The sequence below is a fragment of the Carcharhinus amblyrhynchos genome, chromosome 1, assembly GCF_965287045.1.
Source record: "Carcharhinus amblyrhynchos chromosome 1, sCarAmb.v2.hapA, whole genome shotgun sequence".
Lineage (NCBI taxonomy): Eukaryota > Metazoa > Chordata > Chondrichthyes > Carcharhiniformes > Carcharhinidae > Carcharhinus > Carcharhinus amblyrhynchos.
The window spans coordinates 137,243,194-137,531,551 of NC_137324.1; the positions used below are offsets into that span (position 1 = coordinate 137,243,194).

Genomic DNA, 288,358 nt, shown 5'->3' on the forward strand with positions numbered 1-288,358 from the left:
CGTGCAGGAAATATTGTCAGGTGAAGGAACTTGTGTTCTGAGTTTTGGAACACGATGGAGTTTCAGTTTATCCACGAGACAAGTGTTTGTGTATCGAGATTTCTATGGACATAGACTGCTTCAGTATCTGAAAAGCTCATTACCTTGAGTGATATCCTGGAACTAAGATGATTGATCTCCAACAACAGCATCTTCCTTTGTACTGAGTAAGACTCCAATCAGGGGAGTCTTATTCCCCTGATTCCCATTGATTTCAGTTCTGCTGGGACTTTTTGATGCCATACTTGGTCAAATGCTGCCTTGATATCAAGGGCTGTCACTCTTCCTTCACCTCTGGAGTTCAGTTCTTTTGTCCATGTTTGAACAGAGGCTGTACTGAGGTCAGGAACTGAGTGGCTCTGAGAGATCCAAAACTGAGCATCATTGAGCAAGTTATTACTGTGTAAATGCCCCTTGATAAACTGTCAGACACCATCCATCACTTCGTTGACGATCAATGGTAGATGATTGGGGTGGCAATTAGCCAGGTTGGATTTGTCCTGCTTTTTATGACAGAACTTAACGGACAATGTTTGATATTCTGGGTAGGTGCCCATGTTGTAGCTGTACCAGAACAGCTGGGCGAGAGGCACAGCTGGAGGAGAAGTCTTCAGTGCTACTGCTGGAATGTTATCAGGGTCAGTAGCCTTTGCAGTATACAGTGCCTTCATCCGTTTCTTGATATCAGGTAGAGTGAATCAAGTGGTGTGGGTCAATTAGGGACCAAAAGGAGGATCTACACACTGAGGGAGAGAGCATTCTGAGGTACTAAATGAACACTTTGCATCAAGCCTACTAAAGAAGAAGATGCTGCCAAAATCATAGTGAAGGAGAAAGTTGTTGAGATACTAGAAAGGCTAAGGTTTGATAAAGAACAGGTATCAGAAAGGCTGGTTATATTTAAGGGAAGGGTGGAAATTGTGGCAGTACTTGAGAAAATCTTCCAATGCTACTGAAGGCATACGGTGAAGGCTGAAGGGTGGTGAAGAAGGCATATGGTATGCTTGCCTTTATAGGAAGGGGTATAGAGTGTAAAAGCTGGCGTCTAATGTTGCAGTTGTATAGAACGTTGGTTAGACCACATTTGGAGTACTGCATCCAGTTCTGGTCGCCGCACTACCAGAAAGACGTGGAGGCCTTGGAGAGAGTGCAGAGGAGGTTTACCAGGATGCTGCCTGGTATGGAGGGTCTCAGCTATGAGGAGAGACTGGGCAAATTGGGGTTGTTCTCCCTGGAAAGATGGAGAATGAGGGGAGAACATAAGAACATAAGAAATAGGAGCAGGAGTAGGCCATCTAGCCCCTCGAGCCTGCCCCACCATTCAATAAGATCATGGCTGATCTCGTGGCTCAGTTCCACATTCCCGCCCTCTCCCCATAACCCTTAATCCCCTTGCCTATCAAAAACCTATCAACCCGCGTCTTAAAAAATATTTAGCGAGGCAGCCTCCACCACTTCAATGGGCAGAGAATTCCAGAGATTCACCACCCTTCAAGTGAAGAAGTTCCTCCTCAACTCCGTTCTAAACCGCCCCCCCTTTATCTTGAGGCTGCGCCCTCTAGTCCTACTGTCCTTTCTGAGCGGGAAGAGCCTCTCCACCTCTATCCTATCCATCCCATTCATCATCTTATATGTCTCAATGAGATCTCCCCTCATTCTTCTAAACTCTAACAAGTACAAGCTTAGTTTATTCAGCCTCTCCTCATAGTTCAACCCCCTCAACTCCAGTATCAGCCTAGTAAACCTCCTCTGCACTCCCTCCAAGGCCAAAATATCCTTGCGTAAGTGCGGCGACCAAAACTGCACACAATACTCCAGCTGCGGCCTCACCAGTGCCCTATACAGCTGCAGCAAGACCTCCCTACTTTTATATTCAATTCCCCTCGCTATGAAGGCCAGCATCCCATTTGCCTTCCTGACCACCTGCTGCACCTGCAGGCTGGGTTTTTGCGACTCATGCACAAGGACCCCAAGGTCCCTCTGCACCGTCACCTGCTGCAGTTTTTCGCCACATAAATAATAGTCCTTCCTACCATTATTCCTACCAAAGTGGACAACCTCACATTTGCCAACATTAAATTCCATTTGCCAGTTCCTGGCCCATTCGCCCAGCCTATCTAGATCCTTCTGCAGACTCTCCACACCCTCCACCAATCTTGGTGTCATCAGCAAATTTCGACACCATACACTCGGTTCCCTCCTTCAGATCATCTATATAAATGGTAAATAGCTGAGGCCCCAGCACCGACCCCTGGGGCGCACTCCACTAGTCACCAACCGCCAATCCGAATAGCACCCATTGACCCCCACTCTCTGCCTCCTATTTGACAGCCAATCCTCTATCCACGCTAACACCCTACCCCCAACTCCATGCCCCCTGACCTTCTGTAATAACCTCTTGTGAGGCACCTTGTCAAACGCCTTCTGAAAATCAAGAAACACCACATCCACCGGCTCTCCTAATAGACCTAATAGAGGTGTATAAGATTATGAAGGGTATAAGAATGAACAGTGGGAAGCTTTTTCCCAAGTTGGATGCGAAAATGTGGAGGGGTCACGGGCTCAAGGTGAGAGGGGCGAAGTATAATTCAGATGTTAGAGGGAGGTTTTTCTCACAGAGGGTTGTGGGGGCCTGGAATGCACTGCCAAGTAGGGTGGTGGAGGCAGACACACGAGGGTTGTTTAAGTCTTACCTAGATAGGCACGTGAGCAGACTAGAGATGGAGGGATACAAAAGAATATTCTAGTTGAGGATCAAGAGCCTCAGGACGTTCCTGGGAATTAATAGATTCCGATCGGCCATCCAGCAAATTTTATGGCTCACCATACTCACCAATAAATTGTCCCTGAATTGGATCTCCCTTAATCTGGTGCACATATAATTCCCTAAATTTGCACCCCTTTATTGTCGACTCCACGAGATGTAGACAAAATTCGTAGGTAGAAGAAGGATTGGAATGAGGTACTCACTGAACTCTGCAATACAGAAGGATCTGGTAGATGAATTAGGAAAGGTTAGTAAGCAGGTGCAGCAAGGAATTAGGAAGGTAAATGGAATGTTGTCATTTATTGCACAGGGAATGGAATATAACATTAGAGAAGTTTTGTTACAATTGTACGGGGTGTTGGTACGACCATATCTGGAGCAGTGTACAGTTTTGGTTTCCTTACTTTAAGATTCCTGGAGTAAAAGAGTTAAACATATAGGATGGATTTCTGTGATCTTGTTCACCCCATCGCTGCCGCCACCGAGAATTGAGAATTTGGTGCTCAGCCAGATCTCTGTTCACTGCAGCGGGACCAGAGAATCCCAATTGCAGACAAGATTGAAGAATTTAGCCGAAAAGATCATGACGGAACTTGATAGGGTGGATCCTCAGAGGATGTTTCTCCTTGAGAGAGACTAGAACTAGGGAACACAATTTAAAAATAAGGGGTGCCCCATTTAAGATGGGAATGAGGAGGAATATTGTCTTTGGCTATTAGTCTGTGGAATTCTCTTCCCCAGAGAGTGGTGAATAGTTAGATTCAAGATTGACAAGGGAATCCAAGGTTACAGAGGGTAAACATGAAACTGGGACTGACGCCACATTTAGGTTTGCCATGGTGGAGCATTGGGCTGAATGGTTTACTCCTGCTCTAATTCATATGTTTATATCTAACTTTATCATCGTTCCTTCTCTGGAACTCCCTCCCTAACAGCATGTTGAGTGGCCTGCAGCAGTTCAAGAAAACAGCTCACCAGCACTTTTCAAGGTCAATAAATGTGGACCTAGCCAGCCACACCCACATCCTGTGACTGAATTAAAAATATGGTCAAATAAATAACCTCCATAATTCTAATTTGATTTAGACCAATACTTTATGAAGAAAACAATACATAACAGATAAAAAAAATCAAATTTATAAGTGCTTACAAATACCTAGTATCATTGACTTGGAAAGGCTCCTGAAGAAATAATTAAAACAATGTAAAAATACTGAATATGACAGAAGAAAAAGTGTTTTTCAGAAATCAAATTAACCCAAAATGTATTGGATAGTTTGAATTGACTGGCATCATGCATCTGTACTAGGCAACTTCAACGCTTAAGCTTTTATTTTGCCTCTATTTTGAAACAATCTGCCTCTCCTTTTAGAATTGCACAGGGAAGTTCCAGTCAAAATAAATCCACAGTAGCGTCTTTATCTTAACTTGTAAATTAGAAAACATTCGTCACCCCTGAGTGCATGATCTGGAATTATAAACAACATAAATCAACAAAAATTTTCACACTTGCATGCATCATTCAATATTTTAATTCCTGGGATGAGTCATGAACTCAGAAATTCCCAATAATTTTTGTGATATTCCCAGGTTCTGAGTGTCAAGGAGACTTAATTTAAATCAGTTCAAAAACTAAAACATGACTCAAAGTATCTCAAGAATAATACACGTGCGTACATGAATAGAAAAAATAATTAAACTTAAAAACAGTATCCCTGCAGAAAAGGCATTGATTAAAATATTTCCAATCATCAAATGAATAACTACAGAGGGCTGAACTATGTTAGCTCTGTGAACAGAAGTGGGTGGCACTGACAGTAAAAAACATTACAGACACTATATTTAAGTCAGACTCACAAACAAAAGCTACCAAAGTCAAGACTAGAAAGGTTTAAACTGATTATAGCTCTGTTAAACATTTGTAGGCCAGAAATCTCCAGACATAACCTGGAGGGGAATGTGAAAGCATGTGTTTAATTCTCCGGCCTGATATTTGTGTTTTTATATGTTAAAAGGGTTTGTTGCACCTTTGGGTGAAGATAATCTATAGTTTTGCATCAGAAAGTTAAAAACCCAATTAAGCAATCATCTATTTGTTTGGGTGTTTTGGTCTAATTAAATCTTCAGGTTTTGGTTTTGACTGCTCCCTGTTTAATTTAACCACCTCTTCTAACTGTTCCATGTTGCTCAATCTGCGCTCTAAATTGACTACTGTCTTTAATTTAGTTACAAGCAAAATCTCCATTTTCAGAGATTATTACATCAGTACTTATCTTTTGTCAGAAATCCATCAATCAATTAACATCTCACCAAATCTTTATTTTGGTTCCCATCCAGGAATGCCTGCATAGGCAGACTTTCTTGGTAGTTTCATAGAATACTTACAGTGCAGAAGGAGGCCATTTGGCCCATCAAGTCTGCACCAACCACAATCCCACTCAGCCCCTATTCCCGTAACCCCATGGATTTACCCTGCTAATCCCCTAGCACTAGGGTCAATTTACCATGGCCAATCAACCTAACCTGTATATCGTTGGACTGTGGGAGAAAACCGGAGCACCTGGAGAAAACCCACGTAGACACGGGGAGAACATGCAAACTCCACATAGACATTGATCCGAGGCCAGAATTGAACTGGGGTTCCTGGCGCTGTGAGGCAGCAGTGCTAACCGCTGTGCCACCCATGAAGGAGACAATCGAAGGGTTTGTCTGGGATTTGAACCTGGGACCTCTCGCATGCTTACCAACTGAAATACCCTATGTGAAAATCATACATCTAGACTGACGAGCCTACGCAAAATTTCATTGCAATTAAGTATTATCAGTCTAGCAGCAATGATTCAGTATTTGTTATAATAATCTTTATTACATTGACTAACAATACATTTCTTATAATATTTCTACAGTTTTACTCAATTATAAGATGACATGCAAACTACAATTTGGTTCACAGAATATATTAAATTACAAAGTGATTCTTTCTGAATAATGTAATGAGGTTTTCAGATTGAGAATGCCCTGACCCCCCCAAGAAAACCACATAGCCCATCCTTCTAAATGACCCACTCTAGTATCCAAATCATCCACATGGCTGTTTGACTTATGATCTCCTCGTAGGTGAACAGCTTCTATTTTAACACTATAATATAACCATGGTATGTGCTTACGTAATACTTAAGTTGTTTATTTAATTGTTATTTATTTTACCCTATTTATCATTTTTTCAGCCTTTGCCTCTGTTCTATGTAAGCTTTGTTTTGAATGGAGTAAGTGCATTAGCCAATCTTAAACAATAGTAAATGATATCTTGGCAACTAATTTCTTAAGAGCCAATTTCTCGACCTTACTTGTTTGTCAACCTGTGCCCTTGCATTTCCAAACTGTGTGTTGTTCGTTCATAGGGATAAATTTCAGATTTCCACTTTACTCCACTATTGCTATAAACCCTTACCTAAGCAAAAAGTGCAGGGATAGATTGACCATTTAAATAATCTTAAAACAGTCTAACACTCTTATGTAATAAATATCAGTCTCAGTTCTGATATTTCTAATTGACCCAACCTCATTGCTAGGGGGAGCTTCAGATTTCTATGATCTTTTGTGTGAAAAAGTGATTTCTGACATCAACCTGAACGACTAAGCTCTAGTTGTAAGGTTAAGCTTCCTGTTCTCAACACTCCAGAGGGAACATGTCCTTCTGTCTACCCTATCATATTATCTCAAGTGCCTCAATTAGATCAAATGGATATTCTATACTCAAGGAATACAAATATAGTTCATATAAGCTATTATTATTTAATCATGCTAACCCCAGTATAATTTTGATGAATCTGTACTATATTGCATTCCCCTCCAAGGCCAACATATCCTTCCTGAGTTACACTGCCTATAACTGAATGTTGTACCTCAGATGTGGTTTAACCAAATTTTAGTATAAAGGTAGCCTGATCTCCATCCCTTTGTGAAGAGTGATTCCTGAAGAATAATTTTCTACAGATCTTTTTCATTTTCTGTCATGCCATTTTTATGTTCTTGCTGAACATTTTTGCTTCTGACCCAGTATTTCCTTATGTGGCTTGGTGTCATTTTAGCTTTATGTTTCTGTGAAGCACCTCGGGATGTTAAAACATGAGTTGTTGTTGCTATTTGCCAGTATTTGTAACAGTATGAGTCACTGAGATTGTGGGTGCTCCACCAACCTTGTTGCTTAGCAAAAGATGTCAACAAAGCTATTAGCAACTCAGTGCTATGTTGTGATAACCAGCTCTGTTCCAGTTCACTGTGAAGGCAGGGGTGCCACAAAATATCTAAAAATAAACTGTACTCTTATGAAGCACTGGTTTGTTCAGTAATTATTAGGATGGCAAAAAGTTCGCCATTGTCTGTTTCTTTTCGCCCTCCAATACACCATCTGAAGAAAGGCTCTATTCAAGTGGAAACTGCACACTTTCAAATTCCTTTCAGATCTTTAGACCCTGAGGAGTTTGAAAAAATCAGACAGAAAGCCAGCATCGCCTGGACTGTGGAATATGAGAATCAATTAAGAAGTGTTACCACTTATTCAGCAGAACATCGAAAAAAACAGCTGGATGAACCAACACAGAACCGGGTCCGACCAAAATCTCCAACCAGACTGCACAGACCCCATCCACCAGAGTAAGGCATTATTTAATGTGCAGTTTTTAAACAATAGTTAGAATGTTTGTGGCATTGATTTGTAAAGGATTCTGGAAATAAAATTATTATTTGTGGTAACAGAAATCTTCTGCATTTGTATAATCCAGATGGTTAAAATATAATACTTATTTTACTGATCAAGTATTACAGATAACTTAAGAAAGCTCTCCTCCAGTGCTGAGACTTGCCCTTCCATCCACCTCCTTTGGCCTCTTATGCCAAGAGGCTTCAAAGTGATTTAGATAAGTTGAGTGAGTGGGCAAATACATATCAGACGTGGTACAATACAACTAAATGTGAAGTTATATACTGTGGTGTGAAAAACAGAAAGGAACAGTATCATTTAAATGGTGATATATTGGGAAATGTGGATGGACAAAGGGGTCTGGGTATCGTTGTACACCAGTCACTGAAAGTGGAACGGCAGGTGCAACAAGCAATTAGGAAAGCAAATGGTGTGTTGGCCTTCATTGCAAGAGAAGTTGAGTTTGAAGTAGAGATGTCTTTCTGCAGTTCTATAGGGCCTTGGTGAGATCTCACCTGGAATATTGCATGCAGTTTTGGTCTCCCTACTCAAGAAAGGATACACTTGCCATAGAGGGAGTGCAGCAGAGGTTCACTGGGCGAGACTGCCCTATGAGGAGAGATTGGTTTGACTGGGCCTTCACTTACTAGAGTTTAGAAGGATGAGAGGCGATCTGATTGAAACATATAAAATTCTGTATGGGCTGGACAGATGCAGGGTGGATGTTTTTACTTGTTGGGGAATCTAGAACTAGGAGACAGAGTCTCTGGATACAGGTAGACCATTTAGGACTGAGATGAGGAATGGCTCCTTCACTCGAAGGATAGTGAGCCTTTGGAATTCTCTGCCACAGAAGGCTGTGGAGGCCAAGTCACAGAATGTGTCCAAGAAAGAGACTTTTTTTTAGATTTTAATGGCATCAAGTGGTATGGAGAGAAAGCAAAAAATGGCTTTGAGATCAAGGATCAGCCATGAGCTTTTTGAATGGCTCAAAGGCTGAATGGCCTTTTATTCATCCTATGTCAAGCTTTATCCTTCCACCCAGCCCTTAAGGCTTCTCATATCTCCACTACCAAACTATGCCTCCTATGGTCCTCATACCACCAATGCCAAGCTATGGTGCTTCCATGCCCAATCACCCATAAGTACTGTACAGAATCAGTGGACAGGATTTCCTGCACTCTCCATGGTGTGTTTTATGGTGGCAGAGGCAGCCTGCCATTAGCTCGTTGTGGGATCTTTTAGTGTCCTGCCACTATCAATGGGATTTCCCATTGTTCGCACCCTCCACCACTGAGGAACTTGTGACCAAGGGCCACCATTGGCAGGACCAGAAGATCCCACCAGTGGCAAATCCTGCCCATTGAACCATATTACTGACAGTTGGATATGTTAAGTAACTTTGAGAAAGTAATTCATTCATAACATTCTATTGTGTTAAAAGAAGGCAATTTCACTTAGAAGATTATAAAAACATTTAGCTGAGAGTTCAGATAGTCATTACTCTGGTTGAAACTCCAGTAGCCCAGGAAAAACATTGCTTGATTGACAACTCAAGTTTTTTGATTTCTCCTGTCAATTTCACAATGTTTACACAGGATTAAGTGGTTATAAGAGTTTGTAGTTTTTGCTATTGATACTTTAAAGAACCTGAATAATTGAAACTTTTATTTATTTTTCATTGATTCATTTATGGGATGTGGGTGTCACAAGCTAAGCCAGCATTTATTGCCCACTCTAATTATCCTTGAGAAGGTGGTAAGAAGCTGTTTTCTTTAACCACTGCAGTCACAGTGCTTTTAGGAAGCAAGTTCCAGGATTTTGACCCAGCTACAGTGAAGGAATGGCAATATAGTTCCTAGTCAGGATGGTGTACAGCTTGGAAAAGAGCCTGCAGATGGTGGTGTTACATGCATCTGCTGCCCTTGTCCTTCCAAGGAGAAGAGGTTACAGGAGAAAACGATTTCTAACTATATCACATGTGCTGTAAACAACCTAAAACAAAAAGCAGCACCATTACCTTCTTTTCTATCCAGACTGTGGGAGTGCCACAGAATGGACTTACTTAACATTAACGGGAAAATCTTTATCATTATTGATTATTATTCATGGTGGATTGAAGTAAACTGATTGCGTTGTACCATGGCAGAAGCAGTCATTCAAGAGAACTTATTTAACGCATGGCATCCACACATTGTCAGTCTGTCAGTGGGATGCAATTTGCAACTGAGCAATTCCAAAAATTCACAAATGAATATGGCTTTGTTCATTTAACCAGTTTACCTAACTGTCCTCAAGTAAATGGAGAGGCCCAGAGTCAGGTACAAATCATTAAGGAGTTGTTAAAAGCAATGAAACTTACCTAGATTTTTGATTGACCAATCCTCACCACGATAGAATGGTTTCTCAGCATCAGCGTTAATAATGGGTAGGAGATTGAAAATACAGTTTCCATCTGACACAGAAAATTCAAACCCAATGTCACCACAAACAACCACAAGAAAGTAAACAGTGTGAGAAAGAAAACTAACTGGGCTTGGAACTTTAATCACGCACTGAGTGCATGAACTACCAGTACTTAAGCCTGGGAAGAGACTCCATCTGGGCATTGGCCTGGACCTCTAATTGGACTTCCATTTGTAATATTAGCCATCTTAAAAATAAGTCATTTAAAACTTTCTTGATTTCACTGCGACACCAGTTGCCAAAGAGCAGGTTGTCAGTGCCTTTATTCAGCTGCACCCTCAACCTGGTTTGCATTGAACTTAGAGATGTGGTCATCTGCCACAAACATGTAATTGAAATCACTTTTCTCTGCTTCCAGATGTGAAATTGGGGTTAGGAACTGAATTCGTTAGCATTGCTTTGCCAGAAAACTGGAACCGAGGAATTTCAACCCCTCACATCGAGCATTCTTGGCCGACATATGCAATGCATGCACTTATATACACATTTTTTGAGGTCAGAATGGACTAGGCCTGACAATTGCCTTGTCCATGAAGCCAACATGCAGAGAATGAATAGAATCACAGAAATATAAAGTTTATGGCACTGGAGGAGGTTATTTGGCTCATAGTGTCTGCAGTGGCCAATAAAATGAGCCAGCCATCCCAGTCCTATTTTCCAGCATTTGGTCCATAACCCTGCAGGTTATGATGCCTCAGGTGCATATCCAGGCAGATTTTAAATCAGGGCATGGGTGGAATTTTAGGAGATTTTTTCCAAGTGTCCAGCTAGCATGAAGATGGGAGAGATCGGTTTTTAGGTGAGTTTTCATTCTCAATCTTACGCACTTCACGCATTGAAAATATGGACTAGACTGTTTCTGGCCACTGGAGGCAGTGGGTGGGCTTAACTTGCCAGCTTGTAAACCAGCCAGCAACGCAGATTAAAGCCATAAACCGCACGTGCACAGATAAAGCCCTAAAAAAGCTGCTGTCCTTCTAGAACTCCCCCCGGGCCAGATACAGCCTCCCCATAACCCCCCCCCCCAACATTACTGATCACCTTACCCATGCCCCACTCTCTCCACTGCTGGGACCCCCTTGCATGTGGCCACCTTATCAGCCCACTGACCCCAATTGCTAAGTGACGACCCCCCTCTCTCCCCTGCCCCCAATCATCACAGAATCACAGAGGCACATTGACTTTCTCTCTCTCTCTCCTTCCATCACCACCAGACACACACACACACACACACACACACAACCCCCCCACTGCCCCCCTCCATCAGCACCACATGCAAATGCTGACTTAATTTCCTCTGCATGGTAACAAGGCAAATTCCATTAAACTCGCTGGAATGCTCTAACAGGCATGCAACTGATCTGCCCTAACAAGGGAAAGTTCCTCAAAAACCCAAAAGGGACGACAGGCAGGCAGCGCAGGATGAAATGGCCTTAAGGAAGACACTGCCCAGATTTTCTGATGCTGATCTGGCCAGGTTGCGGGAGGCAGTGGAGGAAAGGTGGACCCCTCTTTTCCCCCCCAGCAGGAAGCCATTCCAGGGTAAGTGATGGAAACGCAGCCTGGGAGGTGGTGGTAGCATGCATGAGTGCCAGAACACTGGCCAAGAAGACTGAAAAGTAGTGCCGCAGGAAACTGAATGACCCACTCCGCGTAGCAAGGGTGAGTGTTTAACCTCATCCAGCATCTTCCCTTAAATGACATCCAGCTCCCCCCGCCGAGCACCTTTCCCTTCACCCCACACACACACACACACACACACACACACACACGAGTCTCAGAACCCTACCCTCTCAGGGCCACCCCCCCAGATATTCTCCAGGATTCGTGCCATCAGATTTTGCATGGCTCCTTCTGTCCCTACAGTAGAAGAATGCCCATAAGCGCTGGAAGAGGGCGAAGTCAGGGGTTGGTGTTACTGAGATTGGGTCCACACCCACTTTGAGGAGCAGGCACTGGAGTTTGTGGGAGAAGAGGGGATGCGGGCCATTAGCGACAGCATGGTCAGGCTGGAGCACAATAGTGAGCACATGCCAATCCTCTACTTGTTGGAGAAATCTCAAGTAATTTGCATGCAGCCCACATTCCTCTGCCGCCCTTGCACTTAGCCTTGTGTCCTGTGTTGCAAGAAGGAGAATCCAATGCACTGGGGCCATCTGGCATCGTGGTCCCCACTGCTGCTCCCACCCATCCTGCCCCTGACACCTCTGATGACTCCTTGGAGGAAGCCAACGAAGGGGCCTCCGAGGCCGGCACCAGTTTTGCGTCAGCATCCACCTTGCAACTTGCCATCCCAGAGACTCTCACATCAGTGGATCGAGTTAGTCGTGAGGCAGCTGGGTCACTCTCTGGTGTGCATAACACATCTGTTGGAGGAAGAACATCTGAGGCCTCTAGCATGCGAGGCCTGCTGGTGGCAAGGACATATTGACTCCAGGCTATATGCTGGACCTCTGTGATCAGCAACAGAGCCAGGGAATGCATGAGGGCCTGATGGTAACACTGGACCAACAAGCGAGGCTGTTTGGAGGTTCCAAAGCTTTCATGCAGACCAGCTATTGTCTGTCTTGCTTGGTTCCCAGGCCAATACTGTAAGGGTGGTGTTCATGGTGGAAAGCCTGGGGCTGGAAATCCTCATCATGACTGGCAGGGTCCAAGTGATGGCCATACAGCAGGCCATGGTGGAGTCCCAGAGGGCCAAAGCTGAGGATCTGAGCAGGCTTTTCGAGATTCTGCAGCCCATGGCTGAGAGGCTCAAGAGCTTGCAGGAGACCCAGTGGGACAGACTGAGACACAGCAGGCAATTGCTGCAGCACTTGCAAATGTTTGCCCAGTCACATAGGGTCATGGCTGATGGGCTGATAGTCCAGTCTGAGGGCACTTGCTGCTGCCATTGACAGGTGCCCTCCAACTCAGAGGGCCATCACTAAGGGCTCGACCACCATGACAAGAACATAGGTAGTCCTTCAGGATGGCAGGACCAGGTGATGCCAGAGCTTCTGGAGCTCACTGCAGAAGCATTGCCGTCTCATGAGCAGGCCCAGGGGCTCACAGGAACCCCGAGGGATGAGGAAGGACTTGAGCCTGTGTCAGGGCCTTCCACCTAGGAGACTCTGACTATGGCTACACCTTCTGACTCCCCCCTTCCTGACATGGGGCATCTAAGAGGGTGGCATGGAAATGTCTGTGACACTTGGAAGCTGTTCAGGGCCCTCAAGGTCCAGGTCCTCCAGAGGACAATGGTTAAGGGCATCACAGGCCACAGGCACAATAGGCAGCTGGTGACCTCCACCTCTGATGTACATCCTGTGGAGACACTGAGACATAATGGTAGGCCACATAAAGTTACAAAGTTGTAGCAGCACTAAGATGGTGTGAGTGAAGGAGAGCACTAATTAGATAGAATATTTAGGCACTTTAAAGTCTTACTATTATGTGGTTTTATATTATCATTTATTTTGAAGGCACTTCAAGCAAAGGAATGCTTAAACTTGGTGCCATGGTTTTTTTGACTCTCCATTCTCTCGTTTTCTGATCTTGCCTCTTCTATTCAACTTCATCCTGCTCCTCAGCTGGAAGCTTCATTGCATGTCCATCTGCATGTTATTTCACTCCATATGGGAAATCCCACAAACGTCTCCACTCTTGGACTGGAAGGACCCTGTGACGCAAACGTTTAAGGTGGCTGTCACTTTCACTGCCATGAAGAGTGGGTTCCCTCATTCCCGAATACCCTGAGAAGCCAAGTCCTGTAACAACTGGCATGGGTGTTGCAATGTCTTCTTTCAGAGACGGAGATGTCAGTGGCATGTGATGCTCAACAGTTGCTTAAAGGACACTTGTGTGCAGAACTGCAAGGGTCTCCGTTCCCTCTTCTCTCCCATCCTCCCCCCAAACTCAGGGCGAATTATGGCCACGTCCTGCCTCAGGTGGTAAAGCAATTCCCTCTCCTTCTGCCTGGGCCTGGGCCACCTCCACCTGCAATTCATCCTCTGCTCCTTCTCCTCAGGTCCAGCAGCAATCAAAAGAACAGCAAGATCAATCGGTTGCACTGCAAAAGCCATCTCGTCAATCTGAAAGGAGGATGGGGGGAGGAGAGATTTGGTGAAGAGGAGAGACAGATGGAGATGTTAAAGAACTCTGCTCGACCCCAGCCTAGCAACACACACTCCCTATAGGCCCCCAACACACATTTTGCATAGACCCCCCAGCAACACACACTCCCCACATGCCCCCCACAGACCCTCCAGCAACACACACTCCCCATATCCCCCCCACAGCACTCCCAGCAACACAGTCTACACACATTCCCCCCCACAGCACCCCAGATTGGCAACACAGCCCCACCCCCATTCACAAACATGCACTTAGAACCCATGTAGTAGTGGCCACAGACAGTGCTGCTTGATAAGTCCTGAGGCTGCAGCACTGCCACTTAAGAGAGTTTCCAGCCCATACTCCACCAGCAACAGTGTTTGCTGTTGCCAGCATTAGGTCCTAGAGTCAGCAGTAAGACCTAAGGTCAGTGCTCAGGCCATGCTGAGACTCCGAGGTCTCCGAGATCCCAAGGTGAGCAACAACAGCACCCCTCCTACAGCATCCACCTCCCCAACCCAAAACACAACATAGTTGCCCTGAAATAATCCCCCCTGATTGGCATGGAGCAGTTTGAAAACAGAGGCCTACTTCCTCGCTCACCTTCACTGTGCCAGTACCTGAAGTCGACTTTTATAGAGGAGATGTTTCCATCTGCAGCAAATAATGTGGTTAAGGCAAATGAGCTGGGACAATTGGGAGTGACACTCACTAATTTACATTTGATGAATGCAAAATAATGTAAATTGACATTTCACCCATTTTGGGAGGGTTTCCGATAATGCTGATTTTTTTTTGGGTGGTAAAATGGGAATGGATGTGAAAACGGGCACCATTCCTGATCATCACATCATGCCCAATTTTACAACTTTTTCCCACCGCAAAATGGGCTCAATGAGGCCATAAAATTCCACCTGATGTTTCTGGCCGTTGTTTCCAGTCCACTTTTATTAAATCAATTCTCATCTTAGTAAGATTGGCCTTATCCTGATTTTGAATTTTAACTCTTCTTCTATCTTTGTCCTTTTCCATAATGATGTTAAAATTAACTGAATTATGATCTCTACAACCAAAAGGCTGCCTCACTGCCACTCCTTCCACCTGCCCAGCTTCATTACCTAAAACAAAGTCTAGAACTGCACCCTTCCTTGTTGGACTTGTTACATTCAGGCCCAAAAAGTTCTCCTGAATACCCTTTAAGAATTTTGTTCCATCCACTTCTATCACACTTAAATTTCCCCAGTTAGTATCGGGGCAGTTAAAATCTGCTTCTGTTGCTGCCCTATTGTTTTTGCGCATCTCAGAGATTTGCCTACATATTTGTTTTTTCATCTCTTTGGGAGCACACTAGAGAAATCCCCAGTCATATCACTGCCCGTTTTTTGTTCCTAAACTCAATGCATACGGCTTCAATTGATGGCCCTTCTAACAAATCATTTTCCCCTCTAACCATAAGAACATAAGAAATAGGAGCAGGAGTAGGCCATCTGGCCCTTCGAGCCTGCCCCGCCATTCAATAAGATCATGGCTGATCTGTCGTGGCTCAGTTCCACTTTCCCGCCCTCTCCCCATAACCCTTAATCCCCTCTCTTATCAAAAACCCATCAACCCGCTTCTTAAAAATATTTAGCGAGGCAGCCTCCACCACTTCAACGGGCAGAGAATTCCAGATATTCACCACCCTTTGAGTGAAGAAGTTCCTCCTCAACTCCGTTCTAAACCGCCCCCCCTTTATCTTGAGGCTGTGCCCCCTAGTCCTACTGTCTTTTTTGAGCGGGAAGAGTCTCTCCACCTCTATCCTATCCATCCCATTCATCATCTTATACGTCTCAATGAGATCTCCCCTCATTCTTCTAAACTCTAACGAGTACAAGCCTAGTTTATTCAGCCTCTCCTCATAGCTCAACCCCCTCAACTCCGGTATCAGCCTAACCAAAATTATCATGTTTCATTGCAGTGTTAATGTAAGCCTACTTGTGACACTAATAAATAAACTTTAAATTTTCCCACCTCAGAATTACTACACTGGCTAAAATACTGCCATGGGTAAGAATTTCCTTGACAGTTTTCTGAGATTCAAAAAGACCATCATGAACATTATTCCCCACAATAGCATTTCATTGATGGAGAACCCAAAAGAAGGAGAAGGGAGCAACACTGAGAGGAAACCTGAAGAAATGAAGTTTATTAGTGGGAATTGAGGATAAGGAATGAAAACTGCTTGGAAAAATTAAGGAGGTGGGAATAGAAGGATGAAGTGTATCAGCACTCACTGAGGGAAAGATTGGAGGTTAAAATGTGGCTCCAGTTAATGTGAAAAGCGCAAGAGGAAAATGAAGAAGGAAAGGCATGAAAGATAACCAATTATGGCCTGGGAATGGAGGTGAGTGAGGGGTGGCAACCAGGATAGATGTGACTCCATGTGTAAACTGAAGGAGAAGAGTACCGACATGGGGGACAAGAGGATAGAGACCAATCCATGTTATTTTGAAATATGGGTAAAGGGAAAAAGTGTGCATATAAAGCAGCGAGATGAAGAGAGTGGCAATTGGAACAGTTTTTCCCTATTGTCTCTGTCCAGAACTCTCATGATTCTGAACATCTCTACCATATTTCTTCTCAACCTTCTCTTCTGTAAAGAGAATAACCCCAGCTTCTCCAATATATCCTTGTAACTGAAGTCCCCAGCCCTGGAATCAATCTCATAAATGTTTTCTTATTCAATCCAATGTTTTTACATCCTTCCTAAAGCTTAGCGAGTTATGTTTGAACTAATGTTTTATAGAGGTTCATCTTAACTTCTTTGCGTTTGCTCTCTCATTCCTTTATAAAGCCCAGGTCCAATATGCCTTATTAATCACTTCCACAACCTGCCCTGCCACCTTCAATGATTTGTGCACTTATACTCCTGCGTCCCTCTGTTCCTGCATCCTTTTCAAATTGTATGCTCAATTTTACATTTCCCACCTTGTTCTTTAAACCAAAATGCATTACTTCACACTTTGCTGTGCTCACTGTCATCTGCTCATACCACCAGTTTGTCATCTTGAAGTTTATAACTATCTTCCTCACAGCTCTCAATATTTTCCAAGTCTTGTCCTAATACTTCTGTGTCATTCACAGATTTGAAGTTGTGCTGAATCCTGGACATCCGTGATCCATTAAGAGAAGCTGGTTCCTGACATCAATACCCAGAGTATTTCACTAAATATCATCCTCCAGTTTGATAAACAATTATTCACCACTTGTTTCTGTTTCCTATCACTCCATATCCACATAGTCACTCTCCCTTTTACTTGTTAGAACTCATTTTGAGGGTTTGATTAATAGAGTAATGCAACATAAAGCTCTGGAAATTCTCTCCTTCAGGTGTTACCTTAACCCTTCAAATGTTAGGTGCCAGAAACCATTTTTACACCATGTATTGCAGGACTGGACATTTTATTTCTTCTAATATTGTTCACACCGTATACGGGATGTGATATCTAAATGGCCATCCTGCTGAAATGTTTCCAATAAAGAAAACACTATACAGTACATCAAGTGATTGTGGGGGCAGGATACTGTAATGCTTATTTAGATAAAGGTGCTGTAAGACTTGCTAAATATTAAGTTTTTATTATATCTGATAAACAGGTACTAAACAACTGTGCTTTCATTTTTCAGAATATTTTTAGTGACACGGCTTCATAAAATTCCAGGGCACTACCGTACATCCAAAAATACAACCAATTCACCACTGCAAGGTAAATAGAGGACGTAGGCCATTGTGAAAGTAGAAAAAAGGTTCAATGGACATGGCGAAACAAAAATTACAGCAACACCCAAATTTACTGAAGAATGCTGGTATCTTACCCTAATATACGATTTGAATCGTTGGAGATTGTATACTTACATTCTAGAAATTGGAAGGCATCATATCCCTTTTTTTGGTGCCGAAATGAGCACCTAAGCTTCCAACATGGCAGAAAGCACATACTCTTTGCATACAAAAAAATGTGCTGCCTGCTATATTGATTGATGCAAGCAAAACAATGTGTCCAGAGCCATGCTGGGTAATAGGGCCCATGTATACTTAAATAATGGGCTTACTGAAAACCTGAAGTCACCTTTATGTTATTAGGTTGCTCTGATGCCAGCAGCATTCAGGAATACCAAGTGTATAAGCAAATTACCAAGCAGTCCTTAAAGGTTTGCTGAATGTGCAACCACAAAATTAACTGTTTGAAATACACAGACCTGAAGAGGACTGTTTCTTCCAATCCCATGTTCAATCGTGTAGACCACTCTTCCACCTCATTCCCAAACCCATCTTAAGTATTACAGCCCCTACACTCTCAATTGCTATCCCTGCTCCCAGTCAAATCCTACCGAGCTTTCCCTGTGTCGATCACCGCTACTCTCCCACTGATTTTTTGTGAACACCGATGGCAAGTCCAGCATTTGCTGTTCATACCTAACTGCTCTTGGGAAGATGGTAGTGAACCATCTTCTTGCTCACAGTCCATGCGGTGTGGGTACACCCACAGTGCTGTTCAGAAGGGTGTTGCAGAATTTTTACCCAGTGACAGTGAAGAAACAGCAATATCATTTCAAGTAAGGATGTTGCGTGATTTTGGAGGAGAATGTGCAGGTGGTGGTGTATTCGTGCATTTGCTGTCCTTGTCCTTCTACATAATAGAAGTCGTTGATTTGGGAATATGCTTTTTAAAAAGTCCTGGTGAGTTGCTGCAATGCACTTTGTATGTGGTGCCCACTGCTGCCACTGTAGTGGAGACAATGAAGGTTCAAAGTGCTGATGAGGATGCCTAGCAAGTGGACGACTTGTTCCTGAATTATGTAGAATCTTTTGAGTGTGGTTGGAGTCGTACGCATCCAGACAATCGGAGAGTATTCTTCCACCCTTTCAGGCAGTGAGTTCCAGCCTCCCCTCACCCTTTGGGTGAAAAAAATCCTTCCTCACATCCTGTCTAAATCTTCTGCCTCCTAGCTTAGATCTATGCTCCCTAGTCATTGTTCCTCCACCAAGAGGAAAAATGACTTCCTGTTTGCTCTATCTATGCCCTTCATAATTTTATACACCTCAACCACGTTTCCCCACCTCCCCAGACTCCTTTGCTCCAAAGAAAACAAGTGTGCCCATTTCATTCAAACTTCAAGGCTTGTTTTTTTGTACTGCTCTATAAGAAGTAGTCAATTGTGTGTAAAATTCTGTGCATTGACAAATTCAATGAATGTGAGAGGTTTTTCTTATGACTGTTATTCCATTGACAGATGACCGGGTTGAAATTCCCAGCCGATCACCTGGAATGTATAAAGCTAATGCACTTTCACAGTCAACAATGAATACTGCCAGAACCAGAGAGGTATTTCAAAAATTAACCGTGGTAATTGGTACTTTTTAACTTTTAAAATTTTAATTGTTTTGGTTTACCCACGTCAAATAAGATGGAAGAAACAGAAATGTGGACCAGCTAACAAAGGAAACAATTAAATACTTAATAATGGAAATGTTAACAAATTATTTGGGGCAGCACGGCAGCACAGTGGTTAACACTGTTGCTTCACAGCTCCAGGGACCTGGGTTCGATTCCAGGCTCGGGCCACTGTTTGTGTGGAGTTTGCACGTTCTCCTTGTGTCTGTGTGGGTTTCCTCCAGGTATTCTGGTTTCCTCCCACAGTCCAAAGATGTGTGGGTTAGGTTGATTGGCCATGCTAAGAAATTGCCCCTTAGTGACCAGGGATGCGTAGGTTAGAGGGGATTAGCGGGTATAATATGTAGGGATATGGGGGTAGTGCCTGGGTGGGATTGGGTTTGGTGCAGACTCAATAGGCCAAAGAGCCCCTTTCTGCACTGTAGGGTTCTATGATCTATGATCTATTATTGATAGAGTATGTTACACTGTGTCTGTATCAACTTTCAGTATTGTCCTCTTAAAATTACATGTATGTATATTTATCTAGCTTTACTGAGATTAGGATAATACAAACATTTAATTCTGTTAAAGTACATGGAAGAATAACTACACTCATAGCTTTAATTCACCTTTCAGCAAATCTCCCCCTGCATTTGTCACTAAGTTAGAGGATACCCTGTTTTATATAATGAGATGTGTTTAAGCCACATTGAGTAACCAGCAGAGCCACTGAATTATGTGACTGAATTTTACATATAACTGTATGTTTCATTTTTAAAGCTGAGAATATACAGCAAGATGTATCAGCAAAAGCAGAAAGTGCTGGAAAGACACAGCAACTCAACTGACACTTGTAGAGACAAAAACAATGTAACTTTTTATGTGTAATCCTTCATCAGAACTGGATCAAAAAGAAATTCAAACCATTTAAATAAGAACTAAAACAGAGGAGGAAAAGAGAACATGTGTACAAATGAGAGAAGGCAACTGAAACCTTGGACAGAATTTCACCATTTTATGGCAAAGTGACACTTCAGGCCTAGGGCAGGAGAAATAGAGAGTAGACCAAGCAGTGATTTAAAAGTGATTTACTGAACTGAGATTGGGCAAAACAACATAAACTGAGGAACAGATTGGGAGGCAAGTGAAGAGTGGGAGCATCAATTAAATTTGGATGACTTTGGAGTATTGCATCAGATAGTAGAACTCTTCATGAGATGAGATTTTCAGATAAGCAAAAAATATTGAGAGATGTACAGAGTATATACAGTGAACGAACACCTTTATCACCACTGTACTCTCAGCACTTTTGAATTTTTCAAACCCAATGCTAAGCCTAAATGCATCCTCGACATCTGCAGCTGAGGTGGAAGCAGTCTGCTGACTGCTGTGCACTGTTAGGGGTTTCTTCTGGAGGCCTGAGGCCTGTTTTGGGTCTCCTGCTGTGGGGCAGTGCACCTTCCTCAGCCTAGGCAGCTGGAGTTGCTGGTATACAGGCAGAAGAGATTTTGAGTGGCTGGACAATCTGGGAGAGTCCTGGGTGGATTGCCCTGAGGTATTTGGCAGATGTTCCTACTTCCTGAGGATACCCAAGGGCCCCTGCATAATTCCTTGAGGAGATGGGTTTCCTGGAAGGAGATCAAGGTGTCCCATCTCCCTCTTGTCTAGCCACTGATCAATCCCATTATGGCGATACCTATGGTGTGCAGATCTGAGGGTATATCCAGCAGAACCTACTGGATTCTCCATGACGGACACCACTCTTCCAATGGTGAGCCTGATGTGCTCACAAGTTGCCACCTTATGAGACAGAACATGAATAGACTCCTCCATTTTCATCTGCCTATGGCCTCTGAAAACCCTGCCTGCTATAACCATTTGTCTTTGTAGCTCTGAAATCTCTCTGAGGGCCAATTCCAGAGGATTGTCACTGGACTAAGACTCAGCAGGAGCCTGGCCAGTCCTCAGTGTGTTGATGACTTGGCTGTCACTGCCTCCACTTACTAAGGAGCTGAATCGGTGCCCTAGAACTAAGTGTTGCTGAGGTGTGTGTCACTACACAGGGTGAAGAGTGAACACAGTGACAGCTCTGCGTCTAATGGGCTCTCAGCATCATCATTCAAGGTGTTCTGGGGACTAGAGCTGATGGGTTTCTGGCAGTCTCCCTCTGCTTTTTCTTGCTGCTGGTTGTAATAAAAGAGATAATTAGTGGTTGGCCTACATTAAAGAGCACTCAATTTCGGTTGCTGGGTGCAGACTAGTACATGTCATTTGTTGGTTTATGGGGAGACAGTGAACTTGCCTCCAGCGCAGGAACTGTCTCTGTCCTCATTGTAAGAAGTCTCACAACACCAGGTTAAAATCCAACAAGTGTATTTGATAGTAAACCCACAAGCTTTCAGGGTTTGCCCCTTCGTCAGGTAAGGCAAACCCCGAAAGCTTGTGGGTTTACTATTAAATAAACTTGTTGGACTTTAACCTGGTGTTGTGAGACTTCTTACTGTGTTTACCCCAGTCCAACACCGGCATCTCCACATCTGTCCTCATTGGCCAGATCTGCTGCCTCCTCATTGAAGGTGGTCAGCATGGTCTGAGCTCAGCAACTCACCTCCAGTCTGGGATCGCTCCTATCTTTTGTGGGCCATCTTGACCTGTGTAAAATCAGATGGACAGACTGTAAGCAGGACAGATGCCAAAGCAGATGATAAGCATGCCTTCCTGCTGTGTTTGCTGAGTGGATCGACGTAAGGGCTGAAGATGTGATCTGTGCAGGATGAAAATGCAAGAGTATGTGTGAGAAAATCTGTAATGATGTCTCTTGTGCTGGTTATGTATGAGATTCCTGTGGACTGTAACCCTACGAATACCTGATAGCCTTATGATGGTGTGAGTTGAGAGTGAGGAGAAGGTTGACTTACCCTGATGGAGAGGATGAGATTATTCATCCTTTGCTGGCACTGGAGGGGAGGGCTCCTCTTCTGAGGTCCACAGGCAGTGACTTCCCTAGGTTCCTCATGCCAAGCCTGGGTGTTGATGGTGATGGGCCTCTAGCTCTCAATACTAAGCTAGTGAGCCTCCCACTGGTCCTCGACTGCTTGGAGAAGTTCTCCAGGCATTTGTCTCTAAATTTTGTTGTAGACTACTTGTCTCTTCTGCAGACCATCACTCATTACAAATCCTGGGCTGCAGAGAGTGAGTGAATTTATGTGTGGGTGCCATTTTAATCCTATGTGAAACCAAAGTACAACTTTGAGTCTATGAGGTAATGCTGGGGCAAACAAATCCCAGCCTACTCTTCCATGAAGTCAGGCAAGCTGCTCAGTCCTGTATAGATGACAAGTGATGAACAGATGATCTGGTGCAATAACCTGCCCAACCAGCCAAGAAGAGCCATGCCAACTTTCCCACTTGTCACCACACTTACTCTGGGGTGGAAAATTTCACCTCTCGAGTGGTCAGTGGTAAGTGTAGACAGGATTGGATTGACCTATAATAACATCAGCGATTACTATCAAGTTTTGCAGATAACTAATGGATAGGAGTGTGGAATTGTATCCTAACAGGAAATCAATCTTCAGGACAGAACAGAATGGAAGATAAGTAGCATGAGAAAAATTGTTTTCTTTCTCATTCTTGCCTTCTGAAATCATGCCATTTTCTCAACTTAGAGAACATCAGGTTTGACACTTTGAGAAATTCACCGATGCTGATATATATAGCTTAAAAAAAGTTCACGAGCAGATTTTTGATTTTCCTCTCTCCATTTGGAGAAGTGGCATAGAATTATATTGAATATACAGCATAAATAAAGAACACTCAGTCTAATTAGTCTGTGTTTTAATCTTCATGTGTGTCATCTATTTTTCCTCAGTTTTAGCCGAGTTGGGTATCATCTGCAAATTTTGTTTTGTGTTACTTATTCCCAAATTCAAATCATTAATATAAATTATAAATAACAGTGATCCAAGCACTAATCTTTGTAGAGCACCAAACTTACTTTACTCCTATTTGATTAACTGGCCATTTCCTATTCATTCTGCTTTCTATTACTTTTGGCCATTTTGCTACCTATTTAGCTATTTGCCCCAACTCCACATGCAGTAATCTTTGTCACGAATCTAGTGCGTAGATCTTGTCAAAGGGTCGTTTAAAAGTCAAGAATATAACATCTTCTAAATTATCCTTATCTATTGTTTCCATCACTTCTTCAAGAATTTGATCAGTTAAACCATCATTTGGAACATGTTAACAGGGTACCTAGAACATCAAAATATACTTAGGCAGAGTCAGTAATTGTTATGAAAGGGAAATCATGTTTGACAAAAAAGCATTAGTGCTTTTTGAAGATATAACTAGCAGTGTAGATAAGAGAAAGCAGCTGATGTAGTATATTTGGATTTTCAAATGACATTCAATAAGGTGTTGCATGAGAGCTTATAACATAAAATAATAATTCATGGGATTAGGATATATTAACTCTGACAGAGGATTAGTTAATAGAATGCAAACAGGAGGAATAAATGGGTCATTTTCAAGTGGGTTACCGTAAGGATTAATACCTGGGTCTCAGCTATTTACTGGACATGCTACTGAACAAGATGAGGAAACTGGGAGTAATGAATCCAAGTTTTCTGATGAATCAAAACTAGCTGGAAAAGTAAGTGTGAGGAGGGTACGAAGAGGTTGGACAGGGATATAGACAGATTAATTGAATATCAAGAAGGTAGACAGACAATAGAGTATAATTTGAGAAAATTATCCACTTTGTTAGGAAGAATAGCAAATTTGAGTATCCTTGTGCACAAATCACAAAAGGTTAATATGGAGGCACTGCAATTTGAAAAGCAGAAAAAGGTGAAATTTTCTGTGCAAAATGCAGGAAACTACAGACAGTTTAGCCTAACTTCAGTTATTGAAAAAATATTAGAATTGATTATTATGGAGGGAATAGCAGTGCATTTGGAAAGTCATAGCCCAATCAAGCAGAGTTGGCATGTTTTCATGAAGGGAAAATCATGTCTGACAAATTTACTAGAGTTCTTTAAGGTGGTATCAGCCAGAGTAGATAGAGGAGAACCATTCAATGTTGTATATTTGGATTTTCAAAGGCATTTGCTAAGGTGCCACACAGAAGGCACAAGATAGGAGCTCATGGTTTTGGAGGTAATATTCTGGCATGAATGGAGGATAGGCTAACCAACAGGAAGCAGGAATAGCAAAAAGTGAACCTTACTTAGGTTAGGAGGCAGTAACCAATGGAGTATCACAGGGATCAGTGCTGGGACTGCAACGCTTCACAATATATATTAATGATTTGAAGGAAGGAACATTGCACTGTGGCCAAATTTGCAGATGGTGCAAAGGTGGGAGGGAAGGCAAGTTGTAAGGAAGGTATAAATGGCTTACAGAGATATTGACAGGCTTTGTGAATGGGCAGAAAATTGTTCAGATGCTATTCCCAGGCTGTAGAATCTAGAATTAAGGGGTAGCCATTTTGGACCGATTTGAAAGGACATTTATTTGCTCAGATAGTTATGAATCTTTGGAAAACTCTACCCCATAGTCTTGTGGATGTTTGTGTTAATTATATTCAAGGCTCAGATCAAAAGAAGTTTGGACACTTAAGGAATCAATGAATATGGGGATACAGTATGAAAGTTGAGGTGGCCATGTTTTTTATGACTGATGGACCAGGCTTGGAGCTGCTGCTCAGTTTCTTATGTTAAGCTTGTTTCATATCTTTTTAATCTATGTTGACTATTTTTTATTTTAATTTCTGTCCCTTGATGTGGTACAACATTATCTTTATTTCAAATTCCAGTAACTTTACTACAAGTGATTCTAAACTCATTGGTTTATAGTAATCAGGCCTCTGACACAGTCCCCTTGTATACTTAAACTGGTGTCTCTGTGATCTCCTGCCCCGTTTCCCTGAATGCATATGGATACATACCACAAGTACATGGGGTTATTCTTTATTAGTTTTCCTAGTGTGCCAATTATTTTCTTTGTTTCTATCCCATTATTTTCTTTTTAATATTAATATTTTTAAGCTCATCATCTTTGGTAAAAAGAAGCTTCTATTTTCTGCCTTTTTCTTGTCATCAGTTTATCTTGCTAATCTTCCAATGCCTACTTTAATTTTTCTTTTGTTATTTATGTGTTTGTTGACACATTTTGACACACTCTGAGTTTATATTTCTATTTGTCTTCCTGATATTTTTATTAACTTCTCTCCTAAATTTAGTGTATTCCCCTTTGTCCTCCCCTTTAGTATCTAAGTACTTCTTACATTTATTCCTTACAATCAATAGAACATAGAACATTACAGCGCAGTACAGGCCCTTCGGCCCTCGATGTTGCGCTGACCAGTGGAACCAATCTAATGACCCTCTAACCTAAACTATTCCAATGTTATCCATATGCCTATCCACTGACCATTTGAATGCCCTTAAAGTTGGCGAGTCCACAACTGCTGCAGGCAGGGCATTCCACGACCTTACTACCCTCTGAGTAAAGAACCTACCTCTGACATCCGCCCTATAATTACGACCCCTTAATTTAAAGCTATGTCTCCTTGTGTTAGCAATCACCATCCGAGGTAAAAGGCTCTCTCTGTCCACCCTATCCAATCCTTTGATCATCTTGTATGCCTCAATTAGGTCACCTCATAACCTTCTTCTCTCTAATGAAAATAACCTCAAGTCCCTCAGCCTTTCCTCATACCAAGACCTTCCCACCATACCAGGCAACATCCTGGTAAACCTCCTCTGCACCCTTTCCAATGCCTCCACATCTTTCTTATAATGCGGCAACCAGAACTATACGCAATACTCCAAGTGCGGCCGCACCAGAGTTTTGTATAGTTGTAACATGACTTCAGGGCTCCGAAATTCAATCCCTCTACCAATAAAAGCTAACACGCCGTACGCCTTCTTAACAACTTTATCAACCTGGGTGCCAACTTTCAGGGATCAATTTTCCTTTTAGTTCTTTTGTCATCCATGGTACCCCATAATTACCTTGTTTGGCTTTTATTGGTTTACATTTCTCTTGAACTCCATTCATTCTCCCTTTATATATTTCCCTTTTTTCCTTCTTTCCTTGCATTTATTTTATGGGATGTGGCCAGTGGCAAGGCCACCATCGTTGCTCATGTCTTTGCTTTTTAAGATTTTCTTCCAATTTATCTTTAGTTCCCTCTTAATTTTCTCAGAATTTGCTTTATTTCAGTTTGTCAGCCTTAGTCTTTGTCGTACTTATGTCACTCTCAATCCTAATCTTGAACCTTGCTGTGTTGTGACTGTTACAACTCAGATGCCCTTCTGATCTTACCTGTCTCATTTATTCTGGTTTATTACCCATGACATGATCCAGCATCGATCCTTGATCAGTATTTTCTAAAATACAGTATGTTATGTCGATTCAAGAAGGTATGCCTGACCGTTAAAAATTGGAAATGAGTATATCTCCTGTACTGACCTTTCAATGCCTGAGTCAGGCAGCTCTGGCCTGTTTCACAGCACTGCTGGAAATTGACTCATTGAATGGACTCAAAGGGAGCTAATTGCCACTGCTTCCAGTAGACTACAAACTGTTATCATGGATGGATAGGGGACTTTGAAATAACTAAAAAGCTTACCAATATGTTAAAGTGGTTTCAATTGGCTAAATTGTCACAGTGCTCCTGTGCTCACATGGGGCTTAGTAAACTTCATTAACCTGTGCCTAAGCTCCCTGAATTTAAATCAGTGGAGCGTATACCGCAGAGGGGAGAGGGACCACTTCATTTTGGACCAACACAAACATAACTGGGAATTTCTCAGTAGTCTGCTTTGATTCTGATGATAGATTTCTTTCTGTGGCAAACATTTAGCAGACCAAACAAAAATTTGCATCTCCTGATTTTCGCACAAGATGAGATCAAGGATATATCATATGAGGAGTTGTGGAAATGATCCCATTTCCTGAGAATTAAGTGTGCTTGTACACCCATCATCATCAAACGATGGCATGTTGTAGGACGCAGCTGCTCTTTTCTTATGTAAAAGTGTGATAAAGAGTGTGTTACTGGTTAAATTTGTGTTAGCATTTACAATATGTGGGTAAAATTTCATATTTTGTACATAATGCATGGGATGTATCTGTAGGTACCAAGATAATGACCAGCAAACTATTATACAGATTGGAGTTGTCTTACTAAACATGCTTACATCTCTGTTCAGTACTTTTCTATTCCCATCAGAAATAACTAAAAGTGATGGATGTAATCCCATTCTGCTCTAGTTATTTCAGGCAGTGTTCAACGACCCAAATGTAGCCAGGGTAGCAGAGGCTTGGATGAAGCTTACCAGTGAAAAAGGTAAACAATTGTGAACCTGACACTAGCCAACTAATAATCACTGTTACCGACTGTTTTGAAAAATCCTCCCTGACATTTCCAGATCGAAAGTTTGACAGAAATTGTAACAGTGTGAATTATTTTGGTTCCTTAGATCGGCAGGCTGTGAAAAGCATGATAGACTGCACCATCAGTACATCAGTGGATATGACAAAGAAAGATGTTACAAGACAAAGCTACATCAATCAGGTAAGTAATTTAGGCATAGTAGGTAGAGATTAATCTGTAATTACCATAAAATTTCCATGAAGGCCATGTACAGACCACAACTAGCAATTTCTCCAACTTTTGCTAGCATTATTAACTTGTGATACATCATATTACTGCTGTAATAAAATGTGAAAAATAGCATAAAATAGTGACAAAATTACAAATTTACCTCTCCAAATATTAGCATGTTGATGCTTAATGAGTTCATTATTTGCCTATTTGTTTAATGGGGGAATTTTCCAAATCAATATTTCTACTTAAATAACAAAGGAATTTGATATTAACCTGTTAAGTGTTTCCATGCTTAATGTGTTTGTCTAAAATTCCTTTGTCTGTTGTTTCTCAAAGAGATGATTTTCAAAGCAAAAGTCACCATGGAATTCAGCACAGATCAGTAAAGTTCTTTGCTCTTAACACCGCTTGATATGGTGCTTCTCTATCTTTCACTATACAATATGTTTAAATTATTCCTTGAGTACACCTTTATCTTTTTGTCAAACATCTCTGATCAAAACATTTTTCAACTATGGTTAGATCCAATGGCATGAAGAAAAGCCACAGATTAGAAAAGAAAGCTGTGTTATTTTACTTGCGTGGTTAATTTGTGTCGGGATATATGTGGGGACAAGTGACCATGATGCAGCTGTTGGTCAAGATGGAATGGTTATCAAATTGAAATTGGCAACTTTCAAAGGGTTGTGTACACAGCCTATTCAGGTAATCTAGACATTAACAAAAAAAATGGAAAATCTCAGCTGGCCTGACAACATGTGCGATGAGAACGTTCCAAGTCTGGATGACTGTTCATCAAACTGGATGACTCTTTGTCAGAGATCCATTGGCTCTGTTCTCTCTCCACAGATACCGTCAGACTTGCTGAGATTTTCCAGCATTTTCTGTTCTTGTTTCAGATTCCAGCATCCATAGTAAAATTACTTCTAACCCAGACAGAAGATGGGTTTAAAAATGAAAAGAAGATGGTATTGGATAGGTTATCTGTCCTTGAGGGTAATAAGGCGCCGGGACTGGATGAAATGCATCCAAGGATACTGAAGGAAGTGAGAATGGAGGCAGAGAAACAAACTATAATTTTCAATCCTCCTTAGACTCAGGGGTGTTCCCAGAGGACAGGAGAATTGCAAACGTTACCACCTTGTTCAAAAAATGGTGCAAAGGTAAGCCCAGCAACTATAGGCCAGTCAGTTTAACTTTGGTGATGGGGTAACTTCTAGAAGCAATAATCCAGGACAAAACTAATAGTCACATAGACAAATGTGAGTTAATTAAGGAAAGCCAACATGAATTTCATCTTTATAAAAACATAGCAATTAAGAGCAGGATTGTGCTACTCACCCCCTCACCAGCTGAGCGTGCTCTGCCATTCAATAAGATCATGGCTAATCCAATTTTATCAACTTCACATTCTTGCCTACTCACGATAGCCTTTCAGCTCCTTGCTTATCAAGAATCTATTTCTGCCTCAAAAATATTCATCTTTTCCTTATATGAACAGCCTCATATTTTTAAACAATAGTCCCTAGTTCTAAATTTTCCCAGAAGAGGAAACATCGTTTCCACATCCACCCTGTTAAGAACCCTCAGGATCTTATGGTCTGAATTTTCAGGATGGTGAGTGCTGGGCACCAATTGCTCAAATGCTACACTGGCGACAAAGATCATTGGAAATGCCTTTGAATTATTGCAGGAAAACAGGAAACAGACCTCCTGTTCAAATAATTCAAGTCAAGCCAATCTGCAACTAGTGAGCCACCAAAATGCCTTTTTATGGCAAATTAGAACCATTTGAGCCCAGAACATAAGAACATAAGAAATAGGAGCAGGAGTAGGCCATCTAGCCCTTCGAGCCTGCCCCGCCATTCAATAAGATCATGGCTGATCTGTCATGGCTCAGTTCCACTTTCCCACCTTCTCCCCATAACCCTTAATCCCCTTGCCTATCAAAAACCTATCTACCCGCGTCTTAAATATATTTAGCGAGGCCGCCTCCACCACTTTAACGGGCAGAGAATTCCAGAGATTCACCACCCTTTGAGTGAAGAAGTTCTTCCTCAACTCCATTCTAAACTGACCCCCCCCACTTATCTTGAGGCTGTGCCCTCTAGTCCTACTGTCCTTTCTGAGCAGGAAGAGCCTCTCCACCTCTATCCTATCCATCCCATTCATCATCTTATACGTCTCAATGAGATCTCCCCTCGTTCTTCTAAACTCTAACGAGTACAAGCCTAGTTTATTCAGCCTCTCCTCATAGTTCAATCCCCTCATCTCCAGAAGGTTGGGTTCAAAATGTTGAATGTCTGCAGTATCTTTTCCAGGCAAGTGAAATGGGGGAAGAGGAGAAGAGAAAGGTCTTATTACTTACTATCCATGGAGCCCAAACTTATAATTTAATCAGGAGTTTAACATTTCCAGATGCCCCTGAGTTCTTTCATAGTTCTTGTAAAAGAGCATTACCATCTGAAGTCCTTGGTAATTATGCAAATGTATACATTCAATTTGACGACAAGAACCCCCGGAGAAGCCTTTGTGGCCAGAGCAAAACAAATAGCTGAGTACTGTGAACATGGGCCTGCCCTTGATGACATTTCAAGAGACTGTCTAATGTGTGGGGTGAATAACACAGTGATACAGAAGAAACTGTTGGTAGGGTCTGCAATAACCCTGAAGAAGGTGCTGGAAGATGGTCCAGCTGTGGAAAATGCAGAAAAAGGCGTTCTAGAGCTTCAAAGCATATAGGGTGGTGAAGTCCACCAGGTCTGGAAGGAAGCTGAAAGCAGTGGCACCAAGATTGAGGGTGCAGCGTTTAATGAGCAGAAGAATGCAGGAAATGAGAGAGTGCAGAGATACAAGATTCAGTCAGCAGCCCAGGAGTAATGAAGAGTGTTCTACATATGGGGGAGCCACTTCCTGGAGCAGTGCAATTTAAAGAAGTTGTGTGTTTGCCAGTGTTAGAAATGGGCATGCAAGGCACAAATGCAGGAATAAGCAGGGCCTGCTCAGTGCAAGCAGGGTCAGCAATCCAGCTCCAGTGCAGAGCATGGAAGGTAACTCAAAACACAGCAAACATCTTTAGATTGAATAATATAAAGGTGGGCAGAGTAACCCCAATTACAATAGTGTTAATGGTCAATGGTCATCCATTCAAGATGGAGGTAGACATTAGAATCTCTGCCATGGTAGTTGGAGAACACACCCCATCAAATCTGGTCTGAAATTATGATTAAGCACAGCTAGGTAATTTGATGATGCCTAAATCCATTAATTGCCTTAACTTGATTTCCACTTTTTCATACAATGATAAGGCACAGGTCTGGTCTTATAGAATCTCAGTGAAGCTTCAGGATCTGTATGAACCTTGGCTTTTAACCCTCTGATTTTACCCAACCCCTATTGAAATACCACTTGGTATTTCCTTAGGACTTCACAGAGGCTTCCTTAATCTATCTTAAAAATCTCCAGACAATTTAACTTGATCTCTTGAAGCCAATCATGCCCCAAACTTGGCCCCTGGTCTGAAATTATGATTAAGGGTAGCTGGGTAGATTGCTCGAGGGAGGGGATTCAACCCCGAAATTAAAGAACGCTGCAGCCAAACTGGCCACAAATATGGGTGAGGCCATCAAGATTGCAAAGGTAACAACAACCCTTGTGAGTCACAGGCAGCGATCTACCCATGACAAGGCATTAGAACAGTTGAAAGCTTATCAAACAAGGAAGGATCAGCATAGCTGCAAGGATAGTTCCTCCTGTGGGGAGCAAGAGTGATAGTCCCCCCCACCATCCAGCCCTGCCTCCATCTGGAAGAAAGCTAGTAATTGAATAGCAGTCAGCCAGGAATGTCAAAGATGTAGATGTTGGCTCACAGTTACATTTGATGGACCAGGATAAACACAGATATTGAAGAACTGGTAAAACAGTGCATCCAATTGCAACAGAAATTACCAGTGGCATCCCCAGTGCATTCTTGGGAATGGCCAAGTCAGCCATGTGAGAGTTCATATAAATTACGTTGGTCCATTTATGGTACAATGTTCCTGCTACTAGTCAACATGCATTCAAAGTAGTTAGATGTTTACAAGATGATGTCCACAACTACCTATGCCACAGAGAAGAAACTATGTCATTGCTTTGCCCTCCACAGTCTGCCAGAGGTAATAGTTTTGGACAATGAGACAGCATTTATCAGTGCTGGGTTCCAACATTTCATGTCATCAAATGGGATTAAACACATATGTACCACACCTCACCACCCCTCTTTGAATGGACTTGCTGAATGTGCTGTATAGACCTTTAAAGCATCCATGAAAAACCAACTACCAGCATCCCTGGAGACAAAATTGATGTGTTTATTCATTACTTACAGAACCATGCCACATGTGACCACTGGAGTATCCCCTGCTTAGTTAATGATGGGCCATTGGTTAAGAACCAAATCGGACCTGTTATTTCCAAATTTTGTGAGGAGGGTGGAGGTAAATCAAAGTGTTCAGAAGAAGAATTATGACACATCAGGAGTTGAGAGGATATTTGAAGTAGATGATTCAGCGTTTGATAACAATTTTAAAAGTGGACTGAGTTGGGTCCCAGGTGTTGTGGTGGCCAGAATGTGCCCGGTTTCATACGAGGTGGAGGCCCAAGACAAAATCCAGAAAAAGCATGTGGCAGGAATTTTACTCATCCACCACTGGAATTGGAGCGGGCAAGAGGCGGAACATGGCAAAGTCAGTTGACGTCAGGCAAGATTTTACAATTTTGGGATAAGTTGGGCCATAAATTCCTGCCCTGTAGATCATTTGAGGAGATGGGAGTTACTTTGAGAACTAACAGGGCAATCTGTTCTGATTGCACATGCCATCAATGTTGCTGCGAGTCAAGAACTGAAGAGGCGAGTCAGCCTGAAGAAGGGTCAAATACTGTTCCAGTGGAAACTGAATGAGTAATGAGCACTGATGCACCTTTCCAAGAAAGAAGGCAGGTTTCTGAGAATCCAACCGAGACGGCTACTACCGTTGACACATAACCATTGAGCTACACCACTCCCAGCAGAAGAGAAAGCCCTCCAACGGACTGAGTTTATAATGAATTGTGTTAAAATATTTATTATTCACATTGCCTTGTAAATAGTTTAACTTTTAAAATATGTTTTTTGATTTGATTTTGTCATACAGTATTCTTTCTTGCACACTCTACAGACAAAGAATACCATTCATAGAGAAGGAAAGGATGCAGAATGTAGTGTTACAGTCATAACTAGGGTGTAGAGAAAGATCAGCTTAATACTGTTGTAGTAAGGGACTGAAGGGGAGAGGGATATAGTATTGGATGCCTTTTAGGAACAAAGTTTGGAAGGTCATGAGACTCGATTGGCCAGTTGGGCCAAAGAATGGAAATCCCAGGGCAGATTGCAGGTATTCCCAGGCAGAATTGATCCTGAAGCTGGAGAAGTTGCTAGCACATCCTAGCATTCTGTTATTCTAATAAGTAGTTTGTTGTTCAAAGCTGGTGATCAGCAATCACTCAGATACTACAGAAACAAAATAATCCAGATGCTGGAAATCCCAGAATTGTTACGGCACAGAAGGACGACGCTATTTGGCTAATCATATCTGCACCAGCTCTCCAAATGAACATTATGACATGGTGCCATTCGTCTGCCTTTTCCTTGTATCCCTGTACATTGTTTCTGTTCAAATAATAATCTAATGCCCTCTTAAATGCCTCAACTGAAATCTTGGCTGCCTCCACTTCAAGGCAATGCATTCCAGACCCAAACCACCACAAATCTGAAATAAACAGAAAATGCTGGAAATACTCAGGGGATCAGACAGCAGCTATATAGAGAATGTTTCAGGTCAATGACCTTTCTTTACTCATTTCTATCTTTCCTCAGTTTTGATAAAGTGTCATGAACCTGTAACAATGAGAGTTGTTCTGGCGCGAAAAGTGGCATGTTTTCTCCAAATCTTACCACATCCTTTCATAAAAAGGAGAGCTGGATGTGTTTCATGTAAGGGGCAGGGCCTTAACATACCAACAAATCTTGGCTGCACTGAGATCAAGTGCCAGGTTTAAATAGTGCCCCGCTCACACCAAGAAATAATAACTCGCCACCCCACCGCAGAAGTGTCAGGGGCTCTCCCTCCACTCCCCAACCCTGAGATCAGTGCCGTCATTCATTACACCCCCTCCTCCCCCCACCACCACCTGATCGGAGCTGGTGTTTCACCTCCCCACCAACTGTCAGTGCTGACATCTGTCTCTCCCCTCACCCTGCTTTGTCCCAAACATTGGACCATTTCCGCCCCCACCCACACAGCCATTGCTGGCATCTCCCTCCCCCCATCCTCAAATGGCCATTGCCAGCATCTCCAGCTCCCGCCCACCAATACATAAAAATGAATCCCCTCCTCCCCTATGAGACTCCCACTGAGGTATACTACGACATTGCCCCCTGGCACATATTGGTACTGCCAGGTGTGCAACCTAGCAGAGTCAACCTGTGTCATGGGACAGTGCAGGGGAGCATTACTAGGGCACTGCCTGGCCATGTCCCTCTCCCCCAGGGCCTATACTCACCTTTATGCCCCCAGGGAGGATCTCAATGACATGTTCATACCTAGGTGAACCTAATGTAAACATCATATCGGCGCAGTTTGAAAATACGGCAAGGGCTCAATATCTGGGAGATGGGGGGGCCATTCATTATATGTAAATGTATTGTAATGCATTTAAATTAAGTTCATGCCTGTTGTGGGCCTGAATCTGATTACGTCACCGGCAAGAGGCAGGGAAAAATCAGAAGTCGCGACATCGCCAGTGAAATTCATGACTTCCAAGTTTTGCTGGATCTTGAGCCCCCATGGCCATTCCCCAGATGGTGAACATAGGCTCAAGATCGCAACTCCCCACCCCACCTTTAGCTCTATTTTTGTCCACAGATGCTGCTTGACCTGCTGAATGTTTAATAACAAAATTTTGGCCAGACTTAATACACAGCATTATCTTAATGATGTTGAGTAGGTAGAGGAGGAAGGGAAGTTTTTCTTCTTAAGATGATCATCTGGGTACTGTCTGCAGCAATATTATGTTTAGCTGAATGTGTTTGATCCTTAGCTGATTTTGTTGTACAGCGATATCTATCTTGTGGTGACTAATCCTACCCCAGGACATTCAGTGCTGCAGTTCATTTTGTTAAAAGCACAAGCCTGATTGTTTTATTAATAGATCAAGTGAATGCTGTAATTTTATTATTCTGAAAGAGGAAGAGTGATTTGTGCCAGACTAACCATTGTAATAATTGCTTCAGGTTTACTAATGCTCAGGGTAAAATTATTAATCTGCACTTATTCCAGAAACATCTAGATGGCCTGTAGCTTATTTCTTGTCAACATTTTCGTGTTTAATCTCAAAGTCCAAACTTTGTTCATATTTTCTAGACTCTTTTTAAAATCCCCTACATCACACATCTGAGCAGGGGGACAGGTAACTGAGCTGGAGCTCTGTAACTGGCTGTGGCAAATGAGCTAGAATAATCAGGCTGATTCGCTGTGTGATATAGGAAAGCACTCTAACTGCTAGCATTTCAGCTGTGTGGTTCCATTGAAGGAGGAGAAATAATCATCTAATACACTCTTGAATGCCTTGATTGATTCTAGGTTTACCACACTTCCAGGCAGTGCATTCCAGATCCCAAACACTCGCTGTGTGAAAAAGTTTTTTCTTGCATCACATTTGCTTCTTCTGCAAATCACTTTAAGGGGTGAATTTTTCCAATTTGCCAGCCACCAGAATTGTAGTGGGTGTGAGGTGAACCATGGAAAGGTTTGTTGACCTCGGTGGTATTTGCTGATTTCGGAGTGAGTGTGGCCAGCAAATCCCATCCTAAATCTGTGCCCTCACATTCTTGATCCTTTTGTGAATGGAAACTATTTCCCCTAGCTACTCTGTCCAGTCCCCTCATGATTTTGAACATCTCTATCAAATCTCCTCTTTGCCTTCTTCTCTCCAAGGAGAATAGTTTCAACATCTCCAATCTACCCTCCTAACTGAAGTTTCTCACCAGTGGAATCATTCGTATAAACCTTTTCTGCACTCTCTCCGATGCATTCACATCCTTCCTATACAGAACTGCACACAACATTCCAGCTGAGGTATAACAAGTGTCTTGTGTAAATTCAGCATAACCTCCTTGCTCTTGTACTCTATGCCCCTATTAATAAAGCCCTGAGTACTTTATGCTTTATGAGCTGGTCTCTGCACCTGTCCTGCCACTTTCAATGATCTATGCATATACACACCCAGCTCCCTCTGCTCCTGAATCTGCGTTAGGATTGTACCCCTTATTTTGTACTGTCTTTCCATGCTCTTCCTACCAAAATGCATTACCTCACATTTCTCCACATTGAACTTCACCTGCCACCTATCTGTCCACTCCACCAACTTGCCTATGTCCTTTTGAATTCTATACAGTCCTCTTCACAGTTTACAAGGCTCCCAAGTTTTGTGTCGTCCCCAAACTTTGAAACTGTCCCTTGCACACCAAGGTCTGGATCATTAATATATATCAGGAAAAACAAGGGTCCCAATCCCAACCTCTGGGAACACAACGCACCTTTCTCCAGCCCAGGAAAGATCCATTGATCATTACTCTCTGCTTCCTATTACTCAGCTAATTTTGCATTCACATTTCTATACTCCCTTCCATTGCATGAGCTGCAACTTTTCTCACTAATCTGCTATGTGGCACTGTACAGAATGCCTTCTTAAAAGTCCAAGTACCTCCAGCAAGTTCTTTAAAACATGATTTTCCCATTTGAAATCCATGCTGGCTATTTCTAAGCAGCCCACATTCTTCCATGTGACTATTAATTCTATTTCAAATAATTGTTTCTTGAAATATCCCCATTACTGAAGTTAAACTGACTGTTTACAATTGCTGAGCTTACCCTTACAATTATTTTTGAACAAGAGTGTAACATTTGCAATTCTCCAGTCTTCTGGCACCTCCCCTGAGTCTAGATAAGACTAGATTATGGCCAACACCCCTGCAATTTCCATTCTCACTTCTTTCAAAACCCATGGATGCATCTCATCTGGTCCTGGTGTCTTGTCAACTTTCAATACTGACAGTCAATTCAACACTTCCTTCTTATCAATTTGAACCCTTCTAGTGTCTGTCACCATGGCCTTGTTGGCATCTACCTGCTTGGTAAAGACAAATGCAAAGTATTCATTTAATACCTCAGCCATGCCCCATGCATAAATTCTCTTTTAGGTCCCTAATCAGCCCCACTCCTTTTACCACCCTTTTACTATGTATATTCATAGAATCATAGAACCCTACAATGCAGAAAGAGGCTCTTCGGCCCATCGAGTCTGCACCGAACACGATCCCACCCAGGCCCTACCCCCATATCCCTACATATTATACCCACTAATCCCTCTAACCTACACATGCCTGGACACTAAGGGGCAATTTCTTAGCATGGCCAATCAACCTAACCCGCAGATCTTTGGACTGTGGGAGGAAACCGGAGTACCTGGAGGAAACCCACACAGACACAAAGAGAATGTGCAAACTCCACACAAACAATGACCCGAGCTGGGAATCGAACCCAGGTCCCTGGAGCTGTGAAGCAGCAGTGCTAACCATTGTGCTACTGTGCCGCCCAATTTAAGTAAATTCCTAGAGAAAATTTTGGGATTCCCTCTGTCGGCTACCAGTCTTTTCTCTTATTTCTTCTTTGCTTCTCTAATATGTTTTTTCATGTCCCCACTGAACGTCATGTACTCCCCTTGGTTTTCAATTGTATTTTCTATCTCATATGTAATGACACAGGAGAAAATTAATTTTGAATAATGTAGAGAAATGGCATGGAAATGGGATTAGAATAAAGAGTTTCAGATGAAGAGGTGACACCATCGCAGATGTGAGATGATTACGTTTATTTATTAATGTCACAAGTAGGTTTATATTAATGAAGTTAATATCTCTGGCGCCCGTTCAGGTACACTGAGAGAGAATTTAGCATGGCCAATGCACCTAGCCAGCACGTCTTTTGGACTATGGGAGGAAACCCATGCGTCTCCACACAATGGAGCCAGTACCCAAGCTGGAAATCGAACCCAGGTCCCTGGCACTGAGGCAGCAGCACTAACCACTGTGCCACCCAGTCTGGTGGTTTTCTGTCCATTCTATAAATATAAGACATAACCATTGTCTGCAAACTTTTTCACAATAGCAATTTGAATTTGAGTTAATGTTTTACCAATTTCCCTCCTTATCACTCTCTTTTAAATCTGCATGTTTTCTTGATGTTGGAGTCAAGCAAAAAGGGAAAGGGAGAGGTAGAAAAGTCTGGAATTTTCTAGTTTTGTTCGCCTGTCACCACTGCCAGCGAGAACAGAGAATTTGGCGCTCAGCAGGACCAAAGAGTCCCAGCCACGGGCAAGATTGGAGAATTCTAGCCTATAGCTTCTAAGAAATGATCAGATTCTACTTGAAAGTGGTTGATGAATTTCAGCACCCACTTCATTGATAATTATTCTCTCTGAAATAACTCCTCAGAGGCCAGTGTGTCTTCACCAGATTCCCTTTATTTACAAACCCTATTCAACTCCTAGAGTGCTCTGGTACACAGTCAGAATCCTAAGAGCTCGTCGACCCTCATATTTATATACAGGCGACGCTCCCTGATTGGGCAGGCAATTATAGCCTCAATCAGGGAGTTCATACTCCAAGAGGCCAACCTTATGGTCTTTATTGAAGTTATTACACTCTCTTCAGGTTCGTTTGAAAGATGCTCTTTCCTAGGATAGAAAAGTCAAGTACTAGGGGACATAGATTTAAGGTGCATGGAGAAAAGTTTAAAGGAGATGTGCGAGGCAAGTTTTTTTACACAGAGGGTTGTAAATGTCTGGAAGGCAGTGCCTGGAGAGGTGGTAGGAGCAGGTACAATAACGGCATTTACGGGGCAACTAGACAAATACATGAATAGGATGGGGATGGAAGGATACAGACTCCCTAAGTGTATATGGTTTTAGTTTAGGCAGGCATCATGATCGGCGCAGGCTTGGAAGGCCATAGGCCTGTCCCTATGCTGTACTGTCCTTTGTTATATTGATTTTGAAAGGAAGAAAAATTTTTTGGACAATTGAGGTGGTGTGCACGAGCAACCAGGGTTAGCTGGGGATGAACGGCCTATTCCTTGTTTTCTGCATTACTTTCTGGCTCTCACCTTCTGACTCTCTCTGTTTCTCTGTAAGAATCCCTTAATGTTGTTTGGTTCCTGAACAGGAAATCGTAAACTCAATATAATAAGGGCAGGAGGCGTGAGAACCTTGTGTCATATTAATCCACTCTTCAGTGTGCCAATGCAACAAGAATCAAACTCTGTAACCAAGTGGAAATGTTTGTCACGATGTAACTGGCAGAAACTGTAAAATAATCAATGGTTAAAGTCTGCCTGCTGTGAAGAATAGTTCACACGACCTGTCACTGCAATGAGGCAAGTAAACATGATAGAAATTCTTGTCTTGTAGTGCCCTCTGGTACAGTAACTGTCATTACATTTATCTGAAATATTGTATTGTGTATAATAGATGTATGTCTACATCTCCCAGTAAGTAGTGGAGTGGGAGTTCACGCCTCTGGGGTTTTAATAGTTTCTGTTTCTGGCTGCAGTGTGGATCCATGAGTGATGGGAATAGTTTGAGTGTATGGTGTCAAAATTTCCAAGTGTATGGTGTCGAAATTTGCTGATGACACCAAGATTGGTGGAATGGCAAATTGTGTGGAGAGTCTACAGAAGGATCTAGATAGGCTGGGCGAATGGGCCAGGAACTGGCAAATGGAATTTAATGTTAGCAAATGTGAGGTTGTCCACTTTGGTAGGAATAATGGTAGGAAGGACTATTACGTGGCGAAAAACTGCAGCATGTGACGGTTCAGAGGGACCTCGGAGTCCTTGTGCATGAGTCGCAAAAACCCAGCCTGCAGGTGCAGCAGGTGGTCAGGAAGGCAAATGGGATGCTGGCCTTCATAGCGAGGGGGATTGAATATAAAAGTAGGGAGGTCTTGCTGCAGCTGAATAGGGCACTGGTGAGGCCGCAGCTGGAGTACTGTGTGCAGTTTTGGTCACCGCACTTACGCAAGGATATTTTGGCCTTGGAGGGAGTGCAGAGGAGGTTTACTAGGCTGATTCCGGAGTTGAGGGGATTGAACCATGAGGAGAGGCTGAATAAACTAGGCTTGTACTCGTTAGAGTTTAGAAGAATGAGGGGAGATCTCATTGAGACATATAAGATGTTGAATGGGATGGATAGGATAGAGGTGGAGAGGCTCTTCCCGCTCAGAAAGGACAGTAGGACTAGGGGGCACAGCCTCAAGATAAAGGGGGGGTGGTTTAGAACGGAGTTGAGGAGGAACTTCTTCACTCAAAGGGTGGTGAATCTCTGGAATTCTCTGCCTGTTGAAGTGGTGGAGGCTGCCTCGCTCAATATTTTTAAGACGCGGGTTGATAGGTTTTTGAAAGGCAAGGGGATTAAGAGTTATGGGGAGAGGGCGGGAATGTGGAACTGAGCCACTTCAGATCAGCCATGATCTTATTGAATGGCGGGGCAGGCTCAAGGGGCTAGATGGCCTACTCCTGCTCCTATTTCTTACGTTCTTATGTTCTTATGAAAGGGTAGCAGAACTAGAGGGCACAGCCTCAAAATAAGGGAGGGGGGGGTGCAGTTTAGAACAGAGTTGAGGAGGAACTTCTTCACTCAAAGGGTGGTGAATCTTTGGAATTCTTTGCCCATTGAAGTGGTGGAGGCTACATCGTTGAATATATTTAAGTCATGGGTAGATAGAATTCTGATAGACAGGGGAATTAAGGGTTATGGGGCGAAGGCGGAAAAGTGGAACTGATCCACTTCAGATCAGCCATGATCTTATTGAATGGCGGGACAGGCTCGAAGGGCTAAATGGCCTACTTCTGTTCCTGTTTCTGATGTTCTTATGTTCTTATGTTTGGCAGACTGGGAGGGACAATTACAGCTGTGCCTTACCTCCTTTCACGAGTCCCTATCCCATTAACCTGCAATCCTGCCTCTGCTCGCTACTTCCCCACCTACATCTCATCCTTGCTCAATTGCCTGTGCTCCTGCACTGGTCACAAACTCTGGAACACTGGAGTCCCCCAGTAAAGCACTGTCGATACAGACATTGGAGTCTTCCAGTACAGTGCTGTCTATACAGAGACTGGAATTCCCCAGTACAGCGCTGTTTATACAGACACTGGAATACCTCAGTACAGTGCTGTCTATACAGACACAGGCGTCCCCCAGTACAGTGCTACCTATACAGACCATAAGACATAGGAACAGAATTAGGTCACTCGGCCCATTGAGTCAGCTCTGCCATTCAATCATGGCCGATATTTTTCTCATCCCCATTCTCCTGCCTTTTCCCCATAACCCCGATCCCCTTTTAATCAAGAACCTATTTACCTCTGTCTTAAAGACACTCAATGACCTGGCTTCCACAGCCTTCTGCAGTGAAGAGTTCCACAGATTCATCACTCTCTGGCTGAGGAAATTCTCCTCATCTCTGTTTTAAAGGATCGTCCCTTTAGTCTGAGGTTGTGCACTCTCGTTCTAGTTTTACCGACGAGTGGAAACATTCTCTCCATGTCCATTCTGTCCAGGCCTCGCAGTATCCTGTAAAATTTCAATAAGATCGCTGCTCATCCTTCTAAACTCCAATGACTACAGATCCAGAGTCCTCAACCGCTCCTCATATGACAAGCTCTCCATTCAATGGATCTTTCCTCTGAACCTCCTCTAGATCTTTTCCAAGGCCAGCTTATCCTTCCTTAGATATGGGGCCCAAAATTGCTCACAACACTCCAAATGTGGTCTGACCGAGCCTTATACAGCCTCAGAAGTACATCCCCACTCTTGTATTCTAGCCCTCTCGACATGAATGCTAACATAGCGTTTGCCTTCCTAACTGCTGACTGAACCTGCATGTTAACCTTAAGGCAATCTTAAATAAGGACTCCCAAGTCCCTTTGTATTTCGCATTTCCTAAGCATTTCCCTATTTAGATAATAATCCAAAGTCAGGCTAACCAGCCTATAATTTCCCGTCTGCTGCCTCCCCCCTTCTTAAACAGCAATGTTAAATTAGCTATTATCCAGTTCCCTGATAGCCTCCCTGTCTCCAGTGACTCCTGAAAGATCATCACTAATGCTTCCACAATTTCCTCAGCTATCTCTTTTAGAATCCTGAGGTGTAGTCCATTCAGTCCAGGCAATATATTCACCTTCAGACCTTTCAGTTTCCCCAGAACCTTCTCCTTAGTGATGGGCCTTCACTCACCTGTGCCCCTGACTCTCCTGGAGCTCTGGCATCCCACTGGTATCTTCCACCGTGAAGTCTGATGCAAAGTAACTCTTCAGTTCCTCTGTCATTGCTTTGTTTCCTATTATTACTTCTCCAGCCTCATTTTTCAGTGGTCCAATGGTTATTTTTGCCTCTCTTACCTTTTATATAATAAAAAATACTCTTTCTATTTCCTTTTATATTACTAGCTAGCTTACACTCATATTTCATCTATTCCCCCTTATTGCTTTTTTAGTTGCCCTCTGCTTGCTTTAAAGGCTTCTCAATCCTTCCCACTAATCTTCACCATTTTGTACGCTTTTTCTTTTGCTTTTATGCTGTCCTTGATGTCCCTCATCAGCCATGGATGCCATGTCCTTGTCTTAGCATGTTTTCTCTTCCTTGGGATGAATTTCTGTTGTGCCTCCCTAATAACTCTCAAAAACTCCTGCCACTGCTGTTCCACTGCCTTCTCTCTAATCACTTTGGCCAGCTCCTCCCTCATGTCTTTGTAGTCACCTTTATTTAATTGTAATACCGTTACATCTGATTCCAGCTTCTCCCTCTCAAACTGCAGGGTAAATTCTATCATTTTGTGGACACTGCTCCCTAAGGGCTCCTTTACCTTAAGTTGCCTATTCAAGTCTGCCTCATTATGCATCACCAAATCCAGAGTTGCCAATTCTCTATTAGGCTGTGTTACAAGCTGCTCCAAAAAACCATCTCTTAGATGTGGTGTGGAAAGTGTGGGTGTGGAAAGTCTGCAGAGGGATCTAGATAGGCTGAGCGAGTGGGCGAGGACCTGGCAGATGGAGTACAATGTTAGCAAGTGTGAGGTTATCCACTTTGGCAGGAATAATAGTAGGAGGGATTACTATTTAAAGGGCGAAAAGCTGCAGCATGCTACGGTGCAGAGGGACCTGGGGATCCTTGTGCATGAGTCGCAAAAACCCAGTCTGCAGGTGCAGCAGGTGATCAAGAAGGCGAATGGGATGCTGCCCTTTATAGCGAGGGGGATAGAATATAAAAGCAGGGAGGTCTTGCTGCAACTGTACAGGGCACTGGTGAGGCCGCAGCTGGAGTACTGTGTGCAGTTTTGGTCGCCGCACTTGCGCAAGGATATTTGGCCTTGGAGGGAGTGCAGGGGAGGTTCACTAGGCTGATACCGGAGATGAGGGGATTGGACTATGAAGAGAGACAAAATAGACTGGGTCTGTACTCTTCGGAGATTAGAAGGATGAGGGGGGATCTTATAGAGACGTATAAGATTATGAAGGGGATGGATAGGGTAGAGGTAGAGAAATTCTTCCCGCTCAGAAAGGACAGCAGGACTAGAGGGCACAGCGTCAAGATAAGGGGGGACGCAGTTTAGAACAGAGTTGAGGAGGAACTTCTTCACTCAAAGGGTGGTGAATCTCTGGAATTCTCTGCCCGTTGAAGTACTGGAGGCTACCTCGCTAAATATATTTAAGACGCGGGTAGTGCAGTCCCCCAGTACAATGCTGTCTATACAGACAGTGCAATCCCCTAGTACAATGCTGTCTATACAGACTGTGCAATCCCCTAGTACAATGCTGTCTATACAGACAGTGCAGTCCCCCAGTACAATGCTGTCTATACAGACTGTGCAGTCCCCCAGTACAATGCTGTCTATACAGACAATGCAATCCCCTAGTACAATGCTGTCAATACAGACAGTGCAGCCCCCCAGTACAATGCTGTCTATACAAACAGTGCAATCCCCTAGTACAATGCTGTCTATACAGACAGTGCAGTCCCCCAGTACACTGCTGTCTATACAGACAGTGCAATCCCCTAGTACAATGCTGTCAATACAGACAGTGCCGTCCCCCAGTACAATGCTGTCTATACAGACAGTGCAATCCCCCAGTACAGCGCTGTCTTACAGACAGTGCAGTCCCCCAGTACAATGCTGTCTATACAGACAGTGCAATCTCCCAGTACAGTGCTGTCTATACAGACAGTGCAATCCCCCAATACAATGCTGTCTATACAGACAGTGCAATCCCCCAGTGCAGCGCTGTCTATACAGACAGTGCAGTCCCCAGTACAGCACTGTGTATACACACATTGCAGTCCCCCAGTACTGCACTGTCTAAACTGAGACTGGAGTCCCCCAGAACAACACTATCTATACAGACAGTGGTGGCAGACAGCAAGAGCTGAAGACCCCTGCAGTCCCCGACCCCAGGTGCCGCAGTGGTCAGCATTTGTCTAAGTGGAGAGTCCATGAGTTTTAAGTTTACAATTATCACAAGTAGGATTACATTAACACTGCAATGAAGTTTCCACACTCCTGTGCCTGTTCGGGTACACTGAGGGAGAATTCAAGTGGCCGATACACTAACCAGCATGTCTTTCGGACTGTGGGAGGAAACCAGAGCAGCTGGAAGAAACCCACGCGAACACAGGGAGAACATGAAGATTCCACACAGAGGTCATCCAAGCTGGGAGTTGAACCCAGGTCTTTGGCGCTGTGAGGCAACAATGCTAACCATCATACTGCCCTAAATGAATGCTGTAGTACGGTGCTGTCCACAAAAATGAGCTTGGCATGGACGCAAACCTACCAGCAGAGAGGTGGTTCAGTGCAGCAGGATTGACGCAGCGCTGTGGCAGGTCAGCCATGTATGTGTACTCACCTCAAAGTCTCAAGCTGCTGCCTGCCTTGTGCATGTCACTCATTTACAAATGGATTTGAGGCTGAGGGAATTTCTCACTGGTGTGATGCAAGATTGGAAGGCATGAGGAAATTGCTGTGAGTAACTGAGTTAATGAGCATTCAATGAGATGCAAATTAAAGCAAATGACATTCACGTCACAAGGTGGCAGGAAAATTGACCCAACGTTGACCTGCCAATCTCTGATCTTGTCCACCCATTATTGTTGACAGCGTGAATTGAGAACTTGGTGCTTAGCCAAATCTCCATTCACAGCAGCGGGACTGAGAATCCCAGCTGCAGGCAAGGTCAGAGAATTTTGGGCATAAGAACATAAGAACTAAGAGCAGGAGTAGGCCCCTCAAGCCTGCTCCGCCATTCAATAAGATCATGGCAGATCTTTTCATGGACTCAACTCCACTTACCTGCCTGCTCACCATAATCCTTAATTCCTTTACTGTTCAAAAATTTATCTATTCTTGCCTAAAAACATTTAATGTGGTAGCCTCAACTGCTTCACTGGGAAGGGAATTCCACAGAACCATTTATGTGAAGAAGTTCCTCCTTAACTCAGTCTTAAATCTACTTCCCCTTATTTTGAGGCCATGCCCCCTAGTTCTAGTTTCAAATGTCAGTGGAAATAACTCTTCTGCTTTTATCTTACCTATTCTCTTCATAATCTTATATGTCTCCTCTCATTCTTCTGGGTTCCAATGAGGATATTCCCAGTCTACTCAGTCTCCCCTCATAAGCCAAACCTCTCCACTCTGGAATCAACCTAATGAATCTCCTCTGCACCTCTTCCAGTGCCAGTATATCTTTTCTTAAGTAAGGAGACCAAAACTGTACACAGTACTCCAGGTGTGGCCTCACCAGCACGTTGTACAGCTACAACATAACCTCGCTGTTTTTAAACTCCTTAGATGTCAGAATTTATTGCAATGCACTACTGAGGGAATGGTAGTGCATTGTTGAAAGTACAGTCCTTTATATGTTATGCTGAGTCTGCTTGTTCTGATGAATTAAGTTTCTATTAGAGATCTGGTAGAATTATGAAGAAGGATAAGGGGTTCAGCATCCATGGTCAACATTCCTACTTGAATCAATCCCATTGACAAAACAAATTTACTAATTCCTCGTGGCCGTTTATGGAATGTGGCTGCTGAAGCACTATTGACACGTCTCTCTGTACAACAACAGTCACTGCACTTCAACAAATGGTGTAAAGCGCTTTGAAACATTTCACTGTGATGAGATACTGGCGGGGATTCTCTGGTCTCTCACGGCCTACCAACTCTGCCAGCGAGAATGGAGAATTTGGCACTTAGCCTAATCTCCATTCACAGCAGCAGGACTGGTAAATCCCAGCCACAGGTCAGAGAATTCCAGCCATGATCTCAGATGTCATTGCAGTTCATTACCGAGGGAGTCATAGTACATTGTTGAAAGTGCAAACCTTTATATGAGATGTTGGAGGATTCCGGCCATTATATAAATGCAAATACTATTTATCTTGAAGTTAGCCTTCAATTCTAATGAATATTGTTTATTATTAGACTCAGTCTGTATCTGTTTTTATTACTAGGCACTGTGTCGATATGTCAAGCCTCAGTATGCTACTTCAATTAATCACTGGTTACAGAAGGTTGGAAAGGAAGGTAAATCCATAACCAATTTGAAAGTACCATCATTGGATTATTTTACTTTAGCTACATTTTGTCACTCTTCATACAGGAAATTCAACAAAACACAACAGGCCCATAAATACCTCTACTGACTACAATACAGCCATGTTTACATTTTCATAAACTTAATAATACTGAAAAAAGTGAGAGCTTGCTGATACAGTTATTGAGCAAGAGTATCCTTTCAGGCCTGGTTCCAAGTTCACATCAAACTCATCCTGAGGGATGAGGACTTCCTCTTAATTGTAAGGTACCTGTACTACATCAGTTTGGGGATTTTCAACTCCTGTTCCTAGTTGGGCTCGGTTGGGAATGTAGCACAAAATCTGCCATTAACATGTTATGAATTAGCACTCTCATTGCACCTTCACTCAGAAAATCCCCAAGGAGACTACCATAAAAAAGGGAAACAGTCTTTACACACCCAGTCAAGTGGCCACACTTGAGTACAAGTCTAGGCAATTGGCTTTGCATAGCTTTAAGTAGTGGACCATTATAACATAACATAAGAACATAAGAAATAGGAGCAGGAGTAGGCCATCTAGCCCTTCGAGCCTGCCCCGCCATTCAATAAGATCATGGCTGATCTGTCGTGGCTCAGTTCCACATTTCCGCCCTCTCCCCATAACCCTTAATCCCCTCGCTTATCAAAAACCCATCAACCCGCGTCTTAAAAATATTGAGCGAGGCAGCCTCCACCACTTCAACGGGCAGAGAATTCCAGAGATTCACCACCCTTTGAGTGAAGAAGTTCCTCCTCAACTCCGTTCTAAACCGCTCCCCCTTTATCTTGAGGCTGTGCCCCCTAGTCCTACTGTCCTTTCTGAGCAGGAAGAGTCTCTCCACCTCTATCCTATCCATCCCATTCAACATCTTATACGTCTCAATGAGATCTCCCCTCATTCTTCTAAACTCTAATGAGTACAAGCTTAGTTTATTCAGCCTCTCCTCATAGCTCAACCCCCTCAACTCCGGTATCAGCCTAGTAAACCTCCTCTGCACTCCCTCCAAGGCCAAAATATCCTTGCGTAAGTGCGGCGACCAAAACTGCACACAGTACTCCAGCTGCGGCCTCATCAATGCCCTATACAGATGCAGCAAGACCTCCTTACTTTTATATTCAATCCCCCTTGCTATGAAGGCCAGCATCCCATTTGCCTTCCTGACCACCTGCTGCACCTGCAGGCTGGGTTTTTGCGACTCATGCACAAGGACCCCGAGGTCCCTCTGCACCGTCGCCTGCTGCAGTTTTTCGCCATGTAAGTAATAGTCCTTCCTACCATTATTCCTGCCAAAGTGGACCACCTCACACTTGCCAGCATTAAATTCCATTTGCCAGTTCCTGGCCCATTCGCCCAGCCTATCTAGATCCTTCTGCAGACTCTCCACACCCTCCGCAAGCTTACTTTTGCCCACATCCAAAACCTACATATGGACACCATTCAGCAAGGGTGACAACAATGGAATAGGGATCTTGGATGTTGGTTAATATGTTTAACCCAGCAACTCCCAGTTAATAGAACATAACTAAAAATGAAAATGCTGGAAATACTCAGCAAGTCAACAAATCTGTGGAAAAAGAAACAGAGTTACTGGTTCAAAATTGTTAACAATGTAACAGATTTTAAGCAAGTATAAAGACAGGACTCTTTTATGCCACAATCAGTCATATGTTGCCTTGATAACAAGGGCGGTCACTCTCACCTCACCCTATTGTCTTTTTTATAAAGCTGAGGATCTCATATGCTTTATTAATTTCTTCCTCAACCAGCCCTGCCAACTTCAATAGTTTGTGCACATTTACGACAGGTCCCTCTGCTCCTGCACCCAGAGAAGATTAAAGAAAGATCTAAAAGAGATATTCCAAATTATGTGGAGATTTTGATGAGGAAGTAGGGGGAAACTGTTTCCTCTGGCAATTGGGTGTCATACATAAAATAAGTGGCAAAAGAACAAGAGGAAATAAGAAATGTTTTCACACCAAGTGTTGTTAAAAACTGCAAAGCACCGTCTGGAAGAGCGATGGAAGTAGACGCCATGTGAAACTGGACATGTACAATCTACAATGAAGCTGGGGTATGCCACTAAATTCAACAGTTTTTTCAAAGAGTCAATGGGCCAATGGGATATTTCTTCAATGTAAGATTCTATGTATTCTGGATAGGCCTTCCATATCATTTCTCAACCTGATGCTGATTTCTTAAAATATTATTTGAAAATCGCATTTATGAATATATTTTGGACAGCCTCTGTGCAAATCCATATTTTAGAAGATTTGTGATTTAGTCACCACAGTAACAATCTCATTTGTTTTATTTGGAGATAAGAGAATTTCTCTGTAAATTGGAATTTAGATCTGATGTTGAAAATAGAGATACAAAGAAATTACAACAGGGAAAAATACTGTTTGGTCCAACCAGTTTGTATTAACATTTACGTTCAACATAAGCAAATAATTTTATTTTTATTTATTCATGGCTGTGGGTATTTCTAGTGAGCCAACATTTATTTATCACTCCCAATTTCCCAGGAGAATTCTTCTCAACAACTGAATGGCTTGCTAGGCCATTTGACTGAATTTGATTTAACTTGGTCAAGGTTTTCAGGTAGCAAGGAGGATTGATGGGGGTTGCTTCGTTGATGCAGTCTACTTGGATTTGAGCAAGGCTTTTAATAGGCTCTAGGTAGCAAACTTGTCAGAAAAGGAAAAGCCCATGGAATCCAGGAGAAAGTAGTAAGTCTGTGACAGTTTCGAGTAGGGTTCCACAGCCTTAGTATTCAGCCCTCTGTTTTTCATGGTATGTAAAAATGATTTAGACTTAACTGTAGAGGACAATACTAAGAAATTTACAGATCTATAAAACTGATTGATAGTGAGGGAAAAATCTGCAAACTGCAGGAAGATCTCAATGAACTGGTTAGGTGGGCAGAAAAGTGGCAAATGAAATTCAGTCTGGAGAATATAAGGTCATGCATTTGGGGAGGGAAAATAAGTCAAGGAATGCGCAATAGTCAGAGGTATAGAGGAGCAGAGGATCTTTGAAGTGTATAGGACAGGGAAATTATGTTTTTCAAAAGGCAGATGGAATATTTTCATTCATTAGCCGAGGGCTGGGTTATAAGAAAAGAGAGGCTGGTTAAGCCACAGCTAAAGTATTATGTAGAGTCATAGTTAGCATTTAACAGAAAGGATGCAACCACACTAGAGAAGAGATTTACGTGAGTGTTGCCAGGGCTGGAAAATCTTAACTGTAAAGAAAATATAGACTGGGGTTGTTTTCTTTGCATCAAAGTGGGCTGAGGGAAGACTTAATTGGGATGACAGAAATCATAGAACCCTAAAGTGCAGAAAGAGGCCCTTCAGCCCATCGAGTCTGCACCAAACACAATCCCACTCAGGCACTACCCCCATGTCCCTATATATTATACCCACTAATCCCTCTAACCTATGCATCCCTGGACACTAAGGGGCAATTTCTTAGCATGGCCAATCAACCTAACCCGCACATCTTTGGACTGTGGGAGGAAAACGGAGTACCCGGAGGAAACCCACGCAGACACAAGGAGAATGTGCAAACTCCACACAGACAGTGACCTGAGCCAGGAACTGTGAAGCTGTGAAGCAGCAGTGCTAACCATTGTGCTACCGTGCCACCCCAGTGTATACAATTATGAGGGGCCTTGATAAAATGGATACAACAAAGAACAACCCAGCACGGGAAACAGGCCCTTCCGCCCAACGAGCCCGCGCCGCCGCATCCTCCTACGCCTACCCTGCCCTGCGTGTCTGCAAGTGGAACCCCTAACTTAGCCAGATTCAGGGGAGAATAGTGTCAATTTGGTAAACCAGTCAGCCTAATAGCACATCTTTGGGGTGTGGGAGAAAACCGGAGCACCCGGAGGAAACCCACGCAACCACAGGGAGAATGGGCAAACTCCCACAGACACAGGCCCAAATCCATGTATCTGCACAGCTAGCAGTGCTAGTCACTGAGCTGTTGTGGCGCCCGTCTACCGGTCCAGGATCAAGCACACACACCGGCACAAAGTACTAGGCCACTCCCAGAACCTCCAAGAGCAGCCCACGCACGACCCACCGTGTGCATGCCCCTTGTTTGACAACAAGGTGGACCTCCACCTGCGGAATAAAAAGACAAAAACGTTAACATATAAGTCTGCATTTCCGGTGTCTCCCGAGGCTCTGACCCTATTTAATACCCCCTACTATAACCCTCCATCCTTGTTTCGCTCATGTGTCTATCTAAGTAAACCTTAAACAAGTCCAACGTTCCTGCCTCCACCACCCTACTCGGTAGCGCGTTCCATACCCCCACAACCCTCTGCATGAAGAACCTTCCTCTCACATCCAAATTATACTTCTCCCCCCTCACCCTTAGATCATGACCTCTCGTAATTGTACTCAGTCTAGGGAGCAGCCTGTCACTATTGACTCTATCTATTCCCTTCCGTATCTTATATACCTCTATCATGTCTCCCCCCAATCTCCGTCTTTCCAAGGAGAAAAGTCCCAGTTTCTCCAACCTTTCCTCGTAACTCAGTCCTTCCATGCCAGGCAACATCCTGGTAAACCTCCTCTGCACCCTCTCCAGAGTCTCCATGTCCTTCCGGTAGTAAGGTGACCAGAACTGGATGCAGTACTCCAAATGCGGTCTAACCAACGTTCTGTACAACTGAAGCATTAGACGGCAGCTCCTATACTCTATACCCCTTCCTATAAAGGCTAGCATTCCATAAGCTTTCCTCACAACCTTCTCCACTTGTGTCGCAACCTTCATAGACTTGTGAACCTGCACTCCCAGGTCCCTCTGTATTTCTATACTCCTAATCGGTCTACCTTTTATCACGTAGCTCCTCTCTGCATTATTCCTTCCAAAATGCATCACCTCGCATTTGTCAGGATTAAATTCCATCTGCCACCTATCTGTCCAATGTACCAACCTATCTATATCCTGCTGTATCACCTGACATTCCACCTCAGTATCTGCCAACCCTGCCATCTTGGCGTCATCCGCAAACTTGCTGATCACACCACGTACGCTCTCTTCCAAGTCATTTATGTATACTACAAAGCGGAGAGGTCCCAGTACTGAGCCCTGCGGCACACCACTGGTCAGTGGCCTCCAGCCCAAAAAGGTCCCCTCAACAACTACCCTCTGTCTCCTATTGCCCAGCCAGTTCTCAATCCACCTAGCTACCTGTCCTTGTATCCCATGCGCCTTAACCTTTTCTACCAGTCTACTGTGAGGGACTTTGTCAAACGCCTTACTGAAATCCATATAGATGACATCAATGGCTCTCCCATCGTCAACCGTTTTTGTCACCTCCTCAAAGAATCCTCAAGAAGGATACAAATGACTCATTTCCCTTAATAAAGAAATCACTAACCTGGGGTGGGGGCATAGATTTAAATGAACTGGTTGAGGGATTACAGAAAATAATTTTTTCACTCAGAGGTTGCAGATGGGGATGTGGGCGGTGGAGGGGAGGGTGTGGTTAGGAGGGTTGTCGATGGGCTTTGGGACTCACTGCTGGACAGAATGGTAGAGATATACCATTCATAACACATTTAAAAATTACTTGAAGTGCCTTAACCCAGAGAACCCGGAGCCGGAAATTGGGATTAGGCTGAATAGGTGTTTTTCAGAGGCATAGTGAGCCATACATTTCTGTAGGTCAATGATTTCAGAGGGCAGACTAGAGCCAACCACAATCCTTTGGATCTGAGGTGAAATGTAGGCCAGACCAAGTAAGGAAGGCAAATCTCCTTCTCTAAAGAAAACTTGGACTTTGACATAAATCTTTTACTTTTACTTCCCTTTTTTGCATTCTATACCTCTATTTACAAATTTAAGAATCACAAATGCATTTTTAACAGCTTTATCAACCAGTCCTATCACTTACAAAGAATTGTACATGTGACCTCCTGGACTTCTGTGTTCCCATATCTCAGGACAAGCCTCCTGGTCCAGATGGAATGTACCCCAGGTACTAAAAGAGATGGCGGGAGAAATAGCAAATGCGTTCATGGTAATTTACCAAAATTCGTGGCACTCTTGGGGCGATTGAGCTAATTGTAAAACAACAAATGTGACATCACTGTTTAAAAAAAGAAGTAGATAAAAGGCGGGTAACTATAGGCCGGTTAACTTAACTTTTGTAGTAGGGAAAATGCTTGAATCTATCATCAAGGAAAAAAAATCAAGATATCTGGATAGAAATTGTCCCATTGAGCTGATGCATCATAGGTTCATGAAAAACAGGTCATGTTTAACTAATTTACTAGAATTCTTTGAGGACATTACAAGCATAGTGGATAGTGGGGAACTGGTAGGTGTGGTATATTTGGGTTTCCAGTAGGGATTCAACAAGATGTTGCGTAAAAGACAACTGCATAAGATAAAGGTGTACAGGTAATATATTAGCATGGATAGAGGATTGGTTAAATAATAGAAAGCAAGGAATGGGGATAAATGAGTGATTTTCTGGTTGACAATCAGTAACTCGTGGTGTGCCTCAGGGATCAGTGTTGGGACTGCAATTGTTTACAATTTACATAGATGATTTTGAGTAGGGGACCAAGTATAATGTGTCACCGTTTGCAGGTGACATTAAGATGAGTGGTAGAGCAAAGTGTGCAGAGGACACTGAAAGTCTGCAGAGGGATATTTTAAGTAAGTGGGCAAGAGCCTTGCACATGGAGTACAATGTTGGTAAATGTGAGGTCATCCATTTTTGGGAGGAATAACAGCAAAATGGACTATTATTTACATAGTAAAACATTGCAACATGCTGTTGTGCAGAGGGACCTGAGTGTCCTTGTGCATGCATCACAATAAGTTGGTTTGCAATTGCAGCAACGAATTAAAAAGGCAAATGGAATTTTGGTCTTCATTGCTAGAGTGATGGAGTTTAAAATCAGTGAGCTTATATTGCAGCTGTATAAGATGCTGGTGAGGTCACATCTCGAGTTTTGGTCTCCTTACTTGAGAAAAAATATACTGGCATTGGGGAGGGGGGAGGGGAGAGGAGATTCGCTAGATTGATTCTGGAGTTAAGAAGGTTGGTTTTTGAGGAGAGACAATTAGACTGGACGATACCGATTGGAATTTAGAAGAATGTGCGGGGATCTCATAGCAGCATATTAAATTTTAGAACATAGAACGTTACAGTGCAGTACAGGTCCCTTGGCCCTCGATGTTGCGCTGACCAGTGGAACCAATCTAATGACCCTCTAACCTAAACTATTCCAATGTTATCCATATGCCTATCCATTGACCATATGAATGCCCTTAAAGTTGGTGAGTCCACAACTGCTGCAGGCAGGGCATTCTACACCCTTACTACCCTCTGAGTAAAGAACCTACCTCTGACACCTGTCCTCTAAGTACCACCCCTTAATTTAAAGCTATGTCCCCTCGTGTTAGCCATCACCATCTGAGGAAAAAGGCTCTGACTATCCACCCTATCTAACCCTCTGATCATCTTGTATGCCTCAATTAGGTCACCCCTGAGCCTTCTTCTTTCTAACGAAAACAACCTCAAGTCCCTCAGCCTTTCCTCATAAGACCTTCCCACCATACCAGGCAACATCCTGGTAAACCTCCTCTGCAACCTTTCCAATGCCTCCGCATCCTTCTTATAATGCGGTGACCAGTACTGTACGCAATACTCCAAGTGCGGCCGCACCAGAGTTTTGTACAGTTGCGACATGACCTCACGACGCCGAAATTCAATCCCTCTACCAATAAAAGCTAACACAACGTACGCCTTCTTAACAACCTTATCAACCTGGGTGCCAACTTTCAGGGATCTATGCACATTTACACCGAGATCTCTCTGCTCGTCGACACTACCGAGAGTCCTTCCATTAGCCCTATATTCTGTACTCCTGTTACTCTTGCCAAAGTGAATCACCTCACGCTTTTCCGCTTTAAACTCCATTTGCCACCTCTCAGCCCAGCTCTGCAGCTTATCTATGTCCCTCTGCAAACTGTAACATCCATCCTCACTGTCTACAGCTCCTTCGACTTTGGTGTCGTCAGCAAATTTACTCACCCATCTTCATCCAGGTCATTTATAAAAATGACAAAGAGCAGTGGCCCCAAAACAGATCCCTGAGGTACACCACTTGTAACTGAACTCCAGGTTGAATATTTTCCATCAACCACCACCATCTGTCTTCTATCAGCTAGCCAATTCCTGATCCAAACTGCTAAATCACCCTCAATCCCATGCACCTGCATTTTCTGCAGTAGCCTACCATGGGGAACCTTATCAAACGCTTTGCTAAAATCCATATACACTACGTCAACTGCCTTACCCTCATCCACCTCTTTGGTCACCTTTTCAAAAAATTCGATAAGGTTTGTGAGGCACGACCTACCTTTCACAAAACCGTGTTGACTATCTCTAATCAATTTATTTCTCTCTAGATGATTATCAATCCTATCCCTTACAATTCTTTCCAAAACTTTGCCCACAACAGAAGTAAGGCTCACCGGTCTATAATTCCCAGGATGGTCTCTACTCCCCTTCTTAAACAAGGGGACAACATTTGCTTTCCTCCAGTCTTCTGGCACTATACCTGTAGCCAATGACGACATGAAGATCAAAGCCAAAGGCTCTGCAATCTCCTCCCTAGCCTCCCAGAGAGTCCTAGGGTAAATCCCATCCAGCCCAGGGGATTTATCTATTTTCATACTCTCAAGAATTGCTAACACCTCCTCCTTATGTACCTCAATCCTGTCTAGTCTAAAAGCCTGTATCTCAGTATTCTCCTCGACTACATTGACTTTTTCCTGCGTGAATACTGACGAAAAATATTCATTTAGTGCCTCTCCTGTCTCCTCAGGCTCCACACACAACTTCCCACTCCTGTCTCTGACGGGACCTAATCTTGCCCTAACCAATCTTTTATTCTTGACATACCTATAGAAAGTTTTAGGGTTCTCCTTCATCCTATCTGCCAAAGTCTTCTCATGTCCTCTTCTAGCTCTTCTTAACACTCTCTTTAGCTTCTTCCTGGCTAATTTGTAACTCTCCAGTGCCCTAACTAAGCCTTCGTGTCTCATTTTTACATAAGCCTCCTTCTTCCTCTTCACCAGAGATTCAACTTCTTTAGTACACCACGGTTCCCTCGCTCGACCACTTCCTCCCTGCCTGACGGGTACATATTTATCAAGGACTCACAGTAGCTGCTCCTTGAATAAGCTCCACATTTCAGTTGTTCCCAGTCCCTGCAGTTTCCTACTCCAACCTATGTATCCTAAATCTCGCCTAATAGCCTCATAATTACCTTTCCCCTAGCTATAACTTCTGCCCTCTGGTATATACCTATCCCTTTCCATCACTAAGGTAAACGTAACCAAATTGTGGTCACTATCACCAAAGTGCTCACCTACCTCCAAGTCTAACACCTGGTCTGGTTCATTACCCAGCACCAAATTCAACGTAGCTTCACCTCTTGTTGGCCTATCTACATACTGTGTCAGGAAACCTTCCCGCACACATTGGACAAAAACTGACCCCTCTAATGTGCATGAACTATAGCTTTTCCAATCGATTTTGAAGGGAACAAATAAGATAGAAGCAGAGAGATTGTTTCCACTAGCGGGTGATACTACAACAAGGAACCGTAGCCTCAAGATAAGGGTCAGCAGATTTAGGACTGAGTTGCGGAGAAACTTCTTCACCCAAAAGTTGTGAACCTGTGGAATTCCCTGCCCAGTGAAGGAATTGCGACTACCTCATTGAATATTTTTAAGGCTAGGATAGATAAATTTTTGAACAGTAAAGGAATTAAGGGTTATGGTGAGTGGGTGGGGTAATTAGAGCTGAGTCCACAAAAAGATCAGCCATGATCTCGGTGACTAGCACTGCTAGCTGTGCAGATACATGGATTTGGGCCTGTGTCTGTGGGAGTTTGTGCATTCTCCCTGCGGATGCGTGGGTTTCCTCCGGGCGCTCCGGTTTCCTCCCACACCCCAAAGATGTGCTCTTAGGCTGATTGGTTTTACCAAATTGACACTATTCTCCCCTGAACCTGGCTAAGTCAGGGGTTCTATTCGTAGACACGCAGGGTAGAATAGGTGTAGGGTGATGCGGCGGCGTGGGCTTGTTGGGCCGAAGGGCCTGTTTCCCGTGCTGGGTTGTTCTTTGTTCTTTGATCTTATTGCATGGCAGAGGGGCCAGATGGCCTACTCCTGCTCCTAGTTCTTATGTTCTTTAAAATTGTCCAACATGAAAGTTGCTGTCCAGGTCTCTGCAAGCTCCCCTTCAAGAGAACGATATTCAGTGGCGTTTAGAAAATGAAAAGTGACCTAATTGAAACATAAGATTCTGAAGGGTCTTGAGAGGGTAGAAACTGAAAGGGTATTTCTCCAGGTGAGGGAACACAGGAGCACAGTCTCAGGAAAAAGAGATCATTTAGGACTGAGGTGAGGGGAAATTTATTTAATCAATGGGTTGAGAGTCTCTGGAATTTTGTGGAGGGTTGTAGGTGCTCCATCGTCAAATATGTATAAGAATGTGAGTTTTGATCACTCAGGAAATCAATAGATACAGGGAGTTTGTAGAAAATTGGAGTGAAGGCTGAAGATCAGTCATGATCCTATTGAATGGTGGAGCAGGCTTGAGGGGCTATATGATCTCCTCTTACTCTTACTTCTTATGTTCTTGACACACCATCCTGGCTTGGGGACGATTCTTTGGGGCCACTAGCCCCAGGTGGGATTCGTGAGGGCCGTTCAATTGAATGAGAGGGCCAAAACGAGATTCTTACCGAGCATTAAACCCCGCTGCGAGTCTCCCGGCCCACTCCGCCGGCCCCAATCACTATACATCAATATTCATTTTAATATAATTACCCGTGTTTGAAAGCAGATGCTCCAAACATCCAGACTCAAAACATTAGCTCTACTCTGTCTCCACAGATGCTGTCAATTTTCCTGCTGAGATTTTCCAGCATTTTCTATGTTTGTGTTGAAAAAGGTAAATGCTATGCTCATGGGCCCCTCTGTTGCTGCCACGCCGAGGAGGGAAGCTCCTTCATAGGGTGGGCGGCACGGTAGCACAGTGGTTAGCACTGCTGCTTCACAGCTCCAGCGACCTAGGTTCGATTCCCAGCTTGGGCCACAGTCTGTGTAGAGTTTGCATATTCTCCTTGTGTCTGCGTGGGTTTCCTTCAGATGCTCCGGTTTCCTCCCACAGTCCAAAGATATGCAGATTAAGTTGATTAGCCATGCTAAAATTGCCCCTTAGTGTCCTGAGATGCATAGGTTAGAGTGATTAGCGGGTAAAATATGTAGGGATGTGGGGCTGGGGCCTGGGTGGGATTGTGGTTGGTGCAGACTCAATGGGCCAGATAGTCTCTTTCTGCGCTGTAGGGTTTCTATGACGACCTGGGGTTAGGGAGTGCTTGGGCTTGGTGGAAGGAGTTGACCTTGGGACTCTCCCTGGACACAGAGGAGGGGGAAAGGGGTGGAGGAGGTACACGCCACATCAGCTTTCCTGATGCACGCAAGAACTGATTTTCAATCATGCACACATGAAATATTTGAATTAGTGCAATTTTTGACTAGATAACCAATAAAGTTAGGAATTTTAACAATTTCAATATATTTCTGCTTACAAGAGTGATAATAATAATAAGGAAGATCTTTACTTTTAAAGAGCATTATTGTGAAGGCTTCTTGTGGCACTGCCTGATTCATGTCACATTGACAGACCAAAACTGAGTAAAAAATAATTATAGGACAGATCTGCTGCCTTGCCATTAATCTCTCCCATTTACATTCCTACCCAGAATCACTTATTATCAGAAACCTGGTTGCAGTTCATCTGTTAAAAAGTGTGTCCCTGTTGCTACAGAAAGAGGAGGAGTCAATGGGCTTTGTCTTGTGTAATGACATTTTCCTTGTATGTAAAATGGGCAATGGTGAACCAGTTGACTATCCAAGGATTACGTTGGAATGCAAAGATAACCTCGGGCTTCTCTTCTTCATTCCAAACTATTTTCTTAAGGCCTTTTCTTTTGTTCCCTTCACCATTGGCTCCAACATCAAATATGCATACTTTATGGATTTTTTTGTCACAAAGATTAAAATTTTCTATTCAGCAGCCCCACAGCTTCCCTCCTTTCCCCAAGTCCACCAAGCCAAGGTCTTAGGTTTGCCCGTGCTCTTGCCCTGAGTTTGTATATTCCCTAGTTTCACTCCTCCCTCCCCTCCTGCTTTCTCTAAGTTCATCTTGTCCGTGAGACCTGCTGCTCTTCTCTAAAACCCAGTACCACCAAACTGCTGACCACCCAATCTTTCCTTGGTTAGTTAACATTGTTAAAAAGTTCTCTTTCTTCAGATGCTGACCCCCATTCATTCAAAACATCTCTTGTCCTTCTCTTCCTCAAAGATGCACTCTTTACACCCTCTGCCCTTGCAAACTACCATCCAAGTGCTAACCTTCACATCCTCTCCAAAATCCTTGAACATGCTGTCACCCCCCCCCAATCTACCCATCACTCCATGCCCCTACCTACCCCCTCTCCCCCACTCCACTCCCCCCCACTCCATCACCACCCCCACCCCCACCCCCTGGATATAGAGGGATATAGGCCAAATGCAGGCAATTGGGACTAGCTCTGGGGTTTAAAAAAAAGGGCTGCATGGACAAGTTGGGCCAAAGGGCCTGTTTCCATGCTGTAAACCTCTATGACTATGACTCTACCACCTTGTGCCCCCAACCCCCACCCCCATCTATGCTCCCTGGTTATCGACTCCTCTACTAAGGAGAAAGGTTCCTCCCTATCTACCCTATTTGTGTCCCCCCTTAATTTCATACACAATCAGGTGCCCCCTCAATCTCTATGCTCCAAGGAAAACAACCTCAATTTATCCTGTCTCTCTTAATAGCTGAAACACTCTAGCCCAGGCAACATCCTGGTGGCTCTCCTCTGCACTTTCTCTAGTGCAATCACTTCCTTCCAATAATGTAACAACCAGAACTTGCACATAGTACTCCAGCTGTTGCCTAATCAGTGTTTTATACAGCTCCATCATAATCTCCCTGATCCTACATTCAGTGTCTTAGTTAATAAAGGCAAGTACCTATATGCCTTCTTAACCATCTTATCTACCTGTCCTGCTGTCTTCAGAGATCTATGGACAAGCACACCAAGCTATCCCCAATCCCCTGGAGTCTGACCATTCATTGTATATTCCCTTGCCTTGCTAGTCCTCCCAAAATGCATGACCTCACACTTCTCAGGGCTAAATTCCAATTGTCACTATCTGCCCATCTTCCCAGCCCATCAGTATTATCCTGCAATTTAAGGCTTTGCTCCTCATTATTTACCATACCACCAATTCTTGTGTCATCTGTGAACCTACTTAACATACCTCCTATTTTCATGTCCACAAACAACAAGGGACCCAGCACCAATCCCTGCAGAACATCATAATATATTATTCAAGAAATATGGGATTAGCGTGCCTTTAGTGGTAGATATTGTCAGTGCAAGGACTTTTTCTGCACTGTATGATTCTATGACTCTATGACTTTATGACTACTGGATATAGGCTTCCAGTCACAAAAATAGTGTCAACCATCACCCTCTGCCCCCTACCACTAAACTAATTTTGGATCCAATTTGCAAAATTGCCCTTGATCTTGCTGTTATCTTCTTCATCTGCCTCCCATGTGGGACCTTGTCAAAAACCTTACTGAAGTCCATGTGAACGACATCAACTGCACTGTCCTCATCTACGCACCCAGTAAACTCCTCGAAAAATTCAATCAAATTGGTAAGATGTGATAATTTAAGCAGAAGATTCAAAGATCGATATTTTGAATGATACTCTTTGGATTTCATGTCTTACTAAACAAATCTTAGGTTAATGTAATGGACGATTTCACATTTCCTTAAGTCTTACTTAAATGTTATTTTTCATTTTCAGAATTCATGGCAGTGGAACGACTACTGAAAACACTCGCCAGTAATCCATGATATGTGCAAGTTAAAGGTCCTTGTTTCCATCTCACTAAAAGTGCATGTGTGGGGGAGCTGACCCCCAAACCATATATCTATGATAAACAAATTCATCCAGAGTGAGTGATCCAGCCCTGGCACACATGGTACAAACAAAATCAAACATGAACCTTGTACCTTAGCATAAACCGTGATGCTGTAAGGAACTGAAGTTATGGCTTCCAAAGACTTTTTGGGGAAAAAATATTACTAATAATCATTAGATTTAAAAATCTTATGTTCGCTGTTTTTAGTTACTTCTTACAAACCTATTTGGTTAAACAATGATTGTTGATGTCAGGCAGTAAACTAGTTTGAGATTATTAGAAAGCTCAGCAGCATGCAGGGAGATGAGTTAATGTTTGTTTATAGACCATAAATGGAGGAGACAAGAGAGTAAGGATAATGGGCAGAATGTGACGAGTGGTGTTCCTCAAGGATCAAGGGCGGCATGGTAGCACAGTAGTTAGCACTGCTGCTTCACAGCTCCAGGGACCTGGGTTCGATTCCTGGCTTGGGTCACTGTCTGTGTTGAGGTTGTACATTCTCCTTGTATCTGTGTGGGTTCCCTCCGGGTGCTCTGGTTTCCTCCCACAATCCAAAGCTGTGCGGGTTATGTTAATTGGCCTTGCTTAAATTGCCCCTTAGTGTCCTGAGATGCGTAGGTTAGTGGGATTATTGGGTGAAATGTGTAGGGATATAGGGGTAGGGCCTGGGTGGGATTGTGGTCGTTGCAGACTCGATGGGCCAAAGGGCCTCTTTCAGTACTGTAGGGTTACTATGATTTCTATGATGATGATTGCTATGATCTGTGTTAGGACTTCAATGGTCCACTGTATTCATTAACAACTTAGATTATAGGAAAAAAGCCACAAATACAAATTTGCCGATAACACAAAGATAAACTGAGTTGAAAATATAGATCGATGTGTAAAAATCAAAGCGAGATCAATAGATTAGGTGAATGGGTAAAACTGGAGCAAATAGATTAAAATGTGAGATCATCAAATTTAGACCTGAAAGGATATTTACTGAATGGAGAAAAGCTAGAAATAGTTGAGTAAATTAACAACAAAAACAGGAAATGCTGGAAAATTTCAGCAGGTCCAACAGCATCTGTGAAGAGCGAATAGAGGCAGCGATTCAAATCTAGAATAGTCTCAAATTGTTAGCTCTATTCTCTCTGCATAGATGTTGACAGACCTGTTGAGATTGTTGTAAAAATCAGCCTGTTTTAACCCTTATACGATGGACAAATAACTTTGTGTAGACGTCTTATTAGTACAAACAATATTTATTTAAACCCACACAATCAATAATCACCCACCTGACCAACAATAAGTTATCTTACAGAAATGCTAGAATTCAAGTACAGTACAAGACCTTAACTTTGTGTGACTGACAAATACCCAAACAGATACTGGCCTTTATCTGTGTGCTGGTCTTGGTAGTTGTCTGTGTAGTTTGGTCCTTTGCTCTGGTCTGGCATACTGGCTGTAGTCTCTCTTTCTTCCTTCTTGGGTGTGGTGGCTCTCCTCTTGCTGGCGATGGTCACCATTGTTGTAGCTTGATCGTGGGATCAGAGAGAGAGAGAAATTCCTGGTTGTGCAGCATCCTTTATGCCCCGTTTGGTTTCACGCCCTTTTTTTGGCCATTGCCAATCAATCGATCAGGACTTGATCACCCTGATCGATAAGAGTCCAATCGGGTGCTACCACACCGATCTCTGGGTGTGTCCCTGGCGGCCATGCCTGTATGTGTTGTAGGCACATAGGTCACATACCTTCCTCCTAAATAAGGATTCACAGTGCCTTTACGTCTGGCACACAACCCAGTGTGACCAGGAAGTCTCTTTCATCCTGGAGATGGCCCATATCCTGTGTATTCACTCATCAGGGTTGCAGCCTGTTTGTCTCTGTCTTTAAACTGCAGCCTGTCGGTTTAGTTTCTTGCCCAGTTATCCCAGAGTGCTTTACAAAACGCCATTTTAGATGGCCTGTTTGGCTACAAGATGTTTCAGCATTTTCTATTTGTGTTTCAGATTCCAGCATCCGCAGTATTTTGCTTTTATCTCGGGTCTAAATTAAGATCTCGTGAACAGGCACATGAATAATCACAAAAGCTAATGGAATGCTGGTCTTTATATCCGGAAGACTAGAATACAAGATGGTGGAAGTCATGCTTTAGCTATACAAAGCCTAGACTAAACCTAGGGTACCAAAAGCAGTTCGGGGCAGCACAACTGAGGAAGGATATATTCACATTGAAGAATGGTGAATATTGATTTATTGAAATGATACCTGGATTTCAAGGGTAAGCTACAAGGAGAAATTACACAAGCTATGGTTGTATATCTTGGGAATTTGGAAGGTGAAGCAGCGATTTGATTGAATTTTTAAAAAATAATTAAGAGATAGAGCAGGGTTAAGAGTAAATATTTCCACAAAAATTTGGTAGTCTAGAACTAAGGGGTATGATTTAAAAATGGCAGTTAATACTAGATCAGTTGTTAATTTAAAAATGTAATGATAGATATTTGCTGTCCATAGGTATTGAGGGATGTAGAGTTAGGTTGCAGATCAGCCAAGACCTCACTGAATGGCAGAGGTGAACTAAATTGCTGACCCTGTTCCTATGTTTCAATGATTACAAATAGAAACATTAATCCAGAGTGTTTCAGTAATTCAGGTCATTCATATCTTTAATAACACCAGGGAGTGTTCAGTGGGTTGAAAAAATAATTTATAAAATATAAAATCATTAATCCACTTGCTGAACAATCAGCGCTCTTTTCTCACGCAGAATAAACTGTTGATCTCTTGAACGTTGGTTTATTTTGCATCGCTGTCATGATGAGTGCAAGGCCAAGTTTCAATAGTATGTCTCTTTTTTCAGCAAGTTCTCTATGACCAAATGAATATTTAAAACCATTAGGTTCAAAAGATTAATTAAACGATATATTACAGGTAATTATCATTATATCATGGGTGAGGATGAAGCGACAGTTTTTTCTGGCATAACTGAAGTAATCACAATGGAAGTTATATCATAATGCATACGTTTATAATCACTGAACTATTATTTACTGGTCACCTTCTATAAGTGCTGCTGCTTCTGAAGTACAAACCTATACAATTACAGACAGTAAAATATCCTCTGGTACACCCAGCTTGTCCTCACAATTGTGATAATGTTGACTCGAAACATGAACTCTGGGCGGAATCATCCCAAACTTGCATCAGTTGCATCAGGTGAGAAAAGCTGTGTGAAACTCGTTGGCTTCACAGACACCCTTTCTCACCTGATTGAACAGCACTCTGCAATTTTGCAGTGCTGGAGAGGATCACACAGCCAACGGGAGGGCCAGGGTCTAAATAAGACAACAACACCAGGAATCTGAGATTGTGGTGCCATTTTTAAAGGGTGCACTGATCACAAAGTTTAACTAAAGGGCCCCACACCCTCACGGACATCCTCTCCACCCACGGACATTGGGGCCCCCCTCTCCGGCGAGTAAGGGGAGCATGAATGAATACTGAATGAATGAATGAATACTTTGCGTCGGTATTCACGAAGGAGAGGGGCTTGATGTCTAGTACGGTCATTGAGGGAGCGGTAGACCAATTGAAAGATCTATTGATTACGAGGGAAGAAGTGTTAGGGCTATTAGATGGCATTAAAACTGATAAATCTCCGGGGCCCGATTGCATTTATCTTAGGCTGCTTAGAGAGGCGAGGGATGAGATTGCTGGGCCTCTGAAGCAAATCTTTGTCTCTTCTTTGGATACAGGTGAGGTCCCAGAGGGCTGGAGGATAGCGAACGTGGTACCGTTGTTTAAAAAGGGTAGGAGGGATAGCCCGGGTAACTATAGGCCGGTGAGCTTAACGTCAGTGGTAGGTAAGTTGATGGAGAGGATTCTTAGGGATAAGATGTATGTGCACTTAGAGCATTGCGATTTGATTAAGGATACGCAGCATGGCTTTGTCAAGGGGAAGTCTTGCCTTACAAATCTGGTAGAATTCTTTGAGGAGGTAACAAAAACGGTCGACGAAGGACGAGCCGTTGATGTCATCTATATGGATTTCAGTAAGGCATTCGACAAAGTCCCTCATGGTAGGTTGGTACAGAAGATTAAAGCTCATGGGATATGTGGCCAGGTATCTAGATGGGTAGAGAACTGGCTTGCAAACAGGAGTCAGAGAGTAGTAGTGGAGGGGTCTTTTTCTAGCTGGAGGTCTGTCACTAGTGGGGTGCCGCAGGGCTCAGTACTGGGACCTCTTCTCTTTGCAGTGTATATAAATGATTTGGAAGAGGGAGTAGGTGGTGTGATCAGCAAATTTGCTGATGACACCAAGATGGCTGGATTGGCGGGCAGTGAGGAGCAGTGTCTGGCAATACAGCGGGATGTTGATAGGCTGGTTGATTGGGCAGATACATGGCAAGTGGAGTTTAATCCAGATAAATGTGAGGTGATGCATTTTGGCCGGAATAATGTAGGGGGGAGTTATATGGTAAAGGGTAAGCCCGTAAGGAGTATAGAATCGCAGCGAGACCTGGGGGTGCAAGTGTACAAGCCTTTGAAGGTGGCAGTGCAAGTGGAGAGTGTGGTGAAGAAAGCCTATGGTGTGTTAGCCTTTATAGGAAGGGGTATAGAATATAAGAGCTGGAGTCTAATGTTGCAGTTGTATAGAACGTTGGTTAGGCCGCATTTAGAGTACTGCGTCCAGTTCTGGTCGCCTTACTACCGGAAGGACGTGGAGACTCTGGAGAGAGTGCAGAGGAGGTTTACCAGGATGTTGCCTGGTATGGAAGGACTAGGGTATGAGGAAAGATTGAATAAATTGGGGCTCTTTTCCCTTGAAAGACGCCGACTGAGGGGGGATGTAATAGAGGTATATAAGATTATGAAGGGTATAGATAGAGTAAACAGAGGTAAGCTATTTCCTATGATAGAGACACGTAGGACAAGGGGCCATGGACTTAAGGTGAGGGGGGAGAGGTACAACACAGATATTAGAGGGAGGTTTTTCACACAGAGGGTAGTGGGGGTATGGAATGCTGTGCCAAGTAAGGTGGTGGAGGCAAACACGCTAGAGTCATTTAAGAGTAACTTAGACAGGCACATGACTGGGTTGGAGATGGGTGGATATAGGAGATTGTTTTAAATAAGGGTTATTAGCATTGGGGTGTCCCTGGTAATGTAAATAGGTATGGTATGATAATAATGTTCTTCTCTTTCCATTCACAGGTTTTAAGTCGGTCCACCTCGTGTCCAACGAGGGGCATACACACGATGGGTCGTACTGGGGCTGCTCTTGGTTGTTCGAGATTGGCCTAGTGCTTCATGTCGTTAGTGTGTGCCTAAACTGGACAAGATACTGGGCAAGACAACAGCTCAGTGACTATCACTGATTGCTGTGCAGACACATGGATTTGGGCCAGTGTCTGTGGGAGTTTGTGCATTCTCCCAGTGCTTGCATGGGTTTTCTCCGGGTGCTCCGGTTTCCTCCCACACCCCAAAGATGTGCTGTTAGGCTGATTGACAGTAATAAATTGTCCCTAAATGAGTTTCCCTCAATCTGGATGGCCATAAAACATTAGACAGGGGTCGTGGGGGGAGAGGGGGACTGGTGGTGTTGAGATGGCGGCGCGGGCTTGTTGGGCCGAAGGGCCTGTTTCCCGGGCTGATTTTGTTCTTTGTTCTTTGTTCATGCCTATAGGCAGAATGGGATCTGCCAGTCACCCACCCCTCCATAGATAGCAGGAATACACCCCACATAAAGAAGGGGAATCTGCTTCAATGGAATGCATCTTGCCAGTATTCCTTGCTAGTGACAGTGGGCATTGTCAGGGGGTCAATGCCTAGGCATGTCCCTCAACTCTCAGTGTGGTCATCATGACTAGTTTTTACTTTTGAAATTCTTAACATCAGCCTGTTGCAAAGAAATTACTAACAGCAACAGTTTCTCCAGATGTTAATTTATTTACTTTTGTTTGGTGGATTATAAAGAAGGCATCTTGCCATCAAAATCAGTTTTAAATAAATAATTATCATCTGCTATCCTGGTCATTTAATTTTGGAACATTTATAATTAAATGCTGAGTTGTGGTATTTAATTGGAATGTATGAGTAAATTGAATGAACATTTGTTGGCACACAGTTATTGATCTTACATTGCTTCAGCATTGGCAGTCAATTTTACTCCTGTAATTTCAATTAACCTTCAAAAACAATGGCTGGTGCCATTATCAATGTACACTTTTCAAATTAAAATCAACTGAAATTGAGAACAATAGTCTGGTAATGTTACTCATAGTTCTTCAGAATTGATTTTTTAAAGACTTGTTAATGAGACTCCATGAGTTCAAAGCTGATATAAACTGCGGAGGTATCAAAATACCGGATGTGATTAATTGATATGCTGTAAATAAAAACATAAATTGCCCCATGACCAAACAGCCCATTCACAGCAGAATAGTGCACTTTCTCATATCTTTACCATTAGCATAATGGAACAAGATTTATAGTCTCTGTGAGAGACGGAATCACAATACAGTGTTGTAAAATAATTTGCATTTCATCATTGCTCCTTTATTGAGCACTTGCAATCAGTGTGAAGCTATTATCAACACAGCTAATTGGATCACAAGATACTTAAGGATGATTCATCCATCTACAGTATTCCTATAAGCCATTCATTATCGTTTCTTGTTATTTCTCAAATTATTTCGGGGTTTACACCTCCATTGCTCCATCCAGAAATCTGTTCCAAGTGCTTATCACTCTCAGTCTGAAGAACCTCCTGTAAGTTACATTTTATTAGTTTTGTCCAGTTTTCTCTTGTCCTATTTCTATTGATTATTTTGAAGTAGTTCAAATTTCCTTTTACGAAAAAGTCATCTTGTACTGTGCTCCCTTTCCATGCTATTAAGGTCTTGGACATGAATCCCAAGATATAGTACGAAGGCAGACTAGACACCACAATTCTCCTAGTTTGGCATTAATGTCAAATGGATGCTTCGCTCCAGGAGTAATTCTAATGAGAAATTAGGGATATTTTATCAAAACAAGCTTTTTTCACAACGAAGTTTAAACATAGCTCTAACAAAATGAGGCAGTTTAACTCTTAACAGTTGAACAATAGTCAAAAAAATTAAAGGAAACAACTTTATCACAACTTCAGTTCCAAGTAAGCAACATTCCTCTTAGACCTAAATGTCACTTTAAATACAGTTAGCAAACCCAGACATACTTGCTATAAACTGTGACAATAGCCTTGAAGCTTTCAGAAAGGTTTTGATTTTCAGAGCAGGGTGAAAACTTCTTCCTTTAAAGAACCCTAACCAGAAACTGAAAACTGTACCTCTGCTACAAACCTAGTTCCTCCTATTAACCACATTATCATATGACTCTGTCAATCAGCTGAATCAAAAACCCACATTCCATTCATTTAATCAAAAACCCCAGGGGATCTTTTTATTGTAAACAAAAGTTCATAGGCTCTATTCTAGTAAACACTGCATGGCTAAAATGAGTAATTATCCTGGTTTCCCAGCATCTCAGCTGAATGTTTTCTAGATGCACTGATTACCTGCAAAATAAAGCTGAGTTTAAACATTCTCCAGAAACATGAAATATATCAATAGCATGGTACCATCACAATGCTGAAAACTCCAAGTCTCTCCAGTATTTCCTCATAACACAAGATCCCAACACTATGGATTAACCTCATGGCTCTTGACTGTATTGTTTCTTTTGTTGGAGTAACTGTTGAGCAGAACTAGTAAACAGTACTCAAGCTGGTGGTCTCACTAGAGAGCTGCACAGTTTGATCACAATTTTCTTGACATATGCTACAGTTCAACGTACTGTTCTCTATGTATTGGTTGGTCACATGTCTGCTGGGACCCCTAGGTTTCTTTAAACCCCTCATTATAATGATTGACACTCACAGATGTTGTCAGGAAACACAAAGGATATTTATTAATAAGTAGAAACAAAGCTAGCAGCTCAGTCCTTACATGTCTTTGACATGCCTTTTGCCTAGAGTAAATTAATTACCCTGGGATGGTTACCCACTCTCAGGCCCATTTGTCCCTTAGGCCAGGTGACTCTCTTCTGCTGTGTTACCCTTAAAGGGACAATCACCACAACCACCACATCCCTCCCCCTTTAATTCCTTTATACAATCTCCAATAACTCAGTTACTCAGTCCTAAACCCTAACTAAACTTTATACACACAAGTTGGACAATTGTAACTTGAGTCTTTGAGGGGTTTTTCTGTTTCTTGTAGTGAGGTGTAATTCTGCAGTCTGAGATGCTTCCACAGGATTGATGTTAATGGGAACTGGAAATAATGGGTATTTCTTCTGGCGCAGCCAGTTCATTAGTACTTGCTTCCATGGAGACATCAGTTATGTCTATAACAAGTCGATCAGGTAGTTTGATGCTTATAGGTTTGAAAACATTTTTCAATGGTAACACTGACTGCTGGAGCATCTCTCTACCCCTCCAGTGATCCACATGTTTACAAACAATCCGTCCCTCCATGATTACTGGGTATGACAGGAGTCCTGTTACAGAGACAATAATTCCAGAGATCTAATTTGATCCCTTGCCAAAGCTTCATATTATGGCACCGTGTCATATTATGTATTCAATATGGGAATTTTATAATTGAAATGGTGATGGCTGTTTGATGAGATCTTGAGGATTGTATGTTTTTAAACATAAATACCTTTATTGGTAGGCTTCTTGCATGGTACTCTTTCATACAGACTTGCTGCTTCCTGAATTGTGTCCTAGAATATTCTCTGACCATGTGACTACATACTTTGCTCTGTGGGCAGTGCCACTCTCCAGTCCCATATTAACTCTTCCTCTGCTGACTACCTTACACTATAATGCATGAAATTACATATAATAAAAATACAACTAAGTCTTTTGTCTTGACAGTTCTTTCACAATCTTGGTCTGTCACATGTGAAGGAATGACCATAATCCTCTGTTTCTGGAATTTAGGTCAAGTGATAAAGTTTCTTCTCTTTCCAGCATTTCAATTCTGCTTTTTTTCAATAACCATTTTATGATACTGATTCTTGTTTTTTTCTATTAGTGTGACCATTTCAACAATCTTATTCTGGCATGTAATCTTAGTTTCTTTCTCTGTCTTTATTCTGCTGTCAATTTCAATATTTTTACCTCTTCAGTTAATTTCTCATTGCCAAACTTACCCTCTTCAAACTCTTATTCTCCTGATTTGATTCTTTGCTGGATTTATTCTTATTTTCTGATTGCTCTTCATGGAGTTCAGTTTATTCCACATTATTTCATTAATTTCTCCTTAACTTCATTTTGTAATTTTTTTTGTTTGCAACTTCTTTATTCCCTAAGCTTGCTGTGAGTCATTTCATCTTGTTGTTGTAACATTTTGTTTTGCTGATTCCCCTTTATCTTCAATAGCTCTTAGTTTTTTTTGAAGTCTTAACTTTATGTGTTTCTTCCAAGCTGACTCCATCGTGGTCTTACTGGACTGTTAAAGGAGGTTTCGGATAATCTGGGACTAAAAAGGCTGATAGGTCAGAATAGATTAATTTAGAGTGAATATAGTATCGTAAAAGTACAAAATATCTGGATTTACAAAGGTACTGTTTTTACATAGAAACACATTTAACCACTATTAGAGAATTTAACCATGCATTTTTGAAAAATATTATATTCTGTATTAAAGCTTGTATCTTCCCAATTACACACTGCTCTAAGCATGATGAGATATAGCTGAGTGAGAAGAACCACATTCCTTGAAAACAATACAAGTGTCGAGAACTCCCTTTTAAATGTGGACTTTAGAAAGTAAGAAATCTCACAACACCAGGTTAAAGCCCAACAGGTTTATCTGGTAGTACAAGCCACTAGCTTTTGAAGCACTGCTCCTTCATCAGGTGAGTCAAGGAGCAGCACTTCGAAAGCTAGTGGCTTATGCTACCAAATAAACCTGTTGGACTTTAACCCAGTGTTGTGAGATTTCTTACTATATTTACCCCAGTCCAACGCCAGCATCTCCACATCATGGCTTTAGAAAGGACAAGCTTCCCAGACAGTAGAATGAATAGAATAATTCAATTTTTTTCCGATTAGGGATTGCCATGAGACAGTGGCAAGAACTTTCAGATTCTATAGACCAATGAATTCTCATGCTGCCAGAGTAGGATGTTATTGGCTTAGGTAAATAATTCATGCTAAAATGATAGGTTCGCTTGGGCTAGGATGAGCAAAAGAGGCAGGCAAATGATTTTTGAAACAAGTATAATTGTACGACTGATAACAACGCAATTTAGAATAATTTGGGCTGCCCTAAATCTTACACACGTGGCCCACGCCTGGGCAACAATAAAGTACGTCTTCAACCAGTATTACTGTCTCCATGAGTTCTTTGTATTTGCTGAGCTGTAATTAATAAAGAGAAATCTCTCACATGAAAGCCCACTTAATATATAGGTCTCGGAAAAGCTCCTACATGGACATGCACATTTCACAAATGAAATCCTCATTTTTACTTGTCTTAAACTAAACCCTTTTTGGCTTCACTGTTGGTCAGGAGACAAGTTTTGGCTTGTTTCCATTCTGCAATTCTCTCATTCTCATTCATTTTGTCATTTATTTTCTTTTATTGCCCTTCTTCTGGGGTATTTTGTAATTGCCTTCCTTCTGAAGTCTTTCAGTGCCCTCCTTATGGGATCTTCTATTGCCTCCCCTGAGGTCTTGTGTTGCCCAAGGACCTTTTTTTGAGAGTTTCCCCCTATCTGGGGTCTTCTCCAATTTTTCTTCCCATTACAGTTTGTTTTTTCTTGTAGTTGCTGCATTAAATATATTACCACTTTAAATATATTAGCATTTTAAATACATTACCTTTTTAAGACTGTCATCTAGTTTTAAACTCTGAGCAGATACCAGTTCTCTGTGTGCTTTTCCTGCACTTTTGAAGTTTTGGCGGGAACCTGCTACTCTTCGTTTGAACCTTTTTTTAAACTTTTAAAACTTCACTTCTTTTTAGTAATGAAAAATTCATTGATCTCTGCATCTTCTTTTCTTTTTATTTTTCTGACCATTTTTCCTTAAATACAAAATCACAACTCTTATTTCTGAGGGTTATTTTCTCTTCATTTTCCCTATATATTTCTAAACATATAACTGTGCCAGCCAATCGAGGTTCACTCCACGTCTGCCCCTTAGGGTATGGCAACATCTCACTGTGTCTATTCACCCAAAGGCAGGCATTTGGATGAGTATCTTTTTCCTTCAGACTTCAATTAAAACAGGATACTCACAGGTATCGGGCCACAGGTTCTGTCATCAATGATCTATTTTATCCTCATCACCAATGTAACGATGTACGTTACAGACTTCATCAGGAAACACAGGATATTTATTATTAATGACAAATTATACAGAGGCTAGCAGGTCCCCAGCTGCCCCAGTCCTTACATGCCTTCTACCAAAGGGAGGACTCTTCCTCAGGGTGACTCAAGCCAGGCAATTCTCTGCTGTACTGCCAATAAATCAGTTATGCTGATGGCAGATTCTAATGCATGCAATTGTCTGGCATTTCTCATGACTTAGTTTCAAGACAGTAAGAAGTCTCACAACACCAGGTTAAAGTTCAACAAGTTTATTTGGTAGCAGAAGCCACTAGTTTATGGAGTGTTGCTCCTTCATCAGGTAAGTGGGAATTCTGTTCACAAGCAGTGCATATAAAGACAAAAACTCAATTTACAAAATAATGGTTGGAATGCGAGTCTTTACAGGTAATCAAGTCTTAAAGATACAGACAATGTGCGTGGAGAGAGGGTTAACCACAGGTTAAAGAGATGTGTACTGTTTCCAGCCAGGACAGTTAGTGAGATCTTACAAGCACAGGCAAGTCATGGGGGTTACAGATAGTGTGACATGAACCCAAGATCCTGGTTGAGGCTGTCCTCATGTTTGTGGAACTTGGCTATCAGTCTCTGCTCAGCGACTCTGTGCTGTCATGTGTCGTGAAAGCCACCTTGGAGAATGCTTACCTGAAGATCAGAGGCTGAATGCCTATTATCACTGAAACGTCCCAGCAGAAACTGAAGACTCTTGCCGAGTGATTGTCGAGTGGTGTTCATTCATCCATTGTTGTAGTGACTGCATGGTCTCCCCAATGTACCACGCCTCAGGACATCCTTTCCTGCAGCATATCAGGCAGACAACGTTGGCCGAGTTGCAAGTGTACCTGGTGTTCTCACATGAGATGATGGCATCCGTGTCGATGATCCGACACATCTTGCAGAGGTTGCTGTGGTAGGGTTGTGTGGTGTCCAAGATCAAGGTTGAAGATCAAGAGCCTCAGAACGTTCCTGGGAATTAATAGATTCCTATTGGCTGTCCAACAAATTTTAAGGCTCACCTATCTCTTACGTTGGAGCTATTGGGGATCTTCCATTAATGTCTGTACAGGCTGTTGTATGTTTATTGATGTCTCCTTTTTACATCCACAGACGATTTGGTCTGCCTTGTTGGCCAACAAGGGGCATACACGCGGTGGGTCGTGCAAGGGCTGCTCTTGGATGTTGCTTTGAGAGTTGCCTAGTGCTTCACGTGTATTAGTGTACGCTTAAACTGGGCCAATTGATGGGCAACATGACAGCTCAGCGACTATCACTGTTTGCTGTGCAGTTACATGGCCCCGGGTCGGATCTCCAGCTTGGGTCAATGTCTGTGGGAGTTTGCACATTCTCTCTGTGCTTGTGTGGGTTTTGTCCAGGTGCTCCGGTTTCCTCTCACACCCCAAAAACGTGCTTTTAGGCTGGTTGGTGTCACTAACTTGTCCCTAAATTGGATCTCCCTTAATCTGGTGCACATATAATTCCCTAAACTTGCACCCCTTTATTGTGGAGTCCACTAGAGGTAGACAAAAGTCATAGGTAGAAGAAAGACTTGAATAAGCCACCCACTGAGTGTTAAAATGGGCGGCGTGGGCTTGTAGGGCCGAAGGGCCTGTTTCCTGTGCTGTGCTGTTCTTTGTTCTTTGTAGAGTTGGTGGAGAAGGGCATTGGATGTAGTTTATTTGGACTTTCAGAAGGCTTTCAACAAAGTCCCATATAAGAGATTAGATCAATCTGGAATTGGGGATAGTTTTTTGACTTGGATAGAAAACTAGTTGACAGACAGAAAACAAAAAGGAATAAATGTGTCATTTTTTTTGAATGGCTGACAAGGCTGACATTGATTTGAAAACAGTGTATGTTTTCAAGAAGCAGTTAGATATAGCTCCTGAAGCAAAGGGGATCAAAGGATATGGGAAGAAGGAGGGATTAGGTTATTGAGTTGGATGATTAGCCATTATATATCATAGTGAATGGCAGAGCAAGCTGGAAGGACTGAATGGCCTCCTTCTGCTTCTATTTTCTATGTTATCATACTGAAATAAACTTTTAATGATATGTTTTCTTACTGAAGCATTACTGTCTCTTAAGCCCCTTATTCACTTTAGTAACTTGTTTTAGTATGATCTTATATTCATCCAAGTAAGTTCCTTCTCCTTTCTCTCTACCTGAGTTTTTAGGTGTAATTTTGCTCATTTCAATTTTCATGTGTTTGGGCCACTTTCTGAGCTTGCTGTTCTTGCTTATGCGCTTGTCTTGCAAACCCAGCATTATTCTTTAAAAATGTTCAATCTGTATTCTACTGAAGTGTTGATAAATATTGCCCTCCAATTGATTTGTATCAATTTGTCCCACATTTCTTTGGATTTTTCCCATTGCGGTTATAAATCTTACTCATTTGGCCTTAGATTTTTAGTCCTACTTCATGTTAATCTTGACTATTCTGTCCCCAGGGCTCTATTACTTCCACTTTGTGTACAATGTCCAGGCCATTTTCAAAATGCAGCTTGTGATGAAAACTGCTTCACAGATTCCCTGATTCATTGAGTCATCAAGTCATATATTATCACTTGGGTTTTCCCACTTATATTTGATTGACTGAAATCTCTTTCCCATCAATAGCCTTGGGGTTACTATTGACCAGAAACTCAACTAGATTCACCACATAAACACAGTGGCTACAAGAGCAGGTCAGAGACCAGAAATACTGCGGCGAGTAACTCACCTCCTGACCCACCAATGTCTATCTACCATCATCAAGGCACAAGTCAGGAGTGTGTTATGGAATACTCCCCACTCGCCTGGATGGGTGCAGCTCCAACATCACTCAAGAAGCTTGACAGCATCCAGGACAAAGCAGCCTGCTTGATTGGCACCACATCCAGAAACATCCACTCCCTCCACCACTGACACTTAGTAGCAGCAGTGTGAACTATCTACAAGATGCACTGCAGCAATTCAGCAAAGATCCGTAGACAGCATCTTCCAAACCGATGACCTCTTCCATTTAGAAGGACAAGGGTAGCACATATATGGGAACACCATCACCGGCAAGTTCCCCTCCAAGCCACTCACCCTCCTGACTTGGAAATATATCTCCATTCTTTCACAATCGCTGGCCAAAATCCTAGAATTCCCTCCCTAATGTCATTGTGGGTCAACACACAACACATGTCCTTAAAGCAAAGAAGATTGAATGGAGATCTAAGAGGCCTACAAGATTATGGCAGGTTTAGAAAAAAATAGACAAACATGTTTCTATGAGCTGATGGTACAAGGTTTAGGGAGACGGATCTAAGGTTTTGGAGAAGAGATGCAGGAGAGATGTGAGGAAAAATGTTTTTACACTGAGTGATAATGACCTACAAGGAAATGGAGCCAATGGACAGGATTTTACAACCTCGTTCCAACGAGACTGGAAATTCCTATCCGGGTTCAACAGACATGCCCATTGTTCACTCCTCGCCCGCTCTGATTGTGGAGCGGATGAGGCTGTAGAGTTATGGCAAATTATTTTAAAAGGAAATTCTTGAGTAACTAAGGGAATTAAGTTTCAGGGCTATAGGGATTAATCAGAGGAATGGCATTGACTGGATTGTTCTACAGAGTTAACATGGAGCCAATGGGCCAAAATGGATGGCACAGTGGTTAGCACTGCTGCCTTAAAGTGCCAGGCACCCAGGTTAGCACTGCTGCCTTAAAGCGCCAGGCACCCGGGTTAACACTGCTGTCTCACAGTGCCAGGCGTCCAGGTTAGCGCTGCTGCCTTAAAGCACCAGACACCCGGGTTAGCATTGCTGCCTCACAGCGCCAGACACCCAGGTTAGCACTGCTGCCTCACAGTGCCAGGCACCTGGGTTAGCACTGCTGCCTCACAGTGCCAGGTGCCCAGGCTAGCACTGCTGCCTCACAGTGCCAGGTGCCCAGGCTAGCACTGCTGCCCTAAAGTGCCAGGTGCCCAGGTTAGCACTGCTGCCTTAAAGCGCCAGACGCCTGGGTTAGCATTGCTGCCTTAAAGCGCCAGACACCCAGGTTAGCGCTGCTGCCTCACAGCGCCAGACACACAGGTTAGCACTGCTGCCTTAAAGTGCCAGGCACACAGGTTAGCACTGCTGCCTCACAGCACCAGGCACCCAGGTTAGCACTGCTGCCTTAAAGCGCCAGGTGCCCAGGTTAGCATTGCTGCTTTAAAGCACCAGGTGCCCAGGTTAGCACTGCTGCCTCACAGCGCCAGGCACCCGGGTTAGCACTGCTGCCTCACAGAGCCAGACACATAGAACATAGAACATAGAACATAGAACATAACAGCGCAGAACAGGCCCTTCGGCCCACGATGTTGCGCCGACCAGTTACAAAAACAATGACCCACTAGCCTATACCAATCCCTTTTCGTCCATAAACCTATCCAGAGATCTCTTAAACGCCCCCAAACTAGACGCATTTACAACTGCAGCAGGCAGGGCATTCCAATCCTTCACCACCCGCTGGGTAAAGAACCTACCCCTGACATCCGTCCTGTAGCTACCCCCCCTTAATTTAAAGCCATGCCCCCTCGTGCTAGCTTTCTCCATCCGAGGAAAAAGGCTATCACTATCCACCCTATCTAAACCTCTAATCATCTTATATGTTTCAATAAGATCCCCTCTTAGCCGCCTTCTTTCCAACGAAAACAACCCTAAATCCCTCAGTCTCTCCTCATAGGACCTCCCCACCATACCAGGCACCATCCTAGTAAACCTCCTCTGCACCCTCTCCAACGCCTCCACATCCTTCTTGTAATGCGGGGACCAGAACTGCACACAGTACTCCAAGTGCGGCCGCACTAGAGTAGTGTACAGTTGCAACATTACACTGCGACTCCTAAATTCAATCCCCCTACCAATAAACGCCAAGACACCGTACGCCTTCTTAACAACCTTATCTACTTGATTCCCAACTTTCAGGGATCTATGTACACACACACCTAGATCCCTCTGTTCATCCACACTATTCAAAGTCCTCCCGTTAGCCCTATACTCGACACATCTGTTGCTCCTACCAAAGTGAATTACCTCACACTTCTCCGCATTAAATTCCATCCGCCACCTCTCGTCCCAGCTCTGCAACCTATCTAAGTCTCCCTGCAGACTATGACACCCTTCCTCACAATCTACCACACCTCCAATTTTGGTGTCATCAGCAAATTTACTAATCCACCCAACTATACCCTCATCCAGATCATTAATAAAAATTACAAACATAGGTTAGCACTGCTGTCTCACAGCGCCAGACACACAGGGTAGCACTGCTGCCTCACAGAGCCAGAAACACAGGTTAGCACTGCTGCCTCACAGCACCGGACACACAGGTTAGCACTGCTGCCTCACAGACCCAGACACACAGGTTAGCACTGCTGCCTCACAGCGCCGGACACACAGGTTAGCACTGCTGCCTCACAGCGCCAGACACACAGGTTAGCACAGCTGCCTCACAGACCCAGGCACACAGGTTAGCACTGCTGCCTCACAGCACCAGACACACAGGTTAGCACTGCTGCCTCACAGAGCCAGACACACAGGTTAGCACAGCTGCCTCACAGACCCAGACACACAGGTTAGCACTGCTGCCTCACAGCACCAGACACACAGGTTAGCACTGCTGCCTCACAGCGCCAGACACACAGGTTAGCACTGCCGTCTCACAGCGCCAGGCACCTGGGTTGGCACTGCTGCCTCACAGCACCAGGTGCCCAGGTTAGCACAGCTGTCTCACAGCGCATGACACCCGGGTTCGATTCCAGCCATGGGTGACTGTGCAGAATTTTTACACTTTCCCCGTGTCTGCGTGGGTTTCCTCCTACGCTCCAAAGATGTGTGGGTTAGGTAGATTGGCCATGCTAAATTGCCCCTTAGTGTCAGGGTGATTAGCAGGGGTTACAGGGATAGGGCCTGGGTGGTATTGTTGTTGCTGCAGACCCAATGGGCTGAATGGCCTCCTTCTGTACTGTCTGAAAGCCATATTAGACTTACATTAATACTTCAATGGAGTTACTGTGAAAATTTTGGGCGCCTGTTTGGATACACTGAGGGAGAATTTATTATGACCAGTGCACCTAACCAGGCACATCTTTTGGACTGCGGGAGGAAACCAGAGCACCTGGAGGAAACCCATGCAGATACAAGGAGAACATGCAGACTCGGCACAGACAGTGACCCAAGCCAGAAATCGAACCAAGCCCCTTGTGCTGTGAGGCAGCCATGCTAACCATGGTGCTGTCCTTCAAAAAAGGCCTCCTTCTAAGCTTTTAATTACTCTATGACATTAAAAAAACAGGATGTGGAGATGCTGTCGTTAGACTGGGGTAAATTCAGTAAGAAGTCCCACAACACCAGGTTAACATCCAACAGGTTTGTTGGACTTTAACCTGGTGTTGTGAGACTTCTTACTGTATTACAAAACAGCATTGAGTAATGTGTTGTTTTATTAATGTTAGGACTATTTGATTCGGCAAAATAAAAAGTAGTATTTTGCTTCTCAGGCTGAATTATCTTCATGTGACCTTTTCATTAAAGACTGAAAATTGATTTCTATCAAAGCAAGTACATCATGCAGCTACTCAAAGTTTAATGGTTTGACAGCTACACTTAGACAGTGAATTCCATTCTAATCATCACTGCACAAAACATTTACCTCATGTTGCTGTTGCTTCTTTTGCTAATCACCTTAAACTGTCCCCTCTGGTCTTGACCCTTCTGTCAGTGAAACTATTTCTCCCATTAATTTATTTAGACCCATCATGATTTTGAATATTACTGCCAAATCTCAGTAACTATCACTCCACTTAGCTTTCTTAAAGTACAATTTCTGCCTCACCTAAGAACTGGTCTAGCTCCTTCTTAAAGGCATGTGGGAAAACAGCAATCTCCGTACCACTCCACAATATATTCGAGACGTTTACTACTCACTGGGAAAAGAATAACACCACCTGCTCACCCCTCCCCACTTCACAGAAATAAAAACAAAGTGCTGGAAAACTTAGTAGGTCCGGCATCTGTGGCGAGATAAACAGATAAATATTTCAAATTGAACCACTTAGTGCTACTTTTGTATAGTTTAAATGCATGTCCTGAGCCTTCCCAATTGGTCAAAATTGAAATGGCAAATCTATACACACACAATCCAGCTTTTCAATTATTTTGTAGACTTCTATCCGATCACCTTTAAGTTTCTGCTGCTTTATGTCAACACCGCAAAATGTCGCCTCCAAGTGGAGAGGATCTCCAAGAAGACTTCTTACTTATGTTAACAGACCGAGATCCATTGGAATAACAAGGTTCTTTAAGTTGGCTATCATTCTCAGTTCTTACCTGAACTTTTTCCAAGGTTACTACTGAGGGAGCCAAACTGAGCATAGTAGTCCAGATCTGGTCTAAAAAACAGATATAATGATGGAACAGTCTCATTTGATATGTACTATACAATTCCTTTAGTACAACCTAATAACCTGTTTGGTTACAGGTTTTCTGCGTTGATTGTGAACCTTGAGTGATCTGTGCACATTAACACTAAGGTCCTTTTATCTCCCAAATGCTTTTCGCATTGTCCATGTTCTCTTACCGGCATGAACAATACTGCATTTATCTAAATTACATGCTTTTTGCCAAATATTTAATACATTATAAAAACAAACGTGTATTCATAACCCCAGAACAAAGATAGCTAATCTCTTCAAAACCACTTGGAACTGTCATAGTGTGATCTAATAGCCTCCACCATTCCACCCCTCTCCCCCACCACACCCCCCTGCCACCCCCACCTCCCCCTTCCACTATAATAATAGGTCGTGGAAACAGTAAAAGCAGTAAAGCAGAAATAATCCTGTAATCATTGAATCATGCAGTGCAGAAGATGTCCATCGGTCTATTGAGCCTACATTGACATGTGAGAAACACCTGACCTCTGACCTATTCTCAATTACCAGCATTTGCACCATAACCTTGAATGTTATGATGTGCCAAGTACTGACCCAGGTAGCTTTCAAAGGATGTGAGGCAACCTGCCTCTACCACCCTCCCAGGCAGCACATTATGGACCATCCCTACCCGCTAGGTAAAAAAGGTTTTCCTTACATCCTCCCTAAATCTTCTGCCCCTCACCTTGAACCTATGTCCCCTTGTGACTGACCCTTTAACCAAGGGGCTGTTCCTTATCCACACTATCCATGCCCCTCATAATCTTGTAAATCTTGATCAGGTTGCCCCTCAGTCTTCTCTGCTCCAATAAAAATAAACCAAGCCTTTCTAACCTCTCTTCATAATTTATATGTTCCATTCCAAGGCAGCATCCTGGTGAATCTCCTCTGCACCCCCTCTGGAGCAATAATGATAGCCTTATGTCAACAAACATCAATTGAAATTGCAAGCACTGATTTCTTTTCAACTGCAGGCTGGCTGTGTTTTTCTCCAAAATTTAAATAGTAGGTGCCAGTCTCCGGAAGCATCACAACCAATGCAGTAGGAATTCAACAGCAATCCAGCAGCTTGACAGTTCCACAGACTTTATCTACATTTTATACACACGCATGTCTATTCTTAGCAATTCCAAAGAGTCTCTGACCTCGCCAAGACTACTGGATCTCTCTAAATAACTCTGGTAGGCTGAGATTTTTCCATTGAATTCCTAATGCCTTTGGGGGTTATTTCAGAAACTGGGTGACCAAAATCACTTCTGTTTGAAGATGGCTGCAGTTTGAAACATGCTGTTGCATCTCTAAGCCATGGACGTGAGGATAATAAATCTTGCCAACCTCCCGATCCCCGTCACTGGGGAAAATGATGGATGCTGGATACAGGGACAGGACTTCTGGATTCCAGGTTCTGGCACCATTTTGGTTAAGGCACAGAACCCTGTCAGCTTTGCAAAGATTTGACTGATAGACTCAACAGCTTAGGACTTGCACAGAAGAACAAAATTGAATTTGCAATCTAATGTCAAAAAAAAGTTCTGAATCTGACGCAACTCACGTTATATAAAGTTTAATGTGATGCACAGAAATAGGCCATTTGGCCAAAATATTTATTCTGACATTTATGCTCTAGCCAGCCGTCTCCCACCTATATACATTCCACCCCATCAGCATGTCCTTCTATTCTTTTCTTTCCAATGGTTATCTGGCTTCTCTCTAAATGCTATTTGTCTCAACTAAACTGTGACAGTGGGTTCCATATGTTAATTATTTTTTGGGAAATTAAATTTCTTCTAACTTCCCAATTGATGTATTCATCATCATTTTATAGTTGTGATCCTTGATTTTAGCTTCCCTGCAAAATACCTCTAATAAATTGCAACACAGATTAGCAAACATAGGAACTCAAACTAGGAGCAGAAATAGGCCTTTTGACCCTTTGATCCAGCTCTGCAATTCAACATGATCAAGGCTGATCCTCTATCTCAACACCACACTCCCCTGCTTCTCCATACCTTCGAGTCTCAGTGACTTAACCCTGCAACCTGTGCATTAGAGAATTACACAGGTTCACCATTCTCTGAGTAAAAAAAACCCTCCTCATCGCAGTCCTAAATGGCCTAACCTGTATCTTGAAATTGTGACTCCTTGATCCAGCCTCCCCAGCCAGAGGAACCAATATCTCTGCATCCAGTCTCTCAGAATTTTATATATTTTAATTAGATCTCCTCTCATTATTCTAAAATTGAGCGAATATAGACCCAGTCAATCCAATCTCTTCTCATATGACAATCCTGCCATCCCAGGAATCAGTCTGGTGAATATTTGCTGCACATCCTTAATAGCAAGAATATCCTCTCTCAGATAAGAAGACCAAAACTGCACATAATACTCCAGATGTGGTCTCAACAAGGCCCTGTATAGCTGCAATAAGACACCCTTGTTCCTGTACTCAAGTCCTCTTGTGATAAATGCCAACATACCATTTACCTTCCTAACTGCTTGTTATACCTGCATGCTTGTTTTCAGTGATTGGTGTACTAGGATAGGGGCAGGCTCGAAGGGCTGGATGGCCTACTCCTGCTCCTATTTCTTATGTTCTTATGTTCTTATACCCAGGTCACTTTGTATATCACCATTTCCCAATCTATCACCATTTAAATGTCATTCTATTTTTCTGTTATACTGCATCTGCCATGTATTTGCCCACTCACTCAACTTGTCTAAATCATCTTGAAGTCTTTTAACATGCTCCTCACCATTCACCTTCTTAAGTTTTGTGCCATCAGCAAACTTGGAAACTTTATTTTTGGTCCCTCATCCAAATCATTACGTACATCATGAATAGCTGGGGCTCAAGCACTGATCCTGGTGGTATCCCACTATTACCATACGCTACCTCAAAAAAGACCTATTTATTCCTACTCTGTTTCCTAACTGCTAATCAATTTTCAATCCATGCCAATATATTACCAACTGTTATCAAGTTTTTAATTTAAGCATTCCAGTTTAATGAGATAAACAAGGACAGTAACTCTTTAATTCATTAACAATTTCTCCCTTTATTTAACACTTCAGATACCAATTCAAACTTAAACAGTTGCAATTCATTAACTCTTTTATTGAACTTTAACTGAACATCAACTCTCAACTGAACTAAAGTTCTTGATTTCTAAGTCTTCAGCCAGTGCTGAAGCTATGCTGGGGTTCTTCAGCTTGGCTACATTGATTCTTTTCATAACCTTGCTTCCTTGAGGTCGCCTCTTGGGTCTGATGCGACTGGGAACTAAAGCACTTTAACTTTAATTGAACCTTAACTTTAATTATTTAACTGAAAATAGATACTACTGAGTTTAGGAAAAATCTTGGCCAAGAAATATCCCTGATTAGAATCTATCTTCTTCTCTGAAGAAAATTCCTTCAGGGCACATGCTTCTTATGATGTTTAGTCTCTATAGAATTGTCGCTGCCACACAAAAATTGCAGTTACTTTTATCTACAAATTCTCCACTTGCTTCCAGAAGATTCTCAGTCATCCATCCAACTGTGTAACCAGAAACTGATTACATAGTTCTAACATCTAATGAAATTACTTGTGAATGACGCCATTACGCTTATTTCACATGACATGTACCACACATAATAGTAATAAAATTCGAAGCCAGAATGCCTGAGTCAATGTAAATAACTTCCTTTATTTGACCAGCACAGGAAGCCTCAAACCACAGTTCTCAGACCAAATACCAAACCCAGAAATGCAAGAGTATGGTGTGACTCTGCAATCTGGCAGGGAGTCATTGGGAGGCATGGAGTGGGCAAGTGTAACAGTAATGGCCTACTCTTAATGAAGACCTGTGCAGCACACGACCTCCTCATCACCAACACAACCTTCCGTCTGCCTAGCTGTAACAAGACCTCCTTCCTGGATGCACCCCTGCTCTAAGCATTGGCATCTTATTGACATTGTTCATTGTTCATCAAAGTTCATTGTCAGGAGAAAAAAACAGGCAGGATGTCAGAGTGACTAAGGCCATGTGTGGTGCTGACTGCTGGACAGATCACAGTCTCATTGTCTCCAAAATGAGGCTCCGCATCAGACCCAAGAGGCGACCTCAAGGAAGCAAGGTTATGAAAAGAATCATTGTAGCCAAGCTAAAGAACCCCAGCATAGCTTCAGCACTGGCTGAAGACTTAGAAATCAAGCTTGCTGACCTAAACCTCGCAGGCAGCGCTGAGGACGACTGGGAATGCTTGAGGGATGCTGTCCATTCATTTGCACTGAAGATGCTCAGGCCCCCTACCCACAAACAGCATGACTGGTTCGATGAGAATGATGAGGAGTTACAGGCTCTACTTGTTGAAAAGCACTGTCTTCATCGGGCCTGTCAAAATGACCCATCATCAGCTGCCAAGAATAATGCTTTTACTAGTGCTCGCAAGACAATCCAGAATAAACTGCATAAAATGCCGGATGCCTGGCTGAGTGCCAAGGCAGATGAAATACAGGGATACGCTAACAGAAATGAAATGGTTCTATGAGGCCCTCCACACAATCTAAGGACCTCAATCTCTCAGGAGATCCCCCCTTCTGAGTACAGATGGTACAACTCTCATTACAGAGAGGGCTCAGATCTTGCAGAGATGTGCTGAACACTTTGAAACCGTCCTCAACTGACTGTCATCTACTAACAATGAAGCAATAGACAGGAGTCCTCAAGTCAATATCAACAGTACCATGGATGACCCACCGGTAGTAGCCGAAGTCACGAAAGCTGTCAGCTATCCAGCGGCAAAGCCCCAGGGGCAGATGCCATACCCGCAGAGATCTATAAAGCTGCTGGTCCTGCACTTATCGAGAAGCTCACCGAGTTGTTCCAGTCCTTTTGGAAGCAAGGATCCATTCCTCAGGAGCTTAAAGATTCTTCCATCGTACACCTCTACAAGAGGAAGGGCAATCGGCAAGTATGCGACAACCACCAAGGAATCTCGCTGCTCTCCATCACAGGAAAAGCCCTCGCAAGAGTCTTGCTAAATTGTCTGGTCACTCATCTGGAGCTGGGCCTGCTTCCAGAGTCACAGTGTGGCTTCCGCAAAGGTCGTGGGACTATTGACATGATTTTTGCTGCACACCAACTTCAGGAGAAATGTCAGGAACAGAATCGCGAGCTCTAAATAATATTCTCCAAATAATAACTTTGAGGTGGGGCAGGCTATAAACAAGCAAACAATGGATGTGTGCAAAAACGGCACAGCAATAATCATGGGGGATTTTAACCTGCATATTGATTGGTTGACTCAAGTTGGACGCAGTGGACTTGCGGAAGAGTTCTTAGAATGCTGAAGGGATAGTTTCCTTGAACAGTATGTTACAGAACCTATGAGGGAGCGAGTTATCTTGGGTCTGGTCCTATGTAATGAGACGTAGAATTAAAGATCTTCTTGTGAGGGATCCTCTTGCGATGAGTGATCACAATATGGTGGAATTCCTAATACAGATGGAGGGTGAGAAAGTAGGGTCCCAAACCAGTGTCCTCTGCTTGAACAGAGGGGAAGACGATAGGATGAGGGCAGAATTGGCTAATGTAGACTGGAAGCGCAGACTAGTTGGTAGGACAGCTGAGGAACAGTGGAGGATTTTTAAGGAGATTTTTCTCAGTACTCAGCAAAAATATATACCAGTGACAAAGAAGGACTGTAAGAAAAGGGATGAACAGCTGTGGATAACTAAGGAAATAAAGGAGAGTATTAAACTAAAAACCGACACGTACAGAGTGGCCAAAACTAGTGGGGAATTAGAAGATTGGGAAAGCTTTAAAAAACAAAGAACAACTAAGAAAGGAAAGATAGATTATGAAACTAAACTAGCGTAAAATATAAAAACTGATAATAAAGGTTTTACAAATATATAAAAAGGAAAAGAGTGGCTAAAGTAAATGTTGGACCTTTAGAAGACGAGAAGGGGGATTTAATAATGGGAAACGAGGAAATGGCTGAGGCCTTAAACAAGTTTTTTGTGTTGGTCTTCACGGTAGAGGATACAAATAGCTTACCGAACATTAACGGTTGTGGGACTGCAGGGGGTGAAGTCCTTAAATTGATTACTATTATTAAAGAGGTAGTGCTTGGTAAACTAATGGGACTAAAGGTAGACAAGTCCCCGGGTCCGGATGGAATGCATCCCAGGGTTCTGAAAGAAATGGCAGAAGTAATAGCAGATGCGTTAGTAGTTATTTATCAAAATTCGCCGGACTCTGGGGAAGTGCCGGCTGATTGGAAAACTGCGACTGTTACACCACTGTTTAAAAAAGGAAGTAGACAAAAGAGGGGTAAATACAGGCCAGTTAGCTTAATGTCCGTAGTTGGGAAAATGCTGGAATCCATCATTAAAGAAGAAATAGCAGGACACCTAGAAAGGAACGGTTCGATCAAGCAGACGCAGCATGGATTCATGAAGGGAAAGTCATGTTTGATGAATTTACTGGATTTTTATGAAGATGTGACTAGTGAGATTGACAGAGGAGAAATGGTGGATGTGGTGTTTTTAGATTTCCAGAAGGCGTTCGATAAGGTGCCTCACAAAAGGTTGCTGCAGAAGGCTAGGGTACACAGAGTTGGGGGTAAAGTGTTAGCATGGATTGAGGATTGGCTATCTAACAGGAAGCAGAGAGTTGGAATCAATGGGTGCTTTTCTGGTTGGCAGTTGGTGACTAGTGGCGTGCCACAGGGATTGGTGCTGGGGCCTCAACTGTTTACCATTTACATAGACGACCTGGAGGAGGGGACTGAGTGTAGGGCAACAAAATTTGCTCATGACACGAAGATGAGTGGAAAAGCGAATTGCGTGGAGGATGCGGAAAGTCTGCAGAGAGATTTGGATAGGCTGAGTGAGTGGGCGAGGACCTGGCAGATGGAGTATAACGTTGGCAAGTGTGAGGTTATCCACTTTGGAAGGAATAATAGTAAAATGGACTATTATTTAAATGGTGAAGAGTTGCAGCATGCTACAGTGCAGAGGGACCTGGGGGTCCTTGTGCATGAATTGCAAAAACTCAGTCTGCAGGTGCAGCAGGTGATCAAGAAGGCGAATGGAATAGAACATAGAACATAGAACATTACAGCGCAGAACAGGCCCTTCGGCCCACGATGTTGCGCCGACCAGTTTTTTTAAAAAAAACAGTGACCCACTAATCTAAACCAATCCCTTTTCGTCTATAAACCTATCCACAGATCTCTTAAACGCCCCCAAACTAGACGCATTTACAACTGCAGCAGGCAGGGCATTCCAGTCCCTCACTACCCTCTGGGTAAAGAACCAACCCCTGACATCCGTCCTATAACTACCCCCCCTTAATTTAAAGCCATGCCCCCTCGTGCTAGATTTCTCCATCCGAGGAAAAAGGCTATCACTATCCACCCTATCTAAACCTCTAATCATCTTACACGTTTCAATAAGATCCCCTCTTAGCCTCTTTCTTTCCAGCGAAAACAACCCCAAATCCCTCAGTCTCTCCTCATAGGACCTCCCCTCCATACCAGGCAACATCCTGGTAAACCTCCTCTGCACCCTCTCCAAAGCCTCCACATCCTTCCTGTAATGTGGGGACCAGAACTGCACACAGTACTCCAAGTGCGGCCGCACCAGAGTTGTGTACAGTTGCAACATGACGCTGCGACTCCTAAATTCAATCCCCCTACCAATAAACGCCAAGACACCGTATGCCTTCTTAACAACCTTATCTACTTGATTCCCAACTTTCAGGGATCTATGTACACATACACCTAGATCCCTCTGCTCATCCACACTATTCAAAGTCCTCCCGTTAGCCCTATACTCAACACATCTGTTACTCCTACCAAAATGAATTACCTCACACTTCTCCGCATTAAACTCCATCCGCCACCTCGCGGCCCAGCTCTGCAACCTGTCTAAGTCACCCTGCAAACTATGACACCCTTCCTCACAATCTACCACACCTCCGACTTTGGTGTCATCAGCAAACTTACTAATCCACCCAACTATACCCTCATCCAGATCATTAATAAAAATTACAAACAGCAGTGGCCCCAAAACAGATCCCTGAGGCACACCACTCGTAACCGAACTCCATGACGAATATTTACCATCAACCACCACCCTCTGTCTCCTATCTGCTAGCCAATTCCTGATCCAAGTACCTAGATTACCCCCAATCCCATACATCTGCATTTTCTGCAGAAGCTTACCATGGTGAACCTTATCAAACGCCTTACTAAAATCCATATATACCACGTCAACTGCCTTACCCCTATCCACCTCTTTGGTCACTTTCTCAAAGAACTCAATAAGGCTAGTAAGGCATGACCTACCTGCTACAAAACCATGCTGACTGTCTCTAATCAATTCATTACTCTCCAAATAACTATAAATCCTATCCCTAATAATTCTTTCTAAAACCTTGCCCACAACAGAAGTAAGACTCACCGGTCTATAATTCCCGGGGAGGTCTATGTTCCCCTTCTTAAACAATGGGACAACATTCGCTGTCCTCCAGTCTTCCGGTACTATACCAGAGACCAACGATGACCTGAAGATCAGAGCCAGAGGCTCTGCAATCACCTCTCTTGCCTCCCAGAGAATCCTAGGGTAAATCCCGTCCGGACCAGGGGACTTATCTATTTTCAAGCACTCTAGAATATCCAGCACATCCCCGGTATCAACTGCAATACTGTCTATTTTACACCCCTGCACCCCAGTGTCCTCCTCAGCTACATTCATGTCCCCCTGCGTGAACACCGAAGAGAAATATTGGTTCAATGCCTCTCCAATCTCTTCCGGTTCCACACACAACTTCCCTCTACTGTCTGTAACTGGCCCTAATCTTGCCCTAACCAACCTTCTGTTCTTGACATACCTATAGAACGCCTTAGGATTCTCCTTAATCCTATCAGCCAAAGTCTTCTCATGTCCTCTTTTAGCCCTTCTTAACTCCCTCTTCAACTCCCTCCTAGCCAATCTAAAGCTTTCTAATGCACTACCTGAGCCCTCAAGCCTCATCCGATCATGAGCCATAATATTGGCCTTTATCGCGAGGGGGATAGAATATAAAAGAAGGGAGGTCTTGCCGCAACTGTACAGGGTACTGGTGAGGCTGCAACTGGAGTACTGTGTGCAGTGTTGGTCCTCTTATTTGCGAAAGGATATATTAGCCTTGGAGGGAGTACAAAGAAGGTTCACCAGGTTGATACCGGAGATGAGGGGGTTAGCTTATGAGGAGAGATTGAGTAGATTGGGCCAATACTCGTTGGAGTTTAGAAGGCTGAGGGGTGATCTTATAGAGACATATAAGATAATGAAGGGGCTAGATAGGGTAGAGGCAGAGAGATTCTTTCCACTGAGAAAGCTCAGAGACTATCACTGTTTGCTGTGCAGATACATGGACCTGGGTCGGATCTCCGATTTGGGTCGGTGTCTGTGGGAGTTTGCACATTCTCCCAGTGCTTGCGTGGGTTTTCTCCGGGTGCTCCAGTTTCCTCCCACACCCCAAAAACGTGCTTTTAGGCTGATTGGTGTTAACAAATTGTCCCTAAGTTAGACGTCCCTTAATCTGGTGCACATATAATTCTCCAAATTTGCAAAGCTTTATTGTGGAGTCCAAGAGGTGTAGACAAAAGTTGTAGGTAGAAGAAGGATTGGAATGAGGCACTCACTGAATGTTAAAATGGGCGGTGCGGGCTTGTAGGGCCGAAGGGCCTGTTTCCTGTGCTGTGCTGTTCTTTGTTCTTTGAAACAAGAACTAGAGGACACAGCCTCAAAATAAGGGGGAGTCAGTTTAGAACAGAGTTGAGGAGGAACTTCTTCACTCAGAGGGTAGTGAATCCCTGGAATTCTCTGCCCATTGAAGCGGTGGAGGCTACCTTGTTGAATATGTTTAAGTCACAGGTAGATAGATTTCTGATCGATAAAGGAATTAAGGGTTATGGGGAGCAGGCGGGAAAGTAGAACTGAACCAGTTTCAGATCAGCCATGATCTCATTGAATGGCGGGGCAGGCTTGAGGGGCTAGATGGCCTACTCCAGCTCCTGTTTCTTATGTTCTTATGTTCTACACAACCTTTGTTGACCTCGCGAATGCCTTCGACACTGTCAGCCAATAAGGCCTGTGGAGGATCATGTCAAAGTTCGGCTGCACCCCTGCCCTCCAAATTCATTCACATGGTACACCAGTTCCATGATGGGATGATGGCCAGAGTACTGGATAGCGGAGAATCCTCTGAGGCATTCCCAGTTACCAATGGCATCAAACAGGGCTGTGTGCTCGCACCCACACTGTTCAGCATGATGTTTACTGCCATGCTGAATGATGTCTTCCAGGACAGTGTTGCTGGAATCAGCCTCAAGTACAGAGTGGATGGGAAGTTCTTCAACCTGAGGAAACTTCAAGTATTACCAAAGTGAAGGAGACGGTTCTGAGAGATTTCCTTTTTGCCGATGACTATGCCTGTATGCTGGCTCAGAGCCAGAGATGCAAAATATGTACAAATTTTCCACGGCTTGTGACAACTTTGGACTCACCATCAACATTAAAATGACTGAAGTCATGCACCAGCCTGCTCCTCATGCACCGTACACAGAACCCATAATCACAATCAAAGGGCAGAAACTACAGGCAGTGGACCAGTTCACTTATCTTGGCAGCACCCTCTCCCAAGCAGTGACTATCGACACAGAAGTTAATTGCAGAATAGCAAAGGCAAATTCTGCTTTCAGTAGACTGCGCTCCACTGTATGGGAATGTCGAGGCATCAGCCCAGCAATAAAACTAAAGGTCTACAGCGCCGCGGTACTCACTACCCTCCTGTACGACTGTGAAACGTGGACTGTGTATGGAAGGCATGCAAGACGGCGCAATCATTTCCACATGATTTGTCTTCGCAGAATATTACACATCAGATGGCAAGACAAAGTACCAGATACTGAAATTCTCTCTAGAGCAAGTCTACCATCAGTCCACACACTGCTGATGAAAGCACAGACACAGTGGGCAGGTCATGTCATCCTTATGCCAGATGAGCGCTCCTTTTTGGGGAACTCTCTGCTGGAAGACACTCGCGTGGGGGGCAGAAGAAATGTTACAAAGACACACACAAGGCCTCTCTGAAGTCACTTGATATAGACACGACCACCTGGGAAACACTGGCACAAAACCTGGCGCTGCCTCATCTACATGGGCTGCCAAGCTTACAAAGCAAGGTGCATTGCTGATGCACAACTTAAGTGCGAGCTGCAAAAGTCCAGAGCCACCAGCACAACAACTACAGTGTCTACAGAAGTCTGTCCAATCCGTGCCCGAATTGGCCTGATCAGTCATCTTCGGACACATCGCATCCAGCCTCAAAATGACTAATGGTGTCGAGGTCCTCATTGACAACGATGGACAAACAACTAACCTAACCCAGAGCAACTTTACGACCAGCACCTGGTTTTAATTACAAGTTGACCAAAAATCCCAGCATTCTTAACTCTCAGCCAGAATAGCCGTTTTAAAGTCACTATTGCCAATGTTGTTGTTAAATCATCATTGTAGCCATTCTTTCTCAGTCTACATTCCCCATCTTCTCTGCTTTAATTTTACCCATTTTTAAAATTAATTTTACACATCTTATGTGGTGCTTTATGAAAAGTTTTCCAAAAATGCAAATACATCTTATCCACTGGTGCACCATTATCTATTCTACTAGTTACATTCTCAAAAAACTCCAGTAGGTTTGTGAGACATGATTTCCCTTTCACAAATCTATGTTGACTTTGTCTAGTGTTGATATTTTCTAAGTGTCCTGTTATTGCATGCTTTATAATACTCTAGCATTTCACTGCTACTGATGTTAGGCTAACCCGTCTGTAATTCCCGGCTTTCTCACTCCTTTTTTAAATAGCAGTTATATTTTCCACCTTCCAATTTTTCAGGATTGTTCTAGAATCTGCAGAATTTTGGAACGTGACAACCACGCATCCATTATTTCCAAGGCCAACTCCTTCATTACTGACTGAAATCAACATTAAGTCCCATTAATTTCACCAGCATTATTTTTAGCAGTACCAATTTCCTTTAATTCCTCTTTCTCGCTAGACATTTGATTCCTCAGAATTTCTGGGAAGTTATTTTGTCTTCCTCCGTGAAGTCATAAATAAAATAGGTGTTTAAAGGCTCTGTTAGAATTTTTCCTGTTTTGGTTTGTGAGGGACATTTTTTAAAAAGCAGATACTTATGAGAAGCTTTTACAATTCACTTTTATGTTGCTTGCAAGTTTGCACTCATTTGATTTTTCTCCTCTTTTGCTGAATATTGAACTTCTCCCAATCCTCAGGCTTGCTACTTTTTCTAGCAACTTTATTGGACTCCTCTTTGGATTTAATACTATCCTTAATTTCTTTTCTAAATTTTGGGCTGCTTTTCTTGTTGTGCTTTTGTACCAGAAAGGAATGTATAACTATTTCAGTTCCTTAAATATTAACCATTGCCTATCCACTGTCATGTATTTAATGAAGTTCCCTAATCTAAGTTGGCTAACTCATACCTTAGTAGTTTAGATTTAGGACCCATAAAAATACAAACCAAGCACTATGGTTTATTTATACAGAAAATTGATTGAGAAGTAGCAGAGTCATTTTAAACTTGTTTTGAATCTTGGTTAGACCACATGAAAAAGGTGCTAAATTGGGGGAAGGCTAATTACAACAATATTAGGCAGGAACCGAAGAATGTAGATTGGGGGTAGATGTTTGAGGGCAAATCAACATCTGGCATGTGGGATGCTTTCAAGTGTAAGTTGATAGAGATTCAGGACTGGCACATTCTTGCAAGGATGAAGGATAAGTGTGGCACCTTGGATAACACGAGATATTGTGAATCTAGTCAAAAGAGAAAAAGGAAGCATTTGTCAAAGCTAGGAAGCTGGGAACATACAAAGCAAGTGTGGAATACAAGGAAAGTAGAAAGAAACTTAAGCAAGGAGTAAGGAGGGCTAAAAGGGATCATGAAAAAGCACTGGCCAGCAGGATTAAGGAAAATCCCAAGGCTTTTTACACTAAGTCAGCAGCATGGTTGGTGTGGGCTTGGAGGGCCGAAGGGCCTGTTCCTGTGCTATAATTTTCTTTGCTCTTTGAAATGCCATGCATAGTTCTGGTCACCACATGGTTAAAGGAGGATTTAGAGGTACTGAAAAGGGTGCAATAATATTATGGGTAGCACGGTGGTTAGCACTGCTGCCTCACAGCAATAGGGACCCAGGTTCGATTCCTGACTTGGGTCACTGTCTGCACATTCTCCTTGTCTCTGCGTGTGTATCTTTGGAGTTCTGATTTCCTCCCACAGTCTGAAAGACACGGTGGTTAGGTGTATTGTCCATGCTAAATTCTCCCTCAGTGTACCCAAACAGGCCCCACAATGTGGCAATTGAGGGATTTTCACAGTAACTTTATTGCAGTGTTAATGTAAGCCTACTTTACAGGTATATCGGAACAGCTCATCAGGGATGAGTGAACAGACTGAGTCTCTTTTCCCTTGAAAAGGGCTGAGAAGTGATATAAAATAAGTCTTTAAATTTGTGAAAAGCTTTGGTAGAGTGAAGTGAGGAACATCAAAACCCAAAACCATTAAAATCAAAAAGGCACAAAGAAATCAAGTTGGGAATTCAGAAAATAAAACTCCTTTATCAGTGAGTGGTAAGAACCTGGAATTTGTTAACATTAGGTGAATAGGGTAGATACAGTTAAGGGGAAGTAGATAAACATATGACAAGAAAGGAATAGAAAGTGTTATATGCTCTTTGTGAATCATTTTGCAGCCTCCCCCAATGCCTGTATATACTTTTAAAAATGGGAACCAGAATTGTGCTGCAACATGAACTTATGCCTCAAAGCGCTTCACAGGATTATTATAAAACCAAATCGGACACAGCACTACATTACCATTAAAATCAAAAACTAGGCCAAAGAAATAGGTTTTAAGGAGCATCTTAAATGAGGCAAGTGTGGCAGAGAGGCATGGAGATGTAGAGAGGGGATTCCAGAGCTTGCGGCCTATATAACTGAAGCTGTGGCTCTCAATGGTCAATCAATTAAAATTGGGGATGCACAGGAGGGCAGAATTAAAGAGCATATATCTGAGGATTCAAGATTTGGAGGGGATTAGAGATTGAGAAGAGGAATGCCAAAGAGGAATTTGAAAACAACCATGGGAATTTTAAAATCAAGGCATCATTTGACCAGGAGCCATTTGTAAGTAGTAAACACAGCAAACAAAAGTGACACTAAGGTTGTGCACAACTAATTTAGTCTCAGGCTGTTGTAGGGAGAGAGGTAGATCAGTAGCTAGGGAATGGAGTTTGGATGGGAACTGAAAACAATGGTTTGTCTTCCCAATATTTATAAATATTTAAAAAAAACGTAGACTAATTTTTCATTTATGAGTGGCCATCACTTTAGTTATATTACCACTGGCAGCGGGTATAGAGAATTACCACCCTAGTTTGTTTTATTGCAGAATGGAAGCCATTGCAGAGAAACCTCTACAAGTCTACAATAAGTTGCAGCCATCAAAGGAGATCACAGAACAAATATTCAAGAATCTGGCATCTGTCAGGAAAGGCACAGAATGTTGATCTAATAGTCTGCAATATTACAGAAGGGTGCCTGGCAACTTTAAACCCGAGTGTGAGAAAACCATTGCTCACAGGAATCAGCAGTACCAATACTTTGATGTGCTCAGTTTATTTTTATGTGGGTGGAGTAGCCATTTGAGAATCTGAAAATATCCCAACTGTCTGCTGCTGAACTGCTTCATTGGAGCTTCTGAACTGTGTGTAAGGATCTAAGGATAGTCTACAAGTAAGTCACAAGTCAATCCACCCATAATTCAGATCTATAGAATAGGTATTTATTTCAAAGGAATATTTGAAATAGCCGCTGTATTATTTAACTTTTGATGCACAATTACAGTTTGGTGGCATAGTCAACGCAATCATCTGAATTATAGTTTATAAATGGTAGTGGGAGCAACCAAATCTGAATAGATCAAAGTACAAGAGTTTAAAAACAAAACTAGTTTTATGTTTAGATCTGGCTGCTTTGTGTGATACTACTGATTGAAGTAGAAAGCAGTTTAAAATTTGTTTTTGCCTTCTGACAAAGCGTTTCTATTTGGAATGCAACAGCATTTTTACATTAGATATTGTTTCTCTGGGATGAACCACGGCTTCTGATTCCCAGTATTTTCAATACACAATGCAGGACTCAGAATTATGTAGCAAAAGTATTAGATAGCATAACTTGTTTGTAAATGACAAAACTGACTTTGAAGAGATATAAAAATAGAAACTAAAAACAAACACACAATAAAATGATGATGGTTAGAAGTTGTTTTTTGTAAAAGTCTTGGACACTATTTTGATGCAAGAATGACGTCTTTTGTACATGTTAAATGTAGAAAGCAATCAGTCTCACCATTATAGAATTACCTTTGCTGTGAAATGGACTGGATTCAATGCACTAGCTCCAGTTCAATTAATTAAGTTTGTGAACAGAAGAAATGAAATAAAAACATTTGTTGAAAATATAAGCGTACAAGTGTTACCTTGGGATGAATAAAACTAAGAATAGATAAAGAACTAGGAAACCAAAATAATGCAGATTTATTTTGAATATATTGCAGGTTACACTAGGCATCGGTAATGCAACTGAACATGAAAGAGAGCAAAAACTTTAAGTGCCAATCACTGTCACAAACAGCCTTTTAATAGTTTTTCTTTTAAATGCAGCAAAGCATAATCCAAGCAAAATATAAATATATATGATAATATATATAAACACAATAATATATATAAATATATATTATTATATATATTAATGCACACGCGCACGCACAGCATCTACAAAAAGCTCAAAATACTGAAAACAATGCTGCATTTTCAAAAAAACAAAACACTGGAACACAATTGTGTGGCTGAAGATGAACTCCAACTATAGTGCAGAGGTCATTTATACTGCATTAAATGCAAAAACATCAATGTGCCAGCCTAAAGCTTGGAGATGATAAATGCTGAAAACAAAAGTCAGCAATGTCATGCATCTTTCAAAGTGCTAATGGTGGTGCTGAAATAAATGTGACTGATCACTACCATGTTGATCAGCTTTAGTCAACATACCGCTGCTCTGAAATCAGTAACACTAGGTAGAAAAATGATACTACTTTAAGTAACACAAAAATGTGCAAGACTAAGCATTGTGCAAAATTCTGCCTCATCACATGGTTTTTTTTTAGCCTGGGCAATTTTGCAGCCCAGAGTTCAACTACCTCTTTCCAATACTTGGGTTTCCATACAATTATGGACATTTAAGTACTTTATATATAATTCAAGCAGCACTTATATGAATACAAGAAGCATTTACAGCCACTTCTACACATTCTACTGTTCTACAATAATAAACATTTCTAAAAAAAAATTCTCATATTGCAGCAATAACCACTATTCAATCCGTGGTTGAAACATAAACTGTGTTTGCCTGTTCAGTTAGGCCAAGGTAGGCTAAGAATGAGTGTTTGGGGGAAACAGTATCTGCAGGTGCCGTTTGCTGCTGAGACGAAAGGAATGTAGCTTCACATTTATTTTGTGGAAAAAGTGTAGTCAGTGGAATAAGATGTGTGAGGTCACAGTTCCTGTATTTACCTAGGTGTGCAGAAATACCATTCAAGCCAAATAAACCTAGTGCTGATCCGGTTGAAATTCCATTGTTGCCAGTCACTGACAGTGCAACAGTCTGCAAAGCCTGCGATGCTGACATAACTGAAAGTGGTGAAAGGAGGTTTCTGGGATGTTTGCTGTTTAAGTTGCTTTCTTTCAAAGTTACAGGTTGCATTCTCCCTTTCTTCTCCTCTTCCAGATATTCACCATTCTGATGTTTCTTCACATGGCGGCTGAAGACAAATGGATGCGTGGTTGTGAAGAAGCATTCATCACAGCACATAGTCTGTCGAGGAGAGTGCTTCAGCTTTTTGTGTAGATTTAGATTGTCTTTGCGCTTGCAGCTGTAACTGCACTGATCACAATGGAAAGGACGCTCCCCTGTGTGCACACGAACATGTTCTATCAGTTTATTGGCTGTCTTGGAGAGATAACCACATTGATCGCACTTGTAGTGGTTGCCAAGGCGATGTTCACGAATGTGCATCTCTAGCTCCAGTTGATTCACTTTCACCACTTGACAGATTCGACACTTGAATTCCATTTTGTAGTGTGTCCTTAAATGGCATTCCATGGCTGAAGGACGGTTTGTGGCATAAATGCAGAATGGGCACCTGTGATAAAATTAAAGGCAAAGATGTAATTTAAAACTGAGATTTTATCTTACTAGTCAATAGACTGTTCTAGTAGCTATGATACTGCAATATGATTATTTGAGATGTATCAAGCACCTCAAAAGTATGAGATGTTACATTCAATTAAACACTACTGAATTAGTTTCAACATCAAATCAGTAGCAAAATTTCAAACTATGTTTTAGTCTAGAGGGTAGAAAAAAAGCATCTTCCAATAAGGCACATTTCAGTATTAAAGATAGAGACTCTTATTAGCAGAGGTTGATAACATCCATTCCTCCAGCTGACTGAAACATGCAGTGTAGCCACCAACTTACTGGGAATTAAGCTTATGTTCCTATAAATACGAGATACATCCATAGGCAGCGTACTACCTCAAGTATGTGCACCTCTAATCAAAAACAATGGTGAGAAGAGGTCCAGATGATGCATTTCAGATGTTATTTAATTTCTTACTATTTTTATTAATTAGTCAGAGTCATGAGGGCACAGGTAATCATTGAACCCAGAGTCCTTGCCATTGCTTTGTAGACCTATTTGCTAACTTCTCTCTCAATATGTTCTGCCACTTTCAAAGATTTACATACATGAACCTCCAAGGTCCCTCGACCCAGCATTTTTTAGAATCATGGACATTAAATTTATATTACTTCACCCCGTCTGCTAAAATGCATCACCCCACATTTCTCTTATTAAATTCCATCTGCCACTTGTTTGTCCATTCTATACCATGTCAATTGGTATTACCATGTTTGTCACACCTCCAAGTTTTGAAATTTTACACTGTATTCTAATATCCAAGTCAATTATTTATGTCAAAAATTACAATTTCTTGAAGTGATTTATAATGATTTAAAAAAATATTGTCCTAATTTAAAAGGGCCTCTATGTTCTTGCTCCACTCTCTGTAACTCTTCCCACCCAACTTCTCAACTTATATCTTCTGATTCTGGATGTCTTGTCATCAATGCTGATAAATTGCTCAAGCATCATGGTCCAATATTCTCTCATTCCTTTCCTAAAGCTCATTATTTCTGTTGCCATATTTCTCTTCACCTTCAAAAGCTTCTCAAAAACTAATCATATATCCATAACTTTGGTTACCTCCTGCCTGTGAGAGATTCGTCCCTCAGTGAAGTGCCATAGGAAATTCTGCTGTGTAAGAAGCCCTATTCAAGCATAAATTGTGTATAATTCAGCACTGTAATGATTAATTAATTTGGTATAATCACAAACTTGGATTCTATGTGATTTTTACATTTCATATAGAAATTTATGTAAATAAAGGATATACAACGAGGCTTAGTGGTTTACTAAAAAAAGTCTTTACAACTCACCAATGCCACAGTAAACCATCAAGTCAAAGTTGTGCATCCGATTTATATCACATCACTTTATAGAAATTGCAACTTCATGGTTCAAAGTATCTGTTCAAATAAATATTTAGAGAAATGAATAAGGAGAACAAGGACTTATTAATTTTGGAGGTGGGTAGAGGGAAAGACAGTTGCATAAAACTAGCCTTGTCAAGGACATCCAGCACAAAAGATAGCTGGTGCAGGCAGGTATTGAAAATGTGTGGCAAAGCTCAAGATGCAGACACCAAAGGGACTGGCAAGAGAGCATGTCAGGAAAACTGTAAGGATGCAGCAGGCAGGGTGAGGCGAGCTGGACAAAAAACAGACAGGTGCGACAGAAAATGCAATAATGTTGGGACGTGACAAAATCTGGGCCCATACGGCAAGTTGAGAGATTTAATAGAAACGTGAAAATATTTTTGTGTTTAAGATATTAATTAGACATCATCATCCAGTTCTGGATGCCATACTTGAGGAAGGATGTTAAGTAATTTGAGAGACTACAGAGGAGATTCATTATAATGATTCTAAGGTCTGTAGCTATGAGGACAATTTGGAGGGGTTGGAACTGTTTTCCTTGGAGAAAAGGCGGCAGAGAGGAGACTTGATAGAGGTATTCAAGATCCTGTGGGGTATGGACAGAGTAAATAATGAGAAACTTTTCCTACTCATGGGAACATCATGAACTAGAGGGCACAGATTCAAAATAATTGGCAAAAAAAATAAAAGGGAAGAAGAATTTTTGTTTCACTCAGAGGGTGATTGGAGTCTGGAATGAACTTCCTGAGAGGGTGGTGGAGGCAGGTTCTGAGATATTTAAAAGGAAATTGGATTACTGTCCGAAAAGGATGTGCAAGATTACAGGGATGTGGCAGGGGAGTGAAAATAGATGCAATGTCCTTTCAGAGTTCCAGTGCAGACTTGGTGGGCTGAATGGGCCCTTTCTGTATTGTAACAATTCTGTGATTCTTTTATGAAGTTTAAAAAATGAGAAACTTTATGAAGTTGCTCGTCAGAAGTTTCAATGTTAACTCAATGTTCAGAAGTAAAATGAGAAACTGATTTTTCATAACTACAAGCCAAACATGTAATGGGCAAGGTGTGTGTTGACACATGGATATTAAGATTAGAAAAACATTTTAATCTCCAGGAATCTTCAGCTTAATGAGCACAAGTGATTCATTTATCAGCTTGTGGCAGAAATAATCAACTATTCAACTGAAATAGAGAGAAGAGGGGCAGATTCAATTCAATTGAACAGACTTCAGAAGCGAACACACTAAGCTTAAGCAGAACTTGCCATCAAACGTTGAATGATCCTGCCTCATTGTTTCTAAAATACTGAATTTACAGGAATATTTTCATACATTTAAAAAAAAATTCTCTCTCATTTATTCCTTCTTCCCAGGTGTTGTTGACTCCATATTGGTTCAAATGACTATTATATAAAAGCAAAATACTGAGAATGCTGGAAATCTGAAATAAAAACAGAAAATGCTGGAAATACTCCTCAGGTTAGGCAGCATCTGAGGAAAAGGAATTAAAACTGATGAAATATCACTGAGCTGAAATGTTAACTCTGTTTCTTTCTCCACAAATGCTGCCTGATCATCAACCATACGTGAATGCCGACAGTGAATTTTGCTAACTGTTAGACACATCACAGTAGTCTGATTCTACTCGACGTAATCCACATATACCCATATTTAGTAAAGGATATTAAATGAAGACCAACAAGGGAGATTCTGGCTAATTTCCCCCTCTAAACCAAGGAGTATAGAGGATAATTTAAACACCTAGACTGTGATCACCTTACTCAATAGAGCCAGGGTGGGATAGAAGTTGAGATTTGTTTAATATATGATGTGGTGATGCCGGCGTTGTACTGGGGTGGGCACAGTAAGAAGTTTCACTAAACCAGTCCAATAGATCTATTTGGAATCATGAGCTTACAGACTACTGTTCCTTCATCAGGTGAGTTGTTTAATATAGATTACTCAGTCACTCCACGCTGTGGCTAGCTGAACCAAAAACAGCACTTTTATTGTATTTCATAGTGGTTATTTTTCAATGCACATTCTTTTAACCAAAATCAAATTATTTCAGAAAATCAATTATATATTGATTTCAACCGCTTGCTGTGAATTGCATATAAACCCAACTTGTAATATTCCGTTTGCAATTGGGGAAGGGATGAGAAAGGAGAAGTTAAAACATTTACTGTTTTATTTGTTTTGCTTTTTACCTCTTTTCCAGTTTTCTCTCTTTGCTTCATCTCCCCTGAAGATGCTGGCTCCTTGCTGAGTAAGATTCTGAAGATGCCCTCCTTGTACAGCCCCAAGGGGCAATTCTTAAATTCAAAGTAAAAAATGTGCTTTCAAGTTACCAAAATCCTTTGGCCTTCCATTCATAATATTTCTACAGTTGTTGATCTACTTAACTATTTGCCCTTCTATAACCTTCGCTACATGGAAGTCTTGTGGTGCAATGGGTAGCATTCCTGCTTCTGAGCCAGAAGCTCTGCATTCCAAGTCCCAACCTAGGACATGATGGCCAAGGAAGGAGGGTTCATAACGCAGCCAAAAAAAGTTGACTATCAACTTGCAAATGCTTCCAACATATGCCAATCGAAAGCAGAAAGTGTGAAAGAAATTCCTGGTTAGCAATGTAATGGAAAGAAAGTTGGAGCTTCTATCACTATCAAAAGCTCCAGACTAAACATCACCACTATGATGCACCTATCCAAGATACACCTATCCTCAGGAAAAAATATTATATAGCTTCCAATCCAAAATTGAGACCATACATTCAGCTGCCTCTCTCTGTTTTTCTTTCTCATTCCAATCATTCCCTCTCAAGCTCATATTGCTCACCTCAGCGATTTGATAAAAATGCAGAGTAAGGCAGGAATATCAAAAGTAAAGAAAAATCTAAAGGCACAATATTTGAATGCCTGAAATATTCTCGACAGAACCGATAAATTAACAGCAAAGAAACGAATGGACTTGATCTGATAGCCTCCATGGAATTGTGATTACTGACATTAACAGCACGCAAAATACAGATAGGTAAGTGAGCGGGCAAAAATTAAGCAGATGGAATATAATGTGGGAAAGTGTGAGATTACCCACTTTGGCAGGAAGAATATAAAAGCATAGTGTAGAATGCTATGGAGGATCTGGGTGTCCTTATACGTGAATCACGGAAAGTTAGCATGCGAGTAGGATGAATATAAAAGCAGGGGAGTCTTGTTACACTTGTACAGAATGTTAGTGAGATCACAACTAGAGTACTGCGTATAGTTTTGGCTTCCTTCAGCCTTGCATTGGAAGTAGTTCAGAGGGGGTTCCGATTTCTGGGATGAGAGGTTGTCTTCTGTGGAAAGATTGAGTAGGTCGGGCCTATACTTGCTTGAGTTTAGAGGAATGAGATCTCACCAAAATGAGGCTAAATTTCAGGAGGATGATTCCCAAGTCAGGGGAGTTTAGAATTAGGGATCACTGTCAGAACAGGCCATTTACGGCTGAGGTGAGGATAAATTTAATCAAATGTTTGGAATTTTCTGCACTAGGCGTCTGTGGACGCTCAGTTATTGAGTATGTTCAAGACATGGGATAGTGCAGCAAGGTGTAGCTGAGTCAGAAGTTCAGCCATGATCTAATTGAATGACAGAGCAGACTCAAGAGGCTGAATAACCTATGTCAGGGCTTCTCAAATTATGGGCCTTGGCTTGCAGTGGGGTCAAAAGACAAGATTTTGGTATTGTTAGCTCCAAGGCAGCAATGGCTGTCATGGAATTCAGACTAATTTCTGACAGTTGCAAGGCACTTATAAATCCTTGTTGGTTGCCATGGCGTAATAGACTGCTGTCTGAGGCCTGGCTGCTGCTGGGAAAATAACTCATGAAAAAGTAGGAGTTTGTTCTTGATGTAGAAAATCTGTTTCATCAATAATCAAGATAATCTTGCATCAATAATCACAAATGCATTGATAATCACGATTTTATAATATTTGGAATCCTATTGCATCAATGAGAATCCTCTTATATAAATACTTAAGAGTCTTAATACATTGATAATCAGGTTCCCATTATATTCATAATCTTAAAGTCATAGAATTCTAATTAGGTTATTACTACATTCATGATCAGGGTTCTTCACAGTAATAGTCTGGTGCCTATTGCCTCAACAATCAGGATCTTATTGCAAAATTAATCAGCATCATATTTACCACATTAATTACAGATCCAATTGCATTAAGAATCAGCTGCCTTTTGTTTCAATTAAAAATCAGAGTCCTATTGCATCAATAATCAGGATCATATGACATTAGAGTCATTTGCCATTGCATCAATAAAAATGATCCTATCAGACTAATGATCAAGATGCTATTAGACTCCAAATACACTAATAATACATTAACCATCTCCTCCTGAAGCTGAAGCATTCTCTTCACCTCTCCCCCCATTCAACAATTCTTGTACACAAAAGCATCATTGGGAAAGTACTAGGATTCTATTTCCTATTTACGTTTCTTTAAGATCCATCTCACTGACCATCCAACTTCCCATCCTGTGTTTTTCCAGCTGAGATTGTAAATGGTCCCTTTCCCTCAAATATTGTTCCATTTTCTTTCAGAATGATCATCATCTCCAAAACATCTCAACAAACCCACCGTGGCCTTTATGTTTAATGAAGAACTACATCTTCCCAGCAATCCTTTCTTTTCCAAAGTTCGTAACACTGTTGTCAATTTCAAAATCCTTGCCCAAAATTCCAGGTTTGAATCTTTCTAATCATGTATCTGTATCCTTGCATAGCACAAAACCAGTCCTAATCAAAGCAGTAAATGTCATGCTGTGAGTTGTACTGTAACCCTCCTCAGCCTCCCTGCAGTGTTTGATGCAGTTGGCCACGCCATCCTACTTTTAATGCCTCAACTCTGTTCATTTCAGTAGGACTGCTTGCACCTCAACCCATCTGACACTGAAGTTCACATTCATGCCTGCATCATCTCACACTTGCCTATTCCTTTGGCTGGTCCCCCATCTTCCAGAAACTTCAGCCCCTTCAAATCTTTGTTGCAATACCCTGACTTCACATTGATTCTTACTCATCCATCATACTATTCTTGCTAACCTACATTGGCTCCCAGTCCCCAAATTCTCCCATTTTAAAACCCTTGTTTTTAAATCACTTCAGGCCTCATTCTTTCTTGACCTCGATAACTCAACTTTACAATTACTCTGTCCTACTGTGCCTTCAGCTACCAATGCAAATTGCTCTGCCTGAACTTTCCTGTGACACTCCTCTGTTAAAGCCCTCCTTAAAACCCATCTGGTTGACCAAGTTTTAAGTAACCCCATTTAATATCTCCTTTGCTGGCCTAATGTTCACTTTTGCTTGGTTATGCATCTAGGAGGTGCCTCAAGATGTTTTTCTAAGTTAGAGGAACTATATAAATTAAAGTTATTGTTAGTGCTGCCATTGTTGCTTATCATTTGCTATGCATTCTCAGTAATAGTTGGCAGTCAAGGCTGGACTATATTTAGTTACCCATGACACAGGATAGTATGGTTCAAAACATCTAGCAATGGAAAAATTATTTTTAAAAAAATGGGCTTAGTTTCTCTAGAGGACAGGATATCTCGATGACAAAAGTCACTTAATTCATCCATTCCTCTATTAGAAAGTTTGCTTCATATGTAGAACATGATTAATCATAGTAAATGCACAGGGTAACGGGGATAGATTGGGAGTTGGGCCTGGGTAAGATGCTCTTTTGCAGAGTCTGTGCAGACTCATGGGCCAAACTGCCTCCTTCTGCACTGCAGCGTTTCTATCGTTCTATGATTCTACACTTCAAACCTTAGTCTAAGTTTAGCCAGCTATAGTTGCTGCAGCAATGGAAATGAGTACTATCACTACCCTCTGGAAAATGAGAAAGAAAATTGGCACCAGCTCTTTTCCTTTATCTAGTGAATCCTACTGAAACTTGCATGTTTGTGTGTATTGGTGAAGTCAGTTTGGATTCAGCTGTAATACCCTTTTGTTAGTTAGCTTTCCATGACCACATACAAACGGCCTTTCATCGTGTACAAAATTGCAATTACTTCTGATTTTTAGTTACAAATCCAATTTAAGGAAACTACTTGCTTTTAGTATTTTGATCGATTTATGTGAAACAAACTATTTTCAACAGTAACAGGAGCATTTAGTACAGAACAAAATAAAACAGAAAATGCTGAAAAGCTTTGGCAAAGCAACCAAAATCTGTGCATAAAGGAAAATATATTAGGTTATTATTTCAGGTCTATGATACTTTGTCAGCATCCAACTCTGATGAAAGGTCATGGATCTGAAACTGAACCTAACATTTTGCTATTCATCAAGAATGATGTCTGGCATGGAACATTTTCAATATTTTCTATCTGTTTCAGATTTCTTGCATTTTGCTTTTTTGTACTGAACAAATTGGACAATCCTCTCATTCCTATATTTTTTTCTTAAAACATTGAATTTTCTAAAAGCCAGTATAAATTTAGCTTGAATCAACACCCAAAGGTTAAAAAATAATTTCTGCTGATAATTTCCTAAATGTCAGATCCTGAGAATGGTAGACTACATCCCAGCTTTCCTTACTTGAGTCCTCCAGTAGATACGTTATGGCATTTTTTGTGCTCCACAAGTTGCTCTGACGTTTTCAAAAATTTGTGACAGATGTCACACTCATACATCCTGGTAATGAGGTGGATCTGTAGATGTCGTTCATACATCATCTTTGTTTTACAAACAAAGTTACAGAAGATGCACTCAAAACCTAAGGATTAACACAAGCACCATAATTATAAATCTAAAAGTGAACATATTAGGACAGGGTGGATTTGAAAATATTTATACAATGCTGGGCATATAGCATAGTACATAATAAATGGCATTAGGTTTTACTGACAAGTCCTGATAAAAAACAGTAATTAAGTTAGTTGAGTTATGCTTAGCCATGCTATGATGGGAGTTGGAAAGGTACAAGGATGTCATCCTCCAACAGCATTAGCTGTTTTTATATTGACTTAGTGTTGTCGGCCCAGGCATGCAGATTTCATGCAAAATAAACTTGTCAGATTTGCTTAGACTGACACCATGCACCTGTGTTACTGATACAATCTCCAACAGTAGAAAACTTCAGAAGCCTGAATTCACCATTTGAGGAACCAGGAAGTTACATTTGGGCTTTTCCTTGTCATCCCAACTCAAACGTCATTTATTGCGTTTATACTTTGAGAACAGTTTCAGTAAGCAGACCGAATCTCTTGAAAGCTGAAACCTACACCTATATACTCTGCTGTGTATCTATTAGTACAATCCATATCTGGCAATTAACCCAGAAATGTGGTAATTGCTTCCTTCATAATGGGATATTCATCACTTCCTCCTGTCACCTTCCAAAGTGAAAATAACATACTGTTGAATCACTGCATACAATTTAAAAGTACATGTTTATTTATAGATAACGTAATGTGCACAAGGAGAAAGATTGGTAAGGTGATAAACAGCAACGTTAAACTCACACAGAAACCAGGCTGTTCAAAAAGACAGTGGAACTGAATATCCATAGTCACTTTATCTAAGGATAAATTCCATCATATATTCATCTGGGATCTCTGTTACTGACCCCGTCAAAGTTCACTGGAGCAGAAGGCAATTTCTTAATTTAAATACTCCAGGTACGGGTCCACGGCATTCGGGGCATCAAATACTTGCCTTCCCCAAGAGACTTGTAAGTTGTACGGGCAGGGTAATGAAATGTTACAAATATGCTTTTACTTCCCTTCCCAACCCCACACCCTCCTCCCTGTACCACCGCTTCTTTGTGAATTAATTCCTGGGTGCCAAAGTGAGCCCCATACCTGTCATAATTTATCTGTCCATCAATGTTCTGCCAGGCCAGGGATGTGGAAACCCTGGTTTGAGTCTCTGCCCTTTATTAGATATATTTCCAATAAAAACGGATAAGGGGATATGGGATACGGGGGGGTGGTGGATTTGAGATCAGCCTGCCTCTAACTGAATGGTGGAGCAGGCGCAAAGGGTTGAATTTGCCTACTTCTGCTCCTAATTCCTATGATACCAGCTAAATGTTGCTGAAGAGAAATGTGGCTTCCCACAGGATTGCATAGAAGTTCCAGGGACAAGTTGGGGACCTCAGGCATTGAGGTATGTAGGTCCTTTTCTAAATTGCAACTCATCCTATCAGATTCTTGTCAGGGTTTAAAATTTTCTATATCCTTTCTGTAATATACCAACCAGAACAGCACATATTACTCTATGTACAATCTAACTAAGGTCTGATACAAGTTTAACATAATCTCTCTATTTTTGTGTTACACTCCTTAGAAACAAATCCTATTGTTTCATCTGCTTTATAGCCTGTGACACAACTTTTAGTGATTGGCGTATTTGTATTCCGTGATCCTCTCATTCCTTTATTCCACCTGGGTTTACACCTGGCAAGTAATAAATGACATATCTATACTTCCTATCAAAATGTATTATCTCATTTATCTGTATTAAACTTCATTTCTTAATTTTCTGCTCATTTCGCAAGTCTACTAATGTCCTCCTGCAATTTGTTGCAGTCCTTCCCACTGTTGATTATCATCCCTGCCCCAAATTTGGTGTCATGCATCCATTTGGCAATTGTGTTTTTGATTTCAAAGTCCAAATTATGAAAACAAACTGTGAACAAAAGGGTGTCAGCACTTCCCATCTTCTGCCACTCTGAGTAACTACATTTCATTCCCTGCCTTATTTGAAGCCAACTAGCTTCCATTCTCCTCCTTGTTTTCTGACCCCACATTCTCTGACTTTATTCATTAGTTTATAATGGGACACCTTATACAAGAACTTCTGAAAATCCAAATAAATTAATCTTCTGCATTACCTGGAGCAGATGAGTGAAGGAGCAGAGAGACAGATAAGAAATTACCTGTTAAAAACCTGTTTAAATAAGTTTAAAGCACTTTTACCTTGTAGAACTGTTTAAAGCATTTAAAAGCATTTTTGCGGGCTTTTTGTATTTACCGCTTTAAGAATTCTAAGGGAGTGGTTAGAAGGAGTTGTGGGGCAGCAGGCTTTAAAACAGCGCCAGGTTTAAAAGGAGGCCTGGTGTAGACAGCGGGCAGCGTCGGAGCAGGTAGCGGAGTGAGTGGGAAGCAGAGTGAGCTACTAGGGCTTAAGATCAAAAGGGCTGGGGAGAAAAAGGGCCAGGTAAGTTCGCGTGGAAATTTTCAATATTACTACAGAGAATAATGGAGGGGCATGTGATGTGTTGTTTCTGTATGATGTGGGGACTGGCGGACCCCAGGGTCCTCCCCGGTGACCATGTCTGCAGTAAGTGCAGGTTGCTGGAGGAGCTCCAGCTCAGAGTAGATGAGCTGGCCTCTGAGCTACAGACACTGAGGCTCATCAGGGGGAGAGAGGATGCCATTGTCAATGGGGTGCAAGAGACATCCACCCCCCCTGGACTGGCTAACTCTAAGGGTCAGGAACAAGAGGGGGCTGCGGAGCGGAGGAAGGGGGGTGGGGAGCGGAGGAAGGGGGGTGGGGAGCGGAGGAAGGGGGGTGGGGAGTGGAGGCCTCAGCCTCTCAATCTGCATAACAGGTTTGAGGTTCTTGCTTCCAGTGTGGATGAGGACGAGGGAGGAGGTGAGGTCGGTCAGCAAACTGCACACGATACAGTGATGCAGCAGGACATAGGCAAAGAGAAGGTGAAAAGGAACGTAGTAGTGATTGGGGATAGTGGGGTGAAGGGTATTGACACTGTCCTTTGTCACAATAACAAAGTGCACAGAAGGGTGTGTTGTCTGCCTGGTGCTCGGGTCCAGGATGTCGCATCTAGGCTGCAGAGGAACCTGGAGTGGGAGGGTGAGAATCCGGTCGTTGTGGTACATGTGGGTGCCAATGACATAGGCAGAATGCGAACTGAGGATCTGGGGAGGGAGTATGAAAAGCTGGGAACGGAGTTAAAAAGTAGAACCGACAAGGTGGTTATCTCTGGGCTACTGCCTGAACCAAGTGCAGACGGGCGTAGGGTTGATAGGATTAAGGAAATGAATGAGTGGCTCAGGGATTGGTGTGGGAGGAATGGGTTTGAATTTATGGGGCATTGGCATCAGTATTGGGGTAGGTGGGACCTGTTCGGGCGGGATGGGGTTGGTCTGAACCGTGCTGGGACCAGAGTCCTGGCAAATCGTGTAAAGAGGACTGTAGACAGGGCTTTAAACTAATTGGGGGGGAGGGGGGTGCGCGAGGGTAGGTGACATTACGAGGCCTAAAGTTAAGGAGAGTGTACAGGTAAGGGTAGAGGCTGAGGATGTCCCAATAATAAAGGGAGTAGGGGGCGTGAGTATGGTTGGTGACGTTCCGGCAAATAGGGTCCAGGTGAAGGCTGGGATGAAGGCACTTTATCTGAATGCACGAAGCATTCAGAATAAAGTGGATGAGCTGGTGGCGCAGATCAGCACAAATGGATATGATCTGGTGGCCATTACAGAGACGTGGCTGCAAGGTGACGGGGACTGGGAGCTGAATGTACAGGGGTATCAAGTGTTTAGGAAGGATAGGCGGGAGGAAAAGGGGGGGTGCGTAGCTCTGCTGATTAAGGATAGCATCAGGGTGGTAGCAAGGGATGATATTGGAGCCAAGGAGCAGAAAGTGGAATCGTTGTGGGTGGAGATTAGGAACAGCAAAGGAAGGAAGACGCTGGTGGGTGTCGTCTGTAGGCCCCCGAATAATGATCTGGAGGTGGGGCGGGCTGTTAACGTGCAAATAAGTGCGGCGTGCAGGAATGGGACGGCCGTAATTATAGGGGATTTCAATCTACATATTGATTGGTCGACCCATGTTGGACGCGGTGGGCTCGAGGAGGTGTTCTTGGAATGCTGCCGGGATAATTTCCTTGAACAGTGTGTGTTGGAGCCGACGAGGGAGCGAGCTATCTTGGATCTGGTGTTATGTAATGAGGCGGGTAGAATTAGGGACCTTGCGGTGAAGGATCCTCTTGGGGAGAGTGATCATTGTATGGTGGAGTTTCTGGTGCAGATGGAGGAGGACAAAGTGGGTTCCCGGACACGCGTCCTTTGTTTGAACAGAGGGGAGTACGGTAGGATGAGAGAAGAATTGGCGAATGTGGACTGGGGGAGCGCATTGGAAGGTAGGTCTGCTGAGGAGCAGTGGAGGATCTTTAAGGAGATCTTTCTTGGTGCTCAGCAGAAATTTATTCCGATGGTCAAAAAGGACCGTAGGAGGAGAGGTAATAAGCCGTGGATAACGAAGGAGGTGAAGGAAAGTGTTAAATTAAAAGCGGAGGCGTTTAGAGTAGCTAAGAGTAGTGGGCGAGAAGAGGATTGGGAGAGGTTTAAATGTCAACAAAGATTGACAAAGAAGTTGATAAAGAAGGGTAGGAGAAACTATGAAGCTGGGCTAGCGCTTAATATAAAAAAGGATAGCAAGAGTTTTTATAAATATATAAAAAGGAAGAGGCTGACCAGGGTGAACGTTGGACCCTTAGAGGATGAGAAGGGGGACTTAGTGGTAGGGGATGGGGAAATGGCTGAGGTCTTGAATAACTTCTTTGTTTCGGTCTTCACGGAGGAGGACGTGAATAATTTGCCGGATGTTAGAGGTGGAAAGGTGGTAGGACTGGAGGGTCTCAATGACATTATTGTTACTAGAGGGGTGGTGCTCGACAGACTGGAGGGGCTGATTGTGGACAAGTCCCCAGGACCGGATGGAATGCATCTGAGGGTTCTGAAAGAAATGGCGGAGGTGATAGTAGATGCCTTGGTGGTTATTTTCCAGACGTCGCTGGATTCCGGGGAAGTGCCGGAAGATTGGAAAGCGGATAATGTTACGCCGTTGTTTAAGAAGGGTGGCAGGCAAAAGGCAGGGAATTATAGGCCGGTTAGTTTAACGTCTGTTGTAGGTAAAATGTTAGAATCCGTCATCAAGGAGGAAATAGCGAGGCATCTTGAGGGGAATTGCTTGATAGAGCAGATGCAGCACGGTTTCATTAAGGGGAAGTCATGTCTGACAAATTTACTGGAGTTCTATGAGGATGTGTCTAGGGCGGTGGATAGAGGAGAGCCGGTGGATGTGGTCTTTCTTGATTTTCAGAAGGCGTTTGACAAGGTACCTCACAAGAGGTTATTGCAGAAGGTTAGGGGACATGGAGTTGGGGGTAGGGCGTTAGCGTGGATAGAGGATTGGTTGTCAAATAGGAGGCAGAGAGTGGGGGTCAATGGGTGCTATTCGGATTGGCGGTTGGTGACTAGTGGAGTGCCCCAGGGGTCGGTGCTGGGGCCTCAGCTATTTACCATTTATATAGATCATCTGGAGGAGGGAACTGAGTGTATGGTGTCGAAATTTGCTGATGACACCAAGATTGGTGGAACGGCAAATTGCGCGGAGGGTGTGGAGAGTCTGCAGAAGGATCTAGATAGGCTGGGCGAATGGGCCAGGAACTGGCAAATGGAATTTAATGTTGGCAAGTGCGAGGTGGTCCACTTTGGTAGGACTAATGGTAGGAAGGATTATTACTTACGTGGAGAAAAACTGCAGCAGGCGACGGTGCAGAGGGACCTTGGGGTCCTTGTGCATGAGTCGCAAAAACCCAGCTTGCAGGTGCAGCAGGTGGTCAGGAAGGCGAATGGGATGCTGGCCTTCATAGCGAGGGGGATTGAATATAAAAGTAGGGAGGTCTTGCTGCGGCTATATAGGGCAGTGGTGAGGCCGCAGCTCGAGTACTGTGTGCAGTTTTGGGTGCCGTACTTACGCAAGGATATTTTGGCCTTGGAGGGAGTGCAGAGGAGGTTTACTAGGCTGATGCCGGAGTTGAGGGGGTTGAGCTATGAGGAGAGGCTGAAGAAACTAGGCTTGTACTCGTTAGAGGTTAGAAGAATGAGGGGAGATCTCATTGAGACACATAAGATGATGAATGGGATGGATAGGATAGACGTGGAGAGACTCTTCCCGCTCAGAAAGGACAGTAGGACTAGGGGGCACAGCCTCAAGATAAAGGGGGGGGGGGGCGCGGTTTAGAACGGAGTTGAAGAAGAACTTCTTCACTCAAAGGGTGGTGAATCTCTGGAATTCTCTGCCTGTTGAAGTGGTGGAAGCTACCTCGCTAAATATTTTTAAGACGCGGGTTGATGGGTTTTTGATAAGAGAGGGGATTAAGGGTTATGGGGAAAGGGCAGGAATGTGGAACTGAGCCACGACAGATCAGCCATGATCTTATTGAATGGCGGGGCAGGCTCGAAGGGCTAGATGGCCTACTCCTGCTCCTATTTCTTATGTTCTTATGTACCAATGTCAACTCTCCCAATTATCTCCTCAAAAAAATTAATAAGGTCGGAAAAGCAAGATTTGCCTTTTTGAAATCCATGCTAATTATTACTAAATTTTTAATTTATTTTCTTCTTTCCTTTAGTAGGGATTCCATTATCTTTCCTACCATTGACGTTAGCTGACTGCTCTGTCTTTCCCAGGACATGTTGTCTCCCTTCTAAAGTGGGAATTACACAAATTATCTTTGTCTTCTGGCACTCCATTTCTTTCAAACAAGTTGTTAAATGTAAACAATAACGTCTCTGCTATCTTTTTCTAGACTCTTAAAACACGTAATGTAATCCATCCAGACCAGAGGCCTTATCCTCTTTTTGTTCAGCTTATTTAATATAACCCTCTTAAAAATTTTTTCAATGCACTTCTCATTACTTACTGCATCATTCAATATCATGTCTACCTGTTTGATCATGCTGATAGATAGCAAAATAAAATTATTTAATATTTCTGCCACCAATCTCTTGTTCCCTGTAGCATGATCCTGTCAGCTCTTTAATATTTTTATTTCCATCACCCTTCCTTTTGTTTTAAATAGATGCGACTATTTTATGTTCCTTGGTAATTTAATTTCACATTTTTTTGGCTTCCTAATTGTTTTTTTTAAAAAACATCTCTCTTAACTTCTTCGTATTTTCATCTATCCTGCATTCCTCTGCTAAGTGTATAATGTAAGCTCCTTTCCTAACCCTCATTGTTCCTGAATGCCTTTATTCAACCGTGGAGTCCCATGACCTTAAAACCAGTTTTACTCCAATTTATTAACTTCACTATCATAAGTCCTTCACTGTGATCATTTTGAAGCATATATTATTGTCTAAATGGTTCCCTACTTTTATTTTGATAATTATTTCAGTTCATTCCTGATTACTAGATTAATAGCAAATCTTCCTTGGTTGTGCTTTTCATATACTAGGCTAGAAAGGAGTTTGTACATATTGTAGGAACTCCACTCCTTAATCTGCATTATTTGCCGCTCCTGCCCAACTTTTCAGAGCGGTTGAAATATGTTGATTTTTCTTTCTTCAATTCCCTATTTCATCTGCATATTTCTTCCTCCAGCTCTCTTTCTTACTCTTTAGGTGGCCTGTATCCTCCATTTATGCCACCATATGTCAAACGTTTAAACAATTACTAAGGAGATGCAAGAACTGTAGACACAAGGATAAATATTTGCAATCTTTGCTGTGCACTACTGCCACAACCCTGGTGTAATTTCACGTAGCCCATTTGATCAATGCTTTATCCACCACTAATGCACAGTGACAGTAGTGTGTACCATATACAAGACGCACTGCTCCCTGAACAACACCTTCCAAATTGGAACATAGGAGCAGGAGTAGGCCATTAGGTCCATTGAGCCTGATCTGTCATTCAAACAGATCATGGCTGATCATCATCTTTTCATCATTTTTTCCCCACTACTTCTATATCCCTTGATGTCATTACTACCTGGAAATCCATCCTTTCTGTCTTGAATATGCTCAATGATTAAGCTTCCACAGCCCCCTGGGATTGAGAATGCCAAAGATTCACCATCCTCTAAGTGAAGTGATTCCTCCTCAGCCTCATCTTAAATGACCTACCTCTTATTCTGAGACTGTGTCCCTTGTTTTGGATTCACCAGCCAGGGGAAACACCCCATCTATATTTATCTGTCATGCCCTATAAGAATTCTATAAGTTTCAAAGAGATCACCCCTCATAGTTCAAAATTTAGGCCAAGTTTCCTCAACTTCTCCTCATAAAACCCCACAATCCCAGGGATTAGTCTGGTGAACTTCCATTGCACTCTCTCTTTTGCAAGTATATCCTTCTTTGGATAAGGAGAATAAAACTGTACACAATAACCAAGATGAGGTCTCACCAAGGTTCTATACAATTGTCACAAGACATCTTTACTCTTGTACTCAACTCCGCTTGTGACAAAGACTAACATACCATTTGCCTTCCTAATTGCTTGGTGAAATGGCATGCTAGTTTTTAGTAACTTATGAGAGACTTCACATTATATATATATATATTTCATAAAAATATACAAAGATTTTGAAACTGAACAAAGACCTTTAAAATAGTTAAAGCTATATCTGTCTGTGACCCTGAACAAATGAAGCTACTTGACAGTTTCAGGAAAACACACACTGTTATCTCAGAGGAGATACTAATGACCATCTGTGGGCTTGTAGCCCAATTTTAGAGAGAGATATATAAAGGCTGTCTACACTTAATAATCCAGGCTGGCCAGAAGGAAATAGATTGTCTAATCAGACAAAGGCCCCATAACCTGCCTTTCACTTCTCAATGGCTGAGACATATCCCAGCCTTTGGAATTGAGATGATGGGTATACATTTTTTGACAAAGACCTGGAGGAGCAGTGGGAGTCATGGAATATGGGCCTACAGCTTGCGGAGCAAGTAATACTGCCTTGCTGAACTGTATAGCTCAGTCTGTTTACCATCTCACAGGCAAGGAGTGCTGACCAGGTGAAATACATAGCCTCCATGAGGTCTGTTTCTGCTGGAAATTCTGTGCGGTCATCTCTGCATGCCTATCTCATCATATGGAAGTCAACAGCAGCTAAGAGCTCAAAGACCTGCATGAAGTAAAACCTCATTGGACTTTGATTCTGGAATCTGGAACCCACATGAAACAATATTTAGTTTCTAGATCTCAGTAGCGTAATACCTTCTTTTCTTTGTCTCTTACCTTTTGCCATTTGAATGTGAGGGGGACATTGTGAACCTTCTTTTCACACACAGTTGTTTGCAAATAAACTAACCCTTTGAACTCATCCTATCTCGAGTTTGCTCCAAGGTTTAAAAATAGCGGGGAAATTAATTTAAAAACACCTTTCTGTTTACAGACAAGTCGTGAGAGGAGAAATTAGTGCTGTTTGTATTAAACCTTTTCCTGTCTGTAACAGACACGAACAAGGACACTCAAGTGCCTTTGCACATCAACTTTTCCCAACCTCTTATCATTTAAGAAATAGTTTGCCTTTTTGTTTTTTTTCTCTCAAAATGGATAATTTCACATTTATTCTGCCATGTTCTTGCCCACTCTAGCCTGTTCAAATTCCCTTGAAATCTCTGTGCATCCTCCTCACAACTTACATTCCCATCTAGTTTTTTTAATCCGCAAATTTGGAAATATTACATTTATTCTTCACTTCCAAATCATTGACATAGATTGTGAACAGCTGGAGACCCAGCACTCTACCATGTGGTACTGGATCATCCTGAGAATCAATCCTTCTCTCCACTTTGTGTCTGTTAACCGTAGAAAAATTACAGCACAGAAGGAGGCCATTCAACCCATCTTGTTCATGTCAGCCCAAGGAAACCCAGGTACTCTTTCTAATTCCACCTTCCTGCACCCTGCCCGTAGCCCTGCAGCTAACAGCACTTGATGTTCAGAGTTTAGTGTCTCTGCTTCCACCACCCAACTTGGACAGCGAATTCCAGACACCCAGCACCACTCTCTCTCTCTTCCCCTCAATTTTGCACACCTCCATCAGGGCACCCCCCCTCCCCCCCCAGCCTTTTTTGTTCCAAGGAAAATAACCTCAATTTATTCAATCTCTCCTCCTAGCTAACCTTCCTAGCCCTGGCAATGTTTTTGTAGCCTCCTCTGTACTCTCTCCAGAGCAATTACCTTCCTTTAATATGGTACCAGAACTGCACACTATATTCTAGTTGTGGCCCAACCACAGTTTTATACAATTTATTTCAATCTGTACCAGATTATTACCACCAATTCCATGTGCTCTAATTTTGTTTACTAACCTCCTGTGAGGGACCTTGTCAAAATTCATCTGAAAATGCAAATACACTACATCCACCAGTTTTCTTGTATCTGTGCTGCAAGTGACATCCTCAAAAAGCTCCAAAAGACTTGTCAAATATAAATTTCCTTACATGAACCCATGTTGATTGTCCAATCATATATTTTAAGTGACCAGTTAGATGCTCATTTTCCCTAGTACTGATGTCAAACTAATGGATCTGAAGTTCTCCATTTGCTTGCTCACTCTCTTCTTAAATCGTGGGGTTACGTTTTCTACTTTCCTGTTTACAGGAAACTTATTAGAATTTTTAGAGTTTTGAAAGATAACCATCAATGCATCAACAATGTCTATCGCTATCTCCGTCAACACTTTGGGATGTAACTCATCTGGTCCGGGGGTTTCTCAACTTCCAATCCAATTAATTTCCTTCAGTTCCTCGTTTTCACGAGTCCCTTGATTCCCTGTATTGCCATTGCTTCACTGCATTGGGTCAAAACCTTGGAATGTCCTTCCTTACAGCATTACACCAGTTCAAGAAGGCCACTCACCACCATCTTTTCAAGTGCTGATACTCTGGCCTTGCCAGTATGCTCATACACATTGAAAAAGTACAAAAAATTCTGATTATCCAATCAGGGTGGTACAGCAGTTAGCACTGCAGTCTCATAGCATCAGGGACTCGGGTTCAATTCCCAGCTTGGGTCACTGTGCTGCACATTCTCCCCATGTCTGTGTGGGTTGCCTCTGGGTGCTCCAGTTTCCTCCCACAGTCTGAAAGACATGCTAGTTAGGTGCATTAGCCATGCTAAATTCTCCCTCAATATACTCAAACAGGTGTCACAGTGTGGCGACTAGGGGATTTTCACGCGACTTTATTGCAGTGTTAATGTAAGCCTACTTGTGACAAAATAAATAAACTTATGTTCTCTGACATTCAGGGAGATTTCTCGCTTTCTATTATGTGGTTTCAGATGGTTATGGCAAATCAGATTTTAAAAAGAATGGTCTTCACGGAGGAAGATATAGAAAAACTTGGGAACCAAGGGGCTTGTGAAAATGAGTAACTGAAAGGAATTAGTATTAAAAAAGGAAGTACTTGCAAAATTAATTGCATTGAAAGCTTATAAATCTCCTGGCCAGATGAGCTATATCCCATAGTGGTGAAGGAGGGGTGATAGAGATAGTGGATGCATCTTTCAAAATTTGATAGATTCTGCTACACCTCTGAAAGGTTTGTGTAGAACCTTATTGTTCTGGAGCAATAACAGGTAACCAGCTGCATACAATCTGAAATAGTCATTCCATTCAACAGGAAATATTGACCCTAAATGGGTTTACTTTGTTGTTCCAATATGCATTGGACAACATGAATTCTGAGTCATTGGAATAACCCAATATTGGCAGCAAAATACATTGAAGGAAATCTATATTTAAGGAAATAATAAATAGAGATATTTTTAGAAGAAAAAGTGGGTTTGCACTAAATTGCATCTCTTACAGTTATTCCAACGTGCTTTGTATACAATGAATTGCTTTTAAGTGCAGTCAGTGTTACATAGGCATTGACCCACAGTAACAGTTCACAAATTGCAAAGAGATGCATCAATGTCTTTTAGTGTAATTGGTTGACATCTCATTTATCAAGGTGAATTGTCAGTATATTTACTTGAAAATAGATTATTTATTTATTTGTTTGTTCATTGGTTGCACACATGGTCAGCATTTATTGCCCATCCCCAATTGCCTACAAGACGGTGGTGTTCAGCTTTCTTCTTAAACTGCTGCGGGCCATGTGCTGTCCACAATAATATTAGGGATAATATTAGGTATTCCAGGATTTTGACCCTGCAACAATAAAGCAACAGCGATATAGTTCCAAGTCAGGACGGTGTGTGGCTTGGAGGGGAACCTGCATGTGGTGGCACTCCATGAATCTGTTTCTCTTGTCCTTCTAGGTGGTAGAGGTGTGGGTTTGGAAGGTGCTGTCAAAAGGAACCTTCATGAGTTGCTGCATTGCATATTGTAATAGCGGAGAGGGTGAATACTTAATGGGGTGCTAATCAGCTGGGCTGCTTTGGCTGGATCATGTCAAGCTTCAAATATTGTTGTTGCTCCACTCATCCAGGCAAGTGGAGAATATCCCATCACACTCCTGACCTGCGTTTTGTAGATGGTGGACAAACTCTGGGGAGTCAGGAGAGTGTTAATCATCACAGGATTACCAGCCTTGGACTTGTTCTTGTAGCCACTGTATTTATATGGTTGGTCCAGTTAGGTTTCAGGACAGTGATGACCCCCTAGATGCTGATGGTGAAGAATACAATGGTAATGACATTGAATGTCACGGGGAGGTGGTTAGATACTCTTTTTGGAGATGGTCATTACCTGGCATTAATGTTACTTGCCACTTATTAGCCCAAACCTAAATGTTATCCAGGTCTTGATACATATGGGGCAGTGTCATGAGTGATGCTGAATATTGCATAGTCAACATCCCCAATTCTGAGCTTACGATGGATAGGCCAAGGACTCTATGCTGAGGAACTCTTGGAACTGAAAATATTAACCTCTAATAATCACAACCTTCTTCTTTTATGTGAACTACGAGTCCAACCATTGGAGAGTTTTCACTGATTACTATTAACTTGGGTTTTTCTAGAGCTTTGTGATGCAACATTTGGTCAAATGCTATCTCGATGCCAAGGGCAATCACCATCTGTGATGCTAGGGACCTCAGGAGGAGGCCGAGATGGATCATCCACTCGGCAATTCTGGCTGATGATGGATAGACTTCGAATAATCAAGCAACTGAAAACAAATGCTTTGGGCTTGTCTTTTATACTGATGTGCTGGGCTCTCCCATCATTGAGGATGGGGATATTTGTAGAGCTTCCTCCTCCTGTTAGTTGTTTATTTACCCATTACCATTCACAGCTGGATGCAGGACTGCAGAGAGCAGATCTAATAAGTTAGTTGTGGGACAATTGAGCTCAGCCTATTGCATGTTGCTTTTGCTGCTGGCATGCAAGTCAACCTGTATTATAGCTTCACCAGGTTGACACCTCATTTTTAGATACTACTGGTGCTGCACCTGGCATGCCTTCATGAACTATTCAATGAACCAGGGTTGATCCTCTGGCTTGATAGTAATAATAAAATGACAGATATACCAGGTCATGAGGTTAGATTGTGGTCGAATAAAATTCTGCTGATTGCCCAAACTGCCCAATGGTTGCCCAGTTTTCAGTTGCTTGATTATTTGAAGTCTACCCAACATAGCACAGCAATAGTGCCAGACAATATGATGGAGACTGTCCTCAGAGTGAACATGGGACTTGGTCTCCACAACGAGTCTGTGGTAGCACTCCTACCAATCCTATTATAGATTGATGCATCAGCAACAGGTAAATTGGCAAGGACAAGGTCAAATAGATTTTCCCTTTTTGTTGGTTCTCTCACCACTTGCTGCAGATCCAGTCAAGCATCTATGTCTTCTAGGGCTCGGTCAGCTTGGTTAGTAGTGGTGCTACTGCACCACATTGAAATCCTGCACCCAGAGCACGTTCTGTGCCCTGAAATATGTCTCATGGAACAAGACCCTTTACACACATTTTAGGATGAAGTGTTAAGCTATTTCTGTTATTGAGATCCAAAGCCTGTGGACAAATTAGATTTCATCTCATCTTAAAGATTTACCAAGAAATAAATCTAATTGTTTAATCAAAAGGTTCTGTTGCTCATTTCACTATGCGAGCAATACAATTCAAGGGTTTCTCAACTCCTTGTTGACAAGTTGTAGTTTTTTTTAATTTAAGCACTGTGCTGCTAGACACCTTCTGTATCTTTGACTTCTGTCACTTAAGCTGAAAATAACTATAGCCAAGAATTTTTGACGGAGTTTTGGTCTGAAAGCAGATTGATCCACCTTTGGGAGTAACAGGAAAACATAATGGACAAATGATTAGGAAATAACTATTAAACAAGGTACTTTATTCCTTACACAGCATGTATATGAATGAAGATTTTAAGTCATGGGAGATTCGGTCTGTTTGTGGAAAATGCTGTCCAGGAATGTGAACACAGGAGTGTTGGTGTAAAGCCCAAACCCTGTTTCTTTCCATTGAAGTTGAAACCATTTCTTTGCAGCAATCAAAATTCTAAGTTTTAATATCTTAGCTGACCAAAAAAAAAAAAATTCTTTAGACTGTGTTCCTGACATTCTGATATTTTGACACCTGCAGTAAATGGAAGATACAGTTCCATGCTGAACAATATGCTGCATTCACTTGCCGTCACTTTCTTAGATATCTGCACAGTTTTCTTGCAGACTTCCGGTCTCCTGTATTTTCTTCAGAAACTTATTGAAAGACAGCATCTAATTAAATCCTAGCTACTTCTACACCATTCCGACTTGTCACATCTTAATATTCAGCTGCATGGCACGAGGGTCTCGGGTCTATGAATAAGAAGCACCGCCCCATCGACTTGGTTTCCAGTTTAAAGTGCTAAAGTCGCCCAACACAAGAAGGGAAAAATAATATAACCATCTGGGTACAATTATCATGGAGATAAAAATCTTCAATTTGACTCTTCAGGCAATAAACACTTTCTCACCTTTCTCAGGTTTTTCCTCAAAAGCAGATATAGATGACCTACTGAATGCCATTGGAGAGTTGAAGGGAGTGGTTTGCTCCTCTTTGGTGAAGTCAGAATTGGGAATTTCAAATTCAGTAATAGAGTCACAAAGTGCTGAAGATGAAGATAACGAGGATGAAGACGATGAAGAGGAGAATGTTGCTGCTGTCTTGGAATCACTGACGGGGCTAAGACAAGAGGGCACTTGAACTTTCTCACCTATAGAAATGCCAAATACATTGAAATTAAGACTCAGAAAAAGTTCTGCCATTAACTTACACATATATTTCAGCATGAGCAAAAGTGACAGCCTCTTTGACAAAAAAATGCGGGGACTTTTCAGATCTTTGTACTTTTGCAGGTGATAAGGTGAAACATAAAAGAATGTAAATGACCAGTACCGATCCCTGTGGTGCACCATTGGATACAGGTTACCAATCACAAAAGCAACCTTTGACCATCATCCTCTGCCATCTGCCACAAAGCTAATTTTGGATTCAATTTACCAAATTACCCTGGATTCCAATTTATCCTGACCAGTCTCCCATGTAGGACCTTGTCAAAAGCCTTACTGAGGTCCATGTAGACTACATTACCTGTGCTACCCTCATCTAAACACATAGCCAGCTCCTCAAAACATTCAGTCAAATTTGTTAAACATGATTTTCCTTTGACAAAACCATGCTGACTATCCTTAATTAATCCTTGCTTCTCAAGTGGAGATTAGTTCTGTCCCTTAGAATATTTTTCTTCCACTGATGCTAGACTCAATGGCCTGCAATTATCTGGTTTTTGCCTACTTTCCATCTTGAATAATGGTACTGCATTAGCGGCCTTCCATCCTCTGGCACCTTTCCTGAGGCTAGAGAGGATTTGAAAATGAGCATCTGAGCCCCTGCAATCTCCTCTCTTGCCTTGCACAATAACTGAGGATACATCTCATCTGAGCTTGCGGATTTATCCGCTTTTAAGCATGCTAAAACCGCCAACACCTCTCAAGACTAATCTGTTCAATTTTTTAGTTGTATGTATGCTTATGCTACTGACTGGCAGTCACAAGTTAACCTCTTCCACATTCTGTGAATTTTAGCATTTGTTGTGAGAGATCACAGGTGTACTGCAACCAAGACAAGGGCCAAATGTTTCAGAGCTCACCAGCCCGCTCAGCATGTGTTGTAGTAGCAGCGGTGCCCTCATTGGCCATTCTCTCCTCCTGTCTTCCCTGTCAAGGGTGCAGCTGCTGGGTTCGTTGTTTTGAGGTCACACTTTTCCAAATGACTGGGTTGAACGGTGGGGTTGACTACAGAGGGGGGCTCCTCGTGGCCAGAGTGACATTGGCATGACTAATGTGTCTCTGTCCCATCAATGAGAGGGAAGGTGAACCAGTGGGTTGATATCCTCGCAGCGCTGTTTGTCAGCATCCAATCTTTATGTGCTTGATGCATGCGTGCTGTTTTGCAGCAGGTTAGGGAGAAATGAAATGAGAGCACAGAAGCACCAACAGGATGCAGGCACTTAGGTTTAATATATTACAGAAGTGCTCACATACTTACATGAGTGCTCACTATGTACAAGTGGTTAACAACTCCTGTTACACTTGTGCAACTATAACTTTGTAACCTTCCTAACCTTGCTGTTTTACACATCCTATTGTCTGAGATGACCTTGGCGGGCATCCTCTGGAAGGACGAGACCTGGAGGGCTCTGGCCTGCTTTGGGCAGCACAGGTGCAGTGCTGCCACTCTCATCTACGTGTGGGGGTGGAGCCAGAAGGACTGGACATCCCCAGGGTCTCTTGGGTGGAAGGCCCAGGCCATGCACCAGCTGATATTCCTCTGTAGTTTGGAGACCCCGAGTTCCTCCTTGGACAAATAGACAGTTGGAGTGAGATCCAGAAGCCCACTGACACTCATGGATGTGTACAACTGTGTATATGCACTATGCTATTGATGTCCTGAACCATGGAGTTCATGGTCTTAACAATGCAGTGAACATGCAAAGGAATGAATGCCCTGCATCAAGGTCTCCACCTTGCCACCACAGTTGCAGTGTTGGCCTTGTTGCCTTGCAGTGTTAGTACAATCTCCTCAGACAGGAGGTGATGGAAGTCCTCCAGTCAGTCTTGCAATCCAAAGAAGTTGACATTCCTTCCTGAAGCCTTTGTAGCTCCAGCAGCTGAAGGATGACCAAATCCTTAGGCAAGTCATCTGACTGGGGATCAGCAGAGTCCTGGCCTCCAGTTGTCGTCAAATGCTGGATCCTAGAATGTACCGCATCCGCTTGCTGTGTATCATCAGAAATGAGATCCTCATGTTAGTAATCCAGAAGCATGTCAACTAACAATTCCCATCGAAGTGTGTGTTTCTATGTTGGTGAAGGGTAAGGGTGACAGCTGTGATGCCTCTTCCATGGCAATGTCTGAGAAATCATCAGAGTTGCTCGCCTGGCTAGTTTCCAAAGCTGCACTTGTGGATGGGCAGGACTGCTCTGCTGATTTTCCTGCAAAGGAAGGGAGATGGCATTAATACATGGCAGGGCCATGAGGATTGGAGAGAGAAAACTCATATGAAGCTCGCCAGAAGGTGAGTGTATGTTGTGGGTCCTCATTTATTTCTCTTGCGCTCACTTCATCCTCTGTGTCCTCTTCCTCCCTGGCAAGCTGGAGGGCTCTCTCCTGCAATATTGAGAGGATTCTCAGTTCAGGTATACCTCTGTGCTTACTCCTTTTTATTGTGAGACAGATGGGGAGTGTAAACAAGACATGATGGGTGTAAGAGCGGGTGGGTGAGTGTTGAGAAATTAGAAAAGTAACTTACCAAGACTGCATGGAAGCATGAAGTCATTCATCTTCTTCCCGCATTAGATGCCCATTCTCTAGTGCAGGGAATTTATGCTGACCAGCGCTGCCGTTGCTGATCAAGTGGGCTTCTTTGTTCTGAATGGTTTTGAGCTTCTTGTGAATTATTGGAGCTGCTCTCATCCAGATCCAGGACTTTGCATTATTTGACGAGTTCAACTGTTTTGAAAAATTCTTTCGCGGGTTGTGGAGATTGCTGATAAAGTCAACATTTATTGCCCATCCCCAATTGCTCTTCAACTGAGAAGCCTGCTGGGCCATTTCAGGGGACAGTAAGAGTCAACAACATTAAGTGAATCTGGAATCACCCAGACCAGGAAAGGATGGCAGATTTCCTTCCGTAAAGGACATTAGTGAAGCAGGTGGGCTTTTGCAACAATTCATGGTAGTTTCATGGTCACCATGACTGCAACTAGCTTTAGAATCCCTACAGTGCTAAAGGAGGCCATTCGGTTCATGAGCCTGCACCGACAACAATACCACCCAGGTCCTATCCCTGTACCTCATGTATTTATTCTGCTAATCCCCCTGACACTAAGGGCCAATCAACCTAACCCGCACATCTTTGGACTGTGGGAAGAAACCGGAGCACCCGGAAGAAACCCTCACAGGCACAGGGAGAACATGCAAAACTCCACACAGTCACCTGAGGCTGGAATTGAACCAGAGTCTCTGGCGCTGAGAGGCAGCAATGCTAACCACTATGCATCATGTCACCCTTTAAGTTCCAGAATCTATCGAGTTTAAATTTCATCTGCTGCCATGACATATGAAGAAACATCCCCAGAGTATTAACCTAGACTTCTGGATTACTCCAGTGACATTATGGCTACACCACCTCTATTCCCAAATGGAATGGATTAAATTTGTTTAAGATTGACATTTGTGATAGTTCAGCAGATGGATCATTCACTCAATACTTCTGGCTGAAGACGACTGCAAATCATAGAATCATTAAAAAGTGCATCCTTCAGTGCAGAAAGAAGCCCTTCAGCCATCAAGCCTGCATTACCCAGGCCTTATCCCCGTAACCCCATGTCTTTACCTTGCTAATCTCCCTGACACTAAGGGGGCAATTCAGCATGGCCAATCAACCGAACCTGCACATCTTCTGTCTCTGGGATGAAACCTGCAGCACCCAGAGGAAATCTATGCAGACACAGGGAGAACATGCAGACTGTAACAGACAGTTACCCAAGGCCACAAGTGAACCCAGGTCCCTGGTGTTATGAGGCAGCACTGTTAACCACTATGCCACAGTTCCGCCCACACTGTTTGAGCCTCATCTTTTGCAATAACATGCGTGGCTCACCCATCATTGAGGAAAAGATGTTTTCCAATGATTGGACATGGCAACATTTCAAGTTTTGATCTGATGTGTTCGCTATGGAATAGCATAGTAAGCAGGCGCAGCAGGTGATCAAGAAGGCGAATAGAATGTTGGCCTTTATAGGGAGGGGGATAGAATATAAAAGTAGGGAGGTCTTGCTGCAACTGTACAGGGTATGGGTGAGGCTGCAGCTGGAGTAGTGTGTGCAGTTTTGGTCGCCGCACTTGTGGAAGGATATATTAGCCTTGGAGGGAGTGCAGAGAAGGTTCACTAGGCTGATACTGGAGATGAGGGGGTTAGCCTATGAGGAGAGATGAATAGACTGGGTCTGTACTCACTGGAGTTTAGAAGGCTGAGGGGGGATCTTATAGAGACATATAAGATAATGAAGGGGATAGATAGGGTAGAGGTGGAGGTAGAGAGATTCTTCCCGCTTAGAAAGGATAGCAGGACTAGAGGGCACAGCCTCAAGATAAGGGGGGGTGCAGTTTAGATCAGAGTTGAGGAGGAACTTCCTCACTCAAAGGGTGGTGAATCTCTGGAATTCTCTGCCCATTGAAGTGGTGGACGCTACCTCGCTGAATATATTTAAGTCACGGTTAGATAGGTGTCTGACAGACAGGGGAATTAAGGGTTATGGGGGGAAAGTGGGAAAGTGGAACTGATCCACTTCAGATCAGCCATGATCTTATTGAATGGCGGGGCAGGCTCGAAGGGCTAGATGGCCTACTCCTGCTCCTATTTCTTATGTTCTTATAGGTCCAGCTATCATATGCATATAAAGCTTTGTTGCAACTTCACCAGGTCTTTACCTCATTCTTAGATATGCCTGATGCTGGTTCTGGCATCCTCACTTCTACTCTTTACTGAGCCAGGATTAATCCAAGAAGTTATAGATTGTGGTTTGATACAACTCTGCTCCTGCTGATGGCCCTCATTGATGTTCAGGTTTGACATAAGAACATAAGAAATAGGAGCAGGAGTAGGCCATCTAGTCCTTCGAGCATGCCCCGCCATTCAATAAGACCATGGCTGATCTGAAGTGGATCAGTTCCACTTTTCCGCTTTCTCCCCATAACCCTTAATTCCCTTGTCTGTCAAAAACCTATCTACCCGTGACTTAAATATATTTAGCGAGGTAGCCTCCACCACTTCAACGGGCAGAGAATTCCAGAGATTCACCACTCTTTCAGTGAAGAAGTTCCTCCTCAACTCCGATCTAAACTGCCTTCCCCTTATCTTGAGGCTGTGCCCTCTAGTCCTGCTATCCTTTCTAAGCTGGAAGAATCTCTCTACCTTTACCCTATCCATCCCTTTCATTATCTTATACGACTCTATAAGATCCCCCTCTCATCCTTCTGAACTCCAGCGAGTACAGACCCAGTCTATTTAGTCTCTCTTCATAGTCCGACCCCCTCACCTCCGGTATCAGCCTAGTGAACCTCCTCTGCACTCCCTCCAAAGCCAAAATATCCTTGCGCAACTGCGGTGACCAAAACTGCACACAGTACTCCAGCTGCGGCCTCACCAGTACCCTGTACAGTTGCAGCCTTATCTTGAGGCTGACAGAGATGTTCTGAATCTGTCCTATTTAGCACAACACAATATGGTATCTTCAGTGTGAAGATAGGACTTGTGTGATGGTCATTCCAACCAATAGCACCATCATGGATAGGTATATCAGCAAAAAGCAGATTGATGAGGGCATGCTTAATTAGGTTTTTCTTTTGTTGGTTCTCTCTTTACCTACTACAAGCCCAGACTGTCAGTTATGTCCTTCATGACTCTGCTGGTTCAATCAGTACTGGTAGTAATGAGCCACTTTTGGCAATGGACATTTTAGTCCTCTGCCCAGAGTACATTCTGTGCCTTTGCCACCACTGTGATCCTTCTTCCAACTGGTTTTCAACATGGAAAAGTACTGATTCATCAGGTGAGAAACGGGACTGGATGGTAAACAGCAGGAGGTTTCCTTGCTCATGTCTGGCCTGATGCCACGATTTCATGGCTTCTGGAGTCAATATTGAGGACTTCCAATGCAACTCCATCAGGGTTATATACGACTTTATCACCATTTCTGCTGCGCCAGTCCCGCCAGTGACTGGGACATAGCCAGAAATTTTGATGAAGGAGTGTGGGACATTATATGGTATGATTCAGCGAGCTAATCTTAAGGAATTAAAAAAAAATTTTTACTTACCAGACTATGGTGTTAATGCAGTTAAATACAATTTAAATGAGGCCACAGAAGGAAAGTTAAGAAACACACAACCAAAACAAGCTCTTACTCAGTACTAAAGTTATCTCCTTTGGTTACCTCCATGTGTCACATCTACGTGTGTCTTCATTTCTGTTTCGTCCATGCAGGAAAAGTTACAGGTACTGCAGCATAATGAAAACATCCACTGCTCCTTATCTACATGTAATGACATGTGGCTGACAAATTGCAAGTTTATCTCCGTCTCAAATCCACAAACATGGCAGCTGTGTGGAAAATTAGGCAAAGTTAAAAACATATTTTCACTTTGTTTGTTCTGCATGACTATGAACTGAGGTAAGTCAACATCTCAGAGAAAAAAAAGAACAGAAGTTACCTATAGTAATATGGACAGCTCTTACGATCACAATTCTTTGCAGTTACAGCAGTAGCCATGTTCTCAGAATCACCACTCACTAACTTCACTGAATGGATTGTCAAATGCTGGTTTAAGTTCGCTCGGCATTTGGCAGCATATGGACACAAGTGACACTTGTATTTTCGTTCTTCTACAAAAATAACAATTTACAATGGTTAGCTTTCATACGCTCTTACAAGATAATCTTTTAATTCCTCTCTTGGAATGTTTATAATTTTTATTTAAGAACTTACAAACACTGCACTGTATTCATATCATCTCCTTACCTGTGTGCAAAGAAAGGTGTCGAGACAATGTCTGATGCCGGCCAAAAGCTTTCCCACAAACCTTACAGGGAAAAAGCTGTTCACAAAATTTCCACGGTGGGGTTATAGTCCCTGACTCGACAGTTAATTTTCCTGCTTCTGCAAATGGACAATAGTTCTTATGTAGTCTTCATAGGCATAACAGTGTTTTCAACTATGTTTAGAGTGATACCTGGCTTATCAGAGAGTCAGAATGAAGATCACTGCCGAATTGATTCCCTAATAACTTTATTTACACCCTCTCCTCTCAACAGCCACATAATACTTTTAATTAAGCAGCTAAGTGGACAAACTAGAAGCTCTATGCAGATGACTTGAGCTCCAGAACTAGCTGCTCCCCCAGCCACATTGTTCCAATGCAGTGGCAATACTAGCATCTACCTGGCAATGTGGAAAATTACTGAAGTGGATTGGCCATGCTAAATTGCCCCTTAGTGTTGCAAAATGTGTACATTAGGGGGATTAGTGAGGTAAATACATGAGGTTACAGAGACAGGACTTGATAGGCTGAATGGTCTTCTTCTGTACTGTAGGGATTCAATTCACAGCAAGCAGTTACCACCTCATCAGTCTCAGAGTCCCTACGGGGCCATTTGGCCCATTGAGGCTGCACTGACTCTCTGACAGAGCATCTTACCCAGACTCACCCCCTGCCCATTCCCTGTAACCCCACACATTTACCCTGATAATCCACCTAACCTACACATCTTAGAACACCAAGGGGTAATTATTTTAGCATGGCTAATTCACCTAAATCTACATATCTTTGGACTGTGGGAGGAAACCAGAGCAACCGGAGGAAACTCACGCAGACAAGGGGAGAATGTGCAAACTCCACACAGTCACCCAAGGCTGGAATTGAACCTGAGTCCCTGGTGCTGAGAGGCAGCAGTGCTAATCACTGTGCCCCATGCTGTTCAATCTACTTTCACTCAGCAAAATGATGGAAGGGATTGTTGACAGTGCTTTCAAGCAACACTTATTCAACAATAACTTGCTCACTGGTGCTCAGTTTCATCAATGACCTTCCTTCCCTAATAAGGTCAGAGGGGAGATGTTCGCTGATGATTGCACAATGTTGACACTATTTACCCGTATGCAGTAAGATCTGGACATCACTCAAGCTTATGCTGATAATTGGCAAGTAACATTTGTGCCATATAAGTGCCAGGCAATGGCCATCTCAAAAAAGAGAAAATCAAATTATTCCTCTTGACATTCAATGGCATTATCTTCCCTGAATCCCCCTACTATCAACACCCTGGGGGTTACAATTGGCTGGAAACTGAACCGGATTGGCTGTAAAAATACTGCGTGCAGGTAGGAGGTTGGGAATTCTGCAGCGAGTAACTCATCATCTGACTCCCCAGAGCCTGTCCACCATCTACAAGGCACATATCAGGAATACTCAACTTGCCTGGATAGGTGCAGCTCCAACAACACTTAAGCCTCACACCATCCAGGATAAAGCAGCCCACTTGACTGGCATCCTATCCACTCCCTCCACCATTCACTCCCTCCTAACATCTATAAGATGCACTGCAGCAACTCACCAAAGCTCCTTTGCCATCACTTTCTATCATCTAGAAGGGCAAGAACAGCAGCTCCATGGGAGCGCCGCTACCTGCAAGTTCCCCTCCAAGACATAAATCATTCTGACTTTACTGCTCCTTTACTGTAGCTCTGTCAAACTCCTGGAACTCCCTTCCTAACAGCAGTGTGTGTATACCTACACCAAACGGATTGCAGCAGAAGGCGATTCAACACTGTCTTCTCAAAGGCAATTAGGAAATTACAAGGCAGGTGTTGAGATGAACTTAAAGACAGACTCACTTTTCACAGCCAAGAAATTACAAAGGGTCGTGAACAAAGCCCAGGCCATCAAACCAGCTCCCACCTATTGACACTTCCCGATGCCTTCGAAAAGCAGCCAGCATTATTAAGGATCCCATGCACACTGGACATACTCTCTTTCACCTTCTTCCATCGGGAAAAAGATACAGAAGCCTGAGGACATGAACCAACTGACTCAAGAACAGCTTCTTCCCTGCTGCCATCAGACTTTTGAATGGACCTACCTTGTATTAAGTGGATCTTTCTCTATACCCCAGCTATGACTGTAACACTTCATTCTGCACTCCTTTCCTTGAATGAATGGTATGCTCAGTCTGAATAGCGCGCAATAATAAATCAATCACATGACAATAATAAATCAAATCAGGAAGAGGGAGTAGGAAGTGCCGTGCTGGAGGTGAGGCCATGAAGAGGTTTTAAAACAAAGACATGGGACGGGATTTTTCTACCCCGCTGTGCTAGCGTAGCTTAGCAGGAATGGAAATATGAGCAAGAGGCAAAAAATTGGTACACACCAGATTTCTCAGTTCTCACGATATTCCTGGCCCCATTCTGCTGGCGAAATCAGCCTGGTGTCCATCAATATTAATGACATAATTAGCATGTCATTACTAAGTCCGGGATGTAATAGTTCAGGCTCACTTACCTTTCCCAACCCACCGGCGAGGAACATAGATGGTCCCCATTCTGATGGCCTTGCTGGTGGCATTGGAGGACAATGGATCCTCCCCGGTGGTTGGAGGCATGGTTGGGCAATGCCCCTTGGGCAGTGTCAGACTGACACCCTAGCACTGCCAAGGGGGTGGGATGGGGGAAGGATGGGGAAATTCTTAGGAGGGGAGGGAAAGGGGGGAACTGTGTATAAGGGGGGAACTGTGTATAAGGGGGGAACTGTGTATAAGGGGGGAACTGTGTATAAGGGGGGAACTGTGTATAAGGGGGGAACTGTGTATAAGGGGGGAACTGTGTATAAGGGGTGGGGGGCAGAAATCAGGGCGAGGGGAGAGCAATGTCTGTGAAGGGAGACAGATCTCCCAGTACACAGCATACTGACAGATCAGGGTGTCTGTGCACTGGTGCCCTGGTGCTCAGCAGCTGGCTTCCCAGTGAGTTGAGACTCTGAACCCTCCCCTAATGACAAGATTCATATTACAGCCTCTGTGCTGCATAGAGTGCTGTAAATTTCCACCAGTTACCTTGCTGGAAAAACAGGTGCAAAAATGGGAGGTTTTACATTGAGAACTTTTGAGGAAGTTCTGCCCATTCATTTTAAAATTAAGGCACAGCCAGGCTTACAGCCTCTGTAACAGTGGTGATGGGTAAATGGGACTCAGTGTGGGAGTAACTATGACTAATAGCTTTGTGGTGAGTTCTCTCACAGGAGAGCGATCTGGGAGTAGTTGCCATTGTGGTCGTTTTGGCGTGATTTTGGCGATCATAGCGTTGGTTCTGCCTCCTCGGGTCCCCGCTGGTAACCTTGGTTAAAGGTTAATGACTAAATGACCATTGAGAAAAACCACGTGATGGGTGATCTGGCGAGATCAGGAAAAGGAATGAGTCGTCTGCCTAAAAAGCAGGAGACTGGATGGGTTGAGAACCGGACAAACAACAACCCCACAGGCGAGTCTGTAACCACTCTCTGTGAAAAATTAAAAAAGCTAGGTTACATAATAACTAACTTGAAAGAGTTAGTAGCAAGATCAGTCTCGACCCAGACGGAAGAGATGATTTTGAGACCGAACTAAACCGTTGGACACTATTGGGTGGTAGACTCGGGTTCCAGGCCAGAGGAACTTATCACCCCAATAGGTGCAGATAAAGAGCCCATTGTAGAAGAGCTGGTCTGGACGGCCCATCCAGCCGAGGAGGTAGAGATAACTACTTGTACCTTCTACAATAAGGCGTACCAAGCCCATAATATGGGAACAGCAACTATGGCAAACATCGCCAATACCCCAAATGATGGGGGTGCACATGATGAGGGTACCTTCATCGAGACTGTAATAATTGAACCATCGCAAGACCGCACAGAGGTTAAGGAGGTGGTGATCCACTATCCCACTGATGCGCTGTATTGCGAGCCCTGTAATACCATACGCCCCATGGTTGGAGCGTTTAGAGACCACCTCAAAACAGTGCATAAGACCAAATGTTCTTGATGCGGTTAAGTCTGGGGAGTTCCACTCTATTGCCTGCCACTACCCGAAACGTCAGGGTAAGAGTAGATCCTTGACAGTCGGGCAATACCACTGCACTGCTTGTGAACTGGCCTTCACAACAGAGAGTGGACTCAGCCAACTTGAGAAACACCAACATCCAGTTCTTTGCAAAGAGAAATGCACGAAGAAAGCACTGCCCAAAACCTCAACCAAACGGGATAGAAATAAGAGTGTATGGTCCGAGGAGGAGGAATCACTCCTCGAAGAGCTTGAAAAGAGATTTGCCAGTTCCTGGTTTATCAATAAAAATATTGGAAGTGTTTTAACATCTAAAACAGCTAAGCAAATCCCAGATAAGCGCAGGTTGCTTGCAATGGCATGCAAAGCAGCAGACACTGCAGCACAGGCAGTTGTTGCTGTACACCCGGACTCCGAGCAAGACACGGAGCTGGAAGAGGCAGATGTCGGTGACCCAATCCCGCACGTAAGTATCACTAGTTGACCCCTGGCTCGAGTCCCTAGGCATAGGGATGTGGATGAACACCTGATCCAGGCTGAGGAACTCCTAAATGCGAGGAATGATCCTGACAAACGTGCCTTAGCAGTGGGTATAGTTGAGAGCATCACTGACCTTCTGATGGGTGGTGTGACAAACAGGCAAAGGAAGGAAGGTCCAAAGGCGAGGGTACTTAAGAAAGACAACCGAAAGCCCACGCATGAGGTTAACAGCGGAGCGAGGAAAAGATGGGCAAAGCAGAAATCTGTTTTTAGAGCAACTCAACTGCTCTATAAGAACAACAGGCGCCAATTTCTTGTCAGATCATGGGCGCGCCTTCACAAATCACGTGTCCACTATCCACAGCTGAACTGGAGGCTAGCTTTCGAGAGAAACTTTCCAATAAGAATAACAAATCAAACATAAGCAAATTTACACCATACAACGGGAAAACGGATAATGGTGAGTTGATGAAGTCGATCACTGCAGAAGAGGTTACCCAGGCAATCAAGGGTATCAAAGAGGCTAGTGCGCCCAGATCGGATGGTGAGAAGTTGGAGGACATCCGAGATATTCACGAGGCACATGAGACCCATATACCTTGCCTCTTCACCCTGTGGTTGGCTTCAAAAACAATCCCGAACTGTATGAAGCAGAGCCGAACAGTCTTGATCCCAAAGTGTGAGGATAAGGAACGCCTTCAGAACATTGACAACTGGCGTCCAATTACAATCGGTCCAATGCTGCTGTGCCTTTTTACTAAGATCATGGCAAAGAGACTGAGTGAGACAGTCGAGATAAACCCACGTCAGAAAGGGTTTTTAGCAGCTACTCCCGGATGCAACGAAAACATCGCCGTGTTGCAAAATATCATGAAGGGAGCAAAGAAAAATCACAAGGACCTCGCTGTTGTTTTTGTTGATTTGGCGAAAGTGTTCGACTCTGTTGGTCACAAACTGCTCATCAAATCACTACAGAGGCTGAACCTCCCAAAAGCCTTTGTAGAGCTTATTCAGGACCTCTACACTGGTAACACAACGGTGGTTGAAGGCACTAAGTCTAAGACCACCCCAATAAACATTGAGAGGGGTGTCAAACAGGGAGACCTGCTCTCACCAATTCTATTCAATATTGCAATGGACCCGCTGATATGTAGTCTCAAAAGAGGCGAGATCTGGTGTCAGCATGACACTAGACAGAGCAGGAGTAAACTGCTCATTTGCGGATGACATCGCCCTTCTTAGCAATTTGTACATCGGGATGACCCAAAACCTGAAGATTCTCCAGTCTTTTTGTGACTCGACAGGTCTGGCTGTCAACACCAGCAAGACCAAAGGCTTCTACTTTATGTGTAAGAGGAAGACCTTCCTATACAATCAATGCAAGAACTGGCAGATTCGGAAGGAAGATATTGCATACATCCCCCCAGGAGAGACTGAGAAATACCTGGGAGCCCGGGTAGATCCTTGGGCTGGCGTAGAAGAAGGTGCGTGGGAGGAGAGACTGAAGACCTGGATTTCCAGCTTACAGGCAGCTTCGGCCAAGACAACGCGTGGAGTTGCTTACAGTCCATGTCATTACGAGACTATATTTCCACCTGATCCTGTCGGAAGCATCTCAGAATACGCTTATCAAACTGGACCAACTCATCTGCAATGCTGTCAAGCAGTTCCTGCATCTTCCACCCCACACAACTGATGGCATCCTCTATTCACGGGTTCGGAATGGAGCTCTGGGAATTCCCAAGCTCGAGATTCAAATTCCACCTGCGGTAATCCGAAAATGGGAATCACTGTCTGTTTCCAATGACCGAGTCATTCGCGCCTCTTTGCAGTTCTGCAAGCAGAACATTGACAAAAACATCAAAAGAACTGAGATCTCTCAAGGCGTTGAGGGAGGTTGAGGACTTCATGCCAACGACTGAAGAGAGCAGCAATGATGAGATGGAGTCATTGAACATGATCAGAGCCGCAATACCAATGCTTGGTGCGGAGGAGGCAGGTCCCAAGAAGCCAGTAAACAAGTATGCAGGGTGGGGGGAATGGGAATTCTGCAAATGGAGGCAGCTAACCTCTCAAGGTGTTGGAATGCATTACTACAATAATGACAAAATTTCAAACAGTTGGATGAAGGCTGAATATCAGCTGAAATCCCATCGCCTCATTGATAACCTATTACTCAGATGCAATCTGTATCCCAGGAGGGTAACCGTCAAGAGGGAATCCCTTCGCCACAAAAACCTGCCGAAGGTGTGAAGCAGGTGTAGAAACTCTCGGACACATTTCTGGCTTTTGCCCATTTGTTAAGAACTGTCAGATTAAGCGCCATAATAAAATCTTGGAACAGCTGCGCAATTATGTTGGAAAATATGGCTGGACATCCTACCTCGAACCATGAATTATTGCCAAGGATGGTACCCTCTGGAAGCCAGACATCGTCTTCAAGAGGGAGAAAGATCAGCGGGTTGCAGTGGCGGATGTGACGGTATGTTTCGAAGACAATTGCGGCAGTCTGGAAAAGGCGTGGGAGGAAAAGTGCCAGAAGTACCAAAACCTCAGACCGGAGATTGAAAAGTTGACTAGATGTCTGGAACCCCATTTCTTTGGATTTGTTGTTGGCACCAGGGGCAAGTGGCTGGAGAAGAACAACAGCCTCATGACCTTCCTGGGAATAAAGAGATTCCAATCATTCGCCCAACAATTTTCAAGGCTCACCTTCTCGCTTACGTTGGAGCTACTGGGGATCTTCAATGACAGGTGAGAGACGACAGAGACCGTAGGACAAGCTGGCCACTTGTTAGACCATAGGGCTTATAGCTCGCCAGGAGGCCATATGAACTTATATGGTGGATTCTTAATTGTACTGTCTGTGTATGTCAATTTACGTTCATTGATGTCACCTTTTCCATCTACAGGTGCTTCGGTCCACCTTGTTGGCTAACAAGGGGCGAGCACTCGGTGGGTCGTGCTTGGGTGGCTCGTGTGTAGATTCGAGAATTGCCCAGTACTTCACGTCTGTTAGTGTATGCTAACTCTGGACTGATCAATGGGCAACATGTCAGCTCAGTGATTAGCACTGCTTGCTGTACAGTTACAGAGATCCAGGGCGGATTCCCGACTTGGGTCAATGTCTGTGGGAGTTTGCACATTCTCCCCGTGTTTGCGTAAGTTTTCTTCGGGCACTCCGGTTTCCTCCCACATCCCAAAGACGTGCTTGTTAGGCTGATTGACGACAATAAATTGTCCCTCAATTGGGTCTCCCTTAATTCGGCATGTATGTAACTCTCTAAATTTCCACCCTCTTTATTGTGGAGTGTTTCGTGCACTGGGTACCGCAAACCTGGCTTATCAGTAGGCCCATTTAGATCTAGGATGACTCTAGATAGCTAGTTATACCATCTCCAGCTGAGACCTCAACTCACGCTCCTCAATCAAGATCAGTGGGTCCTTGACTGTAGTTCCACTAGAGGTAGTCAAAATCATCTATGAGCGACGTAAAGACTCGAACAAGGCACTCAATGAGTGTGTTAAAATTAGCATATGAGCAACAAAGTTATGGATGAGCATGAGTTTCTAGAGGGAAGAAGATAGGTGGCCAATGAATAGTGAAGCTTAGAGGTCAATAAAAAACATTAGTGAGTGTTCCAGCAGCAGATGAAGATGAGGTGGGGCAGAGTCAGGTAACACTCTGGAAATGAAAGTAAATAGTCATGATGATGGGGCAGATTTGTGGCTGAAAGCTTTTCTCATTGTCAAATGTGGCATTAAAGTCACCAACTATTTGGTTCAATCTCAATCAATTGCCTGAATAGAAGCCTACACTTGTGCCACAGATTTATTGATCTATGGGAATGTAGTTCTCATGATGTGGGTATGCCGGCGTTGGACTGGCGTAAACACAGTAAAAAGTCTGACAACACCAGGTTTTAGTCCAACCTATTTATTTCGGGGCTAACCCCGAAAGCTTGTGAGTATATTATCAAATAAATAGGTTGGACTAAAACCTGGTGTTGTCAGACTTTTTACAATGTAGTTCTCAACAGCCTATAGACACTACTGTCCACAAACAGTATCTTCATATGGGCCACTTGATAGGAAGTAAGCAAAACATATGCAATGTATAGCAGGTGAAAAATACTTCTAAAATTGAACACCACTAACATGATGTTTCGGAGCAATAACAATATTCAATATTCTGATGGTATAAAATGCCTTTTAAATATTAAGAGGTTTGTGAATCATGATGCTTTTTCCCTTCCACTCCTGAAGGTGCTGACTCTTACTAGGTACAGGTCTTTTAATGTCAGGGATCATGCTTAACTATTGCTAAGTATTGTTTACACTTTTCTACTTTAATTCAAGTTTTTTTTTTAAAATGACTGCTCCCTTAATCATAAAGCGATTTTTAACAAAGTGGCTATTGCGGCAATTTGATCAGTTGCTGGTATTCTGAATGCAGTGTTGGTTAGCTTTTTCAAAAAGACCTGTGCATTCATGCAGAAAGAAGTTCACCTATATAAAGTAACCTCGCAAGAAAGATGACTAGATTACCACGTGGTATTGCTGAATTAACATGGGACAGGTGGGGTCAGCGGGCAGGAGAAGACAGAATCAAGAATCTATACAGGATAGCCTTAGAAGATGAACAGCCTTTTTTCCACTCATTACTTTATGCTCCATCCTTAAATTATTTTAGCTTTTTACTGGACGTTCAATTTCATAATATTTAAGATGAGACTACTGTTGGCCCTTTAAGACTCTCAGCATTAAGCAAGGATCATTTTAAAAGTCAAGAAAAGCTCATTGTCCGTTCAGTCAACTAAAGTTCATCTTTCTAATGCCCTAGAAGTCTACTTGGAGGATGTACTGCCACCATCTTTACTGATGATAGGATGGACACATGGCTTGTGGATATGTTAAGTGCATTTCTAATGTTTAAATAAAATCTAAACATCATTTGTTTTTGTGGGATAAAATAACTAATCACATGCAGCAGCTGCATTTGAAGAGAGATTAGATCAGAGAAAAGAGTTAGTGTTGTAACCATTTCTCCAAATACACAGCCTTCAAGCTTGGAATTGATGAATTTACACAATTAGTTATTATTCAAATTTTTTGAAAATCATTGTATGCAAAACATGCCATTTTGTAAAGGTATTTTTCCAAAATAAGATATTTCACAAAAATTAATATACAAATACATTATTAGACACTTAAGATCTCCAAACCTTTAAAGCCACAACCAGAATATGAAACTGTAAACAACACATACCTTGCAATAATGGTCCCCCATGGAGATCAGATAAAGAATTTTTCATGTTTGAAGTGAACGGTGATTGTCTAAATGCTTCTTCACAAAGAGAAGAGCTGGACCAAAAGAGAAGGAAAATAACTCATTTCTGAAGCTTCCAACATTTCCAAATGTATGCTTAACTAAACATGGAAAACAGAACGTTACTCACAAAGCAGCAATTAAATTATAGTGACACATTCAAAGAAACAGGCAGTACAGCAGCTCAGAAGATTATCCTTTTATCTCTAGGACCACAGTGTGACACTAGCCCTGACTACAATTACGAATTTATTTCACCTGCACCTCAATACCATGAACTAATGAATTACCAACAGATTCTTACATTAACTTTATATTAATCTTAACCTCTAAAAAAAACAGGTTTTACTGATTTACTCTGTCTCATCTGCTGATGGTAATGGCTTACAATGGGATAGATTTCACAGGCCTCTTCAGTCCTCTGTACCTTAGTCAAGTGATAATCCTTTTTATGCATGAGCTCTGCTAGCTGGTTAATTAATCATTCGATGCATGTAAATTGAGCTCTATCCTTACCTGTTCTCCTATCCTCACCACTGATCTCTACATACTTAATAAGTGGAGTTCCTGAATAGCAATGGAACATCTAGTTGATTTTCCATTCCCTATAGGGTCATGAAACTGCCAAGGGTTGATTTTTGCACCTCTGGTCTGTGTGCCTCAGCTAGCACTTTGTCTATTAATTGAGCCACCTATAACATCTTAAATCTCTCATATGGCCATAGTCATGTATTTTCTTGATTAGAAATAAGTGAAAGCCACACCTAGGAAACCACTGAAATACTGTCATAAATGTGGCTACGTTAAGCATCAAAACTATCAAATACTCTATCTAGATGTTTTAGCAGATTGCCAATCAAATGCAGGTAAGTTGCATATCACAGGGCAATTTACCAAATTGCATTTGTTTGTACACTTGGATATTTTCTGAAGAGCATGAGTTCAAATTGTGCATGTTTGGGATGATGTCATATCTGGTCACTGATTTCCCTTCCTGATTGTCTGTGGCATCAACGTTAGCTGAGAATTTAGATCGTTGATGCGCTTGGAAGCTTCCACCAGTTCTTATACTTGATAAGAGGGCATGTGGCTTAGGTGATTATTTAACCTCTCACTCTTTTCTAGAAATATCTAGCCAGAACAACAGAAATATGAAACTCTGTTTTGAATATTACCCTATCAACCCATGGCATATTTCATTGAGCTCCACTGCATTGCACCACTTCCACAGTGTATAACCATTGACCAAAACTCCTTTAATAAGCCCGACATAAAAGATTACCTCATATACTTGGTCACATCCTACTAACAATGTTAATATAAACAGAAACCGGACAGATGTTCTTTCCTCAATTAAATGCAATCACTCTCCCATCCTATTTAATTCTCAAATTCTTAAGGTGATGTAGATTCTCACATAAAATATAGAATACATAGTATTTTTGATAAGGCACATTATATTAATCTACTTTACAAGGGCACCCGTTCTCATTGTCTGCTTTATCTCAAGGTTAAACATCAATTTCCCTTAAGTCCTGTAATTCGTAAAGATTTATAAAAAAATTGATCCAATATTGCTTTAATGGCATGTGCAAATACTGACTATACATTATGGCTTGAGGGAAATTACATCATACAGTATGTGATACAGCAGCAGTTGTGTCACTCCCCTAGTAAAATGTACATGTTAAGCTCTCCTGTAACTTGTATACAGTACAATATTGTGATATTTCAATAAAAAGAACCCAAACAACGCGTTACCATCCATTAATATGTGATAGGTAAGTTTATGTGGAAAAGCACATGGTGGCAGTAGTACATTTCTGAATATCACACTGGCACACGGGTGGCAGTGGTACATTTCTGAATATCTTGCTGCAACTGTACAGGGTACAGGGCACTGGTGAGGCCGCAGCTGGAGTACTGTGTGCAGTTTTGGTCGCCGCATTTGCGCAAGGATATTTTGGCCTTGGAGGGAGTGCAGAGGAGGTTCACTAGGCTGATACCGGAATTGAGGGGGTTGAACTATGAAGAGAGGCTGAATAGGAGAGGAGAGACTGAGGGATTTAGGGTTGTTTTCGTTGGAAAGAAGGCGGCTAAGAGGGGATCTTATTGAAACATATAAGATGATTAGAGGTTTAGATAGGGTGGATAGGGATAGCCTTTTTCCTCGGATGGAGAAAGCTAGCACGAGGGGGCATGGCTTTAAAGTAAGGGGGGGTAGCTACAGGACGGATGTCAGGGGTAGGTTCTTTACCCAGCGGGTGGTGAGGGATTGGAATGCCCTGCCTGCTGCAGTTGTAAATGCGCCTAGTTTGGGGGCGTTTAAGAGATCTGTGGATAGGTTTATGGACGAAAAGGGATTGGTATAGGCTAGTGGGTCATTGTTTTTGTAACTGGTCGGCGCAACATCGTGGGCCGAAGGGCCTGTTCTGCGCTGTAATGTTCTATGTTCTATGTTCTTAGACTGGGCTTATACTCGGAGTTTGGAAGGATGATGGGGGGATCTTATTAAGACGTACAAGATAATGAAGGGGATGGATAAGGTAGAGGTAGAGAGGTTCTTCCCGGTCAGAAAGGACAGCAGGACTAGAGGGCACAGCCTCAAGATGGGGGGGGGGGGGGGGGGGGGGCAGTTTAGAACGGAGTTGAGGAGGAACTTCTTCATTCAAAGGGTGGTGAATCTCTGGAATTCTCTGCCCGTTGAAGTGGTGGAGGCTACTTCGCTAAATATATTTAAGACGCGGGTAGATAGGTTTTTGGTAGGCAAGGGGATTAAGGGTTATGGGGAGAGGGCGGGAATGTGGAACTGAGCCACTTCAGATCAGCCATGATCTTATTGAATGGCAGGGCAGGCTCGAGGGGCTAGATGGCCTACTCCTGCTCCTATTTCTTCAACTGTACTTCAACTTTAATTCTGTAATGTAAGAACATAAGTTGAAGTACAGTGAAGATCTGAATCCTGGTGATTTGCTTCAGTGCAGAGATTGTGAGTGGAATCAACCCGAAGAAAAAAGAAATTAAGACAAGACAAGCGGTCTGCTGCAAAACCAGAAGAATACAGAGATACCATTGAAACTAGAAGCAGGAGTAGGTCATTCAGCCCTTTGAGCCTGCTCCACCATTCATCTTGATCATGGCTGATGATCAAATTCAATGTCCTGATTCCCCTCTTTCCCCATATCCCTTAATCCCTTTAGCCCCAAAAACTAGATCTAATTTGCCCCTTATCCTCAAACAATGACCCTTAGTTCTGGACTCCCCCAACCATTAGGAACATTCTTTCTGAATTTACCCTGTTTAACCCTGTTAGAATTTTAATAAGTTTCTATGAGATCCTCTCTCACTCTTCTGAACTCCAGTGAATATAATCCTAACCAACGTAGTCTCTCCTCATGACAGATCTGCCATCTCAGGTATCAGGCTGGTAAATCTTTGCTCCCTCTATAGTAAGGATATCCTTCTTCAGATAAGGACAGCAAAATGGCACACAATACTCTAGGTATGGCCTCACCAATGTGCTATATGAAACATCGCTATCCTCAAATCCTCTCTATGAAGGCCAACATATCACTTGCTTTCTTTACTGCCTGCTATCCCTAGACACTTACTTTCAGCGACTGATGCACAAGAACTCCAAGGTCTCATTGAGTATCCATCTCTCTCAATTTACACCTATTCAAGTAATAATCTGTCTTCCGATTATGGCACACCAGAGATGGAAGTGCTATCGGGTAGCAATGCTCAAAAAAACCCTATAAGGAACTGGCGAGGAAGAGAACCAGGTTGGTGGTTAATAAGAATATCAAGTCGGTTCAGGATCAAGTTGCAAAAGCTGGTTTGGAATCAGGCTGACAGGTTGAAGAGCTATTTGGGCTTTGTAGTGTGGTTCCCAGTCAAAAGAGTGTTCTGGGTGGAGTCAAATAAAAAGCACAACATAGTGGCCATAGTGACACACAAACCCAGGGCTGGGCGTGAAGACTCAAGCTGCAGGAACAACAGCTACCCTTTACTGTTTAGTATTTCCAAAAAGGAAACCCACCCATGGTAAACCAGAAAAATCCTTGCGAAGCAAGCAGCACTGGAAAGATGACCATTATATTTTCTGTCATGACTTGGAAGGCCACACATGTTCTATTCAAATTCAAACTTGGAATCATCGCTGATTAGGGCAGGCAGTGAAAAATTAAAATAACCATTGGAAAGAAGGGATTCCATAGAATTAATATTAGGTCTATTCAACAATGATCAAATAGACCTGCTGAAGCTCTGAAGTACAACGAAAGATAAACTCCACAAGGTGAATTTCAAGATTCACCCATTAGAGTTATTGATATTCAGACAATAGCCCAGTGAGTCAATTGATCATTTGTAAGCCAATGTCATGATAAGGGCAAAGACTGGGATTTCTCTAAACTGTCTGTGCTTTATATGCTCTCTCCATTCACCTGACGAAGAGGGAAACCTCGAAAGCTTGTGCGTTTACTATCAAATAAATCAGTTGGACTAAAACCTGGTGTTGTCAGACTTTTTACTGTGTTTACCCCAGTCCAACGCTGGCACATCCACATCATTTCTCTGAAGCCCAGCTGTTGAACAGGATCATAGAACTCTTCTTCAACACCAAAGTCTTCCAGAGAGATCTTTTAGGAAAAAAGGGGCATGATACCAACACATAGTTGAAAGATGGTAGGAAGTATGAAGCCATTGTAGCAGTGAGGGCAATACTTGCAAGAATTGGGTGTGGCTATGACTATTGGTGAAGTGGCCTACATACCAAAACAGAATGAACCCTGTGGGTAGTGAGGTTTTCTGCATCAGCTGCGGAATTGCTTAGCATTTCAAGACCACAGCGTGGGCCAAAGGGCCTGTTTCCATGCTGTAAACCTCTATGACTACGCACAGGGGAATCCCGCTTGAACATTCCCAATTAAGAGTTTACCCAGCAATTGTCCAGAAGAGCCAACGTCTGCTGGACAATTGCGTTGGATTGGTTTTGATTTGATTCATTGTCACATATATTAGTATACAGGGAAAAGCATGCAGCTTAAGAGGTCATTAGGCATACTAGTGTTTGTTGCTCCTCCACTGTGCATAGGACTTTATTGGAGTGCTATATTCAGTCCTTCCGGCACATTGGAGGAGTTGGTATATGATAATAGTCCACAATATACATCATTTCAACAGCTATGTACCCATTAACCATGTAACAGTCTCTCCACATCATCCTAGGTCCAATGGTCTTGCTAGGGGAATGATTTGCATGGTTAAATCACTTATTGTCAAGTACAGAGAAACAGAGTACATGGCTATGCTGTAATTGTAGCTAACAACAATAGACCTGGGATTACCATCTTCAGCTGAAATAATGTTCAAAAAGCAGATGAGAGTGACGCTTTGAAGCTATCATTCGTGCAGGTTTACATCAGTGCAGGAATGACTACTGGTGAAACAAGAGAAGATGAAGTCTGCATAAGACTGGAATGCAGGTGCAATATTGCCTACCTTATGCTTGGGGCAAAATTTTTGTTATTCACTCAAAGAAAGGAATCTGGTTCCCAGCAGATCTTTCCAACGTTTGCAGTGTGCCAAGGTCATACAAAGCCATAACTTCCTGGCTCCCCGGCATCGTGTTAGGGGGGTACCCAATGATGTGCGGGGGAATTTCTCTTGGAAGTTTGCCAATGCAAAGGTAGATAGTCAATATCTTTTCCCAAAGGTACGGGAGTCTAACACTAGAGGACCTAGGTTTAAGGTGAGGGGAGAGATGCAAAAGTGTCCAGAGGGGCAATTTTTTCACAGAGGGTGGTGAGTGTCTGTAACAAGCTGCCAGAGGTAGTCGTAGAGGCAGGTACAAATTTATCTTTTAAAAGCATTTAGATAGTTACATGGATAAGATGGGTATAGAGATATGGGCCAAATGCGGGCAATTGGGATTAGCTTAGGGGTTTTAAAAAAAGGCCGCATGGACAAACTGCACCGAAGCGCCTGTTTCCATGCTGTAAACCTCTATGATTGTGCACAAGGGAATCCCTTTTGAACATTCCCAATTAAGGGTTTACTCAGCAATTGTCCAGAACAGCCAACTTCTGCTGGATGATTGTGTTGGATTGTGACAATAAATCAAAACCATAAATTAGTATACAGTGAAAAGAATTGTTTCTTGCATGCTATACAGACAAAGCATACCATTCATAGAGAAGCAAATGAGAGAGTGCAGAAAGCAGTTTACAGTCGTAGCTAGGGGGTGTAGAGAAAAATCAACTTAGTGCGAGGTAGGTCCATTCAAAAATCTGATGGCAGCAGGGAAGAAGCTGTTCTTGAGTCAGATGGTACGTGACCTCAGACTTTTGTATCTTTTTCCCGATAGAAGAAGGTGGAGGAGAGAATGTCCGGGGTGTGTGGGGTCCTTAATTATGCTGGCTGCTTTAACGAGGCAGTGGGAATCAATGGATGGGAGGCTGGTTTGGGAACTATCCGATAAAGTGATTTAGATCACCAACTTTGGCTGCTTCTACTAGTTTAAGCCTCATAGCTACTCTGAAACAGTTAGAAGGAAATAAAGTACTTCCAACTTCAGAGTAACAATTTTAAAGACCCAGACCAAGCCCTGCACATCACAACTAACCCCGCCCCTCACCTGCCCCTGCTCCCAATATCCTGTTCACGTACTTTTGAAACTGATCTTCTCCCTTTCAATGGCTCCGTTAAACTCACCTGTGTTACAGCAGCTAATGCCGTAAAAAGGGACAGATCTTTCTTTGCTGCATTCTCTTTACATCTTGCTGAAGTCTTGAAACTGAGACAGTTTTGTCTCACCCAGCCTGAGTGAAGGAGGTCAGACTAGACAGGGGCCTTAGAATTTCAGTCAAGCTAAGTCTCTACAGAGTGACAGCCTGCCAGTGACTGTAATCTGACAAAGTTATGGGCCAAAGTGAGGACGTAGAATGGAGTGACATCAAATAGGAGCTAGTATCAACTAAGTCAATTGTCCAGCTGCAATTTGTCCAATAATCCAACGGAGTTGCAAACACATTTGCAGGTAGGGTCAGACAGAAATTGTGGAAAACTGCTGTGAAAACAACTGGCACAGTGCTAATGTGCAAGATGTCCATGAGGAATGAGTCAAGGACATCGTATTGGTAATAACAAATATCAGAAAAGTTTTATTATTATGAGGCCTGGATGTAATTTCTTATATATCTTAGGGACTCAAACGATGGATGGAGGTCTAATTTTTATGTAAATAGTGTTCACAGTTATTCTATTACTTTATGTGTATTTATTCTAATTGCACAATACTCTACTTGAGAAAGAGGGATGTTGAGATAAATGGAATATGTAAACAGTGAGAGTCTGTCATCACTGAAATGATGTCATACAATGTGTGATTATGGGTGGTGCGTTGATTCTATATAAGGTGTGTACATGGAACTCTCTTGTATATAGTATTGTAAATCTTCAATAAAAACTCCATGTATTTGTCACTAATCATTAGTGAATAATTGGTAAATTTGTGTGAAAAACTGAGCACAACGAAAATGTACTGGATTGACGGCATACTTAATCCCAAGACAATCAACAAAATTGTTTGATACAAGATTCCTCCAGGATTGTAATTCCAATCTCTTCACCAAATTCATCTAATAGTTAATTGTTGACACTTCTTTTTAAAATCTCTGCAAGCAGGTCATTTACTAGAATGATTAACCTTTACAATTGTGACCCTGGGGCAGGCACTATCCTAACTGTGAAACAGACGTTCAAAATCACCTCTGTCCCAGGTGGGGGTTGGGCATTGCACAATTCTTGTCAATTCGAATGTTAAATTATGCAACCTGAGATTCAAAATCCTCAACTTCCTTCCCTTCTATCTACCTCGTCAATTTTGAAGAAGTGTTGCATTGGATGTGCAGCATAGCAAACAAATAGATACTAGTTGAATATTAACAAGCTCACCTTTACAGCATCCATGTTGTTACGGAGGAATATTTGGCAACTTACCTTAATAGATCTTTGAACTGGAGTTTAATTCTGATACAATCCCAGGGCATCTACTTAAGTTGATATTTTCCAAATGATGGTAAAGAGGTTTATGGCTTTTGAAAGACAAGTTACGAGCCATTGACAGATAAGTTTTACTTTGAGCTAACACTTTGCCAGAAGACTCAGGATACTGGGATCCCCTTCAATCACTACTGACAAAGAATTCCATGTGTTCAAGAAAGATCATAGAATCCCTGTGGTACAGGAGGTGGCCATTTGACCTGTCAAGACTGCACTGACCACAATCCTACCCAGGTCACATCCCCATAAACCCATGTATTTACACTGCTAATCGCCCTGGCACTAAAGGTCAATTTAGCACCCAAAGGAAACACACGCAGACATGGGGAAAATGTGCAAACTCCACATAGTCACCTGAGGCTGGAATTAAATTCAGGTCCCTGGTGCTGTGAGGCAGCAGTGCTAGCCACTGTGCCATTGAAGGTGATAAAGAACTGTCTCCTTTGTTTCTATTCCTAACAAAGAATGAAGGCTTATATGATGATTGCAATGGAATTAAAATATTTTAATCTCTTTGGAAGATCCTGATATTAAACCTTCCTATCTTCAGTGAATAATACAATTCTACCTTATTCAATTCTTTTCAACATCTCGTGATTCATTCCAGGTTCAATGTTTTTTTATTCTATTATTTTTATCGAATTAAACCTTAAGAAAATGCCATAATTAATGCTTAGTCATTCTTCCACAAAAAACTTTGCATAGTACCTTTGGAAATAACACTGCCTGCCTCATGGTCAGAATTTTGTCTTAAGAGTCAGCACCAAGCAAAAATACAGAAAATACACCCTATGTTTCCTCTGTCTTTACAGTCAGGATAATACAGATTTACAATCTAATGTACATTATCTTATGTCAATAAACCATTATCCATTTCCAAAAAAACATACCCCTGCTGTCTTTTATTTTTCTCAAGAGTAAACCTGTGAGCCAGAGCCAACTTATTTAAATCACACTTTAACTTGTATGCAACAAGCGGCTCGGTGGCTCAGTGGTTGGCACTGCTACCGCACTGTTCCAGGGACCCGGGTTAGTTTCCCAGCTCAGGTCAGTATGTGTGTGGAGTTTGCACATCCCCCTGCTCTCCCACAGTATCTGCCTGGGTTTTCTCCAGCTGCTTCGGTTTCCTCCCATGGTCCAAAGATGTGCAGGTTAGGTGGACTGGCCATGCTAAATTGCCCCTTAGTGTCAAGTGGACTAGCTAGGGTAAATACAAAAGTCATGGGGATAGGGCCTGCATCAGATTGTGGTTGGTGCAGACTTGACGGGCTGAATGGCCTCCTTCTGCACTATAGAGATTCTATGATAACCATTTTAGAGAGACCACTCCCACTTATTGATTCAGGTTCAGAACGGAAGGGAACTCTCCTTTCGTTGAACAAACATGTAGCCAAATCTAAAGGTTCATTTTATTGTCTAGGTAAATACACTTAATTAAAACAAGACACTTACTTGTTACTACCCAACTCTGACATGTTTTTTCCTTCTTCTTGTGCTTTGCTTACTTTTGCTATAGGAGGAGAAAGCAGAACAAAAATATTAAAATACAGGTTTAATATTTCACTTAACATGTTTGTCAGCTGTGGCTCAATTGAGTCACAGTGCTCGAGTCACAAGGTTCAAGCCCCTGTTGTAAGTAAAAGACACCTTACACACAGGTGACATCTGTCTTACTTCGGTACATGTAAAAGATCCCATTGCATTATTTTGAAGAAGAGGGGAGTTATTCTCAGTGTCCTGGCCTGTATTTGTCTTTCAATCAAAAAAAAGCAGAATACAGGGATTCCTCTATTCCTCACTTAATGTTGATTCTGTCAACATTTTTTTGTTATAATGCCATTGATAAAATAAGGAAAATATATTCCTTTAATGTCATGAGATTCACTATTATGTCAGCAAGCCAAAATTAGGAGAATTCAATGTATTGATAAACTCAGCCTCACTTTTTATTAAAATCTGTGTCCATTGAATTCAAAGCACAGTATTCAAATAATGAATTACCATCAATGAATAACTGATTCCATTATGTTTATTTATTCAGTTTGTAAGTAAAATAATGAACCATCTCAAAACAAATTGATGACCTGACAGGGATAAGCACATGGGCAGCAGTTCCAACAATAAACTCCACCCATAATAACTTCAACGCAGTTCCTCTCTAATTGTACTGGACACTTCAGCAGTTTCTTATTGATTATTTGTGCCACTACTTTGCTCTTTCTCTCTCATTCTTCATTTTTTTTTGGTCACCTTCCCTCCCTATCCCATCGACTCTTTCCCAATTATCCTTTTCTCATCCAATATTATCTTAACCTCCTAGGTTATCTAGGATTTCAATGGGATCTTATTCAATTGGGCCAATGGGCTGGTCAATAACCTATGGAGTTTAATTTAGATAAATGTGGCATGATGCATTTTTGTAGACTGAACCAGGACAGGGCTTACTCAGTTAATGGTAGGGCACTGGGGAGAGTTATAGAATGAAGAGACCTAGGGGTATAGGTTCATAACTCCTTGAAAGTGGAGTCACAGTAGTTAAGAAGGCATTCAGCACGCTGGGTTTCATTGGTCAAGACACTGAATACATCTTGTTGAAGTTGTACAAGACATCAATAAGGTCACACTTGGAATACCGTGTTCACCCTATTATGGAAAGGATATTATTAAACTAGAAAGAGTGCAGAAAAGATTTACCAAGATGCTACTGGGACTTGAATTATAAGGAGAGGCTGGATAGAACATAGAATACTACAGCGCAAACAGGCCCTTTGGCCCACAAGTTGCACCGATCACATCTATACCTACCAAGCCATAGAGCTATCTGTAACTCCCAATCCCATTAGATCCCATATACTCATCAAGGAGTCTTTTAAAAGACCCCAGCGAGTTCGCCTCTACCACCACCGAAGGCAGCTGATTCCACTCACTCACCACTCTCTGAGTGAAAAACATTCCCAGCACCTTAAACCTGTGTCCTCTCGTAGCAACCATTTCAGCCCTGGGAAATAGCCTCCGAGAATCCACCCTATCTATTCCTCTCAACATTTTATAAATCTCTATCAGGTCGCCTCTCAACCTTCGTCTCTCCATAAGAGCATAAGAAATAGGAGCAGGAGTAGGCCATCTAGCCCTTTGAGCCTGCCCCGCCATTCAACAAGATCACGGCTGATCTGAAGTGGATCAGTTCCACTTTCCCGCTCTCTCCCCATAACCCTTAATTCCCATGTCTGTCAAAAACCTATCTACCCGTGACTTAAATATATTTAGCGAGGTAGCCTCCACCACTTCAACGGGCAGAGAATTCCAAAGATTCGCCACCCTTTCAGTAAAGAAGTTCCTTCTCAACTCCAATCTAAACTGCCCCCCCTTATCTTGAGGCTGTACCCTCTAGTCCTGCTATCCTTTCTAAGCAGGAAGAATCTCTCTACCTCTCCCCTATCCATCCCTTTCATTATCTTATATGTCTCTATAAGATCCCCCCTCATCCTTCTAAACTCCAACAAGTACAGACCCAGTCTATTTAGTCTCCCTTCATAGTCCAACCCCCTCATCTCTGGTATCAGCCTAGTGAACCTCCTCTGCACTCCCTCCAAGGCCAAAATATCCTTGCGCAAGTGCGGCGACCAAAACTGCACACAGTACTCCAGCTGCGGCCTCACCAGTGCCCTGTACAGTTGCAGCAAGACCTCCCTGCTTCTATATTCTATCCCCCTCACTATAAAGGCCAGCATACCATTTGCCTTCTTGATCACCTGCTGCACCTGCAGACTGGGTTTTTGCAACTCATGCATAAGGACCCCCAGGTCCCCCTGCACCTTAGTATGCTGCAGCTTTTTGCCCTTTAAATAGTAATCCCTCCTACTATTATTTCTGCCAAAGTGGATAAGCTCACACTTGCTAATGTTGTATTCCATCTGCCAGGTCCTCACCCACTCGCTCAGCCTATCCAGATCCCTCTGCAGACTTTCCACACCCTCTGCGCAATTTGCTTTTCCACTCATCTTCGTGTCATCAGCAAATTTCGTCACCCTACACTCAGCTCCCTCCTCCAGATCATCTATATAAATGGTAAATAGCTGAGGCCCCAGCACCGATCCCTGCGGCACTCCACTAGTCACCAACCGCCAATCAGAAAAGCACCCATTGATACCAACTCTCTGCCCCCTATTAGACAACCAATCCTCTATCCACGCTAACACCTTACCCCCAACTCCATGCACCCTAACCTTCTGAAGCAACCTTTTGTGAGGCACCTTATCAAACACCTTTTGAAAATCTAGAAACACCACATCCACCGGTTCCCCTCTGTCTACCACACTAGTCACATCCTCATAGAAATCCAATAAATTCGTCAAACACGAGTTCCCCTTAACGAATCCGTGCTGCATCTGCTCTATCAAACCATTCCTTGCCAGGTGCCTCGCTATTTCTTCTTTGATGACGGATTCAAGCATTTTCCAACTACAGACATTAAACTAACCGGCCTATAATTCCCTGCCTTTTGTCTACTACCTTTTTTAAACAGCGGCATAACATTAGCCGTTTTCCAATCTTCCGGCACTTCCCCAGAATCCAGCGAATTTTGGTAAATAATCACTAAGGCATCCGCTATCACCTCTGCCATTTCCTTCAGAACCCTGGGATGCATTCCATCCGGTCCTGGGGACTTGTCCACCATCAGTCCCGTTAGTCTATCAAGCACTACTTCCTTACTGACAGTAATCGCATTCAGGCCCTCAACTTCTACCATCCTTCTATCTTTAATATCCGGCAAACTATTCACATCCTCCTCCGTGAAGACTGAGGCAAAAAACTTATTTAAGGCCTCAGCCATTTTCGCATCTCCCACCACTAAATCCCCCCTCTCATCCTCTAAGGGTCCAGGGAGAAGAGACCTAGCTCCCTCAACCTATCTTCATAAGGCATGCCTTCTAATCCAGGCAACATCCTTGTAAGTCTCCTCTGCACCCTCTCAATAGCTTCCACATCCTTCCTGTAGTGAGGCGACCAGAACTGCACACAGTACTCCAAGTGGGGTCTGACAAGGGTCTTATAAGAATAGATAGACTGGGACTTTTTTCCCTGGAGCGTTGGAGACTTAGGGGTGAACTTAGAGGTCTATAAAATAATGAGGAGCATAGATCAGCTAGATAGTCAACATCTTTTCACAAAGGCAGGGGAGTCTAAAACTAGGGGGCATAGGTTTAAGGTGAGAGGGGAGAGATACAAAAGAGTCCAGAGGAGCAATTTTTTTTTTTTTTACACAGAGGGTGCTGAGTGTTGGGAATGAGCTGCCAGAGATGGTAGTAAAGATAGGTACAATTTTGTCTTTTAAAAAGCATTTAGATAGTTACATAGGCAAGATGGGTATAGAGGGATATGGGCCAAATATGGGCAGTAAGACTAATTCAGAGGTTAAAAACAAAATGGCGGCATGAACAAGTTGGACTGAAGGGCCTGTTTCTATGCTATAAACCTGTATGACTCTATCCTGCTTCTGCAGTTTGTTCACCAGTTTCACGTTTAAATGTTCTATTCTCTGTCAGTTTGTCCAATGGTGAAACTCGTAATGAATAGCTTAAAATTGCTTGAAATTATTTAAATTAGGAATGCACTCTCCACATACAATGTTTCATTTTTTCCCTGAAGAGAAATGCTCAAAAGACCCAACTCCAATGTATACATTAGCTCCTATGGAAAAATCTGATAAGCCTAACATTGTTTTGCTTAAAGGCAGGCTTTTCAGGAATGCAGCTATGATATTAAGTGAGGAATCATTGTACCTGATCATCATTACAGTACTGTTTGTGGGAATTTGCTTAGCATAAATTAGTGACTACTGCTGCGATTCTCCCATCCTGACCTGCAACTTTTCTGGCAGGTTGGGTTGGGAGATGTGCGTCATTGGCCTTGTTCCGGGATTTGCGTACGCACTGGGAATGCATGCGCATCTCCCAGAGCTGGCAAACAGTCACAGGCCAGGCCACGCTGGAAACTGGCGGGAAGGCAGGCAGGCAAGGAATTTGAATCTGTTTTTAATGTTTTAAATGTCTTTTACATTTCAGTATCAGGAACTTAATGGTTCCGATTGAATCTCCCACCCTGCCAGGAGTACTTCATTCTGGCGGAGTTTAGAGTAGCTCCCCACGTTCAGGGAACAAATGGGAGACCCTGCTGGAATAAAGGGGTGGGGGGGCAGGGAGACAATGGGGGAGTGGTGTCTCCTGAGCATGCGCACCCTGGTGGTGCCAGCCTGTGCCCCCGGTTTCCAGCATGGTCTGGCCTGCAACTGTTTGCTAGCTCTAGGAGATGCATTGGGGAGACCATGTAGACGCTACGATAACGGATGAATGAACATCGCTCGACAATCACCAGGCAAGACTGTTCCCTTCCTGTTGACGAACACTTCAGTGGTCATGGGCATTCGGCCTCTGACCCTCGGGTAAGCATTCTCCAAGGTGGCCTTCATGACACACTACAGCGCAGAGTCGCTGAGCAGAGACAGATAGCCAAGTTCCGCACACATGAGGATGGTCTCAACAGGGATCTTGGGTTCATGTTGCACTATCTGTAATGCCCATGACTTGCCTAGGTTTGCAAAACCTCACTTACTGTACTGTCTGGAGACAATACACATCTCTTTAACCTGTGCTCCATGCTCCTTCCACTCACATTGTTGGCTACTTTAAGACTTGAATAGCAGGTTAAGTGTAAAGATTCGCATTCTAATCAGTAATCTGTAAACTGTCTGTGCTGTTATACGCTCTGTCTGAGGCCAGTACTCCCCATTCACCTGACGAAGAGGGGAACCTCGAAAGCTTGTGAGTTTATCAAATAAATCGGTTGGACTTAAACCTGGTGTTGTCAGACTTCTTGACATACAGAGTTCCAGAACTGTCAGACTCCGGCACAAATAGACCCCACTCCTTGGTTTTTTAATGAGATTCACGATTGGGACCTATGCAGTGCACAGATTGGGGAGGTTCAAGTGTGAAGTTGAACTGACGAAACAGTTGGGATCTAAAACAGTTTTCCTGCCAATTCAGTGATTTTGGGAGAATTGCGGCCCACATTTCAAGAATAGGCTAGGAAGCATGTTGAGATGTCTGGTGGTTGTGAAAAAGACTATGTAAATACAAGTCTTTCTTATATCCCTTCAACTTATGAAATAAATTGTATTTAAATAAAAGATGTGAGGAAATCACTGATTTTTATCCATATACAGTGATGGATAAGATTTGTCACATTTTACGCTATCTATTTTGGAACACAAGAACACGAGGAGGTCGGTTAGCTTGAGACCATTCTGCCAGTCAGTTAGATCACAACTGTCCACATCGCTAATCGTTACCCAACAAAACCTATCAATCTTAGACTTAAAAATTTCAATTGAGTCAGCAGCCATGGGCTAAGAGTTCCAGATTTCCACTACCCTTTGTGAAAAAAGTGCTTCCTAAATTTCAGTTCTAATGGATTTAGCTCTTATTTAAAGATTATGCACCCTCTTGTTTTGGATTTTCTTGAAAGGAAGTAGTTTCCTGTTATCCACTTATCAAATGCCAAAACCTAATTTTAAATACTTTAATTAGATTGCTTCTCAACCAAGGGAATACAAAGCCATGTTTATGCAACTTTGCCACCCTCATAACTTAATCTTTTAAGTCCTAGTACGATTCTTTTGGATGCTCATTTTAAGCCCTCTAAGGGGCATTTCTTAAGGGACAGTGCCCAAAGCTGAAGGCAGAACTCCAGATGGGGTCTAACTAAGGCTCTGTACAACTGAGCCATCACTGCCTTGCTTTTGTACTCCAGGTCTTTGGATTAACATTAACATTTCATGAGTGTTTTTCATTAGTATATACGTACTCCTTATACACCTATGACTGTGCGGCCAAATTCCCCTCCAACTTGACTTTCAAGTTTGCTGACGACATCACCTTAGTGGGTTTGATGTCAAACAATGACGAGACAGCATACAGGAATGAGACAGAGAATCTGGTGGGGTGAACAAAGAACAAAGATCAAAAACAGCCCGGGAAACAGGCCCTTCGGCCCAATGAGCCCGCACTGCCATTTTAACATTACCAGTCCCCCCTCCACCCATGACCCTTATCTATGCTTATGGCATTCCACATTGAGGGAAACTAATTTAGGGACAATTTATTACCTCCAATCAGCCTAATAGCACATCTTGGGGTGACAATAACCTTTTCCTCAATGTCAACAAAACGAAGGAGATTGTCAATTTCAGGAACATGCTCCTGTCCACATCAATGGGGATGAAGTAGAAATGGTTGAAAGATTCAAGCTTTTAGGTGTCCAGATCACCAACAACCTGTCCTGATCCCCCATCCCAACACTATAGTTAAGAAAGCCCATCAATGCCTCTACTTTCTCAGAAGATTAAGGAAATTTGGTATGTCAGCTATGATTCTCACCAACTTTTACAAATGCATCACAGAAAGCATTCTTTCTGGCTGTATCACAGTAATGGCCAATGGATAGGTTAGAGTTATTTAAATATGCAGTCTTTCAACTGCTTGACCAGTATTCAATCCTCAGTACTGTATAGGCTTTTCTCACGTTACAGCTGTGATTACACACTTACAAGACTTTGAAACCTCCTGAGGTTACAAAAGAAATTATCTATCTACTGAATTAAAATTTAAGCTGTTATTTAAGTCATTATTTTCCTCCTTCCCATCATCTTTAAAAGAGCCTCACTTCAACTGGGAATATGATTTCACATGTTACAGATCCTCTAAGCACAATCTCAATTAAAATTGTAATATACAGCCAATCAGAATACGACATTTTTTAACAGTTAAGAACTGAGACTAAAAAATTGATCTTGGGATACAGATTCACAAATCATTTAAAGTGACTTGCAATTAGGGCTGACAACCCTATTGCCAATAGTATAGAATTTATGTTTTACTATCCCACTAACTCCTGCTTTTTGGAAGTAAAAACAAAATAACTGAGAATTTCCTCAGAAATGCACTCTACTGCAGTATCTTCACTAGAAGTAGGACAGAAATCCTGTTCAAAGAATGAACCAGGTCCCATGTCACACTCCCCGCTAAAGCTATGGCAGTGCGACAAGAACTGCTTCAAACTACGCAATTTAACACGTTCACACCAAAGCTACCATCCAATATAAAGGACAGCTAAAGTTAATATTTAACTTCTGAATATATTAATTTTGAAAATTTCGATATGCTTCTTCCCAGTTATATTTGAATGGGGATGCACAGGGTGATACGAGAAGAGTGACAAGCTGGAAATTCTGTACAGCTGGGGAAGATGCTGTTTGCTCATCTGTAATGAAACGCAAGTGGAGGTAAATAATGGCTCACAATTTCCAACGTCATACTGGGAGCAGGTACCCCAACATCCGCTGATCACAGGAAAAGTTTGCATAAGTATTGCCCAGAAGTGCAAACTTTCTCTGGGGAATTGACCTGCCCAGTTTAAAAAACACGCACCTTCCACACAGCACTCTCCCACCCAACACCCCCCATCACTTACCCCTCCCACACACCCGGCCCCGTCTCGCTCACGCACGCACACACCCGGCCCCGCCTCCCTCCCTCTCTCGCGCACACCCGGCCCCGCCTCCCTCCCTCTCTCGCGCACACCCGGCCCCGCCTCCCTCCCTCTCTCGCGCACGCACACACCCGGCCCCGCCTCCCTCCCTCTCTCGCGCACACGCACACCCGGCCCCGCCTCTCTCTCTCTCTCACACACACCCACCCGGCCCTGTCTCTCTCTCTCACACACACCTACCCAGCCCCGTCTCTCTCACTCTCTCTCACACACACACACACACACACACACACACACACACACACACCCACCCACCCAGCCCCATCTCTCTCTCTCTCTCTCTCTCTCTCTCACACCCACACCCACCCACGTCTCTCACACACACACCCACACCTCCCACCATCTCTCAAGCACACACCCAGCCCTGTCTGACATCCACACACACCCTTCCTTTGCTCCTTTCCTAAGGCATTGTCATCTGTAGGCTACACTGCGTCACTCTTTGCCGCTGGTTCTCCATACTGCCAGCTCCATTCTCATGGCCTGTCCCCTTCTCTTGGCTGCAGACCTTTCTGCCTAGCAACAGCCAGATGAAATAAATCAAATGTGTCAGAGAAAAGCCTCTTGGATCACCTATCAGCATCCAGTGCTGCAAGAGGCCCGACTTCATTACTGTACAATTCTACTGTTAACTGGAGCTAAAAATGTCCCATTTGTTCTTTCATTGTTTATGTGGTTCATGCTCACATTGGGAATATCCTAAATGTGAAGATAGTTTTTCCAGGTGACAAGGAGACCCGTTAGGAAGAACTAAAGATTTGTAGTCAGCACTGATAGCGCTTGTTCTTCAACTTAACTGATCTTTCGAAATGATTGCTGTAATAATTTTTGAAAATTGGTGGGTTGCTCCTTTTGAACTAGCGTTTGTTGGTCACGAGGTTGCCGCCAGCCTGGTGGACTGCTGAAGACCCTTCACTGATTACCAGGGATCTGTGGACCCCAATGTGGGGACCTAGCTTTAGATTGTTTTACCTTGTCTTGATTGCTATGGTGCAAGTTTTCACAGTTGTCAAAAAATGAGCAGAAGAGGTTGCTGGAAGTGGACTGGCTACTAGTCTCTTCAGTGAGATGGAAACATTTAAAAAAATTCAGCTTTTTTTTTGTAGATAGCATTAACCAGCCTCAAAGAAAAGCTGTGTGATTGTAATAATATTGAATTAATACAGAGTGGGAGATTTACGTTATCTACTGAATACCCTCTTCACTAACTATTTTTTACCTCAAGGCCTGGTGAGTGATTTTCTTCTCTCAGACCTAGGCGATTGCAGCTTACTACTATGTTAACTAGTAGGGCAAGGGCAGCAGACACATGGGAATAACACCACCTGCAAGTTCTCCTAAAAGCCACACACCATTTTGGGACTACACCACTGTAACCTCAACAGCACCAGATCAAAATCCTGGGCTCCTTTCCGAGCAGCAGTTTGGGTGTACCTACACCAGACAGCCTGCAGTGGTTTCATGCGACACATCAGCATCTACTCAAGGGCACTTAGGGTGGGGCAACAAATGCTGCCCTTTCTAACACATCCACATCCCATGAAAGAACAACCTAGTAACTAATAAAATAAAGGTGAGATAAATGAGGCAGGGATAATGATGTGCCATAACTGCAACATGCGCGAATCTGCAGAATGCACTGCAGTCCCAGAAAATCATACCTATGCAAGCATCTGCAACATGAGCAATTTCAGCTCGGAACTGCTAAGCTAGTGGTTGAGTTGCTGACATTATAGGGCATCAGGAGAAGGAAGAGTTACATGTACACATTGTTCCAGAAGGCAGTCAGACCCCTTTGATTAAGTAGAACTAAGTCAGGGACAGAGGTCTTTGACAGAGAGTCACAGGTATGGGGGATCCAAGAAAGTGTAATGGAGGAACTTTAGCCATTGACCAAAAGGCACAGTAAGTAGTCTCTCAACACCAGGTTAAAGTCCAACAGATTTATTTGGTAGCACAAGCTTTCAGAGCGCTGCCCCTTCACCTGGTGAGCGAAGAGTTCGGTTCACAAACAAGGCATATATAGACACAATTCTATTACAAGATAACAATTCAATTACAAAATAATGGCTGGAATGCAAGTCTTTACATGTAATTAAGTCTTAAAGGAACCGACAATCTGAGTGGAGAGAGGGTTAAGCACAGATTAAAGAGATGAGAATTGTCTCCAGGCAGGACAGTTAGTGAGATTTTGCAAGCCCAGGCAAATCAATGCGACGTGAACCCAAGATCCCAGTTGAGGCCGTCCTCACGTGTGCAGTTACTGGTCAGCGATTCTACATTGTCGCGTGTCGTGAAGGCTGCCTTGGATAACGCTTACCGAAGATAAGGTTGAATGCTTGTGACTGCTGATGTGTTCCCTGAAAGAAAGGGAACACTCCTCCCTGGTGATTGTCAAGCAGTGTCCATTCATCCGTTGCTGTAGCGTCCGCATGGTCTCCCCAACGTACCATGTCTTGGGACATCTTTCCTGCAGCGTATCAGATAGACAATGTTGGCCGAGTCACAAGAGTATATGCCGTGTACCTGATGGATGGTGTTCTGACGTGAGATGATGGCATTCATGTCAATGATCCAGCATGTCTTGCAGAGCTTGCTGTGGCAGGGTTGTGTGGTGTCATGGTCACTGTTCTGATGACTGGGTAGTTTGTTGCGTACAATGGTCTGTTTGAGGTTGCGTGATTGTTTGAAGGCAAGTAGTGGATGTCTGTGGATGGCCTTGGCGAGATGTTCATCTTCATCGGTGACATGTTGAAGGCTCTGGAGAACATATTGTAGCATCTCCACTCCGGAGAAGTACTGGATGACAAAGGGTACTCTGTCTGCTGTGTCCCGAGTTTGTTTTCTGAGGAAGTCTGTGCAGTTTTTCACTGTGGCACGTTGGAACTGTCGAATGATGCGTTGAGTACCACATCCTGTTCTTACAAGGGCGTCTTTCAGCTTCTATTCAGTTTCAGTGTCAGTTGCGATCCTCCCCATCATAGGGGATGGCTTCTTAACCTGGTGTCGTGAGACTACTTACTGTGCCTACGTCAGTCCAACGCTGGCAACTCCACATCATTGACCAAATGATTTGCTACGTGTGGATGACTACACAGGGTGGATGGGCAAATGGTCCATGGCACCGTATATGTCTTTCAAGTGGGGGGAGTGGAACAAAACATGGTAGTGATAGGGAAAGTACAGTCAAGGAGATAAATACTGTTGACTGCACCCTCAATCAGAAGTTGTGTGTTCCCTGCTTGGTGGCAGCTCCTTGCAGCTGGTGATGAACTTAATGACACAAACAGAACAAGAAATTACATTCTGCTGGGAGTGGAGTTCCTGCGTTTTAATTTGGATCCTCATTCTTCAAAGGTAATCATCTTTGGATTGCTACCTGTGCCATGTGTGAACTGGCATTGGGGCAAGTAGATGAAAGAATTAAATGCATCACTCAAAATGTGATGTCTGAAGAAAAGGTTTTGACTGGCAGGTCACAAGCACCAGTATGCAAGGAGGAGGAAATTATTCCTCTGGAATGGGCTGCAATTAAACTGGTCAGGGATTGGTAACCTGGCAAACCTTATAATTAAGACTCTGAATAGGGCTTTAAGCAAATAGGGGTAGGAAAGAAGGTTTAGAAATCTAAAGAGATGAGTCAAGACAATGAAACGGCATACTGTTGTAGGTAAAGACCAATGGAATGGGACAGGAAAGGACAGGGGGTTTGAGTAATAGTGTATCAACAAATAAGATCCATGCACAGAATAGCGAAAAATATATAAAAATAAAGGTTCTTCATCTGAAAGCGTAAAGCATCTCCAATAAGATAGATGAACTGGTGGTACAATTACAAACGGATTAGATCTAATCAGCATTACACAAACACGGTCACAAGGTGACCAAAGGTGGGAACTAAGCATTCCAGGACACATCATTTTTAAAAGACAAACAATGGAAAAGAATCCCATAATAAAAGTTGACATAAGAGCATTACATCTGGGTTCAGGATATCAAGAAGTAGAATCAGTACAAGTAGAGATTAGGAATTGCAAGGATCAGAAACCACTGATGGGAGCAGTTTAAAGGTCACCCAAATTGCAAAAACATGACCACTACCATTAGAAAAAGGGCAACAGATGCATGGGAACACCACCACTTAGAAGTTCCCATCCAAGCTACACGACATCCTCACTTGGAAATATATTGCCGTTCTCCACATGGACTGCAGCACTTTAAGGCAGCAGCTCACCCCACCTTCTATAGGGCAAAATGAATTGGATATTGGTCTTTATTGCAAGGGGATTATAGTATTATAGAATCATGTAATCCCTACAATGCAGAAGGCTGCCATTTGGCCCATCAAGCCTGTAATGACAACAACCCCACCCAGGCCCTATCCTCATAACCCCATGTATTTAACCTGCTAGTCCCCCGACACTACGAGGATATTTAGAATGGCCAATCAATTTAATCCACATATCAAAGAAGTTTGGCTACCACTGTACAGGATTTTGTTGCGATCACTCCTGGAGGACTATCCGTAGCTCTGGTCTCTATACTTAAGGAAGGATTTCCTTGAATTGAAGGTGGTACAGCAAAGATTAACTAGATCGATACCTAGGATGAGACAACCATCTTATAATGAGACAAAAGTTCCATTTATATTCTCTGGAGTTTAGAAGAATGAGAGATAATCTTATTGCAAGATATAAGATTCTGAAAGGACTGGACATGGTAGATAGCGAGAAGTTGTTTCCCCGGTTGGATAATCTAGAAGAGGGCACAGTCTCAGGATAAGGTATTGATCACTCAAGACTGAAATGAAGAGAAAATTCTTCATTCAAAGGGTTGTGGATCTTTGGAATGCTCTACTCAAAGCTGTGAATGCACCATGGTTGAATATATTTAAGGTGGAGATGAGGAATTTTTGGTCTCTCAGGGACTCGAGAGACATGAAGATCAGCCATGATTGTTATAAATTGGTGAAGCAGCCTCAAAAGTTATTATTGGTTTACTCCTGCTCCTATTTCTAGTGTACTATATTTTCCTCTAATTAACCTGATAATAAAAATAAAGCCACCATCCCTACTACCTTGCTTACGTTAAGCAGCTTTGCTGATACTAAAACCCTTTTTGTAGTCAATTCACACCCCCACGCAAGGGCAGCTCTGATTGCTTACATTTTCATCAACCCTACTCTGAGGAATACTCATTATGGTAGAAACCATTCTGCTGTTACCAGCTTTTCAATTTAAAATTGCCATCTGTAATACTGCCTGCTTCCTCACATGCCACAGAAGTAGGCCCATCAGCATTAACCTTAGAACCATAGAACCCTACTGTGCAGAAAGAGGCCCTTCGGCCCATCAAGTCTGCACTGAACACAATCCCACCCAGGCCCTACCACCATATTCCTCTAACCTACGCATCCCTAGACACTAAGGGGCAATTTCTTAGCATGGCCAATCAACACCTAACCTGCACATCTTTACAACATAGAACATTACAGCGCAGTACAGGCCCTTCGGCCCTCGATGTTGCGCCCACCAGTGGAACCAATCTAATGACCCTCTAACCTAAACTATTCCAGTGTTATCCATATCTCTATCCACAGACCATTTGAACGCCCTTAAAGTTGGCGAGTTCACAACTGCTGCAGGCAGGGCATTCCACGACCTTACTACTCTCTGAGTAAAGAACCTACCTCTGACATCTGTCCTATAATTACCACCCCTTAATTTAAAGCTATGTCCCTTTGTGTTAGCCATCTCCATTCGAGGTAAAAGGCTCTCACTGTCCACCCTATCCAATCCATTGATCATCTTGTAAGCCTCAATCAGGTCACCTCGTAACCTTCTTCTCTCCAATGAAAATAACTTCAAGTCCCTCAGCCTTTCCTCATAAGACCTTCCCACCATACCAGGCAACATCCTGGTAAACCTCCTCTGCACCCTTTCCAATGCCTCCACATCTTTCTTATAATGCGGCGACCAGAACTGCACGCAATACTCCAAGTGCGGCCACACCAGAGTTTTGTACAGTTGTAACATAACCTCACGGCTCTGAAATTCAATCCCTCTACCAATAAAAGCCAACACACCGTACGCCTTCTTAACAACCTTATCAACCTGGGTGCCAACTTTCAGGGAGCTATGCACATGTACCCCGAGGTCCCTCTGCTCGTCCACACTACTAAGAGTCCTTCCATTAGCCCTATATTCTGTACTCCTGTTATTCTTACCAAAGTGAATCAACACACACTTCTCCATATTAAACTCCATCTGCCACCTTTCGGCCCTGTTCTGCAGCTTACCTACGTCCCTCTGCAAACTGTAACATCCATCCTCACTGTCTACAACTCCTCCGACCTTGGTGTTGTCAGCAAATTTACTAATCCATCCTTCTACACCCTCATCTAGATCATTTATAAAAATGACAAACAGCAGTGGCCCCAAAACAGGTCCTTGAGGTACACCGCTTGTAACTGCACTCCAGGTTGAATATTTCCCATCAACCACCACCCTCTGTCTTCTATCAGCTAGCCAATTCCTGATCCAAACTGCTAAAATCACCCTCAATCCCATGCATCTGCATTTTCTGCAATAGCCTACCATGGGGAACCTTATCAAACGCTTTGCTAAAATCCATATACACCATGTCAACTGCCTTACCCTTATCCACCTCTTTGGTCACCTTTTCAAAAAACTCGATAAGGTTTGTGAGGCACGACCTACCCTCCACAAAACCGTGTTGACTATCTCTAATCAATTTATTTCTCTCTAGATGATTATAAATCCTATCCCTTATAATTCTTTCCAAAACTTTGCCCACAACAGGAGTAAGGCTCACTGGTCTACAATTCCCAGGATGGTCTCCACTCCCCTTCTTGAACAAGGGGACAACATTTGCTATCCTCCAGTCTTCCGGCACTCTCCCTGAAGCCAACGACGACATGAAGATCAAAGCCAAAGGCTCTGCAATCTCCTCCCTAGCCTCCCAGAGAATTCTAGGATAAATCCCATCCGGCCCAGGGGACTTATCTATTTTCACACTCTCAAGAATTGCCAACACCTCCTCCTTATGCACCTCAATCTCATCTAGTCTACTACCTGGTATCGCAGTATTCTCCTCGACTACACTGACTTTCTCCTGTGTGAATACTGTCGAAAAATACTCATTCAGTGCCTCTCCTATCTCTTCAGCTTCCACGCACAACTTCCCACTGCTGTCTCTGACTGGCCCTAATCTTGCCCTAACCAATCTTTTATTCTTAACATACCTATAGAAAGCTTTAGGATTTTCCTTGATCCTATCCGCCAAAGTCATCTCATGTCCTCTTCTGGCTCTTCTTAACTCCTTCCTGGCTATTTCATAACTCTCCAGTGCTCTAACTGAGCCTTCACGTCTCATCTTTACATAAGCCTCCTTCTTCCTCTTCACCAGAGATACAACTTCCTTAGTACACCATGGTTCCCTCACTCGACCACTTCCTCCCTGCCTGACAGGTACATATTTATCAAGGACTCGCAGTAGCTGCTCCTTGAATAAGCTCCACATTTCAGGTGTTCCCAGCCCCTGCAATTTCCTACTCCACCCTATGTATCCTAAATCTTGCCTAATAGCCTCATAATTACCTTTCCCCCAGCTATAACTTCTGCCCTTTGGTATTTGCCTATCCCTTTCCATCACTAAGGTAAACGTGACCAAATTGTGGTCACTATCACCAAAGTGCTCACCTACCTTCAAGTCTAACACCTGGTCTGGTTCATTACTAGAACCAAATCCAACGTAGCCTCACCTCTTGTTGGCCTACCTACATACTGTATCATGAAACCTTCCTGCACACATTGGACAAAAACTGACCCCTCTAATGTGCTTGAACTATAGCTTTTCCAATCGATATTTGCAAAGTTAAAGTCCCCCATAACAACTACCCTGTTACTGTCGCACCTATCCAGGATCATCTTTGCAATCCTTTCCTCTACATCCCTGGAACTTTTTGGAGGCCTATAAAAAACTCCCAACAGTGTGATCTCTCCTTTCCTGTTTCTAATCTCAGCCCATACTACCTCAATAGACAGGTCCACATCAAACGTCCTTTCTGCCACTGTAATACTGTCCTTGACTAACAATGCCACGCCTCCCCCTCTTCCTCCACCTTCTCTGCTCTGACTGAAACATCTGAACCCCAGAACCTGCAACAACCATTCCTGTCCCTGCTCTATCCATGTCTCTGTAATGGCCACAACATCGAAGTCCCAGGCACCAATCCAGGCTGTAAGTTCATCCACCTTATTGTGTATGCTCCTCGCATTAAAGTATACGCACTTCAAACCACCCTACCGCCTGCCAATACTCTGCTGTGACCTAGATACCTTATCCATGACCTCCCTGTTCTCATCCTCCTGTACGTTGGAGCTACAGTTTAGATTCCCATCCCCCCTTGGAATCAGTTTAAAACCCCCTGAATAGCATTGGCAAATTTTCCCCCCAAGGTATTAGTTCCCCTCTGGTTCAGGTGCAGACCATCCCTCTTGTAGAGCTCCCACCTACCCGAGAATGAGCCCCAATTGTTCAATTATGTGAACCCTTCCCTCCTGCACCATCCCTTTAGCCACGAGTTCAAACGTTCTCTCTCTCTATTCTTCTCCAGGCTATCCCGCGGCACAGGTAGCAAACCAGAGATAACCACTCTGCTTGTTTTAGCCCTAAGCTTCCACCCTAACTCTCTGAATTTCTGTTTTATATCCCCATCCCTTTTCCTACCTATGTCATGGGTGCCTACATGAACCACAACTTGGGGCTGGTTCCCCTCCCCCTTAAGGATCTCAAACACTCGCTCAGAGATATCATGAACCCTGGCACCTGGGAGGCAACATACGAACCGCGAGTCTCTCTCTTTCCCACAAACTCTCCTATCTATCCCCTTAACTGTGGAATCCCCAATCACTAATCTTGTTCTTTTCTTCCCCCTTCCCACCTGAGCATCAGGGACAGGCTCTACCCCTGAGACCTGTACTCCATGGCTTACCCCAGTTGAGTCTTCCTCCCCAACAACTTCCAAAACAGAGTATTTATTTTGGAGAGGAACAGCCTCAGGGGATCGCTGCTCTGACTGCTTCTTACCCTTTCTAGCAATCACCCATGCATCACTTTTAGGAGTAACTATCTCCCTGTAACTTTTGTCGATAGCTGCCTCTGCTTCCCGAATAATTTTTAGTTTCTCCAGTTCCATAGAACATAACAGCGCAGAACAGGCCCTTCAGCCCACGATGTTGCGCCGACCAGTTACAAAACAATGACCCACTAACCTAAACCAATCCCTTTTCGTCCATAAACCTATCCACGGATCTCTTAAACGCCCCCAAACTAGGCGCATTTACAACTGCAGCAGGCAGGGCATTCCAATCCCTCACCACCCTCTGGGTAAAGAACCTACCCCTGACATCCGTCCTATAACTACCCGCCCTTAATTTAAAGCCATGCCCCCTCGTGCTAGATTTCTCCAGAGGGAAAAGGCTATCACTATCCACCCTATCTAAACCTCTAATCATCTTATATGTTTCCAGCTCCAGATCCCTAACATGGTCCTCAAGGAGCTGCAAATGGATACACCTCCTGCAGGTGTAATCAGCTGGGACACTACCAATGTTCTTCACCTCAAACATCCCACAGGAGGAACATCGCACTGCCTGCACTGTCATCCCTATTACTCCCCTTACCAAGGAACAAAAATAAACTTAAACTTAACTGCTCTCACTCCAAGTCACTCTTTTTTTTAGGTTAGAGGAGGGGGTAGGATAGGATACTCTACAAGTGTAGAGTATTGGGTTACTTCACCTTTCCAATTTATGGGGGTCCAGAGGGAGGGAAAAAAAACTACTTCCTAGACCTCCCTATGACCACTTCCTGTACCTGATTTAAATTTTAAAAAAAAGCTAGAGACGTTAGTTTTTAAAAAAAGAAACACAGTGGCTTACTCACCAGCTCACCTCTCACCAGTCTCTCCCTCTCTGATTTGCTCCCAAGGAACAATGAACTTTGGACTGTGGGAGGAAACTGGAGCACCCGGAGGAAACCCACGCAGACACGAGGAGAATGTGTAAACTCCACACAGACAGTGACCCGAGCCAAGAATCGAACCTAGGACCCTGGAGCTGTGAAGCAGCAGTGTAACCACTGTGCTACCGTGCTGCCCTATTGTTAGATGCTTTCTACAGCAGCTGGATATACTTTGTTCCTTGCATATTTGGTCCCTCAGCTTTTATATAGCACCAACAGCTGAGAGATTGCTGGGTGTAAAAGTTTGAAGTTTCTTTGTTAGTCGCAAGTAGGTTTACATTAACACCACAATGAAGTTACTGTTAAAATCCCCTAGTTGCCACACTTCAGAGCTTGCTTGGGTACAAAGAGGGAGAATTTTGCATAGCCAATGCACCTAATCAGCATCTTTTGGACTGTGGGAGGAAACCGGAGCACCTAGAGGAAACCCATGCGAATACAGGGAGAACATGCCACCATACCACCCCAAATGTAATGGAACACAACATTGTTATGGGAAGAACAGTGGTTAGCACTGCTGCGTTACAGCACCAAGGGCCCAGGTTCGATTCCTGGTTTGAGTCACTGTCTGTGTGAAGTTTGCACATTCTCCTCGAAGCCTGTAGGTTTTCTCCTGGTGCTCTGGTTTCTTCCCACAGTCCAAAGATGTGAGGGTTATGTGGATTGGCAATGCTAAAATTGCCCCTTGTCAGGGGGACTAGTAAGGTAAATCCATGGGGTTGTGGGGATAGGACCTGGGTGAGATTGTGGTCAGTGCAGACTTGGGCCGAACGGTCTCTTTCTGCACTGTAGGGATTCTATGATTCTAATATACATTTCTTTAATATAGTGTATATCATTGCTCTCTCTAAATTTTAAAACTCGACCTATAATGAGTAGGATCCTTAAAATGGTTAAACCTATGTTGCTCTGTGACCCCTGAACACAAGAAGCCACTTTACAGTTTCAGGAGAACTCGCACCTCATTATTTCTGAGAAGAGACAAATGATAATCTGGGAATTGTACAACCAAACTTCAAAGAGATACAATACAACGGTTATTTTGATAACTCAGACTTATCAGCAGGAGACAGAGAATTCTCTAAAATAAGCATTCCTTTCACCTCAATGGTTAGAACATTTAGTAAGTCTTTGAGCCCCAGCCCAACTCCAGATGATGGATACGCTTCTTTTGATGAAGACTTGGTGATCATGTGACATAGGCCTCTGGCTTGTTGAGTAAATATTATTGCTTTGCTGAGCTCAATAGCATAGTCTGCTTTTCAATATCCCAATGAGCAGGGACAGGAAAGAGCTCTACCCAGCCTGGCCCCATCTACACTGCTTCTGCTGGAAGCTCTGCGCCATCACCTACAAGACTGACTCATCTTTGCCTGCCATCTCATCTTGTAAAGTTACCACCACTGGAAAAATTAATTCTACTCCATCAGATTTCAGTGTGCCAACCTCTGTGATGGAGTACCTCACTAGACTCTGATTCTGGTCTCCAGAGCTCACGTGAACCAATATTTTCTTCTGTGCTCATTGTACTGTTTTCCCTATCCCTGTCTTTATTGTTCGAGTTTGGAGATTATGTTGCGAACCCGCCTTCCCACGTTTTGAGTGGGTGCAAATAAACAAACCCCGAGTTAATCTAACAAGTTTGCTGTGGGGTCATAGTAGAAATTTGGATCACACAAAGATCAAGAGGTTGGGGAAATATGTCACCATTTATAAAGAAGGACAAAAATACCTTTCTGCTTACAGACGGATGGTAAGAAGAGAAATTAGTACTGTTTAAGTCAATCTCCCTCATGTCCATAATACAGGGCTAGACAACACAAAGCAGATACTCAGCTGTCATTGAAGAAATCCTAGCTCATGTTATTGGGCAATATAAATGAAGTATCTAAGATAACAAATCTCTGTCCATAATATATTTCTATCAGTTCTTTCCTTGGAAGTTATCAGGGCTGAGCAATTATATAGGTCAATGGCTCAGCAGGATTTTGCCAAGTATCTCAACTGAAAAGGGCACTGCAATAATGATAAAGAACACCATAGTTCAATTGACTCGCAAAGATAAATTCACTCATTTCAGTCAAGATTGCAGGTCAGTTGTACAATAAGCCACAGGAATACGTATCTAACTACAGACACAAAGAACGATATGTCCTAAATTTACTAAGTAACTATGGATCAATCCCTGATCTAGATTGTGACTATTTTTAAGAAGAGCTAGCTGATAATAGCGTCTCTGCTGATTCAGCCATTGAACATAAGAACATAAGAAATAGGAGCAGGAGTAGGCCATCTAGCCCTTCGAGCCTGCCCCGCCATTCAATAAGTTCATGGCTGATCTGTCGTGGCTCAGTTCCACATTCCCACCCTCTCCCCATAACCCTTAATCCCCTCTCTTATCAAAAACCCATCAACCCGCGTCTTAAAAATATTTAGCGAGGCAGCCTCCACCACTTCAACGGGCAGAGAATTCCAGAGATTCACCACCCTTTGAGTGAAGAAGTTCCTCCTCAACTCCGTTCTAAACCGCCCCCCCTTTATCTTGAGGCTGTGCCCCCTAGTCCTACTATCCTTTCTGAGCGGGAAGAGTCTCTCCGCCTCTATCCTATCCATCCCATTCATCATCTTATACGTCTCAATGAGATCTCCCCTCATTCTTCTAAACTCCAACGAGTACAAGCCTAGTTTATTCAGCCTCTCCTCATAGCTCAACTCCCTCAACTGCAAGCTGGGTTTTTGCGACTCATGCACAAGGACCCCGAAGTCCCTCTGCACCGTCGCCTGCTGCAGTTTTTCGCCACGTAAGTAATAATCCTTCCTACCATTATTCCTACCAAAGTGGACCACCTCGCACTTGCCAACATTAAATTCCATTTGCCAGTTCCTGGCCCATTCGCCCAGCCTATCTAGATCCTTCTGTAGTCTCTCCACACCCTCTGCACAATTTGCCGTTCCACCAATCTTGGTGTCATCAGCAAATTTCGACGCCCTACACTCGGTTCCCTCCTCCAGATCATCTATATAAATGGTAAATAGCTGAGGCCCCAGCACCGACCCCTGGGGCACTCCACTGCATAGTTGAAACCTCACTGTTTAAAAAGCTTCAAGGTTTGATTCCTCCAGAAAATACTAAATTAATGAATCTCACCCAGAATAGCATTACACAAGATATATGGCACAGAAACAAACTATTTGGTCCAAATCAGTCCATGCAATGTAGTATTTGCTGTACTAGCACAAGATACTTGCTGTAAAACTCCAAAGCTAGCTGGCAAAAAAAAAGTCTTTGCTTCTTCCAGAGCTTTATTCCAAATTTCAAAAGTCTCCTCAAATCATCACCACTTTATGTGCACCCAGCAATGTGCTTAAACTATTAACTCTAATTACAACATAATCACTTGTTGACAATTAAGTATGTCATATCCTAACAGATTTCCCTCACTTATTAAAAACGAAGGGAGTGGAACGAAGAAATAAAAATGGTCCTTTTTCATTCAATATAATACAAATCAACAAAAAAAACAAAGTTATATTTCATACAATCAACCTTCTCTTATCATCCCTTCTTAAAATAATGAAAACACGTATCAAGATATCCTAATAAAATGTTTATTATAGCTTCTCGTATCAACAGATGTCCCTCTGTGAGAATCCGCAATGATTTCTTAGAGCTTGCACTCTTTTTGCAGAAGTCAGATAATTGATGACTGGCATCATTTTAGTTTGGAGATTTCCTTACTCCCTAGCATTTGCCTTAAACTCACAATATCGATTCATAATTTTATTTCAATATTGCACTTGTAGAATGCACGTTATCCCAAATTGACCTGTTGTCTAAGTAACACTCGACAGGTAGTGTTTTTGAATCCTCTTTTCCGATTTGATTTTCTTCCAGTACTTTTGGTAAGAAGAATGCCAAGGTGAGAGCTTCTGCTGCTGAATTACTCTACTTCTCTCCACATCTTTTTGCTTCCCTGCCAAAGGACAATAACTTACCTCTCCCCCGTAGAAAATATTATAAAGTCTCCTGCGTTTGAAAACCTATTATAGAGGTTCGCATAAGAAGCATCACTAAAGTCAATTAGGTTCACATCAGCCAATCACCCAAAGATGGGAATTGCAACTTTTTTCAATGTTTTGTTTTCCCAAATAACATTTTCAACCATTGGATTGTTCATTATAGCACTCAATTCTAAAACATGAAAATTGACGTTTAGCCTTGTTTTGTTTGCTTCTCCAGTTAGGTTGTCAAATTAGACTTCAGTTCCTCCATTTCAGTTTTGGAAGCCAATGTATCTTTATGAGGTTCCGCAAATAACTGCAATGGGATTAATATTTTTTAAGTAGGATTGCTGATGCAAAGTGACATTTGATCCACTGTGCCTGATTTGCAATCCAAACGTACTTGAAAGTTTCTGAAGCCTTACTCCAAACTTGAACCCCATCCTAAGCCGTTAACAAGTCTCACAACACCAGGTTAAAGTCCAACAGTTTATTTGGTAGCAAAAGCCACTAGCTTTCGGAGCATTCGTTGCCCCTTCATCAGGTGAATGGGAGTTCTGTTCACAAGCAGGACATATAAAGTCACAAACTCAATTTACAAAATAATGGTTGGAATCCACGTTTTTACAGGTAATCAAGTCTTAAAGATACAGACAATATGAGTGGAGAGAGCGCTAAGCACAGGTTAAAGAGATATGTATTGTCTCTAGACAGGATAGGATGTGGCGCTCGACTCATTGATCAACAGTTCCGATGCACTACAGCAAAAAACTGCACCGACCTCTTCAGAAGACAAACAGAACATGGCAGACAGAATACCCTTCATCATCCAGTACTTTCCTGGAGCAGAGAAGCTATGACATCTTCTGCGGAGCCTTCAACATGTCAGCGATGAAGGCGAACATCTCGCCAAGGCCATCCCCACACCCCCACTTCTTGTCTTCAAACAATTGCACAACCTCAAACAGACCATTGTTCGCAGCAAACTACCCAGCCTTCAGGAGAACAGTGATCACAACACCACACAACCCTGTCACAGCAACCTCTGCAAGACGTGCCAGATCATCGACACGGATGCCATCATCTCACGTGAGAACACCAGGTACACAGTACATACTCTTGCAACTCAGCCAACATTATCTACCCGATACACTGCAGGAAAGGATGCCCCGAGGCATGGTACCTTGGGGAGACCATGCAGATGCTACAACAACGGATGAATGAACACAGCTCAACAATCACCAGGCAAGAATGTTCTCTTCCTGTTGGGGAACACTTCAGCGGCCACAGGCATTCGGCCTCTGATCTTCGGGTAAGCGTCCTCCAAGGTGGCCTTCACGACACACAACAACGCAGAGTCACTGAGCAGAGACTGATAGCCAAGTTCCGCACACGAGGACAGCCTCAACCGGATCTTGGGTTCAAGTCATACTATCTGTAATCCCCACGACTTTCCTGGGCTTACAAAAACTCACTAATTGTCCTGTCTGGAGACAATACACATCTCTTTAACCTGTGCTTAATGCTCTCCCTACTCACACTGTCCGTATCTTTAAGACTTAATTACCTGTAAAGACGCGCATTCCAACCATTATTTTGTAAACTGAGTTTGTGTCTTTATATGCCCTGTTTGCAAACAGAACTCCCACTCACCTGACGAAGGAGCAGCAAGCACTCTGAAAGCTAGTGGCTTTTGCTACCAAATAAACCTGTTGGATTTTAACCTGGTGTTGTGAGACTTCTTACTGTGTTTACCCCAGTCCAATGGCAGCATCTTCACATCAAAGCCATTAATGACAAGTTTTTCAAATTCACTGCTTCCACCTGACAAAAAGTCAACATGCATTATCAAGATGCCTGGAAATTTTCATAAGAACATAAGAAATAGGAGCAGGAGTAGGCCATCTAGCCCTTCGAGCCTGCCCCACCATGCAACAAGATCGCGGCTGATCTGAAGTGGATCAGTTCCACTTTCTCCCCATAACCCTTAATTCCCCTGTCTGTCAGGCACCTATCTAACCGTGACTTATATTTAGCGAGGTAGCCTCCACCACTTCAACGGGCAGAGAATTCCAGAGATTCACCACCCTTTGAGTGAAGAAGTTCCTCCTCAACTCCGATCTAAACTGCACCCCCCCCCTCTTATCTTGAGGCTGTGCCCTCGAGTCCTGCTATCCTTTCTAAGTGGGAAGAATCTCTCTACCTCTATCCCATCCATCCCCTTCATTATCTTATACGTCTCTATAAGATCCCCCCTCATCCTTCTAAACTCCAACGAGTACAGACCCAGTCTATTTAGTCTCTCTTCATAGTTCAACCCCCCCATCTCCGGTATCAGCCTAGTGAACCTCCTCTGCACTCCCTCCAAGGCCAATATATCCTTCTGCTAGTGCGGCGACCAAAACTGCACACAGTACTCCAGCTGCGGCCTCACCAGTACCCTGTACAGTTGCAGCAAGACCTCCCTGCTTTTATATTCTAACCCCCTCGCTATAAAGGCCAACATTCCATTCGCCTTCTTGATCACCTGCTGCACCTGCAGAGTGGATTTTTGCAACTCATGCACAAGGACCCCCAGGTCCCTCTGCACCGTAGCATGCTGCAGCTTTTCGCCTTTTAAATAATAATACCTCCTATTATTTCTGCCAAAGTGGATAGCCTCACATTTGCTAACATTATACTCCATCTACCAGGTCCTTGCCCACTCGCTCAGCCTATCCAGATCCCTCTGCTGACTTTCCACACCCTCCACGCAATTTGCTTTTCCACTCATCTTCATGTCATCAGCAGATGTGGTGATTTCCACCCATGTGATGCCAGTAAAACATTGCAGGGTCTGCTTTCAACTGCAGACAGCCCAGTTTTAGTAAGACAGGCTTCATTGAAAAATAGTAAACCCTGAAGGGCCATTTAGACCATATATACATTTATTTAACTTCCAGAGTGTCCCTTTTGCATTTGGCACCTCCTTTTGAGATCAGAGAAATACTTCTCTTTGAAACTGGTCTTCCTATTTTTAAAAAAAAGCGGCTTTAATATCAATTGATTTGTATTCCCAAGAATCTGTTGTTAGCAGAGACAATATGGTCTTCAAAGTTACCTTTCTTGCTGTGGATGAATCTATCGCAATTTTTGTTCAAAATCTAGTGTCACTATTCTGCCTTTATAAGTCCCCTCAGGAAGCACCTTTTCCATACATATCCATCCTGTGGTAGGGCATTGCTATGTACACCCTAAATTCCCTCCAGCTGTATAACTCTTGCTGTTTGGCATCTTTTATTAACTTATTTTCTAGTTTGTTCTTAACCATTAAGACTTCTCAATGTCATGGCTTCTGCTCCTTGTGGCATTCCTGGTCCATATCATATTCCTTTAATCTTGTTAAACTACGTCCTCTATCCTGCTTACTTTCTTGTTCTGGACTACTATTGTTTGAAAGCCCCTCCTATTAAAATATTTTTTCTCAACAGTTTGTGATCTCTTCTTAGGGGCGTGTTCATTCCCAGGCACACTATCCAAACTTGCACTTCGTTTCCTTACTTTCCACTTTAAGAACATAAGAAATAGGAGCAGGAGTAGGCCATCTAGCCCTTCGAGCCTGCCCCGCCATTCAACAAGATCATGGCTGATCTGAAGTGGCTCAGTTCCACTTTCCCACTTTCTCCCCATAACCCTTAATCCCCTTGCCTACCAAAAACCTATCTGCCCGCGTCTTAAATATATTTAGCGAGGTAGCCTCCACCACTTCAATGGGCAGAGATTCACCACCCTTTGAGTGAAGAAGTTCCTCCTCAACTCTGTTCTAAACTGTCCCCCCACCCCCTTATCTTGAGGCTGTGCCCTCTAGTCCTACTGTCCTTTCTGAAATTTTTAAATTTCATGTCATTAATCCACGGGCCTAACTTTTTCCCCCTTATATCTGACATTTAACCAATTTTTGTATTTTCTGGTGGCCTTCTCTGCTCTACCTACAATTGTTGAATCCCTCCATTGACTGAACTCTTCTGGCAGTTGTCCTCTTGGAAAAACGGCCTCACCTTGTTTGCTGGAGTTACTTCATTCATCTTCAGACATCTGTTATTTGGAACAATCTGGTCCTCACAATTATGCAACATATGGGTATGAGAAACACATGGTTCATCACTTTCTTTAACCTCTTCTGGATCTGTTGCTTGTAATCCATGCCAACTAACTTTGATTAATGTAACCGAATAGTCTGGTTCTCCAAATACAATGGCCTTGTAATTTTCCATGTCTAGCTTTATTTGCACCTTTTCCATTGACAGCCAATCAATATGAACACTACATTCATGATGATAAAAAGTGATGGACTCTGGCTACCTTATAGGGAATCACGACTCTTTTTAAAAATTTTACTGTATTAGCATTCCCAAATCTGGAACTGGTGGAACTCTCAAATTCCTTAAACTTTTTCCAATCAAGCTGGGCTTGCGCTTAATATAAAAAAGGATAGCAAGAGTTTTTATAAATATATAAAAAGGAAGAGGCTGGCTAGGGTGAACGTTGGTCCCTTAGAGGATGAGAAGGGGGACTTAGTGGTAGGGGATGGGGATATGGCTGAGGTCCTGAATCACTTTTTTGTTTCTGTATTCACGGAGGAGGACGTGAATAATTTGCCGGGTGTTAGAGATGGAAAGGTGGTAGGACTGGAGGGTCTTAATGACATTACTGTTACTAGAGAGGAGGTGCTCGACAGACTGGAGGGACTGATTGTGGACAAGTCGCCAGGACCGGATGGAATGCATCCGAGGGTTCTGAAAGAAATGGCGGAGGTGATAGTGGATGCCTTGGTGGTTATTTTCCAGTCGTCGCTGGATTCCGGGGAAGTGCCGGAAGATTGGAAAACGGCTAATGTTACGCCGTTGTTTAAGAAGGGTGCCAGGCAAAAGGCAGGGAATTATAGGCCTGTTAGTTTAACGTCTGTGGTAAGTAAAATGTTAGAATCCGTCATCAAGGAGGAAATAGCAAGGCATCTTGAGAGGAATTGCTTGATAGAGCAGACGCAGCACGGTTTCGTTAAAGGGAAGTCGTGTCTGACAAATTTACTGGAGTTCTATGAGGATGTGTCTAGGGCGGTGGATAGAGGAGAGCCGGTGGATGTCGTCTTTCTGGATTTTCAGAAGGCGTTTGACAAGGTACCTCACAGGAGGTTATTGCAGAAGGTCAGGGGACAGGGAGTTGGGGGTAGGGTGTTAGCGTGGATAGAAGATTGGTTGTCAAATAGGAGGCAGAGAGTGGGGGTCAATGGGTGCTATTCGGATTGGCGGATGGTGACTAGTGGAGTTCCTCAGGGGTCGGTGCTGGGGCCTCCGCTATTTACCATTTGTATAGATGATCTGGAGGAGGGAACCGAGTGTAGGGTGTCGAAATTTGCTGATGACACCAAGATTGGAGGAAAGGCAAATTGTGCGGAGGGTGTGGAGAGTCTACAGAAGGATCTAGATAGGCTGGGCGAATGGGCCAGGAAATGGCAAATGGAATTTAATGTTGGCAAGTGCGAGGTGGTCCACTTTGGTAGGAATAATGGTAGGAAGGATTATCACTTACGTGGTGAAAAACTCCAGCAGGCGATGGTGCAGAGGGACCTCGGGGTCCTTGTGCATGAGTCGCAAAAACCCAGCTTGCAGGTGCAGCAGGTGATCAGGAAGGCGAATGGAATGCTGGCCTTCATAGCGAGGGGGATTGAATATAAAAGTAGGGAGGTCTTGCTGCGGCTGTATAGGGCATTGGTGAGGCCACAGCTGGAGTACTGTGTGCAGTTTTGGGCGCCGTACTTACACAAGGATATTTTGGCCTTGGAGGGAGTGCAGAGGAGGTTTACTAGGCTGATGCCGGAGTTGAGGGGGTTGAGCTATGAGGAGAGGCTGAATAAACTAGGCTTGTACTCGTTAGAGTTTAGAAGAATGAGGGGAGATCTCTTTGAGACGTATAAGATGATGAATGGGATGGATAGGATAGAGGTGGAGAGACTCTTCCCGCTCAGAAAGGATAATAGGACTAGGGGGCACAGCCTCAAGATAAAGGGGGGGCGGTTTAGAACAGAGTTGAGGAGGAACTTCTTCACTCAAAGGGTGGTGAATCTCTGGAATTCTCTGCCCGTTGAAGTGGTGGAGGCTACCTCGCTAAATATTTTTAAGACGCGGGTTGATGGGTTTTTGATAAGAGAGGGGATTAAGGGTTATGGGGAGAGGGCGGGAATGTGGAACTGAGCCACGACAGATCAGCCATGATCTTATTGAATGGCGGGGCAGGCTCGAAGGGCTAGATGGCCTACTCCTGCTCCTATTTCTTATGTTCTTATGAGCAGTCTAGATAATGTTCCAGCTATTCCACACACTGTAGATGTGCTTCCACTGTCAAACAAAGCACAACTGAAGGACTCTGCTAACAAAACATTCATCACCTGGCTGAAACTACTTGCAATTAACCCTCCTCTTTCATCAATATCTCCATCTTCTTCATCAGTTTTCCATCTCATATTTAATTTTGAACATATATTGTTTAGGACAATTCATTGTGCATGAATATTTTAAATTGTAACTAAACATCAATAGATCATCACCCTGAGTATTTCTGGGGTTCATTCTTTTGTTAAGTCTATTGCCTGTCAAATGTTAAAATGTTTGTTTTTATTATTTTTAGTTACAATTCTCTTTCCTAGAGATGCTTGCGTCCTGAATATAGATGGTCTCCTCACACAGTTAACATTGTATCCTCCACTTTGAGTTATCGCCAAGTGGCCCATATGTGCCATGAACACTGTTGGAAAGAAATGTTTTCTGCGGAATTTTTTTTTAAGGGCCTCTGACGTTTGTTCTAGCATTGCATATTTTTCCACAAATTTTTAAAAATCTGTCCATATTGGATACTTAAATGCTGGCACTGATTGCAAAACCTCCGTCTTGAAATTCCCCAATCTTGCATTGTCTACTGAATTCCATTATGTAACCTTCTATTGAACAATCCTCCAACTTTGTAGATTTGTCACAATCTGACCACATTTCATAAGCGCTTGATAAGTCACCCTTTTGATAAATTTTATCCACAAAATGTAATGTCATAACTTTCATCTGTGTCCAAGTGCCACGACTCTAACTCCAAAAATACATTGCATCTTATTATTCTTTCATGCAATAGCGAAGAAGCTAAAGCATTTTTTCTTCAGTAAAGATGTAACCAGTGTCCACCTGGATACTTCACTCTCCCACTGATCATAAGGTTGAGGCTCAGAAAACAGGTAAAAAAACTGCCCGATATTCTACATTTTGAATCAGCCATTTTCCAAAGAGTCCAAATCACCCTTGCTTAAAATTAACTCCAAATACAGTCTTTAATATGAAGAAAGCTTATTTTCTAATCTTTTACTTGCAAACAGCATTCATTCTCTGCTACCACTCCAAAACCACTAGTTAGTTAGAAAAAAAATCAATTCTTTACTTCTTCCATACAGATCTTATATAAATGTTCTCTCCAGATTTTCAGTGGTTTCCTCTTTATATGTATCTAGCGATGCACCTAATCGATTAATCTCTAATTACTAACTTAATTACTTGTTCACTATTTCTTATCCTAACACTTGCTTTCTCACAGGACAGTGGTTCCCTAATTAGGATTGCAGAAACAGCAAATAGGATTTTGAGCTCAAGGCAAAATACTACGGATGCTGGAATCTGAAAGAAAAACAGAAAATACTGAAAACCTCAATAGGTTTGACAGCATTGGACACAGCGGTTAGCACTGCTGCCTCACAACATCAGGGAGCCAGGTTCGGTTCCTGGCTTGGGTCACTGTCTGTGTGTAGACTGCATGTTTTCTCCGTGTTGTCATGGATTTCCTCTGGATGCTCCAGTTTCCTCCCACAGTTCGAAAGACTTGCTGGTCAAGTACATTGGCCATGCTAAATTCTCCCCCAGTGTACCCGAAAAAGTGCCAGAGTGTGATGACAAGGGGATTTACACAGTAACTTCAGTACAGTGTTAATGTAAACCTATTTGTGACTAATCAATAAACTTTAATTTTCGTATCTGTGGAGAGAGAATAGAGCCAACATGACTTCCCCCCCTCCACAATTGCATCCTGCACAGAGGCCTAGGTGGCTACTGGATCAGCAGCTGCTCTGCTCATGTCTCTTTCTCTGGATTTCTTTGCTCTTTCTTAAAATGCCTGCATGGCCGCAACTGTACATCAGCCTGGGCTGTCAGAGCTGCAGCATCCTACTGTAGGCTGCTACCAGCTGGCTGAGGAGAGAGGGAACAGCTTTCATCTACCTTTTCGAAACTGCCATAATCATGCACATCTCTAACAGATTTCCGCTTAATATTCTTTCCTCCAACACCAATTTCTCCAAGCTAACTTGGTCGCTAAAATCCCTCTGCTCAGATGATTGAATGCTTTAGTGAGATGACAGCAATATATCATAATCTCCTTTGTTCACAACAATTCTCCTGCAGCTGCTTTACTAACATGACTGTCAATTGTAGATCTTCCAACTCTGAAACCATATAGGGATTTGGGGTACATATACTAAACCAGGATCTACAGTCTGATAAAGGCAATATATGTGAATACTTTTCCCATGATCCATAGCAGGGATTTTATCATTGTTGCAACGGCTTTTTCTTGTTCTCATATCCAAGACAAAGTTATGCCAAGTTCTCATCAAAGAGTTGCTCAATGCCAAAACCTTCAGCAACACTCCTATGGCCTTAATGTTTGGTCTGAGCATCAGGAACAGAAATGTCATGGTCCAGGACACTGCTATAGTGCCATCTATCAGCACTGACAATGCGATGGAGATGATGATAGCTTCACATACCTAGGCTCCATAATCCCCAGCAACCTGTTACTTGGTGCAGCAATCAACACAAGACGGGCCCAGAGAAAAACAGAACAAATCAATCACGCATCTTCTCAACCCACCGTTTTGCTCTTTAGCAAATGCAACAGAGACTGCCATGCCAGAGTGGAGCCTCTGAGCTACACAGGCAATGCTGAACACAGTCCACCACAGCTCCAATCATTGTCTTCTGAGACAGAAGACGACTGTAGACTAGAACAACAATCCTTTGATCTATTCCTTTTTAGAATTCCCATAGTTGCAGTGTAAGAACATAAGAACATAAGAAATAGGAGCAGGAGTAGGCCATCTGGCCCTTCGAGCCTGCCCCGCCATTCAATAAGATCATGGCTGATCTGTCATGGCTCAGTTCCACTTTCCCGCCCTCTCCCCATAACCCTTAATCCCCTCTCTTATCAAAAACCCATCAACCCGCTTCTTAAAAATATTTAGCGAGGCAGCCTCCACCACTTCAACGGGCAGAGAATTCCAGAGATTCACCACCCTTTGAGTGAAGAAGTTCCTCCTCAACTCCGTTCTGAACTGCCCCCCCTTTATCTTGAGGCTGTGCCCCCTAGTCCTACTGTCTTTTTTGAGCGGGAAGAGTCTTTCCACCTCTATCCTATCCATCCCATTCATCATCTTATACGTCTCAATGAGATCTCCCCTCATTCTTCTAAACTCTAACGAGTACAAGCCTAGTTTATTCAGCCTCTCCTCATAGCTCAACCCCCTCAACTCCGGTATCAGCCTAGTAAACCTCCTCTGCACTCCCTCCAAGGCCAAAATATCCTTGCGCAGGTGCGGCGCCCAAAACTGCACACAGTACTCCAGCTGCGGCCTCACCAATGCCCTATACAGCTGCAGCAAGACCTCCCTACTTTTATATTCAATCCCCCTCGCTATGAAGGCCAGCATCCCATTCGCCTTCCTGACCACCTGCTGCACCTGCAGGCTGTAAGGAAAATAAATCAAACATCGGCAGGGTAGTGAAGAAGACATTTGACATGCTTGGTTTCATTGGTCAGAACATTGAATATAGGAGTTGGGATGTCTTGTTGAAGTTGTACAAGACATTGGTAAGGCCACACTTGGAATACAGTGTACAGTTCTGGTCACCCTATTATAGAAATGACATTATTAAACTAGAAAGAGTGCAGAAGAGATTTACTAGAATGCCACTGAGTACTTGATGTTTTGAATTATAAGGAAAAGCAAGATAGGGTGGGACTTTTTCCCCTGGATCATAGAAGGCTTAGGGCTGATATTATAGAAGTCTATAAAATAATGAGGGGCATAGATAAGGTAGATTGTCAACATCTTCTCCCAAAAGTAGGGGAGTCTAAAACCAGAGGGCAGAGGTTTAAGATGAGAGGGGAGAGGTACAAAAGGGTCCAGGGGGCATTTTTTTCACTCAGAGGGTGTTGGTAGTAGAGGTAGATACACTTTTATTTTTTAAAAAGCATTTAGACAGTTACATGGTCCAAATGCGGGCAATTGATACTAGTCTAATATCATTTAGACAGTTACATGGGTAAGATGGGTTTATAGGGATATGGGCCAAATGTGGGTGGCACAGTAGCACAGTGGTTAGCACTGCTGCTTCACAGCTCCAGGGTCCTGGGTTCGATTCCAGGCTCGGGTCACTGTTTGTGTGGAGTTTGCACATTCTCCTTGTGTCTGCGTGGGTTTCCTCCAGGTACTCCGGTTTCCTCCCACAGTCCAAAGATGTGCGCGTTAGGTTGATTGGCCATGCTAAGAAATTGCCCCTTAGTGTCTAGGGATGTGTAGGTTAGAGGGATTAGTGGGTATAATATGTAGGGATATGGGGGTAGGGCCTGGGTGGGATTGTGTTCAGTGCAGACTCGATGGGCCAAAGGGCCTCTTTCTGCATTGTAAGGTTCTATATTCTAGCTAAATGTAAAAACTGGGCAGAATGGACAAGTTGGATTGAAGGGCCTGTTTCCATGCTGTAAACTTCTAACCCTATGACTATCTGTGCACCACACTTATTCTGGGGCACTGGCCCCTCCATCAAGCAGAGACAGAAAAGTTTGTGCTGATGCTACAGGAGTATTGATTTTCCATGTTTAATGAGTCATGGTGGGATAGAATCAGCACCTGAAGCTGTCAGTAGTTTTGCTACACTCCTTCATTGTGGGTTATGTGCTTCCTCAGTTACCTTGTTCTTCCTTGAGTACAACTCAAGATAGAGTTTTACCCATCTCTTCAACTGTTTACTGCAGTAGTTAATGATGTCTATCCCTGTGTTGAAGGATATCTGGATGTTCTGGCAAAGTTGTAAACAGTAATCATTGCCGCACACCACCCATCAGTCTGTTTATTTGACTGGCTTTTAATGCATTCAGAATCTTCTCACTTGTACCTCTGCAGTAATTAATGAGAGTGAACCACTTGGCATCAATAATAGGTTCCACCACAGTGATTTAGTTTGTACTAAGTTGGCAGGATAGCTGATGTTGATATGAAATCACAGAAATCATAGAAACCCCACAGTACTGAAAGAGGCCATTTGGCCCATCAAGTCTGCACTGACCACAATCCCACCCAGGCCCTACCCCCATATCCCTACATATTTACCCATTAATCCCTCTAACCTATGGATCTCAGGACACTAAGGGCAATTTTAGCATAGCCAATCAACCTAACCTACACATCTCTGGACTGTGGGAGGAAACCGGAGTACCTGGAAGAAACCCACGCAGACACAAGGAGAACGTGCAAACTCCACACAGACACTGACCTAAGCCAGGAATCGAACCCAGGTCCCTGGAGCTGTGAAGCAGCAGTGCTAACCACTGTGCTACCGTGCCACCCCAAGTGGCCCCAAGAACAACATTTCTATTTTGAAATGAAAAAAACATTTCAGAATTAAATCCTTAGCTTGTTGCACACTTCATTCAGTCTTCCTGGATCCAAGTACTGTCCAACAGTACAGTAAATCCATGTAATAATGCACTGAGACTTAATTCATGCATGCTGGTTCTAAATGTTACAAGTTTGCAAGTGTAGAGTATATCAAGTTCCATTCTGACGCCAGTTCCAACAGAAACTTGGCGCACTGCACAGGAGAGTGGTACACTTCGGTTGCTTTCCAGAGGCCCATTAAAAAGAAGTCTTAATTAGGAGGGGCATATAGAAAAATATAAGTCCTGGACGAAGAATTAACATGAATTGATGTTAATTGCATAAGTAAAACAGTACTCGATTCCATAGCTACAAGATTTGTTTGCCAAACCTACAGGTCAAACATAGTTCACTAAAGATAGCCTATCCACAAATAACAACTCTAATAACTTAATGCACATCCATCGATAAGCTATTACAATAGATTCCCCACTGGAGTATTCTGCCCTGTCATATTTGTAATAAAGATGTTTCCCTTCTACAAGAACAGAGTTAAGTTATTGCCTTGACAGCATTCCAGGAACATAAGTTACTGAACAGCAGCGAGAGAAGGTGGTGCAGAACTTACAAAACATGGCCTGAGGTTACACAAAAGATAAATGGATCTTTTTTTGCAGAACCAACTTACACAAGGGACTGAGGTCAGTTACAGGTCAGATAGCAATCTGATGCAGCACCATGATAATATAAAACTACTCAGCATCCTATCCACCTTAATTATACTACGCACATTAGCAGACACTAAGTTTTACAGTCAACAACTCAATTTCCAGGACTTTGTAACTGTTAACTCCTTGACTTTGACCCATTTTCACTCTCACTTAATATATTTCCAACATGCTCCTTCCCACAAGACGAGTGCCAGCAAATCTCTCAAACACAAACAAAAGCAGCCACAAAAATGAAACAAAATGCTGGGTAATTAAAGTTGCATCCCATGGTCTTCCTGGGACAGATGGAAATGGAAATAAGTTCAAGGACACATTCTATCAATGTACCTGCCCTTCCCCCTCTCTTTCCCCACAGTTTCAAAAAGGCAAAGTTGACCTTTCCCCTTTTCTCTCCTAAGGGATGCCAAAACCTGTTTGGGTGTGGTTCAAGTTTGTTTCAAACTGTAACCTGCCTGGAGAACTGTAGTCTGTACACAAAATTATTCACATGACACAACAACCAGCAATAAGTGAAAAAAATCATATTACCTATCAGAGAAGGTATTGTACAATAAGCCACAATTCTTAGGGAAGCCTGAATAAATAATCATGTCTATAGAGTTACAGGTGTTAAAATGTATGTAATTTAAAAGGTGGATGCTGTTAGATATGAATAACACATGAAAACCTTCAGACCAGCTAAACATTTAAGCAGTTTTATTGACATGAATCAGTGAAAAACCTCATAAGTGGGCTCTTGGGTTTCAATTGGTACTGTGTTTAATGACTGCAAATTTTTTCCTAACAAATTTTCTTTTTTGGTCGTAACTGCATACAGAAATTGTTGTATTATTGCTGCAATGCAACATCAAACTGAAGAGAGCTTAAAAAGCATGTTTTTTTACAAATTAAGGCTGCAAGTTAGAAATTATTGTTCGTGAATACATTATTACTTTGACACAGAATATACATATTTGTGAAACAGCAACACAAATACCTGAGAGTTGATAAAGAAGTTCTGATGCCATTTTCACGGATATGTCTTGAGTGAAAAGTTTAATTTCTGTGAGAGGTATAATTTCAGGGGAATTCTGTGAACTTTCATTTTTTACTGCCTTGCAGTTGAACACCCGACTAGGGAATAGCGAGCTCGTAGGTTCAGGTATTTTCAGCTCCATTGGTTCCTCTTTAATTGTAACTACTTGTGTTCCTAATTGCTTTTTGTTTTCAGCTGTGGTTAGATGCAGAAAAAAAAGACATAGTTGTAAGTATACAGAGAATCTTGTCCAAGCAACATAACTCTCAGCAACACTTTACTTTCAACAGGGCTTGAAGAACATTGTCAAATCACCGAATACTGGGAGCCATTCAGTCCATTGTGCTAATGCTGGCTCTTTGGAAGAGTTATGTAATTAGTCACATTCTCCAGCTCTTCACCCATGTCTCTACAATTTTTTCCTTTTCAAAGGACATATCCAATTTTGTTATGAAACTATTAATCTGTTTCCTTTAGGCAGAGCATCTCAACAACTCACTGCTTTCTCCATTTATTTTAGTTCTGACTCCTCTGTTTATTTACTGCCAGTGGAAAGTTTCTCCTTATTTATCAAAATTTCTTGGAGATCCACCTCTACCTAAACTTACGTTCTCTGAACTATGGGAAAAATTCCCAGTTTCTCTAGTCTCTTCCCATAACAGAATCCCTCACTGTACTCTATTAACACATTTTTGAGACCAATATAATCCACTATTTCATACACCACTCTATGTGGAACACTCAATTAAATTTAGAATCTATATCAGAATATAGTACTTAATACAAATGGCAGTTAACCCAATATTCCAAAAGAGATTTGCGCTCATGTTGAATACCACTTGGAAGAAGCAGAAGTAGGGGGACACAATGTACTTTGAGTGGAGGACTTCAATGTCTATCATCAAATAGCACCAATACTGACTGAGCTGAGCAAGTTCTGAAGACAGGTGCAAGAAAATCAACAAGAGGGAAAAACCTACTTGACCTTATCCTTCCCAATCTGCTGGTTGCAGATCCATCTATTCATAACAGAATTTGCAGGAATGAGCAGTGCAAGGTGACAAAGGACTGGTTAGGGACAATCAGCATGCAAAGATTTACTAAGATGCTACTGGGACTTGATATTTTGAATTATAAAGGAGAGGCTGGATAGATTGGGACTTTTTTCCCCCAGAGCACTGGAGCCTTAAGGACGATCTTATTGAGGTCTATAACATAATGAGGGGCATCGATCAGATAGGTAGTCAACATCTTTTCCCAAAGGCAAGGGAGTCTAAAACTAGAGGGCATAGGTTTAAGGTGAGAGGGGAGAGATACAAAAGGAAATTTTTCCACATTGAGGGTGGTGAGTGCCTGGAATCAGCTGCCAGACATAGTAGTAGAGGCAGGCACAATTTTGAGTTTTAAAAAGCATTTAGACAGTTACATGGGTAAGATGGGTAAAGAGGAATATGGACCAAATGCAAGCAACTGGGACTAGCTCAGTGGTTAAAAACTGGGCAGCATGGACAAGTTGGGCCAAAAGGTCTGCTTCCATGCTATAAACCTCTATGGCTTTACCTTTTGTGTTGGAAGCAACTACAAGATTAATCAAGGGAAACATTTCTTCCAATTGCTATTCCCAGCAGAATAATAAGTGAATAGGCAAGATATACAACAATTGTGAAAACCTTTCCACTAAGCCTATGCTGGCTCCTGTTTATTTCTTGCCAGTGGAAAGTTTCTCCTTATTTATCAAAATTGCTTGGAGATCCACCTCTACCTAAACCTCCATTACTGTCTCTGAACTATGGAAAAAAATTCTAGTTTCTCTAGTCTCTTCCCATAACAGAATCCCTCACTGCATTCTATTAACACATTTTTCAGACCAATATAATCCATTATTTCATACATCACTCAATATGGAACACTCAATTAAATATAGAATCTATATCAGAACACTACTTAATAACAAATGGCAGTTAACCCAATATTCCAAAAAGCACGTACCAAAGTGAGCAAGTAATGAGGCTGAAGAATTAATACAATGATTAACATGAAGCACAAAGGAATAAGGAAATTCACATTAAATATACTGGAATAATCTATTTTCTGCCATTTTTGTTCATGCCTTGAGCATCTGCAACTTTTGTGCACGGTCAGTTTGTAATCAAATAAATGCACTTGTCTGTTACATAAAGACTAAGCTTTATGAAAGCATGCCTTGCCATCAGAATCTAAAAAACCCTTTGCACATGTTATATGAACACTTCTCAGGCCAAAGAAACATGAGCATGCACCTTGCCTAGCCAACTAAAAAGAAACAGAAAAAATTATGTGCCGCAATACATTTAATTGTATGCTGTTCACTCTTAGGTTTATGACCTAACATTCTTATAGTTAGGTGAATGAGAGAAGTTTTTAATGAGTTTTATTAGAGCATGAAGTAATAAATGTGTGTTTATTACAGCACAAAGTAATAAAATTTACACAGATGATTTGAAGTTGGGGACCAAGTGTAGTGTGTCAAAATTCACAGATGACACCAAGATGGATGGAAGAGCAAAGTGTGCAGAGGACGCTGAAAGTCTGCAAAGGAATACAGATAGTCTAAGTGAGTGGGCGAGGGTCTGGCAGATGGAATACAATGTTGGTAAATGTGAGATCATCGATTTTGGTAGGAACAATAGCAAAATGGATTATTGTTTAAATGGTAAAAAATTGCAGCATGCTGCTGTGCAGAGGGACTTGGGTGTCCTTGTGCAGGAATCTCAAAGAGTTGGTTTGCAGGTGCAGCAGGTAATTAAGAAGGCAAATGGAATTTTGTCCTTCATTGCTAGAGGATGGAGTTTAAAAACAGCCGGGTTACGTTGCAGTTGTATAGGTGCTGGTGAGGCCACACCTGGAGTACCGTGTACAGTTTTGGTCTCCTTACTTGAGAAAGGATATACTGGCACTGGAGGGGGTGCAGAGGAGGTTCACCAGATTGATTCTGGAGTTGAAAGGGTTGGCTTATGAGGAGAGACTGAGTAGACTGGGGCAAAACTCATTGGAATTCAGGAATGAGGGGAGATCTTATAGAAACATACAAGATTATGAAGGGAATAGATAAGATAGAAGCAGGGAAGTTGTTTCCACTGGTGGGTGAAACTAGAACTAGGGGGCATAGCTTCAAAATAAGGGGAAGCAGATTTAGGACTGAGTTGAGGAGGAACTTCTTCACACAAAGGGTTGTGAACCTGTGGAATTCTCTGCCCAGTGAAGCAGTTGAGGCTACCTCATTGCATGTTTTTAAACGCAAGAATAGATACATTTTTGAACAGTAAAGAAATTAAGGGTGAGTGGGTGGGTAAGTGGAGTTGAGTCCACAAAAAGATCAGCCATGATCTTATTGAATGGCGGAGCAGGATCAAGGGGCCAGATGGCCTACTCCTACTTCTAGTTCTTACGTTCTTATGTGTGGTGCCACAGAACAAGTGAAATTTTAACTTATTTAAAATCTTTCCACTTGTATACAGTTAAAATAGGGCCAAATGACCACAGCAAATATAACATAGTGCAAAGGCAAAGTCACCATAGACCCTGATGACCACAGGTTGCTCTCCTGGAAAAAAAAAACTTGTGATAAAATATTCTAAGATTTTGATGGCAATGGCTATTCAAACATATTAGAGACCAGAGGGACAGCACAGTGGCATAGTGATTAGCACTGCTGCCTCACAGCGCCAGGGACCTGGATTCAATTCCGACCTCGAGTCACTGTCTGGGTGGAGTTTGTATGTTTTTGCTGTGTCTGCGTGGGTTTCCTCCAGGTGCTCCGGTTTCCTCCCACTGTCCAAAGATGTACGGGTTAGGTTGGCTGGCCATGCTAAATTGATCCTAGTGTTCAAGGGGATTAGCAAGGTAAATATGTGGGGTTATGGGAATAAGGCGGGATTATGGTCGGTGCAGACTCGATGGGCTGAATGGCCTCCTTCTGCACTGTAGGGATTCTCTGAGGATTCTAGATCAGCATGGTGGCACTGTGGTTAGCACTGCTGCCTCACAGCTCCAGGGAGCCAGGTTCAATTCTGGCCTTCGGTTACTATCTGTGTGGAGTTTGCACATTCTCCCCTGTGTCAACATGGGTTTCCTGCTGGCCAAGAGAGGAATTGAAATCACTGAGGTCATGGCAACTGGTGAGACTTTAATGCTGGATAATGAGAAGACCTACAAACATCATCCTCCTTTTCTCATTGCTCTTAATCCGTATCTCACGATCTTCTGAATCACCATAAGATGTAGGAGCAGAAGTAGGCCATTTGGCCCATCAAGCCTGCTCCACCATTCAACGAAATTATGGCTAATCTGATATTATCCTCAACTCAACTTTTCTGCCTTATCCCCACAATGGCACGGTGGCACAGTGGTTAGCACTGCTGCCTCACATCATCAGGGACCTGGGTTCAATTTTGGCTTGGGTCACTGTCAGTGTGAAGTTTGCATGTATCCCTGTGTCTGTGTGGGTTTCCTTGGGTTGCTCCAGCTTTCTCCCACAGTCAAAAGATGTACAGGTCAGGTTGATTGTACATGCTAAATTGCCCCTTAGTGCCCCTAGATATATAGGTTAGGGGATTAATGGGGTAAATATGTGGGGTATGGGAATAGGGCATGGATGAACGTCAGTACAATCTCAATGGCCTCCTTCTGCACTGTAGGAATTCTATGATTCAACAATGATAATGCTGTTGAACACCAAGGGGAAATGACTCTTTTTTCTAATTGGAGATGATCATTGTCTGGCACTTGTGCAGTGCGAATGTTACTTGCCGCTTATCAGCCCATGGTTGAATGTTGTTTAAGTTTTGCTGCATCTGGAGATGAACTCCTTCAGTTTCTGAGGAGTTGCAAATGGCCTTGGACCTTGCCATCAGCGAACATTCCCACTTCTGACGATATGATGGAGGGAAGGTCCTTGGTGAAGCAGATGAAGATGGTTGGGTCTTGGACACTACCCTGACAAATTCCTGTAGTGATGCCCTGGGGCAGAGATGATTAATCTCCCAATAACCATAACAACTTCCTTTGTGCGAGGTGTGGTTCCAATGAGTGGAGAGTTACTAATTGCTACTTCTTAGCATCAACACAGGAAGCTCAAAAATGGTCATTCCTAACTGAATCTTATGCCAAAGTAAACCATTTTTGATGAAAACCCCAGTGCAATTTGTTGCTTCTTATCAATATGGTAAACTGTTTTGGAGGTGTCCTTTTTATTAAACTTTTGAAAACCTAATGAAGAGGCAATGCAAATCTGCAGATAAAGCCTAATCAATGGACGAAGCATGGGAAGAAACAATAAAATGAACAATGATAACATGAGTCATATTAAAATAAAAACACCCTTTTCTCCATCTTTTTCCAGGTAAATCTCCTGTTTTAGTAATTTTTCCCCCCACTAGGCTGGACATCTTATAATTGAAAAATAATGCTCCAGACTATCAATGTTTTGTTTTGATAACCATTCCCTTGAAGACACCAGTTGCTATCCAAGTATGACTATCCATTTCTTTTCCTCTTCAAATCCTTTCGCCTGGAAAGATAGCAAAGTCATTCAACTTGTCAACATGGCTTAGGTGGGGAGAGAATCAGAGCTGAGTTGCAGCCACCCAGCTCTATGATACAAAATGATAACCACAACCCTGATGTTCTACAACATGTCTAAACAAATCTGTTCAAAACCAAAAATAAACAAGTTATTCATCACTGTAAAAATTAACTGATACATTTAAAACCAACAGATGATTTGAGGGGAGTACCTGACAGTTTGAACAGCAGCTCTGATGCCACCTTACAAGACATATCCTGGCTGAACATTTCTGAAGCAGCAGTAACTTCAGTCATCTTCTTTGATTTCTCAGGAGGCTCCTGCATTGCTGCGGATTCATTACCAAATCGGTAATCAGATTTAGGCTCATCTTTAGCTTTAAACGTTGGAGTCAAAGCCCCCTTTTGGTTTCCAGCTGTTAATTTAAAAGAGCAAAACACATGAGTATAGCACTATAAGCTATGGTTCTCCTTTACAGGCACAGTGCATTAACTACTTAATGGGCTATTTTACATACAGTTAATCTAGTGTAAATGTTCTCCCCATTGTATAGGGTTTGATTTGGTATTTTTCATTCTAATTAAAAATACACAGTTAAGGTAGCGACTCATCTTAGTGTACAGTTCCAAGCTCAGTAGAAGCCCTTTAATACTTCACCAAAGTGTTTTTTTCTATGTATAACAATGAAAGGATCATTACAGACTTGCCCACCAGGAATACATTTTGGGAGTGCACTTTCCATAATTTGCTTTCTATTAAACAAATGGATCAAAACAACAAATGTGGAGTGAAGAACTAAATTCCTTGCATGGAGAATCTCTATGTCATTGAGCATGGAACACATTTCATAAAAAAGTCTTGGAATGTTTAGCAGGAAACATCACCAGCTGAGAGATATTACCATCCTGTGCTTGGAACAACGGAGGCAATTACAATGCACTCGCTAGAATGGTTAACTGAACACAAGACTATACTTCAAATTTGGGACCCCTCTGGCTTGCACAGCTTAGTACCTCAAGCATGCTTTAAAACATTGTGCCATTTGTGGAGGTAGAATTTCAGTTTATGATGCATTACTGAGCCACTCAATCATAACATTTATAGGACAACTAAGACTTTTTTTTCATCTTGATGACATTTTACAATTCTGAAATTTTTAGTAATTAATTTTTATTTTACAAAAAAAGTCAATCTCATTCTCTTATTCTGAAATATTCCCCCCCTTAATTTTCAAAATTAATCAAGTGACTTGATATTTTGAACAAATGAAAAAGTGAACCTACTTTCAGATAATTTTAAATCTATCTCTGTAGGACAGAAAGAATACAATTAAATTAATGACAAGTAATTTGAAATGAATAGTCAGAACATATCAGGAAACTCAGAACAAACTAAATATTAAGGGCATTCTAACAAGGGTGAGTGCTAAAATTGTGCATTCAGTCGCTAGAGAATTTGAGTATTTTCAAGCCTGATGGCCTTTTTTCCCCATTTGCCATTTTAAATTCTCCCACATGTATAATTTTCCCTTCTTACGAGACAGTGACCAAATGAAATTGTCTTTGGCTGTAAATTTCTCCCCTGTTCCACCAACCTGGGCCTGGTGAGAAATGTGCAGCCTTCTAGGGCAGTAGTGTCAGGGCAAGTGAAGCTGCGTCCCAATTTTATGGCACTAATCTTACCTGGTTGTGACAGGGTGTCAGGGAGGTGTGGTTGGAAAGTGCAGGTTGGCAGGGGAACGGGGAGGGTGTTGTGGGGTCAGTACCATATTTACTCAGGAGTAAGCAATGGTTTTAATCCTAACTTTTCCTGGGTAACAATTCTGCCAAGAGAGTCAAACCATCCAAAGTCTGCAATTTAAAAAAAAAATTGGAGTATTGGATGGTTCCTAGTTTAGTGCAATCAGAACTTTACACCTGCCAAGCAATTCCTGTGCAATCCCTGCAGGGAACAACTTGGCTGGCGGAGCCGAGAATTTTCTGGGGTGCTTCCCAAGTTGACCCCCAAGGAACAGAAGTTCTGGGCTATTATCTACATCATAATCTATCCAAACTGTCACAAGATAATGCCTTCCTTGAGACATTGTCGCATTACAAAGCTAGCATCAATTGTCTCCTCTTTAAACAAACTCAGCCAAACAAAATCAAAAAGTTTGCTGCTTGTGTAACATTCATGTTTATCCTTGTGCTTAAGGGCTTGCTGTTCCCAGGGATTTGCTGTATCATAAATATAAAAATATAACAGTTATATAAGGCTAAAATTTGGAGATTCCCAATCACCTGTCAATTTACATTATTCATTTACCATCAGAAATACACTCTCCTCTTGCCTCATCCCCCAAACCTACATTATAAAAAGGCCCAACTACATTTGGATTCACTGCACTTCTCCAGTCCATGTTTTTCATAAATTCATCTGCTATAATTGACCTATTATTCAAAATACATTAGGTTAGTTCAAAATATCTAAAGTTGATATTAATTCTTTCCCCATCCCACATCAATTCTGTATCTGCAGCGCCATCTACAGGCATAGCAAATTTTACTGTAAAATTGGAAAACAGAATGTAAATTAGAACCTGTAGATAGGCCCCACCACATATCCAACACCTCCACTAATTCCAACTATCTTTAATTATACTGCCAGACAAAATATATGCAACACGTATTTTGGACTTTTTTGAGCGCTCTTAACAATAGGAAATTATACCAAATACTCTAGAACATTTCACAACTACAAAAAGTTGGGAATCAAAGCACTGTACACTATTACAGATATAAGATTTAAGCTCTTATTAATAGATTCATTATAAACAACATTTTACAGGACAAAAAAAAACACACCATAAAAACAGAACCACAAATCTGGGTTAATTTTAAATTCTTCCCCAAAGATGCTTTCAGCTTTCCAAGAAAGGTTTGTTAAAATTTCATAAACAGAAGCTGTACTGACTGAGTGAGGGAGTTAAAGGAGATATTTGCCATTTGAAACAGCTATGACCTCATTTGAATGGTGGAGCAGGCCCAAGCTCCTTATTCATATGTTTGTGCATATGTTCATAGTAAAACACACTGGGCCTTTTTTTTTGCAGTCCTATTACAGCAAGTACCTGCTCAATGTGGATTCATTTAACATTATTTTACTTTAACATTGTGACTGAAGTAGCGCCAATATATTTGTTTAACATTGCTAGTTTCAGTTGAATGTTGTTTGCCACAGAATTCCTTTCTGTGTTCTGTTTGTTCACATGCTTTTCCAACAGTGCTTCCACCCTCGCCATCAGTCCCTCTTTCTTCCATTCCCACCTTTGTTCTTACCTTAGTCCTCAGATCCATTCTTCAGTAGCTCCCAACTTCTGGCACTGCTTTGCTTCTGAACTCACACAGAATTTATCTCCATCTAATGACAGTGGTTGGTTGGTGCAGGTAAGCAGGACTTCAACTGCTTCCTGTATTAACCAACATCAGCCACTAGATGGAGCCTAGTCAATCCAAAAGTAACTGAGGTGAGAACTGTTAACTTTTTTGAAAAGGATTTTTGTTCTATGTTGCATTAACATTTAGTGATATTTTACTTTGCAAATAAAATACACTCGCTTTCTCAGAGCAAGGAAACTAATTCTGATTTTAACATTGATTCCTATTGTAACCGATGATTCATTTAAAGGCAAGTCATGATTTTCAAAACACAATTTTTAAGGACATTCTGTATAAAATGCTGAGATGTTCACTGCTGCAGAGGTCTACAAACACACGGCTACTTCTGGAGAACCCATTTTGCTTGAATCTGGAACGTGGGGTTTGCCTGAATGGATCACCACTGGATAACACTTCGCTACTACGCCACCCTACTCAAGTCTCCAATGAATTCATGCTTCAGTCAGAAGAGCAAGCTCCTGCTGCAACCTATGAAAAAGGTAGTCAGGTATTTTTTTTTATACGCATTCAGTGCCTGCTCACCTCCATTTCACCAGTGACCTTGAGACCTGGGCCATTCTATCTATAACATTTGAAATTTGGAAAAAAGAAATTGAATATTTCAACAGGAACATGAGTAAGCAATCAAGAATTGGAAGGGAGGGAGCAACTCAAGAAAGATTACAATCAGTATGGAAGGGAATTAGTCTTCCCTCAATCTTCCCCAATAGGTGTAGACAAAGGTCATAGGTAGAAGAGGGCACTCACAATGTTAAAATGGCGGCGCGGGCTCGTTGGGCCGAAGGGCCTGTTTCCCGTGCTGTGTTGTTCTTTGTTGTTGAGAACATTGCTAAAGCTGTGGGCTGACAATCCCTGGGTCCTGATGAACATCATCCTGGAGGCTTAACAGAAGCAGCCAGGGAGATAGCTGATGCACTGGTTTAATGTTCCAAAATTCCCTAGAATAGGGGAAGCTCCCATAGCAAATGCAATTCTTTATTCAAAAAGGCAAGGAGATAGAAAGCAGAAAACTATAGGCCAGTTAGTTTAGAATCAGTCAGATGGAAATGCTAGAAGCCATTATTAAAGACCTTACAGCAGGACACTTTGAAAAAATTAAAGGTAATCAGGCAGAGTTAGCTTGGTTTTATACAAGGGGAATCATATTTAACCAGATTACCAGAGTTCCTTGAAGGAGTTATATATGTAACTCGGTGAATGTACTGTGATTTCTAGAAGGCATTTGATAAGGTGCCACATCAAATGTTATGGTGGAAAATAAAGGTTCATGGTGTAGGAGGTAACATATTGGCATGGATAGAAGATTGGCTAGCTAACAGGAAACAGAAGGTAGGCAGGGTGTAATGAGTGGTGCGTCACAGGGATCAGTGTTGGGACCTTAACTGTTTACAATTTATAAAACCACAGTGATACAGTAGTTAGCATTGCTGCCTCACAGCACCAAAGGATCTGGGTTTCGTTCCTGTCTTGGGTCGCTGTCTGTGCGGAGTCTGCATGTTATCCGTGTGTCTGCATGGGTTTCCTCCGTGTGCTCCAGTTTCCTCCCACAGTCAAAAAGATATGTTGGTTAGGTGCATTGGCCATGCTATATTCTCCCTCAGTGTGCCTGAACAGGCACTGGAGTGTGGTGACTATGGGATTTTCACAGTAACTTCATTACAGTGTTAATGTAAGCCTACTTGTGACACTAATAAATGATAAAATGACTTGGATGAAGGGGCTAAAGGAATTATAACTAAGATGTGATGAAGTCATAAGGAGGTTATAAATGGACATAGATAGGTTAAGTGAATGGGCAAAGATCTGGCAAACTGGGTAGTGTGGGAAAATTTGAAACTTCATTTTGGTAGGAAGAATGAAAAAAACAGTTTAATTGATGAGACATTGCAGAGCTTGGAGATGCAGAGGGATGTAGGTGTATTGGTTCAAGAATTACAAAAGGGTTGGATGCATTAGGCTTACATAAGTAATTAGGAAAACTATTGGGCTGTTATTTATTGCGAGGGAAAATTAATACAAAAGGAGGAAGGTGATTCTTCAGTTAAATAGGGTATCGATGAGACCACATCTGAAGCACTATGTACAGTATTGGGCTCCTTATTTAAAGAAGGATATAATTGCTTTGGAAGCAGTTCAGAGAAAGGTCACTAGATTAGTACCTGGAATGGGAGAATCCTCTTATGAGCAAAGAGCAAAGAAAATTATAGCACAGGAACAGGCCCTTCGGTCCTCCAAGCTTGCACCAAACATGTTGCCTGACTGAACTAAAACCCCCTACCCTTCCAGGACTATATCTCTCTATTCCCATCCTATTCATGTATTTGTCCAGACGCCCTTTAAAAGTCACTATCATATCTGCTTCCACTACCTCCCCTGGCAGCGAGTTCCAGGTACGCACCACCCTCTGTGTAAAAAAAGCTTGCCTCATACATCTCCTTTAAACACTGCCCCTTGCACCTTAAACCCATGCCCCCTAGTAATTGACTTTTTCACCCTGGGCAAAAGCTTCTGACTATCCACTCTGTCCATGCCCCTCATTATCTTGTAGATGTCTACAGGGTTGCCCCTCAACATCCATTGTTCCAGAGAGAACAAACCAAGTTCTTCAACCTCTTCTCATTGCTAATGCCCTCCATACCAGGCAACATCCTGGTAAATCTTCTCTGTACTCTCTCCAAAGCCTCCACATCTTTCTGGTGGTGTGACGATCAGAATTCAACACTATATTCCAAGTGCAGCCGAACCAAGGTTCTATAAAACTGCAACATGACTTGCCAATTTTTAAACTCAATACCCTGGTCGACGAAGGCAAGCGTGCCGTATACCTTCTTGACTATCTTCTCCACTTGCATTGCCACTTTCAGTGACTTGTGTACCTGTAACACCCAGATCCCTCTGCCTATCAATACTCTTAAGGGTCCTGCCATTTACCGTATATTTCCTATCTGTACTAGACCTTCCGAAATGCATCACCTCACATTTGTCTGGATTAAACTCTGTCATCTCTCTGCCCAAGCCTCCAACTGATCTATATCCTGCTGTATCCTCTGGTGGTCCTCATCGCTAACCACAAATCCAATTTTGTGTTGTCCGCAAACTTACTAATCAATTCACTTACATTTTCCGTCAAATCATTTATATATATTACAAACTGCAAAGGTACCAACACTGATCCCCGAAGAACGCCAGTTGTTACAGCTCTCCATTCAGAAACACACCCTTCCACTGTTACCCTGTATCTTCTAAGACTGAGCGAGTTCTGTATCCACCTTGCCAACTCACGTCTGATCCCGTGTGACTTTACCTTCTGGACCAATCTGCCAAGAGGGACCTTGTCAAAGGCCTTACTGAAGTCCATTTAATCGATATCTACTGCCCTACTCTCATCAGTCATCTTCATCACTTCTCGAAAAACTCGATCAAGTTAGTGAAACATGATCTCCCCTTCACAAAACCATGTTGCCTCTCAGTAATATACCCACTTATTTCCAAGTGGGAGTAAATCCTATCTCGGAGAATCCTCTCCAATAATTTCCCTATCACTGACATAAGGCTCACCAGCCTGTAATTACCTTGATTATTCTTGCTACTCTTGTTAAACGAAGGAACAACATTGGCTATTCTCCAATCTTCTGGGACCTCCCCTGTAGCCAGTGAAGATACAAAGATTTCTCTCAGGGCCCCAGCAATTTCCTCTCTTGGCTCAGTATTTTGGGGTATACCCATCAAGCCCTGGGGACTTGTCTACCTTAACGTTCCTCAAGAACCCTAATACCTCCTCCTTTTTGATCTCAACATGATTCAAACTATCTACACTCCCTTTCCCAGATTCATCATCCACCAAGTCCCTCTTTGGTGAATACTGACACAAAGTACTCATTTAATACCTCACGCATTTTCTCTGGCTCCATGCATAGATTCCCTCCCCTGTCCTTGAGTGGGCCAACCCTCTCCCTGGCTATCCTCTTGCACTTTATATATTTATAGAAAGCCTTGGGATTTTCTTTCATCCTGCTGGCCAATCATTTTTCGTGACCCCTTTTAGCTCTCCTTGCTCCTTGTTTAAGTTTCTTTCTACTTTCCTTGTATTCCACACTTGCTTTGTGTGTTCCCAGTCTCCTAGCCTTGACACATGCTTCCTTTTTCTCTTTGAATATCTCTTGTCATCCAAGGTTCCCAAAACTTGCCATATTTATCCTTACAGGAATGTGCTGGTCCTGAATTCCTGTCTACTTACACTTGAAAGCCTACCACATGCCAGATGTTGATTTGCCCTCAAATATCTGCCCCCAAACTACAGTCTTCATTCCTATCTAATGTTGTTGTAATTAGCCTCCCCCAGTGGGCAATGTTGGCATTTTCTGTAAAAGAATAAGGTGCAACTGACTCTTCTGAGGAAGATTAAGAGACAACATACAAGATCCCAAGGGGTCTTGATAGGGTGAATGTGGAGAGAATGTTTTCTTATGTTAGGGAATTCAAAACTGAAGGTAACGGATTAAAAATAAGGAGTCATCCATTTAAGACTGGAAAAGGGGAATTTTCTTTCTCTGAGGATCATGATTGAACTCTCTTCCTCAAAAAGCGGCAGGAGTAGTGATAGATAAGATTCTCAAAAAGAAAGGTGGTGAAAGGATATTGGGGGTTGGCGGGAATGTGGAGTTGAGATTAGAATCAGATAGCCATGATCTTATTAAATGGCACTGCTGGCTTGAAAGACCTCCTCCTACTTCCTATGTTCATGTGTAAGAGTAAGCTATTCACTCTCTCCAGCCTATTCCACTGTGCTATTACATAAATGTGATCCGTATTTCAATCTGTCTTTGATCAATATCCCTGAACTAACAAAACATTATCACTCAGACATGTAAATTTCAAGTGATTCAACATAATCAGCGCCTTTTGGGATGGAGAATACCAGATCTTCACTGATTTCATTTCTAAATAGACTTGCTAACTGGAAAGGACAGAAATACACAAATCATGATTACCTCTTTTCAACTCAAGAATATCCAAATAACAGTTCTGATTTTAATCTTAAAAATAAGGCATCTGTATTCAAAAAGTTAAAAATGATCAGAGAAGCAAAAAACAGTGTTTAAGCACAGAAAATTGAAATACCTGATAACTTTAAAAGAAAATCTGTTGCAGAAATATCTTGGTTGAAGGGAAACACCTTTTGAGTGGCTACAAGGTCAGACGGTTCTGATGGACTTGTTGTACCCTGCTGTATTGTTTCTGGCCTTTTGTCAAACACATGACTTTCTGGTAGTGACACCCTGGTGACATTCACATCACTGGGTTCCTCCTTAACTGGTTTCAGTGGAATAGCAGTTTCCTTGTAATTTTCTGTTGTTTCATACAAAAGATGGTCCTGAATTTTTAATGTATTCTCAAGTAATTCTGTATCCTTTTTCTTCTCATCAGCAATGTCATTTGAAAGTGCCCTTCTGACCTCAGGTTCAGTAATTTCTTCTTTGACCTTCACCTCTGTTCGGGGAAAGTGCTGATGACAGCGCATGTGGAGTTTTAAACTGAAATGACGAGATGAGGTGAAAGGGCAAAGCTCACAGTGGAACGTTTCTCCTCTGTCCTGGTGCTGATGAACCTGCTGATTGACAAAGTTGTTTGAAAAGGGAACGCGAGAACATGATAAAAGCTTCCAATATAAACCTTTGCCCTCACCCCTTCATAATAAAACACAGACACACTCTCTTCAGAGGGCCATTTTAGTGAAAGAGGAAAACGACTCAAACGAAAGAATCAAATGCTGGTTGAATCAACGAAAATGCTACATCTCAAATTCTTATTCAACTAGTTAGCTGTGCCTGTGACTTCACCCAGCATCACTGATTAAAATAGGAAAAATCCATGTGAAAAACTACTGGGACAAGAGGCCTTCTAATGTCAGCTGAAAAGACAAATCTATTATACAGAAAACAGATGTTCGGATGAGGGGGGGGGTTTATGAAATCAAGGAAACACTAAAATTTCACATAAATCATGGTATTAGCCATTATGTTATGCAAAATCCCCTTTAAAACCAAGTTTCAATTTTAACAAATGCTTGTGACAGGTATCACATGCTAATTTACCACAGTTTTCTTTTTGTTAAATCAAAGTCCACCAAGGTTAGCTGCACGTCGTTGTGTCATATGACAGTTTTATTCTCATCTTCCAAAATGAAAAAGCTGTTCAGAAGATTAATTGTAGTTTACAGAAAACATTGTTATACTAAAATTACATCCATGCTCTTAATCTCAAGTTCATTTGTAGTAAGAGGGTGCTTTGGTTGGTGAAGCAAAGTTTTGTTTCAAGGGATTTCCTCAATTTTGTTGTGCTGCCCTACCAATCTCCTGTCCAAAATAGATTTGTGGCCTACTGACAAATTTGCCAAAGCTGCTCTGAAACAGAATGTGAGGAGCCAACTCTTCTATTCGCCATTCTAATAATACTATAGATGGCCTCTGTTCATGTTCTCACGTTGACCATAATTCCAAGACTGAAAAATCAGTAGACAAATAATTTAGGTTGACCCTGCACTTTTGCAGTATTTCCAACGTAAGAAGTTAAACCATGCTGCATTGTAACCAACTTCGTAACTACAGTACTTTATCAGATGAAACAGTCATTTTACGATCTTTTCTCTTGGCCCTCTGCAGCTATTCATTTTGTGTAGTCGACTGCAGCTGTTAAAGAACCTACATTCAGTTACTGTACATGTGCACATTTTTATAGCTCCTTCAGTAGTCACTTGTTCTTGGATACAGTTATCAGGACATAACACCAACTTAGCTATTATAAATTGGCTGGCCTTAATTGAATCATTTGATGAAGGATAATAGCCTCCATTTTATTCCAGGCATAGTTGTCTATTTTGATATTCTAGATAGTCTAATCATAGTCTACCATTGATTAATTATAACTACTGCAGGAAACCATAAGCACATTAGAAGTACAGGATAATAATATTTTCAATCTTCTACTTTGCAGTTACGCTTTCTCAAAGAAAACAGAATCACTTGGTTTTTCAGTTCAAATTGAACAAGTGATTTAAAATCAAACTTTTGTTACACGCTCAGATTTATTATCCAGTTAAATGAATACTGCATTCACCCTTCTGTGCTGTTCAACACTTTCTGCTTGGCTTGTGGGGGTTGAAAAACTGGCAGAGCTTCTACCATTGATCACAGTGCTGCAACCCCTGTTGGGGTCAAGTGGAGCATGTGCATGCAAAGACAGAATCCAACTCAAATACAATTCCCACCCAAATCAAAAAGTTTGTTGACCACTCACTAAATTTTATGAGCGGTACCAGAAAATAACCTGTACCCCTGAATATTTTCAGGGTAGAAACTCAAATGAGGTGGTAATTCTCCATTCTGCAGATCCAGATAAAATATGTCTATAGTTTGTCATTATTTTACATTCTCTGCAATCATGGCTTTAGAATCATGTTTAAACAGCCTCCTTTTGGTGCATATGGTCTACTCCAGCTCCTTATTTTCTTATGTTTAGGAGCCACTTTGGAGAAATTTTAAAATTACCTTCTGACTATTCAACTGCTAAGTCTGAGATGAAGTTTAAATCTTAACGAATGCCAGCAGTTCTGAAGTTCCAATTCCTTACTTACTCCAAATATTTACACAGTATTTGAAAATTCAACAGGAAAGAGCATAACAGCTTTCATCAACAAACTCTTGGTTAATAAAGGAATTAATTTAAATTGACAAAACTACGGCCTCACTTCATTGTACCTTCATATGTGATTTCAGATTGTCCTTGCGTGCACAGCGGAACGGACAGAGTGGACACTGGTGGCTTTTTAGCCCTGTGTGAATCACCATGTGGCGCTTCCAGTAGCTTTTGCGTTTTATAATCAGACCACAAATTGGACACTGGAAGGATTTTCCTCCCTCTTCCTCAGAAACTGTAGTGGAAAATAAAGCTCAAAGTAATTGTCACTGAAGTAGTACACTTCAATCGAGACTACAGATCAGCAGAAAGATTTCAAAGATTTCCTCTTCAACTTGAGCAGAGTAATGAAGTCTTGATTACATTTTCTGCATTATATACACACTTCCTATGATTTCTCCCAAAGGATATGTAAAAAAACTTGGTCAAGAAAGAGGATTTTAAAGGAAGAGGGGGAAGTGAAAAGGCAGCGGGTTTTCATCGTAAAATCGCTACAGTGCAGAAGGAGGCCATTCGGCCCATCTAGTCTGCACCGACCACAATCCCACCCAGGTCCTATTGCCGTAACCCCACATCTTTATTGTTAATCCCTTGAGACTAGGGTCAGTTTAGCATGGCCAAATCAACTTAACCTGCACATCTTTGCACTGTTGGAGGAAACCAGAGTACCCAGAGAAAACCCACACTGACACAGGGAGAATGTGCAAATTCCACACAAACAGTAACCCGAGACCAGAATTGAACCCGGCTCCTTGGTGTTGTGAGGCAGCAGTATTAACCTCCACTGTGCCACCATGCTGCCCCACAGCTGGAGGGAATTCCAGAATGTTGGGTCTTAGGTATCAAAAAGGTGTCAATGGTGGGACAAAGAGGAAGGAATGCACAAAAGGACAGATTCAAAGGAATGGAGAATTTGAAGGAACAAGAACGGATTATAGAAATAGAAGGAGCAAGGCCATGAAGGGATTTAAACACAAGGGAGATAATCCAACATTTGAGGCATTGGAAAGCCAAAAGCAAGTCAACGAGGACAAGGTGATTGGTGAATAAATCTTGGTGCAGCAAAGATAAATTGAAGTTTACAGAGTGGAGGATGGGAGACCAGCTGGAGGAGCAATGGAGGTCTGGAGGTGATAAAACAGAGACAGAGGTGGAGGCAGGTGGTCAGTGAGATGGAAATCATCTTTCTTATAGAGCATGGGAGCTCAGCTAAGGGTGGGACACAGTGTTGAAGTTCTGCCCGAGCCCATGACTGGGGTGAGGAATGGAATTGGTGGTAGTGGTGGTATGGGGGGGGGGGGGGGGGGGGGTGTCCATTTTAAAAGCATCTCTCTGCTTCTATTGGATATTGTTTCAACCTCTGTGATGGGAAAACTTGGGCTGTACTGTACTGTACTTCTATACCAAACAGTCTATTGAAATTCATTGCACAGGTTCACACAAGCAGAACTAGGTCCACCTCAAACTACACTTCCTGATTACCTCAGTATAGCTCCAATATAGGTACCCATCTTAACTTAACATCTCACTTGAGGGTATATAGCCCAGCAGATCAGGAAATGCTTCAAGATAAAACAAAAATACATTTGTACAATACAAAAAGGGCAATTTATAGAAGACACATACATAAAAAGAAAACTGCTTTTACATTTGAACTTCAGATAATATACTTTTGACAGCACATACCTTTATTGGTAGACTTCAAAGTCTTCATTTTGGATGTCGGCAGTAGCATTTCAACTGGAACTGATGGAATCGGTTTTTCTTGTTTCACTTCCAAAGATTGTAAGGTATCTCTTGGGATCAGCTGATCTTTCCTCTCAACCAACATATTCCCAGCAGCCCTAGCTGCGACTTCTTTCAGAAGGGCTGCTGATGAGGTCATTGAGGCCAGAGAAAGGAAAGTAATTCCTGGACGCTTATGATCTTGAGCAGAAGACAGGCTTCTTTCACTAACTTTCTTTGAGAGAGCAGCCAGCGCAGAACTAGCAGACTGCTTTTGTATAGGGCTATAAGGCGATGAGTATGGGCTATATCTCACTGGCTCCTCTTCCCGTGACAGACTTTTGTCCAGACGAACTGCATTTGCAGCAGCCTTAAGCTTTTGTGTAGCTGAAGTAGGTGATAAATTACAAGATGATGAATTTAGCAGCCAAATGTCCTGATTCCACATAAAGTTGTTACTTGGACTACAATGATTACTTTGCTCCTGCTTAGCAGCTAATTTCCTAGCAAGAGCACTTAGCTGTAGTGCATGAGGGGAAGATGGTGATAAAGGCAACGTTGAACCATGACCAACTGCAGAATCATCTTTTTCTGTGTCTCCCAGGCCAGGGTCAGCACGGATTGATCCAGCCTCCAACAGACGTCTCAAATTGCTACTCATAGGTTTATGTAATACATGGGACCCCATTTCATGCAAAAGCGGTGATGGAACAGGTGACAATGCATCCTGTTTTTCCAAGGTGTCTTTGAACCGATCATTTTCAGAAACTAACAATTCCAAGGAGTTCCTTATAGGAGTTGTGCTCCCCAAGGAGCTTTCTGGAGAGGTTTCCTGTTCTTGCAGCTTGTCTCTGGGTGATACATTCAGGTCTTGTACATCTAAGTAGGAGGTTTCAGAAGGAGTTTCAGAGGCATTTTCAAACCAATTCTCTTCTTCACCCAGTTCTCCTCCTGCTTCGTCTTCATTTCCATCTTGAAATGAAATTGAAAAATTTATCACAGTCATGACATTGTTATTGAAATAAATGTGACCTGTTTAAAGCACTCGTTCCCAATGAGGTAATTTACCTACTCCTGCCGCCTAATACATTAAAAGAAAACTAAGGACAAAATATATTCCCAGAATTCATGAACCTTCTCACTTGATTTGTTTAAATCCACAAAAATATACTGACTAATTGAATTATTGCACTGTTTGCAGCTTTATCTAACCCGAAAACAAATTCCTACCATTATTTACTAATATTCATTGATTTGACTTCTGCTAAAATATTGTGCATAACTTTGGGCATCATTTTTTATAAAGAATGTCAAGGTCTTTAAAAAGATACAGGGGAGAGTTACTAGATGGTGTCAAGGTTGAGGAACTCCAATTATGTGGATAGATTAGAGAAACTGGAATTGCTCTCCTTAGAGCAGAGATGGTTAAGAGGATATCAATTGAGATGTTCAAAATTTTGATAGATTATATAAAAATCTTTCCACTAGCAGGGGGCAAGTAATTTAAGAACATGTATTTAAGATAATTAACAAGAGAACAATGGAGGATTGCCATGCCCACTTAATTATGCCCGACAATTTGTACAAAAGGTGGTACACTTTGCTTTTAAAAAGCAGAATGCAAAATGGACAAGTTACCTTGACACAAGATAGAGTGTCTAGGGGTGTCAGGTACTTCCCTTCTCTTTGTGCAAACATACACGAGACTGCCCAATGCTGGAAATAACCTCCTTGCTTGGGTAGGTCATGAGATGTGAACAACCTTCTGGACGTTCCTTTGTAAAGGAATTAAAATTGCAGCCAATCTCTCCTGATAACTTGATGATTATTATTGTCTAAATGTCTACTGAACAGTGGCCATACATGAGTTGGTGCTGCTGCAACTATATCTTGGGCAATAAAAAATGAACTTTCTTTCAAAACAAGAAAACCTGTCTTGTGTCCGCTTGAAAGTCACAAGAGGATTATAATACCTTGCTCATTGCAGTTATTCAAGAGAAGGAAAAGGGGGAACCATCCTACCACAAGGTGAATAATTCATGTTACACTGAGTTTTTATCATTTGAAATGTATTGCCTGAAAAGATGATTATAATAGAGATAATAGTAACTTTCAAAAGGGAATGTTAGGGACCAGATCAGAAACTCCGAGGTATGTTATGAAGTTAGCCTAGATCCTAACCTTTTAAGATTTTGGCATTAGGGTGAGCATAAAGTATTCCACTCTGGGTATGATTCAATTGACCCACTATGAAGCCTTTATCAAAACAAACATGACAAGTTATACTTCTACAATTAGCTATCTCTATAGCTCCAATGAAAGCAGAGCCCCATAGACATAAATCCCTTCTTCAGAACCAGTTAGCACCAAAAACAGATATGCGTACACAAATGCTTGATTTCAAGCCTTTTAACACCTCTTGACAGAGATCCAGACAGACAACTATCTGCTGTCTCTCATACGACCACTTCCAGAGAGCAAGATCCCCGACCAAACAGTAGAATCTCAAAGAAAAAGCTTATTTCCTGACAGATTCCAATCTCCAATTCCAGACATAGAAAGAAAGACAAAGTGACCTCTCTGTAAAGATCCCAAGCAGCCGACTGAGCTTGATTTCTTGTAAATCTAGCTCCACCTAGTCACATGACTTTTCTGTCCATCAGCCTAATCAAGATCTACTCTGCAAAACACTAAAAACAACAGAATGGCATTAGTCCAAATTAAAGCAAACATTCTAGCAATTAAGAGCAACTATGCTGCTGCAGTAACAATACAGGGCTGCTGACTTTAAATCCAGTGGCACCAGTGTCAGAACACACAATTAAAAAAAAGTCCTGCACAGAAACATGACTAAAATACATTTCTTAAAGGCACAGAGCTGTCACGGGAATTGAATGATTGAATATTTGAAAATGAAATAAATTGCAGGGCTGTGGGCAAAGTGTAGAGGAGTAGGACTAATTAGACAGCTCTTTCAAAAGAAAAGGCACGATGTGCCAGATTGTAAGGTTTTACAAAACAAAAGCCCCATCATATTAACCTTTGCTGGATGAAGCAGGTTACAAAAGAGTGGTGATGCATGAAGGATAGTGCAGAAATAACTCAGTACCCTAGGTACTCAAATAGGAGGCAGAGAGTGGGGGTCAATGGGTGCTATTCGGATTGGCGGTTGGTGACTAGTGGGGTGCCCCAGGGGTCGGTGCTGGGGCCTCAGCTATTTACCATTTATATAGATGATCTGGAGGAGGGAACCGAGTGCAGGGTGTCGAAATTTGCTGATGACACCAAGACTGGGGGAAAGGCAAATTGTGCGGAGGGTGTGGAGAGTCTGCAGAAGGATCTAGATAGGCTGGGCGAATGGGCCAGGAAATGGCAAATGGAATTTAATGTTGGCAAGTGTGAGGTGGTCCACTTTGGTAGGAAGAATGGTAGGAAGGACTATTACTTACGTGGCGAAAAACTGCAGCAGGCGACGGTGCAGAGGGACCTCGGGGTCCTTGTGCATGAGTCGCAAAAACCCAGCTTGCAGGTGCAGCAGGTGGTCAGGAAGGCGAATGGGATGCTGGCCTTCATAGCGAGGGGGATTGAATATAAAAGTAGGGAGGTCTTGCTGCGGCTGTATAGGGCATTGGTGAGGCCGCAGCTGGAGTACTGTGTGCAGTTTTGGGCGCCGCACCTGCGCAAGGATATTTTGGCCCTGGAGGGAGTGCAGAGGAGGTTTACTAGGCTGATACCGGAGTTGAGGGGATTGAGCTATGAGGAGAGGCTGAATAAACTAGGCTTGTACTCGTTAGAGTTTAGAAGAATGAGGGGAGATCTCATTGAGACGTATAAGATGATGAATGGGATGGATAGGATAGAGGTGGAGAGACTCTTCCCGCTCAAAAAAGACAGTAGGACTAGGGGGCACAGCCTCAAGATAAAGGGGAGGCGGTTTAGAACGGAGTTGAGGAGGAACTTCTTCACTCAAAGGGTGGTGAATCTCTGGAATTCTCTGCCCGTTGAAGTGGTGGAGGCTGCCTCGCTAAATATTTTTAAGAAGCGGGTTGATGGGTTCTTGATAAGAGAGGGGATTAAGGGTTATGGGGAGAGGGCGGGAAAGTGGAACTGAGCCACAACAGATCAGCCATGATCTTATTGAATGGCGGGGCAGGCTCGAAGGGCTAGATGGCCTACTCCTGCTCCTATTTCTTATGTTCTTATGTATTTCCCAGAGTTTTGTCTTTGTTAAGGTACAGCTTATGGATAAAATTCGACAATTATAACGTGAATTTAAGCCAATGTTTCTTATTGTCATCATGAGAGCTTAAAGCACAATGAAATCCATATATCAAATGGTTTCTCCTCCAAGTCTAATTTTCACTGTTATTAAATGCAGGGTCATTTTTTTCCTTTGTGATTTCCCTTTTGGTGTAATTTTAAGCAAAAAGTTGGTTATTACTCTCTTAACATAAAAGATCAATGACCATCACGTCCTCTGGTTGGGGTTAACCAAAATCCATGATTCAAATATTGATTATACTTGTAGTTAACATATAGTGATTATTTGTTTATAAAGTTTATTATTTTTCCAAGAGAATTCAGACTGCAGAAGGGAACTTTGCAAGCATCTCAATATGTCACATTCATGACTATCAAATATGAAATGACAACAGAAATCTGCCAAACTAAAACATTAACTTAGATAAGGGAGACTAGAGCTTAGCTATTGTGAAGAAATTAATACATACAATGGCTCCTTGTACTAAAAGAAGCTAGGCCAACTAGGGTACCACTAAAATATGTGAACTTCTGACTAATATTAGATGTTCCCTCACACTCCAATCACAAGGAGCCATACTTCCATAGCACTGCATGAAAGTAGGCACAGCAGGGAGATCAAAAGCTGCACTTTCTTGACTAGCTGCCCTGCAAGGTGTCTAACTTGCAGGCTCTATTAAACATCCTGGCAGGACAATGGGTAACTCTATTAACATAAGCCAAAGCTGAGAGCTTTGCCAACTCAAAGTCATAGAATCACAATATGATTACAACACAAAAAGGCAGCTATCCTGCCCATTATGCCAGAGTTGGTTCTCTGCGGGAGCAACTTACCTATTGTCTCTTTCATTTGTCCATAGCACTACACATTTTCGTTATCAGATAACAATTCCTCCTTGAATGCTTTGATTGAACTTCCCTTTCAAGCAGCGAATACTCTGAAGCAGTGATTACCAGATCCTAATCACTTGCTGCATAAAAAAGCTTTCCTCATATCACAAAGAAAGAACAAGAACCAAGAAAAATACAGCACAGGAACAGGCCAGACAAGCCTGTACTAATCATAATGCCGTAACTAAACTAAAAAAAACTTCTCCCCTTACTCAGACCATAACCCTCTCTTCCCTCCCTATTCATGTACCCATCAAAATGCCTCTTAAATGTTGCTAATGTGCCTGCTTCCATCACCTCCTCTGGCAGCGCATTCTAGGCATCCATCACTCACTGCATGAAAAACTGCCCCCCTCTCACCTTGAATCCATGCCCCCTTGTAATTGATACTTCTACCCTGGCAAAAAGCCTCTGACTATAAACCCATGTCTCTCAATTTTGTCAACCTTCGCTCCTCAGCCTCCACCTTTCCAATGAAAACAATGCTAGTTTGTTCAACCTCTCCTCATAGTCAACATCCTCAAGGACAGGCGACATCCTGGTGAACCTTCTTTGCACTCTCTCCAAAGCTTCCATGTCCCTCTACGACAGTGGCGATCAGAACTGCACGCAATACTTCAAATGCTGTCAAACCAGGGTTTTACATAGCTGCAACAAGATTTTCCAACTCTTATACTCAATACTTCGGTTGATGAAGGCAAGCATGCCATATGCCTAATTCCCTTGGCCACCTGTGTTTCCACTTTTAGGGAACTATGGACTTGCACGCCCAGATGCCTCTGTATGTTAATGATCCTAAGAGTTCTGCCATTTATAGTATAACTCAAACCTAAATTTAATCTTCTAAAATGCATCACCTTGCATTTATCCGGATTAAACCCCATCTGCCATTTCTGTGCCCAAGTCTCCAACCTATATCCTGTTGCATCCTCTGATAATCCCTGGCATCAGCAACTCCACCAATCTTCGTGTCATCTGCAAACATACCAATCAAACCATCCACATTTATATATACTACAAACAACAGAGGTCTCAGCACCAATTCCTGTGGAATATCACTAGCTACAGATCTTCATTCTGAAAAACACTCTTCCACCGCTACTCTCTCTCTTCTATGACCAAGCCAGTTCTGTATCTATCTAGCCAACCCACCCTGACTCCCATGTGATTTTAGTTTTTGTATCAATCTGCCATGTGGGACTTTGTCAAACACCTTACTGAACACATGAACTACATCCACAGTCCTTCCCTCATTAATTATTTTTGTCACCTCTTCAAAAAACTCAATCAAGTTGAGAGACATGATCTTGCCCATACAAAACAATGCTGCCTGTCACTAACTTGTCCATTTTCTTCCAAATGTGCATATATTCTGTCCCTCAGCATCTTCTCCAAAAGCTTCCCCACCACTGATGTCAGGTTCACCAGCCTATAATTTCTTGGATTATAGAATCATAGAATCCTACAGTGCAGAAGCAGGCCAATCGGGTCTGCACCAGCCACAATCCCATCCGGGCCCTATCCCCATAACACCATGCATTTACCCTAGCTAGTCCCCCGATGCTAAGGGGCAACTTAGCATGGCCAATCCACCTAACCTGCACATCTTTAGAGTTAGCCCCGCTTCCTTTCTTAAACAAGGGAACGACATTTACAATTCTCCAGTCCTCGAGAACCTCGTCTGTGGTCAAAGAGGATATGTTTGTTAAGGCGTATTTCTTCCTTTGCAAATCAACTTAAATCTATTCCCTCTTGTTTTTTTAAAATAATTTATAGAATGTGGGCATCGCTAACAAAGCCAGCATTTGTTGCCCACTGAACCGAGTGGCTTGCTTGGCTACTTCAGAGGGTAGTTAAGGGTCACCCACACTGAGAGTCTGCAGTCACACCCAGGCTTGACCAGGTAAGGATGGCAGATTTCCTTCCCTAAAGGACATCAGTGAACCAGGTGGGTTATTACAAAAATTGATTTTTAATTTTGAAATGAATAAAATAATGGCATAAGTGGCTAATTAGCCATTAAGTACATGCTGGTTTTCTGCAGAACAATCCATTCAGTCCCATTCCCCCAACTTTATTCCCATTTTGTTTTACAAATACCGTACATAAAGGCATCGTGCCACAATATATCCATGTACAAGATCTTCTCATGACCAGCATCCAAGATGCCTCTAAATTGTTGGTCTTAGAAAAAGATGTATAAACAGAAGTGTCAGAGTCTGTTTATCATATAAGATTTAATTAAGCTTGATCAGTACTGCAACTTCAACAGTCATTCACCTGGATCTCTGCCTCACCTTTCATCTTCTACACTTCAGCCTGTGCATATGCTTCTTCTGCCACTTCGCTCTCATGTCGACAAGGATCTCAAAATCCCATTGCCCTGCAAGTTTATTTCCCTTAAATGCCCATCCAATTTCCTTTTGAAACCACTGACTGTCTACTAACATTCATAGACAGTATGTCCCAGGTATTATGATCTCCACAGAGATTAATATTTAAAGAGAAATTCAAACATCCAGTGATCAAAGAATTGCATCATGGGATTTCACATTTGTAAACAAAAACAAACTTCTCCATATATAAAAAATTTAAACAATGCCAGTACTACTAACTTAACGCTAAACTTTGCCACAACTTTAAATCCTGTCTCCCTATTATCCCAATTCCACCCAAGAGTTCCGTTTTGCATAATAATCTTGAGGGTGCATTCATTTTTCCTTCTGGAGTCAAGCCAAGTTTGCTGGAATTCATTTTGATTTAATATCTCTGTTCCAGCTATTTTCTGAAGGATGAGATTTCATGGGGATCCTTCAATTTGCTTTTAGTCAGGGTTTAGGCTGGTGCTTCCAATGCGCTCCCTCAGGGCAACAACAGCTGCGGAATGTCTGAGGGAGCTGCTGAACCTCAAAATATACGAGTGGAAAAACTATGCCACGAGTGTCTAGGCAGCACGATCAAAAAGAGACTAAGATGGGTGAAGACCAATGAGGAGCAAGAAGCCAGAAACCTACAAATGGGCAAAAAAACTTACAATTTCACCAGGAATGGGAAAGTGAATTTTCTTTAACGAATGTCGAATACAAGAACTTTTATCTCATTTGCCAACAGCCTTAAGTAATAAAGATAATTTGGAATGGCGTCGCATGACAATGCATGCAAAATTTCAAGAAAATTTCCCTTTGAATAATGCCATTCAGATAAACAAAGTCAGGGAGTTAAAGGGAACACAAGTTCAACAGTCACCTTTTCAAAACCTGCAGCTGAAGACAAGGCTAGCAAAAGGTGTATTTTTGCAATAGCCATTTGCTGGCAAAACATAAGAAACTGTTCAGAGATGGCAAGTTATCAAGAAACTATGATGGTTGCGGCCAACATCTTGTTAAAAGAGTTTAAAAACAAAGTTGTAACTATGACAGCCATCAATAGCATGCTGCTTGGTGCTTTAACAGTAACCAGAAGAGTGGAATTTTTGTCCAAGGATGTGTCTTAGCAAATACACCAAGACTTATCACTGCAGTTTGATGAGCCAACGGACATGAGAGATATGGCCCAGGTAATTGAACGCCATGCAAATGAAAACAAAGATGCAACAGCAAAGGAGGACCCCTTCACTCTTTTGCCACTCATACAGAACAAGAGGTGAGGATCTCTACACCAAACTTAAAAGGTACGTGACTGAAGAACATTCCAAGCAAGAAACTGATTCCAATCACAACTGACAGTGCACCATCAATGCTGGGTGTCAATGCAGGCTTTGTTGCATTTTTCAGGAATGATCCTGAACGCGCCTCCTGTGTCAATTGCCACCAACAAACACTAGTGAGCAAGGTTATTGACCTTTCTCATCTAATGACAGTTGTTTTCAAGGTCATCAACACAATTCGCACAGAGCTCTGCAACATCACTTGTTCAAATCATTACTTGTTCAAATCATTACTTGATGCCACCTACAGTGAGTTAATACATCATGCAGATAAGAGTTGATTAAGTCGAGGAAAAGTCCACTAGAGACTTAGGTCCATCCCTGAAATTGTGACATTTCTTAAGTCAAGAAATACGGTGCAGAGTGAGCTGTCTGATAATGTGGTTATTAGACTTGGGGTGGAATTCTAAGTGTAGAATTTGTGTAAAAACTGGAGTAAATCCTGCTGGTTTTTTCAGTGGGATTTTCAAAATGAATCACCCACACTCTGAACTGCAGAGTGCATTAACGTGAATCATGCTGACCTATTCCCGCTAGAGAGGCTTAAATCAGCGTGCTTAGTAGGCCACTGCACACGCGCCAATCTGTCAGCACCGAGATCAGCACATGCACAGTAGGCCACAGCCTGACAACTGTGGAAACAACAACAGCCAGGACTCTGACAACTGATCGTTACCTCAAAAGTTCATTTACATGGTCTCAGATGAGGACGAAATTTAAGTTCCATTATGACGACATTACATGGGTTAGCCCTGTCTCAACTCATTTGCTGCTGAAATCCTTGATGCCTTAATTATTCCAACGCACTCCTCGCTGGTCTCCCTGCGTGAGCATGAGGTCATCCAAATCTCTGCTGCACATGTCCTTTAAGTTGCAGAAAATCTTGTTCCCTTAACACCCACTCCACTGTGTTCACTGACCTACACTGGCTCACAGTTAAGGTCAATGTCTTGATTTTAAAATTTAATACTTCATTTCAAATTCCTCCATGGGCTTGCCTCTGTCATCATCTCAAACTCCACAACCTCATAGATGTCTGTGCCTTTCATGCATTCCCAATTATATTTGCCTTCAATTGTCTCAGCTCTGAGTTCTGGAATTTCCTCTCTACTTCACTTTCCTCCTGTAAGACACTTCTTAAAATATACTTGTTTAACCAAGCTTTTGGTCATTTACCTAGTGTCACCTTATGTGGCTCTCTGTCATTGGGATGTTTCACTATATTAAAGACACTCTATTAATAAAAGGTGCTATTGGGTTCACACGAGAATGGTCAATTGAGTGAAACAGCTAGAGGGCTGCCAAAGCCCATTCATTATAGGGTGGGATTTTCCCTTCCTCTCCACAGTGCATTTTGCTGTGGCAGGTTGGGGTGCGCTGCTTACTGGCAGCGGGATCATATGGTCCCACTGTTAATGGAGTTTCCTGCTGAAACACTTCTCACTGCGAGAAACCGATGACAGAGGTGTGCCATCAGTAGGACCATAAGATCTTGCCAGCATAAATGCCAACAATATTTTGGCGATAATGTTGTGTTCACAATGACAGTTAACAAGCAAAGTTCTTGCTTAGTTTCAGGTCTGATCTATAAACACTATAGCAGTAACAAGTCAAATTGGTTGAATGTGAACATCAGTGTGCTTTCTCATATTTTCTTGCCTGGGAAGTTTAATCATGCTAAATATGCTGTAGGAATACAACTTGTTACTTTATCTTGATGTTGGAATTTCTGATCTACAAAAATATTGAATTTCTCTACTTGCATTCATGATCTCCAAAAGAGTCGTATTATACCTAAAGCACTTGAAATGTTGCTTTAGAATGTGTTGAGATTGCTTTGCATGGCATTATAAGAACACTTCCTGTCCTCAGTTGAGTATACTCTAGTTTAGTCCAACACCAAGTCTAACTTAAAAAGGAAGTCCAGCTTTTAAAATGGAGTTTAAGTGAATATGTTCAAGCTATAAACTTTTGAACTAAAATCTAAATAAAGGAAAACAAGCACTAACTGATTGGCTTTATCTTGTAACGTGTTGAAACTCACGCAGAGAGACCGGTTGCTATAAATTACCTGCTAGATTCAGTTGAGAAAGAGGCAAACAGAGCACCACCATTTTTTTCAAAATGTCATCTTAGAAATGAAGACATTAATAAGACAAGGAGGGAATCAGTGAGATGGAGAAAAACAGTAGTTGGTTTTCAATGGGAATTTATTAATGAACACAAGTTCAGCTGCTCCATGAGGTCAAATAAATTATAGTTGACTAGTAATTAATTAGAATGAAAAGACAGACAAGTTCAATATTGTGTAGAAAATGTATGACAAGGGTTTACAGGAGGCTAAACATATCCGGAAAAGCTTCTCTAGGTTGACTTGGCAGTTCGGTTGCACAATGGTTAGCACTGCTGCCTCACATCACCAGAGACCCAGATTCAATTCCGGCCTTGGGTCACTGTCTGTGTGGGGTTTGCACATTCTCCTTATATCTGCTTGGGTTTTCTCCAGGTGTTCTGTTTTTTTTCCCACAAGCCAAAGATGTGCAGAGGCTGATTGGCCATACTAAATTGCCTTAGGTGTCAGGGGTACTAGCAGGGTAAAAATGTATTTAATGACTATATACATTAAGTCATGCATTTGTGACTTAATTATTTACCTATTGAAGGCTATGTGCAGCATTTTACAATTTTAAAATTTGTGATAAGAATCTGACAGTCACTTGTTCATAAAGAAAGCAGTGCCTAGCTGGCTTCAGTGAATTCCAAGATAGGTTCCTCTCAAATAATACACATAAGGTGATGAGGGCTATCTTGCAGTGTAGATATTTACCATTTCACAGCTGAAGAAATAAACATAGCATTAATGTTCCAATAACAGGGCTGAGGAAACTGTTATATATTTAAAAGGATTATAGATTGCTCTCAAAAGTAATTTGAAACAAAATTCATCAAGTCAACGGTCTCTGGGGTAAAAAGGGGAGTACTGGAAGACAGTGAAAAAAAATGTACTGAGCAAGTCCCGAGTTACTGGTACCTGAAAGAGAACTGATCAATTAGGGCATGGACCCTTTTAATCAAGAAAATGAATCACACAGTTCCTACGTAGAGCATTTTCAGTACTTCATCGAGTGAATAAAATTGCAAACCATACCAGTTTTTCCTCAGTACCCTAGAAAGCAAGGCCAATAATTTCATCCAGTAACCAAAACTTAAGGTGACTTGACAAAAATCCTTGAAGAGCGCTATTCTCCAAAGCCACTGAGCATCGAAAATGGATCAGGTCCCATTGAAGGAATCAAGTGGAAGGCAAAAGCATTGCTCAGTTTGTGACAACTTTAAAAAGGTTGGGAAACATTGTGGATGAGGAAAAGGACTGTAGAAAGGATGAGCTAGCCAACCACTGCACCATGGTACAGGAGGCCATTCAAGAGGCTGGAGCAAAAAGACAAGTGATAGTTATAAGGGATTCTATAATTAGGGGGATTGATAGCATCCTTTGTAAGCAGGACCGAGAGTCCCGCGGTATGTTGCTTACCAGGTGCCAGGATGAGGGATATCTCTGTCCGGCTTGAAAGAATACTTCAAGTGGTGTGAGAGGATCCAGTTGTTGTAGTTTACGTTGGGACAAACAACACAGGTAAGACTAGGAAAGAGGACTTGTTTGGGGATTATTAGGAACTAGGAACTAATTTAAAGAACAATCCTCAATGCTTATAATCTGGAATACTACCTGAGCCATGTGCAAATTGGCACAAGAATGAGAAAATTGGGGAAGTAAACACGTGTAGAGAATAATAAAGATTTTCCAAGAATTGTAGTTAATGCAGAGCAATTTGGTGCAATAATCATCACAAGGGAGAAGATTTTAAATAAACTAACGAGATTAAAAGGCAAATCAGTTTCCGGAACTTGATGGCTTGCACCCTAGGGTATTAAAGGAGGTGACAGCAGAGATAGCAGATGCATTGATTCTGATATTTAAAAGTTCCATTGATTCTGGTATGGTCCCAGTGGATTGGAAATACACTTACGTGGTACCCCTATTCAAAAAGGGAGAGAGACAAAACATAGGAAACTGTAGGCTGGTTAGCTTGACCTCTGTGGTGGGGAAGTTGCTGGAATCAACCACTAAGGAGTAGAAGACTGAGCATTTGGAAAGAAAAAGCTCAATCCACCATTGTCAGCATGGTTTTATGAAGGGAAAGTCATACTTACTTGCTTGAGTTCTTTGAGGACATAAGTAAGGTGGATAGTCGGAAACCCGTGGTTGTAGTATATCTATACTTTTGGAATGTGTTTGACAAGGTGCCGCATAAAAGACTGATCCAGAAGGAGAGAGTGGGTACAGTACTGGATTGGATTGAGGATTGGCTAACTGACAGAAAGCTTAGAGTCGGAATAAGTGGGTCCTTTTCTGGCTGGTGAACTGTAACCAGTGGGGTGCTGCAGGGATCAGTCCTCGGACCTTAACGTTTACAATCTATATAAATGATCTGCAAGCAGGGACAGTGCGTAACATAGCAAAGTTTGTGGATGATATTAAAATAGGTGGGAAAGTAGGCAATGAAGAGAATATAAAGATCGCACAGACAGATATGGATAGGCTGGGAGAATAGGCCAAAATTTGGCAGATGGAATTTAATGTGGATAAGTGTGAGGTTATCCATTTTGGCAGAAAAAATAGAAAGGCGAATTTTAAATGGAAAGCAGATTCAAAATGCATCCCAGCAGAGGGATCTGGGTGTCTACGTTCTGGAATTGAGAAAGCAGGTGCAACATGTAATAAAAAAAGCAAATGGGATGTTGGCATTTATTGCAAAAGAACTGGAGTATAAAAGTAGAGAAGTGTTGCAATTGTATAGAGTGTTGGGGAGACCACACCTAGAGTATTGCGTCCAGTCTTGGTCTCCTTATTTGAGGAAGGCTGACATGGCATTAGAGGCAATTCAGAGGAGGTTCATGATTCCAGGGATGAAGGGTTTGACGTACGAGGAGAGGTTGAACAGTTTGGGCTTGTACTTGCTGGATTTCAGAAGGATGAGGGGGATTTGACCACGGCATTGATAAGGTAAATGTTGACCAAATGTTTCCTCTTACGAAGCAATCTGGAACAAGAGGTCAAAGGTATAGATTGAGAAGCGGTAGATTTAAAACTGAGGAGGAACTACTTCTCGCAAAGGGTAGTGAACTTGTGGAACTCGCTGTCTCATAGCACAACGGGGTTTGAATTGTTGAATGTTTTCAAGTGGGAGATAGACATATTTCTAATAAAAAAGGGAAAGGGGCCTATGAGGAACAGGTGGGGAGGTGGATTTGAGACCGGGGAGAGATCAGCCATGATCTGATTGAATGGTGGAGCAGGCTTGAAGGACTGAATTTGCCTACTTCTGCTCCTAATTCCTATATTCCGAAGATACTCTTAGAGATTGTCTAGTTTGTGGTCGCAAAATGAGGCTATCCACAGAAAATTGCTTACTGAACATGCTTTGACTTTAAAGACAGAAGTAGAGATCACAGTGTCAATGGACCTGGCTGAGGAAGGCTTCACAATTTGGTGCAGGAATGAAGGTCCACAAATTGGAAGCTGCCCTTACGAAGTCAAAACAGCAATAAGCATGTCACAAATGTCCCAATGTGGGCTTTTTAACGAGTGAACGCTGGAGTAAGGATAGTCAATGCAAGACTTGTGGCAAAGTCATATTGCAAAAGCTTGCTGGTCTAAAACATCTTCCCTGGAGAAGAATATTCAGAAGAAGAATCTGGTTACCTTCAAGAAAAAGAACAAGTTGCATTCTACAAAAATAATTCATAACATGAAGGAAAAGTATCATGACTTTGAAGGAGCGAATGCCCAGTAATGTGATAAAGAGCTCCCATGGGATCTCTTCAGTGCAGAAGGAAGTCATTTGGCTTATAGTCTACACCGACTCTCTGACACACCATTCTACCCTGGTCTGCCATGCCACCTAACTCATCCCCATAATCCCATGCATTTATCCCATTAATTCCCCTAACCTACACATCTTTGGACATTAAGGGGCAATTTAGCATGGCCAATCCACCAAACCTGCACATCTTTGGATTGTGAAAGGAAACCAGAGCACCTAGAGGGAACCCACAGACACAGGCATAAATACCACCCAGACAGTCACACAATGCTGACGCTGAGACACAACAGTGCTAATTACTGTTCCACTTGTACCCATACATGGTAAATCACATAGATTATGGGTGATTCTGAAGTTACGTGGACAATCCATTAAGCTGGAGATTGATACCAGTTCTGCCATATCTTTAATTCCTGAGATTACATACCAATAAAAGCAGAAGCATTTTACTTTAAAACCAGCTGGTATAATTTTAAGGACACACGGAAGAGATCATGCCATTAAAAAGTCACATCATGGTCAACGTTGAGTTGCGTGGACAGGCAAACAGCAGAGTTGCCTTCCCGCGTGGGTCTATGGAAATTTTCCAGCTCTATTTTGGAGATCATGGTTGGAGAAGCTAAAGCTCAACTGTAGTGCTATGCACAATTTTGTCGATGTCAAAACAGACGTGCAGTACCTTCTGGTTTTTGAAGTGACACTGGCTCAATGAAGAGAGTTTAAGTGAGACAGTGTCAATCCTATCCATGAATATGAAATATACCACCATTGCAAGATTTGGTAAGCCGAAACAATCTACTAGCAATAATGGTACACGGTTTATTTCACAAGAGTTTGAGTATTAAGTTAATGGTATTCAGCATATAAAATCTGCATCTTATCATTTAACAACCAGTGGATTAGCTAAAAGATTTGTACAATCCTTGAACCATTCTTTGAAAGTTTCAAGAGAGCAAGGTTTGTTATCATGTTGTGTGAATAGCTTTCTGGCATTTTACAGAAACTCAAACAATTACCCAAAGTCCACCTGCATTACTACACTTAAAGGCAAAGTTGCGAACATTTGATTACCTCCAGAAACGTCAGAGATAATAGAATTTCAACACCAATCTCAAGTTGCTAGACAAGAAGTGAGGGGAAAACAATGCTCATTTCAACAAGGAACTAGAGTGTTAGTGCAAAATTTTGCCATGAGTGAAAATGGGTACCAGCCCTAGTTTTAGCAAAAACAGGTCCAATTTCTTACACTATTCAAACCAAAGATTAACTGGTTTGGTGATGATATGCTGACCAATCGTTGTCTTCTGAAAATTATTTCTCCAAATTATCTCCAGAAGTACCAACTTCTTTAGTCCCTAGTGTTGTGAATACTACTATGGAAGAATTAGTTGAAAATGAGTTGCTTGATGATTGTGGCTTAGTTACTATACCATGATGCTGATTTAGTTCCAAGAGAAGAAGTGTCTACTGAAATTCCAAATATTTCTAGTGTCAAGGATAACCAAATTCCAAAACATTGTATACAACTAAAGAGGAACCGATATCATCCAGACAGACTTTCTTATTGACTGTGTATAACAATTAATGATGCATAGTACTGTGTCTGGAGTATTATTGATCCTATGTATAACATCATAGCAATTTGTTTTCATGACCACAGAAGTAAAGTGGAGGAATATTATATGTTGTAGGTTGCTATGAGAGCTGATCACATGATTGGATGGTGATGTCATTAGGGTGCTTCCACAGTCTGCTGCTTTACTTCTAGTTTTGTATTCTGTGTAGTGCAGAGAGCAGCTTTTCAACAAACCTGTTGCACGTTAGTTTGAATCTGCAAATGCAAATGAAGTCTTCTTTCTGTGTAAAACCCACAACCCCAACATTGTTAGGTCATTTTAGTAACCAATGTACAAGTTTACTGGTACCTACACCAAAGCGCAGGTTTGCATGTCTAAATTTTAGATGAAGTCTTCCACTTATTAATTTCAACGTGCAACAAGGGAGAGTAATTATCCAGAAAGAATGGTCTGTTGCACATTTGGTTAGAATCAGAAAATAGTGAGGGAACAACTCCTATTCAGCCATTAAAGATAGATTGTGGTGAAAGCAGAAAGGTAGAGAAAGTGATCAGAATTGCATAATGGAGATGTGTGTGCAACTTTCTCCCTTTAATGAAGAGTTAGAGGTCTGCAGAAGATGCACCAAAGGGGTACTACCCTATTTGAGGCTGCAATAAAAACATTTGTTAAGAAGGCGTACGGTGTCTTGGCGTTTATTGGTAGGGGGATTGAATTTAGGAGTCGCAGCGTCATGTTGCAACTGTACACAACTCTGGTGCGGCCGCACTTGGAGTACTGTGTGCAGTTCTGGTCCCCACATTACAGGAAGGATGTGGAGGCTTTGGAGAGGGTGCAGAGGAGGTTTACCAGGATGTTGCCTGGTATGCAGGGGAGGTCCTATGAGGAGAGACTGAGGGATTTGGGGTTGTTTTCACTGGAAAGAAGGCGGCTAAGAGGGGATCTTATAGAAACATATAAGATGATTAGAGGTTTAGATAGGGTGGATGGTGATAGCCTGTTTCCTCGGATGGGGAAATCTAACACGAGGGGGCATGGCTTTAAATTAAGGGGGGTAGTTATAGGACGGATGTCAGGGGCAGGTTCTTTACCCAGAGGGTGGTGAGGGACTGGAATGCCCTGCCTGCTGCAGTTGTAAATGCGCCTAGTTTGGGGGCGTTTAAGAGATTGGTGGATAGGTTTATGGATGAAAAGGGATTGGTTTAGATTAGTGGGTCAATGTTTTTTTTTAAAAATAAGACTGGTCGGCGCAACATTGTGGGCCGAAGGGCCTGTTCCGCGCTGTAATGTTCTATGTTCTATAAGTGCAAACTGCATGAAGAGAGATTGCTAACCAATTGATATAGTCACACTGGTCCCTGAATGTACACCGAAGAAAAAGGACCTAAAAGGTGAAAGTGAGGGTGCTTCCAATACTTACATTTCCAACGGGGCTCATCTTGTATGGCAGAAATGTAAAATAGGAACTCTGGCATCCTCTAGGAAGTCCTATTTGAACAACATGTTTCTACAATGCCTTTAATCCAATGAAAGGTCCTATTCACTTCATAAGCATCATAAGACAAAATATGAGACCAAGTCACACGGGAGACATTAGGTCAGGTAACCAGAAACTTTATTTGAGAGGTTGTTTTAAGCGATGCTTTAAAAGGTGAAAAAGGAGGTAGAGAGGACATTCCAGAGCTTAGTGCTTAAGCTATTGGAGCTGCAATTAAAATCTGGGATACTCAAGAAGACAGAATTAAAGGACTGCAGATGTTTTAAAGGGCAATGGAGCTGCAAGGTATCCCAAATCAGGCTGGGAAAAGGCTGCAGAGGGATTTGAAAACAAGAATTTTAAAATCAAGATGTCACTTGACTGCGACTGAATGTAGATTGATAAGCACAGGGATAATAGGGGAATGGAACCTGGTACGAGTTAAGACAAGGTTGTGAACAAACAAGGTCCTGACCAACTAAAGCCTCTTCTACACAGAAACTGTTGGCAATGCTGTCCTTAGTCACAGTGCTGGTTACTTTCTTGATACAAATGTATAGAGGCAACCTGGCGTGGCAAACGTCCTTGGGGTGGTTTGGAAGTAGAACAACCCACTAATTGTGGTAACCTTCTACAGGTTATGTCTACACATCATCCGGTAGGTGTTACATCACGCCAAGTGCTTGTGTGTTGATGATATGGCACGTGCCAAGATGTATGTGGTGGAAATGAATAAATGCAGATTTCTGGATATTAATATGTAGATGGAACATTACTGCACCAACATTTGAGTGGTGCTTAATGCTCCTTTCTCATTTAGACTGTGCAGAATCTCGTAAGGAACGCCCACATTTAGCACTTAAAACAGGCTGTCAAGGATTTACCTAGCAACAAAAATAAAACTAATTTTAAAGAACCGGAAAGGTAGAAACCTGCCTCAGAACAGTCACAGTCTGCATTTGCAAGGGCAGGCAAGCCTCAAAGTGATCAAGGCAAGAGAGCATCAAAAGATGATCAGGTGTGAATCGTTCTAGCAGTAGAAACAGATTTCTTAGATGACTGCTACAAAAATGTTAAGTTCCACACACAGAAATAGTTTACCTAAATGACTAGTGATTCAGGGCTTTAGTAATGCAAAGCTCCACAAAAGGAATTAATTTTAGATACATAGACAATTGACTTTGAGTTCAAAATAACAAAAGAGGAAAAGGCATACTTGCCCCCGCTCCCCCCTCCCTCCCAAAGCAGAGAGGCCAGTCCACAACTTGCAGCCAGGGGCCAGTCTGCAATTCTCAGCCAAGACGCTAGGACCCAATTTCACAGATAAGGGTTTCTTTAACATCTTTTACTTCTCTGAGATGCTACAGTGTTGCATCAAAATCTTAAAGCCAGGGCATTGCAGGAGGCCTTTGTAAAACAGCTTAAGCATCTTCACTGTACCAGGCATGTCCTAAACTTGATGTGTTTTGCAATGACTATAAGCTGGATTTGACATAAGAGTTATTTATTTGGATGTTGTTTGAGAAAGAAAAATCTTAGAGAGGTCAGGATCATTATGATTTGGAACAAGGGGTGATTCCTACATAAACTATGCATGTGTTTAGTTATTCGTGTACTTAAATGTCTGAGAGTATTGTAGTCCTTTTTGTTGTGTCTTCTTCTCTTCTTATAAGTTAATAAATATTCTTTAATGATTGTTTAAACTGATGCTGGACTGGTTCGTCACTGGGGATTTTACATGTCCCAACAATATTCAAAAAAACTATAAACCACCATGAACTGGTATTTCAAGTTGTGACACCTTAGCAGGTCATCAGCATGGTTCATGACAAAAATGATTTGAAGTATTTCTTTGAAGCATGTTCCTTGTCCTATCCTGGAATGTTGGCCATTTGAGAGTTGAGGAAACAGGACCATCCAGTTGATAACAGCTGTTTTTACAGGAGTTTTGCCTGAGCTGTTGTGCAACTGGCTTCAAGGACACTACTGATTATTCGATGATCCTCCCATAAAATCCAGAGGACATGTCGGAGACATTGCTAATGGAATGTCTCTGGTACTCTGGTGTTGCCGATAGACAGTCCTGGTCTCCCTGCAGAATAGGAATGAACTGATGATAACTCCTCTGTGTATTAGTACTTTCGATGACATGTGGAGGTGAGTTTTGTCAAACACTAATTGCTGTAGTTTGTAGAAAACACAGCTAGTGGTGAATGAAGCTCATCCATCACTCAAACCAGCCTTCCACACACTGACACTGTCTAAGCTTCCTGCTGCCTCAGAAAAGCAACCAGTATAATTAAGGACCCTATGTATTCTGGACATACTCTCTTCCAGTTTCTTCCATTGGGAAAAAGATACAAAGATCTGAGGAAGCGTATCAACTGACTCATGAACAGCTTCTTCCCTGCTGCCATCAGACTATTGAATGAACCTATCTCACATTAACTTGATCTTTCTCTAGCTATGGCTGTAATACTGCATTCTGCACTCTTTTCTTCTCTATAAACGGTATGCTTTGTTTGCTTAGCACACAAGCACACACTTTAATATGTTAATACGTGTGACAAAACAAATCAAATCAAGCTGCATCATGCTTTGAATCACAACATCTTAATGACGAGGCACAGCACGGACAGAGAGAAAAAAGATTACACTGCACTCAGATCCCGTTCCTTTATGGGGCATCCTGCCCCATGTGGTCAAAGATCTTTTGCTAAGAATCAGCCAGTTCAGTCACATGATCCAAGACAGAAACTCGTAATCCTGAGTAAATGTCATCTTTGAATTTAGAAACATCCAACAACAATTTAAACATTGTACCAAAACAAAATACTAAAGTCTCCTTCCTTCAGTCTTTCCAATTTTACTTGGGGTCACCATAAAGCAGAATACTGAAGTGAAAGTCTTAAATTCCATGAATAGCGGCGTTCCTCAAAAATAACTAATTCAGATGAAAAATGCAGCAAAGTTGCCCTAGAAAACAAAACAAAACTGACACTTTAATAACCAACTGGGCTGTGAGCAACTTATTTTGAGCAAGCTAAGATGCAAGTTGCCTAATATACCAACCCCAAAGGTGGGAACAGATGCTTAGGTAATCCATTACTTTGGATTATATTTGGGCCTGTATCTAGACACCCAATTGCAGAGAAACCCATACTGTTTTATGCTGCCTTATTTTCAGAACGAAGTACATCTGTGGGGATCAGGTGCACCATAATTCTAACTGTTTCCAAAGGACTCCACACCACCGGAGAACCCAGGTTTCAACACAAGTTACAAGATAATCAACATCACTAAATAGGTTTATTCTCCTATTTTCTGTCATTCATGAGATTTAGTTAAGTTAGTTAAATTAATTACTCCACAAACAAAGTAAGGTTCCTGTTATATCTCAATTCTAAACAGAAAGTCCTTGTAACTTCTGGCACTAAAGAGGAGAAACCTTGATATGAAATATGTTGTTGGGCAAGATGGGAACTTCAAGCTCAAATGCTGAACATGCAAATTCTTTTAGCTTTTGTTTAAAATGCTCTCCCTTCTCTTCAGTCGAGTATTCCCATCTACATTTGGCAGGGACCTCAACTGTGTTTATCCCATTACTCAAATTCTGCTCTCACGAAACAAAATAGGCTTCCCTTTATCCCCACACTCTAACTAACCAGCCTCCACATTTACACTCTCCTATAAACTGGAGGACCAAACGCATTGGCTTCTGAGTGTTATTGCAAACATGACCTTGAGCTTCCAGACGCCCATCACTTTAATTCTCCATCTCATTCCTATTCTGACCTCAAGCTCCCTTATAACACGCTAATGAAGTTCAAGGAATAGCACCTGATTTTGATTAGGCACTTACAACTTTATAAACTTGTAATAATTTCAAATCAAAAGCTTTATTTTGTACAGTTGTCTATAATGGTTTCTTACTGTCATTGCTGCTACTTTAGATCCATCTTTGGTTTCTTTACTTTTTCCATTACCATCCCCAATCATCCTTCTTTGTAACTTAATCACTCGTGAATCCCATCCCATTACAGATTTTTCATCACATACCTTCCTCATTCATTCATCCCATTCTTTCTGACCCTGCCTCTGCACTTGTTATCAGTTTTACTTCTCCTGGCATTAATTTTGCCAGTTCTGATGAAAGGTCAACCACTTTAAATGTTAAAATTCCTTCTCTCTGACTCAGCTGACTGATCTGCTGAGTATTCCCAACATTTTCTATCTTTAGTTCACTTTCTCGTGATATATTAATTGAAAAATGAAATAGACAACATTTGTAACTTCCTACCATTCTAGCATTGAGAGCAAAAATTATACATTAATCCTTAAGTGAGACCATCACAAACATTTAGGCTAGAGCTGTCAAGTTAAGATACTGTAGCATATCTGGTTGAATAGACAAATTCAATTTGAAGTACAGTATAATTATAGCAGCAATTCACATGCCACAACAGCCAAAAGTCAAAGTTTCAAACGATTGATACATGCTATATACTTCTACTCTATCACACAACATATACCAACTATTAAAATAGGAACCCGGGAACAAGAATAGGCCATTTGGCCTCCCAGGCCTATTCCTACCTCCCTATGCCTGCCTTGGTTCTGCAATCTTTAATACTCTTGCATAACGAAAATCTTGCAAACATAATTTTGATATTTTCAGTTGACCTAGCTCAACTGTTACTTTTTGGGAAAGTCCCTGCAGAATTTTACTCTTTTTCTGTAAAGAAATTCTTTCTTGGCCACTCTTGAACAGCCTTGTTCTAACTTTTAAGGTTACATTCCTTTGTTCTAGATACCCCCACAAGAGAAAATTGATGTTCTTTCTCTTCCTGCATCTAGTCATGCACAAGCAAACTTTCCTTAGTTTCTATAGCTAGTTTTTCTTGGAACTGGTTGCCAGCCTGTTATCAGAGGCTTATGCTTTGAGGGGCACCACTCTGAATCAAGCATGGCTGACCAGAAGTCTCTCCTGGTCTAACAAAGTTCTGCACAGCTGGAACTTTTTCTTTACCCCTTCTATTCTAGCCCTCGAGATAACAGTCAATATTTGATTAGCCTTGTTAATTAATTGATCTAATTTGCTTTTTTTTAAATGATATAGGTCAGTGTAGACAAAGTATTTGGCAGAATGGAGTTAAATATGGAGAAATGAGGTTGTCCACTTCAGTAGGAAGAAAAGAAAAGCAGCATGGTGGCACAGTGGTTGGCACTGCTGTCTCACAGCATCAGGGACCCATGTTCGATTCCTGGCTTGGGTCACTATCTGTGTGGAGTTTGCACATTCTCCTTGTGTCTGCATGGGTTTTCTCCGGGTGCTCCGGTTTCCTCACACAGTCCAAAGATGTGCAGGTTAGGTGAATTGGCAATGCTAAATTCTCCCTCAGTGTTCCTAGCAGGCGCTTGAGTATGGCAACTAGGGGATTTTCACAGTAACTTCATTGCAGCGTTAATGTAAACCTACTTGTGACTAATAAATAAACAAACAAACTTTATTACAGAATGCTGCGGTACAGAGAGATCTGGACGTCCTCGTACATGAAAGAGAAGGTTGGCCTGTAGTTATAGCAAATAATAAAGATGGCAAATGGAATGGTGGCTTTTATTGCATGGGTGTTGCCACAATGTACAGGACATTGGTGAGACTGTATTCAAAGTAACGTGCACAGTTTTGGTCTCCTTACTTAAGGAGGTGTATACTTGGCATTGCAAGCATTTCAGAGAAAGTTCACTATGGTGATTCCTGGGATTAAAGGGTTGCTATGAAAAAGGTTTGAGCAGGTTGGGCCAATAATCATTGTAGTTTAGAAGAATGAGCAGTGATCTTATTGACAGGATAGATGCTGGGCAATGCTTCCTCTTGTGGAAATTCTAAAACTAGGCTGAAGAAGTTTTAAAATAAGGGGTCTCCCATTAAGAATGTGATGAGGGGAATTTCTTCTCTGTGGGTTGTTTGCCTCCAGCCTCCCTCAGACAGCAGCGGAGTCTGGGTCATTGGATAACTTTTTGATCTATAAGTGTGTCAATGGTTAAGAGCAACAAGCAAGAAAGCGGAGTTGAGGCCAGATCAGATGAGCCATGATCTTATTCAATGACAGAGTAGGCTTTATTGTCAAATGGCTTACTTTTGCTCCTATTCCTTCTGATCTTATTACAACTTTCTGAGCGAGGCAAGGGTATTACTGTTGGTATCAGTATGCTAGGTTAAGGCAGTGAAAAGATACCAAAGTTTTCATTGCCTGACTATTGTCTGGTGATCTCTGCCTTAAAGCACCATGCACTGATGTTAAGGGAAATCAAGTTAAACTCAACTGCAATACCTTCCATTGTTTGATAACCTGGCAACACAGTTAGCCAATGCTTATGCATGATCAACAATCAAACTGACAAGTTAATAGTGGGGGACCCCCAAGTAAGGATTCAATAGTTTCCACAGAAGGGAAAAAATTAGAGAAAAACAAGGAATACCTCGTCCTGGCATTACTCAAAGTTACAGCACACAGAATCTGACTACTAAATGGAGGAGTCTACACATTTAATTCCTGCTCATCAGTATGCACCTCTCGGTCTACCCTCTCAGATAACCTGAACCCAGACAATCAATAACCCTCCAATTCCATGGCAACTATCAAATGAATAGGTCAAGCAAGGACACATACGCAATAGAACACAGGATGGAAATCTATACAAGTTGTGCATCGGGAATATTCTTTCATCCGATACTTGCTTTTTTTTGTTTGTAAAATTCAATGTTCTGACAACTCTTTTGAAAGAGCTACATACAGTAATGAAAAAATAAAAATGATTTTGATCCCCAAAATAAATACATAGAGCCCCTATGTATCCAGAAAGCAATTTCAGAATATATTTTGTTTAAAGTATTTTTCAAAATATCTCCCAATCAGGGACAAAAACTTGCAATTGCCATAACTAAAAGACATCCTAACCGCTTGCAATAATATATTAAAGGAACGTTATTTTTATGAATTAAGACTTTTTCTGATCATGATATAGCACTTTAACACTGAATATTAGCAGTAGCTGGAGGCTTCATAAACTAAATATGCAGTCAATTGCAGTCTGAGGTTGTGCAAAATATATCATACAAAACTTATCATACAAATTACAAACACAGGTGAGCATTAGATAATAAACGCTGACTTATTTCCACTAAGCAACTGTTCATTAGGATTCAAAAAGGCTTGCAGCAATTTTATGCTGATTCTTAATCTTTTAGTTTGGACATTTCAAAGCAAATAGATAACAAGTAGCTCATCAGTTATCAATATTTACCATAATAGCAAGCACAGTACTTTTGTGAAAAGAAAATAGAGTTAGTGTCACTATGCACAGGGTTCATTCATAAGAACATAAGAAATAGGAGCAGGAGATTGAATATAAAAGTAGGGAGGTCTTGCTGCAGCTGTATAGGGCATTGGTGAGGCCGCAGCTGGAGTACTGTGTGCAGTTTTGGGCGCCGCACCTGCGCAAGGATATTTTGGCCCTGGAGGGAGTGCAGAGGAGGTTTACTAGGCTGATACCGGAGTTGAGGGGATTGAGCTATGAGGAGAGGCTGAATAAACTAGGCTTGTACTCGTTAGAGTTTAGAAGAATGAGGGGAGATCTCATTGAGACGTATAAGATGATGAATGGGATGGATAGGATAGAGGTGGAGAGACTCTTCCCGCTCAAAAAAGACAGTAGGACTAGGGGGCACAGCCTCAAGATAAAGGGGAGGCGGTTTAGAACGGAGTTGAGGAGGAACTTCTTCACTCAAAGGGTGGTGAATCTCTGGAATTCTCTGCCCGTTGAAGTGGTGGAGGCTGCCTCGCTAAATATTTTTAAGAAGCGGGTTGATGGGTTTTTGATAAGAGAAGGGATTAAGGGTTATGGGGAGAGGGCGGGAAAGTGGAACTGAGCCACGACAGATCAGCCATGATCTTATTGAATGGCGGGGCAGGCTCGAAGGGCTAGATGGCCTACTCCTGCTCCTATTTCTTATGTTCTTATGTTCTTATGAGTAGGCCATCTAGCCCTTCGAGCCTGCCCCGCCATTCAATGAGATCACGGCTGATCTGAAGTGGATCAGTTCCACTTTCCCACTTTCTCTCCATAACCCTTAATTCCCCTGTCTATCAAAAACCTATCTACCCGTGACTTAAATATATTTAGCGAGGTAGCCTCCACCACTTTAATGGGCAGAGAATTCCACCAATTCACCACCCTTTCAGTGAAGAAGTTCCTCCTCAAGCCCATCAAGTCCATGCAATGTGATCTTTGTTCTCCCTACCATGGCTCAACTCATCCTGCAAACATAAAATGATCTACAAATGCTTAGTTGATCGAGCTAAATCTATGGCTCTGTGCGGTCGGGTTACTGAGAAAAAAAATCAACCATGTTTACTCTTGGCAGCTAAATATTTAAATCAACTGGAAGTTCGTGCAACTTGAGGATGGGATCAGGCTCAACTGTAAAGATCGTGTGGCCAACTGTGCATACACTTGCCATCCAGGTGAAAATACAAACAATCACTGCTCAAGATACTGAAAGTCAGTCTTGCAGAAGCTGACAATACCAGAACGTAAAACTTTCATTAATAGATAATATAAAAGAGCGTATTGTGGAGCGATTTCAAAGTTGTAAATCTAAATTTTGGAGCTTATGTTACATAGAAAATAAAAGCAGGAGTAGGTCATTCCACCCTTTGAGCCAACTCCAACATTAATTTTGATAATGGCTGATCAAATTCAATATCCTGATCCCACCTTGCCCCCTTATCCCTTGAACCCCATCAGAACGCCTTATTGAAAGCACTTGTTATTTCAGTATGTCTGTGCTTATGTTGAATAATCAAACTGTGAAAATGCATTAATGATATTATTAATGCAATCCCTCAGTAGGGAACAACTGTACAGTTTGCAGTTGGTTACTTACAAAAACACAGCAAAATTAAACAACACCAAATGTAATTCTAAATGGTTTTCTTTCATTTTGTGATAAATCTGTAGCCAATATCATCACAATCATCAACGTACATAAAGAAACAGGATAAGACCAACAGCTGACAGACACAAAACAGAATACTACCAAGAGCCAGCAGATCTACCACCTGCGGAGACAGAAACTTTTCAAGTCGATTACCCTTTGTCAGGACATTATTCTCTGCGCATATGCTGCCAGACCTGCTGACTATTTCCAGTATTTTCTGTTTTTATCTCGGATTTCCACATTTGCAGTACTTGCTTGTGTACTCTCTCAACTGAATTATACGGTGTTGAACTATTCTCAACTGTCAATCACTACTACTCAATAATGGTGGTACCATTATTCAAGAGAAGTGGGGGAAAAAAAAAATCAGGAAATTACAGGCCAGTGAGCCTAACTTCAGTGGTAGGGAAACAACTGGAAAAAATTGAGGGACAGAATTAATCTCCACTTGGGGAAAGCAAGGATTAATCACGGATAGTCAGACAGGTCATGCCTTACAAATTTGATTGAATTGAGGAGGTGACTAGATGTGCAAATGAGAACAATGCAGTTGACGTGGTCCACATGGATTTCAGTCAGACTTTTGACAAGGTCTCACATTGGGAGGCTGATGAAGATAAGAGCCCATGGGATCCAGTGTAATTTGGCAAACAGGATCCAAAATTGGTTTAGTGGTAGGAGGCAGAGAGTGATGGAAAAAACTGAAGTGGGAGAATGCATCAAAGAAAGTCATGCAATGTTGGTCTGAGGAATCAGATGATCTCCTATGAGACTGCTTAGAGTCAGCAGACTGGTCAGTATTAAAAAAATCAGCGACCAGTCTGAATGAGTACACCACTATAGTAAGTGACTTCATTAGTGTGTAAAAGACTGTGTACCAAAGAAGCAAATCTACGTGTTCCGCAAACCAAAACCATGGATAAACAGATATATCCACCGCTTGCTGAAGCCCAGGTCTGAGGCATTCAAGTCAGGCCTTTACAAGAAAGCCAAATACGATCTAAGGAGATCCATCAAAAATGCCAAAAGACAGTACCGGACCAAGCTAGAGTCCCAGGCTAGCCAGACCAACGCCTGCTGACTGTGGCAAGGTCTGTAAGACATAACAGGCTACAAGATGAAGGCATGTAAAATCACCAGCTCCAACACACCCCTTCCTGATGAGTTCACTGCATTCTATACCTGTTTTGAGCAAGAGGTCAGCGAGAGCATGTCCTCCACCTGGATGAACCATATCTGGGGTCACCACTGCAGATGTCAGAACAGCTTTCCTGAAGGTCAACCCACAGAAAGTGACAGGCCTGGATGGGGTACTCAGATAAGCACTCAGATCCTGTGCGGATCAGCCGGCGGACTTATTCTCAGACATCTTCAACCTCCCTTTACAACAACCTGAGGTCCCTATCAGTTTCAAGAAGATGATCGTCATCCTGGTACCCAAGAAGAACTAAGCAGCGTGCCTTAACAACTATCAGCCGGTGGCTCTGACATCCATCATTATAAAGTGCTTCAAAAGGTTAGTCATGGCATGAATCAATTCCAGTCTCCCGGACTACCTGGGTCCGTTACAGTTTGCGTATTATGCAACAGGTCCACGAAAGACACCAACTCCCTGGCCCTGCACTCAACCCTAGAGCACCTACATAACAAGGACACTTATGTCAGGCTATTTATTGACTGCAGCTCAGCACCATTATTCTCACGAAGCTCATCCCCAAACTCTGTGGCCTGGGCCTTGGCACCTCCCTCTGCGACTAGATCCTGAACTTCCTAACTCACAGACCACAATCAGTAAGGATAGGCAACAGTGCTTCCTCACAATTATCCTCAACACCAGTGCCCCACAAGGCTGTGTTCTCAGCTCCCTACTGTACTTATACACCTATGACCGCGTGATCAAATTCCCCTCCAATTCAATTTTTAAGTTTGTTGACGATACCACCGTAGTGGGTCAGATCTCAAACAATGATGAGGCAGAGTACAGAAATGAGATAGAGAATCTGGTGAACTAGCGCGGGAACAATAATCTTTCCCTCAATGTCAACAAAATGAAGGAGATTGTCATTGACTTCAGGAAGCGTAAGGAGAACATGCCCTTGTCTACATTAATGGGGACGAAGTAGAAAGGGTCGAGAGCTTCAAGTTTTTAGATGTCCAGGTCACCAGCAACCTGTCTTGGCCGACACTATAGTTAAGAAAGCCCACCAATGCCTCTACTTTCTCAGAAGACTAAGGAAATTTAGCATGTCAACAACGACTCTCACCAACTTTTACAGATGTGCCTTAAAAAACATTTTTTCTGGTTGTTATCACAACTTGATATGGCTCCTGCTCTGCCCAAGACCACAAGGAACTACAAAAGGTTGTGAACGTAGCCCAATTCATCACACAAACCAGCTTCCCATCCACTGACTCCGTCTACACTTCCTGCTGCCTCAGCAAAGCAGCCAGTATAATTAAGGACCTCACGCGCCCTGGACATTCTCTCTTCCACCTTCTTCTGTCAGGAAAAAGATACAAAAGTCTGAGGTCACGTACCAGCCAACTCAAGCTTCTCTGCTGCTGTCAGACTTTTGAATGGACTTACCTTGCATTAACTTGATCTTTCTCTATACCCTAGCTATGATTGTAACAGTGCATTCAGCACTCTCTCCTTTCCTTCTCTATGAACAGTATGCTTTTTCTGTAAGGCACGCAACAAACAATACTTTTCCCTGTATGTTAATACATGTGACAATACTAAATCAAAAATCAAATCAAAATGGTTGACTTGAAGCCTGGTCCAATGGTGCTCCGCAGGGATCGATCCTGGGTTCCTTGTTGTTGGTCGTGTACATTAATAATACGGATGTGAATGTAGGAGATATGATAAATAAGTCCGCAGGTGACACAAAAATTGGCGATGTGGAAAATAGTGAGGAGCAAAGCCATAGGATTACAGCACGATATTGATGGGATGGGTAGATGGTCAGAACAGTGGTAAGTGGAATTTAATCCTGAAAAGTGAGAGGTAAGGTATTTTGGGAGGACTATCAAGGCAAGGTCAGACTCAAGGAAGGACAGATGATCAGAGGGACCTGTCTCTGAAGACAGCAGGATAGGTTAATCAGATGGTTAAAAAGGAATATGGAATACTTGCCTTTCTTAATTGAGGCATTAAATATAAGAGCAAGGAGATTATGATGGAGCAGTGTAAAAAACTAGTTAGGCCACAGCTGGAATACTGTGTGCAATTCTGGTCATCACTCTATAGGAAGGAAGTGATTGCACTGCAGAAGATGTAGAGGAGATTTGTCAGGATGTTGCCTGGGCTGGAGCATTTCAGCTATCAAGAGACAGGACAGATTGGGGTTGTTTGTCTTGGAGCACAGAAGTTTGAGGGCTACATGATTGAGGTGTATAAAATTATGAGGGTCACAGATAAGGTGGATAGGAAGGAATTTTTCCCCTTAGGCACATGGGTTGATAACCAGGGGGCATAGAAATCATTTGACCACAGGGCCATTATAGCAGATTGTGAACTTTTCCATTCACAAGCATGTATTTCTGGGAGACGGGCTCTAATCAGAAGCACCAATCCTGAATGATGTTACCCTGACTGCAGGGCACCAAAGCCATTTAAAATACTTTCACCAATATCCTGCCAATCTTAGCCCAAAAATGGCATCAGACATAGAACCTTCCTTATTTACACGATAACACCACACATGATGATGACCTTAAATTTATGTGAGAATGCTCTCAATCTCGTTCTGCAGCAAGGTGTTTATGCAAATATATCAAGTGAAAAATCGTAACGGTGTTTGATTGGCAGAACTCACAAAGAACAGTGCAAATTGTAGATCAGAACACCAAGTGGAAATTCATGGAATGTATTTTTTCCACTGATCCGTCAGGGGAACTCAATCTGAATACAGGTCTCTATTAAAACTGAAGAACACAGCCCCCACAGTGGATCACTATGGTCGCTGTTCTCCATAGATGTCAACAATGGCCACGTGTACTAATTCAGTTCTTTGCCAAACTTCTAACTGAAAGGGACCAACTGTTGTAACTGTCCTACCATACTTAACACAACTCTCAATACTACACTCGTGAAATCTGACCAGCTCTTATTCAGATCATGTGCAGGTAAAATGTTCGTTGCCTTTCAAGCCTTTTATTAGCACACGTGGAAGTTATAAATAACAATCCATAAATTGCAATAATCAAATTAAAGTAACAGCCAATGTGAATTAATATTACGTCGACACAGTGGGCTCAATATCACATAACCCTTGACAGTAGTTATGATCAGCCACTCCATCGAAAAATAATTGGCACCAAGTTAACAGATCTTTTCATATTGTTGCATAAGTAAATGGAAAGTGGTTTTAGGTGGTTACAATTCTCGGTGTGTGTTTTGTCGTCCGCGTTGTAATGGTGGTGTTGACCTTTAACAGAGTCAGTAACCAGAGCAGTAAAAGGAATCTTCGGGCAGATGTCATCCACAAGGCACATTTACAACGCACGCCTATTGCCGCGCCTTTATTCACAATTACACTAATTAAAATAATAGTTTGTCAAACCTAGTGACAGAAACGAGATGAGTTACTGCAAACTAAAACACGACTGTCGTTACTACCGTGCTCGGTAACCGAAACACTTGACTCCCTAGCGGGCACACCGCACAATGTAGTTTCGGTAGATAATAGTCAAAGAGTCTAAATATCACAGCCAAGGGTCAAATCAAAAACCGTTTACTGGATTGCATTTGCAGGTCAGAGGGAGGGGAAACAAAAGTATGCGGGGTTCGGTAGAGTTTACATTCTGCAAGAGACTCAATGCGAGAATAAAATGTCAAATAAAAACAAAGATGTCGGTGCAGAGACGCGGCTGTAAACCCTGAACTTCAGGTGACCGGGCGCGGCTTTGACAAGACAGCTTGCTGGACGTGAAGCCCATTGAAATGAGAGGAGTGAAGCCCATTGAAGAGGGAGGGGGTGAGCTCCCCTTCCCTCGGGATCCTGGGGCAGCCTTGACCTGAGCACCCCCCCCCCTTCCCTCGGGAGGAGAGATCATGGGGCAGCCTTGAAAGCTCAGACAGACCTTTCACCAGAAGACAGACAACACAGCCGGGCTTTCACTCAAAAGTTAATCCATTTCAATAAGACAGAAAGCCGGGTTTTTTTTTGCCGGGAGCGGGGTGAAGGTGGAGGTGAAGGAGACGAGCAGCAGCCTGCTCCCCGCCCTGGCCCTGGCCTTGGCCTGCTCTGTCTGACCCCTCAGTGCGACCAGGGCCCGGGCTGGGGCCACGGTCTCCCCTCCGCCCAGCCCCAGCAGCTTCTCCCCGGCCCCGGCCATTTCTCGTTCACCCTCCGCCACCTCCTTCAACCCTTGAGGGGAGGAATTAAAAACTCGCAAACAGCAAAGAAACGAGACATCTGAAAAAAATACTACTAATAAAATGTAAACAGCCGACCAGAGACCTTTCCCTCCCTCTCCTCCAGAATTACTCAAATCATAAATTACTTATTCATTTTTTAAAATTTATCGAGAACATTAATGAAAAGGTTAAACAGTTTAAATTCCTCTCATCATCACCAACATGGCCGCCCGTTCGGTTCCTATTTGAAATAAGAAGCCCAGAGTGTCTTTGTCAGCTTCACCTCTGTCACCCTCACCCCAGCCTCAACCCCGGCCCCAACCCAGACCCGCGGCGGCCGCTCTCTCACTCTCACTCCCGGCACTTACGCGAATAAGGCAGGCGCTTCGGCTGCTCCTGCTTTCTCCTGGGCATTTTCCTTCCTTCCTCCCCAACTCCTTTTTTTTAAACCATTTTCTCTTCACATTCTCCTCTTTTTATGCTTTTCTGTGTTTTTGTTGTTGTAAATGCACCCGAGCCAAAGATAATAAATATATATCTTAAAGTGTATGTGACATGTTATGTGTGTATATGTACTGCACTGTGTGTGTCTCTTGTGCTATGTCAGCCGCTGGAGGGGCTCCGAGCCGCACACAGGATGCACCTGGCTGGCCAGCCCGGCCGTGGCCCCGGTGAGTGAGTGTCTGTGACCGTGTGTGTGAAAGAGAAGGAGGCAGGCAGTGCGAGGCTCTGCTGCTCCAACCCTAACACTAATCTCCAGATCAAAGGGCAAGTGTAGGGACGGCAAGTAAAGGTGCCGCTCGGCTCGCAGGGATACATTCGAGACGAGCTATCCCTTTTGTTTTTGCAGTTAGAGACCGGAGCAAAATAAAAACACTTAACTGTCATTATACATGAATTACAACTAGCATGAAATGTTTGCGACAAAAAGTTCACCTTGTTTTGTTTTTTTTGGGGGGAAGGCAATAATTCATTTTTATTACGTGACTATAATCCGAAAAAAGATAAACTTGTCAAGTCTCTGTATTCTGATATTAAAATTGTAATTCTTTTGCAATAGGTGACTTTGAAAAATAAACACAATTCCTTTATGTTTGGAAAGGATTTACAATCAGTTTCACCCTTTTAGATCAAAGATCTCAATTATAACATTTTGTGGAGTGCTCTAATGTTCAATTTCATTATAAGATTAACAACTTCTAAACGTATAAAGAACTCGTATTATACAAGGTACGTACAGCAGTTAGACATGCTGGACCCACTATAATTCGTGATTAAAGGAGTTTCTTCGTCAACAAGTTTCACGCAACATGATTAATGTGTTTCATTTTAAATTGTAAAATATGTTAATACATAAAGACTAATTACATCTTCGGTGAAGACATTTTATAATGCAGCAAATAGTCTAATCGCAGCTCTCTAGCAAAATAACTGAGAATATTTTTAAGAAGTTATCTTTATTTATATCTAATACTTGTTCATTTCATTTGGAGATAGCAGGCAAATAAATGATAGTAAAAGACTTTCTGAGCACAATCATTTTCATATTCAGTAATTTCTAACTTTGTTTATTTACTAAATAATATTGAACTAATTAAACTGATTACTTTTTTCAGGTTATTGCTCGTTTTCTTTCAAAGTATACATAAATTCATTAGTATGTGGGAAATGTTTAGCACTTGCAAAACTAATACATACCTTTTATCAGAAATAATGAAAGGTGTTTATCATTCCACAAATAATACCTCATTTGCTGAATGCTTTTTTTAGATTTGCAGTATCCAGAATATTTTGCTTTTGCTTTGCTTTACCTTTGAAGTGAAATTGCTGCTGTTTTGTAAGCAACTCATCATATTTACATATTTAAACAGCAAATAACCACTTAACCATTTTGGTGGAGTCAAGTTGTGAGACTTCACAGTGAGAGAGTCAAGTTGTGAGACTTCACAGTGGGAGCTGTAGAAAAGTTATTTGGCTGTCCATTTATGCAAGTCATTAAAAACTGGGTCTACAGGTACAGACACAGTGATCAAAATGCTGATCGAATGTTGCCCTTTATCTCAAGAGGGTTGGGATATAAATGCCCCCATGTCTCTCCAGTCTTTCCAGATAATTCTTACATCCTGAAACTAGCTCCAACAATTGTATTATTAACCAACAGAAGCTCAGATTTAAGATTGCACTTGGCATTTTACCATATTAAAGGCATGAAATCATTGGGAGTCAAAGTTTAAAGTAACTAGAGAACTAAACACTTTTTAAAACTTGAGTAATGGAACAACATATTGTAATAACTCAAGAAGGTATCAGGGCAGCCACCACCAAAAATGAATTACAGTCTAAAGATATTTCAAAGTTGTTTAATTTAAATTATCTGATTGTTTACAATTTCTACTTACTATGTTATTTATGCAATTAGATTTGTTGGACAATTAGTTTTGTTTTGCACAAAACACAATTTAGAACTGGAGCAAACTGTGCCCACGGAAAAGGCTGCTTCTCACCACCATATGTCCTGTCCTGATCATCACATTTTTGAAGGCATATTGTATGTGCATTGGAAGTGTGTAGATTATCGATGTTTAACATTAATCACTCTGATATAGATTTTGGTCGGTGAGCAGAGGGACGATTGGAACAGTTTGAGGACCAGTGGAATCATTGGTAGGAATTAAATTGGAAGAATATATTCAGTGACCTTGATCACTTGTGCACCTTTCTCAGGACAAATCCATGTCCTTGTGCCAGACTGTTGGCATTGATCGGTAAGGCAGGTGCTCCTACTACCTTCTGAGCAGTTGTGAAGGGAAGAGAACCTCTCTCCATCTGTCCACCTCCTGCATCATCAACTCTAACGCAGTATCTAAAAACGATGGAGCATGGTTTCTTGACCATTCTGCCATTTTGGGTTAAAGCTTTCCACGGTTGTCCGATCAGTTTCAGCTCCTGATATGGCCAGAATGCACCTTGCCTTTTAAGATACAGTCTAGCTTTAATTGATACAAAGCAAAGTTTTACAGATGTAAAAATAGAAAATGCTGGAAATAGAACTCACCTGAGTTCTCCTGCGCTGCTCCTTTGTCAGGTGAGATGGACTCACCTGATGAAGGAGCAGCGCTCAGAAAACTAGTGACATTTACTACCAAGTAAACCTGTTGGACTTTAACCTGGTGTTGTGAGACTTCTCCTGCAGAGGCAGGCAGCCAGTCAGCAACATGTTCAGCACTGGGTTGCAAACTACAATCTTGGAAATGAGCAGGCATTATGAAGTTTGCATGCCACCTGCATCATTTCAGTTAGGCATAGAATAACTGCATATCACGATCCCTACCTCTAAATTCAAGTGCTTTTCAATTTATTCCCACATCTCATTAGTGCATCCTGGTGATTAAACGTTTACCTATATACTATTCCTAAACCACGTACCACACAGACAGTGCAGTGAAACAATTCGGAAGGGTTTTCCCAAGATAACCAGTAACAGGAATAGGAACAGGCCATTCAACCTCCTGAACTGTTCCACCTTTCAGTTCGATCATAACTCAATATATGTGCCTTGGTTCATTATCCCTTAATAGCCTTAGCCAACAAAAATCTTTCAATTGAAGATTTGAAATTTTCAATTGACCTGATATCAGTATCTGGTATCAGACTTGTTTTGGAGTCCCCAGCAGAAAGAAGTTTTTCTCTATGTCCCCTATCAAACTCTTTCACCTTAAACATCTCAACTATCTCACCCTTTATCTCCTATACTCAAGGGAATGCAAATTTAGTCCATGCAATCATATCCTCATAATTTAAATCTTGTAGTCCAATAATCATTTTGGTGAAGCCACACTCCATGCCCAATATATCCTAAGATCCAGTGCCCAGAATTGAATCAGTACTCCATATAGGATCTAACCAAACTCTATGTGATGTATGTCCATCCCTTTGTTCATCCCTATAGATGAAGGCACCTCCATTAGCCTTTTAATTTTGTTCTTAACCTGTCTACTGGTTGTGAGTGATTACTCTACATGCACTTGAAAATCTTTTATGAGAAAGTAGGAGTTGTGGTGAGTAAATTTATGTTAATCTACCCTCTTTAGATCCAAAGTGGATAGCCTTGCAATTACCCACATTGAACTTCATCTGTTTTACCAATTCATTTGAGCAATTGATGTCCTTTTGCAACTTTCTATTCTTATCCACGTTTCTTACTGTGCACCCAGAAAACCTGGATATATGGCTCCCTACTCCTTCATCAACGCACTAAGACCTTCTAATCCTACACAGAGCAATGGGCAGTAATATCCCACCACTGGCCCTGATCACAATCTCTTTTGCTCCAACCCTAAATGATATCCCCCACTTTGAGGTCCTCAAATTTACTTTGCCAAGTCTTCATTAACCAACACCCCCCCTCTTATTTCATATTGGCATTCATTCCACTGCCACTCTTGTATGGGAGGCAAAATATATGTCCTGCGAGCCTGTCATCTCTGTCAAAATACCACAGTGACACCTCTGACCAGTTCTCTGTAGCACTTCCTTGGTAATGTTATTTCTCCATATGATGCCCAGGATCTTATGTTGGCAGCTAGTGAAAAACATTCAACTTATGTAACATCTTTGCTGTTCTTTTCCATGTCTCACTACATTGGCATAGATTGTGGTTGGTACCAAAATGGACATGTATAATTACAGTTCCATTCTATGTTGAAGGTGTGGATGGCCACATGTTATGGAGCCACTGGAATACCGATACTGTTTGCTGATTGTGGTGTGGGCATACAATTTTACATCACCTTCCTTGGAGATATTGCTTCCTACATAGTGAAGTGATCAACATCCTCAATGTTCTGTTGCCAAATGGTGATTGGAGGGCCTTGTTAACAACCAGTCATAATTGCCTTGGTCTGTCCATAGTTTCAACAAAGTCAGTTATAAATATAATGAAAAGCTGAGGCCCCGGTGAGAGCCATTACTAATCACATTTTGTTAAGTCAGTGAGCTCTGTCAAAAATCTCTAGGGAGGCACCAAGAGACTAGGCTATTTGCACAGAATCATAGAAGGCAGGAATATCTGAAGGATGTCCATTCATGCACTTCCTAGTGGACAGCAAATTAGACAATGACCTAAGAACAGATCACCATGCCCTAGCAATCCTCGGACAATGAGAATGCAACAGGAAAAGAGATGTTCGTTCAGTTCCTTCACATGTTAGGCCGATAATTCCACTAAGCTAACTTCCCTAGTATTCATTACCTGAATAAAACACATTGAATCACAGAATTCTACAGTGCAGAAGAAGGCCATTCAGCCCATCAAATCTGCACTAACCACAATCCAATCCAGGCCCTATCCCCATAATCCCATGCATTTACCCTAGCCAGTCCCCTTGACACTAAGGGGCAATTTAGAATGACAAATCTACTTAACCTGCACATCTTTGGACTGTGGGAAAAAACAGGAGCATCCAAAGGAAACCCATGCAGACACAAGGAGAATGTCTTTGTGGAGTTTGCACAGTCACCCTATGTGGGAATCGAAACTGGATCCCTGGTGCTGTGAGGCAGCAGTGCTAACCACTGTGCTGCCTTATTTTAAAATAAACAGAAATAAACAAAACATTGAACTAAATTATGATTCTCTGTAATTGTTTGACTTTTTGAAAGAGTTCTGATGATAAAACTCATTCTTTATCTTTGGAGGAAGCTTTGCTCTGTACTCTGATTACTAAAATTGCAAATTCAGATCAGATTTGCAAACATAAGCTATTTGGAAAATTCAGTTATAACTTCAGCTATATGCATACCGTTTACATTGCTACCCTGTGATCCAACATGTAGCTTTGGCATGGCATTCATGAACTTTTGCATTGTAAACATTATCTATCTTCCATATTCCTCTCAATCTACAAACTTGAAAAACACAAGCTGAAAATTTCAGTGACAAGTAAATAAGATCAGAGAGTTTTATTTTTGTAATAAATCTTTGGAGGCAGAAGTCCCTTCACCAAAATCCCTTTATTTTCAAACTCCAACAGCAGTACACAGAGTGCTAGTAGTTAGCAGTCTATCTTCAGGGGTGTCAGAGGAACTGACACTCCCCGTTAAGAGGCAAAGACTCCCTGACCGGTCCATCAATTGGATCCTTAATCAGGGACATCTTTTAGTGTTCAACCAAATAAACAAAATCAAATTAACTTAGGGACAACTCAAAAGGGACAGCTCCCAAAAAGGAGGGGAACCGCCCAAAACAAAAGACAAAGTGGAAAATAAATTTAAGACATCAAATTAAAATGTGATTAAAGGGGTCAAAAATACACCCCAGTCCCTGCGGTGCCCAGCGGGCACAGAAAGCATCAATGGTGCCTTCGGACACTGCTTTCTCCCTTTCCAGGAACACCTGGCCACAAACCTGCCCCCCAACCCCACCCCTCCCCATTTGCCTGATGCCTGGGCTTGTAGATGAAGTGCCTTGCCAGACTCAGAAGCAGGCAAATGAGGAGGTCCTCCTCCTTCCCCTCTCCCCTGCGCACCGGGTGTCCCTAGATCAGGAGTGTGGGGCTGAAGTGCAAACAAAACATCAATAAAAGGTTTTTTGAGAAAACGGAATAAGTTTGCAGTCTATGACATGAAACATAGACATGATGCACAGACTTCACAAGGTCACAAAATGGGCTGTTTGGGAGCCCATGACGCAGTACAACCTACAATTGGACGGAACTGCTAACCCCAAGTCCCCAGGATAGTGGGAGGAGATCCCTCCGTATAGAGACTTCCACCGCCCAGCGGCAACAAGTCCCGTCAAGGTGTATCCGGGCGACAGGTGAGGACACAATAGTAGAAGGTGTGCAACAGCAGCCCGAAGAGGAAACACCTCCATGCAGTAGCAAAGGGCACAGAGGGCATTTCCATGAGGCGCTCAAGCTGTAGGGCACCTGACCTGGGGAGGTGGGGGGAAGCGGTATCTAGGCTTGGGGCCAATGTGAAATTCCATCCGAGCAGGGGCACCCTCGGGTGGGATCCCACCACACAGTTGCACCTCCGAGGTCAAATGTGCCTTCGGGTCCGAGCCGAGCCTAAGATCTTGGATCACTTTGGCTGTGTGCTGGATGGCCACCCCCGTGTGCTCAGCGAGTTCATCCAGCCCACTTCTCCGCCACCCAGCACATTTCTGGTCCTGGTCACCCTGGCGTCCACGGCCTTCCTCCCCGCCAGCCACCTGAAGTTATACAGTTGGAGGAGCGGATTCCTGAGCAGCAGCTCTTGCAGGATAGCCACTACTCCGAATGAGGGAGAGCTGCAGCGTGAGGCCATTGTATTCCAGACTTTGAGAAGATCCTGGTAAAAGATGGGCAACACTGCAAGGAGGTCCAAAGATCCCCAGATTTATGTACAGGAGCTGCACGTCATAATTCAGGCCATGCACCTGGTGGAAGAAATACATCCCAGGGCACAACATCATGGAAGGGACTCAATGTAAAAGGTATCTCTGCAGAGTCTGGAGATGGAAGGTTGCCACCTGGGTGTGAAGGCGCATTAGCGCCTGACTGCCCTCCCTAAGTGGGAGATGCAGAACCTCAGCAGGGACCCAGTGCAGCCTGTTATCCCAAAAGAACCGGATGATGGTTCTCTGTATGTTTGTGACAAAGTCAGGGGAAGGAGTCAAAGTGACCAGCCAGTACCACAGTATGGAGGCAATCAGCTGGTTTATGACGAGAACTCGCGCCCTGTAAGACAGCACTTGGAGCAGTCCTCTCCAGCCACTCAGGCAAGTGGTGACTTCGATCTCCAGCTCTTGTCGGTTCGCCGGCCAGGATTCCTTCCTCAGGCAAAGATGGATTCCCAGGTAAAGGAAGTGGGTCCTGCTCCAGGTGAAAGGTCTGAGCTTCTTCAGGAGGCGGTCCATCTGCCACAGACCGACTAGGAGTCCGGAGCACTTGGTCCAGTTGAGCCTGGCAGAGGACGTGGCAGAATACATGGCCTGGCACTCTTGCATCCTCCGCAGGTCAGCCGGATCCATGAACATGAGGAGCATGTTTTCGGAGCAAGCCAAAAGGACTACCCTGACACCCAGGCCGCGCAGAGTCAAACCCGACAACCTCCTCCACAAGAGGCACAGAAATACAAATCGAATACAGTTGGCCAGACAAGGGACTGCCTTGCCGCACTCCTCTCCCAAAGTGAAGGGTGCTGTCAGGGACCCATTAACTTTAATGAGACACTCCGCGGCAGAGTACAGTAATGGATCCAGGCGACAAAGTGCATCCCAAACCCATATGCCCACAGAGTTCCAAGGGGATACTCATGATCCACTCTGTCGAATGCCTTCTCCTGATCAAGGGACGGGAAAGCGCTCGACAGAACAGCCCTCTACTAACAGTGGATCAGATCCCAGGTCAGATGGAGATTGTCATTATTGAACAGCCCAGGACTGTGTAGGACTGGTCAGGGAGGATCATGTTTCCTGGCAAAAATTGTGCTGGGGGAGGGAGACCGGGGGCCAGTTTTTAAGGAGGTGAAGATCCCTCTTCTTGGGCAGCAGAGTAATGACAGCCCTGCACCAAGAGAGGGGCATCTCCCCGGTTGCAAGACTCTCCCCCAGGACCTTCGCATAGTCATTCCCCAGGAAGTCCCAGAAGGCCCTGAAGAACTCCATGGTCAGCCTGTCCAGTCCTGGGGCTTAACCCTCAAGAGGCTGCTGAAGGCACCGGTCAGCTCTCCAAGGCTTACGAGAGCATCAAGACGGTTGGTGCCCTCTGCGCTGACCTGCGGCAGGTCCTCCCACTCTGCAGGCATCCTTGCTGGATGGATCCAGAGAGAAGGGGGCAGTGCAGTAGCATCGGGCAATGGCCCTGATGCACACCGGATCTGAGACGGGAGAGCTGCTGACAGGTTGCCTGCCTTTTTTTCCAGCAAGTAGAAGAAGAGGCAGCGCGGTCTTGGTCCATGCGGAACTGGAGCTGCGACCTTGCGTATGCACCACAAGACCCGACGAGTTGCAGGTCTCGCAGCGCACTCTTATTCTCCTTGTACTCCAGCCACAGGGCCGGGTCCACATCAGGCTGACTGAGGTGTGCCTCCAGGTCAAAAACCTCCTGCTCCAACTCCTCAACCCTGGATTTAGCCTCTTTGTCGACACTCTTGTGCACTCCTGACAGAAGGTACAGATGTGAGTCTTGCCCACATCCCACTGTAGCCTCAAGGAGGGGAAGCCTCCCCGCTTCCTTCTCCAGCCGGCCCAATAACGACGAAACGAGTCCAGAAACCACCCATCCTCCAGCAACAGGTTGTTAAAGTACACAGACCCCACCCACCCCACCTCACTGGACACGATGGCCATGAGATGGAATAAAGTCCACCCACACCAGGTGCTGGTCCAACATGGCACCTGCCGCATGGAAGCTGATGGAATGCAGGACACATACACCCTCAATGTTAAGACGGTTGAGTCTGGACACTCCAGCTCCAGGCCTCAAGTAAGTGAAGGTTCTGGAACCAGGATGGAGATGTCTCCAGATGTCCACCAAGTCGTGGTTGGGACCCAAGCAGATCCCACAAATTCACCACTACCAGGGTGGTGCTGCCAGGGGCCAGTATGGTCCCAAGTTCAAGGGTGCAGTTGAACACACCACCACCCCCGCTCCCCGACAGGACAATACATTCACCCCCTTTGATGGTGCAGAGATGAGTGGACACTTTCTTGTAGAAAGTCACTTGCTGCAAACCAGCAGTCAGGGTATGGACGTTCGGGAAGTGAATGACCACGCCTCCCTCATGGACCATCAAGTGCAGCAATTGGCCTGGCACAGGCTCCTGGACCCCCAACATCTATGGCTGAAAATGCAGGGCTGACAAGACAGCCACCCTACTGAAGGTGAATGTGAGATGGCTCACGTAGACCCTGCCTTGCCACTCCAGGAGCCATTGGACTTCGTCTCCCAGGGTGGTGTGGGTTTCTTGCAGGAAGCACACTACATACTTCCTGTCCTGGAGGACGAAGAAGTTCTGAAACCTGCGGAGTGGCTCACTGCTGCCATTAATGTTGAGGCTGGCTATGTATATTAGTAGCTTAGTGCACCCGTCACCATTCACCATTTACCTAATTGTTTGAGGGAATGGCGGCACAAGACGTGCTGGTCCACTCCCTCATGAGCCCGGTAAAGAACCCTTGCAATTGGCGCTGCTCTTTTTCATCCGAGCCCAGCACCGCCTGCGAGCAGGATTGCGCGGACCAGATGAGCATGCCAGGTTCGACCAACGGTCAAGGGCCTGTTGAATGCTGTCAGGGTGACCCCCGTGGGGGGGTCGAGGGGTGTGGGGGGCACAAGGGAGTCCCCTGCCTCGCTCCAGGCGGGCTCCCGAGACGTCACTGTGCCCACCACTGAGCAGCTCTCCTCCTCAGGGCAGTCGCCCTCTGACTCCGGGTCTTCCGCAGCAGTGTGTATGGCAGGAGCAACCAACCAGTCCTAGCTCCCCCTCAATCCCACTCCTAGGATCGACAGAGGAGGGGTTCCCCCGGGCTCCTCTCTTACTTCCAGACCCGAGGGTGGCGGAGGTTCAGTCCCCAATCTGCCCCAGACGTCTGGACACCCCACAAGTCCGGAGAAATCTCCGGTTGGAGATCGAGGATGCCCAGCATCAGAGGTTGGGACATAGAGAGGCAGTGGGGGGGCTTTCCTCACCAGCACCCAAGGATCCAAACAGCGGGGTGCTGCCGTAATCCTCCAGTGATCAGAAAGTGGACTCCTCTGGGGTGCTAAGTTGCACTGAGTGCAATGGAACCATGGGGGACCCGTTTGCACCCGGCCCCAGGGAGTCCCGATTGGGGGACTGTGGCAGCAGGTATTTTTTCTATTTCTTGTTGCACCCGCTCTGGGGCAAGGCACAAAAACGGGTGGCGGTGGGGCAGTGGATGGTGTGAATGGGGAGAGGTGCATGGGTGCCATTACCTCTTTGCTCGGGGAGGGAGTCCCACTAATCTTGAGGTCCCCCTCCCCTGAGGTATAGTGCCTTTTCTTGAGGGGCATCCTGCTGGCAGGGGATGCCCCTCACACTCTGCCCCTCTCCTCGCCTCACCCCTTGGGCTCTCCCTTCCCTGGGAGGTATTTTCACCGCTGGCTCGGGGTCACGTTCTCTCTGCCTGGAGCTGGGAACCTGCATCACCATGCTCAGCACACAACACTGAGGAGTCAACAGGACCAGTTGATTGATTGGGAGGGGGGCGGAGGTGGAGTTTTTCCCCGGGCTGACTGTTGGGGTGATCGGGGTTGTGGTTCTGTTTCACCTGCCACAACTTTCTTTTCTTTGTCGTGGCCTTCTGGCCATGCGGATGCTCTGCTCCCTCCCTGCCGGCAGCGTACGCCCCAGGGCAATGCAGGGTGGATTGAGTGGGAGCCTCTCTTTTATGGGAGGCACAGAGAGGGGGAAAGAGGGCAGGAAGGGTGGGTACAGTGGGAGGGGATTTCTCTGCCCAGGTGTTGGGGAGTTCGTACAGAGAATGAGGGAGGGTGGTGTGGGCACTGGTGCCCACTCCCTGGTTTCAGAGAGGGAGAGGGGGAACAGAAGAGCAGGAGGGAGGATGAGGGATAGGGCACTGAGGTGGGCTAGTGCCCCAGGGCAGGAGGAGAGAGGGCAGTGTTGATGTGGGGGACAGCAGCAATGGATGGTGGGACTTCAGGTCTTCAGCCCGAGGGCCTAACAAAAAATCCAATTATATCACTCCCCCTCCCTTCCTCTATAGATGGAAAATGCTTTCTTTTCTTCCTCACCCCCTTCTTTTCAGGTACAGACCTTGGTTGGGTTGGGGTACCAGCCCAACAACTCAGTCCTTCGGTGTTCTTTTTTTCCCTCTCCCTCAATGGATCCTGTCCTCCCTCCTGCAGATGAAGCTAGGCCCTGAACCTCCAGGCCCAAGGCCTCCCTGTTTCCCTCTCCTCTCTTCTCTCCCAAGGAGACAGCACTGCCCAGTGGCTGAAGGCTCAGGGCGTTGGTCTTTCCTCCTTCAAATCCTCTGCAATAAGTCTTCAGAGGCAGCCGTGCCTTCACCAAAATCCCTTTCTTTACAAACTCTGACAGCAGCACACAAGGTGCTAGCAGTTAGCCGTCTACCTCCGGGGTTGTCAGAGGAACTGATACTCCCAGTTAAGTACAAAGTAGACTCCCTGATTGGCACATCAATTGGATCCTTAATCAGGGAGTTGTTACTCCAGTAGGCCAACCTCAATGGCCTGATTGAAGTCAGTACATTCCTTAATAAGCCGTGGATAACGAAGGAGGTGAAGGAAAGTGTTAAATTAAAAGCGGAGGAATTTAGAGTAGCTAAGAGCAGTGGGCGAGAAGAGGATTGGGAAAGGTTTAAATGTCAACAAAGATTGACAAAAAAGTTGATAAAGGAGGGTAGAAGAAGCTATGAAGCTGGGCTAGCGCTTAATATAAAAAAGGATAGCAAGAGTTTTTATAAATATATAAAAAGGAAGAGGCTGGCTAGGGTGAACGTTGGTCCCTTAGCGGATGAGAAAGGGGACCTAGTGGTAGGGGATGGGGATATGGCTAAGGTCTTGAATAACTTTTTTGTTTCTGTCTTCACGGAGGAGGACGTGAATAATTTGCCGGGTGTTAGCGATGGAAAGGTGGTAGGACTGGAGGGTCTTAATGACATTACTGTTACTAGAGAGGTGGTGCGCGACAGACTGGAGGGGCTGATTGTGGACAAGTCCCCAGGACCGGATGGAATGCATCCGAGGGTTCTGAAAGAAATGGCGGAGGTGATAGTGGATGCCTTGGTGGTTATTTTCCAGACGTCGCTGGATTCCGGGGAAGTGCCAGAGGATTGGAAAACGGCTAATGTTACGCCGTTGTTTAAGAAGGGTGCCAGGCAAAAGGCGGGGAATTACAGGCCGGTTAGTTTAACGTCTGTGGTAGGTAAAATGTTAGAATCCGTCATTAAGGAGGAAATTGCGAGGCATCTTGAAGGGAATTGCTTGATAGAGCAGACGCAACACGGTTTCATTAAAGGGAAGTCGTGTCTGACAAATTTACTGGAGTTCTATGAGGATGTGTCTAGGGCGGTGGATAGAGGAGAGCCGGTGGATGTGGTCTTTCTGGATTTTCAGAAGGCGTTTGATAAGGTACCTCACAAGAGGTTACTGCAGAAGGTCAGAGGACATGGAGTTGGGGGTAGGGTGTTAGCGTGGATAGAGGATTGGTTGTCAAATAGGAGGCAGAGAGTGGGGGTCAATGGGTGCTATTCGGATTGGCGGTTGGTGACTAGTGGGGTGCCCCAGGGGTCGGTGCTGGGGCCTCAGCTATTTACCATTTATATAGATGATCTGGAGGAGGGAACCGAGTGTAAGGTGTCGAAATTTGCTGATGACACCAAGATTGGGGGAAAGGCAAATTGTGCGGAGGGTGTGGAGAGTCTGCAGAAGGATCTAGATAGGCTGGGCGAATGGGCCAGGAAATGGCAAATGGAATTTAATGTTGGCAAGTGTGAGGTGGTCCACTTTGGTAGGAAGAATGGTAGGAAGGACTATTACTTACGGGGCGAAAAACTGCAGCAGGCGACGGTGCAGAGGGACCTCGGGGTCCTTGTGCATGAGTCGCAAAAACCCAGCCTGCAGGTGCAGCAGGTGGTCAGGAAGGCGAATGGGATGCTGGCCTTCATAGCGAGGGGGATTGAATATAAAAGTAGGGAGGTCTTGCTGCAGCTGTATAGGGCATTGGTGAGGCCGCAGCTGGAGTACTGTGTGCAGTTTTGGGCGCCGCACCTGCGCAAGGATATTTTGGCCTTGGAGGGAGTGCAGAGGAGGTTTACTAGGCTGATACCGGAGTTGAGGGGGTTGAGCTATGAGGAGAGGCTGAATAAACTGGGCTTGTACTCGTTAGAGTTTAGAAGAATGAGGGGAGATCTCATTGAGACGTATAAGATGATGAATGGGATGGATAGGATAGAGGTGGAAAGACTCTTCCCGCTCAAAAAAGACAGTAGGACTAGGGGGCACAGCCTCAAGATAGAGGGGGGGCGGTTCAGAACGGAGTTCAGGAGGAACTTCTTCACTCAAAGGGTGGTGAATCTCTGGAATTCTCTGCCCGTTGAAGTGGTGGAGGCTGCCTCGCTAAATATTTTTAAGAAGCGGGTTGATGGGTTTTTGATAAGAGAGGGGATTAAGGGTTATGGGGAGAGGGCGGGAAAGTGGAACTGAGCCACGACAGATCAGCCATGATCTTATTGAATGGCGGGGCAGGCTCGAAGGGCTAGATGGCCTACTCCTGCTCCTATTTCTTATGTTCTTATGTTCCCCCAAAGTCTGAGAAATCCTCAAGGTCCAAGCGCATTACGAGTCTTTTCCTCTATTTCAGAGTTAGGTCTGGATCCTCCAATTCGGTATCCGACGTAGGAGGGGTATATCGATTTGGTGTCTGTTTCTTCTATCGTGAGCATCGGAGGGCCAATTCGCCCTCTCCCTCTGGCAGTAGGGGAACTGTTGCCGCTTTATCCACCGTGTCCATCCAGAATCCGAGATTCTCATTGGGGTGCTGGAGAGGTGGGGCTGGCCCGCCAGGGAAGATTCTCCTCAGTCCTTGGTCCACTGGGCTCTGAGATGGGTGACAAATTCAAAGCCTGTATCTGGTCTAAGTGCTTTCTTAAGATGGCCTCACCCCCATTACCTGGTAGGATACAAGTCCTGTCCTGGAGTTGATCATTCCCGCTATCCATGCGGGATCATTTGTGAAGTTCCTTGCCAAGACCTATTCACCAGTGTTGAAATGCCTCTCTCAGTGACTGTTGTCGTCACCCCTGCAATGCGCCTCTTGGTGCTTTTCCACCATCACCCCAGATTTGGGAATAGCAGGGTCATCCTGGTGTGGAGTTGTCTGCCCATGAGCAGTTCTGCCAGTGCAATTCCTGTGGTGACGTATGGGGTTGTCCTGTAGTCAAGCAACCAGTGGGAAAGTGTGGTGTCTATCGACTCCACTGGCTGTTTCTTTAACCCATTTTTTAAAGTCTGGACAGCTTTCTCCGCAAGTCCATTCCATACTGGGTGATACGGTGATGTCCTGATGTGTTGAATCCCATGTCACCTCATCAGTCTGGTGAATTCTTGACTGGCCAATCCATTGTCCGAGAATTCTATGTGTTGAAAACGTGACATGCAAATTGGGCTTTCATATTCCAATCTTTTGATTTCCGTGTCCACCTTTTTCTTTAACGTGAGTGGTACCTGCTGGGCCTTGCAAAATTTGGGGACTGCCTCCAGATCGACATGTAATGTTGCTTTTGCTCCTTTAATTGTTCTTAGCCCTTCTCAAAAAACTTCCAGTTATTTGGGCGGCATGGTAGGACAATGGTCAGCACTGCTGCCTCACAGTACCAGGTACCTGGGTTTGATTCCCGACTTAGGTCACTGTCTGTGTGAAGTTTGCACATTCTCCCCATGTCTTCGTGGATTTCCTCCGGGTGCTCCAGTTTCCTCCCAAAGCCCAATGATACACGACTTAGATGGATTGGCCATGTTAAATTGCCCCTTAATGTCAGGGGTACTAACTAGGGTAAATGCATGGGGTTATGGGGATAGGGCCTGCATGGGATTGTGGTCGGTGGGGACTTGACGGGCGAATGGATTCCTTCTGTACTGTAGGATTCTATGATTCTATTTGAGCAGGAGTTCGCTCAAGTGATCATCTTCTAACTGAAAAACGTTTACCCAGTCTAGTTGAATCTCCTTCAGCTAATTTCGTCCCAACAGGTGGTCCTGAAGCTTTCACTACCATCAGTGGTATCCTAACCAGTTGCTTTCCATAAGCAGCAGGCACATGGATTGTGCCCAACACTCTCAATGGTTTCCCTATATAAGCCCTCAGTCTTGCCGAAGTCTCGGTTAGAGACAAGGATTGGAGTCCAATGCGAATTTTGTTAAACACTGTTTCCCCTATGAATATGGCTGTGTCTGTATTGGCTTCCATTAATATTCGACATCCGTTCAGTCTTATTGATAATTTATAGGTTCTGATTTGGTCATTGCTATGTAAAGTAGTTATTCCTTATCGGAAGTAATTGGAGCTGCCAAGGTGTGCATTCTCCTGTACCCTGGCCTATATGTCATTTCTGAAATATCGGTTTTGGCATTTTGTTTTCTTCTCTGATTCCGGATACTGGCAACAGTTGCAATATCTTGCTATGCAGAATTCTGTAGGGGCTGCTGTGTGTCTAGTCCTAATTCACCCTTGTTTAGGAGCAACTGTATAGGCAGATCTGGGTTCCCTTGTATCTGAATCTTTCCTGAGGGTAGCTAAATAGTTGCCTACCCTGCAGTGATGGTCCCTTAATTCAGTTGCACTGGTATGGGCATCTACCGCCATCAGAACACGCTGTAACTCATGTGCCTTGTTCATCACTTTTTCCAAGGACAAAGCCAGCTATATTGCTTGTTTGCAGTCCAGGTAGGCCTCCACCAACAGACATTTTTATGTAGTCATATTATTGATTCCGCACATCAGTCAGTCTCAGAGTATCTCATTTAACGTCAATCTGAATTTGCAAGCCTCTGCTAATTGCCTTAATCTCATCAAGAAACTAGTGACTGACTCCCCTGTCTCTTGGAAAGCTGAGTAAAACTTGTACATTCACAGGATCAGAGGTGGCTTAGGGTCATAATACTCTCTTACTAAATCTGTCAATTCCTCAAAGGTTTTTGTGTTCTGTGCCTCCAGAAAGGTTAATCTGCACATTACAGTGAAAACTGATGGTCCACAAGGGGTTAGCAAAATAACTTTTCATCTGAGGTTATGTCATTAGCTCTGAAGAAATAATTCATCCATTCTACATATTGGGTCCAGTCTTCCATAGCAGTGTCAAAAGAATCCAATTTCCCCAAAAGAGGCATGTTTGCCAGGCAATGGCTTACCCCCAACATGTAGCGGTTGATGGCAAACAAGTTCCTTCAGGTAATTCCTTTTTCCTTATCGCCACTGTAACAAGTCTTCGGAGGCAGAAGCCCCTTCATCAAAATCCCTTTATTTACAAACTCTAGCAGCAGTACACAGAGTGCTAGTAATTAGCAGTCTATCTCTGGGGATGTCAGAGGAACTGACACTGCCCATTAAGTACAAGGCAAAGACTCCCTGATTAGCCTATCAATTGGATCCTTGATCAGGGAATTCTGGGCGGTAAGGACCTTGCCAGCCTGTCACGAATTGAGGCTCTTAAATGGCCAATTAATGACCACTTAAGGACCTCATCCTGCTGCTACTCGTATTAATCCTTTTGTAGGCAGTTCTGTCGCCATGCAGCAGGTATGACAGATAAAACTGCAAGACCAGTTTTACACCTCTGGGGATGGTCGTTCAATCAAAAGCACTGAGTGTTTGATTGAGGGACTGGACATTGAGAAGTGGGTCCTACTGAGAGCCAATGAGCTGTCCTTGCTGCATCCCCTTGGCCCCCTCTATCCGTGACACCCAACCCCCTAATTCCCACCTCCCACACCACTTACCTGTGGCCAGTGTAGCTTCACAATTCTGGAACTCATGTGCCTCTCCAGTGATCTCCTGAGCACAGGAGCTCCTCTTGGCTGACAGCCCTTGGAAAGTGACACTTCCATCCCTGGGTCTTGATTCCAGGGGAAAATCTGCCGCTGGCCTCACCTCTGCTGTTTTGGTATGTGTTTTGATGGGCCTTCCTCAGAAGAAGCAGCACAGGCCTCCCACCAGCTTTCCAGCCTGAAGCCTAAACAAGATTTCGCCCATAAACTGCTGTTCACAAACAGAGCTTTGTTTCACTGTTGAATGTTTCGTATTTCTTTTGCAGTCATGCTTACGAAAGGAAATTAACTCATAGTGGAATTGCTTTCTGTAGGTATGTTTATAAATAGAATATTTTATAAGTAGGTGCTACCTTCATAGAGTTTCACCTACAAGGTCATGCCAAATGTGCAGCTCACAAAGCAAGGCTGAGGCCATGTTCAGGTACAACTGAAAATGTGTTATAATTCAAGCATTTCCTAACAATTTTTATTTATGTTCACTGCAAAAGGCAGCTTCCAAAGTATTCCTCTTAAAACGCAACTCAACTTACTGCATGCAATTAGTGAGTTTTAGCATGCTTTAGAGCAAACACATAATTCTTTTATTAGAAAATCATGCTGATTTTTGTATTTATTGCCTACCATATGCTCCTTATTTCTCCAAGAGGTGAGGTAAACCAAATTTGCAGGCTAATTATGGAATATTTATTGCAAGAAAGGAAACAAACAAAATAAGCAAATAAGAAATTATTAGTACAAAGTGTTTGAGTCCAAAATCATGAATAACCTTAAGATTGCATTTTACAGAGTCCTTTAGATGGTCCTTTTATATAAGTGTACAACTCTACAGTCACAGTGTTTTGTCTCACTGAAGCAATATGGCAACACAGTTCATTTCATTGAATTGAAAGAAATGAATACTTTCATTTGGATTTCAGTCTGAGGACCTCTGGATACAGAACTGTTGCTTGAAACTGATCAAACATTCAATGAATATTTGGAGTGTTAGACATATCTGATGAGTAAACGTTTGTACCTCATTTAGGGCTTGCTTATCCAGGAACTGATAAATGTTGCAACACATGTTCTTAAATAATTAATTACCTGATCAAATAATCTAGTATCACTATTCATAGACAGTCTGGTCCAATTCTCAGCAGGTGGTCCCATCAGTTTCAGAAAGAAGCTGAGTTAATTTAAAATCATTCATATATTCTTATTTCAAAACCCATATAATGTTACAATTTAATAATATGCAGTGGCATGGAGGTCAGTTTCTGTTAGATTTTGGTTTCATACCATATATCTTTACTTGAGCTCATCATTAGTAGCAGTCTCATAAGTGGATAAGCAGATCACATGTTCCCAGCAAAGCAGAATGCAACTTCACCTGCTCAAGACCTGGAAAGTATAGCAAGAACCAAGGGTCAAATGGAGAACACATGCTATGCTTTCTTGAACATTATATCTTTGGAATGTAGAAACATGTATGCTCCGTTCAACCATGCTGTCTCTAAAGCAACTCACTCTATTTTGTGAGTATTAAATAGGGAAGTGAACAATATCCAGTGAACACTGGATGTTACTATTTTCTTTAAATTGCCATTAGGAAGCAAGGTGCTTTTCCTTTGCTAATGATCAATATTAAACCAATCCTTTAAATGTAGTTGCTTACTTTTTATGTGGCTGTCTGTAGACTTCAGATTAATTTTATAACTCATAGCTACAGATTAATTGCTGATTTCAGGCAATACTAGCAATAGACACAGCTCCAAATACATAGATGGTGATTAGGAGTTTTCTACTAGTGGGGGTACACAAATATCAGGGGTGGTGTGTGAAGTTTACTGGATGGTAGCACTCCGAGCTTCTTCAAGTCCACAGTCAACACTGTAAAAGTACTTACTCACCTTACATATTTAGTCCTTCTCACCTCCTTTCGGCTGATGGGTTTCTCAAAACCTGGGGGCCCTGTCAGAAATTAGTTAAAGATAGAATGACTATTAAAATAAAGGCACTCAGCTTCACTTAAATATGCAAATGATCAATCCACCTCCTATGAGTAAATAAGCTGCCCACCCCCCTGTAATGTTTTTGGTCCTGGTATCTTTCAAGATCAAGCAGTACACAAGTAGACACAGGAGAAGATTAACATTACAACTGTTCTTTATTGCTGTCTCAGTATAACTAATGCGAAAGTATCTAGATGGATCCAGTGATCCCACAGTATTTTTTTCTGGCTTGCAAAGTACAGCAAGCCAGAAAAAAATACTAGATATAACAACCTCATTCAACCTCCATCGAACAGTAAGTGGCTGGCTTGGACACACATTCTCGTTCCACTTTCCTGTTTCAGATTTTGCACTCTAACACAATATTTTATTCTCTGACACAAATTTAGCCCACACATTTTTTGGAAATCTTTGGACACAATAGATGGAACACCGAATAAGACCACTGATTCCTCACAATACAATGACTACAGTTTGGTGGCTTGGATATCCATCATTATGAAGTGCTGTGAAAGGTTAATCATGGCACGCATCAACTCTTGCCTACCAGGTTGCCTGGATCCACTATAAATTGCCAATCACTGCAACATGTCCATATCAGACACCATCTTCCTGGTCCTACATGCAGCCCTGGAACATCTAGATAATGAGGACACTTATGTCAGTTTTCTATTTACTGACTACAGCTCAGTTTTCAACGCAATTATCCAAAAAAATTCATCTCCAAACTCTGTGACCTAGGGCTGGGCTCCTCCCTTTGTGACTGGATCCTAGACATCCTAACCCATAGACCGCAATCAGTAAGGATAGATAACAACACCGTCTCCATGATTATCCTCAACAATGGTGCCCCATAAGGCTATGTCCTTAAACAATGCAGAAGATGGAGTACAAGAAAGGGATAGGGAATCTGGGAAATGGTGCAATGACAATAATTTCTCCCTCAATGTCAGTAAAACGAAGGAGATCGTCACCAACTTCAGAAAACGTAGTGGAGGACATGCCTTTGTCAGCAATGAAGTGGAAATTGTTGAGAACTTCAAGTTTCTAAGTGTTCAGACCACCAACAATCTGGTCCTACCATGCCAATGCTATAGTTCAGAAAGCCCACCAGCATGTCTATTTTCTCAGAAGGCTAAGGAAATTCAGCATGTCTGCTACAACTTGCATCAATTTTTACAGATGCACCATAGAAAGCATTCTTTCCAGATACATCACAGCTTTGCATGGCTCCTGCTCTGACCAAGACTGCAAGAAACTACAAAGAGTTGTGAACGTAGCCCAGTCCATCATGCAAACCAGCCTCCCAACCATTGATTCTGCCTACACTTCCCACTGCCTTGGAAAAGTAGCCCCACGCACCCTGGACATGCTCTCTTTCACCTTCTTCCATCGGTAAAAAGACACAAAAGTCTAAGAACATGTTCAAACTGACTCATGAACAGCTTCGTCCCTGCTGCCATCAGACTTTTGAATGGATCTATCTGATATTTCTCTTCACCCTATCTGTAACAGGAACACTATATTCTGCACTCTCTCCTTTCCTTCTCCCCATGTACTCTATGAACAGTATGTTTTGTCTGTATAGCGCAAGAAACAATACATTTCATGTATCCCAATACATGTGACAATAATAAATCAAATCAAATCAAATCAACACAACTGTGTGATCTTAGACACAGTATCAAACAGAGAAGGAAAATAGACATGGAAACGCCAAGCAGACTCCCAGAGAGACAAACTGATCATCAAATGATTAGTCAAACCATACTGTCTCACAACTTTTAACTCCCAGTAACAAAGTAATTTTGACAATTTGGGACATTTTTCAATCATTCAATCACTCAGAGCCAACAACAGCACCTTGTAAACTTATAAATGAACACAACAAGCTTTTTGAAAGACTTCCAAATTCAACATTTCCTGCCTTTCTTTTCCTATGTGTATATTATAAGTCACTAGATAAGTGTGCCCTTAATAACTATGTTTACCTAAAACATAACCTGTGTTATTTTTATTCTTTCCATAGGATGTTTGAAAGGTGTTTTGAAGGACCCTAAGTGAGTTCCTGCAGTACATCTTGTAGCATGTAGAAGGCCCTAGTACAGCCAGTCAGCAGCACTGAGAGGACAGTGCAAGCAGAGGACACTTGAGTGAGGCAGTCAGCAGCATCTAGCACCTAGAATGTAACATCACAAGATGTAACTTCATTGCTTGAGTAAAATGGCTGTGAGGGAGGGTTATCAAGTAGCTGAGAATTAGAAAAACACATTCTTTGTAAAAGCAGGGGCAACTTACATTTAAATGTCTCTGTGTGGGTTTCCCCTGGCTGCTCTGGTTTCCTCCCACACTCCAAAGATATGCAGGTTAGGTGGATTGGTCATGCCAAATTTCCCCTTAGTGCCCAAGGATGTGTGGATTAGGGGGATTAGCGAAGTAAATATGTGGGGTTATGGAATAGTGCCTGGGTGGGATGCTCTGTCATTGGTGCAGACTCAATGGGCCTAATGGCCTCCTTCTGCACTGTAGAGTTTCTAAGATTTTTATGAAGTGCAATACTTAGGTAGGAAAGGGGATGAGGTCATGAAAGTAGACTTTAGGGAACTAGGAAGATTTAAAAATAGATATCTAAAGCAATAGTCTCAGGATTACTTCCAGTCCCATGTACAAGAGAGTACAGAAACAAGAGAATTCATTGATTAAACAGATAGCTGCTGTAGGAGGCAGGGCATCAGATTTCCAGGGCATTGGGAAAGGTTCTGGGGAAAGTGTGACCAATACAAACCAGACCGTCTATACCTGAACAGGACTGGGGCGAATATCCTCACAGGGAGATTTGCTAGTGCTGTTGTGGGGATGTTTAAACTAGATTGACAGGGGGATGTGAACTTGAAGCTAAATTTCAGAACAGGAGAATTAGTGACTGACTCTGAAAGACAGAAACAGCAGTTAAAAATTGTACAGTACAAGAATTTGGTAGTGTCGAAAGGTATATATGTGAATGCAAGGAACATAATAAATAAAGCCAATGAACTGAGGGCAAAGATAGACACACGGCAGCATGGTGTCATTGTTATAATGGAACCTTAGCTTAAGGAGGGCAGAAAATAGGAGCTCCACATCCCTGGATGTAGACTTTTCAGGCAGGATAGGGAGGGGGATGTAAAGGTGGCAGTATTGGTGAAAGAATCAGTAGCAGCTGCAAGAAGGGATGATATACTGAATGAAGAATTGATTACAAAGAACAAAGAAAATTACAGCATAGGAACAGGTCCTTCGGCCCTCCAAGCCTGCACTGATCATGCTGCCTGACTGAACTAAAATACCCTACCCTTCCAGGGACCACAACTCTCTCTTCCCATCCTATTCATGTATTTGTCCAGATGCTCCTTAAAATTTACTACTGTATTTGCTTCCACTACCTCCCCCGACAGCGAGTTCCAGACACCCACCATTCTCTGTGTAAAAAACTTGCCTTGTACATCTCCATTAAACCTTGCCCCTTGCACCTTAAACCTATGCCCACTAGTAATTGATTCTTCCACCCTGGGAAAAGCTTCTGACTATCCACCCTGTCATGCCCCTCGTAATCTTGTAGACTTCTATCAGGTCTCCCCTCAACCTCTGTCGCTCCAGTGAGAACAAACCAAGCTTCTCCAATCTCTCCTCATAGCTAATGCCCTCCATGCCAGGCAACATCCTGGTAAATCTTTTTTGTAACCTTTCCAAAGCGTCCACATCCTTCTGGTAGTGTGGCAACTAGAATTGAACACTATATTCCATGTATGGCCTAATTAAGGTTCTATAAAGCTGCAGTATGACTTGCCAATTTTTAAACTCAATGCCCCAGCCGATGAAGGCAAGCGTACTGTATGCCTTCTTGGCTACCTTCTCCATCTGCGTTGCTACTTTCGGTGACCTGTGTACCTGCATACCCAGATCCCTCTGCCTATCATTTTCCTCTTAAGGGTCCTGCCATTTACTGTATATTTCTTCTCTGTATTAGACCTTCCAAATGCATTACCTCACATTTGTCTGGCTTAAACTCTATCTGCCGTCTCTCTGCCTAAGCTTTCAACCGATCTATATCCTGCTGTTTCCTTTGATGGTTCTCATCACTATCCATAATCCGCCAATCTTAGTGTTATCTGCAAATTTACTAATCAAACTTACTAATCAAACCAGTTACATTTTCTTACATTTTCCTTGCTTATGAGGAGAGATTAAATAGACTGGGCCTGTACTCATTGGAGTTTAGAAGGCTGAGGGGGGATCTTATCGAGACTTACAAGGTAATGAAGGGGCTAGATAGGATAGAGGTAGAGAGATTCTTTCTGCTTAGAAAGGGAACCAGAACTAGAGGGCACAGCCTCAAACTAAGGGGCGGTGGGGGGGGAGCAGCTTAGAACAAAGTTGAGGAGGAACTTCTTCACTCAGAGGGTGGTGAATCTCTGGAATTTTCTGCCCATTGAAGTGGTGGAGGCTACCTCGTTGAATATGTTTAAGTCACAGGTAGATAGATTTCTGATAGATAAGGGAATTAAGGGTTATGGGGAGCAGGCAGGTAAGGAACTGATCCAGTTCAGATCAGCCATGATCTTATTGAATGGCGGGGCAGGCTCGAAGGGCTAAATGGCCTAATCCTGCTCCTATTTCTTACGTTCTTAAATCATTTATATATCTTACAAACAGCAAAGGTCCCAGCATTGATCTCTGAGGAATGCCACTTATCACAACCCTGATTCAGAAACACACCCTTCCACTGCTACCCTCTGTCTTCTATGACCAAGCAAGTTTTGTATCCATCTTACCAGCTCACCTCTGATCCCATGTGACCTCACCTTCTGCACCAGGCTGCCATGAGGGACCTTGTCAAAGACCTTACTGAAGTCCATGTAAAAAATATCCACTGCCCAACCCTCATCCATCATCTTCGTCACTTCCTCGAAAAACTCGATCAAGTTAGAGAGTCATGATCTCCCCTTCAAAAAACCATGTTACCTCTCGCTAATACATCCCATTTATTTCCAAGTGGGAGTAAATCCTGTCTTGAAGAATTCTGTCCAATAATTTGACTACCACAGATGTAAGTCTCACCAGCCTGTAATTACCTGGATTATTCTTGCTATCCTTCTTAAACAAAGGAACAACAATGAGGCCATATGAGTTGAGTTCAGAAATAGAACAGGGATAGCCACACTGCCAGAACTATATTATAGACCCCCAAATAGTGGAAGGGAGTTTGAAGTGCAAGTGGCATATGAGCAGTGGGAGACATCTCTTCCTGAGTGGGGCACAGTCCAAATGAGTATATTTGGGAATTTGGATCAAAGTGGGAGTTTGGGTGTTCTGAAAGAGATGATCCTTTTTCTTATGTTTCTAACCTTTCAACCTTCGAAAATAGTCTTGCCCTGCTGCAAGGGAAAAGCTTAGTTGTTTGGTGAGTACTTCAGCAGCTGAGAGGCAGCAGTGGGGAACAAAAAGATAACTGTGAGGTGACAAGAAACTGGTAAGTTGGTGCTCAGTGTAAAGGTCGTGCATCGAAAAACCTGCATCTGGAACAAGGGAAAGTTAGGGCTTAATATACTAAGGTGCTACAAGTAGTCCAAAAAGGAATAGAGTTAACACAAGAGAAATAAACAGAGTGCACCAAGGATCAGAGTGCAAGCTTGAAGTTTGGATCATTATTACGCTGCGACAGAGAAAAGATTTAGCTGTTAGGTGAAATCTGGTAAATGGGTAAGTTCTATTCTTTCTGAAAAGCACCATCAATAAGTAAATAATTTAATTAAATGATTATTTAAAACACCTTAAGGATAGCAGGACAGGTGTTACATCAAGGCTGCAGCATGTGGAAGCTCCTCGATAACATTGTGATCCAAGGAAAACACATTTGCAGTAAGTGTTTGCAGCTTGATGAACTTCAGCTCAGAGTCACATTGGAAGGGATATGTTTACTGAGCGCTTTATTTCTTCAGGTGACGGTCACACCCATGAGGATAGGGTCTTCTAGTTTGAAAAATCATCAGGGAAAGGGCGATGTGACTGCAGCTGTGATGGGTAAAGGGATCTAGAGGACAGGAGTGCAGGAGTATCAGCCTCTGCAATTGTCCAACAGGTCTGAGATTATCTCAGCTTGTCTGGATGAAAGTGGGGGCTGCAGGGTGGATGAACTGACTGGCCTTGGCACTGTGGTATAGGAAGCCATTTAAGTTGGGGGAGCACACAGAATGTAGTTATAGTGAGAGGGATTGATGTGGTTTTCTGTTGGCGAAGGGGGAACCATTGTCATATGTCATTGATACCTACATGGCCTAAGTAGAACAAGGAAAGAGGTTCTGCCTAGAAAGTATGAGGAGCTAAGCACTAAATTAAATAACAGAACCTCCCAAGGGCATAATATCTAGATTATTACATGAACCGTGTGCAAATTGGCATTGGGTATATAAAATTATGACTACATGACTCAAAGACTGGTATGGGAGAAATGACTTTCAGTTCGCAGGGCACTGGCATCAGTATGGGGGCAAGTGGGAACTGTGGCATTGGGATGCCAACATCTGAACCATGCAGGGACCAGCATTCTTGCAAACTACATAACTAATGAAGTAGTGAGGGCTTTAAACTAAAAAGAGGGGGAATGGTTGTAGAGTGGAGATACATCAGCTCACAAAGCAAAAGGCAGCATTGCAAAGCAGCTATTTAAGTAATGATACCCAGAGTGTGACAGGAAGGGACAGTGTATAAACATAAAAATACAGTAGCAAATAGGGTCAAAGCGGGATAAAGTAGTAAAATTGCAAAATTAATGGTTCCTAACTTAAAAGCATGTAGTATTCGGCACAGAATAAATGAATTAGTGGCACAAATTGAGGTCAATGGATATGATCTTATGGTCATTACAGAGATGCAGTTATAAGGAGATCAAAGCTGGGGTATATGACTTTTCATAAGGGCAGCCAAGAAGGAAACAGTAATGGGGTATTTTTGTAAGTATCAGATGAAATAAGTACAATAGCACTAAATTATTTTGGATCAGAAGATGTAGAATCCATATAGATGGAAATAAAAAAAAACAAGGGGCTGAAGACACTGGTTGGAGTAGTCTACAGGCCCCCTAACAGTGGCTATATACAGTAAGATGGAGAATAAATCAGGAGATAATGAAGGCATGTAAAAAAGGCAGTACATTAATCATGGGTGACTTTAATCTCCATATAGATGGGAAAAATCAAAACTGGCAAAATAATAATGGGGAATCAGTAAATGACAGAGAAGTTAAATAAATACTTTTGTCAGTCTTCACTTCCATGGGAGTTCACCTCTGATATCCTGACAGCCGTTTACATCCCACCCCACGCAGATGTGAAGACTACGCTGGATGAAATAAACACCACCACAAAAAGCCTTGAGATGGAACATCCCGAGGACTTGATCATCATGGCCAGAGACTTCAGTCAGGCCAAGCTCAAGTGTGTTTTACCAAGATACCACTGATACATCTCCTGATACTTCTGCTATTATTTAGCCAGTTTCATTCTCTAATGGGGCTATGTTCACTTTAGCCACTCTCTTGCTTTTTATATATTTAAAAAAGCTCTTACCATACATTTTTATATTACTTGCTGGTTTATCCTCATAGTTTAACTTCTCCATCTTTTTTTGTCATCTTTTGTTGGTTTTTATAAGGTTCCCAATCCTCTGGCTTACCTCTAATCTTTGCCACATTATATGTGTTTTCTTTGCGTTTAAGACAGTCCTTAATTCCTTGGTTAACAATGGTTGATTTATCTCTTTTCTAGAATTCTCCTTCCTTACTCCTCTGATACATTAGAGGCCCAAACATCTTGGACCACTGCTACATAAATACCAAAAATGCCTACTTCTCTACTGTCCGGCCACATTTTGGTAAATCAGACCATAAGGCTGTGCTCCTACTCTCGGGTTACAAGCAAAAACTGAACTGGGAGAATCCGACAAAGAAAGCTGTGCGATTGTTGGTCTGAGGAATCAGACGATCTCGTACGGGACTGCTTAGAGTCAATAGGCTGGTCAGTATGTAAAAGCTCTGTAACCAGCCTGAATGAGTATGCCATTAAGGGGGAGGTGATGGCCTAGTGGTATTATCACTAGACTATTCATCCAGAAACTCAGCTAGTGTTCTGGGGATGTAGATTTGAATCCCACCACAGCAGATGGTGGAATTTGAATTCAATAAAAAAAATCTGGAATTAAGAATCTATTGATGACCCTTACACCATTGCTGGTTGTTGTAAAAACCCATCTAGTTCACCAATGTCCTTTAGGGAAGGAAATCTGCCATCCTTACCTGATCTGCCTACACGTCACTTCAGAGCCACAGCAATGTGGTTGACTCTCAACTGTATTCCAAGGGCATCTAGGGATGGACAATAAATGCTGGCCAGCCAGAGACATCCATGTCCTGTGAATAAATAAAAAAAACTATGGTAACTGACTTCATTGATAAGCATGTAGAAGACTGCTTGCCAAAGAAGTAAATCCACATGTTTCCCAATCGGAAACCAAGGATGAAAAAGGATAGCCACTGCTTGCTGAAATCCAGGTTTGAGGCATTCAAGTCAGGCGACACTGACCTATACAAAAAACCCAGATATGATCTACAGAGATCCATCAAAGATGACAAAACACAATATCTGACTAAGCTAGAATTCCAGACTAGCCACATAGACTCCCACCGACTATGGCAAGGTCTGCAAGACATAATGCACTCCTCCCCGATGAGCTCAACACATTCTATGCCAGTTTTGAGCAGTTAGTAAAAGCACGCCCTACATCCCGGAAGCCTGTATCCGAAGTCACCATTGCCGACGTCACAGTAGCCTTCTCAAAACTCAACCCACAGAAAGCAACTGGCCCAGATGGGTTATCCGGACGAGCACTCAGGTCCTGCATGGACCAGCTGGCGGGAGTATTTGAAGACATTTTCAACCTCTCTTTACACTAATTTGAAGTCTCTACCTGCTTCAAGAAGAAGACCATCGTTCCGGTATCAAAGAAAAGCCAGGCAACATGCCTTAATGACTATTGTCCAGTGGCTCTGACATCATTCATTATGAAGTGCTTCGAAAGATTAGTCATGGCACAAATCAATTCCTGCCTGCCAGATTGCCTGGATCCACTACAGTTCACCTATCACTACAGCAGATGCCATTTCCCTGGCCCTACACACACAACCCTGAAACACCTATTTCAGACTCCTATTCATAGACCACAGCTCAGCCTTTAACACCATTATTCTTATGAGACTCATCTCTAAACTTCGTGGCCTGGGGCTTGGCTCCTCCCTTTGCAGCTGGATTGTAAATTTCCTAACCCACAGTCTGTAGTCAGTAAGGATAGGCAACAGCATCTCCTCCACAATCATCCTCAACGCCGGTGCTTCATAATGCTGTGTCCTCAACCCTTACTATACTCCTTATACACCTCTGATTGTTTGGTCAAATTCCTCTCCAACTTGATTCTTAAATTTGCTGATGACACCACCATTGTGGGTTGAATCTTAAACAATGATGAGAATAGTGCAGGAAAGAAATAGAGAATCTGGTGAACTGGTGGAATGACAATGATCTCTACCTCAATGTCAACAAAATGAAGGAGATAGTCATTGACTTCAGGAAGCATACTGTAGAGCATGCCCTTGTCTACAGCAATGGGGACGAAGTAGAAATGGTTGAGAGCTTCAAGTTTTTAGGTGTCCAGATCACCAATAACCTGTCCTGGTCCCTCCAAGAAGACACTATAGTTAAGAAAGCACACCAATGTCTCTATCCGTTAGGAAGGGGTTAACAGACCTTCAAATTAAGTCCTAATTTGATGTTAATTATTCAATAGAAGTCATTGATATATAAAGGGGCCACAGGTGGCACTGGTAGAGAATTGTGTGTGGAGTTGGATCAAAGAGATAAAGGTATCTTATGAAGAAGCAGAACGCCTGTCTCCTTTACAGCAACTGAGAAACTCAAACACTATTTTGTCAGGAGATGAAGGAATTTGGCATGTCTGCTACAACACTCACCAACTTCTACAGATGCACCACAGAAAGCATTCTTTCCGGATGTATTGTGGCTTGGTATGTCTCTTGCTCTGTCCAAGACGGCAAGAAACTACAAAGGATCTTGAACGAAGCCCAGTCCATCACTCAAGCCAGCCTCCCATCCTTTGACACCATTTATACTTCCCGCTGCCTTGGAGAAGCAGCCAGCATTATCAAGGACCCCACGCACCCTGAATGTACTTTCTTACACCTTCTTCTGTCGGTAAAGAGATAAAAAACTCTGAAATCACGTACCAACTGACTCAAAAACAGCATCTTCCTTGCTGCCATCATAGTTTTGAATGGATCGACCTTGCATTAAGTTGATCTTTCTCCACACCCTAGCTATGACTGTAATATTCTACACTCTCTTCTTTTGTTCTCTATGTACGGTATGCTTTGTCTGTGTAGTACGCAAGAAACAATACTTTTGTTGTACATAATACATGTGACAATAATAAATCAAATAGAAGACATTAAAAGCATTACAAAATTACTTAATCAATTGGCAAAACAGAAGGGGGGAAATGAATACTATAAGTGATCACTGGAAAAAAAAAGTATTAGAGAAACTAATGCAACTAAAGGCTATTAAGTCCCCTAAACCCGTTAGGTTGTTTCCTAGGATTTAAAGGAAGCAGCTACAGAGATAATGGATGCCTGGTAGTAACCTTCCAAGAATCCTTAATTTCTAGAAAATTCCCAGGGAATTGGAAAACTGCTGATATAATATCCTTATTCAAAAAGTGAAAGAGACAAAAAAAACTATAGGACAGTTAGCTTAACATTTGACATTGGGAAAATGTTAGTGTATGTTATAAAGTATGTAATAGCACAGCATTTAGAAATACATAACATAATCAAGCAGAGTCAACATGGCTTCATGAAGAGGAAATCATTCCTGACAAATATATTAGAAATTTTTGAAGTGGTAACAAGAAGAATAGATGAAGGGGAACCAGTAGATGTAATATTCTTGGATTTCCAACCAGCTTTTGATAAGATGTTGCACAAATGGCTACTTAATAAGGTAAGAGCCAATGGTGTTGGAGACAGTATACTAGCATGGATAGAGAATTGGTTAACTAATAGAAAATGAAGACTTGGGATCAGAGGGGCATTTTTAGGATGGCAATCTGTAACTAGTGGAGTACCACAGGGGCCTCTTTTGGGACCATAATTAATCACAATATATATTCATGACTTGGACAAAGAAAGTTATTGTACTTTTGCCAAGTTTGCAGATGACACAAAAATAGATGGGAAGCTAAGTGGTGAGGATGACACAAAGAGTCTACAGAGGGATATAGCTAGGGTATGTGAGTGGGCAAAAGCTTGGCAGATGGGAACATAATATAGGAAAATGTGAAGTTATGCACTTTTGTAGGAAGAATAAAGGGAGGCAGTGCCACAGTGGTATTGTTATTGGGGGATCTGGGTTCAAATCCCACTATGGCAGATGGTGAAAGTTGAATTCAATAAAAATCTGGAAGTAAAAGTCTAATGATGACAACAAAACCACTGTTAATTGTCATAAAAACCCATCTGGTTCACAAATGTCTTTTAGGGAAAGAAATCTGCTGTGCTTATTTGGTTTGGCCTATATGGACTAGCATGTAAGTTCAGCATGTAAGTGGAGTGTTGGCCTTTATTGCAGAGGAAATGGAGTATAAAAATAGGTAAGTCTTGCTAAAACTATACAAGACTCCAGTTAGACCAAACTTGGAATGCTGTGAACAGTTTTGGTCCCCTTATCTAAGGAAAGAAATACTGGTATTGGAGGCAGTGCATTGAAGGTTAACCAGGCTGATCTTAGGTATGGAGAGATTTTCTTGTGAGGAGAGATTGAGTAGGCTGGGCCTGTTCTTGTTGGAGTTCCAAAGAATGAGTGGTGACCTTATTGAGAATTCTCAGAAGGCTTGGTAGATGCTGAAAGGTTTTTTGCCCTTGTGGGAGAGTTGAGAATCAGAGGGCATAATGTCAGAGTAAAGGGTTGCCCATTTAAGACAGATGAGGAGGAATTTTTTCTCTCAGAGGGTAGTCAAATTCTGTAGAATTAAGACTTATCTCCTGTAGAGACTGGATCATTAAGTATGTTCATGGCTGAGATAGACAGATTTTTAATCAGTAAGGGAATCAAAGGTTATAGAGATAAGTGGGAAATTGAAGTTGAAGATCACCATATCAGATCAGTTGTGTTCTCATGGAGTGGCAGAGCAGGCTCGACGAGCTGAATGACCGACTTCTGCTCCTGGATTTTATGATCTAATGTAGACAGATTTCTGAGTGTAAAAACAATAGGGCAGTAATTGTGGGGACTTCAACTATGCTAATATCAATTGGGATAGCAGTGTGAAGGGCACAGAGGGTGCAAAATTCCTGATCTGCATTCAAAAGAAACATTTTAGCCAGCACATTACAAGCCCAACGACAGTGAGTATAATTCTAGATTTAGTCCTAGGAAATGAAGCTGGGCAAATGGGTGAAGTAGCAATGGGCAATCATTGTGGAGAAGGTGCCCATAATATAGTTAGATTTAGCACCATTATCGAAAAGAACAAAGATGGAATAAGAGTAAAAGTTCTAAATTGGGGGAAGATAAATTTTACAAAGCTGAAAGATGAGCCGGCAAGTGCATACAGTTATTTGAAAGAAAAACTGTGTGAAAGCATTGGGATTTTATATTTTGTTGAATAAAGTAATGATTTGATTGAAGAATAATGGCGTTGTGTCCGTCAATCGACTAGATCAAGGGTCTAAATCAATATTAGTATCCCTTGGATGGGCCTGACTTAAAAGTGGATTTGTTTTCACGATCAGGCCAGAGTTCTGAATTATTGAGAGGCACAAATGATTGCTAAATTAACTGCTACTATGAGAGAGAGAGAAAAGACAGTGCAGAGAGTAAAATGTCGACTGAGAGTTTCCTTGAGTGAGAAAGGGAGTATTTATAGCTTCAGGGACATTGAGCTAGGTAGTCTGCGGATACCTGGAGGCAGATCCATGATCTGTGTGAGTCAGAGAGTCACAATAGTAAATTAGCATAGATAAACTCAGCCACAAGAAAGATTAAGACTTATCTCCTGGAGTATCAGAGGGTCATGCAGGGTAATATGTTTCTGGTATGCGTTAGACTTAAAGGGGCCAGAAAGGGAGTTTAGCAAGGGAATATGATCAGTAAGATTTCACATGTGAAGCAGGATTGATTCATCGGGATCTACCTTCCAGATATGGACTACTGGCAATATAGGATCACCGGACCCCATATTTGGTAACCTTCCATGTCATTTAACTAGTTCTGAGGGTAGTGAGATTATGACATCATGGGGAGCCATGACCTCTGTCATGGATAAAAAGGAAGACTGTTATGGGGTATTGAAGAAACATTTACAGGGTAAATGACCAAGAGTGCATGAAGTACTTTGATACATTGTTGGAAGGTCAAGGGCCCTTAGAGAATCAGTTATGGAAAGAAACTGGGGCAAAATTGGGAAACAAAGTAAAATTGAAAAGTCATTGGCAATAGCATGTTGCATGATGTCTCTGGGTGAATCTGAAAAGCAAATTAAACGTCTGACAGATCAAAATAAAAATTTGAAACAACTAGTTGCCAAATTAGAGAAAACATTGGAGAAAACAAATCACAATTTGCAATTTAAATTTCATACATATGACTCAATTTCAGAATCAGTGTGAAAGGCTTTATCAGGATAGAATACAAGAACAGGGATGGACTTCTGAGGCTATATAAGGCTCTGGTCAGACCCCATTTGAGTATTGTGAGCAATTTTCGGCCCTTGTGAAAGGAAGGATTTGTTGGCCTTGGAAAGAGTTCAGAGGAGTTTGACAAGAATGATCCCTGGAATGAAGAACTTGTCATATGAGAAATGGTAGAGGACTCTGGGTCTGTCCTCATTGGAGTTTAGAAGGATGAGAATCATTATTGAAACTTGCCAAGCCTGGATAGAGTGGACGTGGAGAGGATGTTTCCACTAGTAGGAAAAACTAGAACCAGAGGGCGCAACCTCAGGCTAAAGGAACGATCCTTTAAAATACAGATGAGGAGGAATTTCTTAGCCAGAGAGTGGTGTATCTGTGGAACTCTTTGTCACAGAAAGCTGTGGAGGCCAGGTCTTTACGTGTCTTTAAGATAGAGACAGATAGGTTCTTGTTTAATAAGAGGATTGGGGTTATGGGGAAAAGGGATGGGGGTGAGAAAAATATCAGCCATGATTGAATGGCGGAGCAGACTCAATGGGCCAAGTGGCCTAATTCTGCTCCTATGTCATATAAGGAACAGGAAATGGGAAACTTGGATCTAACAAAGTCAGAGGTCCGTCATCTGGTGTGAAAAAATTCTGATCTTATAGCTACAGTTAAGATTCTACAACAGATTCGCCAGGATTGATGTCCCACTGCAGACCACTCAAAATGTCAGGCAGAAATAGAATACTAGCCTTATCCAATCAGAGAGGGCTAATTTGTACTTTTAGGGAAGGAGAAGAGTTAATAGGTAATAATATTGATTGGGAATGCCCAGTGAGTTCAGATCATGAGTGAGAGAATGATAGCCTAAAGAACTCCCACCCTCATACATAGTCTCTGCTCTTGAATGAACAGCACCCTCGTCAATGGACATTGCTCCATCAGGGGATGCTACATTAGTTATGCCTATGAACACAGTAACCACCACTTAGATGCCCGTACAGGGTAATCAACTTATACATGCAACACCTCTAAATGTTACACAATTGGTTGAAATTGCAAAATTGTTGGGGGCGATCTTGAGCTCACTCCTATTGTCTGTGAGAATGCCAGCGGGGTTTCAAGATCCAAAAGTTGGCAGATCTCGTTGGTGAAATTGCGATTTTGGACCTTCCCCACCCCTCGCTGGCAATGTTATCGGGTTCACATCCATAATGGGTCATAAATGATTCATTATTTAACAAATCATAAATGATTTACATTCATTTAAATATATCTTAAAATTATTACAATGCCACTTTATCAGAAATTGACCACCACTCCCTGCCACTATATACTCAAAACTATCAAGGGAACTATGTATACATAGTTCAACTATATATTCAAACTATCAAGGGAAACCGCAGCCCCCCCCCCCGCCCCCCCACCCCCAAGAGAGTGTCAAAATGGGTATGATCTTTGGGGGAGAGGGACATGGCCAAGCAGTGGACTGTCACTGTCCATTGGCACAGATTGGAACTGCTAGGTTGGCACCATGCCCATGCTGACCTGTGTCAGTGAGAGCCTCATGGGGATGAAAGGGGATTCTTTTTTTGTGGTAGACGGGAACAGGGGATATCGGCAATGGCTGCTTGGGGGTGGATGAAGGGGCCGATGACTGTTGGGAAATGGGGGTGGTACCGCTCTGAGTGTGTGGTGGTAGTGGGCGTGGGAGGGCTGTTGGAGAAAGGGGCTGATGACTGGGGAGGCGGGAGAAGTCCCTGAGACCCCTGTGGTGGGCTGATGGTTGGGGTGGTGGGAGAGGTCCCTGAGATCCCTGTGGTGGGCTGCTGGAGAGGTTTATTACTGTTCTGATTGGGACACCCTTTAAAGATAGTGCCCTGATCTCACTGAAACCGGGCGTTGCCTGCATGTTGAGGTCCACCTTCCCCACTGCATGACAGTCTGAAACACTCACCCTGATATTTTCCTGGCAGACTGTTGGAAGATCCAGAGAGAAAACCAACCTGAAACATGTCAGTTTTCTTGCCAGAAACAACTCTCTGGTATTTTGGTAAGATTTCACTCAATAAAACCATTTGAATGTGGAAATGATCCAGAGGAATTCTTTCAAAAGATTAACCAGCAGAGAATTTTATATGGTTTTGGGTGATGATGAGAAGAAAATGTTGCTTATGACTCTCTACCCTGTTACATCCAAAGAATACAGGAGGTAGAACCTTCCTCGAAATTTTAAAAGCTATTAGTAGCTCTCACTACGAGAGGACACAGGTTTAAGGTGCTGGGGAGTAGGTACAGAGGAGATGTTAGGGGTAAGTTTTTCACTCAGAGGGTGGTGAGTGAGTGGAATTGGCTGCCGTCGGTGGTGGTAGAGGCGAACTCACTGGGATCTTTTCTGGATGAGTATATGGGATTTAATGGGATTGGAAGTTACAGATAGTTCTATGGCTTGGTAGGTATAGATGTGATCGGCGCAACTTGTGGGCCGAAGGGCCTGTTTGTGCTGTAGTGTTCTATGTTCTGTGTTCTATTAGGAACGCAGTAGGATCAAACAGTGGTGATCGCATAGAAAGTTTAAACAATTGCCAGCAGAGAAAGGGAGAGAGAGATTCACTCATTTGTGAATCAACTCTGGGTACAGTTTAATAATGCTTTTGCTCCGGGAGTTATATGGGTGCAACTAGTAACTCCCCACTAGGGAAAATGGTGGCATATCCTGATAAGCCACTCCACAGAACAGGGAAAGAAAAGTTGTGAGCAATTTGACCCTTCAGATGCCAGTCATATGATGGCATGGGTATTGAGATGTTTAATCAAAGCATGGGAAAATAAGTCACGTGAAAAGCCTGCTTCTAACAGTAAGGCAAAATGAACCCACTGCACGGACAAACTGGTGAACCTGTTTGGAAAAATGAAGGGGGAAGATGCCCACCTAATGATGTGCGATCATACCCAGTCTTACCCCCTTCTTATTTTCAGGAAGGAAGGCAAGACCCAAATAGACAGGTAATAGAAGATGCCTGTTTTAGGTACAGCAGTCCAGCCACGTTGTGAGAAATTGTCTTAGGAGATTGTCCCTTCGTTTGGGACTGACTAATTAGCCCAAATTGAAGGACACAGTAAGTGATGTGTCCAGGGAGATAAATCCCTATCCCTGGAGGAATTAATGGTATCAAGCCACTCCAGAATGGGCGTGTGATGTAAAATGGGATAATGTGGGATGCCGAATTACTTTAGCTAGGATCAGAGGCCACCCTATGGAATTTCTATGGGACATTAGGACCTCCTGAAGAACTGATATCAGACCATTTAAAATGTACATGGGAAACACAAGGGAAAATCACTTTAGTGGTTTCACAGGTCAAGTAGTCACTGTTCCAAAGCCGTTAGAGTTTTTGATTGGGAATTCATGGTGTTCACATTCGGTAGTTCTAGTTAATTTGCAAGCAGGAACTGAACATATCTTCTGGTCTGATCTAATATTAGAGTTGAAATTGTCTTCTGATTTAACAGCTGCTGCATATGGAGAATACGTAGAGAAAGCATGAACCTCGTTCCTACAGAAATGCATCAGGAAATAATGGCTGCAATCTTCTATTGAGACCCGCAACTTTTCTGGAGGGTTGAACCGAGAGATATGCGTGATGCTATTTTGCGGGTTCTCCTACAGTTTTTACGACCCACATGCATCTCCCAGCCAGAGAAAAATGGCACCCCTGGGTACCTGCTGAAAATTGGTGGGCCGCTATTTAGCGTGAGTTTATATATCTTTGCATGCCATTATTGGAATCCACACTGCAATCTCCGCCCACGTCTGCATCTTCAACCTCTTTGGCACGAATCAGAACAGGTGTTTAAAATTCGCAACTGGTGTGGCAGCCTTGAAACTAGTGTGAGGAGGTAAGTCCTGCTAGCAGAGCGTGGGAGATGTTACAGGCAGACCCTGGAGATGCCTGGGGTGGTGCTGGTGGTGGTGGTGGGGGGGTGTTGCATTTCCTCACAGCTCCCTGGGTGGGGTTCTGTCAGGAAGTCTGCTCCCCCTCTCCCCCAAGCAGCGCTGAAGCTAATTGTGAGAGGCAGCATCAAGGGCTCCCGCTCATCTCCCCCACCGCCCCACCTCCAAGCAGCGCTGATTTGCACTGTGGGAAGCAACCTCGAGGGCTCCTGGTTTCCCTCCCCCCTCTTCACAGCACTTTGCAGTGGCATTATATTTCTGCGGGGTATGGTCAGGGACTCTACTAAGTGCTGGTTCCAGTGTGGGGGAGGAGTGTACCATATGCTGACTGAGGCCTAACCACATGAAGCAGCTACTGCTCTAGCCGGGTTGCAGAGGTTCAGACATGGACTGCACAGAATTTGCTGTCATCTGGTGCTGCTTTGCAATCTGTCCCTGCCCTGTGACATGGGCCAGCAACACATGCCTGTAACAGATGCTGCTTTTGCACACATAGCAATGTTGTGGAGTTGCTGGCGTTGGACTGGGGTAGGCACAGTAAGTAGTTTCACAACACCAGGTTAAAGTCCAACAGGTTTATTGGTAGCATGAGCTTTCTGAGCGCTGCTTCTTCATCAGGAGAGTGCAGATTTGTTTCATAAACAGGGCATATATAGGCACAAGCTCAATTACAAGATAATGGTTGGAACGTGAATCTGAACAGATAATCAAGTCTTTACAGGCGTTGACAATGTGAGTGGAGAGAGCGTTAAGCACAGCTTAAAGAGGTGTGAATTGTCTCAAACCAGGACAGTTAGTGAGATTTTGCAAGCTCAGGCAAGTTGTGGGGGTTACAGATGGTGTGACATGAACCGAGATCCCGGTTAAGGCCGTCCTCATATGTGCAGAACTTGGCTATCAGTTTCTGCTATCAGTTGCAGTTTCTGCAAAGGAGGACCCACTGTCATACTGAACTGAACAGCTGGAGTCTGGAGGGCCCTGGCTGACTTGCAGATGGCATTGTTTCATTGCCACCCTGTTCATCTCACTGGCCCTGAGATGCCCTGATGTAAGAAAGGGGGGAATCGGAAGGTCTCTGGACATCCAGGATCTCCTGGGTGGATGACCCTGGCATGGCTTCAAACCCCTCCTCCTCCCTTGGGGTGCCCAGAGGTCCTGGGGTACTCCATGGGATGTCAGGGTAGCTGGACTGAGCTCCAGAAGCTCTGGCATCACCTGGCTCTGCCAGTCCTGGAGGCCTAGATGCGTCTGTCCTGTGATGTGTGATCCCTCAGCCCTAGCCCTCTGGGACTCAGCCAAGCTCCGGAGCTCCTCCGTTACAGCATTCTGTGAACAAGCCAGGTTCTGGAGCCCCTCATCAGTAGCCCTCTGAGACTGGGCTAAGTTATTGAGGCTCACAGTCATGGTCTGCTGTGTCTCCAGAATGCCAGCAAGAGTCCCACTATGGCCAGCAGTGTCTTCCACACGCCCCCAACACCCATGGCGATCAAACGCTGTGCCTCCTGGGAGCTAGTTTGGGATGTGGCTGGCTACGTGTCCATTTCTGCAGCTTATATAAAGCTCTAGCTTATTAGGGGAGTGCAGGTGCAGTGACTGTGGCCAGTCAAGGGCCTGTTGGCAGTAAATACTTGTGAGAGATTTTGAAAGCTTGATTCAGTTGAGTGTCATTCATCCCTCAGGGTACTGATTGACTGCCATTCAATAAGCTGCTGTGTCCAGTGGGAGTGCAATACTCAGGGCTCCTAATTGATTAGCTGCTGTGTCTAGGGGGGGCAGGGGGTGCAATACTCAAGGCTCCCATTCAAGGGAGGGAATGATCACAAGCTGGGGTTGCGCATGTCAGCACAACGCTAGTTCTCTGCAGGCCAGCAGTGAGGACAGGATGTTCAAGGGATGGAGGGATTGCGTTCCCGCATTATCTGGATCCACGGGGACATGAGGTGAGCGGGCAGCTATGTCTGTGTGTGGGGGAAATGGGCGTGGGGGGGGTGGGTAGCGATGTGCATGGAGGGTTGTGGGGCCAGCAGTGAGGCCAATGATGTCTCTGTGGGGGGGTTGTGGGGACCAGCAATGCGGCCAATGGTATCTCTGTGGTGGGATTGTGGGGGCCAGCAGTGAGGCCAGGGATATGTGTGGAAGAGATTATACAGGCCAGCAGTGAGGCCAGGGATATGTGTGGAAGAGATTATACAGGCCAGCAGTGAGGCCAGCGATGTGTGTGGGGCTTTGATGATAGTGATCTGGATGCTGGGAGGTCTTTTCCGTGATCTTCCAGTGATGTGCGCATGCGCAGGTTCCCACTCATCCTGCTGATTTCAGGCTTTTTGTCTCCGTCCCATGAGTGTTTAATGAGATTCACAACTGGGCCCTCCGCATTGCACAGAGTGCAGGGATTCTGGTGAAAAGCTGAGCTGTCGGGATTTAGAATAGTTTTCCTGCTAATTCAGCACTTTTTGGAGAATTGCCCCCAATGTGTTCAGTTGGGGAATTATGGATTCAACGATCCAAGATGTCTGATAACAAAGAAGTTCAGTCCATAATTTATCGAAACCAGCTGGCTGCCAGATGAGGTTAGTATTAAGGGACCTGATCCTAAACCCTAGAAACAGTACAGTTTTCCGAAAGGAACAGAGAAAGATGTGATCAGACTGATTGACCAGGAGTTCTTTGACCAGTTGCATCGACCAATAACTCTCTAACTTGGCCAGTTGAAAACCCAGATGGGTCATGGCATCTTACAATTGATTACAGGGAATGAAATAAATCTACTCCTTTTGTTACACCAGTCCTGAAGCCATGATGAAACAGACCCCAGAAACTGTTCTGGACATTAGTAACAGCTTCTGATCCATTCCTTTAACCCACAATTGTCAATACAAATTTGCTTTTACTTTTAAGGGGCAACAGTACAGATAGACTTGCCACCCAAGAGGAATTTTATAATTTACCCTCAATTTTTCATCTGCGGTTAGCTTATGGCCTTAAAACCTTCTCAAAGCCAGAATATCTAATACAGTATTTGGGTGACCTGTTGTTATAAACTGAAACTTTTGAACAACATCTTACACTGTTAAATAAATTATTGAAACTCTTGACTTCCCTTGGGTTAGAAGCAAATCTGAAAAGGCACAAATAATGCAAACTCCAGTCACAAGTATGGGCACTGTGATAAAAATGGAAAGAAAGAAATTAACCAGCACAGAATCAAAGCTATTTCAAAACAACCGCTTCCTAAAGATGTGAAGTCTTTAAGTATTTTTTAGGATTGGTAGGTTATTGTAGAAATCACGTAAAAACATAGAAATTAGAAGCAGTTATAGGCCATTCGGTTCTTCAAGCTTGTTCCACCATTCATTTTAATCATGACTCTTCATCAAATTCAACATCCTGATCCCCCCTTCCCCCATACCCTTTGATTCCTTTAGCCCCAAGAGCTAATTTCTTCTTGAAATCACACAACATTTTGGCCTCAACCACTTTGTCGGAGATCCTTGGGTACCAGCAACCTTAGGCACACATAGTCAACTCTTAATACAAACAGCACTAGATACCATGCATTCAATGCGAGGTCTTCAATTACTTGCGCACAAGGAGAACTCCCCTCCCTCCATCGAAATGGCTGGAGTAATTCTGACATTACGGAGAAACAACTCATCAGTTATAGTCAATTATAGCAAATCAGGAACAAGCATTTTGTTCACATCTTTCATTGACATACATATTTGCCAATTAAATCTGTTTGACCGGTGAAGGTCAAAAAGCAGAATGTTATGTGCCTTATGCAAGTGAAGGACTATCCTGAAAGCAGACAGGTTTCCTTGTATGTCTGCAACTGGTAACATTCTCACAACCTGTTATAGAGAAGGAATGATTTTTCTTTTAACCTGAGCATTTTAACTTTCACAACTTTCTGTGATAGTGAATTCCACACATTCACTACTCTCTGGGTGAAGAAATTTCTCCTCACCTCAGTTCTAAAAGGTTTATCCCTTATCCTTAAACTATGACCCTATATCTAGACTGCCCCACCATCAGGAATATTCTTTCTGAATCTACACTGTTAGGATTTTAGAAATTTCTATGAGATCCCATCTCACTCCTCTAAACTCCAATGAATGCAATCCTAACCATCTGAGTTGTCCCTCATATGACAGATCTGCCATCCGAGGAATCAGCCTGGTAAACTTTCACTGTACTGCCTCTATAGCAAGGACATCTTCTTCAGATAAGGACACCAAAGCTGCACACAAATAGTCCAGGTGTAGCCTCAATAACGCCCTATACAATTGCAGTAAAACATCACTATTCCTAGACTCAAATCCTTTCGCTATGAAGACCAGCATACCATTTATCTTCTTTATTGCCTGCTATACTTGCACGTTTACTTTCAGTGACTGATGCACGAGGACACCAATGTCTTGTTGAGTATCCACCTCTCTCAATTTATACAATTCAAATAAAAATGTCTTCCTATTATTACTACCAAAGTGGATAACCTCACATTTATCCACATTATATTGCATCAGCCATGCATATGATCATGCACTCAGCCTGTCCAAATCACACTGAAGCATCTCTGCATCCCCTTCACAGTTCAACCACCCAGCCAAGTTTGTATCATCTGCAAATTTGGAGACAATACATTTAGTTCCCTTTTCCAAATCATCAATATATAACAAAGGAAAATAGAATTGCACATTCCTTGGATACCACAATTACAAATGAGCTTGAAGGAAAAACCAAGCCCATCTGAGCAATAACAGTCAATCAGATGCAAGTCAGTGATTTAATAGAAGCTCAGAAAGAGGATGATAATTTAAAGCAATTGGCTGCAGGAATTATGCCCTCATCGTAAAATAAGTGGAAAGAGCAGATTCAGAAAAAAGATGGGCTAGTGCTAAAAGATGATCTATATGTAGTTTGTACAGGATCAGAACCAAATTACACATCAATTCCATGATTTACAGGGGCACCAGGGAATTAAAATACAGCTGAAGGAATAAATAATGTATGTTGGAGGCCACAAATTGAAAACATTGCAAAGCATTCCATAGAAAATTGTTTAATTTGTGCTCAGAACAATCTGGACCGCTCTGCTAATAAATCATCATTCAAATACACTCAACTCCATGGACTAATCTCCAGATTCATCATATGGGTCCTTTACCTCAGCACAAGGGGTGGATATAAGTGCATTCTAGTCATAATTGATAATTACAGCATATGAGTTGAAGCTTTTCCTATAACTATGAACACAGCCACGGCCACAGCTAACATTATGGTCCAACAGGTTTTTTATTCAATGGGAACTGTCCCATTGTATGAAGTCGGATTGGGGAACACACTATACTGCTCAAGTTATGCAAAACACTATGGCACGATTAGGGATAGATCAAAAATTCCATATTGCCTATTGCCCACAATCTGGTGGAATTGTGGAACGAATGAATTGGACTTTGAAAAATATGATCAGGAAAACAGTGCAGCAAAACAGCTCCACTTGGAATAAAGTTCTGCGTTTGCACTCATGATCATTAGATACACTGTTGCTAGTTCTACAAGATATATCCATGTATTATAATGACTGGATACTGCATGAAAGATATTGAATCACCATTCGGCTTAGATCTGATTGAACCAGAGAAACAATCCATGTCACATGAGAAGGCAGTTCAACATCTATTGGAAAATGTTAAGGCAGCACAAATGGCCACTACAGCTAAAATGTGAATAAAGAAACATATTAGTAAAATTTGTTTCAATGCCATTGTCAATACAATAGAACTTGAAGTGGGCTAGAAGGTTATGATCAGAGTCCATCAGCCTGGGACTTCCTTGTCACCAATGTATACCGGACCTTTCCTTATCGTAGACAATGTCTGTTCTTCAGTAAAGAAAAAGCTTGTGAACAGTGACAAGTTGGGATGGTACCTTATAAGTCAATTGAAACTTTATGGAGAGGGATAAAATTGTGATTCCTATCATATGGTCAATGATATGGAAGAACCATTCATTACTATGTTGCCTACTCTACCAGTTACATCCCAAAGTCAAGGACTTGTGAGGATAATCCCAGCACAGCTACCCTTATTGCTGATGGATCACCAAAATGAGAGAGGAGAACTCTAAAGAATGCGTAGAAGAACAAGGAGGCAACCTGTTCAATACAGCCCACTTCTGCCTCCTCCAAGGGGAGGACCACATGGCCCCAGATAAACTTAAAGATAAAATAATCAGTCTCACAACACCAAGTTAAAGTCCAACAGATTCTCTGAAAGCTCGCGATTCCAAATAAACCCATTGGACTTTAACCTGGCATTGTGAGACTTCTTACAGTGCCGACCCAGTCCAACCCTGGCATCTCCACATCATAAAATGATCAGAGCAATAGATAAACTGTAAATAACTGCAGGTATTATTTGATCCAAAGGATTGGTAAGTAAAGCAATAAGATGGACTGGAAAATATATGTTATGGTCAAGAGCGTAATGATTTTCAGGATCAATAAGTAACAGCATCAATGGATATAACTGTCTACAGGACTCATGTCAACATATCTGGACATTATGAGGCATTAACTTGTCAGGTACCAGAAGCTGAAGACTGCACCAACAATGGACCATTCCCGACACCATACATACAAGCCAAAAGACCCAGTGGAGTTTATACTTGGTGTACTGATTTTAAATATATATATGATTGTTAAGATTCCTTTAGATGAGAAAATGTGTCTCAACTGTTTCCCAGAGTTTCCCAATCTTATCTATATTAAATCATCACCTCCAAATGGGGTATTATTGGGATGAACCTGGGCACCATATGATTTTGACAATAGTTAACATTTCAAATAGGTGCATGTTTTTAAAGGGAGAAGTTCATACTAAATGTGGGTGTGCTGACCCTAGGTCCAATCAAAAGGAAGTACACCAAATCTTAGATTCATCCATGACAGCATGATGGCACAGTGGCACTGCTGCTTTACAGCACCAAGGACCCCGGTTCTGGCCTCGGGTCACTATCTGTGTGGAGTTTGCATGTTCTCCTCATGTCTGCATGGGTTTTGTCTGGGTGCTCTGGTTTCCTCAAAAACTCCAAAGATGTGCAAGTTAGGTTAACTGGCCATGATAAATTGACCCTTAGTGTCAGGGGATTAGCAAGGTAAACATATAGAGTTGCGAGGATAGGGCCTGGATGGGTTTCTTGTTGGTGCAGGTTTGACTGGCAGAATGGCCTCCTTCTGCACTGTAGGGATTCTGTGATCTCAATAATCTCACTGAGACTATAGATATAGAATCCCTACACAATAATAATATTATAGAATGGGATGAGAAGCCCATAACCACATCAACAACCCCTACCTTGACGGAAGTCTTTAACACTAGTATATGTATAGAACCAACTGAAACTGATATACAATGTCGTGAGCAAATAGATGGACCAGAAAATGGATTGGTGTTAGGACAGACAGGCTTGTTATCATACAATAATATTCAGTATGAATTAACAAGGGTGGTTTTAAATATAACAGAAATTCAATTGCCATTCTGGTGTCCTAAAGTTTCAAGACAGTTATACAATAAATTAATGGGTAATCTACTTAAGAGACAGCTAAACGGGGAAGGGGAGGAATAATAGGAGACACATCTGGAGCATATGGGGCAGGGGTATTGACTGTAAATAGCCTGGATGTATGAAATTTGGGAAGAAAATTAAGGACTCTGACCCAACAAGTTAAGAAGGTACTGAGTGATATGAATCAAAGTTGAGGTGGCATGGTGGCATAGTGGTTAGCACTGCTGCTTTACAGTTCCAGGAACCTGGGTTCGATTCCTGTAAAAAAAACCCAACTCAAGCATTGAGTCACCGTCTGTGTGGAGTTTGCAGGCTCTCCTTTTGTCTGTGTGGGTTTTCTCCGGATGCTCCGGTTTCCTCCTAAAGTCCAAAGATGTGAGGGTTATGTTGATTAGCCATGCTAAATTGCCCCTGAGGGTCCCGGATGCACAGTGTTGAGCTATTAGTGGGGTAAATATGTAGGGTTACAAGGATAGGGCCTGGTGGGATTGTTGTCAATGCAGATTTGATGGGCCAAATAGCCTCCTTCTGCACTGTAGCGATTCTACAAAACCAGAGAAGTATAGCAGAGGGAGGACAACAACAAACTTTAGTGGGTGAACAATAGTAAAAGTATTATAAGGACATGCACAGACCATGGTGTACTGATTTAAATATAGACCAAGTCCATAAAAAAAAGACAGAAACCAGAATAAAACATTTTGTAGTATATATGGTCATGGAATGATGGAAAAGTTGCTGGAAAACTGAGAAGAAATGGAAGAAGGAATAGTTCCATCATGGATTGATAATGAAAAATTAGGAATTCTGACTGAATGAGAACTGAAGTGAGATTTTTTAATGTTCAGTGGATGAAATGTTGGGGGTTACCTTTCATAATTGGCTACAATGTATCTGTGATACCCTGGAACTCTTCCAACTCCTTGTTAATGCTCGTTTTGAATTGCGTGATGGAGAAATGAAGATCCATCTTCCTTCAAAATTATAAAATAGCTGTGTCATGTTTTTCTTTAATAATATTAATACTTTATAGGGAAATATTAATGATTTTAAAGCCAGGCTTAAAAAGGAAACTGTATTTCCTCATGAGATTATCAGCTAAAAATAAGATCTGAATTTCTGCAAGAAAAAAGTGACCAGATTGTTTGATGTTGTTATTAATCATGTAAGTGCAGTATTTCCAGTTTTTGGTCATTTTTGGATAGTTAAGATATGATTTATTTTACTGCCATATTTTAGATCTGTCAGTCTCATGCCTCAAAGTAAGTCCGATTTGTCCTTCAGACCATCCACCACCAATATCCAATCCCTTCCCAACTTCACCATGTTTAGTGACATCATTAGAAACCATGGGTGGAATTTTCCCATTCCGCCCGCCATGGGAATTGGAGCAGACAGGGGCAGATCATGTAAAGGTCCGTTAACCTCAGGTGGGATTTTCTGGTTTTAGGGCAAGTACAACCAGAAAATCCTGCTCCTACATTGGCTTCCAGTCCTCCATGATAACTTTACTCTCTTTGTCTCCCTCCTTTGGATTATTCCATTGTTTTGCCCCACCCTATTCCTGCAGCTCTAAATGCTAATCTGTACTTTCCACTCTGCGTCTTGTGCACCCCTTGTCCTTCATCCCAGCATTGGTGGTGGAACATTCAACCACTTTAGAAACGTCCTCCCTAAAACGTTATTTGTTTTCTTCCCTCATTAACTTTAAAAATGTTCTCAGAAACCATCTTTTCCATCATGCTTTTTTTGTCAATTCAGGTAATTTATTTCTATGTAGCTTGGTATTTGTTCCCTTATTTATTTCTACTTTTCCTTATTTAATATCAGGTAAATAGATTTAATTTGTTGGCTTACACTAAGACAAATATTAGAAGGTTTAGTCAATTTTCTTGTTTACTGAGATAAATTATATCACCATGTCTCCTTGTTGAGACAGAATTCCAAAGTGTAAAGATTTATATTTATGTAGGATTCTAATAACTGCAAAAGTTTTAATTGCTTTAGTTTTAGAAAACTGCTTGATGCACCAATGACCATGAAATATTTTACTGACATTGTATTTTCTGATCTAACTTGCTGCTATGTGTGACCTTTCTCTAAAATGTAGTTGAGTATGAAACATGTGAGGCAGGATTATTAGGCCTTGATGAAGGTGGATGTGAAGGCAGGTGGGTGTAAAAATTCGCACTGCCAGTCGGTATACCAGTTTACCAGCTCAATCCATGGTCAGAAGCTAACCAGAATTTTCCAGTTATTCTTCAAGTTCCCCAAGGACTCAAGGACTAGGTCAGGTTCCTGGAAGCGGTCTCTCAGTGCTCGAGGCAAGCCTCTATGCTCTCTCCACCTGCCTTTCTTCAGTTGCTGCTACAGATTGTCCTGTGGACTGATTTTTCTTCCAGAACAATGACCCAGCTGATGATATTTTTAAATTAAAAAATGTGAAATGTTAGAGAGAGTGCATAATAGAGGTGCCCTCTCTCTCTGTCTTACCTGAACTTCGATCAGATGCTCTTTCTGTACTGGAATGACCCCTCCATGCTCTCCATTTGAGAGCCCGATCATCATCCTTAATTGGATGGTGAGCCTGTCCTCAGGCACCCTGGAAAGCATTTTTTCTGGATGTATCACAGCTTGGAATGGCTCCTGCTCTGACTGACACCACAAGAAATTATGAAGTCCAGTCCATCACACAAACCAGTCTTCTATCCATTGACTCTGTCTACATTTCCCTCTGCCTTGGAAAAGCAGCCAGCATAATTAAGGACCCCACGCATCCCAGACATACTCTCTTCCACCTTCGTCCTGAATCCCAGTAGGTGCACCGGTGCCAGGAGGGGTGAGGGGGGGGTGCGGGATTCTGAAAGACTAGCAAGTGCCAGGAGCTCTCTTGTGCTTCCTCCTCCCTCGGTATTCTCAGTGGCACTCATGTGGGGCAGCTGGAATGAGGTCCTGGTGCCTAATGTCATCTGATGATGCCAGTCTTGAATGCCCTCCATAGTCTGAGCAATGTGGGCAATACCTTCAGCCATGGTCTGGTGAGACTGGCCAAGCTCTTGAACACTGCTGCAATGTCCACCTGGACCTTTGATGCCAGTGCGAATGTTGGACATGCTGTCTTGGCCCTTAGCAATAGTGAGCCAGGCCTTAGACGCCATTGGGCATTGCTTGGACCTCTTGCCCCAGGCTTTCTAGTACTGCTGCTACGTTGCAGTATTGGTCTGGGTTGCAGCATTGCCAGTAACATGTCCTCTGACAGAAGGTTTCTGGACTCCTCCAGATGGCTTTGCAGTTACAGGAAGGTTCTGGACACCACCTCCTGAAAAGCATGGCTTTGCTTCTGCATCTGTATCAATACCGGGATGAGTTTTCCCAGAGGATCACCATCTGCCTTCAGGCAGCTGGTTCCTGGGAGCCAGCAGTTCTCCAACTATTAGCTTGCTTGGAAGTTCCTAACTCCACCCAATGTGCAGCAGCAGCTGTAAAGTGCACACCTGAAAGGGCTATGGACCAAGTGCTGGCAGATGGGATTTGGTGGGAGTTCAGGTGTTTCTTTTGTGTTGGTGGACCCAATGGGCCAAAGAGCCTCTTCTCTGCTGTATGATTCTATGATTCATTTGGCCATTTGATTTGCAGTCTTCAACTATTTGCTTAGTGATCATAACTTCAAATCTTTAAAGATAGTTCCAGAAAATTATCTATTAATATTATTTTATGTACTTCTTAATAATTCATTATATTTTCCTCTCTAACCACAATGTTAAGTTATCAATTTCTGTCAGTAATTCTCTGTAAACTGTCATGAGCTTTCCATTATATTCAAAATCTCTGCTTGTATGCATCTGGTATCACCATAAGCAGTGAGAATTGATCATATTACATAATCACAATCCACAATATCTATCAGAGCTACAAAGAAAAAGCGCTGTCACTAATTGATTGAACCAACCGTTTCTGCCAACAATTCTAGCAATTCAAAACACTTCTAAATCCATTTATATTAGCTTTTTCTTTAAAGTTTAAATTTATTACAAGTATTTTGGTGACAATTATGGGCTTGATCAATTGGACCTCCACTCACTGAGGCCATCACCTGTAATCCTGTCTCTGCCAGTTTAAGTGCACAGAGTGTCCTCATGCTGGCACTTTGCATGTTTTCTTCAGCTTTCTTTAGTTGGACATTTACATTGATATTCTTCATTGTGCTTCTGTTGTTTCCTTCTTGTGCTTTTGCAACCTCCAGTTTAAGCATTTCAAATTAGGGGAAGAACTTTGTCAACCTGTCCTGCTCCACTTAAAACATTCTTACTTCCATTTGCTTCTCAATCAGTCAATTCCAATCACAGTTCTATAACTAGATTAAATATCAGAGAGTTATACCCGATATACTATGAATTACCCCACAGTTACTGATGATCTCATCAAAAGGTGGAAAAACTCTGCGGCCAGGATTTTTTAGGATGGTGCTGTTTCCCTTTCCACCATCCAAAATGTAGGCGGCGAATGTATTTCAGCCAATAATGGCTGCCCCACAGCCATTTAACCCTCAAATGAGCATTAATTGGCTGAAAATGGGCATCCACCTCAGAGTGTTGCCAGGCAATTCAATCAGCCAATAGCTGTCCTGTCCCTGCAACTCCAGAAGCTGCAAAAGACAGGCCTGGGACTGCAAGTAATTTGAACCTTCCACACACAGAACCTTCCACACACCTGACAAAGGAACAGTGTTTCTGAAAGCTTGTGGGTTTACTATCAAATAAACTGGTTGGACTTTAACCTGGTGTTGAGACTCCTTTCTGTGTTTACCCAGTCCAACACCGGCATCTCCACATCATGACTGCAAGCAATTCCCAGAGTCAAAGTCGCAAGAGTCCAGGACCAAGTAAATGTAGGGTTTCAGGGCAGGAACGGGAGGTGAGGCTTGGGGGCGTGGCATGAGCAGAGAGGTACAAAGAACAAAGAACTACCCAGCACGGGAAACAGGCCCTTTGGCCCAACGAGCCCATGCCACCATTTTAAAGCATTTTCCTACACCTACCTTGCCCCGTGTGTATGCGAATAGTACCACTATTGTAGCCAGATTCAGGGGAGAATAGTGTAGGGTCAATTTGGTACACCAATCAGCCTAAGAGCACATCTTTGAGGTGTGGGAGGAAACCGGAGCACCCGGAGGAAACCCACACAACCACAGGGAGAATGCGCAAACTCCCACAGACACTGGCCCAAATCCATGCATCTGCACAGCTAGCAGTGATAGTCACTGAGCTGTTGTGGTGCCCGTCTGTTGGTCCAGGTTTAAGCACACACATCGACACGAAGTACTAGGCTACTCTCGAAACATCCAAGAACAGCCCACGCACGACCCACCGTGTGCATGCCCCTCGTTTGACAACAAGGTGGACTGACACCTATGGATTAAAAGAGACAAAACATTAACATGTACTATTACATTTCCAGTATCGACCCAAAGCTCTGACACTTTTTAAAACAGTTTTATATAACCCTCCATCCCTGTTTCACTCATGTGCCTATCTAAGTAAACCTTAAACAAGTCCAGCGTGCCTGCCTCCACCACCTTACTTGGTAGCGCGTTCCGTACCCCCACGACCCTCTGTGTGAAAAACCTTCCCCTAGTATCCAAATTATACTTCTCCCCCCTCAGCCTTAGATCGTGACCTCTCGTGATAGTTGTCCCCAACCTAGGGAAAAGCCTGCCACTGTTAACTCTATCCATACCCTTCATTATTTTATACACCTCTATCAGATCCCCCCTTAATCTCCATCTTTCTAAGGAGAAGAGCCCCAGTTTACCCAATCTTTCCTCATAACCCAGTCCTTCCATACCAGGCAGCATCCTGGTAAACCTCCTCTGCACTCTCTCCAGGGTCTCCACGTCCTTCTGGTAGTAAGGTGACCAGAGCTGGATGCAGTACTCCAAATGCGGTCTAACCAACGTTCTGTACAACTGAAGTATTAGACGACAGCTCTTATACTCTATACCCCTTCCTATAAAGGCTAGCATTCCATAAGCTTTCTTCACAACCTTCTCTACCTGTGTTGACACCTTCAGAGACTTGTGCACTTGCACTCCCAGGTCCCTCTGCATTTCTATACTCTTAATTGGTCTACCTTTTATCATGTAACTCCTCCCTGCATTATTCCTTCCAAAATGCATCACCTCGCATTTGTCAAGATTAAATTCCATCTGCCATCTATCTGCCCAGTATACCAACCTACCTATATCCTGCTGTGTCACCTGACAATCTTCCTCAGTATCCGCCAATCCTGCCATCTTGGTGTCATCCGCAAACTTGCTGATCACACCATGTATGCCCTCCTCCAAGTTGTTTATATATATTAAAGACGAGAGGTCCCAGTACTGAGCCCTGCGGCACATCACTGGTGACAGACCTCCAGCCAGGAAAGGGCCCTTCCACTACTACTGTCTGTCTCCTATTGCCTAGCCAGTTTTCAATCCATCTAGCTACCTGTCCTTGTGTCCCATGTGCCTTAACTTTTTTTTACCAGCCTACCGTGAGGGACTTTGTCAAACGCCTTACTGAAATCCATATAGATGACATCAACGGCTCACCCATCGTCAACCGTTTTTGTCACCTCCTCAAAAAATTCTACCAGATTCGTAAGGCAAGACCTCCCCTGAACAAAGCCATGTTGCGTATCCCTAATCAGATCGCAACGTTCCAAATGCTCATACATCCTATTCCTAAGAATTTTTTCCAACAATTTTCCTACCACCGATGTCAAACTCACTGGTCTATAATTACCAGGGTTACCCCTACTGCCCTTTTTAAACAGCGGTACCACATTAGCTACCCTCCAGTCCTCTGGGACCTCACCTGTGTCCAAAGAAGAGACAAAGATTTGCATCAGAGGCCCAGCAATTTCATCTTTCACCTCCCTAAGCAGCCTGGGATAAATACCCTGGAGCTTTATCCATTTTTATGATACTTAAAACCCTAACACTTCCTCCCTTGTAATGGATATTTCCTTCAAATGATCTACAGCTCCCTCCAAGACATTACAAGACACCAAACCCCTCTCCTTTGTGAATACTGACGCAAAGTATTCATTCAGGATCTCCCCCATTCCCTCAGACTCGATGCATAGCTCCCCTCCTTTGTCCCTAAGAGGACCAATTTTCCCTCTAACCACTCTCTTGTTCCTAATATAAGAGTAAAATGCCTTTGGATTATCCTTACTCCTATCAGCCAAAGCCATTTCATGCCCCCTTTTTGCCCTTCTAACTCCCCTTTTAAGCTCCCTCCTACTCTCTATATTCCTCCAGCTCTCTCTCCGTTCCCAGTTGTTTCGACCTAACATACGCCGCCCTCTTCTTCCTGACCAAGTCCTCAATATCCCCTGTGATCCATGGCTCTCTAATCCTGCCTTTCCCATCCTTCCTCTTTGCTGGCACATGCCTTTCCTGCAACATTATCAGTTTGCCCTTGAAAGCCTCCCACTTGCCAACTGTGGACTTGCCCACTAACAACCCCTCCCAATCAGTATCATTCAGCTCGATCCTAATCTGGCTATAGCTTGCCTTCCCCAAGTTCAGCACCCTCCCCTTCAGACGGCACTCATCCCTTTCCATTTTTATCCTGAAGTAGACAGACTTGTGGTCACCGTTAGCCACATGTTCGCCTACTGCAACCTCAACCACCTGCCCCGGCTCATTACCCAACACTAAATCCAGTATAGCCCCCTCCCTAGTGGGCTAGTTATGTACTGCTCCAAGGACCCTTCCAACACACATTTTACAAACTCCTCCCCATCCGTACCTCCAGCTCTAGGCACCTTCCAATCTACTCCAGGAAGATTAAAGTCACCCACTACAACCTATTCTTTCTGCACCTGTCTAAAATGTCTCTACAAATACCTTCCTCCACTGCCCTTGGGCTGTTGGGTGGCCTATAGTATACCCCTAGCATCGTAATTTCTCCCTTTCTATTCCTCAATTCCACTCACAGCGACTCAATCCCCAACTCCTCCATACTGTCCTCCCTCTGCACTGCTGTAATGTGCTCCTTAACTAACAACGCCACCCCACCATCTCTCTTCAACCCTCCTCTGTCACACCTAAAACACTTATACCCAGGAATATTCAGCTGCCAGTCCTGCCCTTCCTTTAACCACGTCTCTGTCACTGCCACCACATCTAAATTCCTCACGAACATCAAGGCCCTAAGCTCATCTGTTTTACCCGTTACACTCCTCGCATTAAACAGACGCAATCCAACCCTCCAGGCCCACTCGGATCCTCCTTTCCCCTGATAATATTCCTTTCACCCAAATCTACCCTGTCACCCAACTCGCTCCCGGTCCCAGTGCCTAATGAGCTATCAGTCTCATCCCCACCCCTCCATATTAGTTTAAACCCTGCCTGGTGCCTAATAAGAGGTCATTCCAGTACAAAAGGAGCCTCTGGTCAAAGTTCAGATAAGAGAGAGAGAGAGGGCACCTCTATTATGCACTCCCTCCAACATTTCACATTTTTAAATTTAAAAATATCATCAGCTGGGTCATTATTCTGGAAGAGAAATCAGTCCACAGGCCAATCTGTAGCTGTAGCTGAAGAAAGGCAGGTGGAGAGAGCATAGAGGCTTGCCTAGAGCATTGCCACTGAGAGACTGTTTCCAGGAACCTGACCTAGGCCTTGAGTCCTTGGGGAACTCAGAGAATAACTGGAAAATTCTGGTTAGCCTCTGACAATGGAATGAGCTGGCAAACTGGTATGACGACTGGCAGTGCAAATTTTCACATCCACCTGCCTTCACATCCACCTTCATCAAGGCCTAAGAATCCTGCCTCATACTTAAACATATATTAGAGAAAGGACACACATAGCAGCAAGTTAGATCAGGAAATCCCTGCTTGCAGATCATTTATGTAGATTGTAAATAGTTGAGGTCTGAGAACTAAACCCTGCAGAATCTACCAGTTACAATTCACCATTGAGAGAAGGACCTATTTATCCTGGCCCTCTGCTTACAGACACCCAATCCTCTATCCAAGCCAATACTCTACCCCAGCCCTGTAGGACCTAACCTTCTGGATCAATCTTTGGCTGGCAGCTCTCTGAGTGGTCATCCCACCTCCAGTCAATCAATGCTCATTACAGCGTTAAATAGCTGTGGGGCAGCCATTATTGGCTGGAATGTATTTGCCACCAACATCTTGAATGGTGGAAAGGGAGACCCCACCATCCTAAAAAATTCTGGCCACCGTGTTTATTCACCTATTGACGAGATCAACAGTAAGTATGGTAATTCAGAATGTATTGGGTACAAGTCTGAGATTTAATCTAATTATAGAGCAGAAGTTATTGCCATTGGCTCCTCTGCACACTGGGGAATGGCGGGGTAGGCCTTGGAGTTGCTACATATTGATGCTGCCGGTCAGTTCATCGGCTCGACATTCCTCATAATTGTAGATTCCCACTCCAAATGGATGGATGTACACAGGATGCATTTGTTGAATAAGGAAACAACAGTAGAGAAACTTTGCACCTCCTTCGCAACACATGGGATCCCGGAGATGCTGATTTCCAATTATGGACCGTCCTTTACCAGCCAGGAATTCGACTATTTTATGAAGTCGAATGGAATCTGATACATTAGGATGGCACAGTATCATCTATCGTCTAACAGCTTTGTGGAAAGAGTGGTCCAGATTTTGAAAACAGACTTAAAGAAACAGCCTGCAGCCTCTTTGGACACCTAACTTTCAAGATCGACTATAGAACAGCCTCCCATGAAATTACCGAAATAGGGCCAACTGAGTTGCCCATGGGCAGACCACTCCACGCTAGGTTGAACTTGATCTTCCCGAACCTGGGGGAGAGGCTGAAAAAGCATCAAGGAGCCTAGTGCTGAGCCCACAATACCAGCCATGAGAGACACTTACAAGCAGATGATAAAGTACTGTTAAAGAATCGTGGAAATGGCCCCATGAGGTTACAAGGCACGGTTGACTTGAGGACAGGATCAGTTTCGTACAAAGCCTGCACTGGGGATGCCATCGTGAGAAAACACCTGGATCATTTGAAAGCCTTAAATTCTCAGGCTGTTCAGGAACAAACAATGCACAGCACGTCAGGAGTCTTGAAAACCTTCGAAGACCCGAGGCTCCTGCTTTCCATCTTCAGTCATTGGAACCTGAGTCAGAAATGGACATGGTGAATGCAGCCAAGTCTTCTTCTTCACCACGCGAAGAAGGGAGTATACCCCTGCCAGGGTGCTCTAGATGAAAGACATAAGCACTACACTCCATCTACACTGGACGCAGAGCTTGTGGGACCAGACTCAGCAATTAAAGGCCTTAAGAGGTTCTCGAGGCGAATGAATCGCTGAAGTCCCTTGGACCTAAAGGTGATGTGGAGATGCTGGCGTTGGACTGGGGTGGGCACAGTAAGAAGTCTCACAAAACCAGGTTAAAGTCATATAGGCAATAGGTTTATTTGGAATCACGAGT

The 288,358-nt window shown here is 42.8% G+C and overlaps 2 protein-coding genes across 7 annotated transcripts; one reads left to right on the plus strand and one right to left on the minus strand.

The window, feature by feature from the left end:
• Window positions 1-5,210: 5,210 nt before the first annotated feature.
• Window positions 5,211-62,099, plus strand: LOC145350333 (uncharacterized). The gene is made up of 7 exons (XM_080199559.1): window positions 5,211-7,462; window positions 17,736-17,815; window positions 19,344-19,435; window positions 27,773-27,848; window positions 27,982-28,076; window positions 46,752-46,824; window positions 60,822-62,099. Exons 1-7 carry the CDS (start codon window positions 7,167-7,169, stop codon window positions 60,869-60,871), a joined length of 762 nt encoding a protein of 253 aa, XP_080055685.1. The 5' UTR covers window positions 5,211-7,166; the 3' UTR covers window positions 60,872-62,099.
• A 33,296-nt stretch (window positions 62,100-95,395) lies between these two features.
• Window positions 95,396-233,759, minus strand: znf827 (zinc finger protein 827). Of its 6 annotated transcripts, none has more exons than XM_080193227.1 (15): window positions 233,401-233,759; window positions 200,829-201,839; window positions 199,205-199,377; window positions 196,569-197,058; window positions 188,222-188,425; window positions 182,409-182,642; window positions 146,771-146,828; window positions 137,192-137,286; window positions 127,373-127,510; window positions 127,065-127,236; window positions 126,788-126,954; window positions 120,263-120,502; window positions 105,103-105,280; window positions 100,707-100,811; window positions 96,977-97,082 (listed from the first exon to the last, which is right to left on the minus strand). In XM_080193227.1, the coding sequence occupies exons 1-14, from the start codon at window positions 233,444-233,446 to the stop codon at window positions 100,733-100,735; spliced, it is 3,285 nt and encodes a 1,094-aa protein (XP_080049353.1). In that variant the 5' UTR covers window positions 233,447-233,759; the 3' UTR covers window positions 96,977-97,082; window positions 100,707-100,732. The 6 variants fall into 6 exon arrangements, 5 of the variants coding, with proteins under 5 accessions (XP_080049339.1, XP_080049331.1, XP_080049346.1 ...); XR_013887062.1 differs by lacking the exon at window positions 100,707-100,811 and adding an exon at window positions 98,441-98,530 and having other exon boundaries at window positions 96,982-97,082; XM_080193235.1 differs by lacking the exon at window positions 96,977-97,082 and adding an exon at window positions 98,438-98,530.
• Between the last annotated feature and the right edge of the window lie 54,599 nt (window positions 233,760-288,358).

Bases quoted from the DNA above. Each gene is read 5' to 3' on its own strand.
- znf827 (XM_080193205.1), bottom strand. From the start codon at position 233,446: ATGCCCAGGAGAAAGCAGGAGCAGCCGAAGCGCCTGCCTTATTCGC. The intron at 188,426-196,568 runs GTATTTCAATTT...TTAAATTAACAG, and splicing joins TTTTCTTTTAAAGTTATCAG to CTGGAAACCAAAAGGGGGCT. The intron at 126,955-127,064 runs GTAACTTCTGTT...TTTTCCACACAG, and splicing joins AGCTGTCCATATTACTATAG to CTGCCATGTTTGTGGATTTG.
- LOC145350333 (XM_080199559.1), top strand. From the start codon at position 7,167: ATGGCAAAAAGTTCGCCATTGTCTGTTTCTTTTCGCCCTCCAATACAC. The intron at 19,436-27,772 runs GTATTTCAAAAA...ATTCTGCTCTAG, and splicing joins ATACTGCCAGAACCAGAGAG to TTATTTCAGGCAGTGTTCAA. The intron at 28,077-46,751 runs GTAAGTAATTTA...TTTTATTACTAG, and splicing joins GACAAAGCTACATCAATCAG to GCACTGTGTCGATATGTCAA.